Source organism: Microtus oregoni, unplaced genomic scaffold (genome assembly GCF_018167655.1).
Source record: "Microtus oregoni isolate MIOR12 unplaced genomic scaffold, Mior012 000014F_ref0000157, whole genome shotgun sequence".
Taxonomy (NCBI): domain Eukaryota; kingdom Metazoa; phylum Chordata; class Mammalia; order Rodentia; family Cricetidae; genus Microtus; species Microtus oregoni.
In genome coordinates, this window is record NW_024543073.1 from 15374879 (window position 1) to 15663236 (window position 288358).

General features: G+C 42.4%; 5 protein-coding genes and 1 pseudogene across 8 annotated transcripts; 4 read left to right on the forward strand and 2 right to left on the reverse strand.

Annotated features, from left to right (window-relative positions):
- Positions 1-828: 828 nt before the first annotated feature.
- On the reverse strand, positions 829-11400 carry LOC121455806 (survival motor neuron protein). Of its 2 annotated transcripts, none has more exons than XM_041663495.1 (9): positions 11289-11400; positions 10052-10123; positions 9733-9852; positions 8713-8913; positions 8370-8516; positions 6064-6156; positions 4843-4953; positions 2636-2686; positions 829-1136 (listed from the first exon to the last, which is right to left on the reverse strand). In XM_041663495.1, the coding sequence occupies exons 1-8, from the start codon at positions 11358-11360 to the stop codon at positions 2639-2641; spliced, it is 864 nt and encodes a 287-aa protein (XP_041519429.1). In that variant the 5' UTR covers positions 11361-11400; the 3' UTR covers positions 829-1136; positions 2636-2638. The 2 variants fall into 2 exon arrangements, with proteins under 2 accessions (XP_041519429.1, XP_041519428.1); XM_041663494.1 differs by having other exon boundaries at positions 834-1155.
- A 7095-nt stretch (positions 11401-18495) lies between these two features.
- Positions 18496-26213, reverse strand: Serf1a (small EDRK-rich factor 1A). Its single transcript, XM_041663768.1, has 3 exons — positions 26043-26213; positions 25071-25179; positions 18496-18753 (listed from the first exon to the last, which is right to left on the reverse strand). The coding sequence occupies exons 1-3, from the start codon at positions 26047-26049 to the stop codon at positions 18681-18683; spliced, it is 189 nt and encodes a 62-aa protein (XP_041519702.1). The 5' UTR covers positions 26050-26213; the 3' UTR covers positions 18496-18680.
- Positions 26214-31541: 5328 nt separating this feature from the next.
- On the forward strand, positions 31542-124805 carry Bdp1 (B double prime 1, subunit of RNA polymerase III transcription initiation factor IIIB). 2 transcript variants are annotated; one of them, XM_041663344.1, is made up of 39 exons: positions 31542-31980; positions 35510-35786; positions 38340-38449; positions 39600-39659; positions 43062-43193; positions 45178-45311; positions 48742-48836; positions 50168-50222; positions 55882-56019; positions 57174-57458; positions 60232-60373; positions 61222-61371; positions 64553-64712; positions 68465-68556; positions 70334-70550; positions 71845-71975; positions 75334-76507; positions 77187-77365; positions 77938-78160; positions 80158-80336; positions 81059-81263; positions 82862-82968; positions 84741-84942; positions 85158-85351; positions 86171-86558; positions 89500-89622; positions 91823-91859; positions 92274-92366; positions 93782-94013; positions 94553-94713; positions 98018-98159; positions 98348-98531; positions 102068-102131; positions 102626-102812; positions 109810-110014; positions 115016-115052; positions 117470-117734; positions 119183-119432; positions 122025-124805. In XM_041663344.1, the coding sequence occupies exons 1-39, from the start codon at positions 31763-31765 to the stop codon at positions 122154-122156; spliced, it is 7359 nt and encodes a 2452-aa protein (XP_041519278.1). In that variant the 5' UTR covers positions 31542-31762; the 3' UTR covers positions 122157-124805. The 2 variants fall into 2 exon arrangements, with proteins under 2 accessions (XP_041519278.1, XP_041519279.1); XM_041663345.1 differs by having other exon boundaries at positions 77941-78160.
- A 4202-nt stretch (positions 124806-129007) lies between these two features.
- Positions 129008-193101, forward strand: Mccc2 (methylcrotonyl-CoA carboxylase subunit 2). Its single transcript, XM_041663793.1, has 17 exons — positions 129008-129265; positions 141284-141350; positions 145813-145897; positions 148306-148407; positions 151955-152082; positions 153688-153800; positions 167769-167882; positions 171175-171239; positions 175034-175133; positions 175233-175328; positions 179072-179144; positions 181941-182017; positions 183110-183176; positions 186361-186517; positions 186870-186984; positions 188723-188808; positions 192687-193101. Exons 1-17 carry the CDS (start codon positions 129137-129139, stop codon positions 192802-192804), a joined length of 1692 nt encoding a protein of 563 aa, XP_041519727.1. The 5' UTR covers positions 129008-129136; the 3' UTR covers positions 192805-193101.
- Positions 149757-150130, forward strand: LOC121455990 (annotated as a pseudogene).
- Positions 193102-236744: 43643 nt separating the features above from the next.
- On the forward strand, positions 236745-238614 carry Cartpt (CART prepropeptide). Of its 2 annotated transcripts, none has more exons than XM_041663695.1 (3): positions 236745-237031; positions 237445-237567; positions 238393-238614. In XM_041663695.1, the coding sequence occupies exons 1-3, from the start codon at positions 236873-236875 to the stop codon at positions 238498-238500; spliced, it is 390 nt and encodes a 129-aa protein (XP_041519629.1). In that variant the 5' UTR covers positions 236745-236872; the 3' UTR covers positions 238501-238614. The 2 variants fall into 2 exon arrangements, with proteins under 2 accessions (XP_041519629.1, XP_041519630.1); XM_041663696.1 differs by having other exon boundaries at positions 236749-237031; positions 237484-237567.
- The last annotated feature ends 49744 nt before the right edge of the window (positions 238615-288358 follow it).

Below are 288358 nucleotides of genomic sequence, written 5' to 3' on the forward strand. Positions count from 1 at the left end.
GGTACTGACTGTTCATTAATTTAATAATACTTACTTGACGGCTAATATACTAGGCACATAGGGAGCTTATTAACTTAGTTTATCTAGCCAAAACTTATTCTGTTTCTACGGTAGTGGAGATGAAACACAGGGCCTTGTACAAGTTCTACTATGGACTCCATCTGAACAGAGGGGACATACTGATCTTTTCCTCCAGAGGTGACTGATCCAGGGAGAAGCCCAAGTGCATGACACCAGTCCTCATCACCAGAATCTAATGAAGGTGCACATGGAACACATGCATGGCTATGGGGAGAGTGGCGGGCAACGGGGTTAGGCCGGATACACAATGAGGTAAGGGACATGGGGTAGACAGGGAGACTAGGAAGACAGACAGGAGAAGGTGCAAAGAGAACAATACACTTCTAAAAGACAACACAGTTAGGTGTGGTGGTGTCTGCCTGTGATGTCAGCATTTGGGAGGCTGAGTCAAGAGAACTGTAAATTACAGGAAAGCCGGGTTCCAAAACAAGCTGGAGAGATGGCGCAACAGGTAAAGGTGCCTGCCACCTGACAACCTGAATTCAACCCCTAGAACCTATATAGTAGACAAAGAGAAGGCTTCACAGGTTGTTCTCTGACCTCCAGATCTGAGCCATGAAAGATACACACACACAAACAAGAACACACCTTGGTTACTGGCTGACAGTGGAGTCCTTGTGACATGAGCTAGCTTTTGTTCCCCAACCTTCAATCTGTCCTACAAATTACCCTTTACCCAGGTAGTAAGTCTGAGGAGTTTTCTTTCTGTATCTTTACACAGACTCAACTTCACTGTATATAACCCAAAGGAAAGTATTTATAGAGTCAAGAGTTCAAAAAAGGACTTTCATTTATTTGTAAAGGCATTAATAAAAATCTTGACACACTAAGAAAGTCACAGTTCTACAGTTGTGCTCAGTCACAGCTTTGGCAGACTGACTTCCACGCACTCCATTTCCACCGCTGGGTTCCTCAAAGTGTGCTCCTATAAACACACTCCACTGGCGAGTGAGGCACAGAGCCCAGACTGGGAAAACACTGGTGATAACACCACTCAGCCAAGAGTCCGCGAGATGACAGTGAGATTTCTGTTCACCGACACCAACACACCTTCTCTGTGGGAGAGAGCCGAACCTGAATTTGAAAGAAAAGAGTCTAGGCAGTCATACATAAACAAAAGAACAAAGGCAATGTTGTGAGTTCAACAAGGTCAGTTCTACAAGACCTAGTTCCAGGACAGACTCCAAAGCTACAGCAAAACCTCCCCTTGAAAAACCAATAAACAAACAAACAGCTTCCATTTCAGAGCTGTTTCCTGCCATGGTGGATGGTAATCTTAGACTAACCCCCCAGTTAAAAGTCTTCATTTATAAGAGTTGCCTTGGACATGCTGTCTCTTCACAACAACAGAACAGTAATTAAGACAATAGAAAATGCCGTATATTGTACATTGCATATTTATTAAAGTGTGTGTGTGTGGGGGGGGGGGTGTCCTGGAGAGGTGGCTCAGTGGTTAAAACACTCACTTACTGCTCTTGTTAGAAGAATCAAGCAACTTACAACCACTTATATATAACTCTAGTTTCATGGGAGCCAATGCACTTGTCTAGCCTCGAGGGCACCAGGCATGCACATGGTACATAAGCATACATGTAGGCAAAACCTCCATATACACAAAAAAGCTTAATTTAAAAAGTACATGTGTGCCGGGCGGTGGTGGCGCAGGCCTTTAATCCCAGCACTCGGGAGGCAGAGTCAGGCGGATCTCTGGGAGTTCGAGGCCAGCCTGGTCTACAAGAGCTAGTTCCGGGACAGGCACCAAAGCTACAGAGAAACCCTGTCTCAAAAAACCAAAAAAATAAAAAAATAAATAAAATAAAATAAAAAGTACATGTGTGACTGGTGATATGACTCAGTGGCAGAATATTTGCTTACTATGTGTGTGAAACCATGGATTCAATCCCTAATGCCCCCTCCAAAACAACAACAACACAACAAAAACAAAACAAAACCCAAAAACCCAAACAGCCAAGCCCAAATGGCCAATGACACTGCAATTATCCTCACACCCTAAACCAGATTCTAAACTAGGTGTGATACTGTGTATCTATATTCCCCTCACTACAGAGACTGAGGCTAGACAATATGGACTTGAAGGATCCTTTCTCATAAAAGCATGGCTTGCCCACATAACCAAAGCAACCAAATATTTGGGCGGTAACACTTTGACACTATGAGAATTTCATGAAGTGAGGATAATTCGATATTTAATCTAATTTTGCCAGTGTTTCATGGGGCTGGAGAGAGGGCTCAGCAGTTAAGAGCACTTGCTATTTTTCTACACAACCCAAGTTCAGTTCCCAGCACCATGTCAAGCAGCTGACAACTACATGTAACTCAAGTTCCAGGGGATCTAACACCCTCCTCTAGCCTCCATGCACCCACACATATTTGGCAGAAACACACACACAGTTTTAAAAAATAAAATGTCTTCAGTATAGTTTTATATAAACTTTTTGACATTTTAATTTTTAAATGTTCAAAGCACTCATTTCCCACATAATGAAAGTTATGCAAAGGTTAAGATTAACTCTTACAATAATAACAGACTTACTGCTTAATTTGCATGTGAGCACTTCCCTTCTTTTTTATTTTGTCTGAAACCCTGTAAAAAGAGCAAATAAAAAGCTGAAAGCACAGGACACACCCTAGACAAATGTGTGAGTGAACATTTCAAGCCTAGTGTAATGGTAAGCACAGGGTGGGGGTGCAGAGAAAGGAGGATCAGCAGTTCAGGACCGGCTTCAGTTACACAGGGAGTCTAAAGCCGACCTCCTGCTGGGTATAGTAACCCACACCTTTAAACCCAGCACTCAGAAAATAGAGGGATCTCTGTGAGTTCAAGGCTAGTCCGGTCTCTCATTTTAAAAACAAAACAGAAAATAAAACAAAAAACTCCTTAAGCCCAACAAAGTGAAACACATCTGCCGATCCCAGTGTTCAGGGTCTTGACTTCAAGGCCATCCTGGGCCAGTGCAAGGCTAAACTATATAGTAAGACCCTGCCACAAAACACCATGAGAGTGGGAATATAGCTAGGTGCTAGAGTATTTGCCTAATGTGCAAGAAGGCACTTGCTTTGATCTCCAGCACTACAAGAACAACCAAATGAACAAATTCACATGAGATGCTGTACTAATTTTATTTAATAGAATACCATCAGAAAATAAGTTTATAGTATTCCAATATGCTTTAACAGTGACTGAGCCAAGCCTGGCATGGTGACACACACCTCTAACCCCAGCAACTGGAAGCTAAGGCAGGAGAACTGCTACAGTTTGGAGGCCAGCCTAGGCTATATAGTGATTCAGAAGCTTGGACCACAGAGTGGGACCCTGCAAAACAAACAAACACACAACCCCAAACAACAGAAACAAATCACAAAGTAAACACTAAGCTGCAGTTAAGTTTTTCTTCCTTTATAACCAGTGATCCTCCTGACCCCAATGATGTACATTTATCTCACTCACTCACTAAAGCTGAGGGTGTAGCTCAGTAGGACAGCACTTGTCTGCCATGTGAAATGTCCTATAGTCTGCAACCCAGCCAGCAATCATTGAATACCAAAACTCACTAAACAAAAGGGCTAAAGTTCAAGAAAAAAATAAGTTCTCAAACATTTATTGTTTTTCCTGGTTAGACTAGCCCAAATGCCCTCCTTTGTTACATAAATGCCATCTACATTTATCTATACGTGCTCTAAATTCACATCCAAAGTCACGAGATGTACTGAAAAGTGATGTTTCCAATGAAGACCACAGAGCCCATTTATGTTACTGCAATAACAACTCTCATTCATTCTCATTCTGCTTTGATTTCTACAAGACTGAAGAGGTGAGCATAGTCACTAACAGCAGAATGGATAAACAGATCACTTTCCTATTTATATAATGCAAGGTAACACAGCTGCAACTATACACAAGAATGTAGATTAAGCTTACCAACAAAATGCTCAACTTCACAAAATGGACAGGCTGGGATTCAGCTCAGTGGTAGGGTTTGCCCAGCATGTGCAAGGCCCGGGACATGATGATCTCTAGCACTCAGAAAATCCAGCCACATGAGTCTGTGTAAGAACCCATCCACAGCAGAACAAATACATCCAGGCGTGACAGTGCACACATGCAGGCCCGGATCCTCAGGAGGCTAAGGACATTACATGAACCCAGGAGTTCGAGACCAGCCTGAGGGATACAATAAGCTCCAATCCACAAGGAAAAACAAAACTTATTATCCTCAAAGCAGAAAAGCTGAAATTGAAAACTACCTTAGGTGTCACTTAAATTCTAGCTTTCTGAGTGCTAGAACTGCAGTGTGCACTGCCATTAAAGAAGTTTGAAATGAGCCAGGTAGTGTCAAATGCCTTTAATCCCAGCTCTCGGGAGGCAAAAGGAGATCTGAGTTCAAGGCCAGCCTGGTCTACAAAGAGAGTTCCAGGACAGCCAGGGCTACTCAGAGAAACCCTGCCTCAAAAAAAGGTAAAAAAAAAAAAAAAAAAAAAAAAACAAAAAAAAAAACGAACAAAAAAGACCCCCGCACATAAAAATCAGAAGTTTGAAATCAACTCCAGCCATGCTCAGGAGGGCGCTGAAAGAGGACTGTCAGTTCTTACACTCTAAGCAGTCCTACAGCTACAAAACTACCTTAACTTTTAGTCTCCACAAATCAAACTGGTTGTAGTCACCCAGGATCTGGCTCTAGGTACAGAAGTCGTACAACTGCGAAGAGCACACACATCAAGAAAGTTCCAGGCAATCCTTACCATGTAGTAGCCAGTATGGTAGCCACTCATGTACCAAGAGATCAGCATACTTCCCAGGGCATCAGTGTCATCCATACAGTCTGGAGATATGGGAGGGGGTGGAGGAATTATCTAGAAATGGAAAAGAATCCAATTAGGAAAATATTGAAATACAGGAATTCATTTTACACAGAGATAATGGATATTAATTGCACCTATTTCTACACCCCATGAGATGACTTCTATTTAATTTTTTTAAATTCTAGCACTAGACACCAGCCATAATAGTAAAAGATCAACAAGTTTAACAAAGATCAGAAACAGTTCATACAATAAATATGCTTAGATTATTTCTGTTCCATTATGAAGCTGTGCATAGGAGACAAAACATAGGTACTTAGCTTTTCCACAAGTTATGCACACATGCATGCATGCATGTGCGCGCGCACACACAGAGACACAAACACAGCACCACTACCACACACCCCACACAGCATTCTCAAGGCCACTGCAAGGAACAATCTGAGGTAGAACATCTGCCCAAATCCCACCCAAATACAGGGTGTTCAAAAGCATCTTTTTAACTACTAGTTAATATCTTAAAAAAAACAAAACAAAACAAAAAAAACAAAAACAAAAAACATTAAAACTCCATTAGGGCCAGTTGGTGCATGCCTTTACTTCTAGCACTAGGGAGTTCAAGGCCAGCCTGGTCTACAGAGCAAGTTCCAAGATAGCCAGGGCTGCTATACAGAGAAGCCATATCTCAGAAAACAAACAAACAAAAAAAAAACAAAGGGAAAAAAAACCTTCATTAGGGAAAACAAAAGACAGAAAACACATACACACACACCAACCAAAACCACCCACAAGCACAAAGCAACAACGAAAGAGATCTACCACGAGAAATTACAGGGCCAGAAGCTAGCATCCAAGTACTTCAGGAGGCACACAATCTCTTATGTATGGTGAGGAGGCACAGTCCTTTCTAACAGTAGCTACCACCTCAGATTGGATACCAACTACTGCAGGAAACACACAACAGAGCGTGGAGAAGAGACTGGGAGACCACTGGGTCTGAGTAACAGAGGGGCCTTCAAATCTAACATCTGAGGTTTAAGTTTTTACCTGCTAGAATCTAACCTTGGGGGTAGCCTAAGGTAACATACTCCAGTTCCCTATGTTTTACAAAACTCTAAACTGCATATAAAAGCTGTTTAACCTAAACTCTTTTTTACTTACTGGTGGTCCTGAAGGGAACGGAGGCATCCAACACGGCAAGAAGGGAGGAGGGGGCGGGGGCGGCGGTGGTGGGCCATTGAATCTTAGACCTGGCTATAAAGAATATTTCAAAGAAAGTTAATATTTTAAAGGAAAATTCCTTCCTTCACTGAAAGGAGTTGTATTAAAAAACAAAGTAATAAAAACAGGAAGTGAGAGATGGCACAGCAGTTAAAAGCACTTGTATCCACACGCACAAACCTACACACAGATAACGCACACATACACAGAAGTAACTAAATGGTAGCCTCTACGTTCTTTTCATTTCTTTTCTCTACACATTTAGTAAGTAAAATCACAGTAAAGATTTGTAACTGCCTAACAAATAAAAGACAATGTATTTACCAAGATAATTTCATCTTAAGGTTATAGCCTTCCCCCACTATCACATAACAGTTCTGTAGTTATCCTATTACTGGGTCTACACAATGATTCAGCAGAGAAAGGCGCTCACCACCAAGTCTGACAGCCTGAGTTTGATTCCCCAGGCCCACCGGGAGGAAGAGAACCAAGTCCCACTGCCTGTCCTCTAACCTCCGTATATACACAGTACCCGCCCAAATGGGTAAATGTTTAAAAACAAAACAAGTTTTGGAGGTTCTATTACTTATATAATCTAATTTAAAGTACACTGTAAAAAAAAAAATACCAAAAAGTGGGCTGGAGAGATGGCTCAGAGGGTAAGAGCATTGCCTGCTCTTCCAAAGGTCCTGAGTTCAATTCCCAGCAACCACATGGTGGCTCACAACCATCTGTAATGAGGTCTGGTGCCCTCTTCTGGCCTGCAGGCATACACACAGACAGAATATTGTATACATAATAATAATAAAAAAAGACCAAAAAGACAAGGTATACATTAAGAGATTTGATCATTTCAGATTAGAAAACTTAGAAAATCCTTTGTTGTTTTTTAAATTTTCTAAAACATAATTTATTTAGCTGTGCATGTGTGCGCGAGTGAGCATGTGCCATGATGCTCGTGTGAAACTTAAGAGACAACCTATGCAACTAGCTTCCCTCAGGCGAGTAGAGCTCAGGTTAGCAGGCTTGCGGCAGATGTCATCACCCCCTGAACTGCCCTCTGTCCCTTGTTTTCATTTTAGGCTCTAGTTTTGGTTTTTCTTTTTCTTTTTTTCTTTTTCTTTTTCTTTTTTTTTTTAAATCTGCATCACTAGGTAGCCCAGACTAGTTCCTAATTCAGTAGTCCTCTCCTCCAGCCTCTCCAGGTGAGAGCTGACAGGTGTACTGCTATGCTCATCTCTCAGAGAAAATCTTAAGGAAAAGTGTTAAATCATATTTGACTTTTATAAATTATTATCTGGGGTTAGCGATGACGATCTGGCTGGTAGAGTACATGCCACACAAGCAAGAAACCTGAGTGTGGCAGAACCAGACAAGGAAGCACACAACTATAATCCCAGCACTGGGGAGGCAGAGGCAGGATCCCTAGGACTCTCTGGCCAGTTATTCTAGCTGAATCAGCAAGTCCCAAGTTCACTGCCACACTCTCTCCCAGAAAATAGGGTAGAGAGGGATTAAGAATGATACTCAGTGTAGAGTTCTGGCTACCATAGGCACAAGTACCCACATACAACATGCACATATACAAACATGCATACACACACATGAATTACCTAAATACTATACTCTCTGAGGAAAAATACAACCATTTGGTACAAAAGAACCAGCTAATAAAGGTTCTAGCCATAACCTAGCCTATAATAAAATTCTTTTTAAAGTTGACTTCTACTACTTACAACCAAAGAACCATAAGAAGAGTGTTTCCACTTTTTTTTTTTTAATGCTGTAATATGAACTGGGACAAACTAGGTGTGGTGGATGATACACGCCTGTAATCCCACAACATTTAGCAGGTGGAGGTGCAAGGCTCTGACATTTAAGGTCATCTTCAGCTGTGAGAGAACAGGACTCAAAACAACAACAAAAACAAAAACAAACAAAAAAAAAACCTCAAAAAACAAAACAGAGAGAGCAAACAACAATAAAAACTGGGAGCTACTTGAGATCATGCCCATATTATATATGAATCCTATAGGACTCTTTTGATTACCATAAATGTAATCAAAAGCACGTTAGAAAGGAAAGTACACTAGTTAGCAGTCTACTACCCCATGGCAATCGGGAGACTCTTTACTCCACTATTACCTTTTCTTGTTTTATAGATTCTGGCCTGAAAAAAGTAGAGTTTCATATGAAAGCTATAAATTACTTAATGGAAGAGTTAGTGTTCCAACATGAAAGGTTACCTTTCCTGGTCCCAGTCCTGACCCTGGCATTGGGGGTGGTGGCGGGAGAAACGAAGTCCACGGCGCAGCTTTGGACTTGCTCTGTGGTTTACTTCTGAGAGATCTGGAGGAGTTTTCACTTTCGTCTGTTGAAGCTGGGCTTTCATTCTTTAAAAAGAAGAAACATTTTTGTTATGTGTACGGCCCTGGTGTTTCTTTCTTAGCTAAAAGACAATGAACAGAGAACAAGGGAGGATGGGGAAGAATGTTGTCTAATGCCTTAGTGGGTCAAAATGAGAACTGATTATAAGGCTTTTTCCTTATCCAGTCTCTGTTTCGGGAACAGACATATCCATGACTTTACCTCGTGAGTGCTCTGTCCTGTATTATTAGCTACTTCACAGGTTGGGGAAAGGAGATCAGACAGGTTTTGTTCCTCTCTGTTTCCATATCCAGTATAAACCACAACACAGGTTTCTCTCTTAAAATCAATAGAAGAAATGGTAGCTGGGTAAATGCAGCCGTCTTCTGACCAAACAGCAGAACATTTGTCGCCAACTTTCCACTACAAAAGAAACGAAAGATGCAGACATCTACATGTTACTTCTTTTGACAAGAACAAACCATAATCCAGCTTTCCAGCTGCAATTCCAACCCTCCCATCTACTTAATTACGGACCCCACTCAGTCCCCTGCATCTTCTCTTGCCAGTATGACGAACAGCTGTAATGTCCTCTACCACCCAATCTGTCATGAAGAACAAAACAGACCACAAGTGTATGACACATCCACCACTCTGGACAGAAAAAAAGCAGGAGTCCATCTAACATCAACACCCTTCCTCTGTGGTAAAAATGAACTGACTAATGAGGCGTCAAAATATTTACTCTAAAAAAAAAAAAAAAGCTAAAACAAACAAACAATGTCACCTCATCTGACAGTGTGGGTTTGACGCTGGGACACCCAAGGCTGGGTGTGTACAGGTGCTCTACAACTGGACTATACTCCCACCTCAGACCCTGCTTTTACATTAGCAGGCCTAGTTACCCAAAACTTTTGTTTTCCCATAATAGTTTTTGGACTGTTGAACTGTGGGGGGAGGAGGAGCTAGAGTTACTCATCAACTACATAGCATATACCCAGAATGCAATAAGCTATGGGTTTAATACCCAGAACCACAGGAGAAAAATATATCCATGCATACCTGTGTATATGCGCGCCTGCGTGTGCGTGTATGTGTGTGTGTTTGAGAGAGATCCCGCCATCTCGATCACCTTAAGAAAGCAATACCGCTGACTCTGCTTATAGCTCTCATTCACTCTAAATAGCACCATCAACCCTTTCCTTCAGGTTGAGCAAGACCTTGTTTAAATAAACACACAACCTGTTTCAAGGGAGCTGTGGCATTCTTCTTTTGGTTTTTATTCTTCTTAGGGGGTTTTCTTCTAGCTGTGACTTTTGGCTTATCTGAAGTTTCGCAAATGTCGCCATTCTTCAGCGCATGCTATGGGAACAGTAACAGAAATAAAAGCACGTGTTACGGAGGGACACGTTATAAAGTCGCCATTCCCTAACACAACCGTTATACTCTAAGACGGTCTCATGGTCCGTCACCTAAGAAAGCCCCAAATTACTCAGCCCCCCCCCACCACACAAACTGTATGAAATGAGAAAATGAAAAAGAGTGATTAAACATTTCATACCTTAAAGGAAGCCACAGCTTTATCATAAGCTTTTATCAATGCTGTATCATCCCAAATATCAGAATCATCACTCTGAAGTGAAAAAAGAATACAAATAATTTATGGAGAGTTAAGATTTAATTAAAAATATATAGTAGGAGCCGGGGAGTGGTGGTGCACGCCTTTAATCCTAACACTTGGGAGGCAGAGACAGGTGGACCTCTGTGAGTTCAAGGCCAACCTGATCTACAAGAGGTAATTCCAGAGCAGGCTCCAAAGCTACAGAGAAACCCTGTCTCAAAAACAAAAAACAAACAAACAAACAAAAAAAAAAAAGAGGAAATAACCAGACCACCCAGTGTATACTGAGGCCAAAAGTCAAAGTTTTCATTTGGGAAATGAACTGCTGGGCTGTCCCCAAGAGAAGAGAATGATGGTGCAGCCTTGAATTCTCTTCTCCCACCCTACACTGCAGGCAGCGATCACTGAGCTCCTAATATTTTAAACTTTTTTTAGATGGAGCATGTTCTATTTCCCACGCTAGCCTCAACCTCACAATCCTGCCTCGACCTCTCAAGTAGCTGGGACTGGTCACGGGAACGGCCCATCAACCTGGCTCTGATTTAACCCTCATGCTTAAAAGTGTTTATTTTACTCTCACAGAGTCCCGCTGTAGTTTAGGCTGGCCTCGAGTTCACTCTGTCAGTAAGGCTGATCCTGAACTCCTGACCCTGCTGCCTCCATCTCCCAAGGGCTTGTGACTGTAACATGCACCACGAAGCCTGGCTCTGATCTTCCGTCTCACACCCACTTGAAACACTAGAAGCCTTTCTCGTCTTCCCCGCCTAAGCACATTGCAATAGGTAGCAACTTTTCAGCTACGCAGGGCACTTCAGTTACCCTTCTCTCTCAAATTCTCTTATCCACAGTTACCCGCGAAACTAGGTCCTTCTAATGACAAGACTGTATCTAGTCTAAACTCACGCTAACATCTGGATGGTAACCTAAATTTGGAACTTTTCAATGACTCCTAACTGGTTTCATTGCTTCCGCCAGCCGGTCCCTGTTCCCGCACATCCCTCACAAGCTCCCAGGACCAAAGCGTGGCTCAGAGCCACTCAGGAGCCCGAGCCGCACCGGAAGCCTCCTGCGGAGGGGTAGCAGCAAGGGGCCCGAGCGCGCATCGGCTCGGTCCCGGCCGGCATTCCGAGCTCATTCGCCGCTAGCGCCGAGGTGCGCCGCCACCCCGCGACCTCACCTGGCCGGTGCCACGCCGGAAGAGCACCGAGTCTTCCTGTTCCGAGACCGCGCCGCCGCTGCCCATCGCCATGGCGAGCCACCACGGACGCTGCCGGCTCGCCCACTGACGACTTCCGTCGCAAGGGGCTTCTGGGACCGGAAGTGCACGGTGGCCGGGAGGCAGCGAGAGATGCTCCGCGCGTTTTAGGCAAATGGCTAATCTGCTTCCCACTCCTGTCACGGCTCTCTCCTCTTTCTCCTTTTCGCTTTCTTCTAGCTCTTTCTCTTCTTCCCCCCTCTTCTTCCAACTTATTTTCTACCCCACCTCCTTTTTCGTTTTTCAAGTCAGAGTCCCACACTTGTAGCTCAGCCTCGCCTTATAGCCCGTGCTGAGCCGGCCGGTGGTGGCGCACGCCTTTAATCTCAGCCCTTGGGAAGCAGAAGCAGGTGGATCTCTGTGAGTTCGAGGCCAGCCTGGTTTACAGAGTGAGTTCCAGGAAAGGCTCCAAAGCTACACAGGGAAACCCTGTCTCGAAAAACCAAAATAAATAAATGAATAAATATAGCCTATTCTGGTCTTTACTCTCTCAGCTTCCCGAGTTTGCGGATTACAGGTTCTGTCAAATTTGTTTTCCTTTTTAAACAATAGTTTTATATTTAGTATTAACAATGGCACGTAACCCGATAGAGCTGCACAATAAAGGCATTGTTACGGTCCAAAAGAAGCCCCCAAGAAAAGACCAAGAATCACGTATGTAATAAACAAGAGCGCTGTATTCCAGCGTTGGGGTGGCTCATGGCGACACCCCCCCCCCCCCAAAGAAGGTCGCAAGCTCCTTTTAAGCAGAGTTAGAGGAAATCCAAGGAGGAGGGATTAATCTGGTACTGATTGGTGGAGGAAAGATTAGTCTGGGGGCTGATTGGGGGGTCCTAGTGGTAGGGACCTTTCAACAGCAGGGTAGGGAAAGCTATTTGCTGAGACAGCAGAAGGCCAAGGGGGCGTCCGGTGATTGGTTGCCCCTCAGCTGTGTTCCCACCTCCTACCCCCGCCCCCCAGAACTGTTTGCTCACCTCCAGCCACCTCCTGTAAACCTAAACTAAGGCCTGGTCCCTGGCAGGGGCTGTTAGAAACCTGTCATGGCTCTGGTCTCTATCAGGGCTACTAGGAGTGCCTGTCAAGGCTCTGGTTTGACCCCCCCCCCCCCCCACACACACACCCTTTCAGACATCCTCTGCTTGTTGGTTCTTGATGCACACAACACATAACTGTATCAGGTGATGGATTGGTGGTATAGGGCTTTCCATTGCAGTGTTACCATTTCATAACGGGTCCCAGGTGAGGGGCTGACCATTTCCTTGGTCTGCTGTGACTGATAAGTTCTTGGGCCTGGTTTTCCTGATAGGATTTTGATATACACTTGTGACCCCATAGTTAGTTCTCTCTCTCTCTCTCTCTCTCTCTCTCTCTCTCCCCCCCCCCCCCTTCCCCTTCCTTCCTTAATTTTTGAGACAGGGTATCTCTGTAGCTTTGGAGCCTGTCCTGGAACTAACTCTTGTAGACCAGGGTGGCCTCGAATTCACAGAGATCTGCCTAGTTCTGGCTCCCAAGTGCTGGGATTAAAGGCGTGTGCCACCACTGCCTGCCGCCCCCATAGTTTCAATCCCAGAAAATTTACAGATTGACTCCCATCAAATTTACATTTTCGACTCTCAGGAATAAGTCACTTACCAGTCTGTACCGGATGGTTCCCGACAGATGGTGCATGGTGTACCCAGAGGCTGCGGTCAACCTCCCCCTAATGGATTCAGAAACTACTTGCAGGATGGAGTTTCCAGAGGCAAGCGAGTATGAGTTGAGGGCCAGCCTGGTCTACATATAGGAAGTTCTAGGCCAGTCAGAGGTCCACAGTGAGACCCTGTCTCAAAGTAAAATGGAGCCTCCCAGGACTTGGGACAGCTTGGCAATAACAAACATATTTTATATAATATGGAACAACTTAGAATAGGGCATAGCCAATAGGGCAACCCAGTAGTGTCCAATGAGATTTCTGGGTTTTTGTGTCCCAGAATAAAAACATTGGAGCAAGGACACCAATAATGATGGTAATAGACAGCACTTGTTAAGAATGAATGTTCCCAGCTGCGTACCCTAATGCCCTGAGACAATCCCCAGGCCTCTTTCTGAGGAGCTCAAAGATGATCAGTCTTCTACAAATTCTATGCTAATGAGGAACATAGCCCCTGCCCAAGAAGGACCATAAATCCCCCTTTATCAATTGGCTGGAGAGGAGGCTTTGGTTCCCCTGTAATAGGAGCTGGGATCCTTATATCATAAGGATTTAAAAATATCATAGCCAAAAGGTAGAAATTTTATAAGACTAAAAACATGATGTTTAAGCAAGAGTAATACAATACCACCAATGTCTCCAGAAAGGGCCAAAGTCAGAAAATCCATCTCCATGCTTGTCCCAGTTTGTGTACTACATGCTTGTGCAGCTTGCTCTTTGGGGTATCAGCCCCCAAAAGAGGAAGTGGTGGACATGGAGAGCAGTGAAACTTTCACACATTCATGGTGGGATTGTAAAATGTCTTGGTTATTGAAACCAAACTAAAACAACAAAATACAACACAAAAGTTGCGTGGGGACTATCAGATGGCCTAGCTGATTAAGGCACTTGCCACCGAGCTGAGTTAAATTCCCTTAGAGCTCCATGGTGGATGGTGAGAAATGGCTCCCCTATGTTGTTCTCTCATCTCTACGTGCCTCTGTACCACGCATATACATGCTAAATAGATACTCAAAATGTAAGAAAATTTATAATAGATGAAAACTTAAAGATCCACTTTAGGCTAGCATTGTGGCCGATGTGGAAGGTCCTTCTGTTTATTGTGTTACTTTTATTGGCTGATGAATAAAGGGTTTTAGGACATTGGACAGGCAGATTAAAGCTAGGCAGGAATTCCAAAGAGACAGAAAGAAGACAGAGTCAGGGAGATAGCATGTAGCTGCCAGGGAAGCAAGCTATGAGGTAAAGTATAAACTAATAGAAATGGGTAATTGATAGAGCTAGCCAGGAGGAAGCCTAAGCCCTTGGTCAAACAATTGTAACTGATAGTAAGCCTCTGAGTGGTTACTTGGAAACAGGTGTGCAGAGAGAAACTGGTCCAGTGGGAGACAGGTGAGAGAGAGAAAAGTCTCCATTCTATACATACAAATACTAAATAAGTATTTAAACATTTAAGAAAATTTTTAACAGACAAAAACTTGAAGATCTATGTTAGGCTATCACTGTGGCCACACAATCCCAGAACTCAGAAGGTCAAGGCAGGAGGACTGCTATATATGTAAGACTAGCGTGGGTTACAGAACGAAATTGTTTCAGAAAATAAAAAAAACAAAGTCAAACTACTAAATTGATGGAGGAAGGTCATTGGCTAATAAAGGCACTGCCCTGGCCCATTTTATTGGTTAGAGGATAGGTGGGAGGAGTAGGCAGAACAGGACGCTGGGAGGAAGAGGAAGTGAGCTCAGACTCCACAGCTTTGCTCTCCGGAGCAGACGCCTCAGCAGAGACGCCATGCCCTGCTCCCGGGATGAAGCTCCGACCCAGGATGGACTAGGCTAGAATCTCCCTGGTAAGCGCACCTTGGGGTGCTACACACAGATGATTAGAAATGGGCTAAATTAATATGTGAGAATTAGCCTAGAAGAGAATGGGCCAAGCAGTGATTAAAAGAATACAGTGTCCTTGTAATTATTTCAGGGCATAAGCTAGCCATGCAGGCGGCCGGGGTGCTGGGAATGCAGCCCCGCCGCCCTTATTACTACAGATTGGCGCCCAACGTGGGGCTCGAACCCACGACTCTGAGATTAAGAGTCTCATGCTCTATCTAGAACAAAATGAAAGCATTGTGCCTGGTTTCTTGGTAGCAGCAATTTCTCGGTTCTACTCTGCTTGCTAGAGGCAAGCAAGCACCTCACCTAAGAGAGGCTTCCTGACTCAGCTTTAGCTGCAAAGCCTGCAGCTCATTAAGAGGTCCTGCCATGAAACACTTAAATGGTGTTGACGAAAAGCTGAACACATGCTTTTCGATTTTCAGCCATAGCAGGAAAAAAGCTGCGCCGTTTAAAAATGCTGGCTTTCGGGGCTGTCCTGCCAGGGCAAACTCTGACTCTACGCAGGCGGTTTGTGCGGTTTGCAAGTACAGACTGCTGAAGCTCGCTTGCTGGCTACAGCCAGTACCTCAGCCATGAGGCTGGAAAGCTAAGAAATGGACTGGATCTAGCTGGCAAAGCCACGCCTTTAGTCCTACTGAGATTGCTTGGTAAATTAAAGACTCATGTGGTCAGAAAAAGAGAGATATACAGTAAAGAGAGATTCAAAGACAAAGAAAATTTTTAAATGGTTTACAGTGTGTTAAAAATATATGCAGACTAAAAGTTAAAGTTCTTAAAGTAAAAAACAAAAAAAAAAGGAAGAGAGTTGTTGTGTGTGGTAGTACACGCCTTTAATCCCAGTGCCTAGAAGGCAGAGACAAACAGATCTCTGTGAGTTCAAGGTGTAGTAGTGTACACCTTTAATCCCGAATGCCTGGGAGGCAGAGACAGGCGGATCTCTGAGAGTTCAAAGACAGCCTGGTCTACAGAGTTACTTCAGGTCAAAGATACAGAGAACCTATCTCAAAAAGCAAAAAGTTAAAAGTAAAAATAAACAAAATAGAGGTTAAAATAAAACGAACAAAGATGGAAAATACACAGAGAATCTTGATACTGTATGCTATTATGCTCTCTTTGAATTGTTTGAATGCTGAGGAAGAAGCAACAGCTGCTAAAAGATATTTATTAATAAATACTGCTGAACTAATCCAACATAGATATTTTGAATTGGGATCTAAGGATATGATACTTTGGAAAGGAGTTTCTTATTTTGTTTTCACAGAGGATGAGATGCTGTTCATTTCTTCTATTCCAATTTGGTATGATGGACCACGTCCTCCTGAATGGTTCCTGTGCACGCCTTCAAAAAATTGCTTCGCTCAACTGCCAACTGAGATGAAACTAGCACACAGGTTATACCGTGAAAGACCTAATTAACGACGCCCCCATTCAGCAGGAAGCAGTTTGGAGAGAAATAACTGCGCCCATATTCCCAAAAAAATGTTTATAAATGTTCTTTTACATTTAAAGGGGGATATGATATAGGTATGAATAATTTGCATTAGTATAGATTTTGCTTTATTGATAGAGATTTACGGTCAATTTTGTTATATGTATATGTATTTCTGATATTGATTAAGGTATTGTGATTGTGTAGTTCATTAAAAAATGTAATGTATAATTAGGAAATATAAGTTGTTAATAGATAATCATAAATAATAGTCAAGTTTGTAGTCATGTTAGTTAGATTTTCTAGATATATAGAGATGTATTTCAGTTAGATAGACATTCTTCATGTCTTTCAAAGATTACAGAATAGGACATTTAATGTTTTAATAACTGAGGACTTTTCATGACAATGAGACACTCTGCTCCTGGCAGCACCAATCTACTTCAAGAGGAAGATGGGCATCGAAGAGGCTCATTATGGAGTTTTGATAGCCATTTGGGCAAGAAACTGCTCTTGCCTGGACTATAGCATAAACTGGACACAGAGAACCCGCAGAGAGAGGACTACTGAACTTGCCTAAGGTGAGATGATCTTTCGGGGTTCCTGATTCATTTTGAAAGAGTCTGCGAGACATTCTGCAGGACACAACAGATAGTGACTGAACTGACTTTGAATTTTCCTGCTTTATGGAAATGTCTGCTGGATACCATGGGCCTGAAGGCTGAAGATGGATGCCCCAACGGTACAAAAGAACTTTGGGTGACTGTCCAGGCAGCAAGATGTCTTTGTCATTTCTAGAGTTTGAAGTTTCTTAGTTCTTGTTTACTTAGGTAATATTATATCTTTCTGGAGTCTTTGATGGAGTTAAGAATAGTTAGTTATAGTTATAGTTTTCCTTAGTTATGATAAAGATTATTGTAACTTTTACTTGATAACTGTTTTGTTATATGTAATTTTGCTATGTTAAAGTTAAAGCCTTTTTTTTTTTGTTTAAACCGAAAAAGGGGAAATGATGGAGGAAGGTCATTGGCTAATAAAGGCACTGCCCTGGCCCATTTTATTGGTTAGAGGATAGGTGGGAGGAGTAGGCAGAACAGGACGCTGGGAGGAAGAGGAAGTGAGCTCAGACTCCACAGCTCTGCTCTCCGGAGCAGACGCCTCAGCAGAGACGCCATGCCCCGCTCCCGGGATGAAGCTCCGACCCAGGATGGACTAGGCTAGAATCTCCCTGGTAAGCGCACCTTGGGGTGCTACACACAGATGATTAGAAATGGGCTAAATTAATATGTGAGAATTAGCCTAGAAGAGAATGGGCCAAGCAGTGATTAAAAGAATACAGTGTCCTTGTAATTATTTCAGGGCATAAGCTAGCCATGCAGGCGGCCGGGGTGCTGGGAATGCAGCCCCGCCGCCCTTATTACTACACTAAATGAAGTGTATGACCAAGATTCCAGATTTATGGGGCTGGAGAGATGGCTCAGCAGTGAAGAGCACTGGCTGCTCTTCCAGAGGACCCAGGTTCAATTCCCAACACCAACATGGCAGCTCACAGCTGTCTCTAACTCCAGTTCCAGAGTACCTGACATCCTCATGCAGAAAAACATCAATACACATAAATTAAAAAATAATAAAAGTATAGTGAATATTGAAAATAAATTCTAGATTTATATAAAAGATCCTACTCCTGAATCACATGACCCATTGTTGCTCACCTCTGAAGTATCTCCCAAAGCTCATAGTTTGAATGCTTATTCCTACCTGGTGGTTCTATTTGGGGAGGCTATGGAACCTTTAGGAGATGAGGCCTAGTGGAGGGAAGAGGTCGTTCAGGACAGGACTTTGAATGTTAGCCAGGTTCCTGTCCAGGCTTGGACTCCTCTGCTATGTGCTCCTCCTACCATGAACTGAGCTGCTCTGCTCTGCTCTGCTCTCCTTTCTATGAAGGAGAGAAATCCTGAGACCATGAGCCAATCTGTTCTGCCTCAACTTCCTTCCCCTTGTCAGGCACTGTGGTCCTAGCAATGCAAGTGTAACTAATACATTGCCCTGTTTAATAAATTACATAAATGTTCTCTACTGATAAAAGTAATATTCACCACTATGTTACATGCATGGTCAGAGTTTTATTCTTTGAGAATGGTCTTAAAACATAAGTAAGGGTGAAAAGTAAAGTTTAAAATAGACAGTTTTATAAGGATAAGTAATAACACAGGTAATGATTAGTCACTCTGAGGAATTTTGATCTTAGAGCTTATGATGCACCCCACTGGCAATAGCACCCAGGTTTGCCAAAAAGCCAGTCATCATTTTTCTCTTGTCTGCATGGACTTCTTCTCATTGGCTATCTTCTGCTTTTGTTGCATGATCTCAGAGTCCCTGGAAGAGAGAAAAGAGTATTACGTTTTCACAGGAAAACCCTTTTCATGCTACCATTGCTTCTCTACATAGCCTTTTTGGTACATTAAAAGACAATGTAAAAGAAGACAAAACCAGTCATGTTTTTCTACTTTCATGCATATAGACAAATAGAAAAGCAAAGAACGGAAAGGCAGTTGAACACCATGTCACTATTATCATAGCCTTAGGCATTAAATATCTCAAAACACTTTCATTTCAATGGGGAGAGAAGAGAGTGAGGAGACAGAGTCTCACTGTGTAGCCATGGCTGTCCTTGAATTCACGGTGGAGACCAGACTAGCCTCAAACTCATGGAAATCTACCTGCCACTGCCTCAGTGCATTTAGGTAGTCTCCTATATACCCTAACAGACGCCTAGGACTCCAGTAAAAATATTATAATTCTTTTCTGTCTTTTTGTTTGTTTTTGTTTTGTTTGTTTTGAGAAAGGGTCTCATATAGCCCAGGGATGGCCTTCAAACTGATACACAGCCAAAAAAGACTTTCAACTCTTGGTCCTCTTACCTTCACTTCTCAAGTGTTGGAATTACAACAATCCAACTTTTTAAAGCCCCAAAGCAAATGATCAACACTTAACATTGGATTATGACAAAGAAATACATGGTATTAGAAAAACTTTCATAGGCCGGGCGGTGGTGGCGCACGCCTTTAATCCCAGCACTCGGGAGGCAGAGGCAGGCGGATCTCTGTGAGTTCGAGACCAGCCTGATCTACAAGAGCTAGTTCCAGGACAGGCTCCAAAACCACAGAGAAACCCTGTCTCGAAAAACCAAAAAGAAAAAAAAAAAGAAAAACTTTCATAACCTTTGTTATCTCCCTGGTTGAATCTTCACGTCATGTAACTATGAACTACAGCCAAACTACCTTAGCTAAAGGATCTATTTGCCTCAAATCACATAAATACCAATGTCTGGCTAATTTCAAAATCATGGATCTTTTCTATGTTGTTAACACTTAAATTCAGAATTAGGTTTTAATTCAGTATTGGCTAATTCTCTAAGAGGACACTTTTATAAGTACAATTGAAAAAAAGGAAAAGCTACAGAGAGATTAATTAATTGGAATTCACTAAGTGGAATTAAGAACAAGTAAAGTTATTTTTATGCTTCAAATCAAGCTTTGGTATTTGCTATATGACTTTAGTAATATCACTCAAATTCAGAGCCACAAGTCAGATGTGGTGGCTAATGGCTGGCACCAAGAATTTGCAAAGCTGAGGCAGAAGAATCCCAAGTTCAAGTGTGAACTATAATGAGACTTTGGGCCTCAAACAACACCAAACGATAACCTCATTCTTCTATTCTTCACCCTGGTGTGAACACCACTTTCAGGGTCATAATGGGTAGAGTGTATGTCACATGTAGTACATTTGAAGGGATTGAGTATTAGCTAAACAATGCTTTTTCTGGGACAGGCTAGAATAGATTCTCCAATAAAAAGGACATTTCAGATCCCTGATGTATACTCGTTTCACTCCAAGGAGAGCTAACAGAAACCTAAGGCAGGTTTATTGCTCTCTCAGTCGCTGTCACTGGGGCTGTGGGGATGTCTCTACAGTTCCTGCTGCACAAGCAGGAGGATCCACAAAATCCATGTACAAAGCAGGGCCTGGCGGTGTGTGTCTAAAACCTCAGGCTGGAGGGGCAGGGCTTAGACAGGCACGTCTCTCAAATTCATTTGGCCTGCCAGCCTAGTCAAACTGGTGAGCTTCATATTTAGTGAGAGACCCTGTCGAAAATAGTGGAGAGTGACGGAGGAAACATACTTGATATCAACTCTGGCCTCCACATTCACACACATGTTTACACCCTTATAAGCACCTGAAGCATGTACACACATAAACAATCATGAAACAAGAGATAATTAAGGTGTGGGGGTCTCTGTGACCACTAAGGCCAGCAGAGAGTAATGATCACATGATATAAGAAGGCTGTTCAACACTGAACCTGATAGAAGAGAAAGTGGGAAGTACCCTACAACAGATGGGCACAGGAGATCGCTTCCTATGTATAACCCCAGCAGCACAGACATTAAAGGCAACATTGAATAAATGGGACCTACTAAAACTGAGAAGCTTCTGTAAAGCAAAGGACACTGTCACTAAGACAAAAAGGCAACCTACTGACTGGGAGAAGATCTTCACCAACCCCGCAACAGACAAAGGTCTGATCTCCAAAATATATAGAGAACTCAAGAAACTAGACTTTAAAATGCTAATTAACCCAATTAAAAAATGGGGCACTGAACTGAACAGAGAATTCTCAACAGAAGAAGTTCAAATGGCCAAAAGACACTTAAGGTCATGCTCAACTTCCTTAGCGATCAGGGAAATGCAAATCAAGACAACTTTAAGATACCATCTTACACCTGTCAGAATGGCTAAAATAAAAAACACCAATGATAGCCTTTGCTGGAAAGGTTGTGGAGAAAGGGGTACACTCATCCATTGCTGGTGGGAATGCAAACTTGTGCAACCACTTTGGAAAGCAGTGTGGCGGTTTCTCAGGAAATTGGAGATCAACCTACCCCTGGACCCAGCAATACCACTCTTGGGAATATACCCAAGAGATGCCCTATCATATGACAAAAGCATTTGTTCAACTATGTTCATAGCAGTATTATTTGTAACAGCCAGAACCTGGAAACAACCGAGATGTCCTTTAATGGAAGAATGGATGAAGAAAGTGTGGAATATATACACATTAGAGTACTACGCTGCGGTAAAAAACAATGACTTCTCGAATTTTGCATGCAAATGGATGGAAATAGAAAACACTATCCTGAGTGAGGTAAGCCAGACCCAAAAAGATGAACATGGGATGTACTCACTCATAATTGGATTCTAGCCATAAATAAAGGTCACGGAGTCTATAATTGGTGATCCTAAAAAAGCTAAATAAGAAGGTGAACCCAAAGAAAAACATATAGTTATCCTCATGGCTATGGGAAGTAGACAAAATTGCCGGGGAAAAATTGGGATCTTGGGGGTGGGGTGGGGTGGGATGGGGGTAAAGGGAGATGGGGAGAGAAAAATGAGAAGGGGAGGATGGGGGGAACTTGGGGAAACAGGATGATTGGGATAAAGGAAGGCTGGATAGGGGAGCAGGGAAGCACAAATCTTAGTTAAGGGAGCCACCTTAGGGTTGGCAAGAGACTTGAACCTAGAGTGGCTCCCAGGAGCCCAAGGCGATGTCTCCAATTAGTTCCTTGGGCAGCTGAGGATAGGGAACCTGAAATGACCCTATCCTATAGCCATACTGATGAATATCTTGCATATCACCATAGAACCTTCATCTGGTGATGGATGGAGATAGAGACAGAGACCCACACTGGAGCACCGGACTGAGCTCCCAAGGTCCCAATGAAGAGCAAAAGGAGGGAGAACATAAGCAAGGAAGTCAGGACCATGAGGGGTGCACCCACTGAGACAGTGGGGCTGATCTATTGGGAGCTCACCAAGGCCAGCTGGACTGTGACTGAAAAAGCATGGGATAAAACCGGACTCTCTGAACATGGTGAACAATGAGGGCTGATGAGAAGCCAAGGACAATGGCACGGGGTTTTGAATCTACTTCATGTTCTGGCTTTGTTGGAGCCTAGCCAGTTTGGATGTTCACCTTCCTGGATATGGACAGAGGGGGGAGGACCTTGGACTTTCCACAGGGCAGGGAACACTGACTGCTCTTTAGACTAGAGAGGGAGGGGGAGAAGAGTGGGGGGAGCGAGGAAAGGTGGGAGGAGGGGGAGGGAAATGGAAGGCTGGGAGGAGGCGGAAACTTTTTTTTTCTTTTTCTCAATAAAAAATTAAAAAAATAATAATAATTATAAAAAAATAAAAAAAGAAGGCTGTTCCGCTCAAGAGGACTCAGCAGCTGGTGTTGGTTCAAACTTTGAGAGTCTAAAACTGGGTACTTTGTTTTAGGCATATTTAAGCACAACAAAATTTGGGAAAAGTTTCCTGGTGATAATTAGTTCAATCTTGCGTGCACAACAAAGCTTAAGACATGACTACATCAAAACTCCTAGTGATCTACAAGTGACATTTTCTATAGGGTAGGTTCTATAGATTAACCAAGGAAACAGGCTCATGAGAAGATCACAATAAAGATCTAGGGAAGGAGAGAGCTACAGATTGACCAAGATAAACATGCTCAAGATAAGGGTCTGCAGGAGCCACTGTGTCCTGGCCACACAGACAGCACAAAGGTTCCTGCTATGTTCTGTTCCCAGCCTTCTGGGTTGGAGCACAGGTTATACATCTCTCCTTTGAAGAGACATCTCTGTGTATTTAACATTCCTGGTTTCCCAGTGCTTCTCTGTGAGCACAAGGACCTACGTGCCTCTTCCAATAAGGGATTTGATCTCATTGACTAAGAAGTCTCAACCATGGTTTAACTAAGATAGGTATAATAAAACTTGTTTGGTGTGCTTTGCGGGAAAGAAGAGGCAGAGGAGGATCAAATTTGGAGCCTCATATATGTTAGACAAAGGCTCTACCAGATGATGAGTTTCATCTTCAGCCCTAGCATGCTCCCATCCCATAACCACAGAGGGTCTCACCATATGGGCTGGCCTTAAACTTGATGCAAACTGAGGATGATCTGAGCTTCTGATTTTTCTGCTTCCACCTCCTAAGTGTTGGGATTACAAGCGTGTGTCACTCCTGGTTTTTTGCAGAGCTAGAATTGAACCCGAGGCATTGTGTTTTTATTTCTAACGCCCAGTCTCATCTCATCACAATTAAATTAGAACAGGATGCGGAGAAATGGCTTTAGCGGTTTGCAAGATGACCCCTATGTAAAGGACTGCGTAATCAGCCACACTGAAGCACACCTAACCTCCAAGTTCCTTAAGATCAATGAAATCTCACTTTAGAATATGCAGTGTATGTAGCTCAGTGACAGAGTTAAGTGAAAAAGATCATCAATGAAATCCCCAGCACAGGGGAGTAAACCCAGGACTTCAGGCATGTGAGGCACGTGACACTGAGATCTTTCTCCAGCTAAGATCCTTGTCCTCATGGAGCTCGCCAGGAGGATGAGATTCACGTGCTCCGGTTCCCTGTTTCTCTTATTCTATATGATGATAGAACTTATAACTTGAATTTCTCGTTATGTATGTGTGGTTTGGGGATTGAACCTGCAGCTCAAGTATCCAAAGCATGTGATGTAACACTGAACCATGCTCCCAGTTCGTCCACTCCCCTTTGAACATGGTAATCTGCAACCTCATTAAAGATTTTTCTTGGGCCAACAAGACACACACAATAAAAGTAAAAGAAAATTGTAAAGCATTTATCATCTCTTGGGACTACCTTGTCACATAGTCTAGGACAGGCTCAAGTTCCTAATTCTCTTGCATCCGCTTCCTGAGTTCTAGGATTACAACTGAGTGACACTATGCCCTGGGCATTAAAGTGCTTATGGGGCAGCTATGTGTTACCTGTCATACCCAGTCATCTCAAGTGCTAGGGATGGAACAGCTGTACAGATGTTAGGCAAGTGTTCCCTACTGCTGAGCTATACCCTGAGCTATACCCTCAGTGCTTACCTCCCACTTTTTTTTTTTTTTGAGACATGGTCTGTAGGTCTCTGTAGCCTATGCTGGCCTCTGAGTAGCATAATGTCTTCTTTTTGTTTTCTTTTGGTTTTTCAAAACAGGGTTTCTCTGTGTGACCCTGGCTGTCCTGGAACTGTCTTTGTAAACCAGGCTGGCTTCAAACTCACAGAGATTCGCGTGCCTCTGCCTCTGCCTCCCCAGTGCTGGGATTAAAGGCCACCGCCACCAGCACCTTGGTGCACAAAGACCTTATATCAATCCTGTGTCTGTATCTTCACTCCAAACCCAATGGACCTCCAGAAGCCGGCACTCTGTGGTATTTTCAGAAAGCCGATCTCTGTAACTGAGCCACTTGTTATTCTGATTCCTTGGGGCAAGCTGTCTGCTTTGGAGACATTGTATCCTGTTCATCTAACACACTTACATAGGGAGGGGGTTTGCTGTTTTCTCTAATAAAGTCCTTACAGTTTATAGGAGCTACTAGAGAGTCTCTGCAAACAGTTGACAGCTTCAGGGCTTGAAATTCCTCATCCACAGGCTGGGACGATGACGCCAGTGCATGGTTTTAGTAGACTTAGGGCTACCCAGATCCGCAGTGTTAACCCTTAGTGTAGGCAAGGCTCAGTTCCAGCAAGGGTTTAAGAATGTTCTTCACTCATTCTAGAAACACGGCAGTCAAACCACCACTGACATGAAAGTTCTCTCAGGACCACTCACCGCTGCTTTCTCTGGGAGGCAGTCAAGCAATCCTCTTTCCTTTTTCCTTTGCTAATCTCCTGGGTTTTTTTCATGTTTTTCTGGCGGGCAAGTTCTCTTTGATTTCCACCTACAACGATAAAAAGCCATGTTCTTTTCCCATCCTCAAAATTATCAGTAACTAAATTAAAGGGTCTTTATTAATGAGCCTTAAAGTTTTATTTATTGTTATTACTAAGAAAGCAGAGTATCGCATAGTTATTCTGAGATTGACAAGGAGGAAGCTGAAGTGGAAACACTCAAGAACTACTGTGTATTATGGTACCAATATAGGTGTCCACTAGCAGCTTTTAATCCCGGCACGTGGGAGGCAGAGGCAAGTGAATCTCTGAGTTCAAGGCCAGCCTGGTCCACAGAGTGAGTTTCAGGATGGCCAGGGCTACAGAGAGAAACCTTGCCTCGAAAAACCCAAATAAAATAAAAATAATAAAAACTTTTAAAAATAAAAATAGCCATTTCAGTGGTTATGTATCCACGCCAGACACAAAGGAAGTTCTGCCTTTGTTGGGTATGTGTGAAGAGAGATGGTCAGATGTCCCGTGTCGTTCGCCCCAGATCGGTTCAGCCCATTGCAGTTCGCCTGTCACCGCCAGCAGAGGCTGAGCTCAAGGACCGCCACCTTCGAGGACCAAACAAAAGAGCTGGAGGGCACCCGGGCTCCCCCCAGCCTTTCCGACCTCAGGAGCCTTTACAGGTCCTGCTCCCGCCGGCGCTCGCAGACGCTCTCGGTGGGTGCGGTCCCCACGCACACCCACACCTGGGGGCGGGCACTTGTCATGCCTGCGCGCGAGCGCGTGTGTGTAAGTGTGCGTGTATGAGTGTGTGTGAGTGTGTATTAGTGTGCGTGTGTGTCCCGCCCTCTCCCCCTGCTGGGCGCCGACCCCCCCCCCCCCCCCGCAACCCCCGTGTCCCTGAAACGGTCCGCACACTCACGGGCCATGCCGACCACCGGCCGGAGCCTGGAAGACAGCGACTCGGAGAAACAGCGGCCGCTGGCACGCTTGGCAGCCGTCCGCGCCCGGCGCTGAGGAAGCTGAGCCCCGCGCGAGCCCACGGTGCGGCCTCGCTCGATCAGCCAGCCGCCCCGCCCACCGACCCACAACAGCCGCGGCGTGGACGGAGAGCCACTGCGCGTGCGCGCCCGGGACCGCTCGCTCCCCCGCGACCGCGCCCCGCCGGCCCCCACGCGCGGGGGTGGGGTGGGGTGGGGGTGGGGAGACAGAGGCAGGAGAGCGAGCCCCGGGTGAGAGCGGCGTCCCGGTGCCTGCTTGCTTCCTCACGCCGGGCCACGCGAGTTTTAATAAGCCGAAAGCACTATGCGCTCAACTTTCTCACAAAGAACTTCAGCTTTTCTTTGTCCTCCCCTTTTCTTCCCCCCTCCCCAGGCGAAAAGATGCTGAACCCTCATTTTCTAGCGACCAACCTGAAGGGAGGCTTTATCATCCTCACCGGGCAGAAACGACCTGATAAGGACGACAGAAGAGGTGGCTCTCATGCGGGCTCCAAAGCCTGTGTAGAATCGCTTTTATCCCGGTGCCCTCGTCCCGATGGGCAGAACTTTAGGAGTTTTAATCTCAGGCTTTCTGGTTGGGTGGGATCCAAAATACCCGGGAACAACTTTATAAGCTACGTAAGAGCTGTGGAGAGTGACTGAAAACCCGCAGGGTTGGGGTGTGGCTTGCCTGAGTGACAGTCTGCATTCCATCCCCAAGGTTCCATTCCTCGAGTGAAACTTATTTTCTTACCTGTCCATTTTTACAAACTGAGCCGGTCTGGACGCCTGACGTTTGCCTGGGCATTTAAAGGGGTTGTACTGTGGAATGAATATTTTAAATGTATGCAAAAGTATAGATGATGCTATGGTCTCCGCAACACACAAATCACTTAACTTTTACAATTATTAGCGCATAGTCAACCAGTTTAGAGAATAATGGAACAAAGTGCCAAGAGATGGAATGAGTGAATTGAAAGCACAGCCATAGTGGAACAGGAGGAGGAGGAAAGAAAGAAGGAAGGAAGGGAGGGAGGGAGGGAGGGAGGGAGGAAGGAAAAGGAAAAAGTCGCCTAATTTTGCCAATTAGTCTTGTCAGCTAGGATCCATTATTTCATTGTATATGTTTTCCTTTCTTCGCTATTGGATTAATATGAATCTGGTAATGTGACAACGATTGAATTCTCCTCAAATCAGCTTTTACCCAGTTAAAAGTGACCCCAGCTCTGTGTGTGTGTGTGTGGGGGGGGGGGGGTGTCAGGTGAGTCTCTGGGCCTCGGTGGTCAGCCATCCTAGCTTAGTAGGTGAGTACCAGGCCAGTGAGAGATCCTGCCTAAGAAAATGTGACCAGCTCCTGAAGATGGCACCTAAAGTTGTCCTTTGACCTCCATGTGCACTGTGCACACATGAAGACACACATGCATATACATGTGCAAAGAGAGAAATACTTGGTCAAGTGCAGTATGCAGTCACTGTGGTGCTTTGAAAGAAAATGCCCCTCTAGGGAATGGCACTATTATGAGGTGTGACCTTGTTGGAGTAAGTGTAGTCTTGTTGGAGGAAGCCTGTCACCGTGAGGTTGGGCTTTGAGGTCTCCTGTGCTCAAGCTATGCCCAGCGTTGCAGTCCACTTCCTGTTGCCTTTGGATAAAGATGCAGAATTCTCAGCCCCTTCTCCAGCACCATGTCTGCCTGCACACTGCCATTCCCCACCATGATGATGATATACTAAACCTCTGAACTGTAAGGCACTCAATAGAATATTTTCCTTTCTAAGAGTTGCTGTGGTCATGGTGTCCCTTCACAACAATAGACACCCTAACTAAGACAGTATTGCTCTGTATGTTACCTTCTATGTATTGTTCTTTCACCCCAGAGAGCCTTGCACACTTCTTGCCCTTCTCACATCATACACTGTCCTGTTCAGAACTGCTCAGATCACGTGTGTGCTTCTACCTAGTGAACCCTTCCTAAGTGCCCAAGGAGGAGAAAAGGCTCTCTGGCCCAGCTGTATATAGCGACAAGAGATGATCTGGGGATCAGGAATAGAGTTCAGTGGCAGACACTTATTTAGAGTATGCAAAGCCCTGGATTTGAATCCCCACACACAATATTGATAGTAAGAGGGCAGGAGGAAGAGGAAGCCAGAGTGGTGGCATGTGACTGTACTCCTCATGCTAGGACGACTGAGGCAATGCTACACGTTTGAGGCTGACTTGAGCTGCACAGTGAGACGTGTCTACCTCTTGCTTAAAAAAACAGGAAGCTGCTGCACGGTGGTGGTGCATGCCTTTAATCCCAACACTTGTGAGGCAGAGACAGGTGGATCTCTGGGAATTCGATGCCAGTCTGGTCTACAAAGCAAGTTCCAGGACAGTCAATGTTGTTACACAGAGAAACCCTGTCTTGAAAAACCACATACGCACAAAAGATATATAGTTGGTTTGGGGTTTTAAGTGTATTTTCTCTTGTTTACACATAAGAATCTCATACATCTACCTCCTGAGCTTCATGTATGGATTCTTTGAATGAATATGTGCCTGAAGTTATATTTTTTGAGTTGTGAGGTTACAAGAATATTCCCTATACACGCAGAATACATTGAGTTTCTTCCAGAGGGCTGGGAGCATGTCTTTAGTTTCAGCACTGCAGAAGCAGAGACAGGCAGGTCTCAGTCTTGATAAATTTGAGTTCGAGGGCAGCCTGCTCTACATTCCAAGCATAGTTCTAGGACAGTCAAAGCTACATAGTGAGACTCCAGCTCTGTTTCAGAGAGAAATATGGAGAGAACATTAGAGAAAACTAGAATATTATTTATTTTGTGCACACACACACACACACACACACACACACACAGAGAGAGAGAGAGAGAGAGAGAGAGAGAGAGAGAGAAAGAGAGAGAGAGCGCCCTCAGAAGCCAAAAGAGGATAAGAGGATGTTGGCTCCTTTGGAGCTGGACTTACATTTGTGAACTACCTGACATGGATGCTGGGATGCAATCTGTGGTCCTCATGATGGAGCAGCAAGTGCTTAACTGCGGAACCATCTCTCCTGTTTCCGAAGTGTGTGTGTGTGTGGGGGGGGGGGGGGTTCATGTAGCCCAGGCTGTCTCGGAACTTTTTTTTTTTTTTGGTTTTTCAAGACAGGGTTTCTCTGTGGTTTTGGAGCCTGTCCTGGAAATAACTCTGTAGACCAGGCTGGTCTCGAACTCACAGAGATCCACCTGCCTCTGCCTCCCGAGTGCTGGGATTAAAGGCGTGCACCACCATCGCCTGGCAGTCTCGGAATTGTACAGTGAGGACGACCTTGAATTTACGATCCTCCTACCTCTGTTTCTCAAGTATTGGGGTCAAGGCACTTTCAACCACACCCAAATAGGATGTTCTTACAATATTTTCCTTTAAAAAAGATAGAGATTTATGCTTTTCTGTGTCATGGGTTTGTGTCTCAGATTCAATGAGTATTGTCATTCTTCAGTTCTACAGAGTAAATCTTAGGGCTGCCTATTTTTTCCTTCCATCATAAAGGCCTTACTGCCAGTGCACCAGGACTCTTATTGTATAACCCTTGAAGTCTCTTTCATTACATTTAACTTTTTAAAAAAGATTATTTATTAGATATACAGTATTCTACCAGCTTGTATGCCTGCAGGCTAGAAGAGGGCACCAGATCTCATTATGATTATGAGTCACCACGTGGTTGCTGGGAATTGAATTCAGGACCTCTAGAAAAGCAGGCAGTGCTTTTAACCTCTGAGCCAGCTCTCCAGCCCACATTTAATATTCCTAATTATCTTGTTCATTTGTTTTGTATTTTCACCTCTGTAGTATAGAATGTCTTACTTATTGTTCTGTTACTATCTCTGGAAGCAGATTAAGATTACTGACATGAATGTGTAAAGTCAGAGGATAATAATATTTGATAGGCACTATGCTCACATTAAGGTGTACTAAAGCAGGTTTAGTGAATGTCTTCCTATGAAGTGTTTCATAGCTTCTCTTTCAATAGGTAACCATTTGCCATTTCTTCACACAAGAATTGTTTTACTCAATTTAAAATTTCTCAGTAGAGGCGGGGAGTTAGAGAGATGGCTCAGTTGTTAGGATCATTTTCTGCTGTTCCAGTGGGCACTTTTTGGTTCCCAGCAGCTACATCAGGAGTCTGAGAAACACCGGTAGCTCTCTGGCTCCCCTGGGCACCCACACACAGCACAAACCCTCCATACTCATAAACTTCTTTTTCTTTCTAGCAGGGCATGGGTAACACATGCATGCCTGTAATCTCAGCACTCAGCATGTGGAGGCAGGAGGACCAAGAACAGAAGGCCAGTCTTGGCTATAAGAGACCCTGCCTTGGGGCTGGAGAGATGGCTCAGTGGTTAAGGGCTCTGACTTTTTTCCCAAAGGTCCTGAGTTTAATTCCCAGCAACCACCTAGTGGCTCACTACCATCTATAATGAGATCTGGTGCCCTCTTCTGTTGTATAGGTACGCATGCAGGTAGAACACTGTACCTAATAAATACATAGTTCTTTTTTTGTTTGTTTGTTTGTTTTTTTTTCGAGACAGGGTTTCTCTGTGGCTTTGGAGCCTGTCCTGGAACTAGCTCTGTAGACCAGGCTGGTCTCGAACTCCCGAGTACTGGGATTAAAGGCGTGTGCCACCATCGCCCGGCTTAAATACGTAATTCTGAGAGAGAGAGAGAGAGAGAGAGAGAGAGAGAGAGAGAGAGAGACCCTGTCTCAAAAACAAAACCAGTGTCTATCTATGCTCTGGGTACGAGCTGGTGGTAAGGCACTTCTCTCAAACTATTTTATTGTCTTTTTGAGATAAGGTCTTGCTAGATAGTCCGTGCTGACCACTTGTCGTGACCTTCCTGAAAGCGTTAGAGGTTGTGTACAAAGGGAGTATGAAGGGTACTCTTGGCGGGAGCCAGGTAGTACCACAACGTTACTGGAACTGTAGCAGTTTACAGCTCTATTCCAGGAAAGTTTTCCCCAATGCAAGGGTAACAACTAGACTAAGTCTCCCAATGCACCACCAGGCTTTGTATTTTTGCACACTTTGCCTTTTCTCTAGAACTCCTTAATAGTCCATAAAAGATTCTGTTAAGTGGGCTGGGCGTGAAGTTCTGTGGTACCGTGCATACCGATTATGCTAGGGGCCTTGGGTTCAAACTCCAGCACCGCGCGGGCGGGGTTTGGGAGTTGGGGTGTTTTACAAGTTTGAGTCTGAAGATCGAGCTGCTTCCCTACTCTTTTTTCAACAACCCCCGCCGTTTTACAGAAGAAGGAATATCTAGTTGAGTTCAAAATCTCTGCTTCACTGGTAACCGAAGCTACAGAGCGTTGCAGTTGCTATGGTTCCCGGCGCCCGCAGCGTGACGTCATCCGCGGCGCAGTTTGATTACGCTATGATTTCCGGCGCCTCTTTGCGAGCCGGGCCGCGGGGAGGAGAAACTTAGCTATCAGTGTGGCAGGGTCATGAAGAGGAGGCGGTGGCGGGAGAGCGGAGGAGGCGGAGGGGGCGCGAAATTGCGGTAGCCAGCCCTGGGCTGGTGATTGTGGCCGTGTGGGAGGGCGAGGGTCCGAGCCCTCGGGCAGCGGCCGGGGCTCTGGGCTGAGCGCGGCTGTGGAGCCGCCGCTCCCGGCCCCCTGGCTCCGCCATGTTCCGCAGGGCACGCCTTAGCGTGAAGCCGAATGTCAGGCCTGGTGGAGGCTCCAGGGGCTCCGCCGCTCCTAATCCCCAACGTGTACCGGAGGTTCCCAGGCCTCCCGAGCCTGCCACCGAGTCCGCTCCGAAGCCAGCGGAGCCCATAGATGTGCCTGCGCCTGCGGTGGCTTCCGGGGGAGCGGAGCCCCAGGAAAAGGCTCCCAGGAGCAGGTATGGTCTTCTAGAACGAGCATGAAGCGGAGTACCTCGTCTGCAGCAAGCCTTTGGCTTGAGCTGGACGAAACCACTCCTAGCTGCAGTTTAATTCCCTGATCAGAAGGTGTGACTGCTGATTCTGTCATGATTCTCGAGGAGACCCCCCCCCCCTTTCTTTTTTTACAGGGATGGGAATTCAGGTTTCACAATTCTGAATTCACGAATAGGCACACTATCACTAGGAATTTAATTCTCCTGGAGCACTTTACTCGGAAAGCAGTTTGGGATTATCATTTTGTGAATATTTATTTTTAAAAGGAGAACACCAATGTTACTTGAATTTCTTTTTCCCCCTCCACGCGGTGATGCAGTTGAACCCCAGCGCCTCATGCGTGTCAGGCAAGCGCCCTGTCAGAGCCACACCTGCAGAATTTGTCAAACTCAGGTTGCTTATTTTGGTTTGAGTGTGTACTCCTTTATAGTTACAATGTTTCCCTAATTAAGACGCCTCGCTTTAGCGTCAAATACCATATTTGAATGCAGGACTCTACTTCTTAGTTTAAGAATTTAAAGTAGGCCGTCCTCAGTGAAAATTTATTCCTCTCTTCGATGTCAGTAGTACCTCCTTTGGGGCAGTATTTTGAGATCAGATATGATTTTATAAACTGTTTTGAGAATGACATGGAAGAGAGTAGTTCCTCCAAATTTACTAATTTCAAAAAAAGTGACAAGAACCAGGTGTAGTCCACATGCATTTAGTCCTAGTAATCGAGAGGCTGAGGCAGGTGGATCTGTGAGTTTGAGGCCAGCCTGGTCTACGGAGTGAGTTGTAGAACAGTCAGGATTATGTAGACGCTGTCTCAAAAAACAAAACAAGGAAAGGTGATGGTACAATGATTGCAGTTTTACACAGAGGAAGAAGCCAGTAAACTGCTAATCACGTTGAGTGACAGGGAGATGGTACGAATTACGTTTGCATAGCAACAGCATTTCTTCTGTGATCTGAGTTGGTGCTCTGTGTTATTTTGATATTTCAATGATTCTCCATATTTCCAAGTTTGTACTTAGAATGAAAACACTAGTGCTGGTCATTACTCAAAGTGGTTTGGATATTTTTGTTAGCTGTGAATGCATGATGATTGATCGTTTATAAATTGCCCTTAGGCCATGGTCCTAAGATGTCTAGATTATTTACACACACACATAAATTTGTTGTTGGTTTTGTTTTGTTTTGTTTTTTAGGCAGGATTTCACTATGTGGCTTTGACTTGCCTGGAACAAAGAGATCCATCGCCTCTGCCTTCTGAGTACTGGGATTAAAAGCATGTGCCACCATGTCCAGCAGTTTTTCTTTCTTTCTTTTTTTTTTTAAGAGAGAATTTTCATGTAGCTCAGGCTGGCCTAGAACTGACTGTGCATGAGGAGATGCCCTTGGATTCCTGATCCCACTGCTGTGCCTTCTGAATGCTGAAGTGGCAGATGTGTGCAGCTGTGCCTGGTTCCTGTGGCACAGGCGATGGAAGCCAGGCCTCCATGCATGCCGCCTAAGCATTCAGCCAGCTTAGCTACATCCCAAGTCCTTTTTCCTTATTTGATGAGACCATTTTGTTCTGGGTTTTTGCTAGTTGTAGAAACCAACAGAGTATGCATTTAAAGTAGAAAATGCCAGTGGTTGATGTGTTACATTGTTTTAAGGGTCACAGTTTTTGCTGAACCCCAGGGCTTTGTGCATATTAGACAAGCAGTCTACCATTGAGTTTTATCTGTCTTCAGCTTTAGGAAAAGAGTTTCAATTAAAAGTCTTTTTAGAGAGATTATACCAGAGGTTAAGATAGCTTCAACTTTATATAGAAGTAACGATAAGATAAAAATAGACTTAAAATCTTGATTTATATCTCCCCCCTAAAGTCAGTCAGTCAGTCTGTCTGTCTGTCTGTCTGTCTATCTATCTATCTATCTATCTATCTGCATTAGTGTTTTGCCTGTATGTATGTTTATGTGAAGGTATCAGATCCCTTAGAACTGGAGTTACAGACAGTTGTGAGCTGCCATGTGGGTGCTGGGAATTGAGCCAGGGTCCTCTGAAAGAGCAGCCAGTGCTCTTAACCAATGAGCCATCTCTCAAGTCCCTATACCCCCTTTTCAATGTTAAATGATAGTACTTATTTATGGAGTATGATTTGTTATTTCGGTATGTATTTGGAATGTGTCATGGTATGATATATCACTTTAAAAGTTTATTATTTCTTTGTGTTGATCATTCCAGATCTTTTCTATAACAGTCTTGTGATAAAAATTGTCAACCACAGTTATCTTGCCTGCTAAAGTGCGTTATTAGAAGTAGATGTTAATGCTATTCAACTTCACCTCTGGTTTCTTTTTTTTTTTTTTTTTGCTTTTTGAGACAGGGTTTCTCTGTGACTGTCCTGAACTCCCTGTAGAGCAGGCTGGGCTTGAACTCAGAGATCTGCCTGCCTCTGTGATGTGACTGAAGGTGTACACCACTGTGCCCGGCTATTTGCTTTTAAGAAATTTTATGCATGTGGGTGTTTGGCTTTGTGCACCACTTGCATGCCTGGTGCTCCTGGAAACTAGAAGAGGCTGTTAGATACCCTGGAACTGGAGTTACAGACAGTTGTGAGCTACATCTGGGTTCTGGGAATTGAACCCAAGCAGCCAGTGCTCTTTCTTAATCTTGAGTCGTGACATCAGCCCATTTCTGAGAGACTTATATCTGATTTGGACCATAGTCAATATGACTAGTTCTTTTTTTTTTTCTCCTGTTTTTTGAGCTAGGGTCTCATGTAGCCTAAGCTAGCCTCAACTCGTATGTTGAGGATGATTATAAACTTTTCTGATCCTTCTGCTTCCACTTCCTCAGTATTGCGATTGCAGACATGTAGCAAAACAAAAATGTCCAAACCTCTCAGCTGTTTATTTATTAAAAATTTGCTAATTAAGCCTTGTTTTGTCTTAGCTGTTGTTTCGTGCTCAGCATGTTATTAATGTTTTATGTTGGGCTTAGGGATTGAAGTTTGAAAAAGATTAACTTAAACAAACTTCTTAGAATTTACACGCACAAAAACTATTTTTTGTCATTTGAAGATTTTGTGTGTGTGTGTGTGAGTGTGTATGTGAATGTCATGTGTGTGCAGGTGTCCATGGAGGACAGAAAGTGTGGGATCTATGGAGCTAGAGTTCCGGGTGTTTTTGCGCCATTCTGGTCCTGGAGGAGTAAGAGTACATTTATCCCTCTCAGCAGCCCTGCTTTGTTCTGAGATAGTCTTACCTGGTAGGTAGCTCAAACTGCTTGGCTTCAGACTCATGGCAGTCTGTCTGCCTCAGCTTCCCTTTGCTGGGAATAGTGTGTGAGCTCTCACATCCGGCTAAGAAAGTTTTAAACAAGTCAATTGCAACTCTGTTGTAATCAACATAAATCTGAGAAGTCATGTTTTTATGCATTTTTTCTGTTTGGAGACCTTAATATAGTTTTAAAACTAGCATAAGATTCATGACGTCCACTCTTTCTTTTATATTTCAACAGTGATGCAAAGACTGGTGATGAAAATAATGTTGAAGAGTCCAGCAAACCATCCTCTACTGTTTCTCAGAGAAGAAAGCGAGTGCCAAGCACTTCTAGTCTTGCGAAGCCTACTGTCAGTGTTCCTTCACAGTGTCAACCCTTGTCTGCAGTTAACCACGATGCTCTGCAGCCCAGCCCTGCTCCAGCTAAAGACAAGCCCCCGTGTTCAGATAGATACCGAATATACAAGGCCAGGAAACTAAGAGAGATGCTGAAAGAAGAGTTGAGAAAAGAGAAGGTAAGTTGAAGAAACGCAAAATTTAGATGCTGCCTGCTAGATTTCTATATTTAGCTTTAGAAGAAAAAGAAGTATGTGTGGAAATGGATGGGAAAATAATACCAGATAATGACTCGTGTGTAACATAACATCTTGTGTAATACAAAGTAATAGAGTGGTATATTATTTGTGTTTTAATAAATAAAGCTTGCCTGAAGTTCAGAGGATAAAGCAGCCATACTAGTCAGCTACATAGCCAGGCAACAATGCACACACCTTTAATCCCAGGACTCGGAGACAGAGGGATCTCTGTGAGTTCAAGGCCACCCTGGGCCACGTGAGATTGAATCTGTGTAAAGAAGAAACAGAGCTCACACAAAAGTGATTCCAGCATTTGGGATCCCATGCCTTTAATCCCAGCATTAGGGAGGTGGAGACAGGAGTGATATAGCTGTACAGAGAGAGGACTGTAAAGGGGAAGAGACAGGAACTCAGGAGAATATGGAGTCTGAGGATTCGTGGAGACAGAATCTTGCCTTTTGGGTCTAAATTTTTGGCAGAGGTAAAAGGTCTCTCTAGTGATTGGCTGCTTTGCTTGTCTGATCTTCAAGTTGAACCCCAGTATCTGTCTCTGGGTTTTTATTATTTGTGCTTCAAAGTAAACCTTGTAAATTTACTTTTTTTTCAACTGATAGACTTTATTATTATTACTATTTATTAATTTTCAGGGTTTTTTGGGGGGGCAGTTGTGACTCAATGTGTAACTCACTCTGTAGTCAAGACCATCTTACTGACCCAGCCATCCATATCTTGTATCATCACATTTTCCTTGATAGTCATTTTAAAATTATTTTATTCATTTAAATTTTTCACTAGTTTTGGTGATAATAAAAAGTAAGTTTTTTATGAACATGCAGATAGATACACAAGCATATGAAAATAGTTTCCATAAAAATGTCTAAGCGATGTGGAGTAATTTGAATTAAAATAAGTATAACCAAGCAAATGTGAATGTTTTAAATTGAACTATGGCCAAAAAACTTACGCAGTGCATATAATAAGAGTGTGTCCCTTTTAATGAGGCACGGTATACAGTGGAACAGTGATAAAGCTGGCTTTGGAGTTAGAAATGTAGGCTTCATCCCTTACTAGCAGTGTGGTGTTGGGCGGCTTAGTCTTTTTTGTATCTCTGTTTCTCCTTCTCTGTAGAATATTACCAATAATGATACGAAAACCTCACTGGAGGATTTTGAAGATTTATTATTCATGCATTTGAACTAATGTGTTTTAGTGTTTAGAAAGTAGTGAACAACAAATGTCAGCTGTTTTAGCTAATTACAGAATACCTCATTTTGGTAGTGTTGGGGATTGAACTCTGTACCTCATATATGCGAGGCAGGTGCTTTAACACTGAGCCACATTCCTAGCTTCGATAAACAGAATTGTATACGCTGAGCTTTTTATCTAGTGCCAATTTTTTGGATTTTTTTCTCTCTCCTTCCTTCCTTCCTTCCTTCCTTCTTTCGATGTATATGAATGCTCTATCTGCATGTATGACTTTATGTCAGAAGAGGGCACCAGATCTCACTATAGATGGTTGTGAGCCACCATGTGCTTGCTGGGAATTTTGAACTCAGGACCTCTGGAAGAGCAGTCAGTGCTCTTAACCGCTGAGCCGTCTCCCTAGCTCCCAACTTCTTGGATTTTAAAAATTGTTAAGAGGTGATTCATGGGGCTGGAGAGATGGCTCAGTGGTTAAGAGCATTGCCTGCTCTTCCAAAGGTCCTGAGTTCAATTCCCAGAAACCACTTGGTGGCTCACAACCATCTGTAATGGGGTCTGGTGCCCTCTTCTGGCCTGCAGGCATACACACAGACAGAATATTGTATACATAACAAATAAATAAATAAATACATATTAAAAAAAAAAAGAGGTGATTCATCTTTGAGAAACTTTTCTCCATGCTCTCTTAGGTTTGGTAACTGTCTTCAGAGTGCCTCTCCATCTTAACTCTTGCTGTGAAGCCCATGGTAAAATATCTTTAATTAAGATAAGGGTTTGGAGAGGTGGTTCACTGGTTAAAAGTGCTTGCTTTACGATCTTGGATCCCAGCACCTATGTAACAAGTTGGACATCCCACAAATGGCTGTAATCTCACCTCTGAGACGGGCTAGGATCACTGGGTCTTGCTGATTTCTACTCTAGCTAAGATGTAAGCCCTTGCCTCAAAAGACTTAAGTAGAGAGTGATATAGGGTGACACTCAGTGGCCTTTTCTGGCCTCCCTGGGGCATGGACACATCTGCCCATGCTCACACATACGTGCATACACACAAATCAAATTACATCATCATAAAACATCTATAATAAAACCTCTAATTCTGCTTTATTTTAAAATGCTACTAAGGAAAATGAAAAACTACTAAGGATATTGTATAATACAACATTCAGGTTATAAATGATTTCTTAAAATTAGGTATAATTATAGTAATATTAAAGCACTTTAAGTCAGTGGGTTGTGTATTTGAGTTTACTGTGTCTGAAATTATTTTGTTCATAAAATCTCTGTATATAGAAACAGTGGAAAAACAAATTTGCTACAAATGAAAGCCAGAGGCCACCAGATCGTTCAAAAATGACCATGAGAGACTTCATATATTACCTGCCAGATAACAATCCAATGACGTAAGTAGAATTTATTTGTGCTTTAATTTCATTGGGTATATAGTGATATGGCACTTTTAGAGTACAGTTTCATGTTTTTTAGAAGCTTGATGATAAAATAAAATTTCTAACAAAATGAGTATAGATACATTTTTCTCCTGGGGTACTGAGGTCTAAGCTGATGCTCTTCCCACGTGCGGTACTCAATCGTGCTCTATCAAGTGATACTTTCTGGGATGATAATGATGCCCTTCCTTTATCTCCAAGATGAAAAGGGGCTCCTTTATTGTTTTAATTATCAGGATAGAGTATAACTTCTATTTGTTATGTACTATAATACTATAGAAAGGAATCTTTAGTTTTTATGCCCTATACATTAGTAACGGTACAGTTTGAGTAACAAGTCCTTCACGAACAAAGCTTTAATTCTTTAATTAAAGTTAGCCTGAGATAGAAGGTAGAAATCCTGGAAATCTGTTCATTGTGATTTTGGTGGTGTAGGATATGGAATTAGTGTATTTCTTCAGTATAAGTGTCTTTTACGTTTACCCGGTCTTTGTTGGCCTCATTGAAGGAAGGGCAAGAAACATAAGTTTGAGTTTGACAGCTATTGGTTGGAGATGAGCCACCTAGGTTGCTTCATTTCCCAGAGCTGAGAGTCTCTCTTCACTAAGGAATTAGCGGGTAAAAACATTTCTGATTTAGCCCACAGCAGATATTGGTGCTTGATGAGTTTTTTTATCTATTTATTTAGGTTGGGATGTGTGCTGGGAATCAAGTTAATTCTCAGCCTTCACTGAGCTCATTTCCCAGGCACAGGGAAAAATGATTGCTGAACATTTTAATGACATGTTTTAGTATATTGTATTAAAAATAGGGGGGCTGGAAAGATGGCTCAGAGGTTAAGAGCACTGACTTCTCTTCCAGAGGACCTGGGTTCAATTCCCAGCACCCACACGGCCGCTCACAACTGTCTGTAACTCCAGCTCCAGTGAACCCGACACCCATGATAAAACAATAATGCACATGAAATAAAAAGAAAACATAAAAATAGAAGCTAATATATTTTTTGGTTATAGATATAATTGATATAATTATAGATATAATCCTATAGATAGAATTGATAAAATATCAATTTATTTAAAAGTATTCTTTTATTTGCACTTAACAGTTCTTCAGTGGAACAAGAAAAGAAAACCGAAAAATCCTTGGCTCCTACCCCGGCAAGAGAGTGAGCATCTTATCTTGCTCTTTTACATATGTTGTTTATGTGCCTTTCTGTTGTTGCTGGGCACCAAATTGGGACTACACACAGGTGCCTTACCACTGAGTTACACCCACCATTGGATACACTTTTAAAATGAAGTCTAATGTCCTTCCTTTTTCCCCCTTTTTCCTTCCTTCTTTTCTTTCTCTTCTCTCTCTCTCTCTCTCTCCCCCTTCCCCTCCCCCTACCTTCCTCTCTTCCTTTCTTTTCTTACAGGCACAGTGTGTTGTGTGTTTATACATGTGTGTCTTGTCTTACTCAGTTACTCTTGATTGAGGCAAGGTCTCTTCTGATTTTGACTTGTCTATCTAGTCAGCTTATCATCGAAATCCCTTGTCTACAATTCCTCATGCTTCTGGATAAACAGTTTATCCACGGAACACCCCTACCCCCAGCCTCAAATGAATCTTTCTGTTGTACTATTTATATTTGATTGGCTCCTGAAAATAGACTCATTTAAGAATAGAAGCTGTTAGGGTAGCCAAGGCTAATAGAGAAACACTCTCTCAAAAAAGAAAAAAGAAAAAAAAGGAAATATAGAAGCTGTAGCTGCTCATGGTAACTCATGTGTCTAACCTCAGTCCTTGAGAGGCTGAGGCAGGAGGATCTCAGGGTCAAGACCAGTGTGGACTACTGACGTGTGACATTCCTGGAGAGATATGAATAAATGTCTACTTGTCCCAGGTAAGGGGCTGGTGATAGACTCATAAGGATACCAGCTTGGTTAACCAATGAATTTTATGGGTGTTCATTGTCAGGAATACGAGTGAGAGGTTATTCACTGGATTATAAGTTATTTCAAAGACAGCTGCATCATCAGAGCCCAACCCAGCTTGGACGATGACTCATGAAAGCTGAGAAACTGGCACTGCACAGCTTGAAGGCAGTTCAGCAGGTTGGAGAGTGTCTTTTAGACATCACAGCTCCATTGGTCCACTTTCTTCTAGGTGGCTTGGCTTATCCAAGAGGGTTTCTCAGAGTCTTTACTGCTTATATGCACTTGGAGAGGGAAGGTCAGTTTTAGGGACTTCCTGAAGCCTTTGAGTTGTTAGCTCCTGAGCTTAACAAGCTTCTTTAGGAACATCCCATGTCTTAAGCTTCTCTTCCACTGAGAAGGTTCTATAGGAAATTGCCACACAGCAGGTACACAGGGAGAACCTGTCTCAAAACCACACACACACACACTTAGATTCTTTCATAATGAAAGGGTTATAGTATTTGTGTAATATATATGTAATTGACTGATATTATGATTTACATTTATACATGTATATTTGTGCCTGTGTGTCCATCTGAGTGCCATAACTTGTGGAGGTCATAGGACAGCCTGAGGATCAGTTCTCTCCTTCTAACTTTTGGGTTCCATGTATTGGACATAGGTTGTCAGGCTTGGCATCTTATCTCACTGGCCTCACGAGTTTTGTATTAAAGATGTTCAAATTGGGAATTATGAGACAGGATCTTACTATGTAGCCTTGGCTAGTTTAAAACTTGCTATGTAGATCATGCTGGGCCCTGAACTCTGAGTGCTAGGACTAAAGGCCTGCACTGCTATGCCCAGCAAATGGAGTTGTTTGTTGTACAAAAACAGTAGTTTTAAGTAGTAAAAACCTCAAATAAGGTGTTGGAGAGTTGGCTCAGAGGTTAAGAGCTCTGACTTTTCTTCCAGAGGTCCTGGGTTCAATTCCCAGCAACCATGTGTTGGCTCACAGCTGTCTGTAATGAGATCTGGTGCCCTCTTCTGGTGTGCAGACATATATATGAAGGGAGAACACTGCTCACGCAATCAATCAATCAATCAATCAATCAATCAATAAATGCTTTTTAAACGTTCAAAAGAGCAAAGGGAATGTATACAGTAGTCTTCCCACCTTTGTTTTTTCATGGTTTAAAAGTCTGTGGTTCTCCCTCTTTCCCCCTGAAGCAACAAATGTTAACAATTACAATAATGCATTTTTTTTATTACATGTATTTATTGTGTGTATTTGTGTGTATATATGCGGGCACATGCATGCCCTGGTGAGTGTGGAAGTGAGAAGATAGTTTGTGGGAGTCAGTGTGTGTTCTGGAGACTGAAGTCAGGTTTTCAGGCTTTGTACAAGAGACTTAACCACTGAGCCATCTCATCAGCTCACCGATTTTTTTATTTATTTATTTTTTATTTATTTATTTTGCTTTTTCGAGACAGGGTTTCTCTGTGGCTTTGGAGCCTGACCTGGAACTAGCTCTTGTAGACCAGGCTGGTCTCGAACTCCCAGAGATCCGCCTGCCTCTGCCTCCCGAGTGCTGGGATTAAAGGCGTGCGCCACCACCGCCCGGCAGCTCACCGATTTTTAAATATATCATTCCAGATTTATAATTTATGTGTACTTCAATAAAATATTAAGCTGACATTGTGGTGGAAAGTAAGATTTGAATTCACCTTTTAACAAACCAAGTTATAATTGGGTAGGAGCAAGAAGTTCTGGGCTTTTGCACCGTAGGCTGATGGAATACCTGAGAGCTGGACAAGGTAGTGTACCCTTGTGACCCCAGCAGATGAGAGACTGAGTCTGCAGCCAGTGTGGGGCCACATGGTGGGCACGAGCACCAGGCTACCTAGGGCTTCATAGTAACATCCTATCTCATAGAGTAGGAAAATAAAAAAAAAACTACAAAAACATACACCAGGAAATATATTTCAGAAAAAAGATTTTGCACATTTTTATCACAAAGCATCGAGAAATGTTTGACATGATAGAAATGCTCAGCTTAAGATACCGTTTATTCATTTTTTTTATTATTGGCCTCAAACCCAAGATAGACTATATACCAGTGAGTTACACATCTGATACCATTTGTTTATTTTAAAAGCGAGAAAAGATTTATTATTATTATGTTTTCAGATTCCTTATTAAATGCTACCAAGTATCTGAGTGGTGATGGTGAACACTTTTAATCCTAGCCCTTGGGAGGCAGAGGCAGATGGATTTCTGAGCTAAAGGCCGGCCTGGCTTACAGAGTGAGTTCCGGGACAACTAGTGCTGCACAGTGAAACCCTGTCTGAAAGCAAACAAACAAAAGCTACCAAACAAAATTTGAAAGAAAATCTTATAACTTCTCCCTTCTCTGTGTATTTATCCATCTGTCCATCTGTTTATTTTAGTCAGGTTCTTAATGTAAACTCCATATTGACCTAGAACTTTTGGTCCTTTTGTGTCGGCCTTCTTAGTGCCAAGATTACATTGTGTACCACCATGCCTGGCAGGTTATCTGAAAAGTTAACTTATAGGGAAAGTTTGAAATATCTGAGTTATTGCTCATTAATAACTTGTTTTGAATTCAGACTTCTCAGGAAATGCTAAGTTAATGACTGTTTACATTCAGTAGGCAAGACAATCAGAGCACTCAAGATGCTGATGATAATGGAGATGTGGAAGAGAAGGCGGATGATGGGCCACTGCTGGTTCCTCGAGTAAAAGTGGCAGAAGATGGTTCTATTATTTTAGATGAAGAAAGGTGAGTTAAAGAGATGGGGAGGGGGGAGATGATGGCAGAGAACATATCACATTGTTGAGGAGAGGTTCTGTTTCTGAATCTGTCAGTATAACTTTATAAACCCCCGTATATATTCATATCATAAATAGTGTAAAAAGGAAATCAAACTAAATTAATATGTAATTTTAGTATGTTTTGCACGAGATGGTATCGCTCTCCTATTTTCTGTCAGCCTTTTACTTCTCCTCTTGCTGCTAATCCAGTCCGGCTGCTGAGCCAGCTGTGTGCTATTGTCCACTGAGGGTGGATTTCTAGGATTGACTTAGTTATGAAGTTGGTATTTAGGTTTTATCAAATGTAGTAGTTTCACTTTGTTGATATTTTTGAGACAGGGTGTCACTGTGTAGCCCTGGCTGGCCTGGAACTCACTTTGTAGTCCAGGTTGGTCCCTAACTTTACAGGTATTCACCTTTCTCTGCTCCTGAGTGCTAGGATTAAAGTTGAGTGCCACTATACCTCACACTAATTTTGTATTTGGGTGTATGGTTGTAATGGACAATTCCTTGAAAATTGAGTTATGTGTGGTTGTAAGCTTTCTGATGTGGGTGCTGGGAGCTGAATTTGAATCCTCTGGAAGAGCAGCAAGCACTTTTTTTGTTAAAAATGCACACACACACACAAAAGCATACACATCTTGTTTTTTAATTCTTTGAGAGTTTCCAGTTTTGTGCATCATGTTTTGATCATATTTCCAGATCCACTTTCTTCCTTTGTGACCCCCCTTTTTTTTAAAAAAAATAAACCCTTCAAGACCAGTGAGTGCTACTCAAATATTCTTGAATGTATGGTATTCCACTAGAGCATGGTCAGCTTTATTAGGTCAACTTTATTATTCTTAGAGAAAAGTATCTCTCTTTTACCAATAGCTATCAGTTGCTATTTGGTGCACAGGTAGGGGTGGGATTTTGTGCTCAACTCCCCTGTCCATGCTGGAATTTCTTCTAGTTCGGGGTTGTAAAGGTTCTGTGCATTCTGTTACAGTCACTGTGAGTTCATATGTGTAGCTGCTACCTTGCTGTGTGTCCAGAAGCTGTCTCTTTGTAGTTATCCTGCCTCTTAAAGTTTTTTCACCCTCCCTTCCCATAGTGATTCTTGAGCCTTGGGAGGAGTATGTGTTAGGACTTAGATTTTGTAGTCTCTTATATTCACTGCACTTTGGCCTTGTGGGTCTCTGTTAATCATCATCTACTGCACAAATCAGTCTCTCAGATGAGACTGAGGGTTGCACTGATCTACAGTATAACAGTATACAGCATATACATGGTATAACAATAAGTCATTAGAAGCATCAAGCAATTCTTAACTGCATATCTCTCCAGCTCTAAAGTGTATATTTTATAAGGGATGAGTTAAAAAAGAGAAATGAAAGGTTTTGAAAGTTTAGTTAGTAAAAATGTACATGACATTTAAATTCGATTATAATAATCATAGATGTAATACTGATAATAAGTTTTTATAGTTGATGGTGATTTTACATGTCATTAACCATTAAAGAAATATTAGCCCAGGGGCCATATAGAAACTAACAAAACAAACCCAGTTGTGGTGACACATGCCTGCAGTCTCATGAGTTGAGATAGATGAACAGGAATTTTAAGCTATCCCCAGCCACACAGCGAGTCCTCTAGCCTGGACTAAATAAAGCCTGGTCAAACAGACAGAGAGACAGAAAAACAAAAAAGGCAATAGAAGTGTTGTTTCTTAGGTAGTCCAAGTTATTTTGAAACACTGTAATGAAAACAGGTTGGCATTTATGTCTGCTGCTTAGGAATAATGTTCAGAAAGTTTGTATTTTGAATTTAAATATAATTTTTTTTCAAATTATGTTTTATATTTTTGATATTACCGATATGATAAGTTTTAAAATACAGCCAGTTAAATCTCATCATCTGTTCTTTTTCATGCTTGTTTTTAGTGTGACTCTTTGAAAATGTCTTTCTTTCAGTTTAACTGTAGAAGTTTTGAGAACAAAAGGTCCCTGTGTTGTTGAGGAAAATGATCCTATATTTGAGCGTGGCTCAACAACCACATATTCCAGCTTCAGGAAAAACTATTATTCAAAACCATGGTCAAATGAAGGTAACTAATTCTCATTAAAAGTTGTATGCTGATTTTTTTTTTTAATGAAGTGAACTATTTTATGTTATCTTTTTTTGTTTGTTTGTTTGTTTCTCTCTCTCTCTGAGACAGGGTTTCTCTGTGTAACAGCTCTGGCTGTATTGGAATTCACTTTGTAGACCAGGTTGACCTCCAGTTCATTGAGGTCTGCCTGCCTCTGCTTCCAAAGTGCTGGGATTAAAGACATGCACCCCCTGCCGGGCGGTGGTGGCGCACGCCTTTAATCCCAGCACTCGGGAGGCAGAGGCAGGCGGATCTCTGGGAGTTCGAGACCAGCCTGGTCTACAAGAGCTAGTTCCAGGACAGGCTCCAAAACCACAGAGAAACCCTGTCTCGAAAAAAAACAAAAAAAACAAAAAAACAAAACAAAACAAAACAAAAGACATGCACCCCCACCTCCTGGCTCTATTTTATGTTTTCTAATTAAATCAGACTTGTAAATAAAATGTCAACTGACATTTTGTCTTTTATCCATTTAATTTTATTGGTTCCCCTCCCTTTTTCCCCTACTGTCTTTCTTTACCCTGGAAATCATTCTAAGAATTAGCATTCTAAGAATCCATTTTCCTGGGTTCTTAAGCTTTTTCAAATTCTACAGAGAAACAACATTTAAGTGACTAATTGACAGTATTTCTGTGTAAGCACGATGTGTACCCGTAGAGCATTCTGCTTCCAATGTTTCTAATCATCATGTCCTCCTTGAAAACATGGTCACCTTGCATTTCTACAGCTGGTCCCCTGCAGTGAAGTTACTGACCTAGAATGTAAGCATCAAGGACTCTTAGGCCAGACAATCATTAATTTGAGACCAGTCTGGCCTATATAAAGAATCTTACCTCTCTTGGTGATGCTGGCTCACCCCTTTAATCCCAGCACTCGGGAGGCAGAGGCAGGTGGATCTCTGTGAAATCGAGGCCAGTCTGGTCTACATAGTGAGTTCCAGGACAGTCAGAGCTACACAGAGAAACCTGTCTTGACCCTCCCCCCAAAGATTTTTACCTCAAATAAACAAACAAAAAAACCATACAACAGCAACAAAATGTACTTAATATATGTTTCATGATGGTACTTACTGCTTTTTAGAATATAGTTTGCGGAAAACTTTTTAAGCATGGCAGAATATAGGACAAAAAGTAAGATTCTGTACTTCCCTTCTGACTTATCAATTCTGTGGCGTTTTTTTTTTTTGTTTTGTTTTGTTTTTTTCAGATACCTTCTGTCTGGCTTGTCACGTTTTCCTCACTTCCTCCCTCTCCTCAACATGTTAGAAAACACCACAGCCCCTTCAGTCTAGTTAGTATTTTTCTAAGTGCTTTTTCCTTCCTTCCTTCCTTCCTTCCTTTCTTAAAGATTTATTTATTTGTTTATTAGTTTCCATGTCTGCCTACATGCCAGAAGAGGGCATCAGATCTGTGAGCCACCATGTGGTTGCTGGGAATTGAACTCAGGTCCTCTGGAAGAACAGTCAGCATTCTTAACCTGTGAGCCATCTCTCCAGCCCCCTGCTTTTCTTTTTTCTTTTTCTTTTTTTTTTTTTGCCAGTCATTGAGTATTTTATTTCTTGTAGGTGGCCAAACACAGAAGCCCCAACAATTTATACTTTTACCAATTGTCTATAAAAAGTATTATTTTACCATAGCTTTGATAATAATAATTTCTAAGTTTTATTGGCTTATGGATATCTAATATTCCAAAATACTTCTTTATATTATATGCAGTTGTTTGATAGCAATAAGATTCAGGATATACTATATTTAGTATTTTTGTTTTTTAATTCTTATTTAAAACAATTTCTCAATTTAAATATATTTGATCATATTCTTCCTTTTCCCACAGTTCATCCAGATCTTCCTACCCATCCAACTTTAAGTTCTTTCTCAAAAAATAAGTGAAAAAAGTCCATACAACAACAAAATGCCCAAAACCTTGAAAGCAAAATACAATGTCACCCAAAAAGGGGAAAAAAAAAGCCCAAACAAAAAACACCAAAAACCCACCAAACTGTAACCAAATAAAAATGCACATGCACACACACAAATCTGTGGGATCTGTTATTTGTTGGTCAGTAACTGAACATGAGTTCTAACCTGGAGTGGTTGATAAACTACTGTCATTCCATTGAGAAAACTGGTTTTCCCTCTCCCAGATATGAATGACAGTTCTATTGTTTGCCTGTGCCCTGCTGGCTAGGTTTATATTCATTCATTCATTTTTTAAAAAATATAACAAAATATAAAGATAAAACGAAAACAGCCACATTAAACTTGTGCAAGACAGACAACCAGATGGAAAAGAGCCCAAAGAGGGCACAACAGTCAGAAACCCACTCGTTCGTGTGCTCAGGAATCCCATAGGAACACTAAGCTGGAAGCCATAGTGTAAGTGTAGCACCATGCAGACCCTCTTCATGCCTCTTCAGCATCTGAGTTCATCAGAGCTTTCCTCGTGTTGATTTAGAGGGCCTCGATTTCTTGGTGTCCTACATATGCTCTGGCTCTTAGATTCTGCCTCCTCTTTCATGGAGTTCTCTGAGCTCTGAGGGAAGGGATTTGATGGAAACATCCCATTTAGGGCTGAGTGTTCCAGGTTTCTCACTCTGTGAGTAATATCTTGCTGTGGCTCTCTATGTTTGTTCTCATCTGTTGCAGGAGAAAGCTTCTCTGATGATGGCTGGCTGAGCAAGGAAATGATTTATGAGTATTGCATCATTAGGAGACATTTTATCACTACTTTGTTTTTGTTTTTTTTTTTTCTTTTAGACCATATTATTTGATTTTGCCCTAGGTCCCTGGATTATCTAGACTCAGGTTCTTGGTCACTAAATCAGTGTTAGAGATGGATTCCATCTTTTGGATAGGGCCTTAAGACCAATCAGGTATTGGTTAGTTACTCTTTTCAGTGTGCTGTGGAGCTGTGGCAGCTCTGCCAGCACTGGCCCTTCGTTTCTGGCTAGCAACTGCTTGAATTCAGAGAGTCTATTTTCAGAGACCTCTTTGTCTCAAGTTTGGCTTAATACCTGGTTGGGTGGCCCTCTTTTTGTTCCAGCAAGTACATGTGATCAATCCTCAAGCTTTTCGGGACACTTTGGAGTGGGAGGATGAACTTTTTAGTTGTCTACTGGGTGGGTCATCTACTTCATTTTCAAAGTTGTCTCTTTTGGGTACAGAGCAGGAGTCCTTGTTACCATAACCCCCTGAGTTCTGGAATTATGGAATGTATCATCACACTTACCTATGGAGATTTTTCCCCAAAAAATGTATTAGGGTGTTTAAAATTCTTTGATGTTCTTTTCAATAAAGTTAAATATTGTCTAACTTATTTTTAACTAATATTCTTACGTCATTTTGTCTGAACAGAAAATTAATTTTCAGTTAATCTTTTGTTTTTACAGAAACAGATATGTTCTTTTTGGCTATCAGTATGGTAGGAACTGACTTTTCTATGATTGGACAACTTTTTCCTCACAGAGCAAGGATAGAAATTAAGGTAAAGTATACCTATAACATTTATTGGTTAGATAGGGTCAAAAAATTACTAAGATATTTTTCTTTTAACTTAATTCATGCTCATTTATTTCTATTATGTTTTGTGTGTGTGCGCGCACATGCATGCATGAGAGAGAGAGATTGAGAAATCTTACAAGAATCACACACACACACACACACACCGTGAGTTCTAGGACTCCTGAAGTGTGTGGTGTAAGATTCTAGGCCTGGACTCTGCCTCAAACCTGGTGGGATATGAGCCAGTTTGAACTCCATTTATCAGGACCAGATTTCCTGGTAGTGCCCTGCCCTGCCTAATAACCTTTGACTTGATCCGGACTCACCCAGGCAGGATTTGGATTTACAGTGTAAATAGACTTCCCTCTATTACACTTAAAACACTCTGAAATAATAACAATGGATTAAGTTAGTGTTAGCTTAATTGACTATACATTTTATCTGTTTAGTGTGAGAGTCAAATTTTTTTTGTTAGTTTTTGTTTTTATTTTTTTTTCTGACTTTTTAAGTTTCTCTGTGTAGCCTTGGCTGTCCTAGAACTCACTCTGTAGTTTAGGCTGGCCCGAATCTCAGAAGTTCACCTGCCTCTGCCTCCTGAGTGCTGGCACTAAAATCGTGCACCACGATTGCTTGGCTTAGTCAACTTTTATTCTTACAATCTAGCATGTTTACATGTCTGTGTGTATGAATATGTATGTGTATAGGGCCACTCATACCCAATGAATATATACAAGTAATAGGATTACTCAGTGGGAGTTGCTTCTCTTCTACCTTTCTATCAGTTCTTGATGTTGAACTAAAGCTGTCAAGCTTGGCCCATGACTACTTTCTATATGCTGTAAATCTGGCTTTCATTGTTTATTTCTGCTATTGATAATAAAGATAGGATGAGGAAAATTTGTGTGAATCTTTCATCCTCATTACAAAAAATTTATTTGGAATGTGTGTCCATGTCTGTGTGTCCATCTGTTTGTCCATGTCTGCCCACACATCACATGTGTACGATATTTGAGGAGGCAAGAAGAGGGCATTAATTCTTTGAACTGTAGTTAGAGATGTCATGAACCTCCATGTGGCTGCTAGATATTGAACCCATGTCCTTGGAAGGGCAGCCAGTGCCCTTTCCCATTGGGCCATCTTTGTAGCTGTCTATTCTCATTTTTAAGAAACTAAAGCTTTAAGTAACTTAGCCTATTGGCAATAATATACCATTTAATACAGAATACTGTGCTTTGTAGAATTTCATATTATTGCTCACTAATTAATCCTTGTTTAATGGCAGAACATTACCATAGATCTTTTTGTTGTTAACAGAATAAATTTAAACGTGAAGAAAAAACAAATGGATGGAGAATAGACAAAGCCTTCCGTAAGTATTAAAGAATTCCTTCACAGAGTATTGTTTGTAGTGGTTGATAATGATCAATTCTTTGTCTTTGGCTCTAGTATTTTAGACTTGTCCTTGTATTGGCATAAGACTAAGGATGAAAGCTTTTCATTTTTTGTTTTTTTAAGATAAAGTCTTGTATATATTCCAGGCCAGTCGGGAACTTTTGTTTTGTTTTTGTTTTTTGAGACAGGGTTTCTCTGTGCCCTGGCTGTCCTAAAGCTCACTTTGTAGACTAGGCTGGCCTCAAATCACTGAGATCCGCCTGCCTCTGCCTTCCAAGTGCTGAGATTAAGGGCATGTACCACCACTGCCCTACTTAGTCTGGAACTTTTAATCCTTTTGCCTCAGCCTCCAAGTGCTGGAGTTACAGGTGTGCACCACTGTGCCTCAGTTGTTCTTTGTTTGTTTGTTTTTTTAGACAGGGTTTCTCTGTGTAGCTCTGGCTATCCTGGAGCTCACTTTGTAGACCAGGCTTGCTTCAAAATCATGGAGATCCTCCTGCCTCTGCCTTCTGAGTGAGTACTGGGATTAAAGGCGGGTGCTACCATTCATTGCCTGGCAGCAAACAGTGTTAAGTCCATGAATTTATACAGTAATTGATAATAAAAATTGGCTTTTTCAAATTTCTGTTCTGTGCATATGTGCATGGATGTGCACAAACACTTATCAGAGGAGAAGGTGTAGGAGTTGGTCTTTTCCTTCCATCCTGTGCTTCTGCGCTACACTTAGGGTGTCAGGCTTGGCAGTAAGTGCTTTTATAAACTGAGCCCTCTACTGGCCCCTGAGTGGTTTTTTATTGGGAAGGAATTATGTTCAAGAGATAGTTCACGGAAAATAGATTGCGATAGTGGACTCTGTTGTCAGCCAGTCGTTGAGTCAACAGCATTGACTACCTGCTGTGTTCTGGGTGCTCTTGAAGATGTGTTGTCAAATAAGGCAGATGAGAAATCTGATTGGAGAGCCCTGAATTTAAATAGGTGGGGGATATTGTTATGCAAGTTTCAAGTACTGATTGAGTTCTTGGAAGAAAAAGAATTGGGTCTTGATGCTTATTGAGTCTCAATGAAGTGCTTTAAGAATGGGTAGCATTTAAATTTAGATCTGATTTAGAGGAGAGTAGGAACCAGCCAGTTTCTAATACCTTCATTAAAATTATTATCATTTTTCTTTTTGTAAGTCTACAGAAAGAGTACAAGAGATCTATAAATAAAACCAAATTTATGTTTGAAGTAATTTTTTGTTTTAGAAGGTACATACTTGTCATGAACAAATATCAACATTTCATAATTAATGTGTTAGTGTTAATTTAGCTATGAAATTACCTGTGTTGCCAAATTTAATTCTAAATAAAATTTAAAAAAGAGATGGGGAAACAGAAAAAAATATGTAGCGAAAAAAAAGAACAATTAAAAAAAAAAGAAAGTAAAACGAGACAGGGCCTCACTGTTTAGCCTTGGCTGTCCAGGAAAACTCTGCATAGACTAGACTAGACTCAAACTCACAGAGATCCACTTGCTTCTGTCCCTCAAGTTCTGGAATTAAAGGTATACATCACTGTGCCTACCCAATTTTTTTTTTAAAGGAGATTTATTTATTTTATTTTGTGTGTATGCGTTGAGTGCTTGCATAAATGTATGTATGTGTGTCATGTGTGTGCTTGGTGTCCACAGAGGATAGAAGAGGGTGTTGGATTCCTCGGAACTGACGTCAGCAGGTGGTTGTGAGCTGCCATGTGGTTTTTGGTAACTCAGCCTATCCCTTTCCAAGGGCAGGAAGTACTCTTAATTGCCAAACCATTTCTTCAGCTTCAAAACACAGCTCCTACCTCCACCCTGTCTCTGTATAGCCCTGGATTGCCTAGAACTAAGTATGTAGGCTAGGCTCCTGGCTTCAGATTCAGAGATTCATCTGCCTCTGCCTCCTCAGTTCTGGAATTAAAGGTGTGTACCACCATGCCCTGCTCAAAATGAAATTTAATTAAAGTTAGCCATAAGGCTGATGTTAGGGAAAATAATTCATATGTGATTTAGAGAGTATTCACTGTGTAGCTCGTGAATTCATGAGAGACACCCATGGTTGACGAGTGGGGCTGATACCCAGTGTTCTGTCTTCAGTTGAAAGCGTTTCCAGGAATGGCTCCTGTAAGATCTGGAATATTGTGAATAGAGAAACTTCCATTTTAAAAATGGAGAAACTTTCCACTGGGCTTAATAAATTATTAGAAAATAATTTATAGATTCTATAGTTTTGTTTTTTTTTGTGATTTTTATCCTTTGTAATAGGAAATTAAAAATTAAAAAAAAAACTCCTGTGGGTTTTTTAAAGATTTATTTTATGTGTATGACACATAAACACAGATGTGTGTTGACCACATGTGTATATGGTGTCCCTGGAGGTCAGAGGGGGCACTTGATCATTCAGCACTGGAGTTATGGATGGTTGTGACTCACCATATGGTGCTGTGCTGAGGACTGACCCTGCATCCTCTGAGCCATCTCTTCCACTCCCTTTGTGGATGGTTTGTTTTTGTTTAGGACGGGTCATATATTTTAAGTCCTTTAGAACCGCCTAAAGATTCTTTCTGGATTCCTGGGGTGCTGGTTCTTTGTTGTGGAGAATTAGAACAAATTATTTTAGTTAAATTAAATTAAAACAGTATTTTAGTGTGTTCCTTTTACTGACTCATTTACTGATCTTTCTGTATATCACCAGAGATTAGATGTAAAGTTTAAGGAAGCATTCCTTTGTAGATTCATTCCTTGTTTTTTTTTTTTTTTTTTTTACTGATTGTTCTTTCTCTATTATACAGTTGACAATGGAAGTATTTCTGACTTCATTGGACTGTTTTATTTTACTGATGGCTTGGAAGAATACATAGTGAAGTGGTTGTAATGGAAAGAAGGCGTTGTAATCATAGGCTCTTAGAGGATATCTTAGTTATCTTCATATATGTTTGGGGGCTGAAAATTAAACCCAGGTTTTGTTTTTGGGTTTTTCGAGGCAGGATTTCTCTGTAGCTTTGGTGCCTGTCCTGGAACTAGCTCTTGTAGACCAGGATGGCCTCGAACTCACAGAGATCTGCCTGCCTCTGCCTCCCAAGTGCTGGGATTAAAGGCGTGAGCCACCACCGCCCGGCTAAACCCAGGCTCTTGTACCAGCTAATTCATGTTCTGTACCACTGAATTATCTCTTGGCCTTATCTTTGCCATTTAAAATAATTGATATGGTAGTTCAAAGTGTAATTTGAAATTTTAACAAAGAATATACCCTATTAACCAGCGTCCTAAATTATGTGTAGAATATTTTCATAAACTAAGAAGACCATTTGTTTGCTTTCCTGTCAAGCTTTGTAGCCCAAGGACACTGCTGTTTCCATTTAAATTATCATGGGCTAGTTTAGCATGTTTTAGATCATCTAATTGGATCATGCAATAATAATGCTTGGTGTTGGTTTCTTTTACTTTTATTTTTGAGATTCACCCATTTTATTGCTTGTATAAATCCTTTTATTAGGTTGGTACAAAAGTAATTTTGGTTCTTGCATTGTTAAAATTATTATTTTATATGCTTACATTCTTAAATATAGTTATTATGCATTATTAATGCACACTTCTCACCTTAGGATCTTGTACTACTGACTTATTACCTATTTATATTAAGGAAATCATAGACAAAAAGCAAATTCCAGATAGTCCTTTACATTTTTTTTTAGGTTATTTTTTTATATGTCTGAATGCACATCTTTGCAGCCCATGGGTGCAGTACCTACAAAGGACAGAAGTGGGCGTCAGATTCTTTGGAATTGGAATCGCATGGTTGTGAACTATCCTGTGGGTACTTGTAATTGAACCCTCGAAGAGCAGTGTCTTAGGGTTACTATTGCTGTGGTGAAACACCATGACGAAAAGTACTTGGGAGGAAAGAGTTTATTTGGCTCCACATCACTGTTCATCATAGAAGGAAGTCAGAACAGGAACTCTAGAGGCAGGAGCTGATGCAGAAGGCATGGAGGAGAGTTGCTTACTGGCTGGTTCTTCATGACTTGCTCAGCGTGCTTTCTTACAGAACCCAGCACCACCAGCCCAAGGATAGCACTCCCCACCATGGGCTGGACCCTCCTACATCAGTCATTAATTAAGAATATAGGCTTACCTACAGCCTGATCTTTTGGAGGCATTTTCTTAGTTGAGTCTCCCTCCTTTTTGGATGACTCTACCTTATGTCAAGTTCATGTAAAACTAGCCAGCACAAGCAGCCAGTGCTCTTAACTGCTGAGCCAGCTCTTTTGCCTCTCAAGTATTTTCTTATTTGAGTTCAAAATGAGTCATATATATGAAGAAAGTTTGCAACAATAACAATGCATTTGGTCCAGGAGGAACTGTTACATGTATTGTTAGAATAATGGTTCAAGAAGGTTTGCAAAGAAGAGGGGAGCCTTGAAGGTGTGGAATGTAGCAAACTGAGCAGTTGTTGAATCTGCTCCTTTTATAACTCACAGGTTGCTGTAGAACTCAGTGTGGACCATTCACTGGTCATTTTGCATTGGAAGTAAATTCGAAACATGAAAAAGCTCGAATAAAAAGCCATTTTGAATTATTGTCCTGATTCTACACACAAAGTTGTCTCGTTTCTGTATTGGGTTGTGATGTGCAATGAAAAGTGGATAGTGTAAGACAGCAGTACCCAGCAGTGCTTGGGCTGAGAAGAAACTTCAAAACATTTCTCAAAACCAAATTTGAACTGCCCACAAAAAGGGATGGGGTCATGATTACTGACTGGTGGTCTCTTAACAGTCTGAGCCATTGCTTTCTGAAATCTAATGAAATTATTACACCTGAGAAGCCAACATTGGTCAAAAGAAAGGGCCTGATTTTCCACAATGCCCAACCTTATATCACACAACTAATTCTTCACAAATTGGAACTTGAACAAATTAGGTTACATAGTTGTGGTTTTGAGTCAGGGTCTCACTGTAAACCCTGATTGATGTAGAGCTTGATATAGACCAGGCTGGCCTTGACCTCACAGAGATGCCTGCCTTTGAAATCAAAGATGTGTGCCACCACACCTGGCTTAGGCCACAAAGTTTTTCTTTATCTGCTATGTTCACCTGGCCCCTTGCCTGTTGACTGTGACTTCTCCAAGCATCTCAACAGTTTTTTACAAGTAAAATGTTTTACACCAGAAAGAGGCAGAAAGTGCTTTCCAAGAGTCATTGAATCCCAGGGATGGACTTTACAGTGACTAAAACAAAACACCTTACTTTTAATTGGCAAGAATATATTGATTGGAACGGTTTTTATTTTGGTAAGAAAAATGTATTTGAACCTATTTATAATGACATAAAACTCATGGTCTAAAACAGCAGTTCCTTTTGCACCAACCTAATAATTTAATTTATTTTTTTGGATTGGGACTTGAATCCAAGGTCTTGTGTATTCTATAAGTGCTACGTCACCAAGCTCTTATACATTTAGCCCATACTTGTTAAGTTACTTTTTTGTTTTATTACTAACAGTGCCATATTTGTTTATCCATCCTTTGCTTTGGATATTGTCCTACTTTGAAAACTAGAGAGCTCTTCTTCTTTTTTTTTTTTTAAATAAAAACTCTAAACTTTCCCCCTTTCTTTAAACAGAGGAAAAACGCCCCTTTGACTTGGATTTTTTTGCTCATTTGCTTCAGAAAGTTCTTGCTGAAGAAGAAAAAAGAAAAAAATCTACTAAATGTCAGAGTTCAAAGGAAAAGTCTTCCAAACCACGGAAAAACGTGCAAGGTATTGTTTGGAGTTTCATCTAGTGGTGAATTTACAGTATTGCCATTATGAATTGTGATGTTATTCAGGTAGTTGACACCATCATAGTGCATAGTTGGAGGAAAGTATTAGTATCATTGCTTTGCCAGTTATCTGGGGCAAATAACAGCTCCCTTTTAATGATTTGTTTCTGTTTGTGTATTACCTGTATAGTGTGTGTGTGTGTGTGTGTGTGTGTGCATGAATTTGTGCTTTTTTGAGAGGCCTGATATGAGCTGGAGAGATGACGCAGAGGTTAAGAATGCTTTGTTGCTTTTTTAAATTGGGCTGGTCTTTGGTTCCCAGCACTTGTGTTGGTGTGACTTACAATTGCATTTGATTGCAACTCTATGGCATTTGATGCCATCTTGTAGACTCTCTAGATACCCACATACTGTGTGTGCACACATATATTTAAAAGGAAAAACAATGTTTCAGTCTGGGGATGTAGTTTAGTACTTGCCAGGAATGCAGAAAACTGCCTGGATTTGATCCCCAGTACCACAAAAATGATTAAAAAGATCCTTGGTTCAGGCAGGGGACATAAGTTCATGCCTACTTTCAGTTATATCGTACAGTTGGAAGCAACCTGGAATGCATCAGACCTTGTCTTAAGCAATCAAAATGATACAAAAGTTACAATTCTAGAACTGTTTGTTCTACCTGATGTTCAGAGCAAATTCTTTAGCATTCTTAGGAATAACTTTAAAATTAATTAAATAATTTAAAAAAATGAAAATGTAATCTCATAAATATGTAAATATTTCTGCCACTTGAAGTTTTTATATCGTAATATACTTTGAATCCCATCACATTTCTACATATAAACTTACTTTTATTGGTAATTGGCATGTATGTATCTTTTTTTTGTTGGGGGCGGCAGTGCTGGGCATTGAACCCACGGCTGTGTATATGCTAAGTAGGATGTGCTTTACTACTGAGCCACCCTAGCCTGTACCTGCGTGAGCTTACAGTGCGAATGTTAGAGCTGATCTCTTCTCCTCTTTAAGTCTGTCTTCAGTTTTCACAAAAAGGACATGACAGACAGAATATACTTTTGAGTATTTATCATCTTCCCTTTCAATAAGTTTTCTATACATATTTCATGTGTTTATAACAATTTCTCTTGTTTTTAGCAAAAAAGGTAACTAGTGAGGAAGTGAATGATGATCCAGATGAATCTGTAAATAGTAACAGTTCAGATCCAGAAAGATCTCAGAAGGATACTCAGACAGTTGCTGAAGAGGAACCACCAACTTCATCAGGACAGGATTTAGAACAAACCATGTTAGAGCAAGATCAAAATCAAGAGAAAAGGAGAAGGAGGAAGAAGCAAAATGAAGCTAATAAGCAGGAAGCAACAAATCTTGTAGGAAATGTCCTCGTTCAGTCAAGCTCTCCTGAAGCAGAAATACACAAGAGTAAGTTTCAAACACATTCTAAGATCCTTGGTTTTATTAGAAGGGGCGTGTACAGTAATGTATATGACCGATGCTACTGTTGTGGATAACAGCAATTCCTAATGTTTGTTAGTGGTTGTCTGCCCAGTACTATGTTACATCTTGCCATCTTAATTTTAGTTAAAGAGAAAAAAAACAGCTGTAGAAAACAAAACAAAAAAAGTGAAGCAGGAAGAATTTTCCCCAGATTGTTCAGAAGTTGAATTATTTCCCTTGTGTTCCCATTAACAGTCATTGGTGATCATATATCTGTAACGAATCTCAGATTTTTATGATTTGCCTTCATGGAATACCTCTGTGAGTCTGTAAAAAGAGCTAGTAGAATTTCCATTTTTTTCTTGTATTCTTAGAATGCAAGCATACTGTAATTTAAGTGTTGCTGGAAGACAAAAACCAAAACTTAAGAGGAAACTGGGGCCTTCTTAAGAGTTTGCTTTAAGAATACTTAAAGTGAAATAGTAAGTTTGGAGGTACTGCTCAGTAGTAGAGCATGTGCTAGCACCCGCAAGTTACTGGCTTTACTATTTAGGAACCCCTTCTGCCTGCTTCCTTAGTCCCCTTCTAGACCCTCCCCAATGTATTTTCCAGCTTCATGTTCTTTTTAAAGAACCAAACAAAACAACCCACTGAGTCCCATCAGTGTTGCTCATATGTGCACGGGAGTGGGGTCATCCATACCTAACCTAACCAGAGGCCACACCCCTTACAAAACCGACTATCCCTTCCCCAGTAGCCATCACCTGCCAGGAGCACCTCAGCTGAGGATAGGCGCTTGTGTCCTTCCCTGAGCCATGCTGGACTGTTGACTGGCTTGATCTTGTGTTTGTAGATATATTTGTTATGAGTTCATAAGTGAAGTACTTCTGTCACGTCCAAAAGACTGATTTTCAGAAGTTCTCCTCAACCTCTGGTTCTTACAGACTTTCTATGACCTCTGTGATGTTTCCCAAGTTCACGGGTTAGGGTGGCTGGTTGGTTTAGTTGTTCGTTTGAGACTGAACACTCAACAGTCACTTTCTGCAGTTTGACCATTTCTGAGTCTTTGTAATGACTATGTTAACTACAAAAAGAAGCTTCTCTAATCCTTAGCTGTGAAGACAACTGTTTAGAAAGCAGTTGATACTGTGCCCATTTAGCAAAGCAGTAGGATATTCCCTATGGCTTAGGACATCATGGTTTCTGGTCCGGGCTTTCTTGCTCAAGCAGAGGTTCCTCCTGTGGCTCTGGCTAGAAACCTAATCAAGAAGCAGTTGTTACTTCTAGCATTTGTGCCACTGTTGCACCAGTGGACATCTCCTGTCCGTTGAGTTGCAGTTGCTTGTAGTGTTCCTAAGTGGTAAGGCAGTTAATGACTTTTTCCTTCAGTAGCTTGTATAACACCATCAGCACAATGAGAGCTAGCTAGCAGAGAGGAAGTCATAGTTCTGGTAGTTGAAGTAATAAAAGTTTTCTTTTCCTTTCTTTTTTTTCTTTTGAGATAGGGTCTGATGTAGCCCAGGCTGGACTAGAACTTGCTTTGAAGCCAAGGATGATCTTGAGCTCTTGCTTCGCCAGTCTAAGAGCAGGGATTGCGTGTATTTGCTCTCATGTCCTGCTTATGGCTGTCTGGTGTTTGTTGTTGTCTGAGACAGAGGTTCTCTATGTAGCCATGGCTGTCCTGGAACTCACTCTGTAGACCAGACTGGCCTCGAACTCAGAGATCTGCCTGCCTCTGCCTCCCAAATGCTGGGATTAAAGGCGTGTGCCATCATGCCCAGCCCACAGTTATCTGATTTATAAGCATTAGAATATTATACTCTTGTTGTTTACCATTATAAGAATATTACATGTAGAGGCTTGTGAGATAGCTCAGTGGGTAAAGGTACTTAAGTTTGATCCCAGGGATCCACAAAGAAGAAAACCAACTCCTGTTAGTTGTTTTCTGATGTCCACATGGGCACTGTGGTAACACACACACACACCAAGTAAATGAATTAAAAAATGGAAATTATTTTTTTAAACAGAGATTATATAATAAAAGAAAACTGGGTAAACTGGCCAGTGCCTGTAATCTCACCACTTAGGTGGTAGAGTAGGTAGATAAGTAGATTCAGAAGTTCAAAATTATCCTTGGCTACCTAGTTTGATGCCAGTCTGTTACATTAGCCCCTGTCTCAACCAAAAGAAAAAGACATGTTTTACAATGTAAAGAAGAATAGCTTTATAGTTCTAGTCTTTTACCATCTAAAATATTGATGCGTCATTTATGATGTTGGAATTAAGGTGGTTCTTTATCATAGGGTAAATATTAGTGCTTTTTATTACACATTTATTTTGTGTCCTTTTGTGTGCCTGACATGACTCAGCACTTGCCTGCAATCCTGACAACTTGGATTCAATCCCCCAAACCCTCAAAGGTGAAAGGAGAGCACTAGCTGCACGGAGTTGTCTTCTGAACTCCATATGTGTGTGGTGAAACATGTGGGCACTCATGCACACGCATACATATGCACACAAATGATAATAGTAAATGTAATAAAGTTTAAAGGGTAAAAGCGCTAGAGAGATGGCTTAGTTATTAAAGGCTGAGGCTTAAATAACAAAACACAATGTTCAGGAAAAACCCCTAAATCTTGAATGTTAAGCGGATTAATATTTTGTAGGAAAAGACAAGTTGTTGCATATAAATTCCTTATGCTTTACAATATTGCTATCTTTACTACTTTTTGGAAGAACATGTGTTTTATATTCCTAGATACAAGTCCTGAGGAAAATGAAGGCAAATGCAATGAGGAACAGACACCTTCTTTCCCCCAGCGCGTAGACGACATTGCAGAGTCATTCTCACCCTCCAGTGAAAAGGTGGAGCTGAGAACTGGCTCCAGCCCCTCCACATGGTATTTTCTGCCTCTTTACTGGCTTTATCTGCATCTTCTATGGAGTCTCCAGTTGTCATTGTGGTTTTGCACTTCTTTTCCTGTTTGTTTTACTGTATTTATTTTTGAACCTTTTTGTTAAACTTGAATATAACTCAGATTATTGTATTTTTATTAGCTTTTTAAAAAGATTTCTCTTTATTATTAATTATGTTTGCATGTGTATGTCTGTGTGGATATGTGCACATGAGTATAGGTGCCCACAGAGGCATTGAATTCCCCTGGAACTAGAATTATAGGTGATTGTGACTACCTGGTATAGGTACTAAGAACTGAGCGTAAGTCCTGTCAAGGAGCAGTGTGTACTCTTAATCATTGTGTATTATCTTCAAGCTTGGTGTGCTGGTGCATTCATAAAATCCCAGTACTGAGGAGGCTGAGGCAGGAATATCATAAGTTCAAGGTTAGTTTGGGATATACCTAGCAGGTTCTACTAGTAGATTCTGCCTCCAAAACAAATAAGTACACAAACAAACAAGTCCTCCTATCATAGCCTCCCAGGTGCTGGGATTACATCATAGACCACCATGATGTTAACGTTTAATTCCCAACACCCATATCAAAGCCAGGTGTAGTATTACACACTGATATCCCAGTATGTAGGAGGAAGAGATGAGATGCTTGGGCTTGCTCACCAGCCTTCCTAGGCTAATTGGTGAGCTTTAGGTCAATAAAAAACCCAGGTTCAAAAACACAAGAATGATGGCAAGAGGTTTCACACCATATCAGCAAGCATGTTTGTGTCCTTTAGTGGTATGAAAATTTATTTCTAGTAGTATGTTCCTCCTGATACATTTTCCCTTCCTTAGTAATCAACAAGATATCATGCCGCTAGCAAGTGAGTCCTCAGAGTCAAATGCTGCAGATTTGCCTTTGTCAGAAGTTGCGGGTGCTGCCTCCTGTGAAGTAAATAATGCTGGAACAGAAGAAAGAAGCGTTGACCTAGAGAATAGACCACTGTAAGTATTTTATACAGTTGGGTTTCTTCTTAGGCATGTTCTAAAACTATTAAACATTTTCTTTTTTGATTTTGGGATTAAACCTAGGGCATTGCATGGAATGGGCATATCTTCTAAGACTGAAAGGCTGAGTTGTATCTCCAGTCTCTAATAAACTTTGTTTTTAAAGGTAGATATTTTTTTTTTTTAAATTAGACATATAGATAGTAGATAGATAGACAGACAGACAGACATATGCATATATGTACGTGGATTTATGCATTTGTATGTGCTCCAGATCCTCTTGGATCTGGAGTTAAAGGCAGTTGTGAGCCATCCTATGTAGTGCTGGGAACCAAATCCAGGAGCTCTTAACTGCTGAGGCATTTCTCTATCCTCTTGATAAAGATCTTAAATAACATTTAGAGAGTAGAAGGGACTCTTCATATGTCGATCATTTAACAGGTGATTTTACTGCAGTCTCTCAATCACATGTCATCAAAAGATTTCACTTTCTGTTTCTTTCTCTTGGGATTCTGTTTTATTATAGAATGGAAATGGTGGGTCTGGCAGCCTACATATAATTAGCAAGCACTGGGTTTGATTTAAGAGATCTTACCTCAAAGACTCGGGGAATGAGTAATTGAGGAAGATTCCCAAGGTCAGTCTTGGGTCTTGTATTAGTCAGGGTTCTGTAGAGGAACAGTACCTATAAAATGAATATGTATGTATGTATGTTGGTGGGAGCAGACCACTTGTTTGTGCCGGCTGCCCAGCTAGCTTATACCCGAAATAACCACACAGAAACTGTATTAATTAAAACATTGCCTGGCCCATTAGCTCTAGTTTCTTATTGGCTAATTCTTACATCTTAATTTAACCCATTTTTATTAATCTGTGTATCGCCACGTGACTTTGGTTTACCGGCAAGATTCTAACTGGCGTCAGTCTTAGGAAGAAGATCCAAGGCACTCTCACTCTGCCCTTCTTCCTAGCGTTCAGTTCTGTCTTTCTCCGCCTACCTAAGTTTTGCCCTATCAGGCCCAAAGCAACTTCTTTATTCATTGACCAATGAAAGCAACACAGAAGAACCTCCTACACCATATGTTTGCGTGTATGTACACACATGTATATACAAACACGTGCATACACACAGAGAGATACTGATATACATAGAAGGGGAATTTATTAGATTGGCTTACAGGTTGTAGTCCAGCTAGTACAACAATGGCTGCCTACCAATGGAAGGTCCTAGAATTCAGTAGTTGTTCAGTCCATGAGGATGGATGTCTCAGCTGGTCTTCACTGTGTGCTGGAATCCTGAAGAAGTAGTCTCCAAAGCCAGTGAAAGAATGAACTTGCCAGTGAGAGCAAGCAGGCAAAGAACAAAGCGCTTCCTTCTTCCATGTCCTTTATATGGGCTGATGCGAAAAGGTATGGCCCAGATTAAAGGTGGCTCCTCCCATCTCTAAAGATCTGGATTAAAGGTGTGTCTCTGTACCTCAAAGACTCAGGATAGAAATGTGTCTACCCACTTCAAATTACTAATTAAGAAAAAAGTTACTCACAAGTGTGCTCAGTCCTTTGGATTTTAGTTTGTTCCAGGTGTAGTCAAGTTCATAACCAAGAACAGCCATTACAGGCCTGCACAGCCACCCACATCCACACATGAACATGAGCACACATGTACATCACATACACACGAAAAGAAGAAAAAGGAACAAAATCTGTTCAACTCATGAATGCTGATTTTTAATGGAGCACACCATATTGAGAATCAAAATTTTAAAATTAATTTTTGGAGTAAACTGTATTTTTTTGGTTAAGCATTAAGAAGCAAAGTCTCCTCCACCCTGTCTTCCTTCTAAAGAATGAGTAGTGTTCTTACAGGGACTTTAAGTGTATGCTGAAGCAAACCTAAATGTGACATACTCATACATAATGTTTTGCAGGATCCTCCCCCATACTTTTATATAAAACATATCTTTTATTTTTATAGCTTTATAGTGTTTCATCATTTGAATGTTCTCTAGTTTGTGTGGTTTGTTCTCCACTCATGGCCTTATAGGTTGTTTTTACAAATACTTACAATCTTTGCTTTCACTTTTATGCCAGTTTGCAAGTATGTTTTTCATTGAAGGTTTAAAAATGGAAGTGTTTGCTTAAAGAATATGTGTGTGTGTGCGCGCGCCATGGAACACATGGAAAGGTCAGAGGACAACTTGAGGAGATGGTGCTCTCCTCCAGGGGTCAGAGTCTTGATGGCAAATTCCTTAATCTACTGAACCATCTCTTTAGCCTCCAGGTTTTTATTTTTATGGTATCTGTTTTCTAATTTTTTCCTACTTTTTATGAAATCTTAGATTTACTCAATCTAAATTAAAGTTTCTAAGGTTAACTTTCTTTTGTTCTTTCTGCCTTCATTTTAATGTCTGATCCACTTGGAATATATTATCAGCATAGTGCAATGGATGGAACTCTCTCTGTTTTGTTAATCAGTTTTCCCACTAGAAGTTTGTTTTGTGTAATGTTTATTTATTTTTTTGCTTTTTTTTTTTTTTGAAACAGGGTCTTTTTTTTTTTTTGTTTTGTTTTTTTTGTTTTTCGAGACAGGGTTTCTCTGTGGCTAGTTCCTGTCCTGGAACTAGCTCTTGTAGACCAGGCTGGTCTCGAACTCACAGAGATCCGCCTGCCTCTGCCTCCCGAGTGCTGGGATTAAAGGCGTGCGCCACCACCGCCCGGCGAAACAGGGTCTTGCTATGTAGTCTTAGCTTTCTTGGCACTTGCTGTGTATTTTAGGCTGGCCTCAAACTTAGAGAGATCCACCTGCCTCTTCCTCTTTAGTGCTGGGTTTAAAGGCATGCACCCTCAAACATAGCATAACATTTATTTTTTAAGTATCCTGTGTTACACATTTCAACTTTTCTATTTTGGGAGATGATCTTTAGTATGGTCTAAAATCAAATCTGCTTTGGAATTATTTTCTGTTGTGTTTCATTTACATGTTCTTTTGGTACCACTTTAAATCTTAATTACTGATATTGATATGTTTTTAATATCTGATAGAGTAAGTCTCTCAGCGTCAGGGCTTTAAGGAGCTCTTTGAATTTTCCAATTTTTTAGAGTTTTATTTGATCTTGACTACATGTTGGTTGCAATTCAAATAACATCTTTTTTTTTTTTTTTTTTTTTTTTTTTTTAGAGAGACTGAACAAGCAGAAAATGTTAAACCAAAATCCAGAAGTCGACTGCAGAGACCTAAACCTAATCTGTCCAGGGCAGTTGGGAAGAAGTCAGTTGTTTCTCAAGATACACAAGATGAAAGGAGCAAAATCTCACCTTCAGAAACTTCAGCTGTAAAGGTGCGGCCTAAGAGAATTTATGGAAAAGAAAGCTATAAACATATTTTCTAAGTAATTACAAATAAAATATTTAGCTTGTAATTTCAAACTTGTAACTGATAGGAAAACACAATAACTTAAAATTAGATTTGTGTTTATTAGTCTTTTTCATGTGTTTACTTCAGCAAGTGGACTATAACAATTGAAAAAATCTCAATGATAAATTTGATGTGTGCTCGCGCATGCAATTAGGAATGAACCTAGACCTTGGTCATGCTAGGCAAACAAACATTCTACCACTCACCGACATCCCCCAGCTCACTTTTTAAATTGTATAAAATGTTTATTCAAAATATTTCTTGTATGTTTGATTTCATATTTGTGTTGCAATCACATCTGTGGGTACATATATGTGCATGTGTGTAGAGGTCCAAGGGTCAGTTTCAGTGTTGGTTCTCAGTAGCTTTCTACTTTGCTTCTTCAGCTAAGGTTTCTTTTCAGTCTGAGGCTTTCCAGTTAAGCCAGAATGACTGGACAGTGAATTCTAGGTTTCTGTTAGGTTTCACCTTCCCATCACTGGGATTATAAATACCCTTCTTTTTTTTTTTTTTTTTTTTTTTTACAATTTATTTATTTTATGTGCATTGGCGTTTTGTCTGTATATATGCTTGTGTGAGGCTGTCAGAGCTTCTGGAACTGGAGTTACAGTTTGAATTGGCATGTGGGTGCTGGGAACTGAACTCAGGTCCTCTGAAGAGCAGTGCAGTCATTGCTCTTAACTGCTGAGCCATCTCTCCAGTCCCATAAGCACCCTTCTTACTGAGTCATCTCTCTGGCCCCAGGGCTATTTGGTTTTGTTTTTCAGATTAATAAATAAAATAATTTTGTAAGTAGGGTTTTGTTGTTTTCAAGTCAGATCTCATTGTGTAGTCCTGGTTGGCCTGTAAATCATTACGTAGACCAGGCTGGCCTGGAACTTGCAAATATCCCCCTGCCTCTGCCTCCTGGTATTGGAATTAAAGGGGATGATGTGCCACCATGAGTGACAAATAGGGCTTTCTAATGGAAAAAATTTTTCTGTTAGTGTTGTGATTATTTTTCAGAGTATTCAAAAAAAAAATTTTTTTTTTTTTTTTCCAAGACAGGGTTTCTCTGTAGCTTTGGTGCCTGTCCCGGAACTAGCTCTTGTAGACCAGGCTGGCCTCGAACTCCCAGAGATCCGCCTGCCTCTGCCTGTTAGTATGCATTGTTAAAAGAAAGTCCCTATGTTATGATTTGCATTGACTAAATGACCCTAGGCAGGGTAGATGGCTCAGCAGTTAAGAGGTCATGCTGCTCTTTGATTGGACCTGAATTCCATTCCTAGTCCTCATATCAGATAACTCACAGCCTTCTGTAATCGCAGCTCCAAGAGCATCTGACTTCTTTTTCTGGCCTCCCTAGACACCTGCATACACTCATACATAGGCACACAAGTAGACATAGATAAATAATAAAGTAAATCTTTCGAACATAGATCCTATTTATTCATATTTCTGGGAGTTACACTCTTAAAATTGTTTTGAGTGTGTCCTCAATCACTTTTAAGCTGCTCTTTAGGTTTCCTCCCTCATTGATTTATTTGAACTGTTTTGCATACAGGACTCAGAGTCTCAAGTGCTGGTAAGTGCTCTGCCGCTGCCCTTCCTCCTGCCTCTGGGGAAGTCCCTTTCTTATTAGATGGCTTTCTTTGGCATCTGTGACAAAAGCCCGAGGCCTTGCACACAAACTATGTCTCCAGTGCTCTAACCCTTTTATTGTTAAATCATAATCTAGTACAATTGAAGCTTTTCAAAACAATATCTAGTTGATTATTTGTGGAGGAGGGTGGCATGCACATGCCACAACACACACACACACACACACACACACACACTCACACACACACACACGGAAGTCAGAGAACAACTTGCAGACTTGATTTTCTCTACTTTGTGCCATTTTGGGAGATTAAACTCAGATCATTAGGTTTGGTGCAAGTTCCTTGACCACTGAGCCATCACGCTAGCCCAGATTTTATGTAGAAATTTTGGAAATACAGATTAATTTAAGAACCAAACAAAAGTTGTAATTTTATTATCTGTATGCAGTCAGTCTTTTCACATTTTTCTCTCTAAGTTTGTTTTCCTTCCCTTGCTGTCAGGATAACCACCAGGGCAAAAGCTATAGACTGTGAGGCGAGGAATTCCCCAGTGAACCACATTCTTTACCTTTCAGGTTTTATTCATTTTTTTATCCTTTGGTATTTAAAATTTTGTAAATTTTTCAGTGTCATTTAAACACATTTAGAAAACATTTTAAAATAATACTTTAGCAATATAGTATAATTGCATTTATTTAAATATTGATTTATTTTTGGAAAACTTATGTTAGCGATGTAGGCCATTTTACATAATATTGTGGTGAACATTTTAGTGCTTACATGTTTTTCAATTACTCTTGTTAAATTTTAAAATAATTACATATTGTGTGGAGGTGCAGTGGGCCTGGAATCAGAGGATAACTTGCCAAGGAGTGGTTTTCTTTTTCCATTATGTGGGTCTTAGAGATTAAAATTATGCAATTATGCTGTAAGAATTGGTGGCAAGCATCTTTTCCTTTCCTTTGGACCCCTCAATTCTTTTCCTTTTTTTTTTTATTTTTGGAGACAAGGTCTTAGTGTATAGCTTTGGTTTTCCTGAAACTCCCGGCTGGACTCAACCCATAGAGATTTGCCTACCTCTGCCTTCCATGTGTTGGGGTTAAAGGCAAATGCTGCCATTCCTGACTCTTCAGTTACTTCCTTAAAATACAGTTTACCTTGTGGATTGCATTTATCCCGATATGGTATGATGGACCATGCCCTCCTGAAGGGTTGTTGTGAGCATCTTCAGAAAATTGCTTCGCTCAACTGCCAACTGAGATGAAACTAGCACACAGGTTATGAGATGAAAGACCTAATTAACGACGCCCCCATTCAGCAGGAAGCAGTTTGGAGACAAAAAACTGCGCCCATGTTCCCAAATATGGTTTATAAATGTTCTTTTACATTTAAAGGGGGATATGATATAGGTATGAATAATTTGCATTAGTATAGATTTTGCTTTATTGATAGAGATTTAAGGTCAATTTTGTTATATGTATATGTATTTCTGAGCTTGATTAAGGTATTGTGATTGTGTAATTCATTTAAAATGTAATGTATAATAGGAAATAGAGGTTACTAATGGATAATCATCGATAATAGTAAAGCTTGTAGTCATGCTAGTTAGATTTTCTAGACATATAGAGATATATTTCAGATAGGCATTCTTCATATCTCTCAAAGGCTGCAGAATATGGCATTTAAAATATTTTAATAACTTAGGACTTAAAATTATATTAGTAGTCAGTGAATATGGACATTTTAAAGACTGTTCATATTGGCAAGGTCCTTCTAACCATGTATAAGATTGTGAGTTTTAGCTGAGCAGTGGTAGCAAACGCCTGCAATCCTAGCACGCAGGAGGCAGAGAGAGGCGGATCTGAGTTTAAGGCCAGCCTGGTCTACGGAGTGAGTTTCAGGACAGGCTCCAAAGTTACACAGAGAAACCCTGTCTTGAAAAAAACAAGCTAATAAACAAACAAAAAAGATTGTATGATTGTGTGTTTTATAATACTTTGATCTGCTCTGTATTTAGAATTTTTAGTTTTAATTCTCATTCAGTGGAATATTTTATTGTAAGTAACTTTAGTGTAAAAAATTATATTTATAGAATCATGTGGAAAAAGAGAGATTGAATGTACCTGAAAATTTTGGGACAGAGAATACAGAAAGAGAGAACCTAGGTGCTGAAACTGTGTCTGAGTAAGTACTGGGAAGAAATGACCTTCAGGAGTGGTTGCGATTGTTAGTTTTCTTTTTAATAAAGTTTGAATTGTCAATGAGGATACTTTAAATCTGTTTTCATTATAAATAGTAGCAAGAAATTTTGCTAACACGCGGTGTGTTTGGTGTTAGAGATAGAAATGATGGTACGGGTAGGCCTAGGGTCGTATCTGATTCAAATGTGTGAAGTCTCATTCACTCAGGAGCCTCACATAAACCAGGTGCGGTGTGGCATGTGCTTGTGATGCCAGCGCTGCAGGTGTGGGTGAGGGAATTGGACGTTCAAGATTATCCTCTTCTCAGGTGATTTTGAAGTTCTCCTGTGGGACAGGAGAACCATCTCAAAAGAAAGTAAATAAAAATCTTAGAGCTTTATTTATTTATTTATTTTGAGGCAGGGTGTCTCTGCATAGCTGTCCTGGAACTTACTCTGTAGACCAGGTTGGTCTCTTGAACTTAGAGATCTGCCTTTTGAGTGCTGAGATTAAAGGTATTCACCACCACCATCTGATATAAAATTTTTAAATGAGCATATGAATCTATTGAGTTAGCAGTTTTGTGCGTCCTTCAATTTACTAATATTTTCTAAGAAGTCTTATCAGATAAATAAATGATTAAGATATGTTTGTGAATGGTTGTATTTGTAGGAAGTGATTTCTAAAGGAATATTTATCTTGATATGGGTATAAGACTGGCTAGCTCCAAGTATGGTTGTAAGCAGTAGATTCTGGGCTATTCAATGGGATGCTGTTCTATAAATTGGCACTGATTCCCTGACGTTATATATATTCATTGATGTCCTGAGAGAGAAACAATAGTGTCACATATTGGGTAGATATAGGTTTTTCCATTTTTAAAATGAGATTTTTATTTTATTTTTTTAAAGACATAACTTAGGCAACACTAATGGATATTCCAATGGGAAATGAAGCACAGGATAACATTACTCTTGATTCTTCTGCGTCACCTATTTTTTAGAGGATTCACTTTCTTTCTGTGTCTTTGATAATTATCAAACAACACTGTTTACCAAAGAACGTTTTGCTAAGCTGTTTATCAGGGTCTCACTCAGGGTGTTCATCTGTTTCTTGTAATGGGTTTTTTTTTTATATTTATTTATTTATTTATTTATTTATTTATTATGTATACAATATTCTGTCTGTGTGCCTGCCTGCAGGCTAGAAGAGGGCACCAGATCTCATTACAGATGGTTGTGAGCCACCATGTGGTTGCTGGGAATTGAACTCAGGACCTTTGGAAGAGCAGGCAATGCTCTTAACCACTGAGCCATCTCTCCAGCCCCCTTCTAATGTGTTTTGTAACACTTTAAAAAGTGCTTGGCTGTAGGTTTTTTTCCAATTTTATGCACAGGATTTGACTGGGGATATGTTTTATATTTTATGTGGACTGTCCGGAGAAGGGTGGGGATAGCATATGGTTTTCTTCCATCGGCTGTCACAGGAAGTTCTGCTGTGCAGCTACATTTTTGGAGGGATTTTAGTTAAACATCAGTGATGGGGAAGGCATCTTGCCAGAGGCAGATTTGTCTCTTGGGAGGGTGCTGAGGTGGTATTTTCATGAGGGTCCAGAATTGTCTGTTTGAAAGAGTAGAGTGTAGATGTGTAGTGATTATCTTATAAAATGTTCTTGTGGATACTTGAAAAATGCTTCCTATTTAACATGATTTACTTATTTATATAGCCAAACAACTTTGTGACTTCATTGTAATCATACTGTTATTTCTTTGTAATTATAGTTTGAGTGAAAAGTCTTGTGTACAGGAAGATGGTAAACCAAAGGTCTTAAGACCTGCACGTCTATTGAGGGGCCGAATGCAAAGACCAAGGCCTAACATACAGAAAGCTACAGGAAGAGAAGAGACTCCTACACCACAGGGAAAAATTGGGGCCCATGTAGAGAAGAATGAAGATGAATCCTGTGTTGATAGAGAGCAAAGTGAATCCTGTGTTGTGGTATGTTGATTCTGATAACATTTATTAAGCAAGTATATAAGCCTTTATGTAAACTCTCACCTTTTTTAAAATAACCTTTTGTGTGTTGTTTGTTGCATTTGTGGACAAAATCTCATAGTGAGGAATTTTATTGTTAAATCATTTTAGATATTTGAGCATTGTATATGACTCTTGGTTGCTCTCATCTTAACTCATATTTGGACTTGGTTTTTCCCCTGTGCTTCAGATTGAGCCCAGGTTCTCAAGCATGTTAGGCAATCTCTCTACCCTTGAACACATTCTCAGCCTCCTTTCGGAATGATAGTCGTATATGTGAATTTTAATACTGGCTTAAACAAAATATTGAAAGTACTCCTTTCAAGTATAATTCCCAAAACAGATAATGAAGTGTGTGTGTGTGCGCGCGCATGAATGAGAGAAAGAGATGTAGAAGACCGAACCTAAGGCCTCTTTCATTGCTAAGAAAGCACTCTTGCCTCTGAACTATATCCCTGGCTCATGGAGTTTTAGATTATTTATATAGTTGTTAGAAGAAAGCAGAGTTAGCATGACTTAACATTTGGGTTCTTTCTGCTATAATTTTATATTTTAGATAGAGTCTTCCAACTCTTTAGATAGTGGCTTCCAACTCACTGTGTAACTGAGAATAACCTCGGAACTCTGATCCTCCTGCCTCCACCCACGTGCTAGGATTGTAGGCATGTGCAACCATACCTGTTTTTATGTGGTGCTGTGGATTGAACCTTGCAAGGGCTTTGAGTATGCTAGGTAAGCACTCTTACTACCTGAGCTACATCCTTAGCCCTGTCTGTTGTTATAGTTTTACAGTCTCTAAAGTACTTAAAGAGTAAGAATTTAGAAATCCAAGCTCCATGGAAGCTTCTGACAAATGTGATGGAAACAGACTGAGGTAGCTGAGTCTGAAACATTGCTTTCTGATGGCACAGCAAAGACTAGGGCTTTGAGACGTGGTAAATATGTGACTTATGGAATTTTTAAGATAGTGAAAGGAAAAACACTAAAATGTGGTTTTTGACTGTTATTTTATAATTTTGACTTTTTTTTTTTTACCATTTTATTTATACTCAAATGAGATGGAATATTCTGTAGTTGGATTGTTTTCAAATTCCCTCAAAAAGCCTAGGTTTGTTTGGGAAAGTGATCTTCTGCATTTACCTCCCAAGTCCCAGAACGTGCATCATAATACCTGGTTACAATAGATTTTTCAGTAAAAAAGTTTTAAAGTTTTGTGTTTTGTTGTGAAATCTAAAATACTACAAACTTTGTTATTAAGATTCCTGAACAAATGGAAAATGAGTCACTTAAAAACCTCCAGTGTGAAGATGTCACATCACAGCCTGAAGAGAAGGATGCTTCAGCAAATGTGCGCTCTGATGAGCCCAGGCTTCTTAATGAATGTCCAAGGTGAGCATCGTTTATCCAGTTATATAGTTTTCAAGTTTTTAATAAGATTCAGATTAGTTATATTTATTTATTCTGTGTTATAAGACAGAAATGGGGCACGCATGCCATGGAGGTCGGTTCTCTCCTTCCACTGTGCCTTCCTGACCTGGGAATGGAACTCTGGTCATAAGGCTTAGAAGGAAGCATTTACCTCCTGAGCCACTGACCCACAGAAACAAACTAAATGGCCTCTCTGTCTGTGTGTCATCTATTATGGCTAACAATGTATAAGGTGTTAGAAGGCTCAGCTGTTCACATTGCTTACTGGTTTTACAGATGGGCCAGGCTCGGTTCCCAGCACCATACCACCTAGCTCACAACTGACTGCAATTGCAGCTCTAAGGCATCTGATACACTCTGGCCTCTGATGCTTGTGGTATGTGGTATATATAAACACACATACACATAAATTAAAAAATAGGTCTTAAAAAACAAAACAAAAATGTAAAGGGTTGACGAGATGACTCGCTGGGTAAAGAGGCACTTTTTCTCGTCTGACGACCTGCATTTGATCCCCCACGTGTGGAACCAACTTCCACAAGTCGTCCTCTGACCTCCATATGCATGTGCCCCACCCTCACATTAAAAAGGGGAGCCGTCATTACTATAGCTTTATTTAAAACTGTTTAGGAATTGCTCTTTTCAAGGAAGTTTATGTCTTAGCTTTCATGTTAGTTCCTAAGTTATAGGTGATTTGAAGAAAACTATAAACTAAGATCTGAGTTAATAGGAGCAGTTTTTTCACTTAGCAAGCGTATTCGCTGGGTGATGGTGGTGTACGCCTTTAATCCCTGCACAGGCAGGCAGATCTCAGTAAGTTCGAGGCCAGCCTGGCCTACAAGAGCTAGTGCCAGGACAGGCTCCAAAGCTACACAGAGAAACCCTGTCTTGAAAAAGCAAAAACAACAACAACAACAACAAACCCACAAGCATATTCATTAGATGTCTACATCCAAATAGAAATGCTACTTTTTGGTAATGTTTGATTTTCTAAAATTAGGTCAATTATATGTAGAACCCATCCTCTTCATAGCCAAAGTTCCTGTTTATTATTTTTACTAAACCAGACTGATGGAATTATTAGGATGCTTATAGCTTGGTAATGTTTGAAGCCTGTAGATGCAGAGATAGCAGCCTAGATTTCCTGTATCTGTTCTCTTAACATTCGCACTTAAAGGCTGGCTGAGATCTATTTACAGACCTATTTTATAACATCTAGCTTGAAAGACGGGGTTTCTGTCACTTGAAATATTCCTTTATTTCTTGCTTCATCTATTATTGCTTTTCTTTCTAGTATCCCTTCAGCTGTTTACTACTAATGTGTCCTATAGAACTACCTTTGTAATTGCACATCTCTGATAATAGATTTTATTTGTAACTATCTGGCAGATTGGTTATATTTATTTATCTAGGTTTAAATGAGACTCCTTTAATTATGGTATCTTAGAAGAAAATTAAGTTTTTTGAGTGTTTTAGAACCCTGATTAATTTTTAAAATTCATTTAGTTTGAAAGAGAATTCCATGTAGCTTAGGGTGACTGAACTCACCATGTAGATGAGGATGACCTTGAACTTTTCTTTTTTCTTTTTTTTTTTTTTGACCAGAAATACTCTTACTAATTTGAACTTGAAATTTTGTATTTCACATAAAAACAAAAACAATTGTTTTGGGGTTTTAAAAATTACATATTTTAATTACATAAGATTAATTAAAGATATAATCACTCAGATGTCATTTTGAGTGTATTGGATATTAATTGCACATTTTTTCTCTTTTTTATTCTTTGTGTCTCTCACTTCTCATTCATTTTTCTGTCCTTTCATATCCACCCTCTGCCCTTGGGACTTCCTCCCCAAAATAAAATAAAATAAAATAAAATTTAAGAGACAAGAAAAGACAAGAAAGAGAAAAAAAGGGAAAAAAAATCAGTGTTTTCATGGAAGCTGTGGTGTGACACAGTGAGTCATGCAGTAAACCCTATTATCCATGTATCTTTACTTGCAAATGTTAATTGCAAAGAATCAATGGTCTGGTTCGGGCCTCTGGTTTCTGATTCAGTATTGATGCTGGGTCTTTACTGGGGCTTTTCTTAGTTATCCTGATGTTGCCCTGTGTTATGGAAATCCTGCACCCTGGGGGTCTGCAGGTCTTTTCACATGCTGTAGCAAATCACAGATGGGGTGAATGTTGGGGTGGGCCAACACATGACCCTTGCTCGGGCCTGGGCAGTTGCATGGTTGGTTAGCTTGCCAGCTTTCTCTTGTCCTCACCACCAGGGTGAGCTTTCTGGCAGTTGTCCTGGCAAGTTCACCCTTTGCAGTGATGAGCAAGGGGTGGGGCCAGTTTTCCTATTTTCATGTCCTCAGGGTTAGATCTCCTTCAGTTATACCTTGAGGGTCAGTTTTTACTGTGTTGCTTAGGCATGCAGTAGGGGCCACTATCCCAAATGCTGTGGATGATGAGGGGCAGGGGCCACTCAACTCTCCTGCTTTTATGACCTCAGGGCAAGCTTTCCTACCTGCCTCAGGCATTGATGGTCTGGGGTTGGGAGTCAGGGGAAGGCATCTCTCTTTTCTGCCCATGTGCTCACAACATTGGGGCTGGCTCACCCACACCTCTGCCAATAGGATTGACTCATTTTGCCACCCTGGCGTGGTATAGAACCTGCTCTCCCTTCTGTTGCAGTAGGTGGGGGTTGGGGAAGGAACAGCTTTCCTTAGCTCACACTGCCCCACATCTTTGGGGCTGACTCACCCACTCCTCCGCCAATGGGGTTGGCTCTATTGTGCTGTCCACTCAAGGTGCAGGGCCTGCTCTCCCAAGTACTGCAACTGGTGGCAGGCGGGGACAGCTCTCCTGAAACTTTTTCCTAATCCTCTTGCCATCACCTCCCATGCAATTGGATTATAGATACATACCATCAAGCCTACTTTTTGGATATTTGTAACTAATATCCAGTCTGACTTTAGCAACTTCCCTCTGTAAAGGCAGTGTCTTTACTGTAGATTTACTTGTGATATTTCTGGCCTTTAAATATCCAGGAGCCTTGGAAATAAATAATTCCGAGTTTCTGTGTTTTCTTTAATTTTGACCAGTGTATGGATAATAGACAGGGTTTCTCTGTGTAGCTTTGGAGCCTGTTCTGGAACTAGCTCTTGTAGACCAGGCTGGCCTTGAACTCAGAGATCCTCCTGCTGTGCCTCCTGAGTGCTAGGATTAAAGGCCCGAGCCACTTTAGTGTTTCTATAGGGGTTCCTTAACTGTCATCTGTTCAGCTGGTAGTCTGGATTAGAATTTGTCTTTCTCTCTCTCTTTTAGTATTCAAGAGGACAGTAAAGCAAATAAACTGAAGCAAGCTCCAGTTCTAAGGACGCGATTTCAGAAACCAAAACCCAATACAGGAAGAAAAAGAATGACCTCCAAGGAAGGGGTGTCAGAAGAGGTTCCTATTTCTGGAGAAATAACAACTTTGGAAGAAACTGCAAAACCAGACTCTTCGCCAAGGAAGAAGATGCCAATTGTGACTATTACTGTTACTCCTGCCACTAATGAATTGGAATCCGATTTAAAAGACACTGGAAAAAATGACACATCTTCTAACATGAAGATGTCAGAAATGACAGAAGTCACTATGGAAATGGAGATAGGTTTGGAAACAATAGAGAGAGAGTTTTCCCCAAGGGAGACGGGAACAGAAATGATTGACATCCCTATGGAAACAGAGATAGGTTTGAAAGCATCTTTAAATGAGATTTCTCCTATGGAGAACATGTCAGAGTTGATTGATACCACAGAGGAAATTTATACAAATTTGGAAGAAACTGGAAGAAGAGAAACATTTTCACAAGAAAATGGCCCCAAGGAGGTTAGTCCAATTAGTGAAATGGAGACAGACTTGCAAGAAACTGGAAAAGATTTACCCACAAGAGACAGGACAACAGATATGATTGATAGCACTGAAAAAGGGGAGGCATATTCAGAAGACACTGAAAGACGAGAAATATCTGTGCCAGTAGAGGAGAAAGAGGAGCCCAAAACCATGGGTGAAATGGAAACACATCTGGAAGAGTTCGGAGAAAAGGCAGTGGGATCCCCAGCAGAGCAGCTGGCTAGTGAGCTGGATGTGTGCAGTAGCACACATGAAGAAGAAGCGGGGGTGGAGTCGAGTGCTGTGGAAGAAAAGAAGCTTGACCTGAAGGGAACTGGAGAAAGAGACATTTCCACGATGGTCATGGCATCAACAGAGATGACTGCCACTGAGGAGAGAAGTGGAGATCTGAAGGAAACAGGAGAGACTTCCATCTCTTGGGAGAGAGGACCTGGAGAGATCCGTGTTGGGAAGCACATGGTGGCAGACTTAGAAGAAACAGAAAAAGTAGATATTTCTCTAAGAGAGCATGAACCAGAGGAACATAGCTCAAGGCAGCTCGTGGCAGATGTGATTCAGAGCAGCAGTAATGACAGCAGCCCCCAGGTTTCAGTGGATAGAAAAGTATGTATTTCTCTGTCTTAAAATGATTTAAAAACATTTCTCAGCAAGGTTACTAAAATAATTTATCATTATTACCCTTAAGTCCCAAAATACTTAAAATTGCAAATAAAAATCTAAAATCTTTTCCAGTCCTAAATTTTTTCATTTCAGATTATTGAAGAACTTGTGTATTCACTTAAAAATTTAAAAAGACTATTTTTTCTAATTGTGGGAAAATTACTAATCATAATAACAGTTTGAAGTTACTCGTTTAGATAGCAATATATTTAGGAAATTGGACTAAATTTGTGCCAACCTGAGTATAAACATAGGCTGAAATTATTTCCTTTGGTCATAAACACCTATATATGTTTTTATTCTCCCTGACATCAAACTGCCCCCTCTTTTAAATCTTTTGGTGAAAGTTTCCTTTCGTGCAAAGTTCATACTCATAATAGCATTTGTGAGGATTCTTCTCTTTGTGTGTGTGTATAATGATATTTGTGGTTAGGAATAGTCTTAATATACAATATGAAGGGAAGGCATTCTGAATTTTAAGTTTTAATATTTCTGACTTTTATATTTAACAGTTAAAAACTTCTATATTTTTAAATCACTTTTAGAAATAAACTTGTTTAAAATGTATAAAATACTTAGAGAATTTCTGTTTATGATGATGTATTGTGATAACTTTCTCTAGAATATTAGCAGTAAAATATCAGTGATGCCTACATTTGAGGAACAAAACGAAAACTCTGACATGGAAGTATCAAGTCCCTTAAGTCATGTGAAGTCTTCCCAGAATTCTGCAGACCATGAAACAGTTGCAGCAATACAGCCTGCAGATGTCCTGGAGCAGTTTTCCGGTACTAGCCTAAGGTACAAGTGTTTGGTCTGTGTGCCTTCACAGAAAAAGAATATAAAGTTACATTCGCAGATTATTCTAAAACAAGTGAACTTTCAAGCCATGACATAAATTGGATAGTGTTACAAATTTTGAGATAGCTTATGCAAGATTGGGAGAGAGGATTAAGGCCACTCTGATAGCTATTGGTGAGATTTATTACCAAATTTCATGTAACACATAAGTCAACATGGGTTTGACCAGTATTTTCTTTATGCAAAAAAATGATAGGTTTATACCTGGATTGTACAACTTAATGTTTTTCAGAATTTAATGGATAGTTCCATTTTTTTTTCTTAAAAAATAGAATCAGACAGATATAGATAGGATGGTACATGCCTGCCAATCCTCACACTTGTGAGGTAGAGGCTGGAGGAAAATTGAAGGCCATCATGGCCTAATAGAGCAGGTTCCAAGCCAGTCTAGGTTACACAGAAAAACCCTGTCTAAGAACAAGTAAAAGCTTACTGCCACTCTCTAAGATTGTCCTAGGTTCACTCGCTTCCACATTTCTTCTAGTCAAGTCTGGTAATCCTTCTTCCAAAAGCAGATCTCTTCCTCAAGAACAGAAGCCACTCGAAGTTAAACCAGCTCCTTTTCTGAGAAGTCGATTAAAAAAACCAAAACCAAACTTGTCAAGAGCAGCCTTAAAGAGAGCAACCCCAGAAGCAGAGTATCGTGTACCTGGGAAGAAGTCAGAAGCAGACACAGTGGAGACAGTCGCGTTACAGCAGGACAGTGAGCAGTCCGATTCTCTCTCTTCTCAGCATGTGAGTGATGATTCAGGAGAGGGTTTCTGTTGTTGTTACTGTGCTTATTAAATTATTTCAAGTTCATATAATGAATAATGTGTATAGTATTGTTCTAGGCTTAGTGTGCCTCATTAGTCCGTATAGTTTATGTTAAAATATTTGATGTTTGGTAGGCAAGTATGAGCAAATGTGTATCTTGGAAGCATCTAAGACATTTTAGGTTCTACTTGGTATTCTGGTGAGGTCACATTAGCCGAATGGCGTATCAGATTCCTCAGGAAAAATGGAGTAATAGTGTCTTACTTTATTGTTACTAAGATAAATAAGAAAAATGCTAGATATGAGTTGAAGTGGATTTTATTTCCTTCATTAACTTGGTCGTAACAGATTAAGATTGTGTGTCAAAAACTCTAAAATGGAATGTCAACATTCAACTTGGTTTTTAGTTTTTGCTTTGTCCTTGTAGTCTTGGGTATTAACCTTAGGACCTCACAGATGTTGGGAAGCTTTCTTTCATTGAGTTGTATTCTCAGCCTTCTTCACTTTTAAGATAGGTACTCATTAAGTTTGCCCAGGTTGGCCTTGAACTCACACTATAATTTAGGCAAACCTTGAACTTGTCTTCCTGTTTCCCAAGTAACTGGAATTACAGGTCTGCATACCAGGCCTCACTAAATTGAATGCATTTTAAAGTACTTTTTAGAATTAAAGTTCATATTTTATACTTTAGAATAATTTTTTTGTATATTTGTACTTTCTCTAACTTTGTGAAAGTTAAACTGCTTTTCTTATTTTATGTGTGTGAGTGTTTAGCTTCAATGTATGTCTGTGCGTGCCATGAATACAGTACCCACAGAGCCCAGAAGAGGGCTTCAGGTGCCCTGAGATTAGTTACAGATGGCTGTGAGCTACCGTGTAGGTGTTGGGAATAGAACCTAGGTCTCCTGGAAAAGCAGCCAGTGCACTTAACAGCTGGGGTATTTCTCCAGTCTCATAGAAAAACTACTTTTATTTATTATTTTTCATTATGAAATCCATAATTTTGAAAATTATATCTATATTCTAAAACACATGTAGATGTGTAAGTGTTATATGCCTAAATGCCATCATCCTTTAGTATCTGATATTTCCACTTAACATAATATTTTAAACATCTATTGGGTTCAGTACAAAGAAAAACATTTTTTTAAAGATTTATTTATTATGTATATTGTTCTGTCTGCATGGTATGCCTATATGCCAGAAGAGGGCGCCAGATCTCATTGCAGATGGTTGTGAGCCACCATGTGGTTGTTGGGAATTGAACTCAAAACGTGTGGAAGAGCAGGCAGTGCTCTTAACTGCTGAGCCATCTCTCCAGCCCAAAGAAAAACATTTTAAATGTGGTTTTATACTAGAATATGTAAGGCTAAGCTTATGTGTGTTATAGTCTGTATGTTATAGTCCTAGCTATTTAAGAGGCTAAAACTGGAGAGCTGCAGTCAAGATTAGCTCAGAAATAGGCAGCAGAATGAGACCCTATCTCTTCATTGTATGAAAATTCAGGTGTCAGGTGCTGGGAGGGAGGTGGATAGTTCCAGGACAGCCAAAACTATACAGTGAGACTCTTAAAAAGAAAAAGGAAGGAAGGAAGGAAGGGAGGAAGAAAAAAAGAAAAAAAGAAAGAAAGAAAGAAAGAAAGAAATTCAAGTTTAGTTCTTTGGTAGGGTATTTGCCTTGCATGCATGAGGACCTGATTTCAGTGCCAACAATGTCTTCCAAAAAATATGAAATTTAAATTGAATATCCTATTAAAATTAATCTTTTTTCCAGTGTTTTATTCATCCTTTATGTGTTGAGGATCTCCCTGAAAGCCTGTTGTTGTTTATGTACATTATGTGCTTGTTTACAGTTGCAGGAGATGAGTTTCTGCAAGTAGACGTGCTAGGAAGCGCACCTGTCCCTCGTCTACAGGAATGGGTCAGTTCATTCTTGTACTAATAACCTGTGAATTTTTCTTCTTTCTAAACTTTTAGGAGGTGCCTTTTCTAATGACATCAAGAGAAAATGATAACCCGCGTCAGGAGGAGGTGGATGCTGTGATACTGCCGAGCATGCAGACTGGGAAGGACTCTTCCACACCTGATTCATGTGAACCCAAAGAGGATTCTCAGTCAATACAAAAGCAGGAAAATGGCTTAGTTGTTCCTGTTGGGTAAACAGTGATATTTCCTTAAAAATCTAAAACAATAGAGGCTTTTCTTTGAAACATTTTTCTATTTTTTTTTAAAGTGCTTTGGAGAATAATGGGTCTAATTCATAAGGCAAACCCACCTAAAATTGAAAATTAGATGGAATTGAACATCTTTTAGTGATTTATTTATTGTTGACTGCTTAAGATTTATGTAAGGTAACATACTAAAAATATATATGTATATGTGGTATAAGTCCTTGTCTTTTAAAAAATTGGCAAAATATATACATAAGATAAAATTTTTCATTTTTAGTTGTACAAAACTAGTGACATAAGACATTGTCTCATTGTTTTGTAGGCAACACCATCCATCCTCAGAACACTTTCCTTTTCATAAACTACTAATGAAACTTCGTGTTTACTAAGTAGCAACCTCCACTTCCCACTTTCCCCCTTTTCTTCTGTTCTTGGCACCTACCATTCTATCATCTGACTTTTATACATTATTTTGGGCACATCATGTCCTCCTTCCATTTGGATACATCCCCAAACCTGAAATAACGTTTTTCTTTTTCCTATGACTCCCCGAACTTTTATAACATATTTTTGTAATGAGAAGATACTTTCCTAGAGTGATTTGAAAAAAATATTTCCATGAGAGTTTAGTGGAGGAAATTCATGTTCTTACAGTTATTGACTTTTTATAATCAACCTCTCCTTCCTCCTTGTCCTTTTTTTTCTAGGACTCAGAAGATGAACATGGTCACACAGGAAACAAAGCAAAGTGTTGGCCATACTCTCCCAGTGAGAGGTCGACTTCAAAGACCAAGACCAAACGTACAAAAGGCCAGACAGAGGCAAATAACAGAAAAAGGTGAAGCTGAAGGTGTAGCTAAGAATGAAGGATCAGAGCTGCAGAAAGATGAAGCGAAAAAAGTCCTGACAGTGGTGAGAGGCTGGATCCTTAGCACATACTAAGACAACAAATGACAGCTCAACCCGCCTTGTCTTCACCTTCTGGTTGAAGGCAGCTCTTCGCTAGTGAAGAGTTTTGTAACTTTCCCATAGTACCACAGTAACGAATTTCTTTAGCAAGAAACAGATAGCTGGGCAGTGGTGGCGCACGCCTTTAATCCCAGCACTCGGGAGGCAGAGACAGGTGGATCTTTGTGAGTTCGAGGCCAGCCTGGTCTACAAGAGTTAGTTCCAGGACAGGCTCCGTATCTACAGAGAAACCCTGTCTTGAAAAACCAAAAAAAAAAAAAAAAAAGAAACATATATCATTTATGAATGACAGTTTAACCTTTTTAAGAACCTTTCTTACTTACCCTTTTTGTGTCTCATTATTTAGCTGAGACTAGCCTTTATCCTCTGGTCTCATCCGAGTGTTGTAATTACAGAATGTACCACCATTCTATTGTGTTTAGCCAATTTCTTGGTTTTTCTTTTGCATTCAGTGTGTGGCTGAGGTTGGCCTTGAATTTCTGATTCAATTGCCTTTGCCTCTCAAATGCTGTAATTATAGAAGTGTGTTAGCTCTATTAGTTTCTTTTTTAACATTTACTTAATTTATTTGTGTTGTATGTGTGGGGTATGTGCATGTATGTACATGTGTATGTACACATATCAGAGCACAAGTGCATGATCAGAGGGCAACTTGTGGGAGTCCGTCCTCTTTTCCCATGTGAGTTCTGAGCACTGGAGTCAGGTTGTCATGCTGGTGCTTTGATTCTCTGAGCCATTTTGCTGGCCCTTATAATCAACTTTTTTCAAGATAGGGTTTCTCTGTAGCTTTGGAACCTGTCCTGGAACTCACTTTGTAGACCAGGCTGGCCATAAACTCACAGAGATCCTCTTGTCTTTATCTCCTGAGTGCTGGAATTAAAGGTGTGGGTCACTATCTCCCGGTTCTTTATCAACCAACATCTTGAGTCTTTTGGTACTAGAAAAAAATATCTAAGTAGTGTAATGTCCCAAAATGTTAATCGCAAGTAGTCTTTGCTTTTGTGTTCTTTTCTCTGGGTATTAAGATAAAACCTAGATTAAAAGTCATGGTGATCCCCACTTCGACAAAAATACTTAAAAAAAAAATAGTTAAACTTTGGTGCTGGGGATCAAACCCAGAGCTTTGTGCATGCTGAGCATGCAGTGTGCAGCTGAACAGTGATCAGTGCCAATTAATTTACGTTCTCTATTTTATAACCAATGGCTCTTAGATTGGTGTGCACAGGTGTGGTAAATGTACATATTTATTTGTATGTGCACATGTGTATGTAGGTATATAGGGTGTTTTGCTTTATTTTTTCAGACAGGGTCCTTCCCTAAACTTGGAGTTCATTGTAAGCTAGTGAGTGGGGGGTGGGAGTGTACATCTTTAATCCCCAGCACTTGGGAGGCAGAGGCAGGCAGATAGAGATCTAATTTCGAGGCCAGCTTGATATACAGACTTGAGTTCCTGGACAGTGAGGGCTGTTACACAGAGAAACCCTGTCCTGAAAAACATAAAAAATATCAGTCCATCACATTAGCCAGTTTTGTCTTTGCAGGCTAACACTCACATTGAAGGTGAAGTTGAAGCTATGTCCCTTGGAGTTTCAGGGTACACAGTGAATGAAAGTCACAGACATGTGGTTCCTGTAGATGAACAAAAAAGGTGAGTTTGCTTTTCATGAGAAAAGCATAAACCCCGTCAAAGACAGTTTCTCATTATTACACAATTGGTTTTATGTAACAGTATTCTGATTGTTTTTTAAATATGTGTTTCATGGTGCTATTGGTTGAACCCAGTGCTTTTTACATGCCAGACAAGTGTTCTAGTATTGAGCTGTGGTTCACAACCCTTTTTAATTTTTTCTGAGACAGAATTTTGCTAAGTTGCCCAGGCTGGCTTTAAACTTGCTTATAGGCTAGAGATAGGCCATGATTTTGTGATTCTTCTGTTTCAGCCTTAGTAGTTGGGATGAAGCTTGTGCCAGCAGGCCCGTTTAAATAAGATTTTAAATTACCTCATTCTTGGCCCTGGCACATGCCCTTCAACTCAGGATTTGGGAGGCAGAGACAGGAGGCTCTCTGACTTCAAAGCTTTCAGGACTATGTAGAGAAACTCTGCCTCAACAAAACAAAACACACACACACACAAATTCTTACTCCTATTTTTATGCCCATAATTTTGGTGCCTCCTTTGAACTTAGTAATATTTTTTCTTGAGTATCTTTTAAATTTATTTATGGTTTTGTGGTAGGGGACACACACTCCTATGGGTTTCTGATCAGACACCAGCTTTCAGGAGTTGGTTCTTCCTTCACCATATAGGCTCTGGGGATCGAGCTTGGTTTGTCAGGTTTAGTGGTGAGTAGCTTTACCCACTGAGCAACCTTGCCATCCCCTATACTTAAGTATGTTTTTAGAGTCCCTTGTGATGACATTTTTCCTTGGAGATTGAATCTATTGACTCTACTACTAGCCATACCCTCAGCCCCATGTGATAGCTTTTAATTAAATTGTTTTCTCCAGACACTCCAGATCCTGAAATGTATAAACCAGCATCATAATCATGTTAGAACTTGCTATTTTCCCAGCAGAATGCTTAGTAGGATTGGTTCCTCTTTTCTGTGTATTTTGAGGATTGGTTTCTAATAGATAAGAACCAATATGTGTATGTACTTATATGTATGTACACACACACATACACACACACACACACATAATTGTTTGCTTTGTATCTGTGCATTGAGGATTGAAACCAGTGTCTTGCAGTGCTAGCAAGTTATCTGCCACAAAGCTACATCCCTATGCCTATATCAGTATTTTCAGCATCCTAATTTAGCTCATATCCATTACTGAGATACTTCCAGAAGTTCTTAGGTAGCTATTCCATCTATCTTAGTAGCTTTGCCTTTCTTTGAATGTTTAAACCTTGTTTTTTTGTCTGAAATGGATTATGTTAAGAACCTTAAGATATTTACTGTTAATAAGACCTTTCCATGACCTTTAAGGAATGTAGTAAGATAAACTTGCTGTCAAGCAAGACCATTGTGTGTGTACTGATGTGTTGTAGCTCAGTTGACGCTTTTGTTTAAAATGTTGTTATAAAATCTCTGTTCAGCTACTGTGACAAGTTTGGAGTGCCTTATTCTTCTCTGAAAATTACTAAAGTATGACATCAACGAATTCTAGAGCTAGTGAGTGAAAGTAGAGAAAGATTAATACTATGAACTGTTCCACAGGTATGCAGAAAATGGATAATATAAAGCTTTTGTATTTTTTGTTTCACATGTAAAATGCAATGTTTCATTTTTACATGCTTGGTTTTATTTCCAGTTTATATATAATCCTTTGAACTTAGAATCTGCTTGAATCCAGAATTGTTTAATGTTGCATTGATGAAGAGTTCTGGTCTTCACCATAACTTGTGCTTTATTTTAGGCATGAAAATGAACCTCATGTCCCTAGTCCAGCACAGTTGTTAAGAAGACGATTCCAAAAGGCTAAACCAAATTTAGGAGGAGCACACCTTAGAAAAGAGCAACCAGTTGTAGAAAAAGGCACAACAGACCAGAGCACAGACCCAAAACCAGAAGACCATGAGCCGCAGAAAGGAGACTTGGACATCCAGCTTCCTCTAAAAGTGAGAGAGAAAAAATAGTATTGTTAGTCAGTCTGTCGTGTTAGTGTTATGAGGGAGAGCCATGGGGAAAGTTTTTGCTTTTTGAAAAGCCAGCTTGTACACATTTGAAAATTGATCACCTATGACTTTTTAAGTTTAGAGGTCTAGGCCAGACTGCTAAAACTTATTAATAAAGATTGTTTTTATGATAATTTTATGTTTTGTTTTTCTTTAAGGAAAAGACAGAGATTTTAACGCCTCTGGAGGTTTCAGCAGGAAAAGATTGTATCGTTCCTGAAGCGTCAGTTTCTCCCACTAATGATGCTCAGCTGACAGCTGTACCATCAGGAGGTGCAAGGGACGAGATTGTGGAGGACCATCCTACATCATCTTTGGGGCTTGAAGAGCAGGGTCTCAGTAAACAAATTAGGTAATATTTTATTTTGAAGACTCAGAATAGGAGATAAAAAGCACTTTTTTGTTAAGTTCCACCTTAATGTAGTATTCTTTATTTACAAGCCTGTTTTATTTTTATTTGTAACAACGTATATTCTTTTACCTGCCAAATGATATTGTGCATTACATCAGTAATTAGAGTGCTATTGAGTTTGGCTGTGAACAGTAGTGAAGGGCACTTCCATAATTTTCCACAAAGTGGGAAGGAAACTAAGTTCTTGAAAAAGAACCTTATTTTTCTAATCTGTTTACGCAGTAAAGATAAACAAGTCCCACTGTTTGGTTTCATATTCATTATTGATTGGTTCCATGTATATTGTCTTTTAATTATTTCCAATTTTGTGTCTATCTCAATAACCATATCATGGCTATAGGGCCAGTATTAAAAACTTACTATGCAGCCTTTATAGATATACAACTAAGAGTTCACTCCAAATAAGATACTAAGTAGTAGTTAATTCCTTTCTTATTTTCATGACATATGTTTTTCAAAGAATAGGTGGAGTTAAGAATAGCTCATGAGCACATTTGTGTAGGACTTTTGAGGCTTAGGTTCAATTCTAGCATCATAAAAGGAGATTTATCTATCATCATCATCATCATCATCATCACCAGTGCTGGAAGTTGAACTTAGGGCTTCACATGTTGGGCAAGCACCCTGCCACTGAGTTGTCTTCTTAGGCCAAGATCTTTATTTTAAAAGTTGGAACTGAGATTTTACTGTTAACAGTTTGGCTTTCATTGAGATAATCCTGGCACATACATGACTATGTTATTTTGGTTCAACATCCAGCAGTCCACAACCATTGAAAGAATCAAATTGCTCCAAAACTGCTGCGCATCGAAGAACACCTCTCTCTTCTGCCTCCGAGTGTGAGACAGATCACAGTGGGAAAAGAGCACATAGAAAGATGAAATCAAATGTGACCAAAGGGCGAGGACCCAAACGAATCCGAGGTAAGACTGCTAAGAAGGAACCTAGAGCTTCCAAGTCCATGTTGGTGACTCTTCGGGCTTCTCAGAAAGAGGATGAAGAGGATGCTGAGGATTTTGATTCTGACTTTGAGGAGGAAACCTATCATCTTGCCCCAGAAGAATTAAACAAAGCACCAGTGTTTGTACCTGTTGGTCTCAGATCCCCTGAACCAGTGTCTGCTCAGATCGAAGAAACAATGGAAGAGGTAGTTTGTGTTTCGTTTTTTCAGTTTTCCCCACTTTCATCCCCTTTAATGAATGATTATTTCTTTTCTTAGTAATTGTGGTCTGAAAAGTCCTTTCTCTAAATGTCTACTGTCAAAAGTAGTTTATTTGGGACTCAGTGTGACTAGCTTAAGCAAATCAACAGAAGTGGCCTGTATGGCCATCACTCAGTTGTCCTAGTCTTTCTTCTACAGGGGTTAACTATGATAGAAACTTGCTTATCTGTAAGCTGCTTAATCTCCACTTTGACTAATTTAAACAAGATTTAGCAGGTGTTTTTTCTATTAACTCTATAATAAGCTTTCTGTGTTGTGCTTGGTAGAGAAGATAGAATTAATCTTTTTTTCTCCACCCCTTTTTTGTTTCTTTTTTTGTTTTTGTTTTGAGGCAGGGTCTCATGTATCTCACATTGCACATTGGCCTTCAAACTTGCTACATAGTCAAAAGATGACCTTGAATTTGTGATTTTACTGTGTCCATCTTCCCATGTGTAGCCATTTGCTGCTACACCTGGTTTAAGAAATGTTGAAGATAGAACTTACAGCTTCATGTATATGAGACAAGCACTTTACAACAGAACCATATCCTCAGTTGTTCCTCCCTCCTCTTCCTCCTCCCTCCCTCCCTCCTTCCCTCCCTTTTATCATTACTCTTCATCCAAAAGAACTCCTCATCTTTCGAAACTGAATATATATATAGCCTAGGGTGACCTTCCTCCCTCTATCTCGCAAGTGCTGTAATTACAGGTATATGGTGCTGGTGATGGAACCCAGTGCTTTTACATACTTGGCATGATCTCCACCAACTGGGAGCCACATCCCCAGTCCCTGCTTCTCTATTCTTAGTTCTTTTGAAGATAAAATCAGAAATGTATTTTTTAGTATATATGGTAATTCTGTATTTGAGGATTTTAAGAAAAAAAAGAAAAAAGTTTTCCACAGTGGTTACTTCATTTTCTTTTGTCACCAGTACTGTTCTAAGGTGAATTTCTCCCTATCGTTACCACTATCCATTTCTCCTCTTTACCCGTTTTCACTCCCTCCTGCCTTTCTTTCTCTTTTCCACTCCCTGACCCCTTGTTATAAGTGCTTATTCTCCAGCTGCAGTGTGCCCCACTCTTTTTCAGTAGTGATACACACCTTTAATCCCGGAGCAGGTAGATCTCTGAGTCTACAGAGCGAGTTCCAGGACAGCCAGGGTTACACAGAGAAACTCTGTCTCCAAGAAAAAAAAAGAAAGGAAAAGAACAATAGTCATTCTAATGTGAGCAGGTGTGAATTAGAGTACAGTCTGCTTCCTTGTTTCTGGCCTCACATTCCAACTCTGTAGCTTTAAAGTTTCCTGTTCTTGTTCATTTCATCGTCACTTAGCTGGTTTATTGAGCATAATATCTGAATCAGGACTTAAAATACTTTCTGAGTCATTCGAAACAGAATCAGGAGTTTGCTAAGATAGTGATGATAGAAAAATAATTCAAAAAATATGCTACTTCTGGTTAAGAAATGATACAATTCTTGAATCTGTAAAGATACATTTGTAAGTAGAAAGGAAAACTTACCTGTAATTTACTTAGGATTAATAATAGCATTTTAAATGTATAAAAGTAAATGAGTTAGTAGAATTCTTGAAATTGACTGAATAATACTGAAAGTTCAAAGTAAGTATACTGAATGTAAGTTTTAGTATATGCCAAGAAAATAGCAAAGAGACATTAGTCTTGTGGAAGGACAACTGGTTATCACTGCACAGAGTTTGATCTGTATCTCCCTGCCACCACTACTACCAGCACTTTGCTAGTGAAATTAACTTTCAATAATCAGGCTTTAGGATATGTCTTTGAATAATACAGAGTATCTTCTTCAGTGGCACTGTCCTTCCCCTGTTCTGGCAATCAAAGTTAGGGTCTTGTAGACATGGACTCTGGATTATAATGAGCCTGTCATGATGAAATTTTCATAGTTGAACAGGGAACTGGCTATTTGTATTTCCTTTAGGCTGGAAAGATGACTCATCAGTTAAGGGTTCTTGTTGTCCAATCATGAGGACTATAGTACAAATCCTATCTTCCATGTCCAGCAAACATCTGTAACTCTAGCTCAGAGGGATCCAACACCTTTCACTGGCCTCTTCAGGCTCACAGATGTGATCATCTGTAGTGACTCGTACATATATAAATAAAATAAATCTTTTTTTTTTTTTGGTTTTGGTATTTTTTGAGACAGGGTTTCTCTGTGGTTTTTTTGGAGCCTGTCCTGGAACTAGCTCTTGTAGACCAGGCTGGTCTCGAACTCACAGAGATCACCTGCCTCTGCCTACCAAGTGCTGGGATTAAAGGCATGCGCCACCACCACGCTCCTTTAACCAGCTGTTAAGTGAAGAGTGTGAGTGAACTTGTTACATTGAGTGTCAGGATTCATGTAACTATGGGGGTGGGGAGAGGATTGTTTCACCAGGAGTGATATTAAGTCATCACTACTGTAATATTTATGGTACTGTACAGTTTTGTGTATAGTTAAGGTGTTTTTCTTAAAGTATGAGTCTGTTGAGGACAGGGACCTAGTGTATAATTAGGATTTGTATATTTATGCTCATATGCTTGTATTTTTTAAACTCTTATGTAATTGTTAGCAAATGGACTAAATTGAGACAAAGGAAAGGAAATGGGGAGTGAAATGCCAGCAGCTCAGCAGATTAGCTGTAGAGATTTTGAGTAGTCGTTGTAGTAGACTCAGACCCCTTGGTAAAGTAATGTTTTACTTTTGCTAAGTTGTTAGTCCCTAAGAATTACTGTCTTAGTTTTTTAGCTGTGTAATTGTGGCATGTTCCTCCATTTTAATGTTTATTTTGGATTATTAGTGTGAAAAAATGAGATGTTCAAATGAGTGTATTGTCTAATTGAAATAATAACACTTGTTATGACAGCTTGAGATAACCATGGATGTTGCAGACATAGGATGTGTAACGGTTGTTGAACATCAGCTTTCAAACATGGATGCAACAACTGAGGATGTGCAACCAGAAGAAGATTTGCATTCCCCAGCATTTGTGAGTACCTTGTTCATGTTTGCCTTTCCCTGTTTACCTCCCTCAAAAGTACAGGATTATTTTCATAATGGTCTATATTTTTCCTTCTCATGTGGGGAACTGGTTTATGAGTAGTTGGAACATATGAATTTTCATGGATTTTACTTTTGATTGTAAAACTTATTTTTGTGTTTGTTTTCTAAAGCTCTGAATATTATCATAGAATTTACCCTCAAAATTCTTGGCAGAAGTCTTCGTTAAATAAACTTTACAGCAACTACACAAAACTAGCTACACTATTATAAATGTATAGTAGAGATGGTTTTTAAAAACCAACAAAGATTATGTTTGTTTTTATTTTGTGTATGTGTTTTGCCTACATATGTATGTGCACCACATGTGTGCAGCCACTTCAAGTAGGTTTCTCTAGTGGATCTGAGGAAGAAACCTTCTGTTTCCCTTCTTCCTGCTTTTCTGGAAGTTGCTAGTGCTTTATCATTTCTTGGTATTCTAACCTTGGCTTCCATTGCCTTCTGACATTCTTCCCATTGTTTATGTTTGTGTCTTTTATTGATGCATTGAATTAGGGCTAATCCTGTGGTTTGTTTGAAACCAAGTACATTTATAAAGACTTTTTCTAGGGAAGATACACTTAAAGTTTTGGAAATTTTGAAATTCAATTTATATGTAATTTATAATACTTTTCAATTTGAATATGTTTTATTTCTTTTTCTTGTATGATTGCCTTGGTTAGAGCCTCTATTGTAAATCGGCTTCTAGGCACAGTACAAGTGAACGTCCTTGATTTGGTCATAGTCTTAGGAAAAAGCAGCTGATCTTATGTCCCTAAGTAGAATGGTGGCTGTGGGATTTCTAGGATGGTCTTTATCAGACTGAAGAAACCCCCTTCTGTCTGTGCTGGTTTGTTGTGAAAGGATTTTAGACTTTGTTGTGTGTAATTTTTACGGTTTTAATTTTTATTCATGATACAGACATAAAAATATTTTTGTTGCTGTATTGACAAGTTGCAGTTCTTTGGTGTTGAAGAAAACTTACTTCCCTGAGATAGTTAGTTCCTCCTTGATTATCACATATGATTTTTTTATACTTCTACATTGTTTCCTAGTATTTCTTTTTTTAAAAATATTTATTTATTTATTGTGTATACAATATTCTGTCTGTGTGTATGCCTGCAGGCCAGAAGAGGGCATCAGACCCCATTACAGATGGTTGTGAGCCACGATGTGGTCCTTTGGAAGAGCAGGCAATGCTCTTAACCTCTGAGCCATCTCTCCAGCCCCTCGTTTCCTAGTATTTCAAGTGTATTTATGTCCATATTCATAACAGATACTATGAGTTTTTGCTGCTGCTGCTGATGGTGGCATTAGGTGCTGGAGTCTTGCTCCTCCAGGACTATGGTGGGGAGAGAGCTGACCACAGCTTAGGAGAAAGTCTTAGCCACTTAGCCACTGACAAAAGGGCCATTGAGCAATTGTGGTTCACAAATGCTTGTTTTAGCTACCAATTTTTATAGATTTTGCTGAATAGCTGTTTCTCATTTGTTTTTGCACTTAGGACCAATTCTAGAGGTTATAAATGTTTGCTTTTTAAGTCATGTTTGGCATCTTACTGGACAGCAGGTCAGTGGAGCTCATGCCACCTCTCTGGTCAGCTGTCTCCTGTGCATCATTAAAATGTACTGTATTTAAATCACTCAGTATAGGAAGTTGGTGTCTTCTCCCAGATTTTAGGTTTTTTGTTTGTTTTCTTTTTCTTTTTCCCCCGAGATAGGGTTTCTCTCTAGCTTTGGAGCCTGTCCTGGAACTAACTCTTTTTTAGACCAGGCTGGCCTCGAACTCACAGAAATCCCCCTACCTCTGCTTCCTGATGCTGGGATTAAAGGTGTGCACCTGGCCAGACTAGTTTTTATTGGGTAAACTGGTAGCAGATCTGACTAAGAGTTGAAAGGGTTATGATTGTGAGGCTCTAAGAATGGTTAGATATACATAGTAATGATGAGGAGACAGAAAATCATGTGAGATATAAAAGAATTCGGTCTTTATGATTTTCTGTTCTTCTTTGTGAAGCTTTATGATCAGACATAAATTAAGAAAAGTAACTATTATAACTAAGAGCCTAGAAAGACGTGTACCAACAACAAAAGCATATCATTTGTTTGGGGGAAATACTTAGGATGTTCTTATCTTTTCCATTTTTTTAGGAAATGGTCATAGGTGAACAGACCCCAGAGGAACCAGGTAACTGTTAACAAAGAATTGATTAAAACTACTCGGTTAACTGTAGCTTGGTGATTAGCAGTGGCAGCAGGTAAATAGGACAGCTTGTTAAAGTGTAGAACAGTGGCATTAACCTGTCACCTTGATAGGAAGCTGGGATTCTCCAAACCTAGCTTTAGAAGCTGAGCCTAGAGTTAATGTTAAGTAATGAAGTTATTTTATGTTTCCTGTGGAGCTGCCCAGAGTTAGTCTAATGTGAGGGACGTGTTTTCAAGAGCTAAGAGTCAACACTGATGGTCTATCTACCCTGGACAGTGTGACACTAGTACTGGGTGGTGGGAGGAAGGCTGTTGAAACTGGTTATAGACGATGAGTGTCTGAGTGAGGTCTTTCTAAGTAAGCAGACCTGTTTTAACATTGGTATATTTATTCAAGGTTCCAGTGATGGAAGTGCCGAAGCTGCCATAACTTTGCTTACAATGGGAGACATAGTATTGCAGTCGGAGATCATCACTGAACAGGGTGATGGTAAGAATGAAGATAGTCTCTCTAGATGTAGTGCCAACGCTTTTGAGATGATGCAGTTGGCTTATTAAGAATAATTTGGGGCCTGGGGTTGGAGAGGTGGCTCAGCAGTTAAGAATACTGGCTATTCTTCTAGAGGACTCTGGTTCAATTCCCAGCACCCACACGGCTGCTCATAATTGTCTGTGATTCCAGTTCCAGGGGCTCTGACACCCTCACATATACATGTAGGAAAAACACCAATGTACCTAAAGTAAAAATAAATAAATTATTTAAATTAAAGAATAATTTGAGGCTGGAGAGATTGGCTAATCTGTTAAAAAGGGTAGGCTCATAACTAAAAATAATAGAATAATAATAATAATAATAATAATAATAATAATAAATTAGCCTGGGCTTGGAGGCTTTTAATCCCCAGTCATAGGGCTGCAGACAGAGGTAGGCAGATCTCTGTTAATTTGCAGCGAACCTGGTCTACATAGTGATTTCCAGGGCAACCAAAGCTTGTTGCGGAGAGGGGGAGGTGTGGGATTTGTATTCATGGACTAGTAGTTATCTAGTAAATCCTCAACCTGTGTATCTGTAGCTTGTAACCATCATAAACATCATTGGCTAATGGAGGTCACTGGCCACTGATCACTGTGTAGACATTTATTTAGTAAAGGGGTTCCAGCTTGAGATGATGTTCATAACTCTGATAAATCTGTGAAGGGGTAAATAGTAGTTACTGAGATGATTTATTCTAGTTTAACTGTTCTGGTAGTGAAAGGGGCCAAAGGAAAGGCCAATCTAGATCTTTAATACATTAAGCAAACTTAGAAACTATACAGTTGTTTTAATTTTTATTTTGGGGGAATGGGGTATGGAACCCAGGGCCTTGGACTTGTTGGCAAGTATTCTGTAACTGAGCTAAATCTCCTGTCCCAGAAGCTGTGATCTTGATTCATTATCTTTAACTACAGCTAATTTTATTGACTGGTAATGGATGATCTGCCATTCATATTAGTTGTTAGACTTGTAAGTTCATAACTGATTCAGGGGATTCTCTAATTTGTGTTACAGATAGGGCTTCTTTCTCAGTGGCAGAATATTATACTGGAACCTGTCACAAATTTCTAGTACATACAGTACAGTTTTCAAAAATTATTAAATGATAATGTCCTGTCTTGAGATCTATGTAGAATAGTATATAGTTATTGAAAGTTTACTAGAGTACTCCAGAATTTTAGTGCTAAGAATAATATGCTTATTACAAGTCAAGTTTTTAAATGAAATGCGAGATAATGAATTTAAATTTAGATCATAATAGAATAAACTTTAATACTAAAGTTAGACAGTTAATTGAATGTTGAGGAATTCATTTTATTCAGGTAGCTATTAATATTGGGTCAATTTTAATTTCCTATTTTTTTCTGCAGTAGGAGTATGTGTATTTCCTGATGTTCATTCAAAGGATAAAAGTCATGTTCCTTTTAGCCCAGATAATGTAAATCACAAAATTGTTCATGAATATCAGGAGGTTTCTTCACCTGTCATTAGTATGTCGCCTGCATCGTTTGAGGAAAACAAGATTGTATCGAAGGAACAAAGTACTAGAGAAGAAGAAGCTGATGTCATGGGGGAAATAATGGAGAATACTCTGTCAACCAGGTTATTTTAATATTCAATTTAACAAGTACAGTTAAACAGCATCATCAAGTTAGTTATTAGCTTCTAGTAATGCTTGTATATAAATTTAAAGTAAATGATGCCAATTTTTCACACATTAAAGATTAACTGATACTGATATTGGTTTATTGGTTTTACATATAAAATCACAGCAGTATATTTTCTGTGTCTTTGAAACTTAAGTGAAATAGGTTTATATAAATGTAGTTTGTTTTACAAACATGGTTTCTATTTTCTCAAGTGTCATAGTAACTTAAGCACTTCATAGTTTTAGCACTCAGAAGCAAACGTCTGCCAGGTGTGTTGGCGCATTCCTGCATTTAGCTTTCTGGAGGCTGGAGCAGGAGATAGCTTGAGTTTTAGGGGAGCTCCTTGTGTGTTGATATTCTGTCCCAACAGACAAGCAAACAATTACATATAATGTGCACGTGGGTGGTGGTGTATTAGCTGTCTCAGCACTAGACATGACACCGCAAAGGGATTCTTACACAGCTGATAACTTCTCATTCCCTTTCTTGTAGGAGCACAGCTCCTGCAGTGACCAAACATGTGGGAATGGAGAGTCATTTTATCACAGCCGAACCAAGTCCTGAGAAGATCTTAGGGGTCTATGGGCTTGAGGATCATCAGGAAGTTGCCAGTTTTTGTGTAACCAAAGGGACAGAAGTGGAAATTCAAAGAGGTGAGTTTAATTTTTCTCTTACAAAGTTCCATTGACAGAAGATACTGTAGGGTGAGATGGCTTGTCTGTAAAGGCACTGCCACATAAGCCTGTAGACCTGAGCTTGACCTCTGACCTTTACATGCTCACTACAGCATGTGTGACTCCTGTAGTGATAAAGAATTTTAAGTTTTATGTTAAACTTTTATGTGTGTGAATAGTTTGTTCACATGTATTTTGAGAAGGAGAAAGGGAGAGGGAGGGAGAACACACTGTAATCCAGCCCTCTGGAGGTGAAGGCTATCTAAATAAAAAGTATTGTGTTTTATTGAGACATGATTCATACACAGTACACTTTATCTATCTAAAGTTTATAATTAGTGGTGTTCTGTTCACCAAACTGTGTAATTGCCATCATCAGTAGCTACTATTCAATCTTAAACAACCACTAATTTATATTTGCCTTTGTACATTTGCATATTCTAGACATGTCATGTGAATAGAAACATAAAATATAATCCAGTCTGATGTTTTCACTTAGCACAGTGTTTTTAGGATTCATTATGTGGTAACATATATAAAATACCTTTAAAAATTTACTATTGTGTGTGTGTGGAGTGGGGAGTGAGTATGTGGAAACAGGAAGACAATCTGTGGACTTGGTTCTTTCCTTCTGCCTTTGCAGGACATCATGTTTTCTTGATTGCCATATTTTCCTCTACTCACTAGCCCTTGTTTCTTTTTATTGCCAAGTAAGACTTGGTTGTATCAATATACCACACTTTTTTATTATCTGTTGGTGAGCATGTGGGATGTGTGTGCCTGTTCTCTGTAATAGATAATGCTGCTGAAAACACTCAGGTAGTCATGTGTTTGCACTTCTCTTGGGTTTATACTTAACAAAGTAGAATTTCTGGGCCATGCGTTAATTCTATTTTGAGCTTCTTTTCCCTCTTGTGCTAGGGGTTGAATTTAGACTTTATACATACTAAGCATTCATTCTATCACTGATCTATAAATACCCCGGCCTATGTGTTTAATCTTTGGTGTAACTATTAAGTTGTTTTTAAGAAGATATCAATTATTTACTGCAATTTTATATTTTGTTGCAGTTAAATTAATAAAAAAAGTAGTTGTGTCATTTTATATTTTTAACCTGCTCTCTATGAGAGTTTTTGTCTGTTTCTGTCCCTCTCTCTCTCTGTCTGTCTCTGTCTGTCTATCTGTCTGTCTGTCTCTCATACACACACACACACACACACACACGAATGAGAAGGTTTTGCTATGCATTCCCAAGCTGTCCGGAAACTCACTGTGTAGCTTAGGCTGGCTTTGAACATGGAATCCTCCTTTCTCACTCTTCCAACTGCACCGAATTTTATTTTCTGTTTCCTTCCAGTTCTTAGTGGGTGCTTTAGGTTGAACTCAGGGACTCACACGTGGTAAACAAACATTAAAGGTCCTTTACATGCTTAGCTCTCCCAGGCACTATTATTTATCTTTTATATTATAACTACCTTGATGTGAAGCAGAATTTTATTGTAAATTTAGCTAATGATACATATCTTATAAAAATTATTTTAAATTTTACCTATTGTGTTTGTATGTGTGGGCATGTGTGCCACTCTATACCTGTGGAGGACAGAGGTTAGGTTTCGGTTTTCTCCTTGTGCCATGGATTTCAAGGATTGGAATCAGGTCATCAGGCTTGTACACCAACTGCTTACTTTATTTTTTGTCTGTATGTATATTTATGCCTCACATATGTGTCTGGTTCTTGAAGCCAGAAGGGTATGTCAGATCCCTAGGAACTGGACTAACAAATGGTTGTGAGCTGCTGTGTGGAAGCTGGTAGTCAAACTTGGATCTTCTGCAGAGATATTATGTCCAGAATGGGAGTATATTTATATTCTCCCAGCACGACTGTTACTAATCAGATGTTTCAACAAGGATTATTACCTAATCAAGGTCTAGGCAAGGATAATAAGGGAAAGGTGGATCCTGTTGTATCAGACAGTAGACCTTCTAGAGCAGGATTAGGGTATTTTTAGGAGAGGTCGCTGATAGACCTGCACTCCATGCAGACCTGATAATAGGGGAAAGTGATGAGCCTGTATGGGTGAGTCAGTGGCCTCTAACACAAGAAAAACTACAAACTGCCCAGCAGTTAGTGCAGGAACAGCTGGATAGTGGACATATTTCACCATCCAATTCTCCATGGAACTCTCCAGTTTTTGTTATTAAAAAGAAATCAGGAAAGTGGAGGTTAATTCAGGATTTAAGAGAGGTCAATGCAACCATGCAGCCTATGGGAGCATTACAACCAGGGCTGCCGTCTCCAGTAGCCATTCCAAAAGGCATGCATAAGATTATCTTAGACTTCAAAGATTGTTTTTATACAATTCCTTTAGCGCCACAAGATTGTCAAAGATTTGCTTTTAGTATTCCTTCAGTTAATTTCAGAGAGCCAACGAGGAGATATCAGTGGAATGTTTTGCCCCAGGGCATGTTGAATAGTGCTACTTTATGCCAGGAATTTGTAGCTCAAGCTATACAAGAAGTTAGAAATCAATTTCCACAGGTCTATGTTATTCATTACATAGATGACATTCTGCTGGCTCATAGAAATGAGGATACTTTACTAGAGACATATGGATTGTTACAACATAATCTAAGCCGTGCAGGGTTAATTATTTCTCCTGAGAAAGTACAGAGGCACCCACCTTTTCAATATCTAGGTCATATGTTATATCCCAAAGAAATTAAGCCTCAGAAGATAGAAATCAGGAAGGATGACTTAAAAACTCTTAATGACTTTCAAAGGTTGTTAGGAAATATACAATGGCTAAGGTCTTATTTAAGGTTTCCTACAGAAGACCTTTAGCCTTTAAATGAAATACTTAAAGGAAACAGTGATCCAAATTCTAGCAGGCAGCTTTCAGAAGCTGCCAGCAGACTCTCTCACAAATAGAGCAGGCTATACAGGAAACAGCAGGTGTGCTATATTGATTACAGCCAGACGTGACAGAAGGCCATTCACCTGATTACCTAGCAGACAGCCTAATGTATTTTCCTGCTCAATTGATGTGATGGTATATAAGCTGTTTGGATAATAAACGCTGGAGATGGTCAGGAGAAAGAACCCTGAGATGCCCTTCCATGATGACCGTGTAAGTTGTGTCTGATTATTCTCCGGATCAGTCCAGTTAGGGAAAATAGTTACCTGTGTTGGAGCGACACGGGCTTCAACAGTGTGCCACTACCACCTGGCAATTTTGAACTGTATCTTAAATGTATTTTTCTTGTTTTTTGTTTGTTTTTAAAGAGCCTGAGGAAAATGACTCCAAAGCAGTAGAATTAGAAGATAAAAGCCTTGAGCCAGCAGAAACGAAGGAGCAGAACCAATTGCCATGTGTCCATGATGTTGCAGTTACCAGTGTTTCTCAAGAAGCACTCCCGAGTGCAAGGTAAAAGGGCAGGAATACTGGCATTTAATTTATATTGTTTCTTAGCTTCTGCTGCAGGTAGTAGCTGGAAGAATTCTATTGTAGTTAACACGTTTAAAGCTTGAAAATATCACATTAAATGATAATACCTAGTCTTAAATAATAGTTTCATGTTTGGTTAGCTAATTTAAAATAATGTACTGAAACAGTTTCAGAAGTGAAGACCAAGAGGAGAACTTGGAAGAGATTCAGATGTTGGGTACTGCAGTTGCTTCATCTGCCATCGGGATTCACACTCTTGATTCAGGTCAGGGTCTTGGTGACAGTCCTCCTGAAGAGCCCATCACAGAAAACTCTAAAGGCAGCAACATGCTCATGCTTCCTGTGCCAGAGGTAAAGGAATCTAGAGTGTAATATGGGTAGTGGTTTCTCCATTTAGAAAGGCAGTTACATATAGTAAACTCTGTCCTATCCAGTTCAGTAGGCCTCTTATTAATATGTAAATTCAGCCTGATCTATGTAGAGGCTCAGACTTGTAATCCCAACTCTTAGGTAGAAACAGGAGTATTCAAGTTTCAAGGCAACCTAGGCTATGTAACAAGAGCTAGTTTAGCCTGAGTTACATAGCAAGACCTTATCTCATTTTCTAGTACTCTTTGGTTAGCCCCTTTCTGCTTCCTGCCAGCTCCTCATATCTGTGGTCCTAGTTTGACCTCGGCCAGAGTATACTGTGGGCAGTATGTGGTGACCCTTGCCTGTGCTGAGGGAAGAGGATCCCTGGAGCCCTGAAGCTTGAGGCTCTGTAAAAACCTGTCTCAAAGCCAGACGGTGGTGGCTCACGCCTTTAATCCCAGCACTCGGGAGGCAGAGGCAGGGGGATCTCTGTGAGTTTGAGGCCAGTCTGGTCTACAAGAGCTAGTTCCAGGACAGGCTCCAAAGCTACAGAGAAACCCTGTCTCAAAAAACAAAATAAAAACCTGTCTTAAAACCAAATAAAAAACAGGACGTGGTAGAACTTGTGCTATGTTTTTGGTGTCTTGACCCCTCTAAGACCATAGAGCAGTGGTTCTCAACCTTCCCAATGCTGTGTGACCCTTTAGTACAGTTCCTCTTTTTGTGGTGACCCCCAGCCATAAAATTTTTTCATTGCTACTTCATAATTGTAGTTTTGCTATTGTCATGACTTGTAAAATAAATATCTGATATGCGACTCCATGGAAGGGTCATTCTACCCCCAATTGTTGTGATGCAAGTTATTAGCCAGATTTGTTATAAAAGCTTGAGAAATTAATTTCTTATACCTTAGGTCTAGATCTCAAGAATTCATCCACAGAACAAATGTTTAACATGGCTGACACCGAGTCACTGGGATACAAAGCTTTGGAAACATGAGTGAATGAATGAATTGGCCTGTTTTGATAGGTGTTGTGATAGACGTTGGAACAAGACTCTTGTGGTGTCCTTCACTCCAGTTTAATCTCTGGAAATGAGAGTCAGGAATTAATATTGTCTTTAAAAAGTTTCTTGGATAGAAGAGTGCTTGAGTTTTGAAGGAGAGAATAAATTAGCTTGTTAAAGGGAAAGGAACATTTTAAAAATAGGTATAGCATGCCTTTAATCCCAGCACTCAGTGTAGTAGGAGCTGCGGGCCTGCTTTTCATCCCGCCCGGCTCCCGCACAGATAGCTTTACACCAGAAATAACAACACACAAACTGTATTTTTTTAAACACTGGTTGGCCCATTACATCTAGTCTCTTCTAGGCTAATTCTCACATATTAGCCCATTTCTAATAATCTGTGTAACACTACTAGGTGCGCTTACCAGGAAAGATTCAGCATGTCTGACCTGGCGGCTTGCTTCATCGCATCTGCCCGGGAGAGGGGAGCATGGCCTCTGAGCTCACTTCCTCTTCCTCCCAGCATTCTGTTCTGTTTACTCCGCCTACCTATGTTTTAACCTATGAGGGCCAAGCAGTTTCTTTATTATAATTAACCAATGACCTTCCTCCATCAACTCAGGAGGCAGAGGAAGGCAGATCTTTGTAAGTTCGAAGCCACTCTGATCTACAAGAGCTAGTTCCAGGACAGGCTCCAAAGCTACAGAGAAACCCTGTCTCAAAAAAAAAAACAAACGAAAAAAAAAAAAAACAAAACAAAAAGTGTATAGAACATTGTGCTACGTTAAAGGAAGTAGAAAATAAGGAGTTTGTCTATAACCAACGTTATGAGATTTCTGTTGCTTCCCAAGTTTTTAATTTTTTAAAATCTTTTTCTTTTGAAATAATTTCAGTCGAGTAAAGTTAAAAAAATCTTGTAAGAACTTCACATACTCTGTTTCTTTGGAGTCATTGTTAATTTCATTTTTTTGTTTGTTTTTTGATCTGGCTCTACATCATTATAGATACTTTAATTGTGTGAGTGTGTGAGTGTGTGTGTGTATGTTTACACACATAGGCATGCATGCAGATAACCATGTTGCTTGCTGAGATGTCAGAACACAGTATTTGGGATTTTGCTATAATCTCCATACACACATAGTGTCCTATGATCTCCATACACACATATAGGTTCTAGGGATGGTGAACTCAGGTTACCTGCTGAGCCATCTCCTCAGTGATTGATGGCTGGCAAGATGGCTCAGTGGGTAAGACACTTTCCACCAAACCTCAAGACCTGAGTTTAACTAAGACCCATGCAGAGAATGGGCTCCCTCAAGTTTTCCTCTGACCTTTACAAGTGCTCCCAACACACACACACACACACACACACACACACACACACACACACACCCATAAATAAGGGCTAGAGAGATAGCTCAGCAGTTAAGAATATGTACTCCTAAGGATCCAAGTTTGATTCCTAGTACCCATGCCCAACACACACACACACACACACACACACACACCATAAATAAGGGCTAGAGAGATAGCTCAGCAGTTAAGAATATGTACTCCTAAGGATCCAAGTTTGATTCCTAGTACCCATGTCAGTTGTCTCTGGCTTCTTAAGGGCACCCATACACATAGCATATACAGACACAGAAGTAAAAATAAAAATATTTTCTTTGTTTTAGTTTAGAGAGTAATGAATGCTAATGCTCAACTATTTTTCTTCTTAGGAATTAATAGATATAATAAGGCTTGGTCTGTTTTTTTAAGAGTAAGTTACAAATATGAGTTGTAATCATAAATAATAGCTTTAATTAAAAAAGATTGTGTCTCACAGAGAATGTCAGTGAGTGCTGCATTCATAATTAGTATGACCATACTGTACAATTTTAGGGCTAGATCAGTAGACAGGCAATGCTGTGTCATTCCTTTTGTGTGGCATAATGTCATTTTGACCCATTAGTGGAAATACTTCTCATCACTTGGCTAGGATGGTATCAGTGAGATTTCTTGGTTATAAGGTTTGTTTGTTTTTTTCTCCTTTATGTTAGAAATTGATTGGTCTAGTGAGACCCAGCTCTTGTTACCCACTGTCTTTGGTATCTTTTGACGACCCTTACTTGAGTCAATTGTTGGCATTGTTTGTTTCAAAAATGAAATCCTGGAGATTTTTAACATTAGAGAATTGCAATCATATATTGGTAGTTTGTGGAAAACAGGAGGGACTTCAGTGGAGGCAAGGAAAGTAGTTTATCTCCATTGCAGTGTTACCTACTCAAGGGTCTGCTGCAATGGGAACATGGACCTCCACCCTGACACTTCAGAAATGATAGAATACTCACATCTGACAACTTAATTGGGATATTTAAAGCTTATGTAAGTCAGTCAGATGTTCATTGACACAACCAAAAGTCTTAAAAACACTTAAAATTGTACATTTAAGATAAGCCTTTAAGTTGAGAGATACTGTCTTTTTACCATATATCAAATTGTCAAATTTTCTCAAGCTCAGTATCTTTTCAATTTTTTTTAAATGACAGAGTGTACCATCTAATATTCTAGAAGTCCAACAAGAAAATATGATCAATCCTCAAGACGTAACAGGTATGAAGACTGCTTCCAGCAAGTATCATAGATAATGTACTGTATAAATTTATTTATTTATTCATTTATTCATTTATTTATTTATTTTTGGGGACAGGGTTTCTCTGTGTAGTCCTGGAGCTTGCTATGTAGACCAGGCTTGCCTCGAACTCACAGAAATACTCCTGCCTCTCCTCCTCTCAGTGCTAGCATTAAAGGTGTGTTCCACTACATCTTGCTTTCATGTAACTATGGAAAAGCACAATATAGACTTAATAATAAGCCATTGGCAATGGCAGTCATAAAATATGCGTGAAGTTTACCCATTTTATTAAAAATTATAAATGCTTCTTACAAAATATCCTGTCTGTAATTTTGGGGTAGGGGGTTGGAGGATGTATTTTAGTTTTTTATTTAGGTTTGGCATTGTAAGTCATGAGATTTTTTAGAGATGAAATAATGATTTTTGACTACTTCTTGGTTTGGCTTTTCATTCCTGTTTTTTAACTTGACAGTGAATCTATTTGCTAATCCAGAGCAAGATGGAGAAGATGAACAAGCATTCATTTTAACTTTGGTGGAAATCCCAACTAATACAACAGAAGGATTTACTGATGCCGCCATGCAGTTAATGCCAAGCTCTCTACTGCCAGCACCTATATTGGTCAAATCTGGAAACACAGTAGAAAGAGGTGACCACAGGTAAAACAAAACAAAACAACAAAACAAAAGAGCTAAACTGTTTTCCCAGGAGGAAAGGCACATCATGAATCAAGTATTGAACAAGTGAACTATACACTGCCGTTTCTTTTTATAAAATCACAACTATTAATTTGTTAATGCCGCTCATTGTGCCATTTCCATGTATACATGTAGTGTTTGGACCTTGTCTGTTCTCTGTTCCACCCTCTTCCACTTTCTGGACTGCTCCTCTCTCTCTTTTTGTGTCCTAAAGTCCTGCTGCTTTTGTGAGATTCTTTGTTTGTGGTTTTTTGTTTGTTTGTTTTTAATGTCTACATATGAGAGAAAATGTGATTGTTTTTCTGTTTATGGATTATTTCACATAGCACAATATTCTAGTTCTGTTCATTGTCTTGTTAGTAATAAATTTCAGTTTTCCTTTTAGTTGAATAAAAGGTGTGTGTGTGTGTGTGTAGTATGTTCCCAAACATTTTCTCTATATACTCATCTGTTGATGGGCACTTAGTCTGATGCCTTAGTTTCTATAACTTGACTGCCATTAATAGTATCACAAAAAGCCTGGGTGTTTCTTCTTACGTGCTGACTTCATTTCCTTCAGTTCTGTGTATATGTGGATCATGAGGTAGATGATCCTATCTTTATAATTTTTTTCCCCCACTTTAAGAGTTTATTAAGAGAGAGAAAGACGTGCGCAAGCCTGAGGAAGTTGGTGCAGGGAGACAGGGAGAGAGAGAGAGGGAGAGGAAGGCAGTAGTTATCTCTTCAGAAGGGGGATAGAAAGAGAAAGCTTATCTTTAGATTTTTGAGGAACCTCCATCCTGTTTTCTGCAATGACTGCTCTGATTTTATATTCAGTGATATATAAGGGTTTCTTCTTTCACATCATTTCCAGCATTTTTACTTTTTGTTTTGTTTTGTTTAATATTTGATATAACTGATATTGCATTATTTAAAAGTTTATTGAATAATTGTGCTTTTGAGAATTTGAGATCAGTTGTCCATTTTTAATTTAGTTTTAATTAGTGTATTGGTTGTATAAAGAAAGGGTTTTGTTCCAGCATGTCCATATGTGCATTTGTATGGGTCTGCCATTGTAGCCTGGCTTTGCTTAGCTCTCAGTCTTCTTCCTCAGCCTCCTGAGTACGGGGATTATAGGTGTATAATACATACTGCCTTTTAAAAAATTCTGTGCGTGGACTGGCAAGATAAGACAGCAGGTAAAGCCACTTGTTTACTTGCCTCGTGACCTGAGTTTGCGCCCCAGAATCCACATGGTGAAAGAGAGAAAGAACCCTTACAAGTTGTTCTCTGAACTCGAACATATGCTGTGCACACTGTGTCTTCCCCAGCACACAAATTAGTTTTAAAAAATTATTTTTATGTTTTTGTATTAATCTTTTTTTAAATTTGCTTTGAAATGTTTTTAATTTTTTTCCTTTTTTATTTATTTTATTTTATTATTATTATTATTATTACAAATTTTCACCTCCTCACTTCCTCCCATTTGTGTCCCCCTCCTACTCCCTCTCCAGTCCAAAGAGCAGTCAGGGTTCCCTGCCCTGTGGGAAGTCCAAGGACCTCCCCCCTCCATCCAGGTCTAGGAAGGTGAGGATCCAAACGGACTAGGTTCCCACAAAGCCAGTACATGGAATAGAATCAAAACCCAGTGCCATTGTCCTTGGCTTCTCAGTCAGCACTCATCTTATTGCGATAAAGAGCTGCAAACAATTTCCTGCTTTTTTGATTTCTGTAGGTTCTTTCTACTCTGTCTCTTTCATTTCAGAAGCTCTATAATTTGGTTTAATTCCATTTGTTCATTGACTTTTTACTTCCCAAGCTATTGGAGCAGGATGTTTATCTTGTGTTTCTAATATTTTCAAGGTTCCAAATCTGAGGTTAAGATTTTTGATTCATTTGGAGGTTTCTGTGTGTGTGCACGCACATGCAGGATGAGACAAAGTGTCTAGGTTTTTTTGTTTGGTTTGATTTTTGAGAGTTTTTATTTTGGTTCTTAGATTTATTGTATATGTATGAGTATTTTGCTTGCATGTTTGTATATGTACCGTGTATATGCATCTGATTCCCTTGGGGGCTGGAAGAGGGCAACTGATCCCCTGGAATGGGAGTTATCAGGTGGTTGTTTATGAACTACAATATGGAAGCTGAGGACTGAACCGAGATTTTTCTGCAAGAGCAACAAGTGCTTTTAACTGCAGAGCTATCTCTCCAGCCCCAGTGATTCTAGTTTTAAATCTATATGTGGGCATAAGTTTTCCCAGCACTCTTTATTTAAGAAGCTGTCTATTCTACAGCTGTAGAACCTGTGCTAAGAATTAGCTATAGATATATGGGTTTGTTTGTTTGTTTATTTATTCTGTTCTTTTGACCTGTATTTCTACTGTCCTGCTGTTTCTGTTCCTGTGGTTCTTTTGATATATTTTGAAATAGGTAGTTTGATACTTAATGCATTGCTTCATTTTCTCAGGATTGCTTTGGCTGTTCAGACTTTTGTGCTTCTGTCTGAATTTTTGTATTGTATTTTCTAGTTCTATGGAGAATGAATGCCTTTAATATTCTGAAAAGAATTACATTGACTTTTGATGTGGGATGCCCCTCTGTATACTGTGAATATGTTTTATTACCATTGATTAATAAAGAAGCTGCTTTGGCATATGGCAGAACAGAATCTAGTTAGACTGGAAATCCAAACAAAGATACGGGGGAAAAAGAAGGCGGAGTCTAGGAGATGCGAGCAGCTACCAGAGAAGTAAGATGTGAGGTAATGCCACAAGAATGTGGCAATACATAGATTAATAGAAATGGGTTAATTTAAGATGTAAAAGCTAGTTAGTTATAAGCCTGAGCCATTGGACAAACAGTTTGTAATGAATATTAAGCCTCAGAGTGGTTATTTGGGAACTAGCAGGAGGGAGAGAAACCTTGCTGTGACTAAACAGTGTGATCAAAAGCGGCTTGGAGCGAGGAAAGGGTTTCTTTTTTACCTTCCAAATGACACGCAAATCCTTGAAGCGTTCAGTATTTTTGAAAATGTGGTACATTTACACAATGGAGTAATGCACAGCAGAAAAAAATAATGACATCTTGAGTTTTGCAGGAAAATGGATGGAGCTAGAAAATATTATTTTGAGTGAGGTACCCAGACACAGAAAGACAATTATCACATGTACTCACTCATAGGTGGTTTTTAAACACAAAGCAAAGAAAACTAGCCTATAAACTACAATCCCAGAGAACTTAGACAACAATGAGGACCCTAAGAGAGACTTACATAGATCTAATCTACATGGGAAATAGAAAAAGACAAGATCTCCTGAGTAAATTGGGAGCATGGGGACCTTGGGGGAGGGTTGAACCGGGTAAGGGAGAGACAGGGTGGGGAGTAGAGAAAAATGTAGAGTTCAATAAAAATCAATTAAAAAAACCAAATTATAGTCTATCATTGAGGGAAGTCAGAACTGGAGGAAGGGACAGAAGGGGAGGCCATGGAGGAATGCTGCTTACTGGCTTGCTTGGTTTGCTTTCTCCAGGGACACTGGCCCAGAGCTGGTACCATCCCTGTGGCCCAGACCCTCCATTATCAATCATTAATCAAGAAAACGCTCCACAGACTTGCCTACAGGCCAGTGTTTGTGAGTTATTGTCTCCATTGAGGTTCCACTTTCCAGGTGACTCTGACTTGTGTCAAGTTGACAAAAATCTAACTAGGATAATTGCTTTAACCAGTTCAGCTGATGTAGCAATTTTAACTTCCCTGATCTATGAACCTGGGTGGTCATTTCATCTCTTAGTGTCTTCAGATTCTTCAGTGTTTGTCATTTCAATCACTAAAGTCTTTTACTTGCTGTGGAATTTTTGTTTTGTTTTTAAGGCTCTTATGAATAGGATTCTTTTCCTGGTTTCATTCTCAATGAGTTTATTATTATATAGAAATATTGTTTTTTTGTTGTTTTGTGTTTTTTTTTTGTTTTTGTTTTGATTTTAGTTTTTTCAAGACAGGGTTTCTCTGTAGCTTTGGAGCCTGTCCTAGAACTAGCTCTTGTAGACCAGGCTGGCCTCGAACTCACAGAGATCTGCCCCCTGAGTGCTGGAATTAAAAGCATGTGCCACCAGCGCCCAGCTGACTTTTGTATATTTTTATGTCCTGCCTTGTTGCATTTATTTACCTGTTCTAAGAGTCTTTGGGTAGAATATTTAGGGTTTTCTATGTGTAGAATCACTTAGGAATAATTTGACTTCCTTTCCTTTTTCTGTCTTTTTCATCTCTTTTAATTGTTAAAACTAGAATTTCAAGTATTGTATTAATCAGAGTGGAAATCTCTAGCTTATTTCTGATCTTAGATTAAATGCTTTCATTTTTGTTCCATTTGTTATCTGAATTTGTCACATATAGCCTTTATTGTGTTGTAATATCATCTTTCATCTTTCCATATATACTTATTGAAGGGTTTTTAACATGGAGGTATGTTGAATTTTATCAGAGACTTCATTCTTCATCTATTGAGATCATTATGTGATGTTTATTCTTGATTGTATTTTAAGCTCAGCTATTGATTTGTATATGTTAAGTCATCCTCACTCTTTGGGATGAAATCAACTCTATCATGATATATGATCTTTTTAAGATACTTTTTTTTTTCTTCTGAGTAAACATAGATTAAGGAAAAGTGAGAAAGACCTCAAGAGAATGTGAGAAATTACAAGGGAGGAATGCTTATTTAATTATTTCTACAAATTTTTTTTTTTTTTGGTTTTTCGAGACAGGGTTTCTCTGTGGCTTTGAAGCCTGTCCTGGAACTAGCTCTGTAGACCAGGCTGGTCTCGAACTCACAGAGATCCGCCTGCCTCTGCCTCCCAAGTGCTGGGATTAAAGGCGTGCGCCACCATCGCCCGGCATTTCTACAAATATTTAATTGAAGATTTCCACATTGTATTCAGCAAGAATGTTGTTGATTCATAGCTGTTTTTACTCTGTCATCAGGTTTTGTAAGGCAATTTGAGTAATTTACTCATGGAGTAAATTTGAAAGAGTTTTGTTGAGTAAATTGATTTTCTTTAAGTGTCGTAAAATTTGGTAGTGAATTCTTCTGGTTCTGAGCTCTTTATTGAGTGACTTTTTATTACTACTTCAATTTTAATTCTGTAGTGATTATTACTCAATTTAGTTTTTTTCCCCCTTTCCAATATACTCTTGTTTCAGTTTTGGTCATATATACCAGACATTTATGAATTTATTTTAGAGTTTCCAGTTTATTGGCTTATGGTTTTCAAAGTATTAATGATCCTTTTTGTTTCAATGGTACTGTAATATCTATCCCCTTGTCACCATTTTGGGGGCAATGTTCTCTGTTTTAATAGGTTAACCGTCTGTCTACGGCTAGTTTATTTCATTCTTTCTTCCTATTTACTTTCACTTCCTATCTGTCAAGTTTGGATTCAGTTACTGCCTTTTTAAAGCTTTGATTGCTCACTATATTTTGATGTTTTTCTTTTGTGTATAGCCTGTGTGCACGGAGGCCAGAATACAGCTTTGGATGCCACCTTGGTTTTGAGACAGTCTGTTAGTGGCCTGGACCTCACCAGATGGGCCAGTCTGGCTTGTTAAGAAGCTGCAGAGGTCAGCCTTTGTCCACCTCCCTAACTGTGGAACACGTGGCATGTCACCATGCCCAGGTTTTGTTAATGTGTGTTCTGGACACAGACCTCATGTTTTTATGGCAGCTTCTCTACCAGTCCTGCTTTCACTCCAGCCTCATTTTTCTTTCTAATGTTAATGTAGCTGTCTTAGCTATAAACTTTCTACTTAGCACAGCTTTTCTGTGTGGGATCTGGTGTTACAGATGGTTGTCAACTACCATGTGGCCCCTGGAAACTAAATCTGGGTCTTCAAGAACAGGTCCTCTTTCTTCTTTATCTTTTAGTTTTTGGTTTTTAGAGACAGGGTTTCTCTGCGAAATAGCCCTGGCTGTCCTGAAAGTCACTTTGTAGACCAGTCTGGCCTCAAACTCAGAGATCCTCCTGAGTTACTCTGCTTTCTGAGTACTGGGCTTAAAGGTGTGTGCCACCACTGCCCAGCTCTTCTTTCTCCTCCTTCTCCTCTTCCCTTTTTTTTGTTGTTTTGTTTTTGTTTTTTAGACAGAATCTATGTAGCCCCTGCTGTCCCAGAACTCTTTATGTAGATCAGCTGACCTCAAACTCAGCAGAGATCCACTTGCTTCTGCCTCCTGAGTGCTAAGATTAAAGGAGCGTACCATTACACCCAGCCAAAAAATAAGAACTCTTAACTGTTGAGCCATTTCTCATGCCTTACTCCGTATTTTTCTTCAGACATGCGTCTCCCTGTTTTAGTTAGACTGGCTAGCCGATCTCTCACTGCCCCTTTCCGTCAGTCAGTCAGTCTGTGAGGTCACAGGCACACAGGGCTGCCCTGGCCTCATATGGGTCTGAAGGTTTGAACTCAGGTTCTCATTCTCATGGCAGCGCTTGCTGACCGGGCATTTCTCACATCCTTTGAGTAGAAGGATTTTTATTTGCATTTGTGATTTCTTTAATCAAACTTCTGTGTGGGTGTTTTGTTAAATGGCGCTGTGTATAAATCTATTTGATCTTACTGAAACTTTATGTATTTGTGAGTAGGTATTTTGTCTGTCTGATTGATTGATTGATCTATATTGTTGAGAGTTGTATATGGGAAGATACTGTAACATATTGGGGCCTATATTTTTCTTTCCGTGACAGTGTTCTTTGCTTTTTAAAATTTAGTACTATGGCATTCACATTATATATATTCCTTAGATTTAATTCAGTATTGTTGAATTGTGTGAGCCTTCAGGTATGAGTGCATCCCGAGCTGCTATTTTTGCTGCTGGGACCATTGTTTACTAACTTGTATTTCTGATCCTCAGGACTCTCATTGCAATAGTTACTTCATAAGGTAGCTTCTGATTCATTGGTTTTTTATGTGTTGTTTTTTGTGCAGTGAGAGTTTACAAACAACTTCAATTGTTCAAGATGCCATATGCTTGTCTCCTTCTGGAAGTGGTGATTCTGAAAAGCCTCCTCCTAAGGTGGATCTTATATCTAGGAAGAGAATTCACTGCAGTCCTGATGAAAACATTCTTGTACCTCCTGCCAAAAAGTCCTCAATTTCTCCGGGAGTTGATGGTCAAGAGTGTGCCTCTGAGGTGAGATTATTAAGCAAGTGCCTTGGCTATATTGTCAAGAATCTGTTTATTCTTCACATCTATCCCAGAACTTTTACACATATGTACGTATGTACACACACACACACACACACACACACACACACACACGCATGCACACACGCGCGCACACATATGGACGGACTGACGAACAGATGAAAAAATATTTCTGATACTTCTCATCATTAGTATTCCAGCTGAAGGTAGTTTGAGGTGACCATTTTTAACCAGTTCAAAAAATAACTGATAAACATTAATCAGGAAACCTACAATGACTGAAAATAAGGCCAATAACTTCATGTCAATCAGGATCTTCACTCTGCCACCTACTTAGTAACTGTGGGCAGTAGAGTAACAACTTCATACTCTGGATTCAGAGTTTTCTGATGCATGAAAAATAATAGTAATATTTTCTTCATCATGTGTTAACCTTTCCTTTGCTCTCGGGAATACAACCAGATCTTCTGAGCCCTATATGTTCTTGTCTATCTTCTGAGCCTTATATGTTTCGTTCCGTCTTCTGAGCCCTATATGTTCCGTTCCGTCTTCTGAGCCTTATATGTTCCGTTCCGTCTTCTGAGCCCTATATGTTCCGTTCCGTCTTCTGAGCTCTATATGTTCCGTTCTGTCTTCTGAGCCCTATATGTTCCTGTCTGTCTTCTGAGTTCTATATGTAACGCTGTCTTCTGAGCCCTATATGTTCCGTTCCGTCTTCTGAGCTCTATGTGTTCCATTCTGTCTTCTGAGCCCTGTGTTCCTGTCTGTCTTCTGAGTTCTATATGTAACGCTGTCTTCTGAGCCCTATATGTTCCGTTCCGTCTTCTGAGCTCTATATGTTCCATTCTGTCTTCTGAGCCCTGTGTTCCTGTCTGTCTTCTGAGCCCTATATGTTCCTGTCTGTCTTCTGAGCCCTATATGTTCCTGTCTGTCTTCTGAGCTCTATATGTTCCTGTCTGTCTTCTGAGCCCTATATGTTCCTGTCTGTCTTCTGAGCCCTATGTGTTCCGCTCTGTCTTCTGAGCTCTATATGTTTCGTTCTGTCTTCTGAGTCCTATGTGTTCCTGTCTGTCTTCTGAGCCATATATGTTCCATTCTGTCTTCTGAGCCCTGTGTTCCTGTCTGTCTTCTGAGTTCTATATGTAACGCTGTCTTCTGAGCCCTATATGTTCCGTTCCGTCTTCTGAGCTCTATATGTTCCATTCTGTCTTCTGAGCCCTGTGTTCCTGTCTGTCTTCTGAGCCCTATATGTTCCTGTCTGTCTTCTGAGCCCTATATGTTCCTGTCTGTCTTCTGAGCTCTATATGTTCCTGTCTGTCTTCTGAGCCCTATATGTTCCTGTCTGTCTTCTGAGCCCTATATGTTCCTGTCTGTCTTCTGAGCCCTATATGTTCCGCTCTGTCTTCTGAGCCCTATATGTTCCTGTCTGTCTTCTGAGCCCTATGTGTTCCTGTCTGTCTTCTGAGCCCTATGTGTTCCGTTCTGTCTTCTGAGCTCTATATGTTCCTGTCTGTCTTCTGAGCCCTATATGTTCCGCTCTGTCTTCTGAGCCCTATATGTTCCTGTCTGTCTTCTGAGCCCTATGTGTTCCTGTCTGTCTTCTGAGCCCTATGTGTTCCGTTCTGTCTTCTGAGCCCTATATGTTCCTGTCTGTCTTTTGAGCCCTATATGTTCCATTCTGTCTTCTGAGCTCTATATGTTCCTGTCTGTCTTCTGAGCCCTATATGTTCCTGTCTGTCTTCTGAGACCTATGTGTTCCTGTCTGTCTTCTGAGCCCTATATGTTCCGTTCTGTCTTCTGAGCCCTATATGTTCCTGTCTGTCTTCTGAGCCCTATATGTTCCGCTCTGTCTTCTGAACCCTATGTGTTCCTGTCTGTCTTCTGAACTCTATATGTTCCGTTCTGTCTTCTGAGCCCTATATGTTCCGTTCTGTCTTCTGAGCCCTATATGTTCCGTTCTGTCTTCTGAGCCCTATATGTTCCGCTCTGTCTTCTGAGCCCTATATGTTCCTGTCTGTCTTCTGAGCCCTATGTGTTCCGCTCTGTCTTCTGAGCCCTATGTGTTCCGCTCTGTCTTCTGAGCCCTATATGTTCCGCTCTGTCTTCTGAGCCCTATGTATTCCTGTCTGTCTTCTGAGCCCTATGTGTTCCTGTCTGTCTTCTGAGCCCTATATGTTCCTGTCTGTCTTCTGAGTCCTATGTGTTCCTGTCTGTCTTCTGAGCCCTATATGTTCCGCTCTGTCTTCTGAGCCCTATGTGTTCCTGTCTGTCTTCTGAGCCCTATGTGTTCCTGTCTGTCTTCTGAGCCCTATATGTTCCGCTGTCTGGTGGCATTCTGTACTTGTCTCGATCTCACTTGCTAGCCACATTACATTGACTTTCAGTTTCTCAACTGCTCTGTAATCCTTCACGTCCTGATACATTTCGTTGGTTGTCCCATCTGTATGGAGCATTTCCTTATGAAACATCCCTGATTTAGCTCAGTCATTGCTACCTCAGGGAGTCCAGTCAGACCTCAGAGATGCAGTCCCTGTTCACTGTTAGTTTCCTAGTACCCTCTTGTTTTTGTTATGTTTCTGATATTCATAATTAGTGACTTTACTATGAGAAGTCAATTTAAAATTATGTTCTCCAAAGAAAAGTTGAAGGACAACAGTTGTTGGTAGTAGACAAAGTATCACTGTTATTTAATCTGATAGGAAAGTTTTGTATTCCATATTCTTAATTTTTCGTATTTATTGGTAAAATTAAGCATCTTTCCATGTGCTTAAGAATTACTTATTTGTTTCTTTTGTTGTGAAACAATTTCTATATTCTTATTTATTTATTTACTTATTTACATACCACTCCTAGTTCCCCCCTCTCCTCTCTTCCCATTCTCCCCACCCCATCCATCCACTCCTTATTGAGGCAGGATCAAGTGCTCCTCCCCTCCCTCCTAGGCTGACAAGGTATCTCTCCATAGAGAATGAACTCCACAAAGTCACTTCATGCATTAGGGTTAGATCCTGGTCCCACTGCCAGTGACTCCACATATTGCCCAAGCCATACCATTGTCGCCTGCTTTCAGGGGGCTTAGTTTGGTCTTAAGTAGGTACCCCAGTTGTCAGTGAGCTCCCACTAGCTCGGGTCAGCTGCTTCTGTGGATTTCCCCACTGTGGTCTTGACACTCCTTCTTTTCTTCAGTGGTACTCTGGTAGCTCAGCTCAGTGGTTAGTTGTGGATCTCTGCATCTGCTTCCATCTCTTTCTGGAAGAGGAGGGTTCTAGCTTCTCTGGAGTTGTGGACTGCAAACTGGTTATCCTTTGCTTTATGTTTGATATCCACTTATGAGTAAGTACAGTAATGTTTGTCTTTCTGGGTCTGGGTTAACTTATTCAGAATGGTTTTTTTTCTAGTTCTATCCATTTGCCTGCAAATTTCAAGATGTCTTTTTTTTCTTATTACTGCTGAATAGTGCTCCTTTGTGTAAATGAACTACATTGTTTTTATCTGCTTTTTGACCGATGAGCATCTAGGTTGTTTCCAGGTTCTGGTTGGCTATTACAATAAAACTGCTATGAACCTGGTTGAGCAAATATTCTTGTGTTGTGCGTGTGCCTCCTTTGGGTATATGCCCAAAAATTGTGTTGCTGGGTCTTGAGGTAGATTGATGTTGTCCTCTTGTTTAGTGGTTGCTGCCTTTTAAGCTACAGCTATCCTAGTCAGCAACTGCAACAAGAGCCGCAGCCTGAAGAAATTCCCAGTCTAGGCTTATTGGTAAGCACCAGGGCGATGAGTGACTTGTCTTCAAAGGGGTGATTAATATTCCTGAGGATAACACCAGAGATTGTCTTTTGACCACCCATTACTCCTTCTCCATTGACGTAAAATTGTAAAATGCAAATGAAAAATACACAATGCTATTAATATATTAAGAAAATATGTATGAGGCTGAAGACTTGGCTCATCAGTTAAAAAGCACTGTTGCTCTAGCAGAGGACCTGGATTTGATTCCCAGCACCCACACGGCGGTTCACTACTTTGTGACTCCTGTCCCAATGGCTCCGATCCCTCTACTGACCTCACATTGTGCAGAGACACACATGCAGACAAGACATTAAGATACATAAGAATAATAAGATTTAAAAAAAAAGAAAAGTGCCTGCTAGCCTTATTTGTCAATATATTTTATAAGCTTTTATTTTATAAATTTTGTTTTAACAATAAAATATTGTATATACAAAGTTTCTCCCTGTCTTTTTCTTTAATTTTGAGGCTGGACTCAAATTCAGAATTACTTTGCCTCTGCCTTCCAGGTTGGGATTCTAGATAAGCACTGCCACAGCCAACTTTCTCCTGCACTGTTCTAGCCCAAAGTAGCCATAGTGTAGACTTTGTTTGCTTGAATCCAGGAATTTGAAATCAGCCTGGGCAGCGTTGCAAAACCCTTAGTCTTTTTTTTACTTTCCCCCTAAAGTATGAATAGCTCTGTGAATAAGGATAATTTTCTTCTTTTGAATTATATAACTTTGTAAAGTTATGAAGTAGACTTTTATCATATTGATTCATTTTTACATTTCTGAAATGGACTACTAATTGACCATGATGTAGTATTTTGTTAATTGGCTTTTTAAAGGTGTTTGAGTTGAGGGGCCAGAGATGCACCTCAGTGGTAGTGCCTTGCTTAGCTTGTGTGCGACCATGACTTGGATACTCATGAAACATGGAAAGTTATTTCATTTGATATCCTCTCTCTCTCTCTCTCTCTCTCGAGATTTGGCAGTTGGTATCAATATTATGCCTGAGATAAAAGACATTTGACAACTTTTATTTTTCTACTGTGCTCTAGAGCAGTTTAATATCAGCAATGCACCGTTTTTGCAAATGTTTAATTGGTGGTATAATTCTGACTCAAGAGCTTTCATTATAGCATGATGGAGGGGATAGAATCTTAATTTTACTTAATAAGTTGAGTTCTAAAACTTTGTATATTTTCTTGAACAGGTATGTTCAAAGGAATTCAATGTTTTTGAGAAAACAGGTGAGATCAATTTAAATATGACTTTATTTTTGCTAAGTACCACTGATTATTTCTGATGCATCTTGAGCTTGAAATAAATCCTCACTCATTTTTTTTATTTATTTATTATGTATACAATATTCCATCTGTGTGTATGTCTGCAGGCCAGAAGAGCACATCAGACTTCATAATAGATGGTTGTGAGCCACCATGTGGTTGCCAGGAATTGAACTCAGGACCTTTGGAAGAGCAGGCAATGCTCTTAACCACTGAGCCATCTCTCCAGCCCCTCCTCACTCATTTTTATCTAATATCTCAAACCACGGACTCTCTCTTTTGAAACTTACTCTCTAATATTGCACTACCAATAATTTTTTAAAAGTGTTTTAAGAGCCATACCTTGTGTAAAAATAGGTATCTGACAAACCTCAGATACACTAAATTTGAAGAGGAATAATATCATTTCAAAATTCCTCATCTATGCTTGTATTCTGAAGTGTTTTTTTTACATTACACTCCAAGTATTTCAGATTTATAGTAAGGTCTTTGATACATTTTAAATTGAGTTGTTTAAGCCGGGCGGTGGTGGCACACGTCTTTAATCCCAGCACTTGGGAGGCAGAGGCAGGCGGATCTCTGGGAGTTCGAGGCCAGCCTGGTCTACAAGAGCTAGTTCCAGGACAGGCACCAAAGCTACAGAGAAACCCTGTCTCGAAAATAAAAAAAATAAAAAAAAAAAGCATAAATTGAGTTTTTTTGTTTTTTTTTTTTTTTTTTAGATTTATTTATTATGTATACTACATTTCTTCCGTGTATGCTTGCATTTCAGAAGAGGGCACCAGATCTCATTACAGATGGTTGTGAGCCACCATGTGGTTTCTGGGAATTGAACTCAGGACCTCTGGAAGAAAAGTCAGTGCTCTTAACCTCTGAGCCATCTCTCCAGCCCTTAAATTGAGTTTTATATAGAATATGAGATAGCTAATTAGCTTCATTCTGAATGAGAGTAACCAGCATGCACAGTGAAGTTTCTCAGCACTTCATTGAAGAGACTAGGCTCTCTTTTCTTCGTTGTCTTAGTTCCTTTGTTGAAAATCAGGTGGCTGTAATTGCATATTTATTACTTTTCCTTTATTCTACTGAATTACATATTTATATCTACATACATACATGCTATTTCTGTTACTACAGTTCTATGTTATATTTTGTTATTATCTTTGGGAGAGAGCTGTTCTGGTCTATTGTTAATGCTTTCTCACTGTGGTTTTAATTTGATTCACTTTGTGATTTCCAACACTTTTATTTGTGTTCTATTCTTTGCCTGTCCCTTCTCTCCCCTACCTCTATTCTCATCTCTCAAAATCTGGTTACATCCATGTTGCTAAGTCTTCTCTGGGTCCTGAATTAATTACTTTATTTATTTACATGTTTGTGTCTTTGAAATCATTGATCATTTTTACTAGTAGACTTTAGTTCTTCGTCCTGCATTTTCCCAATTCTGGTGCTGACTTGCCTTTTAATGGTTTTTGTGTTGCAGTTTGCCAATTTGCACATTGGTGGGACAGATAATTCTGGGTTCTATTTGTTTTGTAAGACAGTATTTCATTGTCTATTCTTAGCTGTTCTTGAACTTCTGGCAATCTTTTTGCCTTTGCCTCCCACCTGCTGGGATTCTGGGCATGTATAACCACACCCAGAGATACAAGATGTAGCCCTGGTTGGCCTGGAACTCACTGTGTTCAGTAGGCTGGCTGACTTCACAGAGATCGGCCTCTGCCTCCTAAGTGCTGGCCTTGGTTCTTTGTTTTTGTTGCTTAGTCTTTCTATTGTTGCATGCTTTCCAGCTGTCCTATGATCTCTTTTTTGCTTGCTCGTGCCCTCGCTTGTTTTCTCCTTGGGGTATTCTATACTTTCTTTTCCTGACTTGTCAATCCTGGTGTAACACATAGACTGTTGTTGGTCTACTGTTTTGGCAACCTCCAGTTCCCCAAATCATTTTTCTTTTCTTTTTTTAATATAGGGTCTCACTCTATAGAACAGGCTGGCCTAGAACTCCCTGTATATCCCAGGCTGGCCTAAAACTTATGCAACAGTCTTTTTTTTTTTTTTTTTTTTTTTTTAAATTTTCGAGACAGGGTTTCTCCATAGCTTTTGGTTCCTCTCCTGGAACTAGCTCTTGTAGACCAGGCTGGCCTCGAACGCAACAGTCTTTTTATATTAGCCTTTTGAGTGCTGGGATTACAGACTTAAACCAGCATGCCCTACTTCAACTGGTAATTCCTAGTAGTCTACTCCACTGATATAATACAGATTGTTTTTGCTGAGCTAGGTTTATAGAACACCATGAATACCTCAGATACTCCTATTTAATTGACTTTTAAAATATTTCGATATGCTCTCCCTCTTTCTCTCTCCTCTCTTTTTTTTTCTCTTTGAAGAAGAGTCTTGCATGGGACAAGGCATTTTCCCTACTTCAGAGAGCACACATACAGCTCCTAAACCTCAAAAGGAATACAGCGAACCAACTTCTCAGAATGTAGGATCGAGATCTCCTGATGAAATAAAAGATGCCTGTGTGGAAAAGACCATGACTCAGTTGCCTCAGGATGAGATGGTGTCTGATAAAGAAGAGAAGACTGGTCCTGTTTCCAGTTCAGAACAAAGGGATAGCATGACGTCATCCTCAAAACCTCCTCTGACCAGGTATTGTTACAAATTCTTTAGTGACTTTCTCTCTGTCCCCAGGTGAGTATGTGACATGCATAACAGAGATGAAACCCAGAGCCTAATACTTTTATAGATGTAGCCTCTATCAGTTATATGTCTATGAGACAACATAGAGTTGGTGTCCAGTTGCTCTGGAAGTTGTTTTATTCAATTTCCAAATACTATGTCATTTTTTTTCCCTTAGGCTTGTAGTATTGGTTTTCTGTAGGGTCATACCTACTGCTACCACCTTGTTTCTTTAGGATAATTGGTAATAACAGGCTTTAACCTGGTAAGTGGAGGACAACAGGCACTAGCTTCCACTAAGGGGAGAAGACATGAATGTTTTTAAAAGGCTATGTCAAGCTGGGCTGTGGTAGCTAACTTCTTTAATTCCAGCACTTGGGGGGACAGCAAAGGCATCTTGGGGAGACAATTCAAAAGGATTTTTGAGTTGAGGCCAGCCTAGTCTAGGGCTTCATAAAGAAATCCTATTTAGCCAGGCAGTGGTCACTTACACTTTTCATCCCAGCATTTGGGGGCGGAGGGGGCAGAGGCAAGCAGATCTATATAAGTTCCAGGACAGGTTCCAAAGCTACACAGAAACCCTGTCTCAAAAACAAACAGAAAAAGAGACCCTGTTCAAAAAGGGCTTTTTCATCTATTATTATTTTTGTTATTATCTTTAAATGCAGAAAGTAGAACTCATTAATATCTTTTCTAACCTTTAGGGTTTACTGAAATTAGAAAATAGTAAGAAAGTACTACCAGGTTTAAAACAAGTTGAGAAGCAAAAGGGAGGGCAGAGTAATAAACTTTTATCAGAAAAGCTCCTACAGGATCTACTTAGGCTGCAGGGCCATGTGGTTTCTACCGCAGCTGTCCTACTTCGTTTGCAGCACAGAGCAGCTGTGCCGTGAACACTGCGCATCCTAAAACTTACAGTCAGAGTGCTTTTGCACTGTAGACATCATTTGACTCGGGCTGCACTTGTTTCAAGTTCTGCGTTCCATTTGTAATAGCGCCCCAGGTGACCTGTTTGCACTAAAGCTTGGGCAGCCTTGCCCTTGTTGTAGATAGACATCATAGCATAGTGTCATTAGTACTCAGTACAGTGCACCTCTTTAGCATTAATGCAAATAAAGTTACACTAAGACCGTGTCTTTTCTTTGTTTTAGTTCTTTTTGTTTGTTGTTTGTTTTTTGAGACAGGGTCTCTGTGTAGCCCTGGCTGTCCTGGAACTCACTCTGCCTCTGCCTTCTGAGTGCTGTGCACCATTACATAGGAGTGTGCTAACACATCCGTGTAGCATCACAGGACTCGGAGGCTGAGTCCGGAACATCCTGACTGCATAGATAGAGAGACCTTCTATGAGAGAGAGAGAGAGAGTATGTGTGTGTGTTTTTGTACATACTTGTTGAATATCTCTGTATTTTCATTTCTAGACCTGGTAGAAGACCTTTGGGATTTTTGTCTTTAATATGTCCAAAAAATAGTTTGGACTCTGACGAAGTGACTCAAACCCATAGTAAGAAGCGCCTAAAGCCTCATATACCTGCATTACGACGAAATTTGAAAAAACCTAATCTACTTAATACAAGCCAGAAAAAAAGTGAACAATCTTCTTCTGATCCACTCCCATCTCCAAGTATTACTGATCCTCAGTCTGATGATACTGGAAAGTCAGCAGCTCAGGTATGTGAGAGCTGTTGTATTCTATATGTCATCTCAACTAGGGAAAATGTAGCAATTTATTTTCAGTTGCAGGTCAGAAATTATTTCGGTATAACTTCCATTTACTACAAAAATGCAGCTAATTTAGTGTAAGCTATTGAACAAGCCATCAATGGTATACTTAATTGTCATTCCTTCAAATCAAAGACTCTGCTGACCTATAGAAGCAAAATGAAGTACTATTTGTAGTTTTATTTGTCTTAGGAGGAATGTTCTGGCACATAAAAATTCAAAGAAGCATAATTGTAGAATGTGTTTGTATGCCATTTCTGTGCATTCTGCAGCTGTCTAAGGGCAGGGACCAGCCAGCCCCCTACAGTGCTGGGGGTTTAACTTGGGGCTTCATGCGCTCTAGGAACATACTACCAGTGAGCATTGTCTAAATAGAAACAATAACAGAACCCCCGTATGTCTTAGACCTTTGTTAAATACAGTGCAGCTCTCAGTCTCACTCTCTCTCACAGTTTCCATTTGTGAGGTCATTGTAAATTTTGTGTGTAGTTGTAAGACATACCACAATAAATTAATAAATAAATAAATTAATTAATTCACCTTTTCCCCAGTTTTCCTCAGTGCTAACAACATTTTGCAAAATGCTGTTCCAACTCTGACATTGGCCCAATGACAGTCCAGAACAGCTGCCAAGCCCCTTGTGTTGTCCATCTATGCATACGGGCCTGCTTCCTCCTCCACTCCCTCCTTAACCATCTGTTCATTGAGTCTGTCATTTCAGAAATGTTGCATACATTGTATTACACATTTCAGATTAGGTTCCCTCACCAACAGAGCTTCCTAAATATCCATTCAGATAGTTTTGTATATTAGTAATTTGTTGATTTTTCTGGCTTACCTGGAGATTATGCTCTTTCTGTCTATCTCTGAATCAGTAGCTTGTTACTTTTTGTTGCAAAATAGTGGTGTGGTGTGAATGTATTACAGTGTGTTTTTGTTCTTCTTTTTTTATTTGAATGAGGTTTTTAACACTAGCCTGGAACTCACTCTGTAGGCCAAGCTATCTTTGAACTCAGAGATCTGTCTGCCTGCTGGGATTAAAGACTCAGTCTTTTTTTTTTTCCTTTAAATGTCCTTCTCTATAGAAAGACATCTAGTTGTTTTAAGTTTCTTACTTTTGTGAGCAGAGGTGATGTGAACACTTCGTGTTTGTATACATATAAACATTTTTATTTTTTAGTGGTAAATGTCTGAAAGTATCCTTATTGTTGATGTATTTGTTGTTTTGTTTTCTTCCTTCCTTTCTTTTTTCTTTTCTTTTTTGAGACAAAAATCTCAAGAATGAAGCTTAATGAAGCTCTTGACTAAGTCTTCTGAGTGTGGGAATTACATGCTTGTGCCACCACACGCTGGCCTGTCTGTAATGACTGTATGGCTTTTCATTATTGGGTTGTACTACTTAGTAATACCAATTTTTTATTAGGCATTTAGGATGTTCCTAATTATGTTCCATGTCAAACAGCACAGTAATTGCTGTCTTATAAGTAAATTCTGTTCATCTATAAACCTAATAGATAGTGGTACAACAGTATAGAGTACAGCTATCCAGTGAGTTCTACAAATACTTGTTCTATTAAGAGATACAGTTGTAAATGCTTTGCCAGAAGGAATGATAAACGGTTGTTCTTTTGATAGATACTACCTGCTCTGTCTCTATAGGGACCACACCTGTTACCATGCTATCAGTTTTACACTTCCAATGTACTCTCTGCCCCCACCTTGTACACACACCTTTGTTTTTTGGATTGAGGTCATGATCTTGGTTTGTAGCTCAATATGGCTTTTAGCTAGAATCCCAGGATTTAAGATTATAGAAGTGCACCACCATGCCAGGTCATTCTCCTTAGCCTTTATGAGCAGATAGCCTTACTGTGTGAGTTTTATTTATTTTTTTTATTTATTTATTTATTTATTTTTTTTTTTTTTGGTTTTTCGAGACAGGGTTTCTCTGTGGTTTTGGAGCCTGTCCTGGAACTAGCTCTTGTAGACCAGGCTGGTCTCGAACTCACAGAGATCCGCCTGCCTCTGCCTCCCGAGTGCTGGGATTAAAGGCGTGCGCCACCACCGCCCAGCTTACTGTGTGAGTTTTAGCTTCTATGTGAGTCATTCGTACTGTTTTCTGGGTATTTGACTTTTTGAGAAGCTTGTCTCATTTAAGATTTATAGAGATGTTAAGAATAGTAAGAGAAGGGTGTATTTGGTGATAAAGGCTGTAGTTTTTTCTATATGCCATGTATGTTTTTATTTTGTTTATTTTTGCTTTTACCATGCAGACATTTTTTAGTTTTTTTTTTTATTTCATGTGCATTCATGATTTTTGCCTGCATGTATGTCTGTATGAGGAACTGGAGTTACAGGCAATTGTGAACTGCCAGGTGGGTGCTGGGAATTGAACCTGGGTCCTCTGGAAGATGGGCTAGGAATTGAGCCCAGGGCTTCAGACCAGCTAGGCAGGCATTCACTGTACCACTGCTCTACAGATGCAGTCCTCACTGGCAGTGTATACACACTGTATTACATTTAGTTCTCCTCTCTCCCTAGGTTTCTTCTGATCAGCCATTGCTAAAAGAGAAATGTAAAAGTGGGCCAAAACAGGCATGTGAGGAGGAGGCCACCACAGTCTCGGAGTTCGTCTTCAGTGACATCTTCATTGAAGTGGATGAAACAGAATAAAGCCCTCTTCTGGGATCTTCCTTTCTTCCTTTCTTTCTATTTTTGTAATAAGTGTGAAATTTCCAGAGTCACTGATGTCAGCAAAACAGTGTTGAGAAAAGCACCACTGCCTGTTTTTATTTAGGTCAGTTTCGAATATTTATTAAGCTTAATTTAAAGCTTTTATAATCAGTGGAAACCATTTCATTCTGAAATACCAAGCAATTAAGACTGCTCTCTCTGACAGACATTTTAACTTGTTTACATTTGACTCGCCCTGTGCTGAGCACAGCTGGACTTGTGGACTGCGTGGATACGCGTCTGTATAAATCATAGCGCTGACATACTTGGAGCTTGATTGTATTTAACATTAGTGACCGTCTTCTGTAAAGGTGGTTTTGTTTCTGTTGGTGTGTGTGTATGTTTTTGTTTTTTTTTTCTTTTTGTTTTGGAGGGTGATGAAGGTCTGTTTATTTACCTATAAGTATATGAAAGCAAGTTGTGAAACTCCACTTTGGTATGGTAAAGGTAAAACTTTTCTATTATTAGCTATTTGACTGAAAAATGTGTATTTTTCTAATTCATGGTGATGTAACATTAGTTCTAATTGAAGATCTAGTATTTAAACTTGCTATTTATAAAGATTAAACATCAAAGAGATTATTTATTTTTAAATTTTTTTATTTAAAAGCATATCCCGATTTAATTATTTTCACTTATCAGATGTGGGCAAAGAAGGCATTAACAAATAATTTGTCTCCTTTTCCTCTTTACTTTTAAAGCTATTTTAAAATGTCATAATTAAAAATGTTTAGGTGGTGTCTGTATTTTGAATACTTTTCTCATACTTTAGTACATTGAATTTATACTGTGAATTTTTTTTTTGCTTTTCTTATTTCTTCTATTATCTCAGGATTTTTGTTGGAAGAAAAAAACTTAATGTTAAGAAACATGTTGTATAAAACAATCTTCTACACACACACACACACCTTAAAAAAAAAAAGAAGAAAACAGTGATAGATTTTTCCCCTACTAAATTCTGCTCGCAGGATGTGTAGGCTTTTAACCACAGAACATGATTCTTCTGCTAAAGCAGAAAATATGACAGGAAAACTTTGCAAAGCCGTGATCGTCATCATTATGAACTTAGGTTTTTTGTTTTTTTTTTTTAAATTTTGAGACTTAGTGATTTATATAAGTGTCTTAATTCTCTTAACAGATTTTCCTTGTTTCAAATTAATCTGAAAGACCAAATTTATTGATTTTTATTAGAAAAATCTCATAGCTCAGTACATTAACTCAGTAGTTAGAAACTAGACCAAGGGGTCCTAGTGGCAGCTGTGTGGCCCTGCTGGTTCAGGAGGAGCAGGAATGTGCCTGGGCTATTACTTAGGCGACATGTCTTCGGCTATAGCTTCGAGCTCCCCTCTCCCACTATAAACAGGGTTGTGTGTCCCAGACTAGCCCTGGACTGTAGATGATGGTGTTCTTCAGTGTGGTCCTCCAGTCTCCACTCCCAGAGCTGGGTTACAGGAGTGCAGCACCTTGTGCATCTTAATGCCGTGCTGGAGTAGAGCTACGGCTTCCCACAAGAGCGCTGCCAGCTGAGCGTCCTGAAGGTGCTGATATCTCTGCTTAGGAGTTATTTGTCATAGATGTTGTAAAATGTGCCTACGATTTAGAAAACTGTGTTGAGTGGATTATGAAATGATCAGTACTTCAATTGGAAAAGTATTTTCACATCTAGCTAAGTTTCATCTTTATATGTTGATAAAATGATGACCACTTTTCAAGTTAAGTGAAAAAGAAAATTTTCACTTTGGCTTTCTAGCCTAAGCGGGAAAGGCTAGTTAGGGCTCAGTGAGTCTAGAGTGAAGCTAGTCCATTGAAACCTACTGTGAGCATATTTCTCATTCTGTGTCTTAGGGTAAGATGTATGATTTAACATCTTGATTATAAAGGAAGATCTATAAATTAGATGGAAATTCTCATGTGATTAATGTCACAAAATCATGGGTTAATTCACAGTGCTATTTCAATGCCGTTTAAGTTTTAAATTTAAAAGTTTCTGTTTTGTAAAGGTTTTTTTTTTTTCTTAATGTTACTTGGGTTAGATCACCGCAACTAAACTATTATTTATCCCTGTATAATATTTATTTTTTTAACATCTGTCTCTTGTTTGTCTGTAAAACTGATTTTATGGAAAATGTAATTTATTGTATAAAGAGTACAAGGGCGTTCGTTGTATAGAGAATCAAGTCAGTCACAAATTGTCCAGCTGTTACAGCCTCAAAACAGATGTTGGGAAGAGAAACACAATCAGTGTACTTAGCTTTAAGGCGGAAAGATCCCTGGTGGTGTAAACATGCTTCCAGGAATTTGTTATAAATCTGACTTTTTTCCTCCTGAACACTTAACATCTAAGCAGGTGGCCAGTCATGGTTTAAAAGTCTAATTGCTGATAAATGATTAAGGCATAGATAAAAAAATGAACATCCACTGTTTACCACCATATTATTCTAAATGCAGGTGACCATGTATACTGCCTTGCTTGAAGGAGTTTTTGATAAAAGAAACAATATCTGTCATTTGTAAATTTTCTTGTTCTAAAGAAAGCAGTTATGTTCTGTTGATAAAAATTATGTAAATAAAAAGTTATTTTATATCATTTTCGTTTTGTCCTTTTCAAAACAACAAAAGATATTTATGCTCCGTTAACTAATTTCAGTTTTCAGTTATCATCTATACTTTATAAAAATAGTATTGCCAGGTATGGTGGTGAGTCAAGTCTGTAATCCCATAACCCACTAGCAGGGGCAGGAACAGTGTGGTTTGACAAAGTGAACCCTTCGCTCTCAAAAAATGAAATAAGAAAGAAAAGAAAATGTACATAGCATAGTTAGAAGAATTCTTGATACTTCTTGTGAAGGATTCTTTTAATTTGGAAGAATAAATGATGGGCTTTCCTGCATATTTAAAGTTTTGTTTACTCTTATTTGTTTTCTAATGAATTTTACATAGCTCGACCTTTTGCTTCTTCCTCCCTGGCACACATGCTTTGTTTTCTTTGTAAGAGAGAAATTGAAGCTTTAGTCCCAGAGATAATTGAAAACAAACAAAAAGGATTTTGAATTGTTTATTGGCAAGTATTGGTTGCCCAAAAGTTTTTGCTGAGAGAATTATCTGTAGTAACTTGGTTAGCATGGCCATTTCTTTAGTTACATAAAAGTTGTGGATTTTGTCTCACTGTCAAAGAGATATGTATCTAGCTAAACTGTTCTGTCTGTTTACTTTTAGAGATATAGTGAAATAGAAATTTTTATTTTTCTTATGATGGTGTAGGCATTGACTATATCATCCAACTTATGAAAACTTACATAGACGTGTGTGGGGATTTGGGTTCAGCTTGGATGCGTAGCAGGATCCTGTCTTTGCTGATTTTTTTTCCCCCAACTTGACACAAGCCGCGATTGTTTTGGAAGAGAGAACTTCAGCTGAGAAAATACCGCCCAAAAGTCGGCCTCTAGATGAGTCTGGGGCATTTTCCTGTTGATTGCTGTAAGAGGATCCAGTCCACTGTTGTGAGTCATGTGCAATGGGAGCTGAGCAAGCCGGGGAGCAGTGTTTCTCCACTGTCTGCTCCGGTTCCTGCCTTGAGTCCGGCTGATTTCCCTTAGTAATGGACTGCCATCAGGACAGACAAGCAAACTGAAACAGTGTCTGGGAACAGCAAGAATAAGGAATTGCTCAGTGCTTGAGCACTATTGCAGAGAACCTGAGTTTGGTTCCCAGCACCCTTGTTGGCAAATTCAACCACCTGCTGTAACTAGCTTGAGGGCAGCACTGGCCCTTTTCTGGCCTCTGGACAACTGCATTCATTTTTATACTTGGTTATAGTCACTGATGCATACACATAATTAAAGTAAATCTTAAGACCCTAATGGTTCAATCCCAAATATTCAGTCCTACCTACAACATATGTAACACACATCAGTTTGCATTCATATATTCACACACACACACTCATACATATTTAAAGAATAAGATGAATTTGAGAAGGAGTGGGATGGGGTGGGAATTCATGAGGGGTGGGAGGGGCAATTGATACTTATTTTAATTAAAAAATAATTTTTTGGACAGAGTTTTGTGTAGTCCAGGCTGGCTTCAAACTCACAAGTAGCCTGGGCTAGCTTTGAACTTCTCATCCTTGTCGTTTGCCTCTTGAGTGCTGGACTTAATAGAACATTTTTCTTTTGGCCTCAGGGATAGGAATAAATGCTTCATTCAGGTCAACTTCTCTGGTTTGTTTCTTTTATGTTGCTTGTATGCTGTGTGACTCTTTAGGTTTTCTTCTGCATTGCAAGACCTTATTTGGGGTCAACTTATATAGCAAGGTAGAATACTTAATGTCATATTGATAAACTCACTTTGAGTTTACTTAAATGCCCACATTTCCCTTAGATTTTTAAAACCTTGCCAATTCTGGGGATATAGAGGGCTTAGGCCATAAGAGCACTTGCTGCACAAATATAAGGACCTAAGTTTGGATTCAGCACCCACATACAAGCTGGGAATTACTGCATGTGTGTGTTAATTCCAGGACTGTATAGGAATGGAAGGATCGCAGGCTTTTTAGCTGCAAACCTCTAGCTCCAAGTTCAGTGAAAGACTTGATCTCAAAGGAATAAGGCAGGGAGGACACCTGGCGTTCTCTGGTTTCCACGTGTGCACCTGGACACACATGCACGTACATCACACCACACATGCGTGTATGTGCACAAAGTGTCACTCCTTCACAATAAGCACCATTTAATATAGAAGACATATTCATCTCCCCCCTTCTCTCTCTTCTCATGTGTGTGTGTGTGTGTCTGTTTATGGAGCTCAGAACCTTTTGCATCCTAGGCAAGCGTTACACCTCTTAGCTACCCCCCCAACCCAACACTATTTGTATGATTGTTGGAGAATATTATTCTAAGGTGTGACTTTTGTTTATGCTGCATTTGTTTAACTCTGTGAAGTTGTGATTCTTTGCCTGTCTAAAACACCTGATGGTCTAATAAAGAGTTGGATGGCCAAGAGCTAGGCAGGAGCAAGGCTAGACGGGGCTGGCAGGCAGAGAGGATAAATGGAAGGAGAAAGGGAGAGGAGGACATCAGAGGGCCAGCCACCCGAGTGAGACTAGGATAAATGGAAGTTTAGAAAAGGTGGCAAGAGACAAGCCAAGCTAAGGCTGGACAGTCATAACAAAGAATAAGTCTCCATGTGTGATTTATATGGGAGCCGGGTGGTGCCCCCCCCCAAAAAAAGTCTTAAGAGTAAAGAGTAAAACATCACACTACATATGATGATGGTGTCTTCTCCAAAGTTCACATTCCAACATTTTGTCTGTTGCTCAGATTGGCCTCTAAATTCCTAGACTGGCAGAAGTTCTCAGTGTGAATGTCAACTCGATAGGTTGCTGAGGCCCCCAGACTCATGCCACTAAGCAAGTAAAACTTTCCGGTGCTAGATTATTGATAAGCATAGTTTCTCAGAGGGTGACTGAATCATGAGGACTCTGCTCTCATGAATGGGACTTAGATGTCCTTATAAGAGTTGAGGAAGGGTATTTTCTTCCTTTCCACTCCTCCGTTTTGTTGCAAAGGATGCAGCAGCAAGACGTCTTAGGAGACTCTGCTCTCAGAAGGCACCGTTCTTGCTGGGACCTTTGTCTTGGACATCATATCTTCCGGACATATTTCTGTATTACCTAGTTTCAGGTAATTTTTATTTTGTTGTTGGTGGTGATGTTTTTGAGACAGGGTCACACTAAGTAGGTAGCCTTTGGCGGCTTTCTAGCTCACAGAGATCCACCTGCCTCTGCCTCTGGAATGCTGGGGTGTGCCACTATGCCCTCAAGTGGCTAGTTTCAGACAGCCTTTTATAGCAGCACAGACGAACACTGCCTCAAAGGATACTAAACTGCATAGCATAAGCCACCTCATAAACCTTCCTAAAGATTTACGGCAAAGGATACAGCAATGCTGGTGTTTGTACTGTTTGCTGCACGGTAATAAAACGTGGAGCTCTGACAGGTTGTTCCCCCTACTCAGACTGGGCTCTTTCTCATTCTATTCCATTTGGCAAGATGGGACTCTACTTGATAAGCTACCATAGTTTTCTGCGGACAAGGCTTCTCTTCCTTAAAGCTGCCAATTAGTGAAGTCCCTGCCCCCAAAGAGCGAAAGAGAGAGCAGCCCTGCCTGGTTTCCATTTCAGCTGTGTTGTGCTCCTACCTGATCTGGCTCTTACTGGAGTGGTAGTCATTTGTGCTGTTCTCTCACAAAGCGCTCATAAAGTCTGGAACCACATTCACTCCCAGACCATAGCCGACCCTCTTCTCTAGCTTGTCCATTCTTCTGATGTTCCAAACGCTTTACTTTCTCCTCTAAGGAAGCATGTGTAATGATAGCATGTAAGTGTTCAATAAGTATGTGAGTGGGGGAGAAAAAACTAAGTTAAGGGACTTCGTTTAGTGTTTTTAATCCTTATGGGTGTGTTGAGGGTCTCTTCCTGAACATCTCAATTCTGGTGTCTACAATCTGTTTTTAAGAGTTTTAAGAGTGATCAGACGTGCTCTGCAGTGGAGGGGCTAGCTAGGGGTGGCTGCACGCCCAGAACAGAAGCGCTTCCCCTATGCTGTCCGTGCAGCCACTGTCCGGATTGCAGCGGCGCCCTCTAGTCAACCCAGGGCTCCTAGGCTCGCGATGGAACCCGGCCTCGCGGAGCTGTTCTTCTGTTCCTCATTGGCGGGATCGAGAGGCGTGGCGCGCGGCCCCGACCAATGGGAAGTGGTCTGCGATGGCACGTGTGCAGGGGCTGGCCCGGGAGCTGGTGGACCAGGATTGCTGTGCGAGGACTCAGGTAGAGCAGCTGCTTGGAGGTGCACATCTGCCGGGCGAAACGTCTTTCCGCGGGCCGCCCTCGCTCTCCTCGCTCTCTCGGTGTTCGCCGCCGCCATGTGGGGCGCGCTGAGGTCAGCTCTGCGGCCCTGCGCTCGGGCCGCTGTCTCCCGGTCGCGTGCCTATCACGGGGACTCGGTGGCCCGACTAGGCACCCAGCCTGACTCGGGCTCCTCCACCTACCAGGTAGGTTGAGAGAGCGTCCAGGTGGCCCTGCTTGCTCTGCTGGCCCAGAGTCTCCAGCGGCCGGAGGGTGGGCACGCTTGGATTTCTGCTCTTCTTTCCTCTGCACCTCAAGGCATCATTCTGGGAGGCAATGGGGTCTTATGAAGTTTGCAGAAGAAAATCGTCCCGGTGAGATATTAGTTCACTTTTAGAACTGGCACTGGCCTTTTGTGTCACTAAAATCAGTGATTCTAAAAACCCCTCTCAGCATTGCCTCTTGGGAAGTTTGCAGATGTTTGAGCCCAGTTTGGCAACTTCGGGGTCTCGAAGGTGGGGTCCTCATATTTGCATGGCCAGTATATTCCTTAGGGGTCTTGTGGCAGCCACCTTTTCGCTGGGCCTTGTTCACACGCGTTTGTTAAATAATTATGTTAACAATAAATACGTATCCTGCCTACCTTTAAATTGCTTTTCTTGGACTTGGGAGGCTTCCTCAGACCAAAGAAGCAACTTGTAAGTTGTGAAATATCAAAGCTGGAAAATTTCAGTCTGTTTCATGGCTTCTAAGCCTATAAAGATAACATCTAAATTCTTCACAGAACCAGCAGTTTTTGTCTGGGAAGAAGTTAACTTAGAAACACCGAATTGTTTGTGCAGTATTTTAAGTATTTGGCATGGATGTGTAGGAATGGAACTCGTTTTGGGCTGAGATGTGAACAAGAAGTCAGATCGCTGTGAGTCTGTGTGGTAACTGGTTTCTAACGCCGGAAAGGCTGAGCGCACATGAAGTTATGGGTGAAATGGAGTTAGGTTAGGAAAGACCTGGCAGTTCAAGTTAAAAGATGAAGGCTAGACTGAAAACCAAAAGAATGTGGATACCTTAGCCCTTTAAAATTAACATGTATTAGCTGGGTGTGCTGACCCCAGTCTCAATCCCAGTCTTAATTCCATCCTTTGGGAGGCAGAAACAGGTGGATCTTTGTGAGTTTAGTCCAACTTGATCTGCAAAGCCAGTTCCAGGACAGCCAGAGTTACAAAGTGGGCACCCCCCAAAAGAAGACACCACCACCACAACAGAATAAAATAATAAAGTTAGTATATACTAGCTGTACAAAGTGATATGTACATACATTACAATCTTGTCTTCTCTCTACTCTTCTGCTGGTCCCTTTCCTCTTTCAGATAGTCTACTTTCATGTCATGATGTGTATGTGTGTATGTGTATATACACACGCATATATATCATGACATATATATAACCTAATTCTGCATGTGAGAGACAATGTGGCATTTGTTTTCCTGACTCTAGTTGTTTAACCTAATGGTTCCAACTATTTCCTTCCCTCCCCTCCCCTCCCCTTCCTTCTTTTTATAAGACAGGGTTTCTCTGTGTAGCCCTGGCTATCCTGGAACTCACTCTGTAGACCAGGCTGGCCTCGAATTCAGAGATCTGCCTGCCTCTGCCTCCCAAATGCTGAAATGAAAGGTATGCACCACCACTGCTCAACTCCCATCATTTTTTTTTTTTCGAGACAGGGTTTCTCTGTGGTTTTGGAGCCTGTCCTGGAACTAACTCTTGTAGACCAGGCTGGCCTTGAACTCTCAAAGATCCGCCTGCCTCTGCCTCCCGAGTGCTGGGATTAAAGGCGTGCACTACCACCGCCCGGCTTAACTCCCATCATTTTCTTGAATACAGTTATTTTACTCTTTTTAGGACTCTTATTTATTTTTCATACAATTTCATACACAAATACAATGTATATTTTTTGCTTGTTTATATTTTTGAAACAAAGTTTTTCTTTGTAGCCGTGGGTATCCTGGAACTGACTTGGTAGATGAAGCTGGAACTTGATGATCACCCACCTCTGGGATTCCTAAGGTCCTAGTGATGAACCAAGGCACAATTCTGCTGTAATTCACTCTTGTTTATGAGTTTTCCAGGCTTCCTTAGAGCAGAAGTGAGAGTTTATTTACAGAGGTGTGGGTGCCCCTCCCCAGCAGGCCACACTGGAAAGTGGTTCCTAGTAGAGCTGAGGGCTTTCCCGCAGCCGCCTAGCTGGAGCTGCTTTCCAGTCTCCATGCCCTGCTGGTGTTTCTTAATGTTATCTATTCCCAGCTTTGCCTCCCAGGTTCCGTAGACACTTCCCAACATGTCCTACCCTCCCATATTCCTGTCCTTTCAGTTACCGCCCCTCTTGAAAACTCACTGAGACCTATTGCTGAGGGACATCATTTGCTTGACCTGGTGCGGGTCTTGTTTGGGTAGCCACAACTGCAGTGAGCTCCTGAGCACAATAGCTGTGTTGGATCCAGAAGGCAGCACTCCTTACGATCCTTCCATCCCCTTCTGTATGCTGGTCCCTGAGTCTTGTGTCTTGGTGTGGGTGATGTAGATGTCTCGTTTAAGGCTGAGTACTTCACAGTTACTTATCCTCCGCGCTTTGACAGTTATGAGTCTCTGCATTAACTGCTGCCCACTCTACAGAAGCTTCTTTGACTGAGGTTGAGAGCAGTGCTCATATGTGTGTATAAACATAAATGTTTAGAAACAGACAGTTAATTTGACAACGTGTCCGTTCAGCAGGGCAACAGTAGTACTTTGCTCCCCTAGAGCCCATTACTTCCCAAGCCAAGGACTTTTGACTAGGTTCACAGTGCCAGACGTGAATTCCATTTTGTGGAATAGACATCAAACTCCAACCTGGTGTGGAAGAATTATCTGTATTCTGTCAATCATGTTTTAAATAAACGCTGATTGGCCAGGCAGGAAGTATAGGTGGGTCAACCAGACAGGAAGTAGAGGCAGGGCGATGAGAACAGGAGAATGCTGGAAAGGAGGAAGCCCATTACTCCCACTCCTGCCCATACCACCGAGAAGCAAGATGTAACCTGCCGGCTGAAAAAGGTACTGAGCCACATGGCTAGCATAGATAAGAACAATAGGTTAATATAATTTACAAGAGCTAATAAGTAGGCTGAGCTAATGGGCCAATCAGTTTTATAACTTATGGAGTTCTCTGTGTGATTTTCTTTGGGGCTTGCCGGCTGTGGGGTACCCCATGGGACGGAAACCCCAACAAGCAGGCCCCTTCGTGTTACACAACCAGAAAGTGGTTGGTTATCTCCTAACAGTTATGCCGCTATTACACCAGTGGGCACATCTTGCTGAGGAAATTGGTTTTGCAATGTGCAGGGCCCAGTACTAAGTAAGGATCATTGATTTTTTTTTTTCTCCCTGTGACCTGTACAACACTTCTGGAGCTATCCAGTGTGTCAATTCCAGCTTGATTTTCTATCAAAGTATTGGATATAGGTACATTAAACTCAGGATATTAAAGTGTAAACTAGGCATGGTGTTGCACGCATATGGGAGCACCTCTTAAGAGTAGGGGTCTGAGGTCAGCCAAGGCAATACATGACCCTCTTTCAAAAACAAGTGCCAGGGCTAGAGAGATAGCTCAGTGGTTTGGTGGATGAGAGAGATGGTATTTGCTAGTGGGTTTGTATGATCCATCTGCATTAGGGTGTGCAATTATCAGTCACTCAGAACAGCAAATATAACTTCTTTTTCCCATCATCCGTTGAAGGCTTTGTTAAATGGCAAAGTTACAGTAGTTTAATTTAAATATCTTTATTGACTTCATTTACTTGTGATTCTTGAGTGAGGACATTTTAGGGTTTTTTTTTTTTTTGGCTACTTTTGCATAGACAGTTTTTCCTTCTTTTCCACTTCTAACTTCTACATCATGTCCTTAGATACAAAATGAGTCATAGACAGTGTAAATTGAGATGTTTCAACATTTTATTTTTTATTTTAAATGTTATTTTAAATAACATGTATTCATGTATTCATATGTACCGTGTGTGTGCTTGGTGTCTATGGGAACCAGAAGAGGGCATTAGATTCCCCCGGAACTGGAGTTATGGGTTTGCTGTGGGTATCTGTGTCAGCCTTCCTAATGCTGCCCCCCTTAGCCACAGCTCCTCCTGTTGTGCTGACCCCAACCAGAAAGGTATTTTTATTGCTACTACATAACTAATTTTTCTACTGTTATGAATCATGAATATCTGATATGCAGGGTATCTAATATGCGGCCCTGTGAAAGGGTCGTGCATCCCAAAGAGTTTGAGACCCACAGGTTGAGAACTATTTCTCCATGTGGTTTCTGAGAACTGAACCAGTGTCCTCTGCTAGAGCAGCAAGTGCTCTTGACTACTGAGCCCTCTCTCTAGCGTCTTCCTTTTTTTTTTAAATGTCGAGTTTCACAATATGGCCACGCTTGGCCTCAAACGTTCATTTCCCCTCTTAGTACTAAGGTTATAGACACATGCCATCACTCCCAGCTCTGAATCATATTTTTTTAAATTTTATTTATTTTGCTCTGTAACTCATTTTTGGGAGAGGTGGAGAGTCTTGTCATGCTGCTCCCCAGACTGAACCTGAACTCCTAGACTCCTGAAATCCTCCTGCCTTCGTTGTTAGCCTTCTGAGCAGGAACTGCAGGGATGGGCTGCCACACCTGGCCTCACAATGCACTCTGAAGTGAATTGAATCGTCCAACTGGAGTCATCTGCATGCAACAACTCTAATGCTTTCTGAAAAATTTGTTTTATTTTTAAGTATGTGTGTGTGCACGCACACGCGTGTATGAGAGTGGATGCCCAAAGAGTCCAGAAAATGTCATTTCTAGCTATAGAAGTCTCTGACAGGTTTATTAAACCTTCCCTTTCCTTCCTCCAATTCTTCTCATGTTACCCCACTCCCTCTCAAATGCATGACGTGCGCACACACACACACACACACACACTTAAATACAGCCTCATAAGTCCATTTAGTGTTGCTTGTATTTGTTGGGCTCATCCCTAGGATCAATAAGAACAGGCTTTGCCACCACTTCTGTAGCATCCTAGCGGCGCGGAGGAAAGCACACATGGACTTCTCCAAGAGTGAGACGGAATGTGTGATCTTTGCTTTGCAGCACCCTCACCAGCATAAGACTCCAGATGGTTCTTGGGACAAAGGACATGAAGGATGGGATGTGCGCCCCAGTTCTGACTGCGAAGAGCCTGGCCCCTAGAGGGCTGGCTGCCTCAGGGGCCTTCATGTTTGAGGACAGCACACAAAGACCACTGGCGACTGGTCTGACTGCATACATCCAAGAATAAACAGCCTTCAGGCCTTCCCAGTCATAGTTTGTACACCTCAGAACCATGGGATGCCAAGAGGGCTCACTGGGGAGAGGAGCAGGAGAGAGGCTGATGGGGTGGGTAAGATGGAGGTGAATGCCGTCAACATTCTGACAAAAGGCTGGAGAGATGGCTCAGCGATTGAGAGCACTTGCCCAGGTTCAGTTCTCAGCACCTACACGGTGGTCCACAGCCAGCCATAAGTAACTCCAGTTCTGGGAGATCTTACACCCTCTTCTGATCTGCGAGGGTACCAGGCAGGCCTATGGTTCATGTACATGCATGCGTCTTACAAAAGAAATAAGTACATAAATCTAAAAGAAATCAAAACAATAAGCAATGTCTTATTTCCAGGGACCTCCACTTAGAAGCAGCAACTCTGATGCAAACACACCCATGAATGGGAGACAATAGAGGCCTGCCAAGGGCAAGAGATGCACACACATTGCATACTATTTCCATGCTCTGGCCTCGGTCCACGCTCTGGCCTCGGTCCACGCTCTGGCCTTGGTCCACACTCTGGCCTCGGTCCACGCTCTGGCCTCGGTCCACGCTCTGGCCTCGGTGCTTGCTCTCTGCCCTGTTTTCTTCACACAGCGGCCCTCTGTCCTTCCTGCTTTTACGTCCCCCACTACTGAGCACTTCAAGAAGGCCCTGGCAAAGAATGAGTTTCCCTTATTTATAAACTAGGCTTTTTTTTTTTTCCAGGCAAGCTTTCATGATGTAGCCCGGGCTGGCCCTGAATTTATCTTGCCTCAGTATCCCCAGCACCATGTGCCACTATGCCTGCCCCCTTCCCTGTTTCTTAATGAGAGACTGACTGAGCTAGGGTTAATATGGAGAACATTGGTTTTCATTTTTTCCTAATGTCGTGACCCTTTAATACAGTTCCTCATGTTGTGGTGACCCCAACCATAAAATTGTTTCCATTGCTACTTCGTAACTTTAATTTTTCTGCTGTTATGAACCATATCTGTGTATAATATCTGTGTTTTCCGATGGTGTTAGGTGACCCCTGTGAAAGGGTCATTCGACCCCCAAAGGGGTCATGACCCAGCGATTGAGAACCTCTGATTTAAAGGCTGTCTACCCTTAGTGTAGATCGACTCTGCTCTAGATTCGCAGGATGTTGGTACAGAGATTGTGCCTCAGGTCTGGGGCTCTATGACGGAGGACACATGGTTTCTCTGGACGTGTGTGAGCTGTTCTCATCAGCTCTGCACTTTAGTGTTTGTGGTCTGCAAAAGCCTGAGAGTGGGCGGTGGTGGTACACACCTTTAATCCCATTACTCGGGAAGCAGAGGCAGGTGGATCTCTGTGGGTTCGAGGCCAGCCTGGTCTACAGAGCAAGTTTCAGGACAGCTAGGGCTGTTATACAGAGAAACCCTGTCTTGAAAAACAAGTCAGGATCAGGTGTATGTATATGGAGCAGGGCAGAGTGGTCAACTAAATCTCTCTTTGATAGGACAAACAATTAAAAATCACAACAGAACCCCAGTAACCCTGCAGGCACAGCAGAGTCTCTACAGGAAGAAGAGCAAGCTCAAGGACCCTGAGGATTCATTAGTGGAAACATCTACAAGCAGAACATTCGAGAAAATGATGGGAAGAGATTAAAACAACACACTGAACAATTGGAACCACAGCACTTGCTACCTGTGGTAGGTTTTCTTTAGGATAAGTAAAATACAGAATTTGAAAACAAAAATACAAACTAAAAAAAGAAGACAAAAGAAGCAATCTTGACCATGTTTGGGCTCCTCTAGTCTTTCCTGTTGTGTCTGAAGATCTTCACCAAAGTTAAGTTAGCAACAATGGGGACAAACTAGAGGGGTGCCAGAACTGCTCATGGGACCCCGACGGTGTGATCTGTGCAGATGCGACTCCTCTGCTCCTCCAGAACTGCTGGCTAAGCGGGACTGGACAGGACTGAATCCCATCACCCCCACTGTCCACTGATGTGCCTTCTGCAGTTTGTCTCCTGAAATCATTGAATAAAAAGTCGAGGACAAAACAACTCATATTTTAAATAACTGTCATGTCCCATGAGTTATAATTGTTTCACTTTATTATTGTTATTGTCTACTGTGCCTAACTTAAAAGATTAAACTGCGTTTTAGGCATGTGTGTGGGGGAACATTTTGGTACTGCCCATGGCCTCAGGTGTCTGTGGACCGAATGAGACACAGCTATGGATGTACTTAGTGGAGAAATAATGTTCCATATGGCAGCTGGAAAGACCCTTTCTCTTTTCTCCCTATCAACTCTAATATATATGCATATTAACTTTTGTTTATTACTGTTATGTGTGTCAACGCATGGGGTAGGGAGCATGCTGTGGTCCGTGTATGGCGGTCAGAGGACAACTTTGTGGAGTCGGCTGGCTCCTTCCTTTCTCCCCTGGGGTTGAACTTGGGGTGTCAGCAATACCCACTGAGCCATCTCACCACCTCAGTTCTTCAATTTTAAACAGATAGAGGAGTGTTCTTTGGTGTACGTGCCCCTTGCCAAGATATGCAGTCTGTGGGTTTTATGCAGAGTACTGTTCCTTTTGTTGAACCTGGGGAACGAATTCAACCCTAAAATTGGAAACGCCCAAGGTCCATCTTTCCAGCAGTATATGTTTTCAGGGCGGCTTTTTACCCTGACTGTTTAAAGCTGAAAAGACACAAGGGTTGATGGTTTGGGCGAAACTTCTTCCTAGAGCTTAAACTCAGAGCGAGTGTGTGGATTGCAGAAACTGCTGTCTTGAGAGTGGCAGAGAGGGAAAGTGGAATCTCAAACCCTGGGCCGTTGAAGACGACTTGCTACCCTCATGATGCCCTTTTACGACTCATAGGACGTCTTCTCTTCAGTTAACTTTTGAAATCGACACAGAAATCACTGTTGGTAGAATGCCATGTGGCATTTCAGTCCATGCCTATACTGTGAGGTGTTCTATCCAAGTAGCATTTCTCGAACTTTATTTTGGGTTGCTTGTTTTTGACTTTGTAGCCCCGGTTGGCCTCCAACTGCCTAGCCTTCTGCTTCTGCCTCTGGAATGCTGGGAGTATAGGTGTGCACCGTGATCTATCCAGCCTAATATTTACCATTTGTGGTGAAAAGATATTAAATTCGTCTTCTAACTTTTTCAGAATATGCAACACAGTGTTTTTGTGTCATCACTGCTGTGTGGCAGAACTCGGAACTATTTCTCTCATCTAATTATAAATGACTGTTGACATACCTTTCCCCATCCCGCCGTCTCCTCTTGAGAAAGACATTTTAAAACGAAGTTGTGTTTTGTTTTTGTTTAATATTTTGGCACTAATTAGGTGGGTTTAGCCCTGTAGTGGAATGGAAATAAGAATGGTCCCTAGGTGCCAGCAAGGTGGTTCGGTGTGTTAAGATGCTTGCCACCAAGCCTTACCTGACAGTGGAGAGAACCGGCCTCCATACTTGTGCTATGATGTGTGAATGCATATGTGTGTTACACGCTCAAATAAATAAATGTAAGGAAAAAAAAACAAAACAGAATGTACCTTAGGTGCACAACTGAAACAAAGTGTGTCTGTGCCTCTGCAGTGAAGCTGTTTCCTCCCACCTAGCAGCATGCTGAGCTGGCGAACAGCAGCAGTGCAGGGCCGCGCAGGGGTTGAGCTGGGCTGGTGCATCAGTCCCTGAGCTGCACTGTGGGGGATGCAGCCTGAGACTGTGATGAGAGCTTTCAGGGGAGAAATGAGACTCCACAACAGATATGGAGACTGCCTTTGGCGGCACTGCCCCAAGCCCCTGTCTGCCACTGTCTGGTTTGTGCACACGAGGCTTGTCCTGTGCCAGGGGAGCCCAGGACAGTTCCGGACACAGGAGCAGCTCTGTGTGCCTTCATGCATCTCTGGTGACACTGCTCTGGTGCCACCTCTTGGCCACTGGTGGAACAGACATGCTCTGGGGATCCAATTTCTTGCCAGGCAGCAGCTTCCATCTTGCCTGTGTGGGAATAAAGGCAGTCTCCTGGGTGCATAGTAGCAGAGCAGCCAGGCAGTGGTGGCGCACGCCTTTAATCCTAGCACCCGGGAGTCAGAGGCAGGGGGATCTCTGGGAGTTTTAGGCCAGTCTGATCTACAAAGTGAGCTCCAGAACAGCCAGAGCTGTTACACAGAGAAACCCTTCTCCAAAAAGCAAAGCTAATAAAAATAAATATAATAATAGCAGAGCTTCTGTTTGGGTTTCCCTGCCTAGTGTTGCTGCCAGCACGCTCTAGACAGTCAAGAAGAGTCCTGTGGGAAAGAGGATTTGCCACGCACTAACCTTCCAGTAACATCCATGAGTCAAACCTCTGAACTATGATATTGTCAGTGTTTCTTCCGTTCGAGCTGCCAGTTAGGGTCACCCTAGAAACTTCAAAGTTCTGAACACTCAGACTAGACTTGCAACCCCCATCAGACTGTGGGAGCAGGACCAGGTATCAGTATTCATCCATCCATCCATCCATCCATCCATCCATTTTCTAGAAGCTTTCCAATAAGCCCATGGTAGGAGTCAAGAGAGGAGACTATGTTCCAGATAGCTTCTTCAGCTAAGTTCCCAGCAGGCCTGTAGGGTGCAGGGCGTGGACTTGGAAGGGAAAACAGTGTACAGGGCTGTTGGGTAGAGAAGGCCCTGGGCTTACATCCTACCCGCTGTAAAGCTGGGAAGCCAGCTGGCATTCTAGCACCATGAAGAACTGACCAGAGATGGAAATCACATCATGGGGAGCAAAACGTCTTAGAGGAGCAAAATAACTAGCTGCATAAATATTGTCCTAGAGTAGTATGCTGAGCGAACAGAATTTGAAAATTCAGGAGGCTGAAAGGTGTCCTGTTGTGGAATATACTTTAACTAGGCAAAGATGTGTTACCTTTGTTTATATTACATCTGTTTAATTATGAAAAGACGTGTTGCTGTTGGACCTTGCCTGCCTAAGGCACCTGATTGGTCTAATAAAGAGTGGAATGGGCAATAGATAGGCAGTAGAGGGATTGGCAGGGCTGGTGGGCAGACAGAATAAATAGGAGCAGGAATCTAGGCTCGGGAGAGAAGAATGAAGAGAGAGACAAGCCCAGGGCCAGCAGCCAAGCAGCAGTCAGCCAGACACAGAGGAAACAGGAAAGTGAGACCTACAGAATGAAGGCAAGGTAAAAAGGCCTGAGGTAAAACATAGATAAAGAGAAACAGGTTATAACAAGAGCTAAGATAAGGCCAAGCATTCATAATAAGTCTTTCTGTCATGATTTGGGAACTGGTTGGTGCCCCCCAAGCTTGTTAATGTCCCCTTTACCATTTCCTGCTTCTCAAGATTAATATTTTCATCTGAACCACACAGACGATATCTAAGCTTGTACAAGCATATAGTTTTGTTCTTATTGTTACTTTTTAGAACTTTTCAATTTAATTTTTTATTTTTTTGAGACAAGATCTCATGTAGCTCAGGATGGCTTCAAACTGACTGTAGCCGAGGAAGACTTAAACTCTGGATTCTCTTGCTTCTACCCTTCAGATCGTTTTTAGCACTTGGGAGGCAGAGGCAGGAGGATCTCTGTGAGTTCGAGGCCAGCCTGGTCTACAAAGGGAGTTCCAGGATAGGCTCCAAAACTACAGAGAAACCCTGTCTCAACAAAACAAAACAAAACAAAAAAAAATAGAATCTTGTAAGCCACAATGCATCCCTTCCTCCTGCTTCTCCTACCTCTTCCTGGTTTCTCCTCCCTCCCAGTCCACCCTCCTCCTCCCCACCCCTGCCATTGAACTTTAAGTCCCCTTGTCAACAACTATTTTTGCATTGGTTAGAATCTCAGGATAGTGACTGATGATGGCATGGACAAGATAGGTGGTCAACAAGACAGATGGCTTCCGACCCTTCAAAAGTAGTCATCGAAGCACTGTGTGGTGGGCACAGCTGTAATGTTTGCACTTGGGTGGTAGAGGTTGGAGGGTCTGAAACTGAGTGTCCTTCTCAGCTCCATAGTTTAGGCCAGCCTGGTGTCCAAAACAACAACAACAAAACCAGTTCCTTAAACGGGAAAGTCACCCCTCCCCAGAGTGGGGGGGAAAGGTTGGGCAGCGGTGGCACAGCCTTTAATCTCTGCACTTGGGAGGCAGAAGCAGGTGGATCTCTGAGTTTTAGGCCAGCCAGGGCTACACAGAGGAAACACTGTTTTGAAAGGAACAAAGAAGGGGGAGGGGGACAGCAAGTTTTTACCAGTTAAATTCAATAGCTGTTTAAGGAAGAGAGTATGGGTGGCCCAGACTGGCGCTGGCGTGAAATAACGTGATTAGGACTTAAAACGGGGCTCAGACTCGGAGAGGGTGAGTCAGAGGGGCTGGTGGGCCTAAAACAGAACTGTACAAGTGGACAGAAATTGATCTTTCTACACGATCAATCGCCACATAGTTGGGGTGATGGTGGCCCTGTGTGGAGGTCACACGGAACTGGCATATGTTGGTCCTTTTCTTTTCTGTTTTGCAGTATGGAGTTACGTCACATGTACTAGGCAAGTTCTCCACCTCTGTCACACTCTCAGTCTTTGATTTTTTTTTAATATCTATGCGTTTATTATTGTTATGTATATAGGTGTGTGCTTGAATAAATTTATGTGCTTGTAGGTGCCTATTGAAGCCAGAAGACAGTGTTGGCTCTTCTGGAGTTACGGGTGGTTGTGAGCTGCCTGTGGGTGCTGGGAACCAAGCCTGAGTCCTCTGCGAGAGTATTGGGGCTCTAAACATCTGCGCCACCTCTCCAGCTCCCGTGCTGTGTTTCTTGACTCTGGCTTTGGCTAAAGGATAAGGACTTTATAACATTCCGGTCTCCCTCCCTCTGTGCTTCTGTTTCAGGAGAACTATGAGCAGATGAAAGATCTAGTGAGTCAACTTCATGAACGAGCCCAGTATATAAGACTAGGTAAGGCCCGTGTCTGTCTGTCTGTCTGTCTGTCTTCTATAGCCTGCTACGTACCCCATGCTGGTCTTGAATCCCTGATTCTCTTGCCACAATCTCCAAAACACTGAGATTACAGTCATGTGCTATTACTCCCATCTACAAAGTAAGATTCTTAGTCTATTGCAGGTCTCTACTATATGAGGAGCAATGTGAATTTTCTAGTCCTCATGACAAACTATTCCCTCCAGTGTCCTCATTGGTAGAGTCTGCTTCACCCTACCTGTGCTCAGAGAGTATTATTGCATTCCTAGGTATTGCTATGTTTAGAAGTCAGCTTTCCTCCATTGGAGTAATTAGAGAAGTAGAAACATAAGAAACATTCTATGTATTTTTTTTCTTTAAGGAGTTTATTCAAGGTGTGGCATGTGAACAGAGAGGCCACCTAAAGGTACTGTGTTAGGGAAGAAAGGACCTCAATGTTGGTCTTGGAGAAAGTTTGGAGAAGTGTGCCAGAGGTTAGTTTTATTGCTAAGCACTTGGGTTATATTGTTTGTTTATTTCTGAGATTAGGCATCTTATAGCCAGACTGCACTTGGACGATGACCCGGGACTCCTGATCCTCCCTGCTTCCACCTCCAAAGTGCTGAGATTATAGGTGCACCATCGTGCGCAGTTGATGTGTGGCGGGGGATGGGGCCAGAGCTCCGCTAACTCCACTACATCCCACTCCCTTTAAATCATTTAATTCTTCTAAAAGCAGCCTTTCGTTTTCTATTTATATCTAAGTTTTGTACGTAACCTTAGGAGTGAGTCTGAAATATAAGTTCTTTAACTACACATTTCCATCTTCTTTTAAATTAATAGATTATACAGAATTGGCAAAAGGGAACTGACAATAGAAGCAAATAAAATAGAGGTATTTAAGTGTATTGATCTCTGTCTTTTTTACTGTAGCAGTGTGGTCAAAATGAGTAAAATTTTTTTTCCCAAAGATACCAAAGATAGCTGTAATTTGCACTCTTGAGATGCTACGGAAACAAGCCAACCTCAGCTTTCTATGGACCAGGACAGCCACAAGTGTGGCCCATCACAAAATTATAAACTTACTTAAAACGTGAGGGAGGTTTTGGTGACTCAGTTTACATATAATGACTAACTCTGTAGATGATAGTGTCATGCCACAATGTCAAGAGCACTTTGGAAGAATCAGGGCTGTGGCTCAGTGGTGCTGTGCATGCCTTAGCATAGCACTCGCTCTGAGTTCAGTTCCCGGCATACCCACCTCTCTACCCCCTAAAAGAATAAACAAATATATAGATTAGCACACTGTCTCTGGAAGAAGAACCCACACACTTGCCAAAATAAAAGCCTGTTTTGTTGGAAGAGGTAACTCCACGGTTACGCTGATCATCAGTTTGGTTTGATCAGTTGAGGGTTTTCTGGGCCCTGAGGGCAGATGGTTTTGAAGCAAGAGGTGTCCAAGGTCCTGCAGTGTGGGCCTGTTGCACTCTCGTGAGTTACAGGGAAGGGCTTCTCTACTAAGCAGGCCTGCAGGAGAAAGGGATGGGAGAGAGGATGACTTCAGCCTTCACAGTTTTGCCTAGAATTGTTCTGCCATGAAAATAAGTGGACATTATTATCAACATGTATGAATGTATGTTAATTATTAAACCATATTAAAATATACTTTTGGAAAATGAAAAAGTATCAAGAAAAAAATCACCCATAAATAATCCCTCTAAACATACATTTTTAGCACACCTTTGGATGACTCTTCTATCATGTTAGTAGCAAAATGTTTTTGTGCTGTTTGGGGCTTTTGTGCAAGGTAGTCTGGACATTTCTCCGGAGTTTGACTCTGGAGTTTAACTCAGCCTGTTAGAGCAGTGGTACTCTGGTTTCACGGGTGAGTAGTCATTTATGAAGCTCTCCTTGTGTGCAATTCATTAAATCACATTGGTTCTACAATTCGCAAATGTTCACACGTTAGCATCCCTGAAACCAGGAAACCAGAATTCCAGCATCTTCCAAAGGCTGTGTGCCGGGGGCCAGTCAGGACCTTCTCACTGCCCACTGATGTCCCACTGCTGTCACTTCAACCGTGGGACACTCATCGCTCATCACCGTGAATGAAGTTTGTCTTCCATTTTTATTTTATTCATTTATTTTTTTTAAGATTTATTTATTAAGTATACAACATTCTGCCTCCATGTATGCCCACATACCCAAAGAGGGCTCCAGATCCCATTACAGATGGTTGTGAGCCACCAAGTGGTTTCTGGGAATTGAACTCCGGACCTCTGCAAGAGCAGCCAGTGCTCTTAACCACTGAGCCATCTCTCCAGCCCTGTCTTCCATTTTTAAATGCCTTAAAAAACAAAACAACAGAAACAAAAGCCCCACCTCAACCACTAAAGCCGTCTGTGGATGTTTACTTCATAAAGATACCTCCAGGATAAAAACAAAGCACTTCTAAATTTATCAAAACACTCGCATCCCTACGATTAATGTGTATTAATTAAAATACTTGGTTCTGGTTATTATGAAAGCACCGCGGGGGTAATCCATTCTCCGTCACTATCAATCAACTAGACTGTCTGAAGTATCCTTTCCATCTCCCGCTCTGTCACCCTCCTCCCACCTGTGGCTCTTCAACTGCTGGCCCCTTAATGAACACTTAGGTCACCTACTCTCCAAAGCCCTTTGCCCCAGCCTTGCAACACTTTTTGTTTTTAGATACTGAAGTAAGTTAGTGTACAAGAAGCTGCACTAAAGTATGTTGTTGCACGCATTTTGACCCATGTACCAACACCAGAATCAAGGCAGCGTCCTCTAGATGATGGTAGCACCCTCTAGAACTTCTGCTTTTTGTAATGCTTCATCCCTTTTCCCCACCCCTAAACACACCTCGTTAGGAACTTGACCAGTAGTCAGGAGGAGAGAAAAGACAATTTTAACCATACTGTCTTGCAACTAACTCATTTTGAAAGAAGAAATAATTTATGATATAGTTTTCTTGGTAGCTTAAAAGTAGGTTTACTCGTAAGAATTTCCTGTGTACCTCTTAAGAAAAAAGTATTCCTCTTGCAGCCAAGATCCCTGACTTGGAAAATAATGCTGTATTTAGAAGCTTGTTTAAATGGGTATGAACATAATTTTATCTTCATCAACAAAGAAATGGCACTCTTAAATTGTTGACTATTTTATTAGGCAGAGGCTGTGTTAGGATACATTTGTGGGCAACAGTTAAAAGCATTTTCTGGTAGCTTGATGCTTCTCCCACTCCTGCTGTGGCTTGCTCAGAGCCATGGTGGAGGAACACTCAAGTCCCCGAGTGTTTGCAGGTTGGGTGGTAAGGCTTGCGTACTCAAGAAGCCTGACTAGAGTAGCTGACCTGCTCTTGGTTAGTGTAATTTTTGTCAAGATTTGGGTAACGTTGCAAACCACAGAAGACCATCTCTTCTGCCAACATATTACCAAGGGGGACTAATCACTATGGAAGGATTTCGACTTTCTCGTGTGCAGACCTAATGGCACCTTTCGGCAAGTTTGCACGTGCCAAGCATGGAGGGGATTTCCAAAGCTAGACTTTGACCTGGTACAGATACAGAGTAGGGCTGTTCCCATGTACAGGGCGGTGCATGTACATGTGATAGTGTCCAGTACATGTGGGACAATGAGATGCTATTGTAGTGTGGGAATTTTAATGAAAACAGCATGCCATCTCTTTAGACAGCTATTGGTGAATTCAGAACATGTATGATTATATAGTCTAGGAGGAGGGATAGATTAGTGTGTGTATGTGTGTGTATCACTTGTACATGTGGTGTCTGTGTGTGTCGGGGGAGCACATTTATATTTGTGTATGGAGGCCAGAGGTTAACATCGTCTCTATCTCTGTCACTCTCCACCTTAGTTTTGAGACAGGGATCCCCCCGGACCTGGAGTTCATCAGTTCAGGTAGGCTCCCTTGCCAGTGAACTCCGAGATGTGTCAACCCGATGGTGCTAGGATTAGAGGTCATGCTACTGTGCCTGGCTTTTAGACACGTGTGTGCATGTGTGTGTGTGTGTTTATGCATATGCCATTAAAAAAAACCCTCAGTTATTTACTGCAGAAAACTGACATCTGATATATCAAGTGATTTAAAAAAATAATAGAACTTTTTCACGGGGTACACTGAAACTTTTTTATTTTTCTTTTTATTAATTACACATTTATTTGGTTTTTTTGAGACTGGGTTTCTCTATGTAGCTCTGACTGTCCTGGGACTCACTCTGTAGACCCGGCTGGCCCCAAACTCAGAGGTCCAACTGCTTCCACCTCTCAAACGCTGGGCTAAAAGGAGTGCGCCACCGCCTGGCCCACTGAACCTTTTCTAAAGCACCATGTTTGGAGTGGAGCGCTGTATGTGAGTGCATTAAGTGAGAAAGAAGCCTAGTTCATGTCTATCTGCTCTAATCTAATCATGCTTCTATTGCAGGAGGCAGCGAGAAAGCCCGGGCCCGGCACACGTCAAGAGGGAAGCTCTTACCCAGAGACAGAATCGACAATCTCATAGACCCAGGGTTGGTACTAGCGCCTGTTACCTCAGCATGTCCTGTTCTGCTGGACAGTCCATCACAAAATGCTTTTAAATTTGGGTTCTTATCTATCTGTCTATCTATCTATCTATCTATCTATTAAAACAAACTATCTTTATTTCATCATACATACCCCATCTAAGTTCCCACTTCCTCCCCTCCTCCCATTCCTTCTACTTACCTTTCCACCCCACCTCCCATCCACTCCCCAGAGAAGGTAAGGCACACCGCCCTGGGGAAAGGAAGGTCCAAGGCCCTCCCCACTATATCTAGGCTGAACAAGGTATCCATCCAAAGAGAACAGGCTCCCAAAAAGCCAGCACAAGTAGCAGGGACAAATCCTGGTGTCCATTCCAGTGGTCCCCCAGTCTGCCCCAGCCAGGCAACTGTCAACCTCATTCAGAGGGACTGGTTCCATCCCATGCTGGTTCCTTCCCTGTCTGGCTGGTGTTGATGAATCCCCATTAGCTCAGGTGGACTGTTTCAGGGGGTGTACCTGTCTTGGTCTTGACCACTTTGCTCATATTCTCTCATTCTTCAACTGGAAGAGTACCACACATTTAATGAGAATGGGATGAACAGAACAGGGAATGACATGGGCAGACACCTCTGCCCTGCTGGAGTTCCCGTAAGGCCAGAGGAGAAAGGAAATAAGCAGCGAACGTCTTGAGCTGGGTAATGTACTAGAATGAGGCCAGGGTTGAGGGAAGCAGAAACACCAGAGCCAGAGCTCTGCAGCGGAGTGCTGGGCATGTTTGAGCAGTGTCCAGGGACCAGTGGGGCTGACACGGGCGGTGTGGAGGGGAGGACAGTAGGGGTGGGCTCTGATTCTGAGGACCCGTGGGCTGTTGATTCCGACTCTCAGAAAAAGAGCGAACTGCAGTTGGGATTCAACAGGACTTGTTGAGTTTCCAAGTCACATGTCGCGTGATGACATTTACTGTGCTAGACCCATAAGACTGGGCTGCCTGGTGACATTGCACTCTCTTAGTTTGTGTTCATATAGTTTTGTTATTTTTCTTGGAAGTGACAGAGTCTCCCCACGGCGTCTACTGTCTGGATTATGTCTTGAAGTGTGACATGTGACTGTTTTTAAAGACACTGCTCTTCTGGCTCCTGCGCTGGTCATAGACTGTGAGCAGCAGGGATGGTACAGATGGAAGGATGGAGGGGCAAGGGTGTCGATCTCTCGTTGTTTTATAAACAGTAGAGCGTTGACCTGGTATATCTCCTGAAGGATAGGTCATGGGGTACAGTGAAAAAGGTGGGTGTACGTAAGGGGTATTTTTTTTCTTTTCCTTTTTGACTTTTGTGTTTTAAGATAGGATCTCATGTAGCTGCCTTAAAAATCACTGTATGGCTGAGAACCTTGAGGCCCCTTCTCTATTTTGAAAGCACTGCAGATTAAACCTAGGGCTTCTCTCAAGTTAGGCAAGAACACTGTCACTGAGATACAACCCCAGCCCATCCATGAACTTCTGACCCTCCCGCCTCTGTCTCCCTTGGGATGGGACGACATAAAAGTGTGCACCACCACACTTGATTCGTGTGGTGCTGGGCATTGGCCCTAGGGCTTTGTGCGTGCACGGTAAGACCTGCCACAGCTGGGCTGCACCTCTTGCCCACCGTGTTCTTCTGACATCTGTATTTGTATGAGAGCATGCATGGTGAGCGTGGGTGCCGGCGTGCCATGGCACATGTGTGGGGGTCAGGGGACAGCTCTCAGGAGTCAGTTTTCTACTATCTTATATGATCCCGGGATCAGCCCCAAGTCGCCAGGCCTGTATGCAAGTGTCGATGGGCCTTCTTACAGCCCCCAGCACACATTCCTTTAGCCCATTTTTTGTGCAGATGTGTATCAGGCACCTGCATCAGAAAAGCAAAACAAAGGCAGTCATACCAGCGCGAGCATTCTAGGCTCCCCGCCAGGTGTGTCTCGAGCACGCGTGTGAGTGGAGGTGGACAGTACTGTGCGCGCTGGAGAAGAGCCTGGCATGGGGACAGCCTGCTTCTGGAAATCCCCGATCTGACACTTATTACTTATGTGAACTGAGGCTAGCAACTGGGTTCTGATTTCCCCGTTAGCAAAGTGTTTATGAAGCCCACAGAAGAGAGCCATGCACATGGTGAACACTCCCTGCTGTCGCCTTTCTGTGGTATATACGCCTTTGCCTTACACTTTACCAGTAAGTTCCAGTAGCCCGCTACCTGGTTGTACCACGTAAATTCCTATGGCATGTTTGTCAGGTCTTATTTTAGAAATCTTTTTGTAGATTTTTATGTACAACATGCATATTTGAAATGCTTCCCTGTTTAGAAAAATCTTTGCATTCTTATGTGTAACTTTTTAAATACAGATATTTAACTTAGACAACATCCTTTCTTCCGCTTAGGTCTCCCTTTCTGGAATTCTCCCAGTTTGCAGGTTACCAGTTATATGGTGACGAGGAAGTCCCTGCAGGTGGCATCATTACGGGCATTGGGCGAGTGTCAGGGTGAGTATTCTGCCTGTGCTCAGTTGTGAGGGGCAGGAATTGTGAGTGCAGGTGCCTGCCACCCATCCTGCATGTTGGCAGGCAAGCTTTGTGCTCGTAAGACTTGAGCGTCTCAGATAGGTATCCGGTTCCTCTCTGGAGCTCTAGAGACCACAAACTGGAGGGAGAAAAATAAAAATTAGTCAGTTTTTGGATCCAGTTTAGACTTACCCACTACCCCCAGGTATGGGCTTTTTAATTTTTTTATTAAAATTTTTCCCACAATATAGTTTGATCATATTCTTGCCCTTTCCCCGAGTTCCTCCCAGGTCCTCCCCACTTCTCTACCCATACAACTTCATGGTTTTTTCTCTCTCAGAGAGAGAGAGAGAGAGAGAGAGAGAGAGAGAGAGAGAATAAAAAAAAGAGGAGAAAAAAACAAACTAAAAAAAAAAAACACAAAGAAACCCAATTATTAAAGCCATGTGTTGGGCACACCTTTAATGCCAGCAGAGGCAGGCAGATCTCTTGAGTTTGAGGCCAGCCTGGTCTACATGGTGAGTTCCAGGACAGCCTGGGCTATGTAGAGAAATCCCTTCTCAAAATTCAAAAAGAAAAGAGAAGGAAAAGAAAATCAGTAGCACAAAAATCTATTTGGAAGAGGAGGCAGGAAGATGGTGTGAGCCAGAGGTGGTGGATGAGTCCAAGGAAACAGCTTCTTCCAGACACAACGGAACTGATCCACATAGGAACTGATCCACATAGGAACTGATCCACACAGGAACTCACAGACACTGGCAGCATACACAAGACCTACACGTGATTAAACCAAATAAAACCCCAGCACTGAGAATGCCCTACCCCTAACCAAGAAGCTATTTGAAATTGACACCTGCTAAAAAACTAAAACAAGTCTTCTCCATTGGCTCGCCAAGTTTTAGGAACTCTCCACGTAAACTCTTGCACAGGTGGTGAATACAGCTGTTTTAGGAGCAGGTGTCCGTTGTGTCCCCAGGCAGCCTCGTTATGACCTTCTTTTCTGCTCAGTTTGGGCTGGCTAGGGCTCAGAGCTCAGACAGTTAGCTCTGTTCTTCCTGGCTCTGCCTGGCTCTGTTGGCTCTCACACCCAGAGGCTGAGGTGGATGCAGGTGGATGCAGGTGACTGCTGGCATATGGGCAATGAACTTTCAAGCTGCAGCCAGCAGAGGGCTTGGGGTTTGTGCTAGCCTGCTGGCTGCTCAGCAGCAGCAGGATCACTGAGGAGGAAGGCCCGGTTCGTGTGCTCGCTCTCTTCTTAACTCTGTGGGGTGTGCTGTTTGAACCAAGTGGCTTAAAAACAGAAGCAGGCTCTTTTACCGGGACCCATCAGCATGGACCGCAGCATGGACCGCGCTCGTACCAAGGCTATGAAGAAGGTGATGCAGGTCATTCTCAAGAAGTACTACACATGCCTGGGTGATGACTTACACACCAACAAGTGCATGTGCGAGGAAATCACCATTTTCTCCAGCAAGAAACTGCAACAAGATAGCCAGCCGGCTATATTGATGTCACGTATCTGATGAAGAGGATTCAGGGAGGTCCTGTGAGAGAAAGGAGAGAGAATTATGTTCCTGAGGTCTCAGCCCTGGATCAGGAGACCAAGGAAATGCCGAAGCTTCTGGACTTCGGCAGTCTCTCCAACCTGAAGGTCACTCAGCCTAAAGTTGGGCTTCATTTAAAAACACCCCATGGAGCTGTTTGAGTCCGTTCTGTCATATTTTCAATAAACCTGAAAATAACTTTGAGAAAAAGAAAACAGAAGCAGTTACTAAAAGAAATTTTAGTTCTATAACTGAGTAATGGGTGTCGATGGGCAAAACCACACAGATGCGCATCACAGTATTTTTGTGAACCGAGTTAATTTCTCTTTCTGTAGCCTGTCTGTGGGGGATTGATTATGGACATATGCCACCATGCCAGGTGTAAGTGACACTGGAAATCGAACGTAGGCCTTCAAGTGTAACATGCAACACTCTCCCAGCTAATCCATATACACAGCCCTTTGTGCTGTGCTATGTAAAATTTGTATTTATTGTGACTTCAAATAACACAGATTTATTTTAGAAAGTTTGTGTGTGTGTGTGTGTGTGTGTGTGTGTGTGTGATTGTTTTCTATGGATGAAGTAGTAAAGAACATTGTTTTTCTTTTTTCTTGTGGTACTGGGATTTGAACTCTGTGCTGTGTATATTCAGGGCAAGTGTCCCTGAGCTCTGTCCTCAGGCCTTGTTTTTTTAAAGTCAGGGTCTTACTCTTTTGCCCAGGCTGGCCTTGAACTCACTGTGTAATTGATTTCAAACTTTGGATCCTCCTGCCCCTACTTCACAAGTGCTGGGATTACAAATACCACTACATACAGCTATTAAGTCATTTTGAGAATATGAAAAACATATCTTAGTACTACTGGCAGTTTATTCTCATTTTTTTCTACTTTTTTAAATTTATTTTTTGGTTAAACACGTGAGTGTTTTTGTCTGAATGTATGTCTGTGTACCATGTGTGTGCCAGTGCCGAGGGAGGTCAGACAAGGATGATGGATTTTATGAAATTGGAGTTACAGATGCTGTGAGCCACCATCTGGGTGCTGGACTCAAACCTGGGTCCTCTGAGACAGCAGGCAGTGTTCTTAACTGCTGGGCCATCCCTCTAGCCCCATTCAGTTTCTTTCTTTAAAGGACACTTTATAATTTATTTATTTTTATTTTATGTGCATTGGTGTTTTACCTGCATGTGTATCTCCCTGAGTTGTCAGATCTTCTGGGGCTGGAGTTACAGATAGGTGTGAGCTGTCATGTGGGTGCTGGGAATTGAACCCGGGTCCTCTACAAAAGCAGTGCTCTTAACCACTGAGCCATCTCTCCGGCTCCTTAAAGGGACACTTTACAGATTTATGTTAAGAGAGTTCCTTAGCCTAGAGAGTTGAATTTTCAAAAAGACATCATCCTCTTGTTAGGATCATTTTCATTTTAAGAACCATAGTGAGTGTGGGAGAGATGGCTCAGTGGTGAGAACACTGCCTGCTCTTCCAGAGGACTGGGATTCAGTTCCCAGCACCTATGTGCAGCTAATAATCATCTGTAACCCCAGTTCCAGAGGACCCAACACTTTCTTCTGGCCTTTCTTGGTACTACACATATGTGGTGCACAGATATACATGCAGGCAAATGTGTGTGTGTGTGTGTATAATCTATATAATAAAAATAAAATCTTAAAGAAAATGAACCGAAAGAACCTCACAGAACAGTGGTTTAGGTTAATGCCTCTATACTAAGGGAGAACTCATGGCTCTTTCAAAATCAAATGTGAGCGTGTAATCTTATTAAAAGTAATTATTTTCTGTTGGATTAATGAATGTGAACCTTGATTAAAGCTTGGTTTTGCAGCATGGGGCCACTGGCTAGTGAGTGGCGGTAGTGACTTGCCCCAGAAGTGGAAGACTGCCTTGCGTGCTCTTGTTATAATAAGCTGAGTTGCTTTTACTTTTGTAGAGATCTCATAGTCTCTTTCAATGGAACTTCTGCCTTTCAGAGTAGAATGCATGATCGTGGCCAACGATGCCACTGTCAAAGGAGGCACCTACTACCCAGTGACGGTGAAGAAGCACTTACGGGCCCAAGAGATCGCCCTGCAGAACAGGCTCCCGTGCATCTATCTGGGCAAGTCACAAGTGCTCTGGGAACTGTGTTAGCTGGGAAAATGGGAGACTGTGGCAGGCTATGTGGGTGACGTCATTACTGGGTGTTTTAAAATACTGCTGGCTCCTCCTGCAGTTAGAAAGGAATACAGTGTTTGCTGAAGACTGTGGGCGAAGGTAACTAAGGACTGCCCGTAGTACACAAGGAAATTAATGGCTTGTTGTGTGCTGGCTTTTCCCCTGGGTATCTTATGTTTCTGTTAACTATAATTACTCAAACTATTAAAAAATAGCTAATATTTATGGATCTCTTGAGAGTCAGGCACTGTATTAAGTCCTTGAATATTACATAATTTGAATAGGTTGTAATTTAAGATACAGTTGATTTCCAAAGAAAGCCAGTCTTCTTTTGAAAGTAAACTACATTTGCATTAAAGGCTATTTTGAACAGAATCTTAAAGCAAAGCAGTTTAGAACTGGCAGCTTCTGGATACTGGTGTAGCTTGCCAAAACGCTCGCCTACGTTGTTCATTTGTAAACATTGGAACAGGTCATAATAGAGAAAAGTGCATTTTCCTGGTCGACTCAGTGTGAACGTCTTTGCACATAGAAAACAGCAAATGCAGCCAAACTGCCTGCAGGCTCCTGCCGGTCTCTAGATGGGCAGCTCTACTGAAGAGGTTGTCTCTCTTCAGAGAGGTCATCTTTAATGGTAGATAGGATGCAGAATATTAAATAATAAAAGACAGTGCTTGTAGGCAATAATAGTAGGTGTAGGATTGATTTCTAATTCTTTCTCTCTTTTTTTGAGACATGGTCTATGTAGCCTTGGCTAGCTTGGCGCTCACAGAGCTCCTCCACCTTCCCGAGTGCTAGGATTATAAAGATGTGCACCGCCACACCTAGCTTTTATTTTTCTTTTTACATTAGTAATTTTACGTCCTCATAACTATATGAAATGGCTACTATTGTTCATTTCGCAGCTAAGGAAGTTTGAGGTGTTTAGAATGGCCAGGAAACACATTTGATCTTATCATCACACCCCTGTGAATAAGGAGCTCTGTTTTCAGACAAAAGTCTCCTGGTGTAGCCCAAGCTGGCTTTACACGCTTGGTCACCCTGAGTGGTGGTCCACACCATCACCTGTTTTGTTGATTTGTAGTAAATCTTACTGCTTAGGAAGCTGAGGCAGGAGGATCACAGCATGAGTTATACAGCCAAACCACTTAAAGAAAAAAAATAAAAATAAAAACAAGAGAGCAAGTACAAAAAAGCAATATACAAATTACCCATTAATCCTTTAGTGATTCTTGTATTGGTCTAGGAAGATGCAGCTTCAGTTCTGCTGGTGAATTCATGGTGTTTCTGGGTCTTTGGCTGCTCTTAAAGGGACAGCGTCCTGAGAAGTTTATGTGGAGTTTTGACTGAAGGTTGGAAAGCCTAATGTGCTGGGAGGAAAGCTTCGGTTGTGTTTGGGGGCCTGAGACTCTAGATTCTACACACTGGCGGGGGGTGGGGGGAGCTTTTGTGACTGAGATTAAGGCCTAGTTATCTTAGACCCTAATGGATCTAATTAACGGTGGCCATTTGCTAAGCTGTGCTCATTTCTCTCCTTTTCCTCATACAGTTGACTCAGGAGGGGCCAACTTACCTCGGCAAGCAGACACCTTTCCAGATCGAGACCACTTTGGCCGCATATTCTATAATCAGGCAGTTATGTCTTCTAAAAATATCACACAGGTAATTTCTCATTAGTCAAATATGGGTTTTGTTTGTCTGTTTAGAAAAAAATCTCCAAGTGTCATTTCTATCCTGAAATCCCGATGAATTAAAAATAAAGCAGAATTTAGTCGGGTGACATGGCTCAGAGAAGTAAAGACTCCTGCCACCAAGCCTGTGACTTGAGTGGAAGAGAGAACAGTCTCTCTCTCTCTCTCTCTCTCTCTCTCTCTCTCTCTCTCTCTCTCTCGGGTTCATCTCTGACCTGCACATGCACAGGGTGGAACCTTACCCCCTGCCGCACACAAAATAAATGAATAGACATAATAAAAACCAGAATTGAATATCTAATGTAAGAAAGTCTTGTAACCTGTCTTCAGTGTGAACTTTTACTAATGGCAGGCATGTTCCTGGATTATAATGAATGTTCGTTGCTGAAGGAAAACCGGTTTGAAAATAAAATCTTTGAAGGACTAATCTATCAGTGCAGAGGAAGCTATAGCATACGGGAAAAGAGCTACCCAGAAAGAAGTTTATACTGACCTTGCCTGTTAGAGCAAAGGATAATGAACTGATGGGTATCATTAGAAGATTCATAATGGTGTTTGGCTGTTCAAACCAACGAACTAGAATGCATGTGCTAATAAATAAACCCCAAAGCTGTGTTGAGAATAAGCTGCTAGGCAAATGTAGAGCCAGTGCCCATGCGTGTGACAGTTGTGTAGTGCTTGTGTGTAAGCGTGCTTGGAGAACAGCACACTCAGCTATGAACAGTGTGGTGCTGAGGGAGGAAGGAGGAAGACGCGGCCATTCAAGAGGATCGTGGGGACTTAAGTTATAAATCTGAAATATTTCATCTCCTTGACATGGTCAGAGGGTGTGACTAGAAAGCCATGATAAAGGTCTTGTTAGATGTAACTGCCCTAAGGACTGTGAGGTGAGCTGGGTTGCTTCTAGACTCCCTAGATGGGCCTGAAATCAGCGGTAAGTGTCCTGTAGAGACAGAATAGACAGAGGCAGCCAGAGACGGCATCCAGCAAACTGCTCACGATAGCCTCTGACTTCAGCGCATACAGCCTTCTTAGGGGTGGCCAGAGATCAGGGGCTCTCATTCCTGGCCCCACTCCCCGCTAAGCTTTCTCACCCCAGAGGCCTCTCACTGTGTAGCTCCTTTTGTGTCGCCTCTTGTTTCTTTCTCCAAATTCTTTAAATACACACCGAATTCCCTTGTTCCTCCTCCTCTTTTTCTGTCCTCCCGATCCCACCAAGAACCTGTCCTCAGTAATTGAATAAAGTTTTTTTTAAAAGATTTATTTATTTACTATGTATACAGCATTCTGCCTCCATGTATGCCTGCACGCCAGAGGAAGGCGCCAGATCTCATTATAGATGGTTGTGAGCCACCATGTGGTTGCTGGGAATTGAACCCAGGTCTTCTGGAAGAGCGGCCAGTGCTCTTAACCACGGAGCCATCTCTCCAGCCCCTTGAATAAAGTTTCAAGTCATTGCTTGTCCTTGGTGTGGGCCCTTGCCCTCCACATCTCCGTCTCCAAGCCTCAGGGTTCTGCTGTCGCTGTAGGTTTTCTGCTAATGCCTCGGTGTGAAATAGAAATGTGTGTGTGGTTTCTGCTCTTGTTCCTGGTTAGGAAAAGCCTGGGTTCCCATGTTTGGTCTCTATCCTGTTTCAAGACAGAACTCCTAAGACCCTGGTAGATAAGGATGCCAGGAACATTTTTTTATTTTAACGTTTGGTCTTTGATTCCTGGTGCAAAGCTGCTAAATCCTTTCGACTTCCCCGGGCAATTGGAACATCTTTTCTTCTAATGAGTCGACTTCTGATAGAGGTTGGCAACAAGAAAGACCAAGCCATGATGAGAAGCTTGGCGCCTTCAGCACTGCCTGCCCCCGACCTTCTGGAGGAGAGGGGCCGGGAATAAAAATGATCCTTCATGCTTGCATGATGAAGCCGCCATACAAATCCCTTCTGTAAAGCCCTAGGGGGCTTTCAAGAGCTTCCCACATGTTCTACCCATCTGAGTCCTGGGACGGCGGCAGATCTCAGCTCCATAGAGACGGAGGCTCCTGCACTCAGAGCTCTCCCAGGCCCTGTCTGTGTACCATCCCTAAGCTGTCTTCTGTGGCCTTTACTAATTACCCAGCAGGTAGAAGGGAAGCATTTGCTTGAGTTCTGTGGGCTATTCTAGCATATTAAATGCAAGGAGAGGCGGGTGGTGAGAGCTCCAGGTTATGGCTAGGCAGCCTGAAGCTGGTAGTTCTGCCTGTGTTTGGCATTTGAAGTGGGGGCAGTCTGGCAGGGCCTGGTGCCCTCTCCAGATTAGTGTCAAAACCGAATTGGATAAGGGGACACCTAGCTGGTATCCAGGTGAGGACTGATTACTTGGTGTGGGAAGAACACCTCCTTCATCTAATGACAGAAGCGATCAGCAACTCCATGAGAGGGCAGGCAAAATAGTTTTCTGGGCTCTCTTGGCTCAGCCAGACCTGAGCACATTACCATCCCCTGCTTGTCTGCTTGGTGCTGTCTTCCGATTATGTTATGTGTGTGAGTGTGTGTGTGTGTTTGTGTGAGTGGCTGCATGTGTCTGTGTGTACCACCTGTGTGTCCAGTGCCTGTGGAGGTTAGAGAAAGGTATCGAATCTCTAGGGACTAGTGTTACAAGTGGCTATGGGATGCCATCTGAGTGCCAGGAACCAAACACAGGCTCTCCTCAAGAGCAGCGTGTGTTCTTACCATGGCGCCGTCTCTCAAGTTCTGATCTTCCTTTCCTGTTGTGCGATTGGTTCTTTGGTGGCAGCCTTGAGTCTTTGCTTTTCCCCTTACTTAAACTTTTTTAGGTTCAAAATATTTACCTTTTTCATTCTTTGAATTTCCACAGCTATTCTTATCTCTTCTTTCTAGACAGGTCCTGGCTGATTTCTTTTGGACTTTATTATTGGTTCTTTGTGATTAGAGCAATAACAGCTGAAATTTTTTTGGGTTTTTTTTTTTTTTGCTTGTTTGTTTGTTTTTGAGTGGGGGCAATTGAGGCAGGGTTTCTCTGTAGCTTTGAAGCCTGTCCTGGAACTAGCTCTTGTAGACCAGGATGGCCTCGAACTCACAGAGATCCGCCTGCCTCTGCCTCCCGAGTGTTGAGATTAAAGGCATGTGGCCACCACTGCCTGTTATCTTATGAATTTTTATATCTTCACAATTTTCCTGAGGAAATGTTCATATTTATTAAAAGATGATCTACAAGAGCTAGTTCCAGGACAGGCTCCAAAACCACAGAGAAACCCTGTCTCGAAAAAGAAAAAAAAAAAAGATGATCTTTCTGTAACTATTAAAGCAAATGCTAACACATTAACTGATTTTATTTTCTCTCCCCATCTCTTTCCATCCCACCTTTCCCAGTAGTAAGGAGCAAACCCACATTCTCAGGCCGTACCACCGAACCACATCCCCAGTTTTGTCATTTAAAATTAGAGTGATTCCTTTAATCCCAGCACTCGGGAGGCAGAGGCAGGCGGATCTCTGTGAGTTCGAGACCAGCCTGGTCTACGGAGCTAGTTCCAGGACAGGCTCCAAAGCCACAGAGAAACCCTGTCTCGAAAAACCAAAAAAAAAAAAAAAAAAATAGAGTGATTAAAAGCATCTTTAATCATGTATTATATAAGTCAGCCATCTGCAATGCTATGCCTTGGCAATGGCTTGTCCACTGAAGGATTTTTCTGGAAGCCTAGTCTTCAAAGTGACAGTGCTGGAGTGGTAGCCCTTTAAGAGGTGGGTCTAGTGAAGGTGGGTCGGCCTTGGAGCGCTGTCCCCTAAAGGGTTGATCCCTTCAAGAAGGAGTTTTATATTTTATACTATTAAAGTACGAGTGTGGATCCCTCTGGTCTCTCGTGTCCTAGCTTGTCATATGACCTTTCTTCCTGTCACATGTTTCTGTCGTGATGCCACCTGACATACTGTGATGTAGTTAGACAATCCTCACCAGGTACTGGAGAGGTGGCTCAGCAACTAAGAGCACTGATTGCTCTTCCAGAGGACCTGGGTTCAGTTCCCAGCACCCACATGACAGCTCACAACTGTCTGTAACTCCTGTTCCAGGGGATCCAACATCCTCATACAGACATGCATACAGGCAAAAGACCAATGCACATAAAATAAATAAAGATTGTAAAAGGGGGTGCCTGATCTTTCACCCTCTGAAACTTTGACTCAAATAAACCATTTTTTTTCTGTGTAAAATTTCCAATCTCAGGTATTGTGTTTGAACAGCACAGAACAGACTAAGATATAACTTTGGCTATGTTGTTTATGCATTTTGACATAACATTTGACCCCATTCCTATTTTCTACCTCAAGATTGTATTTTACTTAATGTCATTAACCTTGCCCATTGCCGATCTATTTATCCACTTAGCTCTAAGAATGTATCTCTTACAATCTTATCTTTGTAATTTCCTGTATATTTTCAGAAGTAAAAGTGATGTTGACAGATATCTAGACCTCTCATTTGAATTTTGCTTCGGAAGAAAAGAGACTTTTCTAGGTCAAAATATTTATCTTTTTCATTCTTTGACCTTCCACGGCTATTCTTAACTCTTCTAGGTAGGTCCTGGCTGATTTCTTATACTTTATTGTTGGTTCTTTGTGATTAGAGGACTATTAGATGAATTTTTATATCTTCACACATTTCCCTAAGATGAGACATATTAATTTTTAGTAAAAGGTGGTCTCCTGTAACTGTTAAGGCAAATGCCCACACATTGACAGGGTGCAGTAGGCCCTCACCTTCATAGCCTCTTGCATCCTTATCGCATGGTGGGCCGGGGAACCCCTCATCCACTGTCTTTAGAGACCTCAGAGATCAGGGTCCAACCTTTCTGAGCTCCTGTCTGAGGTCTCCTTGCGGCCTTGTACACACTCAGGCTGGCCCGTGCAGTCTGCTTTCTTGTTCTCATGTATGGGGTTCATAATCTTAACCCTCATTCTTTTGCTACCTTTTGTTGCAGCTTGTTCTCTGGCATAGGAAGCCTCTCCTCTCACCTGAGCCTCAACTGCCAGCAGGGTGTTTTTGCTTTGACTAGAAGCTAGTCTCTGTTGAAATACGCTTTATTTACTAGCTGTGTGAAAGTGCAGTTTCTCGGCTGTCCCATCTCCCCCCCCCACCCATTTGCTCTAAATTTAGAAGATATTTAGATGATTACCAATGGTCCCTCTTGTATCTTCCCTCCACCTTCTGTTCTCCTTGACTTAGCTCAGTATTTTTTTTAGGTTTTTATTGAGCTATATATTTTTATGTGCTCCCTTTCATCCCTCCCCCTCTCCTTCTACTGTCTCCCACGATCCCCACACTCCCAATTTACTCGGGAGATCTTGTCTTTTTCTACTTTCCATGTAGATTAGATCCATGTATGTCTCTCTTAAGGTCCTCTTTGTTGTCTAGGTTCTCTGGGATTGTGTATCATTATTTTTGAAGTTGACCTCATTGACTGCCTTTGTTTCAAGCATCTATGATCATGTTGAGTGGGTTAAACAAGCTGATGTCATTGTTTTTAAAATGGATTTCAATAAAGATGAGTAGAAGCTGGGAGAGATGAAAGCGATGTATCTGGTGACATCAGGCTCTCTGATGAACAGATCGAGGAGGAGGCATTCTGGGTAAGATGGACTTCCTGCATTCTGTCTGCCCTTCAACCCTGTTGGTGCAGGTGAGCCTGAGTACCTCAGAGTTAACAGTATTGATCCAGCAACGTGGGTGACAGTGATCTGAACTTCTGGCCAGCCATTCAGCTGGAATGCACCTTGTCACTTTTATTTCTAATGGAGGTTCTCCATGTAAAGACAGGACCAATACAATAAAGACAATGTCTGCTTTTCACAATTACTTTGAAAAAAGAAGGAAGATGCGAGGTTGGAAAGGAAACACATTTTGAGTGGTTTTTCTATCCAGCCCTAGGACTCTTCCCTTCTCTGTTACATTTATCCCAGTCTCTGTTGCATTATCCCGGTCACTGTTGCATTATCCCGGTCTCTGTTGCATTATCCCGGTCTCTGTTGCATTTGTCCCGGTCTCTGTTGCATTTATCCTGGTCTCTGTTGCATTTGTCCCGGTCTCTGTTGCATTATCCCAGTCTCTGTTGCATTTATCCCGGTCTCTGTTGCATTTATCCCGGTTTCTGTTGCATTTATCCCGGTCTCTGTTGTATTTGTCCCGGTCTCTGTTGCATTATCCTGGTCTCTGTTGCATTATCCCGGTCTCTGTTGCATTATCCCGGTCTCTGTTGCATTTATCCCGGTCTCTGTTGCATTATCCCGGTCTCTGTTGCATTTATCCCGGTCTCTGTTGCATTATCCCAGTCTCTGTTGCATTTCTCCTGGTCTCTGTTGCATTTCTCCCGGTCTCTGTTGCATTATCCCGGTCTCTGTTGCATTATCCCGGTCTCTGTTGCATTATCCCGGTCTCTGTTGCATTTGTCCCGGTCTCTGTTGCATTATCCCGGTCTCTGTTGCATTTATCCCGGTTTCTGTTGCATTTATCCCGGTTTCTGTTGCATTTATCCCGGTCTTTGTTGCATTATCCCGGTCTCTGTTGTATTTGTCCCGGTCTCTGTTGCATTATCCCAGTCTCTGTTGCATTTATCCCGGTTTCTGTTGCATTTGTCTTGGTCTCTGTTGCATTTATCCCGGTCTTTGTTGCATTTATCCCAGTATCTGTTGCATTTATCTTAGAATGTGTTGAAGTGGAAAATGGTCTCCAGCTCTGCTGTGTGTGTGTGTATATGTGTGTGTGTGTGTGTGTGTGTGTGTGTGTGTGTGTAGGTGTGGGTGGACGTGGGGGACAGGAGGTCCAGAGTTCATACCATTTTTCAGAGTGAGGCATAAGACCTCCCTGGCAAGCCTTCCCCTTTCCACTGAATGGCCTGTTGGGCTATGTTTGTAATTCATTTTGCTATAATGAGAACCAGTTTCTGTTGGCCCGGGCAAGACCTGGAGGGTAATGGATTTGTCTGCTGAGTCCCATGTGGTTGTCTGTGGTTTGCAGCACCTTATTCTGCTACACAGAAACCACGCTGTAGAAGAGACAACAGCAGTCGTTTCAGTGGGTTACGTGTCGCCCGTGGGTCATCCGTGGCCTCCTCCTCCTTTCTTGCTCGTAAGTCATAGAATCATGCTTGGCTTCCTTCTCTCCTTTGTCTCTGTCACACAGCAGGCTCCCTCTCCAGTGGTGGGGGGATTGGTGCCTCTCGGAGTTCGTGGAGTTCATCTTTGTCCTCCATGTCCCTTTCGGCATAGTACTGAAGATGTGCTTACAACCCAAGCCAAGTCTACTCCTTATGGTGTAGCCATGCATTTGATGGCATTTTAGTTCTCAGTGGAGAGTGGAGAATTTTCTCTATAGTTCCGACACTTTGGATCCCAGAGTGGCCTTGCATAGGATTTGCACAGGGACACACTTAGGGCCGGGAGCACTTGTCAGTGCCGTTGCACTCTGGGATCCCTGGATCCTGTGAGCAGAAGATGGGGTGGCAGGATGCTTCTGTACGAGTCCTCCCTGTGTCCTGTTGTGGGTGACAAGCAACTCAGAATTGAATGATGAGCTGAGACTGTGTGATGCTGACTGGTTTAGCTGGTGGCTTATCTGTGTTGTGTTCTTTTCATCTTTATTGCTATTATCAGCATCTGTCTGCTCGCATAGCATTAAAATCTTATTTATTTAAATACTTGTGATTAGGCGGCTGGAAAGATGGGTCAGCCATCTCTCACCACCAGTAACATCTGTTCCAGGGGCTCTAGTCCCCTTTCTGATCTCCTCAGACTCTTGCATACACACGGTGCACATAAAACTCACACCGGCACACACATACACATAATTTTAAAATAAATGAATGGGTGCTTCACACCTTTTATCTCAGCCTCGGGCTGCATAGTAAGAGCCCATCTCAATAAATAAATATTTATTTAATTATTGAGTAAATCAAATATACTTGTGACTAGAAAGGCTTTCTTTGTTATTGATGAAACATTTGAGAATTTTGATTCCTATGGGCATAGTAACTACACCTCTGGCAGAGGTTTTTGTGCTTTTAAAATTTTTATTTATTTACCTAATTATTTATTTTATATGAGTGAGTGTTTTGCCCGCATGTGTGTCTGTGTATCATGTATGTGCCTAGCACTCTTGGAGGCCAGATGTGGGTGCCTGACACCCCTCCCACCTCGTGTTTTTAAATTATGTAGCAGAATTATGAAAAGACAGCTCATCCATTGACTGTGAAACTTTAGTTGTGTTTTGGGTATCACTGAATTGGATCAAGCTTCTTATATCTTTATCTTCTCATTAGCAGTTACTCTCTGTTCCTGCCCAATCCTCCCAGCCACGCTCTCCTTTGCCTCTATGGGTTGGTCTGTTGTGAACATCGTCTGTGACTTTGTCTCCTTCATTTACTGTGATGGCTGCGTCACTCTCTGGAGCAGAGCAGAATTCTACTTGGCCTTCATCCTCCATGTCCACCGATTAATAGTTTAGAGGTGGATGGAGTTTTTGAAGAGTAGAATAGTATTATGACATTTAGTTAATGGTAAATTTCATAGATGAAGGTGGTCCTGAAGTTGTATTACAGACGGCTTAGCCTTCTGTTTGTGGAATTCTACTCCTTGCTATTTGCCCTATGATGAAATGGTCTAACTTTGCATTTTCCATAATTTATCCATGCTGTTACTCAACACTCAGCTACACTACTGAAGTCAGTTGTGCCTCCATTGTATTTACTTGAGACAGAGGGTTGTTTTGTTGTTATTGTTGTTTGTTTTCAGTGCTGGGGATTGAAACTAGAGTCTCTTTCATAGTAGACAAGTCACTACCACAAAGCCACATGCCTCAACCAAGGTAAATGATTTATCTATTGCTCTAGAACATACTGTCTGCAAACTTGGCAGTGTAGAACAGTAGTGCATGTTTGTTATCCTGTTCTGGGGGTTGGAGTCTAGGCCTAACTCGGGGTCTCACAGGTACAGTGGCCTGAGAGTTTGAGGGCTCACTTCCCAGTGCCCTCATGTGGTTGTTGACTGAATTGGTTCTTTCCAGGATTCCCTCAGTTCATCTTGGCTTTTGGCTGGAGGGCCATCCTTCATCCCTTGCCGCGTGAAATCCCAGAGCATTGCACAGCTTGCTACTTGGCTCCAGCAGAGCAAGAAAGGGAGACAAAAGAGGGACCACTAGTGAGGGGGTTACAAGGAGTGGTTTCAGCCTGCCGTACTCATAGGGATGGCACTGGATGGGAACACCAGGAGCAGTGGTTACTAATTCGAAGTTTGCCGCCTCCACCTGCCTTTCCCTGAGTATGGGCTAGCTGGTGTCGGGAGGGTGCACTGTTGATTTCCTTGGTTGCAGAGGAACTGTGGAGAAGATGCATCTGCAATGCCCCAAGCAATATGGCGGAAGTCTCTGAGCTCAGGTGCTAACACTTGGTCAGTTGCTCATTTACCTGTGAGTCCTCTCCTGCCTCCGTAGCTCTGCTCCCTCGGTAGCTCTCCTCACCCACCCTTCCACCGGGATGGTGGTGGTAGCAATTAGGATAGACTGGGTAGTATGAGCATTTCTTTCTAAGGACTCTGGAGGCTGGAGGGCCCCACAGATCCGAGTGCATGGTTGCTTTGGGTTCAGGACTTGGGAAGGGCCTCCTCCTGGCTTTGTCCTCACTTGGACAGAGAGATTTTTGTCTCTGTTTACAGGGACCTTGATGACATCGTGGGCTCCACCCACATGACCGTATAACCTTAGTTGCAGCTCTGAGGCTTCCCCTCCAGATCCCACTGGGAATTAAGGCTTTACCATGCATTTAGGAGGGGACGCAAACACTCCTTCCATAGCAGATGGCGTGCTGGCACTCCTGTCTCCTCCCGCCTCCCGCCACCACCCTCACCCTCGTATCCAGCCCTTGCTGACGGTTGCTATTCTTTCCTCTCCTCTGTTCTCTAGTTGTTTTCCTGGAACTCCACTCTGCCTGTTGGTTTTTTTTAGGTCTTATTTTTGAAAACTGTTCTCTTTTTGAATCTTACATCACCGAGACTCTGCTCTAAGATCCTTGAGCCTTTTCCTTCTGGAGCACACAGATAGTTTGAGCTGAACCAGTGTTGTCACGGAGAGTACAGGGTTCTGAGGTAAAAGTGTCTTCTGTTCGCTTAGAAGAATGGTTCTCCACCTTCCTGCTGCTGTGACCCTTTAATACCTCGTGCTGTGCTGACCCCAACCATAAAATTATTGTTGTTGCTACTTCATAACTGTAATTTTGCTACTGCTATGAATTGTGATGTAAATATCTGTGTTTTCCCAGGGTTTTAGGTGACCCCTGTGGAAGGGTTGATCAACCCCAAAGGGGTCATGACCCACACGTTGAACTTTACAAAAGGCTCAGAATTTTTCAGATATTCATAAAGTGCAGAGATAGTTAAATACTCAGACATACCACACAGATTTAGGGTGTTGGTATTTTATTTTATTATTGTTTTGCCTCACTGTGAAGGAAGACATTTAGATATTAACAATGAATTTATCCACGATTCATTTATCCCTCAGACTTGGTAGGCTGCTGGGGTCTGTCTGCTGTTGTAAACTTGGATACAATGGGTGTTTCTTGTGTGTTTGAGGAGGGATTTTTGTAGCTGTAGATGTCTTGAAAGCACACTTCTGGGTGACTGTTAAACCAAACGATAAGGAAAGCCACTGATTTATTACGTTAACAGTTAAATGCTGAAGACAGTTTAACAACAAACACAAAGCATTTAGTAAATGGAAAAGGTCTTTTTGTGATAGCCACGTAGTTGGGAAATTGTTAGCTCATAGTACAGCCCTTTGAGCTTAATATTACTGTGGTGTGCGGTTCACCCAAGCAGCATCTCTGCGGATGTAAGGCCAGTTGATGGAACACTGGGATCAGAAACTCAAGCTGTTTTCATGTGGTACCTTAAAAAAAATTCATGATATTCTACTTTTCTTTGGTAATATTTTTCTTACTGTTGATGGGCATTTAGCTAAACTCTTACGTGTTATTCTTTGTGGCATGTTAATCTTCAAACAAGGATTTTCTTAAGCTTTTTCTAAAATGGGAAGCTTTGGAACACTCACATGTAAACATTATTGGTGACTCCTTGTAAGTATCACCCAGCTTCAACAAAATTCACTTTCTTCTTTAGATTTTAAAAGTTGTAGTTATTATTTGTGTGTGTGCGTGTGTGTATGTGTGTGTGCATGTTTGTGTGCACCAGAAGGCCAGCTTTCAACAGGTCAGAGAAACCAAGAGGAGGCGTGGCGTCGGCACAGCTGCATACATACAGAGGAGACGTTTTCCTGAGGGCCAAAACTGAATTCTTCATTTTATTTTTCTTTCTGTTGCTCGTTCTCACTCTCCTCATTTTCTGTTCTGTTCTTCTACCCTGACCTTTTCTTCCTCCTCTCTGACCTCTCCTTCTTTTTCCTTCTCTCTCTTCTTCCTTCCTCCCTTACTTCCTTTCTTCCCAGTTATTCTCCTTCTATATCTTTCCTGCAGTTTTCCTTCTATTGTATCTCTTATTTCTCTCTTATCCCTTTTATACCTCCTAAGACAAAAACTTCTATGCAAGAAAGGATTACCTCACAACCACAAGTTACATATTTTCCAAAAACAAAATCTTTTCACAGGGAGAAATCACATTACAATCACAAGTTACATGTTTTCCTTTCAAATCCACAGTCATTAAACATTTCTCTTCACCCAAGAGCAATGATTCTTCTGTAATTGATTAACAAAGTTTTAAACAAGCTAAATGTATTTCAGCCCATTCTTTTTGCACTGGTGGGCAGCTGTCTGCGGTTTCAGCATAGCAGATTCATGTCCTGCTTCTGCTCTGCAAAACCTTTAAACAAGTGGTCTAGCTAACCATCTATTTTTCTTTACACACAATAGGGTCATTTAATTTTCTTGTACAACTTTGTTTTTCAAGGTGCGTACCGGGACCTGTGATTAATTCTGTAAATTACATGACCGAGGAACTCAGGCCTAACCTCAGGTGTAGGGACGTAATTGCTTTCTTTAATCATCGGCCTGGTTTCCACAGGCAGAATTCATGGGTCTATAATACATGAAACTTCCTTGTTCTTATTTTCCATCTTCTGCAGATCTCACAGGGGAAGGTGACTTCTACCCAATTTTACCCTTTTTGTACCTCCAATAAGGAACAACTTTTAGAATAACCTAAAGCATTTCCCTGATCATCTTTACTGTCTTAACCACCTTTATCTTTTAGGCTGACCCAAGAAAGTCTGGTTAAATCACAGTTCAAACTAAGCACCATTGTTCCTAAAACTCGTCTGCATTATGATCTGTAGGGTCCCCAGTGTGGAGTGGAATTTTCCTATGAAACAATCACACTATATACTAGATACAGTGGGATCCTTGCACATAGTAACCACACCATGCCAAACACAGGAACACGGCAGCAGCAAGCAGAGGGAGCACAGCAGAGCAAGGGGGCATTCTGGAAACAATCCAGGGCTTTGGCTCTCCAGCATGGAGCCATCATAACTTTTGTATCTGGTGGGTGTATTCCATCAGCTCCATTGCTGACTGCAGGTCCCCTGACATGGCTACTGATGCTTATGTGTGGTGTGTGTGTGTGTCCACTCATGTGCGCAAGAGTGCACAAATGTGTAGAGGCCACAGGTTAATATTAGGTCATTCTCCACCTTCTTTCTTTCTTTTTATTTATTTACTATTTGTGTGTATGCGTGTGCATGTGTGTGTGTGTGTGGTGTCTTGAGACAGAATTACTTACTAACTGGGAAGCTGACAAGCTCACCATTTTAGCTACGCCCTCTGGCCAGCAAGTTCTTGGAATCCACTTCTCTATGCTGGGGTTATACACATCTGTACCTATGGCTGTTCACATGGGTGCTCTGAATTCAAATTCAGGTTGAGCAACAAGCACTTTCAACAGCAGACCATCTTCCTAATCCTTCCACCTTATTTTTTTTTGAGGCAAAGTGTTTTGCTTTCATTGAATTTACCGATTTGACTAGACCAGGGGAGCCGTGAAATCCAGGGACCCACTTTCTCTGCTTCTCTAGCATTAGGATTACAGGTATACAGACTGTGCCCAACTGTTTTACATGGTTATCGGGGATCACTCTGCCAACTCAGCCATTGGAGTAACTTTTCCAATGCAAATGTTAGCATTAGTTTTGTATTTAGATTATATTTGTGCTAGCACAAAATATTAACAACATTTATTCAAAGAATTATTTCAACGCCCCCAAGAGGTATTTATTTATATAAAGGGATTATTTAGAGGGTGCAGTATTATCAGTTCCCGTTTGAGGAGGTTTTATTGAAGTGAGTGTGTGGTAGGTTTCTTTTCTCAGACTAGTAGTTTACCAGGCCAGTGTTGTCCTGATAGACTCTTCATCTGCATGTTCTGTAAGAGGGAAACATAAGCCCTGCAAAATAGTTTCATACAGGAAGTCAAGGCACTATTCCAGGATGCAGGAGAGATGGCTCAGTGGTTAAGAGCACTTGCCGCTCTTCCAGAGAACCTGAGTCTGGCTCCTTGCACCCGTATCAGGGTGCTCACAAACTGTAAGTCCAGTTCCTAGGGGTCAGATCAGATGCCCTCTTTCCTTCTCTGTGGGTACCTGCTCACACACTTTGGATACATACAAACAGACACATACATATAAGTTAAAACAACAATAAAAGAGATTTTTTTTTTCCTAGTCACAAAGATGGTGTGTGCCTGGAGGCTCTGTCTTCAGGAGTTGGGAGGATCATGAGTACTAGGCTAGTCTAGGCTACACAATAAGAACCATTATCTCAGGACTCTGTTTGTAAAGTGAGTCCAGGGATCAGCTCTTCGTATCACCTAGGCACTGCAATGTTTGTAGGGACGTTGTGCTGATGCCATGTGTTTCCGGTTGGAGTCTCACCTCAATGTCTGTGCCTCCTTTGCAGATAGCTGTGGTCATGGGCTCCTGCACAGCGGGAGGTGCATATGTGCCTGCCATGGCGGATGAAAACATCATCGTCCAGAAGCAGGGTACTATCTTCTTAGGTGGACCACCCTTGGTAAGAATATTATCTTGGTTGAATGATTATTGATTCATTAGAGTTAAATATAGACACATAAGCTATTATAAGCTTTAAAAATATGGTAAGTATAATGCATCACAGAAATTTACTATCTAATAAATCTTAATTATGTGTTTCAGTGGCATTAAACATATTTGCATTATCATGTAGATATTGCCATACCCATCCCTAGAACTTTTTTTATTTTCTGCTGTTGCCTTGGCAACCACCCTTCTCTTTTTCTCTTTTCTTTTCCCTTTCTTTCTTTCTTTCTTTCTTTCTCTCCTTCTCTCTCTCTCCCTTTGTCTTCCTGTCTCTCCCTTCCTTCCTTCTTTTCCTTTCTTTTCTTTTCTTTTTTTTTTTTTTTAAGAGACAGGGACACACTATTTACCTCTGACTGGCCTAGAATTCACTATGTAGATCAGTCAGGCCTTGAACTCACAGAGATCCTCCTGTCTCTGCTAGTATTAAAGGTATGTGCCATGTCTAGTCCCACCATTCTCTTTGTTGAGTCTTGAGTCTTAAGAATTTGACCATACTAGGTTATATATAATATTAATTTTGGGTAAAATGTTGAGAATATGCTTTTGTGTGCCTCCATGTACATAATGAAATTTTGGAAAAGACAGAATAAATGCAGAGTGGAAGAAACATGAAATAATTTTGACTTTTTGAGAATTTTGGAATGCCTAGCTTATTCTAGAAGGTGTTTTGAGCTGGATATCATAGTACACACTGTATTCATAACAGTTAGAAAGTAGAGGCAGGAGGATCAGAAACAATAAAACGTTATTCAGACATAGTTCTTCACATTATGGATGGGAAACATGTGAGGCACACACAAAAATATGATTCCAGGTTTGAGAATATTTAAGGGAGCCAAATTCATGGCGATGGAAAGTAGAATAGTGGCTGTCAGAATCTAGGAGGGAGAGTAATGGGAATGGCCGCTGCTGAGTGGGAGTTGCCTCTGGGAGTGATGGAATGTTCTGGAATGACAATGACTGCACAATTTTGTGATTACCAGAAAAACCTCTGAAATGTATGGTTTCAAATGGCGGACCTCAAGGCATGTCAGTTACTAGTAAGAGCTCATGCAAAGTAAATGTTTCCCATGCGATTTCTAGTAATTATGGAAGGTGAGGTAGACCAGAAGGAGTTTGTGCTTTAGCGGTGGTAACTCTCCAGTGCTGTTTAGGATGGTAGTGTTCTCATGCTGTTTGTGATAAGCTCTCATCGGCTCACGCGCAGAAAATGTGCTCCATTTTTACCTGTGCACTGTGAGGGGGCAAACTTCCACAAGTAATGGTACTAGTGACATTTGAGAAGTTCCGTTGGGAGAATTCGTGGCACATAGTGCTGGGATAACACCCAGTGTTTTAGACGCATTCATTTAGGTTGACCCATGGATTCAGGTTTAACTTGACCCAGCGGCCATGGAAGCCCAAAGTCCTCCAGATCTGACCTCTGTCAGTGGTCCATGAGAGACAACTGTGTTTAGGGAGGAAGAATCTGAAGCTTCATAGATCTGAGCATTCAGTATCCTGACCCTTGTTTGTAGGCAGTTGAGAAAAGCCTTTGAAGAAAGGGATTCAGGTGCTGTTAGTTCAAGTAGCTTCGTGTGGTTGAAGCAAATGGGGGTTTGAGGGACTTTTTGCTCTCCTGGCTCCTTACCCACCCTAACTGCCGTTTGCTACAGTGGCTACCTTTCACTCTTCTGACTTTGGTCATCTTCGCACATGCTGTGGGTGTTCAATAAATGTTAACTGATGACAGCCATATCCCCCTCCCCCGGAAATTAGTCAGATCTCTGAGAGTAAATATAGTATATCTGTTGTTTATCTTTCTTTATGACTTTAAATATTCAGACGCCTCTTATAATTAGCTATTGTCTGGAGTGAAAGCTGTTTAGCACTGATTTTTTTTTTTGGAAAGAGAACCAATAATTGACTTCTGAGGGTGGAATAATTGAAGGTGAAAATTTTAATTGCCTTTCTGTGGAAAGATATTTTATTTAAAGCAGAGGTTTTGATACAATGAGGAATAACCATTTCTGTGCTGTATCTTAGATTAATCCTTGTTATTTTAACACTTCTTTTTATTTCTATCTCCAGAAACAGATTAGTCAGCCCGGTGAAATAGGACTCACCTAACAGTTCCTGTTAGATGAGGTTGGCATTTAGTCCTAAGGGATTTTTTTTTTTTAATTTTCTTGTTGTAACTTCTTGGGCTTTAATTAAGTCATTCTTGATTTGTTGTCTGATTTTTCTTTCTGTTTTGGCTCCATCCTGTTAAACCTTAGATTTGAGTAACTTCTACAAGCGATTTTTTTTAACACCTTAAAATAACTGGATTTTATAGCCCTGGTTATTGAATATTTGAAGATGAACGAATCACAGCCTCACCCCTGAGGAACCCATAGTATAGAGCTGGTAAGAGAAACATGTACAGATTGCTGAAATACAGATTGGAGAGCAGCATGTAAACATGTAAGTGGAATTCTTAGCACGGATAGGCCAGTGTTTTAGTTAGTTAGGGTTTCTATTGTTATGAAGAGAGACTATGACCACAGCAACTCTTATAAAGGAAAATATTTAATTGGGTGGCTTGCTTCCAGTTCAGAGATTGAATTATTATCATCATGGTGGGGAGCTTAGCAGCGTGCACGCAGACATGGTGCTGGAGCTGATAGTGCCACATCTTGCAGGCAACAGGAAATGGTCTGAGTGTCACTCTGAGCAAAGCTTGAGCACAGGAGACCTTCAAGCCCGCCCCCACAGTGAAACACTTCCTTCCACAAGGCTCTACCTACTCCAACAAAGCCACATCTCCTAATTGTGCCACTCCCCTTGGAGGGCATTTTTTTTTTTTCCACCACCGCCAGCATTGCTTGGTTAATGTCCTAGGGTGTCATCACCGTGAGGACTCCTGCAGGCCAATGAGACCTCATCTGGTAGGTGAAATAAGGGATCCCAGGCAGTCAGGGACGTCCTCACAACTCCAAGGCTTTAAGGTGTGTTGGGTAGCATCGCGAAGAGCAGGGTGGATATACAGGCTGCATCGTTTGTCCAGGAGCTGTGGGCAACTCTTCGTGAGTCTGGGCTTAGAATCCCCATCTGTAGACTGGGATAATATTCTGCCACTTTGCCTGGAGGTGGAATGAGAAAGTACAGTCATCTTCAGCTCTGTGGAAGGAAGAATGCAGTGAAGTCAGGTTAGGCGATATGCTTGTTAGTACTGCATTTCATGTCTTCAGTGAACCAGTCTCGCCGTGGTTTTATCCTTGTAGGTGAAGGCAGCTACTGGAGAGGAGGTGTCTGCTGAGGATCTTGGAGGTGCTGACCTTCACTGCAGGTAAGGCAGGAGCCATATTTCCCTTCCAGGATCAATGGTCATTTTGTTTGTGTAAAGGAAGTTTTACATTATTTTTTTTACCTTGTGCTTATCTTGCCAGATCAAGCTGTAGTTTTGTTTGCTCCCACTCTGCTGTTCTGGGTTTAGATCTCTGGACTGTAGAATTGTGTTTCAAGTGAGAGTATCAGCTGCTTAAAAAAAAAAAAAAAGGAAGGAAGGAAGGAAGGAAGGAAGGAAGGCAAGCTTAGTGTGTGTTTGTGCACCTGCATATGTGGATACAGTCATGTATGTGGCTGTGTACATGCCATGGGTACATATGGAAGTCAGAGAACAACCCGTGAGAGTCAAGTCTCCCCCTCTGCCATGTGGGCTCTGGAAATTGATCCAAGGGCTCAGGCTCAGCAGCAGGCATCCTTATCTTCTGAGCCACCTTGTCAGCCCCAGTGTGAGCACAGGGGCCATGCTAATCTCCTCTGTATTGTTTTGTTTTTAGTATATGTGTTGTCAAAGCAAGCACAGTACCTCGGCTTTTCAGTAAAGCCTGAGAGGCAGTTTCTCATTAACTCCACAAACCTTGCTTGGATGCCTGCTATACTCCAGGCATGGTTTTATTTTCTGGGTGCGACTGAGGGACTTGGTAGGTGACCTGTAAAGGATTCAGGAGAGGAGATGAAGAAGACGATGACAAGAAATGATTTCATCCCCTGACATTGAGACAATGGAGTGGGGGGAGGAGATCTGAAACCGGAGCAAGAGGACTCAAACGTTCTTGTAGGCCTGAGAAGCTAGGTGTGTTTGAGAGCTTGCTCAGCAGGCCATTGGCTGTGAGGGGTCAGAAGCTTGTGGGAAGGAGCTGCATAGAGGTGGCACTTAGATCAAGCTGGAAAGCTCACCTTACCCTGCATGCATACAGAGGTCATCTGGACAGGGTCCAGCTCTGGCTTCTAAAGGGCAGGTAGACCTGACCATCCGGCACAGGACGTCCTCTGCTCTGTGCTTTCATAACCCCAAAGAGCCCTGAGACTATGGGAGGAGTCCGGGGCAAGAGAAAAGATGGGTTCTTTCCTGCCATACCTGTTGGCTAGCTTAAAGAGCCTTCATCTCTGTTTTTCCCTCATTCCTCCCTCACTCAGGACTTGTTGAGGGTTGATTGATTGTATTGTTATTAGTGATACATAAAACAATTTAGACTAGTCCTTGTCCTCAAGAATGTACCGTTTAATTAAGCAGGTAAGAGAAATCAACGAATTAAACATTTACAAAGTAAGTGTGCAGACATGCATCCAGTCTTATCTAAAGGTTGAAAGAAAGATGGTTTTAGACATCCTAGGGTGGATTGGTGTTGTCAGCAGTGTTTAGAGACCTGCGCTGCCTGAGTTGGGGCAGAAACTCGAGTGCTTCAGGGAGCTCAGCTCTTGGAGCTCAGAGTGGTGCTGCAGAGCCTCTGCCCAGTTTCTGACTCTTGCATGAGACTGGCTGGTGATCTGCTTGGCTGGTGATGCTCCTATCTGGAGAGGCCTGGCCAAAGGAAGAAGAAGGGTGAGTTAGGGCATATGACAAATTGGATTTCTGTTTGTTGGCAGGAGTAAGAGAGAAAGGTAGTATTTGGGGATCATTAATTTTTGTAAAATTTTGGCAGTTTTAAAGGGGGGAAACTGTAGGCAGTCTGTCGGGTGTCAGGGACCCTGGGATTTAGCTTCTGTTTGTCTCTCTGACTACTCTTGTGACTTAAACGAGGTGACTAACCTGTTTGAGGCCTGTCTGCTTGTGTGTAAGGTAAAGACTGGAATAGAACCTTCGTCATCAAATATCCGTTAGCATTACTTTTTGATGGCTCAGCAAGCTTGCCTTGCAAGCCTGACAGCCTCAGTTCAAGCCCTAGAACTATGGTGGAGAAAGAACAGACTCCCGAAAGTTAAAATTGTTTTCTGGCCTCTGCTTTTGGACCTTGACATAAGTGCTTTTGTGTACACACACACACACACACACACACACACACACACACTAATAATAATGAATAAATAAAATCCACAAGACCAATGTTAAATCTGCATGCACCTGTAATCCCAGGACTTAGGAGGCTAAGGAGGATTAATCGCCTGACTCAATTTAAAAAGAAACACAAGGCTAGTCACAAACTGCTGTGAGTTCTCTGCCGTCTTAAATGCGCATTTACACCTGCTTAGTCATCATTAAGAGTTAATTTTAAATAAAGATTTATATAGTGTCTCATCCAAAATTTCTCTTTCCTGTTAGGGCAAATTTCAGGCATCTTTTATAGGAAAGCATTACATTTTAAAGGTTGGCTAAATTAGAATCTTCCTGCTGCTTCCATTTCTACCAAATCACAGTACAGCTAGAAGTCAGTAGCTACAGCTGCCATTATGTGTGAAGCGTTGTGAACGAATTTGGGTTGTAAAATATGTGTAGGAGCTGAAGGCTGCCGTGTGCTTTGGAGGAGTAAGCGTTGTCTCTGCTCTTACTTAGGACACCAGAACAACTCCCGAAAGTGGGACAGATTCTCTAGACAAGACATCAAAACAGCTTGTAGTGGTTTACGCATAAAATGAACCAAAATTCTGTGGGCTTTTTCCTATTATATATTTTCTGTCTGTCTTTTTTTTTTTTTTTTTTTTTTGAGACAGGGTCTCTCCATTATGTAGCCCTGGCTTGTCCTAGAACTCACTGAGTAGAACAGGTTGACCTCAGACTCAGAGATCCGCCTGCCTCTGCCATTGGAGTGCTGCCATTAAGGTGTGTGCCACCACCCCCAGCTTGACTTTACCTATTTTTAAATGTGTTTTATTAACAAGTCTCTATCCCTCCTTTGAATGCATATTTTCCCACATGTATGTGTGTGAATGGGGTCCCGTGTGCATGATGACTATGTAGAGCCGAGAGAACAACTTTGAGTGTTGATCCTTGCCTTCTGACGTGTTTACGGGTCCCTTTGTTGTTTTTCTCTTTGTCTGCCAGGCTGACTGGTATATGCTTCCAGGGGTTCTCCTGTCTCTGCCCCCTGAGTCTCTTAGCATTGGGAACACAGATGTTTGTACTGTGTGCCCTGATTTTTTGTGCATGCTGAAGATTTGAACTCAGGTCTTCACGCTTGTATGACAAGCGCTGTTACGCACTGAGCCATCTCTTCAGCCTGCGGCTATCTTTTGGGAAGCCCCCACCCACACTTAGTGTATTCAAGCCTTTTTGTTTACTGGAAGAGGGAGCCTACTCTTGTGTCTGACTTGAAGGAAGTCTCAGAGAGAGATAACTGAGACTTCTCACAGCCTTCCTTGTTAAGTGGAGGCCGTGGTGGCCCTCCAAAGCCTGGTGGCCAGTGATGCGGTCTCAGAGAGGAGAGACCACTGTGGGCACCTGCACCAAAGGCTCAGCGGGCTCCCACTGTGTCACGTAACTACACTGTGAAAACAAGCTAGCTGTGGTTGGGCGTCACATATAATTCTGTTCACGGGACTGAGCCTCAGTAGTCCTGTGAACAAGCCCTGGAGTGTTGCAGAAGGCCAGAGTGAGAAGTCCGAGGCATGAGCCTCCAGTGCAGCTATCGCTGGTCCTAGGGCAAGGCACTTAGTCTCTGTACCTCTGACTTTCTTCTTTGTAAGACAAGGTTCATGCTCTTTCGCTAGGGACACTATGAAAATCAAGTAAGATGGCGTTAACTAAGGTGTTTAAGCAGTTAATGTTCCTAATCATTCTTAGACTGGGGGTATTGGGGACTTAGGGTATTTAATGATGTCCGTTTCCAGCCTTTGCTCACCAGCGTGTGCTTCACTCTGCAGGAAGTCTGGCGTCACTGACCACTACGCTCTGGATGACCACCATGCCCTCCACCTAACAAGGAAGGTTGTGAGGAGTCTCAATTATCAGAAGAAACTGGACGTGAGTAGGAAACCTTCTGTCTTTCCTTTCCCTGTGGAGAGCTTCGGCCGGTGCCCCCGAATCCTGTCTTTAAACAGAGTCTGTTTGTCCTGTCTGTAGGTTACCATCGAGCCTTCTGAGGAGCCTTTGTTCCCAGCCGATGAATTGTACGGGATCGTTGGTGCGAACCTTAAGAGAAGCTTTGATGTCCGGGAGGTATGTGGGAACGGGATCCAAGCCATGAGTCCAGCAGCCACCCTTAGGGTGTGTTCGTGCAGAGGGACAAGTGTGGGTCTCAGTAAGGAGCCCTATGATCCAGGAGCTCTGTCTTGGTGTCGTACCTGGTCTCTGGTCTGCAGTAAATACAACTGAGGAAGGACTCTCTGTGACTGGGGAGTTCTCACTGTACCGCAAGGATGCTAGGTTTGTTCATGGATGGGACTTGATGGTACCGTGGGCTGTGAGAATGATTGAGGGAAGTCGCACCATTTCCAACTGTTTTTCCTCAGTGTTCTTATTTTGCAAAATAGACAAAATGTCAGTAAGTTGTTGGAAGAGAAAAACATGCCTTTTTAGATCAGTATGACATTAGCAGAGTAGATGATTATAGTTGGAGACGTTGCTATGGTGACAGGTTGTGACACAGCCTTCTGTAATCCAGAGGGACAGTTTTCAGTGTTTGCTTAGAGTGTGTAGGCTTTGATTTTCTTCAGGTCTCCATAGCTGGCAGAATAAATTTTAAATTTAGGAAATCATCTTAATGAGATTCTATGCCAGAGGTTTAATATCTTAAAGTACTTTCCCCTTGACTATAAGACGATTTGATATTGGTTATGGAGTGGGGGGAGGGTAGCAAGCACAGAAAATAAAATAGAATTGCTTGTTCTGTCATTCAGAAAGAACAGCTAATATTTTGATATTTGCCTTGATCTGTTTATATAGTTAGCTCTTTATATCTGGGGGTTCTGTGTACACAGACGTCACCAACCACAACTCAGAAACCCTTGAAAGGGGTATTTTGTCTGCACTGCTCACATACAGATGTTTTTCTTCTTATCATTATTCCCTAACAGCATAGTACAATGGCTGTTCATGTGAAGCATTTGTCTTCTAGAGATGATTCAGAGTTTACAGGAATATGTACCTAAGTTATATGCAAATAGTTAGGCATTCAGTACAAGGGACTTCAGCATCTATGGATTTGGGTATGGGACATAGAACAAGTCCTCATGGATGAGGCATAGCTATATACATTTATATATAGTCTACATAATGTATTTTTGGTGTATGTATGTGTACACATATGTTTAATTTCCCCTGTGTATATAATCCTTTTAAAATTCTACTTTTTCTGGTGTAAATTACATATATTATTCCTTATCCTTAAAAAATAGTCTCAGCTGGGCAGTGGTGGCACATGCCTTTAATCCTAGCACTCGGGAGGCAGAGGCAGGCAGATCTTTGTGAGTTCGAGGCCAGCCTGGTCTACAAGAGCTAGTTTCAGGACAGGCTCCAAAGCTACAGAGAAACTCTGTCTCGAAAAACAAAAACAAAAAAACAAAACAAAACAAAATGTCTCCAGTAATCATTTCTCTATGGCTAACTCCCAGTTCTCACAGTGGTATCTGGCAACATGGTAGGCAGACTGTTTTTCTTTTCCTTTTGCGTGAATTGCTGAGGGTGTTGTTGTGCTGTAGAGATGTCTACAGATAGTTAAGCAATAGTTTGTTACTATGTTAAATCTTAGATTCTAGAGAAATTCCACTGGTTCTTCACTTTGGCGACATGACTCAGCTACAGACTTTAGAATTAGCTTTTAGCCCAGCTTCCAGTTAAATGCAGACAAAGAAAAGCATGGCACTCACAATCTGCCGTGATGGCTGAGAACCATCTTTTTAGAATAGCCACTTCTTCACTTAGCATTTCCTGTGTACATATTCCGAACACCAGAGGTGTGGAAGTGAACAGCAGACACCAACCCCTGCCTCATGTGCTTTTTATTGTGTTTTAATGGAATCTTCTAGCTTTTGCTGCTTCTTGCTGGCTATTTAGTCTGTTTCTATTTTTCCTATAGTAAATAAGCCTCACAGAGAGTCCTCGGTAGCCCATGGAGTTGCAGTAATGCCAGATGCTGAGCTGCAAAAGCTGGGCTTTGGGTCTTATTCTCTCAGTCAGATGCAGGGGGGACCTGACCTTTCTGAATATTGGTTTCTCCTGCTAGAATTGAAAATATTGTCCTATTAATTGTCTGCTCCTGATGTTTGAGTTCTTAAGTTCTTGAAGGTAATTAAGTACTTTATGGATAAGAGTGGTATTAATTAGAAAGCCAGTCAGAAGTGGTTTTACACTGTGACCCAGAAGAACGGCTGTGATGTGTTGATGGCTCGTCAAAAGGTTTGCGTGAAGAGATCTGCAGCACCAAAAGTTGTTTTGCTCCCATATTTAGGAAAATAACTAACAAGCAATTTAAAGCAAGCTTTTGCTGTCTGCAGAGAGAGAGATGCTGGTATGAGCCCCTCATTTTTCAGCGAAGGAAGCTTGAGTGTTAGAGAGTAATACGCACCCTCTCACTTGGGTTCTGGGGAAGCGTGGAGTAGGCTTTGTGTCTAAGAGTCTTCTATTTTGGTACTAGGGTTGAAGTCAGGGCCTCAAGCTTGCTGAGCATAGCTCTACTGAAAGACTCGTGTGGCGGAGACTCAAGGATAAACTCTAGAAATTTCTGCTCCTTTCGGATGAACAATATATGTAACTAGTCCTTCTACTGACTCATATTAAGAATCAATAAATGTCTATTGAGGCTTAATAGTAACAAGTTATTTTTTTAATCAGACGGTGTGCTTTAGTTATGACTTTAAAAGTTATCCTCTACAGAGGGTGGGGTCACGAGCAGGCTTAGGGGACGTCATAGACTGTTTGGAGGAGGGAGGCAGTGCTGGGGGTGGAACTCAGGCCTTTGAACAGGCTCATCAAGTACCGCACCCCTGAGCTGCATCCCCAGGTCCCTAATGGTTTCGTGATTAGTCTCCTCGTGGTAGAGCTGGAGTCAGAGCCCCTGTTTGTCTCAGCATCATCTTCACAGGTCCCTTTCCTACCAGTTCATCTCTCCCAGCTGTCAGACCCCTTCTTCATCTACTTGGTGGCATTGAGTAGATGGGAGTTGTTTTTTTTTTAATAAGTAACTTACCCTGGAACGTCTGGTCACATGTGGAGCCAACCAATATTCTGTGCTCCAAGCCCTTAGCTACGCTCTGGGTTTTCATGGACCCTTTGAACCCCTGCCAAGGCACTGAATCGAGCTCTCGGCCTAGCTGCCAGCCTCCAGATTCTCTGCAGTTCTCTTATGTGCAGTCTCTCTGTGGAGTTCATTCTGTATCACAGTGGGGGGGTGACTTGGGGCACTAACCATGCATGTCAAGGGAAATTCAAGCGGTGTTCTATGTGGCATGAGATTGAAAGTGACATCACTGTGAATTGCCTTCCTTATAAATCACTTCAACTGGACCCTCTGAATATGGCTGACAATGGAGGCTGACTGAGAAACCAATGATAATGGCACTGGGATTTGTCTCTACTGCACGTACTGGCTTTTTGGGATCCTATTGTCTTTGGATGCACACATTCCTAAACCTGGATGTAGTGGGGGCGGGGAGGGCCTTGGGCCTCCCACAGGGCAGGGCGCCTTGCCTTCTCTTGGGACTGTAGGGGGACAAAGGGGAGGGTGTGGGGGGGAGTGGGAAGGAAGTGGGAGGAGGGGAGGAAGTAGGAATTTTGATTGGTATTATTTATAAAGTAATAAAAAAGAGGAAAAATAAATAAGCACGGGTACATTCAGTATTCACTGGGTTGCCCTCCTGGCACTAAAATAAACAAACAAACAAAGAAATAAACAAATAATGACTTCACCACAGACATGCTTTCGTGATGTGATTTCTCAGTAGCCTTGTTACTTTTCCTCTTAGGTCATTGCTAGAATTGTGGATGGAAGCAGATTCAATGAGTTCAAGGCATTATACGGAGACACACTAGTTACAGGTACAAAGGTGAAGAGGTGAAAACCACGAACGTTTTCTGTTGCTTCCGAGTAAGTTGTCACTCGTCTCAGGGCTCCGTGCACCTGGCGTGAGCTTTGTTATCCACAAAGGCACACACGTGTGAGTCAGCGGCCAGCAGACGCCACTTCAGACCGAGGGTTTGGACCTGAATGGTTTCCTGCATCCAAAGAGCTTAAAATGACCGTGGCCAGATGCTGTTGCGTGGACTCTGTGCTCTGTGACTTTGTGGCCTCGCAGTAGCAGGAACAGAGAGCCTTTGTCATGCTTTTGTTCTCTGAGTAGCAATTGTTTCCACGTATTCAGCCTTGTTTCCTTGCTGTTTTACGCTGGTGCATCTGGGGCTTTTTGGAATGCGTGGCTTCACAGGAGGCTGTGGAGTGAGTTCAGTTTTTTCACAGCCTCCCTGTGGATAATTTTTGTTTTCTAAGTTTTATTTATTTTTTAATGGTATGGGCGTTTGCCTACATATATTTATGTATACGATGTACGTGCCTGGTGACTGTGGAGGCACAGGGCATCGGTTACCCTGGAACTGGAGTTCTAGGAAGTTGTGAGCTGTGGTGTGGGTGCTTGGAATTGAACCCGTGTCCTCTGCAAGAGCAGTAAGCATTCTTAACCTCAGAGCCATCTCTCCAGCTCTCTCTTAAGGGATGCAGTCAAACACTAGATTGAGAATGCAGGGCTGTGTGCCCTGTCAGGAAGAACAGTGTGTGTATAAGTTGTTCTTCAGTCTAAGGTGTTGACCCTTTGAAGGTCAACCTTTGAAGGAAACTGTTCCAAAGAGGTACTAGACCCAGAGTAACCTTTTAGTGGAAATGGCAGAACAATTTTTCTGTGAATTTTATTAGACTGTAAAAGGCCTGAAAATGCAGTAGTCACTCTGAATAAAACTTATCAGAACAGGAAAAGAGAAGCTACAAAAATCCAAACTGCAGCTGTACTTGGAGGCTTAGGCCTAAATCTTGGCAATTTCTCCTAGCTCAATTTATGAGTGAGAGAATGGTTCACGCGGAAGGGGAATTTATGCTTTTCTCTTTGGGTGTTTAAGTGATTAAGAGCTTTTTGTTTGATATATAGACGGGATTTGTCCGCCAGTGGTGCAGGATGTAGTCCTGAAACAAGCCAGGGCCTCTCTTCCTCCTCTAAGATGGATGGGTTGTCCCTGACATCTTCTTTAGTGTGTTTGCCTGGTACCTGCTAAGAGACTGACCCTCCTGTATCCCTGCATCAGTGACACAGCCAGTTCCCCCATCTCTGCTCCATTGTACTGGAATCCAAGTGAGGTTGGGGTCAGGGGAGGGACAGTTGAGTAGACTTGAAGGGGGAGAATGGACACCAGATGTCAAGATGCTCGGGTGTCTCTGCAAGCGCTTTAAGGTTTCCTCCAGCTTCCATACTCACGAGGAGGCCCAGAAGGTTTCTGTGACATCTTGGTTTTTGGTTTGGGTCAGTAGTAAAGGCCCTTCCTCCATGGAGAGGCTGGCACAAGTAGGAGTGTGTGCCCTACTCAGCCTGTGTACCTGTGCCTCGACCCCCACTCCCACCCCTACAGGACCTAGGGAGGGCTGAGCATGGAAGTGGTGAGGAGCCTGCAGGAATCGCACCAGGTGCTAGATTTCCATCCCTCTGTCAGCAGGGCAGGACCCAGGGTGGATCGCTGCACAAACCATTTGGAAGTTATCCCTCTTCCAATGCTTCTCAAGGGTCAATACACTCAGGACATTTATCATACATAGGCCTCCGGCTGGGCCTTTAGGCCTGAAAAACACAGAGAATCAAAGTGTGTTCTATCACAATAAAAAAAAAAAACATGGCAATTAAAATAAAAATCCAGGCAAGGCTAGAGTAAAGAGCAAGACCTTTCATTCAAAATTCAGCATTCTGACCCAATCCATATGCGGACATTATCTATCTGTCTGTCTGTCTATCATCTATCTATCTATCTATCTATCTATCTATCTATCTATCTATCGTGTGTGTGAGAGAGAGAGAAAGAAAGAGAGAGATATGCTTGGAGTTCCAGCTTTGTGGTGGGTAGCCTAGCTGTGTACTGGAGCCTAGAGGCTGGTCCAGGCAGAGGGCTTTGGCAGAAGGTGCCTTTGACTCACCGTCCAGGTATAGCTAGTAAGTTCCTGGGCTCTGAGCACCTGACACCTGTTTCCAGCTAGACTCAGAATTGATGGAAAGGGGAAAGAATTTGTCTCTAACCAAGTTTGTCTGGAGTGCAAAAATAATTAGCTTTTTCTGAAATCATCTTAAGCACCTGCCTCACAAAATGACAGGCTATGTTTTCCCCCTTCCCCGTATGTGCATATGGTGTATGTGTGTGTGTATAGGAGGGGGGTTGGTATCCTAATGGAAGTGTTGTCGGTGAGAGAGAGATGGTGCCCAGGAACAAAGAAGAAAAGATCAAAATATTCTTTTTAAAGAATCAAACTTTAAATAAACATTAAAATATTTAATTTTATTTAATTTAAATATTTAAATAAATATTTTAAAAGAAATATGTAGGGACACCCTGGTCTCTGGTACATTGGGGGCACTCACATGTGTGTTATATGCATATTTTGAATGAGTCATTTAATCAGACCAAGTAAACATAGATAACCCTACCTAGAGCAAGGGTTTTCAAGAAGCATAAACGAAACAAGAAAGCTTTGGAATAAAGAACTGTGACATGCGTTGTTTTATACCACAGGCGACCCCTATTCACTTTCCCTCGTTGGTCTCAAAAACCCTGAAAAGCATAACTTTCTTGTATGTGTTTTCTCTTGAGGATTTGCACGAATATTTGGATACCCCGTAGGCATCATTGGAAACAATGGAGTTTTGTTTTCTGAATCTGCAAAAAAGGCAAGTGCTGTTAAATGCAGGAAGATGTTATGCTTTAACATAGTTAATTTTGAGGGTCACATAATAAATGAAAATGTCCTTTATGAGAGCTTCATCGAGTTACCCGGATTTCTGAGCAAGCAGAATACCTGTGTGTGCTTGTTCTCGAGTGCTAGCGCTGGACACGGTTTCTATGGCAGCTTACGTCAACATGGTGTGAGGAGCCTGGTGCAGCAACCCCAGGAGGGGTTAGGATTATAATTGCTTGCAGGGAAGTACAGTAAGAAGGCAGGGAATTCTTGCCCTGAGAGCGTCGGAAGAAGGCATGGAATTCTTGCCCTGAGAGCATCTCATTCTACAGGCCCTCCATGCTGATATCCTATGTAGGTGGCTCTGAGATGTGACCTCTTGGGCCATCCTTTAACTTTATTTTTCTTTCGGGGAATGTGCAGGTAGTCGGTCATTGTCACTGCAGGTGTGGCATTGAATGGGGGAGCTCCCTAGTGCTCTGAATTTAGGGTTTGGTTTCAAGTTTATTGTCTCAGATTCGCCTAAGCTTGTGGAAATGTAACTCATGCACTGAACATTGTAACAGCAACAAGAAAGGTTTGTCTTCCCTTTTCAGTAAACAAAGCAGTTCCCCTTACTGATAGACAAACAGGCTTGCAAGTTCTTAGGTTAATCGGGGATGAATTTGTCTTTAAAGAAATGCTTTAGCAATAAAACTAATTTTTATATTCTGCTATTTATATAGTTTCCTCAACTCAATTATAAATGAAAACAAGATCAAAAGAAAATAGAAATTAGCCAAGCATGTAGTTTACTCCTGTGATCCTACATGTGGGAGGCGAGGGAAGGGAGTAGGCAGTTCAAGGCCAGCCTGAGCTGTATGGAGAGACCCTGCCTCAAAAAATTACCCATAATCACATTACAAAGGACCTTTAAGAGGTATTTTGGTGTTTTAAAAGATACCAAATGATCTTGAAATGCCAGCTTAAAGAACACACACATACATACACGTGCACGCAAGTATGTAGCGTCTCCGACTGGCGTGGCAGGATACCTGGTAGTTCATTTGTTTTAAAGAAAGGGTGTTTTATGCTGTGTTTACAGGGCGCTCACTTTGTCCAGCTGTGCTGCCAGAGAAATATCCCCCTGCTGTTCCTGCAGAACATCACCGGTGAGGAGTTTGTTTGCTCATATGTCCAGAACTGCCCTGTCCTCTGTGGCTCATGTGTTAATGTAGAGAGGATTCACGAATACAGAGTCGTCTGGGATTATCGTATGAGTTCTGAGTGAAGCAGTTTCCAAATCTTGTGTATCGCAAACTTTCAAATGGCTTCTCTTGACTCCTGTCCACCTCTCAACCGGGGAGCAGCGGGGTGTGCCCTGTCTTATCTGACACAGTCTCAGTATCCTAGTGATTCCAAGCACATGCTATGGGCATCTCTTTACCTTTCGCCATACAGTTAATTCTGTCTGAAATAACATTAATCAATTATCTATTCTTGGGGGGGGGGGTGTGCACACACATTAGAGGGCAGTGGTCAGCTTCAACTATTGTCCCTTAGGAGCTGTCCACCTTGTTTTTTGAGATAGGGTCTCTAAACTGGCTGACCAGTGATCTCTTTGGATCCTTCTATCCTGTCTTCCCAGCACTGGGAGTACCCCATGCCACCAGGCATTCTATGAGAGTGCCAGGGATGAAACTCCATCCTTGGGCCTCATGGAAAGCCCTTTATTGGCTGAACCATCTCCCCAGTCTTGAAGAGATGTCTTTTGAAAATGTTTGTTTGCATTAAAGCCTGGGGGTTTGCAGTTTTTTAGAGTGGCGTGACCTGTGTCCAGAGTGAGCTCCTCTATGCCTCTGAACGTTCCGTTCTGTAGATGATTGTAAGCTGGAGTGGGTTGATTTCAGGGGCCTCTTACTGTAGGGTTTAGAGCTTCTGTGCTCTGCCATTTTGTGTTGTTGCATGGTGTTAATGTAGACATGCATCTCAGATACACTGGCTACTAAGGAACTGCCTTTCTTTGGGACAAAGAGACTTTTATTTTTTTTAGACTGGGTTTTACTGTGTAGCCTAGGCTGGCCTTGAACAGAGTAACTAGACCAGATTAGCCTCAAACTCACAGAGATTCCCCTGGCTCCTCTGCCTTCTGGGTTCTAGGATAAAAGACGTGCACCACCACACCCAGCAACAGAGAGCCTTTTTAATTAGTTGTCACCATGTATACCATCCAGGTCGCTCAACTTTGAGCAGGTTCTTTTATTGCAGTGGTGCAAAATCCATTCTGTGTTGTGCTCATGTTCAAGGTAGGTTAGATGGTGTGTGTGTGTGTGTGTGTGTGTGTGTGTGTGTGTGTGTTGTTTTGTTTTCCAGTGTTGGGGGTAAAACCCAGGGCCTTAAGCATGCTAGATAAGTGCTCTGTCCTGACCTCACCCCCAGCCCTTGATGAACTTCAACAGGAATTAGTTTCAGATGGTGGCCTCAGAGTTCAGTGCATGGTGACAGAAACATCTCTGAAGTTCACTGCTTTTAGGGACCTCATTTCCGACGGTGACTCATCACCAGGAAGCTAAACATTTGCTTAGACAATTTTCCCATTTTCGCTTTGTTTTGCTTTGCTTGTGCTGTTTTTGGAGCAAAAGCTGAGTTTTGTTTTGTGCCATTGCATTTAAGGGACCTGTGAGATGCTGGCGTGCAGAAGAATGAATCTGGGGCTCGAGAGAGGCATCTTAGCTAGGGATGGAAGTGTAAGTTTGGTCAGACTGAATAGAGAAGAAGAGAAGGCTCAGGGAAGTCTTCAAGCAGCTTTGGTTTTTCTGTCCCTGTCCCCCTACTTTTTTGTTATGCAAACATTTTTTTTTTTTTTAAGGGAAACTAAGAACTCCCAAGAGTGGGAAGGACTCTCGGGGAAGAATTCTACCATTTTGTTTTGTTTTGTTTTTGTTTTCTACAGAGTTAAGAACATAAGGAGATAGAAACCATGACTGTACAGGGTTTTTGTGTTTGTGTGCTTGTTTGGTTTGTATGTGTGCATGTGTGAGTGCGTGCATGCCGGTATGTGCATGTTTACGTGGTAGGAAGGAAGATTTGAGAAAACCAAATGAAGTGGCCTTTTCTTTTGGAGGCAAATTTTGGTTGGTAAGGTGAGGGCTTGAAGAGAGCTGATTCTTGGGGGCAGCTGTGATAGAATGTTCTGGAGAGTCAAGATGCATCTAATAAAGCAGTTCTGAGCTGTTCCAAAGAGTGGCTGGAGTGACAGACCTCAGCAAAGGCAAGGGGCCTGCTGTGGTCCCTCCAGTTTCCCAGCGCATCCCGCTGTGGTCCCCTCACCCTGTGTCCCAGCGCATCCCGCTGTGGTCTCCCCAGTGTCCCAGCGCATCCCACTGTGGTCCCTCCAGTGTCCCAGCGCTTCCCACTGTGGTCTCCTCAGTGTCCCAGCGCATCCCGCTGTGGTCCCCCCACCCTGTGTCCCAGTGCATCCCGCTGTGGTCCCCCCCCCCGACCCTGTGTCCCAGCGCATCCTGCTGTGGTCTCCCCAGCGTCCCAGAGCATCCCTCTGTGGTCTCCTCAGTGTCCTGGCGCATCCCGCTGTGGTCTCCCCAGTGTCCCAGTGCATCCTGCTGTGGTCCCTCCCTCGGGATGCTGGACTGAATTTGATGACATGATGCTGGGGATGTGCCCACCAATGACACAGTCAGTCAGACAAGGAAGTCTACATATGTAGGGGAAAGAACTGCCTCCCCCAGAGCCTCAGGCTGGGAGGAAGAAAGCCATTGAAACCTGACTTCATGGTTCTCAGAGAGAAGGATGGCCCCTGTCGTAGAATGCATGCTACAGCTGCAGAGTGCTTTCCTCTGAGCTGGGGCTTGAGAAAACAGAGGAATTCTATAATTACCAAGGAAAACCATTTTTTAAATTTTGCTGTTGAGCCCCTGGCAGGGACTCGGCCTCCCCATGAAACATTAATCTTCATTTCATCAAAGTTTAAAGCAGTACTGCCAAAGGAGCAGTCTTTATTTTAAACCAGGTCAGTGGATATGGAAGCCTTCCAGGCTGGCTGGCCGGGCGGGACCTTTCCTGTGGCCTTGTCGCAGTCTCTCCCGTCAAGCCTCAGCTTTGAGATGCTTTCCTGATGAGGGATTGCTTCTGTCTGTGGCTTGAAGATCTGTGTGTATTGAAACAAAGTGTCTTAAGGACATCCGAGGGGAGGAATTTTCATTTCCACCCTTTCAAGCACACGCTGGAGTTAGTGTCAGAAGTGTCATAGTATAGTTGGTTTAAGCCAGGACTTGATCAGGAATTGATTCCTGTGTGCGCATCCGTTGCTCAAGGCTGTGTTTTTGTTCTCTTTCCTAGGATTCATGGTTGGTAGAGACTATGAAGCTGAAGGGATTGCTAAAGATGGTGCCAAGATGGTGGCTGCTGTAGCCTGTGCCAAAGTGCCTAAGATCACTGTCATTATTGGGGGATCCTATGGGGCTGGAAACTACGGCATGTGTGGCAGAGCATACAGGTGGGGGGGCGCCACAGCCTTCTTTGAAAGAATTGCAGATGGTCATGTTAAAGCCAGGCGGTGGTGGTACATGCCTGTAATCCTAGATCTTAGTGGGTGGAGACAAGGGATCGAGAGTTCAAGGCCAGCCTTGCTATATAGCAAATTTGACACCTGCTTGGGCTACAGAAGACCCTGTATGCAAACAAAACAAAAGTAAACAATCAGTTTATTCCAGACCTGGGGTCTGAAATGACACTCAGCACACTTAGCCTTTAATCTGGAGTGGGCTCAGTTTACAGGCCTTTGCCACCATGCCTGACTGCACTGGACAAGCATGGACAAGCATGATGATTCCTTTCTTTCTCCCCAGCCCAAGATTTCTCTACATGTGGCCAAATGCACGTATCTCGGTGATGGGCGGAGAGCAGGCAGCCACCGTGCTAGCCACCGTGGCAAAAGACCAGAAGGCACGGGAGGGAAAGCAGGTGGGTGACCCCTTCCTTGTGTGGGTCTGGCTGTCACTGGCAGAGCACCCAGGCTACCTGTGCGCCCTCGGGGAGGGTATTGAGGCTCCACTCCCTGGTCCTAAGCATGCTGGGCAAGCATGGGACCACCAACCTGTACCTGCAGCCCCAGAAATTCCTGAGTACTGGACACAGACACACTGGCTTCTTACTCTTCTGTAACTGGTGAGATCTCAGGAAATCCATTTACTCCTTTTTGGCCCCATAGCTATGTGTTCTTGTTGTGGCTTATGTGCACTATTATCTCATCAGATGATATGATGGGACACCTACTTGGTGTGTGACCATGGGCTTTGCCCTCCCAGCAGGGATCATGTGGTCAGTGATGGGGTCTGCAGAACTGGGATGGTGCAAAGCCACTCGTGTCTCTCACCCCTCCTTGTCTTTGTGTGTGTGTGTGTGTGTGTGTGTGTGTGTGTAATTGCACACATTCATGTATGAGAATGTCAGTGCATGGGAGGTCAGGATAACCTCTGGTATTGTCCTTACCTTTCACCTTGTTTAGACAGGGTCTCTTTTGTTGTTTTTCTGCTGGGTACGTGAGGCCAGCTCTCTTGTGAGCTTTCACGGAGTCTCCTGTCTCCCTTCTCATCTCCCCATAGAAGTTCTGGGATTGCAATTTGTGCTGCATGTCCAGCTGTTACATGGATTCTAGGGATTGAATTCAGGTCCTCGTGGTTTTTGCTGCAAGGGCTTTTACCTACTAAACTCTCTCCCCAGCCTGCCTCTTTGTCTCGACCTGGCAGCAGGAACTCTGTAGACTTAAGTTGGTGTCTTAAATTCACTTTAGTGCCAGCTAAAGCTAAGTGGTAGCTTTGCTTTGTGCGTGTGCCTGGGTGGAGGAGACCAAACTGGGTGCTGTTGCTACTGTAGGTGGTGGAGTAAGTCCGTCTGGTGTTTTGAAGGAATGTTTGAACTTGAGCAAACAAAACAGTTCCTTGCTAAGTAACCAGTCTTCGGTTCATTTGATGTTTAGATATTTAAATCATTCCTTTTCATATATGCAAAGGCAGTGTCAGAGGGTCTCCCAGTGGCTATTCACCTCTACACTTAAGTGTGTGTGTGAGAAAGGGTGAGGCTTGCGTGAAGTAAGTTTTTTAAGTATAGCTGTTTATTTGCTTATTGATTTTGGTGCCGGGGGTTGAAGTCAAATGCTAGGCAAGTGGTGTACATCCCTAACCCAAGAATATTTCTAAGTTGAAAAACGTATTCTCCTATAATTCTCCTATAAAGATCTAGGATGAAAGGTGTGCTCCACTGTGCCTGGTCTTCTCCATCTTGTTGGTTTCTCTGTGTTGCCCTGGCTGTTCTGGAACTTGCTCTGGAGATCAGAGAGATCCACCTGCCTCTGCCTCCCAAGTGTGCTAGACTTAAAGGTGTTAGCCACCACACTGGCCCTTCTTTTTAGCTTGAGATTGTTAAAGCATTTTAATTATATGATATGACTTATATCCACTATTGTACCCTGGTGGAACACAGTGACGTGTGACATCTTGGTTTTAGCTTTGTGTTGTATGGCCTCAGTGTGGTGTCTTTGATGACGGCCAAACCTTGTCCCAGGCAAGATCATATATGTTAAAGCATCATTTGCAGTCTGTCTCTGTGCAAACGTTAGTTGCACCCTAATGGTTCACAGAGCGCATCTCTATCCAGAGGAGTCAGTCCCAGGGACGCTGACTTCCTGTCTCTTTTCTTTCAGTTCTCCAGTGCTGAGGAGGCAGCTTTGAAAGAGCCTATCATTAAAAGGTTTGAAGAGGAAGGAAACCCTTACTACTCCAGTGCAAGGTGAGTGCAGGCCTTCTCTCTGCCCCTGAGGGGACTCCTGGCATCTGGGGCAGCAGCTTCACAGAGACCTGAGCTCTTGGGATAGTTGACCTTCAAAGGGCATTAATATAGTGTCTGGCTAGGCGTGATGGTGCAAACCAGATATCCTGCCATTTGGACATCTCTGGCAGGAGAATTGAAGTTTGAAGTCAGCCTGTGCTGTATAAAAGACCTTGTTTAAATAACAAAACTATTGCCTGGATAAACGGGTTATTCTTACACTATCATTCATTCATGCTAAACTGCCATCCCCTCCCAGGCTTTTTTGCTCTGTAGCTCCACCTCCGTTTCCTACACAGCCCACCCCAGTTAGGGTATCCACAGAGTGGTGTGGCCCTGTAGCCAGAGGTGGACCTTGTAAGAAGCTGAGACTAAGGGTCCTAATCCTTACATATTCCGGAGCTGCTCCTAATCTCTGCTTAAGCACATGGATTTCCGTGTGGCCCTCCTGGTGGTTTGGCCGCCCCCTTGCTTTAAGCAGGAGACTGACTGATCACCGATTGGCACTGGTTAACAAGTGTGCTTGCATGCTCAGAAGGTGATTAGTCACAGCCGGGGTCCACATGTCAGTGCCAAGTAATTACCTCAGACACCATTGCGGCGGCTGTTGGCTGTTTGTTTTCTGCGCGGCATAATCATAATGAGGTAATAAATTCTCGCTGTCTGTCCCAGCTGGAGACTGCTGGTACAGGCTTTCAGATGGTTTTTCCAATGACTGTAATGTTCAGCGTTATGAAGACTAATCTAAGCCATGTCTTCTTTCTTCCCTTGGGCAGAAGAAGAAAAGAATAAATACCAGTGTCTTCTAAAATTAGGTTATGCTTTGAATCATGCCCTTTACTGGTAAGGGCAGACTGGAGAGAAGGGGGGAAGAAAATAGAAAGCTTAGAATCCGTTTCAGTCATTGGAATTCATCCCCGTGGCCAGCATTGCTCTTGGCAGTGGAGTACAAAGACTAAAGTGTATTGTTAATCAGTTTGAGTTCAAATAATAACATCTGAGATTTGTTGTTGTTTGACAACAGGATTTTATTACCACCCAAACTGGCTGAGTAAGAACTGGCTAAGTGTCAGGATGATCTTGAACTCCTGAGCCCCCTCCCTGTTTCCACCTCTGGGATGACAGGTGTTGCTCAGGTGTCCCCAGCACAGTTTCTGCAGTGCTGGGACTGGGGTCAAACCCAGGGCCTCTAGCATGGTAGATCAGCACTCTACCATCTGAGCTATGCCTTGAGCGTATTTGTGTGCTGCGTACCATGGCCCTGGTCTGCGCTCTGTGCGCTAGACCCCAGTTTGCGAGCTTTGGGCAAGGGGCTGGAGGTTGAGAACACAGACGCAGAGACAGACCAACACGCAGACCTTTAAACACTGATACCAAAGCCCCTCTTTATTAGCACCATGTAGGCTTAAATACACTGCAGTCAATGGCCAACAGGTGAAAATCCCATCCTCTGAGCCTCTAAGTGTAGTAGTTGGAGCGGCAGGCTGCGTCCCCTCACCCGGCCGCCCGCCCGGCTAGCTTTACCCGAAATAATTACATGGAAACTGTATTCTTTTAAACACTGCTTGGCCCATTTCTATCTAGCCTCTTCTTGGCTAACTCTCGCACCTGGACTAGCCCATTTCTAACTGTAGCCCACGAGCTGGCTTACCAGGAATGATCTTAACCTGTGTCTGCCTGGAGTGGGAGAATCATGGCGACTCTCTGACTCAGCTTCTTTCTCCCAGCCTTCCGTTCTGTTTACTCCACCCACCTAAGGGTGGGCCTATTAAATGGGCCTAGCAGTTTCTTTATTGCTTAACCAATGAAATCAACAGATTGATATATGACACCCCCACATCATCTAAGCTAGGCACAGCTTCTAGTAACTTTAATTAGAAGGTTCTAGGAGGGAAGAGCAGCTGAAGGCCAGGACTCATTAATCCCAACATTTGTGAGTTTTCAAAAAGCCTGTTTGCCTTCATGCTATTTGTATATATGTATGTATATATATGTTTTCACCCCACAGACAAATATTGTGAAGGTCATTGGTTCATTTAATTAGCAACAAAGTACTTTATAATCTTTGGTTTGAGCAACAAAGATGCACCCCACTTTGTCATAGTGCAAACAGACATTTAGTGGTAGCAGCCAGCAGAGGTAGAGGAGCTGCAGGGAGCCATGTGAGAGATCTAAAATAAATACAAAGCACATAGATATGCTCACTGGCAGTGCTTCCCAGGAAGGTTTGGCTGAAATGCTCAGGGCCAGTTGCACTTGAAAGACAGAGACTTTTATATGAGCCATGAACTTGTTTTTTGATGCCTAAAATGAGTCATCTTTTGGGAAAGATTGCACCCTTTATTATTGTCATGCTAACGTTAATATTTGTTAATAGGTTACATTCCAGGTATCAGTGAGCATGGCTGAATAGATATATCTTTGGGAATATATTTAGAAAGTCGGGAGGGTTTGTCTATTAATTTACAGGTGCTTAATCGTGCTGTTGAAACAGCTGTTGGCCTGTAGGCAGCAACCTTCTCCTACAGGTGATTTCCAAGCTGGCTTGGAATGTTCTCATGTTTGGTCAAGCCCAGATTAACAGTTGTTCCCTGGCTTCCTTAGACTTGAACATGGTAGAAGCCAGCTGTCTGGATTATCTCCTATGATTAGAGCCTCTGTTTCATTGCCTGTTTTCCTGGGGGGCTTCATTGCTTAGTGCCAGCACTGGTGCTTCCTTTCCGGCACACAGGACATCGCTCAAGTGTTGCACTCCAGCTTTCCCAGGCCTTTGATTGAACCTCTTCCTTGGGCAATTCTTCAAGTCACTAACAAGCCCTTCCCTCATTGCTTGGAGGATTCTGTTGCTCTCAGGCTCCCAAGGGATAACCAGTCCACCTACCTGTTCACAGTCCCCAAAACAGCCTTCTGTACATTGGCCATTGATATACAGGGTCCCTGTGATGATTGTTTTATGAGCAAAGATGCAGTTCCTGGCTGCCTGTGTTTAATAATCTCTGTGACATCCAGACGCTAGACACATCTGGGTAGAGAAGGGGAAACCGCCGCTCACTAATAACCCCCACAGGGTGGCATTCCTCATTTGGCCAGGGCCTCACATCCACAGAAGGCTGAGGCAGGAGGATCACCGCAAGTTCCAGGCAAACCTGGTCTATAGAGTGAGACCAGTCTTTTCAAAAAAAGTCTAACAAACAATTAAAAAGAGTCAAAAAAGTATTATTTCTCATTCGTTTTTCTTTATGCATTTGAGAATGCCAATGAAAACAAACTAAAGTCTCTACTCAAAGGTTTTTCTTTAAAGCAGTTTAAGGTTTTTTTTAATTTTTTTTATTGTAACACAAAAATGAAGAATGGCATTTTAAATTACGTATTTTATTAATAAAATGTAGCGAGGCTTATGCAGTGATTTTCGAGTTGCTAAGAGTTTTGGGTAATGTGCTTTTTGCTGTAAGGTCACTGGGTTGTGTTTATGGGACTCCCCACGTTAAAGAAAAAAGCAGATCAACATGATTGTTACATTTCTGTGAGTAGCAAAGGAACAGGAAGTCTTATAAAGAAAAGCCTGAAGCTCCGCCTGGCATCCCTGGTTGTGAGCACTGTCTTTCTTAGTTCCGGGCTCAAACTTGACTTCCGGTTGGTGACTCCAGTAAGCAGGCACTAGTCAAGAGCTCTCTCTCTCTCTCTCTCTCTCTCTCTCTCTCTCTCTCTCTCTCTCTGTGTGTGTGTGTGTGTGTGTGTGTGTGTGTGCGTGTGTGTATCCTCTCAGTGATTCTGAGCATGACAAGGAGGGATGGCGGCTTCATGACTGAGTCACAGTGACCATTCTCCTCTTTCCACAGGCTGTGGGATGATGGGATTATTGATCCTGTGGACACCAGGCTGGTTCTGGGACTCAGCATCAGTGCAGCCCTCAATGCACCCATCCAGAAGACTGACTTCGGCATCTTCAGAATGTAGCCAGGATACAGAACATGTTGCCACACATGCAAAAATCAACATGTGTGACTAAAGCCTTAAAACTTGGGATTTACTGGACATGTGACTGTCACAGGAATTCTTCTCTTAACAGTATGTTGCACTTTTTAATTGTAAAAATCAGTGAGAATATCTGCTTGATGAGCTTTGACTTTTTAAGATTTTCCTTGAAGATATTTTCCATGGCTCATTTTTATCACCCATGAAATGAAGAGAGTAATTTGCAATTATCCGTGAGTACCACAAATATGAAAATAAAACTCTAATCTATCTATTCAAGGGTTGTTGAGATGATTTATATAAAATTGTATTACCCCTGAAGTGGTTGGTCTATTAATTACATTTGATATTTCAGCACCCTTGTGTGTATGTGCACATGTATGTGTGTGTGCATGTGTTTTTGTGCTTGTGTGTACATGTAGCCATCAAAGACCAACTTTAGGCGTTGTGGCATTGTTTCTCAGGAGCTATCCATACTGTTTTTAAGCTTCATTTTATTTTTGTTTATGTGTATATGTTCTAAGTGTGTGTTTTGTGGTAGGAGGACAACAGCACAGGCTGTCCTGGTGCTGTGGTCACAGGGAGCTCTGAACCTCTTAGTGTGGGTGCTGGGGACCGAACCCAGGTCCCCGGGATGATGAGCAGCAAGTACTCTTAACCACTGAGCTGTCTCTCCAGCCCCATGCACCTCGTTCTTTGAGACAGGCTCTCACTGAGTCTAGAGTTAACTGCTTCAGAGAGGCTGGCTTGCTGGGGAACCCCTGGATTCCTCCTGCGTCTGCTCCTTGCCACTGCAAGTATGCCCCACCACACCTGACTTTGTGGGTTCTAGAGGTAAAATTGGGTTCCTTCCCATTCTTGCGTGGCAAACACAGTATCTACTGAGCCATCTCCTCAGCCTTCAGCACACTCACTCTGAAGAAGCCACCATCCCATCTCCGTAGGAATCAAACTTGCCACTGCATGTACTCCAGGCTGCTTTCCCCTCCATTCCATTCTCCCCTCTGTCATTTCCAGGCTCTACTGCCCACAACCTTCCCCAAGGTCACCTGACCTCCATATTGCCGACACGCGGCAGCTGGTTCTTTTTTCTGCCCTCACCAGATGATGGGACTTGGTAGCATCCTCTTTGCTTGAACACTGCCCTTTGAAATGCTGTCCTTAGCTTTGATGGTGTGACCCTGAGTTTCCTACCAACCTCATTAGCTCCCTCTGTAAGGTGTTTCCCCTTGAGATCTATTCTCCCTCACTTTATCTTAATTTTCATTCTTGTGCTAAACTATTCAAATAGCACAAGTATTCTTTTTTATTATGATAAGATAAAGTGTATAACTTTGGCTACTTTTCAGTGAATAGTTCGGTGGCATTAAGTGCCTTTACAGTGCAACCATTCCCATCATCCATTTCTAGGACCTCATCATCGCCAGCTGACTGCCTGTACTGAGTAAACAGTAGTTCCCATTTCCCTTTCCCCTCAGCTTCCAGCTCATCTTGTTTTTTGAAGTGTTTTTTTTTTTTAATTTTATGTGCATTGCTGTTTTGTCTGCATTCATGTCTGTGTGAAGGTGTGGATCCTCTGGAACTGGAGTTACAGATGGGTGTGAGCTGCCATGCAGGTTCTGGGAATTGAACCCTGGTCCTCTGGAAGAGCAGCCAGTGCGGAGCCATCTCACCAGCTCTCATCTTCTCTTTAAACAGATTTCTCGTGTCCATGATTCCTCCTGGGCTCTTCCAATCTCATGACTTCCAGATGCTATCTAGGAACCACCTGCAGTTCTTACCCCACCTTTCCTCCGAGTTCAGATTTGCACATACCCAGCAGTTTATTGGGTATCGAGGGGTGCCGCGTACTCATTGTTAAGTCCTGGGTTTTGCCTCCTTCACTGGCTCTTGGACCAGCCCAGTCGTTTCTGCCTTGCACCACCATTGGCCTTAGAAGTGGCCCAGCCACAGCTGGTCCTTAGTCCAGCCTGTCTCCTGTGGAGTGGGAATGGCCATCCTCACCAGGCCATGTCGCCATGCTGCTCCCTTGTGAAGACTCTGCAGTGGCTGAGGAGGAGCCCGTACTCCAGGGCTACCCCAATTTCAGAATCCAGTTCTTTGAACCTGCTCAGTCCTTCCCACCTGTGGTTTACAAGGCTCCATCTGACTGTATCATCCTACTCTTAGTTTTTCAGCATTTAACCATTTAGCATAAACTGTTGATTCTTCCTGATGTCTGTTACTTTCCCAGGCTAGACTGGCATTGTACTGTATGTACTTATGGAATATGATGTAACTGGGGGTTTCTCTCCTGTCTGACAGTTCCTGAATAACCACTCTGAGGCTCAATAGTAATCACAAACTGTTTGACTTATTAGCTCAGGCTTGTTATTAACTAGCTTTTACAACTTAAATTAACTCATTTTTATTATTTTATATTTTTACCACGATTCTCGTGGCTTTTTACCTCACATCTTGCTTCTCCGGAGGTCATTGGCATCTCTGCCCCTGTTCTCCCTGTATCTCTGTTTGGATTCCCTACCTGGCTCTATTCTGTCTGATTATTGGCCAATTTTTTATTAACCATTGGTAATAAAACATATTCAAAGCATGCAGAGTGATATCCCACATCAATATAACCTAGTTCCTTTCCCACAAATTAATCAGTCAACTATAAATATTCCTTTTTGTCCACCTGCTAGAATGTAAACTCCATGAGAGCAAGGATCCCATTTACCTGTGTCTCCAGTGCCTGGAACTTGAAAGTACTCAGTATTTGTTGAATGAATGGGGAAAATAAATCCTGTAATGATGTCATCAGACCACATAATTTTCAAGTCATGTGACCAACTGCAATTATCAAGTATTTTCCTGAAAAAATTTCAGAAGGAAAGGTGAGGAAGTCAAATTAATTTGGGGGAGAGAGGCATAGAAATAGAAGATCTTAATTCTGAGATAGCTTGCATTTTCAGAACACATTAAAATTAAAGATGTGTAGGTGGCACAAGACTTTAATCCCAGGACTTGGGAAGCAGAGGCAGGCGGATCTCTGTGAGTTTGAGATCAGTCTGGTCTACAAAGCAAGTTCCCATACAGGCACCAAAGCTACACAGAGAACCCCTGTCTCAAAAAACAAAACAAAACAAAAATGTATGTGCACATATGTATGTTTGTGTATGATGTGTGTGGTGCTGGTGGGTGCGTGCTGATAGACATGGGTGGGCAGAAGACAATTCTTTTGGAGTTGGTTCTCTCTTTCCGTCATGGAATCTGGGGATCCAACTCGGGATGTCAGTTGTGTGGTTTGTGCTTTTATATACCGAGCCATCTAACTGGCCTGGAAACACGATTTTTGAAAGTAGGAGCACAGATCTGTTTTTATCACTGTCCCTTAAATTCTTGAGGGGACAGCATCAAAAAGATTCTATGTCCTGTGTCCTCAGTAGGGAGGTTGCCTTGGAACTTAGCACAAGCTGTTCCTAGGGTCACGGATCATCTCTCTCAGGTGACTGCTTCTGCTAAATCTGCTGTTGGGAGTTGCTGATTGTCCAGTTTCCTATGCAGTCTGCATCTCTCTCAACAAAGGACCATCCACTTTCATCTTGGGTATCAGCATCTTCAGATTTAGGAAGAGATATGTGCTCCAGAGACCTACATCTAGCTGGCAGAAACTGCCGTGCACTCTAGACTTCCAGACATTTCTGCCTTTCAGAATCTGAAATTCCAGGATGGTGGGTAAACTGTATTAAGCTTTTTCAAATTAGTTAATAAAACAAGTGAATTTGCATTCAGATCAGAAAGCAAAATGGATTTCCTGTCATGGCTGTGTAATGATCCCTTGTAAGAGCTGTCAATAGCAAAGTTTTCTGGATGTTCAGGGGCATGTTTGCCCTGGAGGCATCACTAAACCCACATCTAAATGATACCCTCTCTAAGGGGGATGGCCATCCAACTGTGAGGACCTGAGTTTGTTCCCCACATAGAGCCTGACACAGCCGTGTGCGTCTGCAATTCTGGTGCTCCTAGTGCTGGATAGATGAGAGATGGAGCCCACAGTAGCTCCTGGACCAGCCAGTCTGGTGTGTGAATGGGACTGAACAACAAAGACCTTGTCCCAAACAAGGTGGAAGATGACATTCAAGGATACCTCAGGATGTCCTCTGACCTCCACGTATGTGACATGGCACACACTCAAACTATAATGGGTATAATTTTTATCAAAATATGTATTTTATTTTTGCATTGTGACTTATAAATTTTGGTAAGGGTATGAGTTGTGTGAAACATGAAATACAGAGTTAATCGGTCTCCAAATCTGCCTCTCAGTTCTTAGAGAATAGACGGACTCAAGATTACCGCCCCCCCCCCCCCCAGTTTCCAAGAACTGTGTTTTCTAATTAGAATATGTCTAAATACAGCAAACTAATCATAGCCTGGTGTTCTTTATAACAGCTCTCTAAAAATGTTACAAATGAAGTCCACGTACTATGTAATGATGACATGTGGGAAAAGTCTTTTCCCACAAAGTGCAGTTAGCTCATCTTTATTTTAGGGATCTAGACCAGAACACGGAGGACACAGTGTTTTTCTCTAGTTTTCCCTTTAGGTAAATGTGCATTCCATATGCCAGCCTCGTGTCAAAGGCAGAGATGTGATTCACCACCCACCTGGCACACTTGGAGAGTGTCAGGACCTTACTAATCTCACTGGGAACATGATCTTGAGACTGGGATGGGCGGTCACTCTGCAGCTCGTCCTCGCGGATCAAATACCGTGACTTGGAGTTAGCTTTGCATACTTCTCACAAGCCAGTATCCAGGGGATCTGCTCTGTAATTTCAAATGTAGATTTCAGGAGACTGGGAATTTAAAAAACAACAAAAAAAGTACCCAATGCTAGAGACAGACCCAGGGAAGCTGATGTTAGGTTTCCAGACTCAGTGGTCAGTGGTCTGGTTTCTGAGGTCTCTCTGTCATAGAGAGGACCTGAGTCACAGGTTCACACTTATTTTAAGGGAGAGAAGGGAGTATCTCTAAGGGAGAGCAAGAGCCTAGGGGGTGATGAACTCAGAGTGAAGTTGCTTGAGAAAAAGTAATGCCACGTCCGCCTCCTGTAGTCAGCTGGAGAAGGAAATCTCAGGGGAGCATTCAGTGAAAAGGAAGCTCAGAAGAAAAGCAGGTGGCATTTTGGGGTGCTGAGACCTAAATAGCAAGAGGTGTCTGTAGGAAAAGTAGTCAACGCTTTTAAATCACAGCTCTGTCAGTTACATTCCGATAGCTATATGAGTATTAGAAATAACCAGGTCTAGGGTCTGGAGAGAAAAGTGGTTAAGAACACTCCTTGCTCTTCGAGAGGACCCAATTGCTTGGCTCACAACCACCTGTGTTTCCAGCCCCAGGGCATCTGATGCCCTCTTGTGGCGTCTGAGGGCACCTTCACACACTTGGCAAACAGTCAAACATACACACACACACACACACACACACACACACTTTTTCTGAAGTTGTTTATAATTTAAAAATCTACTAATGTCAAAAACTTGGGAAGACAAAAGTAAATAGAGTGGAAAAAATCTCCATAATCCACTTTCCCAGAAATAATTGCTGCTATTATTATTTTTTGCATGCTCTTTTATTCTACCTGCAAGAATTTGTTTTGCAAAAATGATGCCTTTCTTTTTACTCTGTGACCTGTGCCTTCCTCTGATGTGCTGTAACTATTCTGATGTGTTTACAAGTAGCTGATTCTTCTGTTGCAATTTCGATCCAACAGATGCTGTTGGATGTATTCGATTCCCCGCTGTTAGACTTGAAGTATTTCTGAGTTTCTACTATGGTGATGCTACAATGAACAGATGTTTAAGTCTCTGCACATACACATGATGGTTTTCTGTAGTAAATTCCAGAAGTGCTCAGACTTACAGGACATGTTGCTCAATTTTGTTCTGGAAGTGTATTTTTATTGTATCATATTTTTATTGTACTGGTATGATGACAAGCAGAAACTTGTTCCCAATAGAATTAAATTGTTTGGTGTGAGGTTATGTTTGCTTTCGTTGGTTAACAGTTGTGTCTGAATGACCGTGTCCTACCGGCAAGTTAAGAAGATTCAGCGTGAGTGCAGGGCAGTCGTGGTCAGGGAAAGAACATGGCTGAGAAGACCACGCTGGTCCTGTTCTGCTGCTGACAGGTTGTGGGCACCGGAAGAAGGCAGGAGAGGACCAGAATACGCCATCCAAGAAGTTATTTCCCTTCTTTCTAGACACTCAAGTCTCCATCCCTCAGATCCCCCTTCTCTCTCCTAACCAGTGGCTTTGGGTTGAGTGGGCTGAGTTGGGGACCTGGCGGGGGAGGGGGGAAGGTGCATGTGAAGAGCTTTGTAATGTCACATACAGATTTACCGGAGGGTTTGGCGGACTTATGGTGGAAAACACGAGTTTATTTTGTTCTAATGAGCAAACTTTTATCAAGGCAGACTTTGTGCCAGGCTTTAGGGCTAAGGACAAGTATGGAATGGTACCTGCCCTTTCACAGCATGTAGCTAGTGACTTCTGAGGGTGTTCACTTGCTCGGTATCCTCCATCTTTTGGTGAGTGTGTCCTCATCCCTTGGGTGGAACCTTCCTCTTGTTCTGTGCAGTCTTGGTGACTGTGTCCTGGCCTCTCACTCCCACTTACTGAGTCTTCGTCAGGTGGACTGTCCCCAGCACCTTGACCTGCACTAAAGACAAAGATGAATGACTGGTCTGGAATTGTTCCAGTGGTTTGCTCTGGGCTCCCTAGAACGGCTCTGGCTACTATGACTATACAAGCCTGAGACACCTTCCATTACCCCAGTGCTACGCACAGAATTCGCCAGCATCAGGTTTTGATTCTTTAACAACAAACTCAAAATGGTAGGGTGTCTTGTAAGTCAAAGATTCCAGTGAATCTTGTTTCTAAACCTGGTGAAAAGTTTTCTGTCTTCATCCCTGCCCCATCCCAAGCCTGGCATCAAACTCTTGATGGACCTGCCTTCCATTCCTAAGTGCTGGGATTATGGGCTGTGGGCACGTACCACCATGCCCAGCTCCCCGGCATCTGCATTAAAAAGCTTTTCAAAAAGAAACCACTAGAACTAAATTTTTGCTTCTTGTTGTTTTTTAATAATGCAGACAACAGTAGACTGTGGGTGTTGTTCTTCAGCACAGGAAGCATTTACAAAAGGAGGCTCAACTGTCACCAGTGAGGGCCAATAGGGTGCTCAGCTTGTCACCAAGGAAACTCGGTTTGCTGTCCTATCTTTCACTGAAGTATAGCACTGGACAAGGATTTAGTTACCTTTAATTGGAAATGAAGCTTTAAAGATTCCGAATGTCTTCCCTTGGGGATAATTTAAAGACAGTTAAGAGACAGAGGGTAGGACCAAGTGAATTCTCAGGTAGACTTTAGTGATCTCTGAAGAGCTTTTAGGCCAAAGGGAAGGTCTTATATGAAGGGTAAAAAGGTTACCCACAATTCCTTTGGAAAGGATGTGTTGCTTTCATTGTGCAGCTGTTGGGAACCATTTGGGAGACTTCAGTTTTTATTTTGGAGTTACTGGTATTTTAACTTCCTTTTTTCTGTCTCGGTTTTAAACACAGCCTGTCTTCCATTCCTCTCTCTCTTGAAACCATAAACAGCAGAATTAGCTTCCTGGAACTGGACACTGAAAATAAAGACACAATGAAGTCTTCTACAAGAATTATGTTAAATCTCTACTAGAGCAGATTTAGCATCTTTGAGTTAACAATAAGAAGTGCTTGGTAGAAAGAGAACTCAATATGGAGTCAAGAGATCTGAGTTCTTTGCTAGGACATGGATCTAATCATGGGAAGTTCCCTTTTCTATTATTATTATTATTATTATTATTATTATATTATCATCACCATCATCATTATTATTATTGTGTGTGAAAGAGAGGGGGGAGTGAGGGAGAACATACTCACATGGGTTACATGTGATTGTGTGACCATCTCTCCCTTTACCTTGGATAGGTATCACACTCAGGTGGTCAGGCTACCCCACTGGGCCAGCTCACTGCCCTGCTTATCTCTTAAATGTAGAGGTGAGACTAGTTTAGAAGTCTTCCATCTTGGTTTCTCATTAAAATCAGCTATGGAGGTTTAAAACTATGCTTGAATAAGAATCTTTGAGGTGTGATGGGGTATTTTAAAAAACTCTTAGCTGTTTCAGAATAATGAATCTCAAACATCAGTTTAGATCAGTACTGAAGGCCTCCAACAGGCCCAAGTATGGCAAACACAGGCCCGAGCATAGCAAACATGGCAGACAGCCTTTGCCCTTTCACCCCTTTTTCCTCTCCCTGCCTAAAAAAAAGCTACATTTCTTATTGGTCATTCCCTTATTTGACCACTGACTCATTCCTGAGACAAAAACACTGAGGTCCAACAATCAAAATCCATTATTTAGGTAATATATCCAATCAGGATTTACCAGCTCACCCTAGCACAGATCCCAGATCCCCCTTATCCCACTTTTTCCCTGAAAACTCCATTCCTGCACAAACACCCCTCTCTTGCTTCTCTTGTCTTTCTTGCTTCCTTGCTTGCTTGTGTTTGCTGCTGCCGCCGCCTTTGCAGCCCTTCCCCCATGCCCCCTTCCTGCGCCAAATCTTTGTGCTGAAAATTTGGTGTCTAGGTGTGTCCTGTACGGATTCAGGGGCGGGAGGAAGGGAGGAGGATCCCTTTCAAGTTTCATCTTGAAATTGTTTTATTTTTCTGTTCTTGTTTGTTATTTATTTATTAAGATAGATAGATGATAGATAGATAGATAGATAGATAGATAGATAGATAGATAGATAGATAGATGGATAGATAGATGGATAGATGGATGGATAGATAGATAGATAGATAGATAGATAGATAGATAGATAGATAGAGGCTCACTACATAGCCAACATTGACTCAGACCTATGCTGGTCTAGAACTTGCCTCAAAGTCCTGAGAACTGAGATAACAGCCTGATAGCAGGCCTGTGTGGCCAAGCCCAGCGGGGAGGCTTCTTAACATGCAGGTTGCTAGGCGACAGGCAGGTTTCTTAATCCTAGATCTGCAGAGGGCCCCAGCGTGTTCCCCCTGGCACATTGATTCTGCCGGACTGAAGGAGGAGATGACTTTAATCCCCTTTCTAGTACTTAATTTTCAGACTTCAGGAGACTTTTGCCACGGGAAAATTACTCCCATAGTCTTCCTTTTCCATAACTGTGCATTTCTCTCCTCAAGTTATGGGGCAGTTTAAGTTTGTCTTAACATCTCCACAACTATTAATTAAGATCAGACACTTGGGCCAGTGAAGGTGTTGACTGCATAAACCTAACTACCCAAGTTTGATACCTGGAACCCATGTAAAGATGGAACGAGAGAACTAACTTCCTGAACTTGTCCTCTGACCTAAACATGGGCTTGGTGTTGTCCTCTGACCTAAACATGGGCTTGGTGACAACCCCCTTGCCCCATGCCATCATATACACACACAACCATAAATAAATAAAAAGCTCAAACTTTCATATCCTGAGCTATATGCGAGATTCACTGAGGAACTTCCATTGAGAAAAACCTATGGGCCTGGAGAGACTGCAAGGACTAAGAGCATGCTCTTCCAGAGGACCTGGACTCATTTCCCAGTGTGGTGCGAAATTGCTAGAACTCCAGCTTCAGGAGATCCCATGCTGTCTGGCCTCGTGTAACACACACATATACACACACACACACACACACTCACGCACGCACGCGCACACACACACACACACACACACACAGAGAGAGAGAGAGAGAGAGAGAGGTCTTCTTTAAAAACAAAACAATAAAAGAGAAAATAAAACTGCTGCTTTCCTGTAATAAATTGGATATTTTTCTCAGGTTGGAACCCATAATTTTTAAAGCATATTAAGTGGCTAATAAACAGTCAACACCAACACTAGGAGACATTATCCAGAAAAGCAGCTACCCCAGGGGCTTTCAAGCTGTGGCTGATGTTGAAGACCCCTCCATGAATTTAAAATTGTAAATTTCAGATCTTGCACAAATTAGGGGCTCACAGCCCCAGTAAAGCTCTGCCTTATTTTGCAGACCCTAGCCCATTTCTGGCTCTCTGCTAAAAGTGAGTAGCAAGGGCTAGAAATTTCTTAGGAGATTTCTCCACAAGAGACGGGCAGAAACAAGCGCAGAGTCAAAGTGAGTGTTTTATGTAACAGGCCCTAACAGCAGCAGACACGTCACTTCCCCGGATAGCTCTGAGTCATCTCTCTGCTCTGGTGCCTGTGTTTCAGCCTCTCTGTGGGTTAAACAGGGCTTTAGGTCTCCACGGATTCCTGCCAGTTCCTCATTTCCAGTTGACTGAGTATACGCTTTGAAAAGGGAAGATTCATCATCTCCATGGTTGGTAATTTGAGATCATTATTTTTGAGAACCTGTATTCTGGAGAAATGTGCGCAACGTAAGAGTCACCATTGCAATAATCTTGAGTTCCGTGGCTTGGTGTGCCTTCGTGTTGTGCGAGCATCACAGCTGTGGCTGTCCATGTGTGGATATCACCACAGGGAAACTGAGTGGAAGTCTGTCTGTGAAGCAGGAATTCCTTCAGCCCCTAGTAGCCACCACTCTTCTTTGTGGGATTCTATTCCAGATGCTTCAGGAAGTGGGATCACATAGTATCTATCCTGTGGCTTGCTTATTTGCTTTAGCTTAATGTCAGCCAGGGATGATCTTTGCCAGGTGTGGCTGCGGTGACATGAGTACAATCAGGCTGTATTCTCCTAGGTGCCCCGTCCAGAAACTTGGGTGTCTTTGTGATCTTTCCCCTGCTTTCCTCTGATGTTCGATTGACCAATAAATCTTACTGATCCTACCTCTCAAAAAGCTCCCTAAATCCCCCTTCTTTATCTCTGCACCTGCTTCAACTTGGCCTTTGTGATTACTTCAGCACCAGAGCTCCTGGCCAGTCTCCCTGACTGTCTGCCATTACTCACTATTTCACTCATTGGTTTACCAGAGACTTAGCATGAACATTTCTTGTCCGGCATGGAGCTGTCTTCTTAGATGACTAGGTGTTCCATGTAGCTGTTTGAGCCATTTAGAAAAGAGAGAGAGAGAGAGAGAGAGAGAGAGAGAGAGAGAGAGAGAGAAGAACCTGATTTTATCCAAGAGTGTCAAACTCCAGGGCCTTGTTTTTCCTGACCCACTCGTTGCCTCTCAATAAACGACTGGAATGAAGTTTGAAACTCTTGATAAATGAAGGTTCACAAACAGCATGAAAACTGAGAGTAATGAATACAGGAAAATAAAGAGCTGATGCATAGGACTGGGAAGTCTTGTTTTGCAGCCATAAAAGCACAAAGGAAAAGCACAAAGATTTGGGAATGTTTGTTATCACTATGCTTGAGAATGTGTCAGGAGGCCCTTTAAGAGTAATCTGCATTAGACTTTTACTGATTTAAAAGCCTGAGCATGGGCCATGATAATCCCTATTGTTTGGACTGACCCCTGTCTTCTGTTCTATGCACTGGGTTCTATGGATATTAACTTACTAGAGGGATGTGCAAGGCAACAATTCTGAGGCATGATCATTGGACCCTGGCTATACTCGGGAACATTCAAATACAACTACATGGATGACTTCATCTCTAAAAACCCAGCTCAATACCTGATCAAAGTAATGTTCTTGCTAGGCATCTGGTGGATGGATTCGTGGTGTAATAAGTTTTCAGGTATTTGGGTGCCTATCTTTATATATTAGTTTGGATACCACTGATCTGCAAGAGGAAAGATGTCTTTAAAAATGTCTTGGGATGGAGAGATGGCTCAACCTTTAGAAGACCCAAGTTTGATTCCCAGCACCCATATGGTGTTTCATAACTTTCCAGAATCTCACTCAGTTCCAGGGGATTTGACAACCTCTGACTATCACAGGCACTGTGCATGTGGTACACATACATGAACTGAGACTGAATTGAAATTTATGCCCTGGCAATGCTGAAGCATACATGGGCAGCCTGTATAGTGGTTCTGTTGAACTGGTCCATATTGGATTTAATGGTCTAAGTCGATGAGGATGACTGACCAGGTCTCTTCCTCAAGAGGTCTCCAGATCTCATTTCAGATAGCTGTAAGCCTCCATGTGGTTGCTTGGAATTGAACTTAGGACCTTTGGAAGAACAGGCAGTGCTCTTAACCGCTGAGCCATCTCTCCAGCCTGGGTACACATACATACAGGCAAGCAAAACACTCATACACATAAAATAAAAATAAATCTAAAAAAGAGAAGTAGTCCTTTAATTTGGAGAAAGAGGACTAGGACCTCAAGACCCAAAAACCTGCCACGTGTATGTAGAGCTGGCAGAAGAAGGGGAGCATTAAAATGAGGTGGGTCATCACCATTTCCTGACCTATTCAGCTCATCCTTCCCTTATCCGATTTTATTCTTTGATAATTGCCACATCCATGTATAAATGATTGTATTACTATTCCACTGCCTTTCAACTTTAGAAATTATCTATTTTAATATATATATATTATATTATATATATAATTATCTATTTTAATATATATTTAATATATATATAATGTAGTTGTTATTGCATGGACTCAATCAACACCATCAGCTCTCCTTTCTTCCTCAATACAGTTATATTACCATGGATTAATAATATCTAAGCTGCACTTAAAAGTTTTTTAAATTATAGAGCTGGAGAGATGGCTCAGTGGTTAAGAGTTCAATTCCCAGCAAACACATGGTGACTCACAGCCATTTATAATGGAATCTGATGTCCTCTCCTGGCATGCAGGCTTACATGGAAACAGAGTGCTCATACCTAGGAAAATACATACATAAATAAAATTGAAAAAAGTTTTAATTATCAAATAGGAAAAAGTGTGTGTGTGTGTGTGTGTGTGTGTGTGTGTGTGTGTGTGTGTGTATGGTGCTGAAACCCATTCATGTATCAAATTTAATGTGTGTGTGATGTCTCATATAGTTGGTTGTTAAGCATTGTGAAGGCAAGAACCCATGGAGAATAAGTAGCTACCTCACTTGACCATTGTGTCAGTAATGATGGCCACAAAGAATGCTATTCTGGGTGGAATCTTTTGGAGTACCCTGGAACACTTACAGGAAGAAAATTCATCAGCTTAGATTAAGCTCTCAGCTCTAGGCTCAGAGGATGAGGGAGCTTTTAACCTAGAGAGCTTTAAAAATAGCCTCTTCTCATAGCCACAACGTCAGTCCTACCAAAGAAGAAACACAAACTTTATCTGAATTCACAGCCCTTCTATGCTTCTCTTGGGGATGTCAATGTCAATCTAAGATGTTGATTGAGGAGGAAAGGAATGTTAAGATATGGAAACGGGGGCTGGGGTTAACAGCACTTACTATTCTTGCAGAGGACCCAGGTTTGGTTCCCAGCATCCGTGCGGTGGATTATAACTACCTCTGGGTCTAAGGGATCTGATTTCCTCTGCTGGCTTTTTTGGGCACTAGACACTCACATGGTGCACGTACATACATTTGGGAAAAACATTCATACCCATATGGAACAGGGCCACCTGACAGGCTCGGATGGAAGTCCAGCATCTTGGATCGCTGAGTCCATCAGTTTCCCTTGGGTGGAGGCAGATGACATTTCTGTGTTCTAGCCTTTCTCAGATTTGAAAACTGTAATAATCTTACTTGGGACAATTGCCTCGCAAGAGAATGTGGAGCATCTCTTCAAGAGACATTCCAGCTTCCACGTGTCCCCAGATCCACATAGCTACATAACTAAAGAGACTAACAGAAGCCCGACATGGGAGGGAGGAGCTGGCACTGTGATGGTTGCAGGACCAGCGCTGGAGATGCAGGGTGCTGATACTCACCACCTCCTCATCGAACTCACCTTCTCAGAAGCCATAGGAGTCTTGGGGAAGGACCATGAGCAGTTGTAAGCTGAACTCTAACCTCTGCCTCGTTTGCTAGAACAAAGTAATATTTTGCTGGCTTTGCCTATGGACACGAGAACGCTTTTTTCCCTGCTTTCCCAAATGCAAGCAACCATCTTTTGTTAGTTAGAGCTAATGGTCTATTTCCAGTCTTGCTTCAGAGCAACATTAGCTGTCCTGTCTTGTTCTAACACAGTTCAGAAAAGCCTTGCGCATTTAAACATTCTATTCACCATTACAGCAGACCACGGCTTCCATTTGTTCATTAGACCTGACTAGGAGAAAGTGGCAAGCTCTTGACCAGTATCCTATTTTTATGTATAAAAATGCTTCGCCTGCATATATATATACCACATGCATGCCTTTGGCGGTCAAATGAGGGCGTTGGATCTTCTGGAAGTAGAACCACCAATAATCGTGAGCTCCATGTGTATACTGGGAATTGAACCCAGGTCTTCTGCAAAACCGTAAGTGTTCTTAACCTCTGACCGATCCTTCCAGTCCAGGTTCTTGACTGATATCTTAATAGCTGCCTCTGAGTCGAAGGACAGGTGACAAATCCCGTGACAGTTTAGGGGTCAGTCTCCTCGGTGAAGTTTCTCCCACCCCCAATATTGTTACTACATTTTATTTGTTTGTTTGTTTGGGGGGTGTGTCTGTGTCTCTGTGTGTGTATCTACATGCACACACACACACATGCACGCACACACACATGCACACACACACACATGCACACACACACACATGCACACACACACACACAGTCATGAAGGTATGTGTCATCCTCTCACAGCCTGACTGTGGAAGTCAGAGGACAATTTTTAGTAATCGGTGGTCTCCTTCTACCCTGTGTGTCCTAGGAACCTAGGTCATCAGGCTTTGCAATACTGAGCCTTTACCCCCCGAAACATCTCCCAGTTCCCTCAGGGAAATTTTTAGGCTTGACCCCTCCCACCGCTCCTAAAGGGTAAATGAGGTGATGTTTGGTTGCCTCTTTATGAGGCTCTTGGAGGCAACCCATTTGAATATGTCACTCTATGGTTTTCCTTCCAATGTGGGATAGGAAAGAGCAAGAGGAGTACCACCGTTGGTTTTTAAACCTGCTACACACAGGGCTGCAGGATGGCATTAACTTGTGCCCTGAGTGTCTGTGGAGTCACATTCTGTGTCCCCTTGCTGTTCCTCACTCATTCTAGTCACTGAGTTTAGAGCCAATTGTAGCAGAAGCTGTCATGCCAGGTACCACATCCCTGCAGCCCACCTAGGAACTGCTCCCTTCCCCAGGTCCCTAGCTCATTGATTCTTTGCTTGGAGTCTTTCTCCTGGGTTGAGGAAACCTTGTTCAACATGTAAGCAGGCTTGGGATCTGTCATGTCTCTGGGGAAAACTTATCCAGTGTGGATGGGAAGTTTTTGGTCTCCATGTGAGACAGCTCAGAAGTGAGTTCTGCGTTTCCTAGTGACTCGCTGACCATAGCAACAGTAATCATCGTAGTAACTCTTTATCTTTTGCTGGCTTTCTTCCATCTCTGTTTGTCCACACCTTGAGGATGCTTTTTGGGGATCACCTCCCAGAGAAGTCACCTGAACAACCCCAAGCTTAGAGGTCTGTCTGTAGCACTCTCTGCGGACATTGGCTCCTGTGGTTGTTTGAATGAGATTGGTTCCCAAAGACTCATATGTTTGAATACTCGGTTCCCAGTTGGCAGAACTGTTTGAGAAGGATTAGGCGGTGTGGACTTATTGGAGGAAGTGTGTCAGTGGGGGTGGGCTCTGAGATTTCAAAAGACTTGTTCCATTCCTAGTGTGCTCTTTTGCTTCTCGTGTGTGGATCAAGATGTGAGCTCTCCGCAGCTGCTCCAGCTTCATGCCTGCCTGCCTGGCTGCCTGTGTGCCTGCCTGCTGCCAGGCTGCCCTCATGATGGTGATAAGCTTCTTTCCCTCCAGAACTGTAAGCCCCAAATAGACTCTTCCTGCTACAAGTTGCCTTGGTGTTTTTCACAGCAATAGAAAAGTAGCAAATACAGCTTCCTAGTTCCTGTTCCACGTGCTCACACCCTTCCCAGTGCTTTCTGCCAGATGATTGATTTTGTACCTCATAACAACTTCCCTCCTTACACTCCGTGTTTTGTTGACTTACTCCTTTTGTGCTCCCTTCTGTCACTGTATTTCTGTGTAGAGTATGAAGAAAACACAGCTTAGTCAGCCTTCCGTCAAAGCCTGCCTGATGTCTCATGTGATGTCCCACCCTTCAATCACAGAAGCCTTCCAGCGCTTTCCTTTCTTTAAGTCCTTGGATGTGCCCCTCCCCTATTCAGAATTTTATTCTCCTTACAATAAACTCCTAGTTTTCCTCGAAATTTGCTTCAAGTGCTAGCTCTTTGTTGAACTGCCTCTAATGTTCTACCCCTCTCTTCGAGCTGTTAATAATCATGTGTTCAATATGCACTTCCTCTTTAGGCTTACACTTCCTATCAAGGCAAGGTCTCTTACTTGATAGGAGATGGAGAGGAACACTTTATATTCCATATTATAAGAGCACTCTTGCTCTTTGTTTGTAAACATAGCCTATACACAGTGCTTGTAGTTGGTCTGTTCTGCGTTGACCTCTGACTAAGATGTAATTCAGATGGACCCAGGAAGGATACAAAACTTGGTGACACTGGTGTCTATGAAAATCCCTCTATATGGTAAGAATCTGTTATCCATGACCAGGTATCCCCAGATTCCTCTCATCTTGCTGGAAAGAATTGAAGAGCTGTGCACAAATTGCAAACCAGTGAAGGGTTTTATTCAGAAGCAAAGTGAAAACACAGGCTAAATACAAGAGGCAGCAGGCGCTGGGCAATGGTGCAGCTCACAGAGTTTCGTTGTTCTGGGAAGAGGTAAAGGGCAGGCTTCCTTTTATGGGTGTAGGAGGAGGAGCTGGTTAGTAGGGGTGGAGTATGCATGGCTTTGATTGACAGGCATGGGTTCTGTAAAGTCCTGTTCATTGTGCATGTCCTTTCCCACGATGCACAAGATGATAAATAGGGACCTTTCCTGCTTTACCCAAAGGACAGTTTGCCTTACTGCACATGTGCCTAAAACCAGCTGAGACTGGACTGGTACACTACCCCCCCCCCGACCCCGTTCTAGGACCTGTTTCAGGGTGTGTTTTGTTGCAGGAGGGAGTTATTGAGGGTTGGTTGCTAAGGAGTTGCAGGTCGAATGATTGGCTGCTTTGTGTGGAGAGGAGTGAATGTTGAGTCTGGCGGGCATTCCGGGTTGCTAGGGACTGAGAAATATATGTATGTGTGCTTCAAGTCAAGTAGGCTTCCACATCCTCTTCTGACCCTCATGGGTACCAGGCACACACATGGTGCAAAGACATACATGCAGGCAAAACACTCATCCACACAATAAAATAAATCTAAAACACCTTTTAAAATGTCATTTATATTTTCCATTGGTGATACAAATGTTAGCTTATAGGATTAATGTTAAAGCACTTTTATGGATTCTGGGACTTTGAAAACACGAATTAAAGGGAAAATGGGCAAATTGCTAAAGAATCTTCTTGGGAAACCATGTACTGTACAATGACATCATATACTCACTGACACGGCAACATCACCCGCAGCCTGCGCTGTAAGGACTTCATTCTGCAGGAGTGAAGCCTAATCCTGAGCCTCAGGGAAGTCCAGGACTGGCTCTTCCCACCCATGTCCCCTCGAGCTAACATCCCCATTGCTGTCCAAATGCTATCTGGTGCCATCGTCAGCGAGCACTGGACTCTTTCCACACCTAAGAACTGGAAGACACTGTCCTTCAGGGAAGCCTGCAGCTGGGGAAAGCACGCATTTCCCATCTTACATAATACAATTCTCAGCTCCATTCATTCAGATTACTAGGTTACTGTGTGTTGGTTTTGTTTTTAACTGACTCGCATGTATCCCAGGCTGGCTTTGAGCTTGCTATGTAGCTGAGGATGACCTTCAGATTCCATTTTTGTTGTTTTATTTTTATTTATGTATATGTTTGTGACTCTCTGTGTGTGCCACGTTTGTGCTAGTATTCCCCAAGGCCAGAAGAGGGTCTCAAGTTCCCTGGAGCTAGAGTTAAGGTGATTTTGAGTCACCAAACATGGTGTTAGGAATTGAACTGGGGTCCTCTGGAAATTCTATAGGAATACTTTCTAACTTCTGAGCTATTTCTCTAGCGCCAACCTTGAACTTTAATGGTTCTTCTGTGTTTGGTTCCGGAGTGCTGGCATTACAGGTGGCTTCTATCACACACGGTTTATGCAGAGCTGTGGGTGGGACCTGGGATTTTGTTCATGCTGGGGAAGCTGTCTGTAAACTGAGCTACATCTACAGCCCTGTTGCCAGATTCATTCCTCCGAAATCTTCATGCACACAGGGGATCATTTCCCCTAAGGGACACCACGGCCTTTCCCCTTGAATTGCTTCCTATGACTGAGGTAACTCTCACCCTGCCTTAGGTATATACAGTTTCATAGCCTATTTGTGGATTCTTCTTTTTTTTGTAGCATTATGCTTGTAATGTGTGGAGTTTGTTGAACTTCTTATTTGTTTATTTTTCTGTAGTATTGGGGCTTAAGCTTAGGGTCTTATAGATTCTAGGCAAGGGCTATACTATGAAGATACAGTCCTGTCGCGCACCGTGCCCCCATGTCTGCGCTCTGTGCGCTGGCACCCAGTTCGCGAGCTTTGGGCAAGGGGGCTGGAGGTTAAAATACACAGATACACACAGACAGAGAGATAACGACACGGGTCACCCTTGAATTCTTCAAGAATGCCCCCTTTATTGTGTTCAGGGGCAGATTATATAGAGATAGCCACGCCCCAGCCAAACCCACCAGAAACCACTCTCCTGCCCTCAGGAACTCCTGAAGGTCTCGTGCTCAGAGCAGCTGTAGGCACTCAGATCGGGGAAAACAAGTTGTTTACAAGAAATTCAGAGCCGGGCAGTGGTGGCGCACGCCTTTAATCCCAGCACTCGGGAGGCAGAGGCAGGTGGATCTCTGTGAGTTCGAGGCCAGCCTGGTCTACAAGAGCTAGTGCCAGGACAGGCTCCAAAGCTACAGAGAAACCCTGTCTCGAAAAAACTAAAAAAAAAAAAAAGAAAAGAAAAAAAAAGAAATTCAGGATCTGGGGGTCTCACTGCTTCCAACACAGTCCCCCATTTAAATATTTAAAAAATCATTTTAATATAGTGTTTGTAATCAGACATTTCATGTCCCTGACTGCCCAGTCCCAAATAATCACACAGAGACTTACATTAATTATAAGTGATTGGCTAATAGCTCAGGCTTGTTTCTAGATAACTCTTATATTTAAATGAACCCATTTCTATTAATCTATGTATTACCATGTGGCTCATGGCTTTACCTATCCAGGAAGCAAGACATGTGACTGGCTGACATCTCTCCTGACTCTGCCCTCCTTCCCATCATTCTCAGTTTCGCTTTCCTGCCTAACTTCCTGCTCAGCTACTGGCCTGTCAGCTTTTTATTAATCAATGAGAGTAATACATATTCACTGTGTACAGAAGAATTATTCCACAGCAATGGTTGGTGTGTGTGTGTGTGTGTGTGTGTGTGTGTGTGCGTGATGAGGGTTGCTATGTATACTATGTGTGCTATGATGATGGGTTAATGACCTAAAACAAGAAACCTAAGACAAACTGAGAAACTCCCAACTCAGCTTACTGTTAGAACATCTGCTTGACAAGAACATCTGCTGAGCTCACGAGGATGGACTGTAAAGAACACACCCATGGATAAAGCTTTCCTGCCCGGAAGTCCCCGTCTCTGCTCTAAGAGACCAGTCTCCTGCACTCCCATGCCTCACATTGCTCTAATCAAAGGTCTCTCTGCTCCTGTTGAGGGCAGTCTCCTCTTTTATTTTCTCATCGCCTTGATCAATACTGATCTAACACATGGCACACGAATGGATGTCAGGGACCAACTTTATGGAGTTGGTTCTCTCCTTCTACCTTTGTGTGGGTTCTGGAGATCAAACAGAGGTCATCCGGTTTGCACAGAAAGCACCTTTATCTGCTGAGTCTTCTCACTGGACCTCTTTAAATGTTTTTATCCTCCCTACCTTCTTCCTGCTATCCCAGCTGTCTGTGTGTTGGTCTACTCCGCACGACTTCTGCAATCACTGAGCCCATTCATGTCCGCCTGACTCTTTAGGTATGCAAGCCTTCTTTGCTTTAGGTTGGGTAGTTTAAATAGCTCAAGCCACTCTATCTTTTAATTTCATAAAGTTTTTGATAGTGTCGTTTTTAATTACGCTCACTCCATTTTTTAGTTTCAGATATACATTTTTCGAACTATTGAGAACATGTTAGTTTTTTTTAAAAAGTAGTTTTACTTATTTTCCTTTTAATCATATTTACAATACTGCTGTAAATTTCTTGCCTGCAACCAGGTGGTGTGAATACCTTAAACATACTCTCTTAGCATCTTCAACTATATAGTGATGTATCATTATGAGTTATGATCATCACTGTGGGGGACCAAGGAAGCCCTGAGTGAACGTGTAAGGAGTACATGAAATCCTGAGTGAATGTGTGTTGTTGACATGGGCACAGCCATGTCAAGGGCCCTAATGCCTGAGGCCCATTGGAACTGGCAAAAGTCTTACTCTGGGTCAGGATCAGAGGGATGGCAAATCCTTCCTCTGGTACGAAGAAAGATTCACCAGAATGTGCAAAAACCAGCAACTGCTGCTTCTTTCTCCCAGAAGACTACAACCGAGTCCACTTGCCTACAGAGACTCCCTCTGAGACCAGTTAACTTCTTCCTGTGTTGTACCTAAGAAACACTCTGAGGTTCTGGATTGTCACATTCCAGTGGTGGCATTCCAGCAGAGCAAGCAGAGGCTACCTTCTCTCAAATTCACTGTCTTCTTTCTTTTGCCTCAGTGAAGTTTCCGAACCAAGGTGTGTTGGACAAGACAACCACAGTACAGCCTCAGAATTCTGAATTGCCTATGCTTAAAACCGCGTTGACTAGTTGGTTGATTCTCAGAATTGCCAAGATCCAGGAAGAAACAAGACCAAAAGATGAGGAGGGCTTAAGGTCAGCTATGGGACAGGAGGCCCTGGGGTGCCAGCATTGCGTGGTTGTTGCAGTCTTTCACACACCGGGTGGCTTGGCTACTGCTAGCAGAGTCAGCTGGGAGTGGCCCTGCTTCTGTCCAACTCTTGTCTATAGCGTAGGGGTACCACCTAGTCCCATTCTGTCACCTACTTATGACCCAAAGGCCAGATACCTTAGGGAACACATGCTTGACGTTATTGCTTCTACGGAAGCAACTGGAGTCCAGCCTTCCATCAAGACTGGCACAAGGGTAAATTTTCCCAGCACAGGAAGAGTGGGTTTAGATGCTGAAATGCTCTTCCAAAGGGCCATGTACTCCTGCTGGGTTGACTGATGAGCTTCAAGTTGGATTATCTTCGAGATTTATATTTTAAAAAGTAAAATAAATAAGTTAATTGATTAATTAATTCAGAGTCTTGTGATGTTGTACAGACTGGCCCCTAACTTCTGGGCTCAATGATCCTCCTGTCTCAGCCTCCAGAGTAGTGAGGACTGCAGGCAGACTCCTCTGGCTTTTTAAGTAGATAAGACACCAGAGAGAACAGCTAAATCTCTCTTATTACCTCCTCCCCCTCATTCCTTAGCGAACCACTCCAGGAGTTAGAAACAGCTTCTCCTGGTCTACTTAGAAATACTCCAACACAAGGCAATTCTATATTAATAGTCAGTATTTGGGATTAATATAATCTGCACATGCTTTTTTTTTAAAGATTTATTTATTATGTATACAACATTCTGCCTTGTTGTATGCCCACACGCCAGAGGAGGACGCCAGATCTCAGTACAGATGGTTGTGAGCCACCATATGGTTGCTGGGAATTGAACTCAGGACCTCTGGAAGAGCAGCCAGTGCTCTTAACCTCTGAGCTATCTCTCCAGCCCCCCTGAGCTATCTCTCCAGCCCCCTTAAGGTTCCATGAAAGCCACATCCCACTGTTTCCTGGATCTCTATATTTGATGTCATCTGTGCTGGTTAAGATCACCTCTAGGGACAGAGACCCACATTGGAGCACTGGACTGAAATCTCAAGGTCCAAATCAGGAGCAGAAGAAGAGAGAGCATGAGCAAGGAACTCAGGACCGCGAGGGGTGAACCCACACACTGAGACAATGGAGATGTTCTATCGGGAACTCACCAAGGCCAGCTGGCCTAGGTCTGAAAAAGCATGGGATAAAACCGGACTTGCTGAACATAGCGGATAATGAGGACTACTAAGAACTCAAGAACAATGGCAATGGGTATTTGATCCTACTGCACGTACTGGCTTTGGGGGAGCCTAGGCAGTTTGGATGCTCACCTTACTAGACCTGGATGGAGGTGGGTGGTCCTTGGACTTCCCACAGGTCAGGGAACCCTGATTGCTCTTTGGGCAGATGAGGGAGGGGGACTTGATTGGGGGAGGGGGACTTCATCAGGGGAGGGGGAGGGAAATGGGAGGCGGTGGCGGGGAGGAGGCAGAAATTATTAATAAATAAATAAAAGAAAAAAAAGATCACTTCTAGGCTGAGTTTGAATCCCATCCACAGTCTTGCTCATCATTTTTGTTGTGTAACCTTGGGGAAAGTTCCCGCCTTAATATCATAATAGCTCTGTTAAAATTTCCTGTCTTAATATCTTAATAAATAGTTCTGTTAAAAGTTCCTGTCTTAATATCATAATAGCTCTTTTAAAAATTCCTGTCTTAATATCTTAATAGCTCTGTTAAAAGTTCCTATGTTAATACCCTGATATCTTAATTTTCCCCACAAGGAAAAGTGGATTCTAACAGTGTCTACTTTATTGTGTTGTTGGAAGGATTTATTTTAAGCATACAAAGCCTTTAGGACAGCGCCTGTGACAGGAACACTCAATAACCGCCGTGTGTTGATATCAAAGATGTCCTGGCTTGTCACCTCCAAGGCAAAGGTGAATTGTTTGCACTCATCAGGAATATCTATTTCTAGACAAAGACTTAGAAAACTAACTTGAAAACAGGAACGTGGTCCAGTTCTGTGTGAGCACTTGATTGCTGCCATTACTGAAGTCACTCCCTTTAGCCCTGGTATAGGATTCTGTCATATCACACTTCCATAGGTACAAGCATTCAGGCCATTTCCCATGTTTCTTCACTAAGAACAATCCCACGGTCTTCATCCATATCCACAACTCTTTGTGTGTATCCAAAGCGTGGAATGAGTTCATCTGAGATTTAGTCAGTGCTGTTGAATATCGAAGCACTGTATCATTCTCCCACGTACAGAGTCATATGTGGAGACAAACGATGAATTCAGAGGGTGGCGATGATCCGTGGCTAATGGAGAAATTCCTCAGATGTGCTTTGTCCCCAAGAGAGAACAGTCATTCATGGGGGCCTTTGGGAAGGGAGGCATTAACATTCTCCCCACTCTGCAAATGAATCCACATTGAGCATTTAGCCAAACTCAATGAATATGAAAACAGAAAAGAAAAACAAGATTTATAGGGATGCTGTCAACACGAAGTTTTTATCCCATTAGAAAAGGGCTTTTAAAGTTATTTTTTAAAATTTATTCAATTAACACTTAATCACACACATTTGTCCCAGCCTTCGGGAGTGGTGATTTGTGGGGCTGAGCAGTACTGAGATAGTATTTCTTTTTCAGTCTGACACAGTGAGTCTTATTAGCAAGCCCAAAACAATCTCGTTGTCTGTGTATCAAAGAGCTTCAGACGTTATTGGATGATGGGATGGGGTGTTAGACAAGTAGGGGAGTGTTTCAAGATGTCAAGTTGCAGAAGAATTGTTGAAGAGGAAGAGAAAGGACAATCAATGAAAGAAGAGAGAATATCACTGCGGGGGCAGGGGATAAGGGGTAGGCAGTATGGACAGTCCTGGGAGGGTCAGGCTTAGCACCCAAGAGCAAGGATATCAGTTCCTCCATGAAAAGTCTATCTCCGGGCTTGGACTCTATCTCTGTCACCCAGACCTTTCTCAGCTTCCTGCAGCTGGGAGAAAGGCATCTGCGAGGCAGGATTAGCCCCCATTTCTTCTTCAGGCAGACTCTGAGGACCCCAAGGATAGCACCAAAGTCTACCAAACTCTTGGGTGCTCTAATTTCACTTTCTGAGGTTGAGGGTGGAGCATGCATTTGGACTGGATTCCCTTTCTCCTGGATTTCTCTTTCTGCTCATCCCTATCCTTCTAGACACACTGCCATGGGGTGTGGGACCAATGGCTCTGGTGTCCTTGGTTGGGGGTTCTGGCACCAGTTTGCCTGATTTTGAAGTTCCAGCCTGAGCTCCCTTTTCTGCTTCTTGAGAAGAGATGCAGGAGGATGTTAGCGTCAGGGTGTGGAAAAGGGCTCAGTAGTGAGGTGAACACTGAGTTTGTAGAGGGAGAGCATTGTGATTGGATTGCAGAAGAAGAAGGAAAATGGCCTGTCTGCGACCCTGCTACAGTCAGCCATTAACGCCAACAGTAACCTGAATCCTTAGTCTTTAAACTAGTTCGAGGGATACACAGGCATGGCCAACAGGAGGGACCGCAAGTTGCCCCAGAGCATCTCGTGGGAAGGACGGTGTCTAGGAACAGTAAGATGTTAGAATCCTAATTCCCCACACCCACATGGTCAGACCCTGACTCCAGGCTGCTAGGAACCGGCTGGATCTTTAACCCTACAAGTCTATTCTTGTCTGTGTGTGCAGTGACATTTGGGAAGCTATCTTCAGTGACCTCAGGAGTGAGCAGCCAGCCAGTGAGGGGAAGCGTAAAGAAATTTGCCTCAAAAGCACAGAGAAAGGCAAAGGAAAACGAATTGAGCTTTTAAATTTCCATAATGCAATTAAGGAAGCCGTGGCTGATGGGTATTTTGTTCTGTGACCCAGTTTTGATGAATCCCAAGGAGTTTTCTCTTCTTCCCATGGACCTCTTGCTCACTCTGCACCCAGAATCCTCTTGCAGTCCCCACTGTGGTTGAGATCATTTCTACTCCCAGCAATAGGCAGGAACTAGATTGCTGGGTCGGCAGACATGTTTCCCACGGGAACTCTTGGCTTCAATTGCAGCGTATTTTAGTTTCAAATAACTCATTTAAGGAAAAAAGGAGAAAGAAACAAGGTGGTGGCGAACCAATAGGAACTACTGTAAAATATGAATTCCAAGCCACAGGTGAGAGACATAGCTCTCGGCGTTATGAATGAAAGAGATGGTTTATTCTGGAGCAATATAGGAGTGGCTATGGCCTGGAGACACAGGGTTAGGTTCCAGCGAGGTGGTAATTTCATGAACTTTGTATAGAAACAGGACAAAGCTTTCGTGAGCTGCCGCCCATGCTACAGAGGGCTTTGGTGATGTAGCTGCCTTTGAATCTGTAAGTAACTCTGCTTCTGTAAGTAACCCCTCGCCCACATTCCTGTGTATAACCCCAATAAAACTCATTTGCCAAGCTGGTCTTTGGTGTTATCTGTACTTTAGTGGGTGCCCTATCTGACATGAGTGCATGTAGCCTCTCCCCAGAAAAAGTTTTTTCATACAACATACTGAGAACCGAATCTAGGGTCTTGCACATGCTAGGCAGGCACTCAGCTGCTGGCCTACATCCCTGGCCCCTTTTCCACTTTTCATTTTGCCATAGGATCTCACTAAGGTACCTAGGGCAGACAGGAACTTGCAATCGTCCTGCTTCAGCCTTCAAATAACTGGGATTACAGGCTCGTGCATGTACAGACCCAGTATGTTTATCTAAATAGTTCTCATGTTTTGATAAATGACTTAAATTAAATGTTTCCTGTAAAAACACAATTGCATCATTTCTTTTTCTGTTTTTTTCTTTCAGAATGGAAAGGCAGGTAGTAGAAGTTCCATGGGCTTCAGACCTGGTTTGCTTCAGATTCTGCTTCTCATGGCGCTGAGTAGTAGTTATTTTACTAGAGTGGTCTGTTTTCCAGTCTCTAACTCTCTGCAAGTCACTGTATCACATGGTGTGTGTATGTGTGTGTGTGTGTGTGTGTGTGTGTGTGTGTGTGTTTGTGTGCGTGCGCGCACGCGCATGTGTGCTTGTTCACACACATAGACAGGGAGAGAGACAGATATAGATGAAGGGAGAGAGAGACAGAGGGAGAGAAAGGGAGAGAAAGCCTGCCTGACTGAACTGTTTGGGTGTCTCCCAAGTGGGTTGAAATGACTGCCTATTAGCCTCACGAAATGTACAACAGGCACTGTAGACTGCTCCTGCTGGCTTGTAGAGGGTAGCACAGTCGTCGTTGGATGCTCCTGAGCACTGTAAGCATTTTGGCCTTCCCTGAGTCTTAATAGAATTTCCATCATGACATTAACACTTATTTTGATCCCAGCATTGTATAAAAAGGCTTTCATGAATCATCTGTAATTCTGGCTGTCAAAGGTCTGATTCTTGCCAAAATTTGCTGAATTCATTTTACTTTTTGACATTTAAATAATTGCTGTGTGCTCGGCTTTACTCTCTTGAGTTCAGCTCTGGGGTCATTGAGAATCCAACGCAGCTGGTGAACTGGCAGCAGGTAAGAGTGCTTGCCACACAGGTCTCGAGACCCGAGTTCAATGCCTAGAACCCACATAAAGGAGGAAGAAGATTGACTCCATGAAGTTGTCCTCTGAACACACATACACACACACACACACACACACACACACACACACACACAAATAGAATTAGGTTCAGCGGTAAAGATGTCACAAAAATGGACTCTATCATACAAATGTTTGAATAAAATCTGTTGCAGTATAGAGATCACAAACTTGGCTTCAGAAAACAGATTGTTACCTGTAAACCCTCTGACATTCAGCAATCTGAATTTTCATTTGGACGAAAAGATGAGAAATTCAATTAAAATGGGTAAATAACATATTTTATGATTGCATTCATAACTACTAAGATACTGTTGCTAATAGGTTGTGGAGATGGCTCTATTGACAAAGTGTTTGCTACACAGATGTGAGGAGATCGAAGTTAGATTCCTTAGACTTACATTAGAAAGTTGGGCATGGTAGGAGCCTAAATTATGGTTCCAGCTTCAGTGAGAGGCCCTGTCTCTCCAGCTTCCCCTTTATCCAGGTACAAGTCTTTCATCCCAGCACTCAGGTGGTAAAATCAGATGAATCTCTGTGAACTCGAGGCCAGCCTCATCTATATATAGAGTTTTAGGCTAGTCATGGTTATATAGTGAGCCTGTCTCAAAATACATACATACACACATGCATACATACATACATGCATACATACATACATACATACACACATACATACAGACACATCGATACACGCATATACAAACACACATACATACAATGGACCTATCAATGTTTCATCACGGAAAGGAGAAAGGTCTCGTGAGGTCCCACCCCTCCTCTGGTGACTATCGACATTTAGTGGTGACTAGTTGAAGGATTGGAGTGGTCCTTTCTTCAGTGGTGTAGCAACGGTTAGGTTGCCCAGACTCTAGTAAATAGCCTCCCTCCCCTTACCCATGTGAACAACACTAAGATCCCTGGCTGACACATGTGCAAGAACACGGAAATAGGAGTGGGGAAGGGATTCAGCAGGAGAGGGATACGCACGCGGACACCCACGTGCATTGCCCATGTGCATACAAAAAGCCCATGCGCGAAAACGATGCTAGAAAGAACTGCCAAAATAGTAGCTATTAAAATGTTTATCTATGTGTGCCGTTTAGTTGCCTTTTTTTTAAAATTTTTTAATATTTATTTATTATGTGTACAATGTTCTGTGTCTATGCCTGCAGGCCAGAAGAGGACACCAGACCTCATTACAGATGGTTGTGAGCCACCATGTGGTTGCTGGGAATTGAACTCAGGACCTTTGGAAGAGCAGGCAATGCTCTTAACCACTGAGCCATCTCTCCAGCCCCCCGTTTAGTTGCCTTTTATCAGCTCGACACAAGCTAGAGACATCTGGGAAGAGTAGGCAAGTCTGGGGAGCATTTTCTTGAATGATGGCTGATGTGGGAGGGCCGCCAGGGTGCCAGAGGAGAGCAAACAGATCAAGCCATGGGAACAAGCCATAAGCAGCACTCACTCCTCTGTGGTTCCTGCCTCTTGCTCTGGCTTGAGACCCTGCCTGACTGTGATCCAGAGGTGCAAGCCGAATAAACCCTTTTCTCCAAGCTGCTTTTGGTCATGGTATTGATCACAGCAAGAGAAACTGAAACTCGGACAATGCATTACGGCCCTGACACAGGTTTCTAAGTAACTATGGACAGTGTCTGACGCCTGTTAGATAGTTGGTGAATGACAGACCATTTGCTGTTATCATTTTATCAGGAAAGAAGCCGATGTTAGATTATATTAAACGTATTGATTAGACTCCCTCTGTTTATAGAGCTTTGAAACTGAGCTTTTTTTCCCCTTGTTTTTAAAGTGCAGTTCTTTGGGACTTGGTAAACATGGGATGACTAACGCTGAGTACCGTGAATGGGTCAAAGCCACGTCATCAGCTGTCTTGGGTGGGAGGCACTGGCTGGGAGCATTCGATGCCATGTGAGGAGGTACAGGGAGTGGTTTGGGGGTCTGGGGCTGTCATCTTCCTGCTGTTAGTCCATGCTGCTCTCATGGGTCATGATTTGGAGCACAGTGGCTGCTGTGATAAGGCTACCAGGATGCAGTGGGGCTGTCGGGGTGATGGAGAGTGACCAGGATGCAGTGGGGCTGTCGGGGTGATGGAGAGTGACCAGGATGCAATGGGGCTGTCGGGGTGATGGAGAGTGACCAGGATGCAGTGGGGCTGTCGGGGTGATGGAGAGTGACCAGGATGTGGTGGGGTTGTCGGGGTGATGGAGAGTGACCAGGATGTGGTGGGGCTGTCGGGGTGATGGAGAGTGACCAGGATGTGGTGGGGCTGTCGGGGTGATGGAGAGTGACCAGGATGTGGTGGGGCTGTCGGGGTGATGGAGAGTGACCAGGATGTGGTGGGGCTGTCGGGGTGATGGAGAGTGACCAGGATGTGGTGGGGCTGTTGGGGTGATGGAGAGTGACCAGGATGCGGTGGGGCTGTCGGGGTGATGGAGAGTGACCAGGATGCAATGGGGCTGTCGGGGTGATGGAGAGTGACCAGGATGTGGTGGGGCTGTCGGGGTGATGGAGAGTGACCAGGATGCAATGGGGCTGTCGGGGTGATGGAGAGTGGGCAGGATGTGGTGGGGCTGTCGGGGTGATGGAGAGTGACCAGGATGTGGTGGGGCTGACAGGGTGATGGAGAGTGACCAGGATGCAATGGGGCTGTCGGGGTGATGGAGAGTGACCAGGATGCGGTGGGGCTGTTGGGGTGATGGAGAGTGACCAGGATGCAATGGGGCTGTCGGGGTGATGGAGAGTGACCAGGATGTGGTGGGGCTGACGGGGTGATGGAGAGTGACCAGAATGCAGTGGGGTTGTTGGGGTGATGGAGAGTGGGCAGGATGTGGTGGGGCTGTTGGGGTGATGGAGAGTGGGCACATTTTGAGTTGTCTTCCCCCCTGGCTCACTCAGTAACCTGTCATAGGAAGAACTGACAGAACCTTGTGGCAAAAGAATCAGATCTTACCACCCACGAGCTGTGTGACCGTGTAACCTTTCTGAACCTTTGTTTCTTCATCTGAAAAATGTGTGACCAAGTCCTTTAGCTGAGACAGGCCCGAGTCTAGGACTAATGGTGCACCTAGGAGGCAAAGGCAGGATGACAGTAAACATAAGGTCAATCTGGGTGTGCCAGGAGTTCAAGACCAGCCTGGCACACATAGTGAAACTGTCTCACAAAATAAACAGGTAAAAAAGTAAGGATTGCATTGGTGGTAACTCACTGCTATCAGTATAACCAGCCGTATTCTGCATATGCACGTGTGTGTGTATGTGCTTGTGTGTGTTTGTGTGTATATGTGCTTGTTTGTATGTGTGTGTGTGTGTGTGTGTGTGTGAGTGTGTGTATGTATGTATTGCTTCCAGGGCTGCATACATGCTATGCTGGATCAGAAGCTCTGAGTCTGAGCTCATCTAGGGATGAGTTATTACGCTCTCCATCTCTTCACTATCCAATCATAAAAGCTTTTCCCAGTTTCTTTAGTGCCGTGTATTTCAGGGCTACAATTTCCCAAGTGGACGCCTCTCTAAAGGAATAAGCTCTCTGACAGCAACGCCTGGACTGAGTTCGGGGAAATGGTCCTTGAGATGCAATCAGTGGGTGTTAGCAAGACCGTTCAGCTCCATTTCATGATGCTCAGTGAAAGAGGTCCTGGCTATCATCCCAGGCCATCAAACCAGAGTTCCTGGACCTTAGGATGAAGCTCTACCTGTGTCGTATTGAAAGTTCAGTGCCTGTGATGTCACCAAGTCATGCACAGGCACTCACCGGCCCTGCCCATAGCTCTGGTTCCCCCAGAATCCTGGTGGCAGGGAAACAATGTGGGTATGAGGTAACAGGACGCATTCAAAATTGTACCCTCAGAAAGTGATCTTGGGCAAATGTGGGGCACCCCATCTGGAACTCTATGTGTGGACAGACAGAGAGGTAGGCTGAGGAAGGAGGTGGGGGGAGAGAGACCTTTCTTCCTCCCAGGCCATATTCATGGGCTTTCCTGAGGGTGGAGAGCAGCTAGGAACACAGATAGAGAGGAGCCTTGAGCTACTGCTGAATGGGCCAGAGATTTATGGGACAGGGACGACCCGTTCTGTCTGGCCACAGGTAACACAGCCCTAGTATGAGAAGAGGGAGTCTGAGTCTGCACCCCCAAAGACTGAGCTGCTCGTTTCATTCCCTGTACACTCTGGTACCAGCCTAGTCTGGCCAGATCCTCCCCCTCAATAAGTTTACAGCCTAAGGGGGAATAGCAGCACTTAAATTTAGTAACTGAATCAATTATGGAAGAATAAAGATATAGAATGAGATATGTCTATCTCAGCCATGGGATATGACTCTATTCTTTCTGCAAACCAAGTCTCATGGAAGGTCAGTTAAAGAGTCATGCAAACAAGAAATGGCCCCAATGACTGCCCAGGTCACTTGGGGCTATTGGGGTAGTGGGGTTTGCCAGACGCAGAGGTCAGTTCTGCAAGTGTGTTCGTTCCTTCCTTATTCTTGCCAGGTCTCCTGGGGCAGGAGAGTCCAGGTCATCCCAGGACCCGGGGCAGAGAATATGGAGAGCCAAGGCTGTCCTTTATACCTGCAAAGAGTCTGATGTCAACATTCCAAAACTGGGATATTTTACATCAAAATCCAAGTTTCTGTCATCTTTTGAACAACCTGAGTTCTAGCTCTTTCTGTTGGATCTGGTCCTCCACATCTTTGTTGTCCCTGCTGGTGCCTGGAGGCATATGAGTTGTAACCCGAAGGCTAAAGGAAAGCTAACTGACCCAAATGCCCAACCAATGTTCCCTGTGTAGGCCCCAGCAGGGTTATGCTCATCGAGAAAGAAAGAAAGAAAGAAAGAAAGAAAGAAAGAAAGAAAGAAAGAAAACAACAACCAGAAACAACAGCAACAAAAACCTTCCAGCTTCCACCCAGGGAGTTTTTAAACCACCCTTCCCTGGGTACTACCCCGCTGCCAAGTAGGTCAGGATTTGTAAGGATGGAGCCTGTATCACTGGAAAGCATAGCAGGCAGTTTTACTCTGCAGCCAAATTAGGATCCTCCACTTTAGGGTTTCCCCTAAATAGCACCCGTAGCTTCAGACCTCAGTGTCAGAAAAACGGGCTGTCTACCTTTGCTGCCGGGGCCTGTAGACCTGAGAAGCATGCTTATAGAGCTCTAGATGGGGAGAGAGGAGAGGGGGAAGGAACAGATTTCCTTGGAAATACTTTGAGTGTCAGGATTCTTAGGAAACACGCAATGGTGTTTAGAAGGTTATTTATTTGTTTTTTTCTGCACACCCTTCCTTCAAAAATGAAATGCGTGATATGAAATAAAGCAAACTCGACAGCTTCATCTGAAGTCTTTTCTTTTTCATTCCTAGAGAAGAAGTTTCACCAGTGTGAACCGGGAGAAATTAGCTTCTGCGGGTATCTAATGGCTGCCGTGGGCAAAGCTAGAATTGTTGTCTGTCTCCCATGATGGGGCACTGGGAAAAGGCCGTGTCTCCAAGCGATGCCTTCAACCAGGGTCACCAGGGCCAAGAGTGCAGACAGCAGAAAATGATATTTACATGTAGGCGTAAAGCGCTGTGAATGTCACAGCTCTGTGCCCTTGGGCGTCTCTCCTCAGTCAGGCTTGGCGGGGTATGTGCCACACGGGCTGAGATCTTGGCTCGTCCACCAGCTGAAAGCCTTGAAGGGGTTCTCCTACCTAGCCAGGGAGTTGATCTCTGATGAGCAACCAGGCAGATTGTAGTGTCAATTTTAAGATCTTGAGGTTAAAGTGGCCGGACCTGCTTACTGCTCAGAAAGCTGACATTCACCCCTAGAAATACAGCCTGACAAACCCCGAAGGGAAACAGCTTAGAATTCCTAGGGCCACCAGGGAGTAGTTTTTACAGTACTGTTTACTTCTTCAATGTCAAGGTTTATTTTTTCTTTGTCTTTTGGCCCCCCTGCTCTTTCATGGCTTTACAGATAATAAGATAAAACATAAAGCTGATGTGGATTTTAAAAACACTCAGTTTGGGGTGAAATGCTGTCTGTACAGGCACGAAGACATGAGTTCATCCTAGCATCCACGTGAAAAACAGACCATGGTGGAGTGCTTGTAATCCCAGTGCTGGGGCGGTGAAGACAGGAGGATTCTGGCACTCACTGGCCAACTAACTTAGCCAGTTGTAGAGCCTCAGATTCTAGGGAGGGATTCCTGAGGATTGATGGTCAAGGTTGACCTCTGACCCCCACATGCAGAAGAAAAACTTGTGTGCTCACGCATGCATGCACGCACACACACACACACACACACACACACACACACAGAAGAACTTATGCACACACACACAGGAGAATTTGTGCATACACATAGAAGAACTTGTGCACACACATACACACAAAGAAGAACTTGTGCGTGCACACACATAGAAGAACTTGTAAACACACACATACACATACGTATATATCTAGACACGCAGCAATGCCCCCTCAACACAATCAGAAAGCAACATCAACAACTTGATCTTCAGGTGAGCTAGACCCAACCATTTTGGTGTTTTCTCCAGACCTGGACCCCACTGCTGAAATGATCTATTTTGTCATCTGCAGACTTAGTAGCTCAAGGTAAGTAAGAGTAAGCCATTCTACAGAATTTGCCAGCTTATTATGTTTTAGGGTGTGGCTTCACTCCATGACAGGCACTTTTGGAAAAACCACCAGGGCATGTTCCTGACCACTTGCTTAGATGTGGGGACAATGGAAGTTTTTGGCGAGCTAGGGGCGACTGGACTTTGCCCATTTACACTGGCTCGGCCATGGAGCTATTTGTATTTTGCAAGGGAAGTATGTTGGAATCCCAGAGAAACTTGACCTTGGAGACCTTTGAAGGACAACATGCACTTCCTGGCTCTTGACTCGCTACCCTCACGAGATGACCAGAGCATCTCCTGCAGCAGTGGAGCTCAACCAGGGTGTTACAGCGGTCAGCTGAGAGTCACTAGCGGGCAGCTTCCCAAACTGTGCAAGCGGGATTCCTCTCCCCCACAGGGATTCCAGTGCCCCCCCTCAGATGTGGGGGGTGGAGCATGAGCACACTGTATTCTGCCCCCCAGAATTTTCAGCTCATTTGCATGTTTCTACTTGAAGCTAGGAGCCAGTTTCTGAGGGTGACTATAGGGGGGTATAAATGCCTCACATTGAACGCACTGTAGTAGACTAGGGAACCACAGTTTCGGATAACGTCATCTGGCAGATCTAGACTGGATATGAGTGTGGCCTCAGCGTTGCTTTTTGACAGCGGGGGTGGCACTTGAAGAAGGAAACCTCATCTTGTCTTTTTTGCCAATGACATCTCTCTTCTCTGCTCAAAAAAATTCCACCCATCAAAGCCTGTAACGCCACTTACTTTTTTAAAAAATGACTTACCTTTTTTGATTGTGCCAGCTTGAAGCGCTTGCCTCCTCTGTACTTCTAATTCACTCACTGTCTGGATGATTTATTTAATTCAATTAGTGATCGATGCCCTCCCTTCTCTTGCAGATGAATGCAATTCATCTCCTATTGCTGTTTAATTTTTCACTTACCTGTCTAGTGGCAATAGCAGTGTTCTGGGGTTTGTTTCTAACTGTGCACCTCAGGCAGAGTATTTAACCTTATTGGACCTCAAAGCTTCACTTACAAAATCCCCATGCTTCACCCTCTTGCCTTTGAGGTTTAGTTTCCTACATGATTCTCATTGACTTAGTGTAGTTTGTTGGGTTGCTTGGTTGGTTTTTGATTTTTCGAGACAGGGTTTCACTGTGTAACAACAGCCTTAGCTGTCCTAGAACTAGCTCTGTAGACTAGGTGGACCTTGAACTCAAGGAAATTTATCTGCCTCTGCCTCCTAAATGCTGGGATTGAAGGCATGAGTCACCACAGCCTGACTTATTGTAGGTTTCTTGAGACAGCCATTGTGGTAGGTGGTTTCCTGTTTGGGTCCCCAGGACACTTGGGTCCTAATATTTACACTCTTGTGTGTCCTGGCTCAAGTGTAGGGTCGGCCCAATGGATATCACATGGGGAAAGTGATGAGAAGCAACTTCTGTGATTAGTTTAGAAGTCTGACTCCTGCCTTGTTAGTATTTGTTCCATTTTTTTTCCTATGCATTTGCTCCAGTGGAGAAAGCTACCTTGAGTGAACTTGAGAATGGCCCCGGGTCAGGAGTCTCCAGGGGACTGGGACTCAAGTCACCAGTGACTGATAACAAAAAGTGGCTCTTACCCCAGCAGAGCCACGATGTAACTTCAGACCCAGTCAACACTTTGTGACCACAGTCTGTGTCTCTAGGCCAGTGCCATGACAGTGGCCTCATGCCAGAGTCTAGAGAAGAAGATTCAACTAGCCATGACAGGACTTCAGATCCATAGAAATATAAGACATTAAGTGTATGTTGTTTAAGTCACTAAGTATGTAAAGTAACTTCTTATATAACAACAGACAATTAACATTATCTATGAGATGGGTTAACGAATACATTGTCTCCCTATGTTGGTCAACTTAAATTATTCTGCAGCAATAAATGACCCCCAAACCTCAGAGGCTCATATCCCCAAAAGTTTATTCTTTATTTATGCTACAAGTCCATTGGCAGTTTGTTGTAACTTTAGTATTTCCCCTCTATCATACTCCAGAACTAGACTGACAAGCTGCCCATACCTGAAACATTGCAGACAATCCTGGAAGGAAGAGGGAAAGGCCAGTGCAATGTATTCTTTGGCTTTGGAAGCATTCCCATGGAAGGGCACTGCCCATGCATCCTGAACCATCTAGTGAATGATGGCCATCCACAGCTGTGCTTTGGGTTTTGAAGAAGTAAATAACAAACAAAAATACAAGGAATAAATAGTAAATAAGAGATAGAAAACAACAGAGAGAGAGAGAGAAAAACATTGTGCTCATACCAGGTAGTAGACGTGATCGGAGTAGCCTAATTGAGAGAGCAAACAAAGGCAACACCATCAAAACAGGAGATTCCAAACATACAGCAGAAATCAATTGGGGAAGTTGAGGCAGTCAGCTGGAGTTTCCAACTGAGTTTTCTCTCCATGGACAGGCTTCCCATGGCCGAACTTCTTCAGCTTCTGGTTCCCCCTGCAGACTCTTTTACATCATGGGACAAGCAATAGCAGCCTCTGTTGGAAATGGTTTGGTTTCTGGTTGTTTTTAAGGACACAGCCTTGCTACTCTCTGGCTGTTTTGCTATTCCTTCTCTGTAGCATAGCTGGGGTGGAGCAGCCCATCCCTAGACAAGAGGTCTTAGAGGATACCTTGAGACAAACATGATTGGCTGTGAAGTGGGAATGAGGGAGAGGGCGGGACAGCCCAGCTTCTCAGTAAGCTCAAACAGCGCATGACAATTTACTGATACAGTGGACATTACAATATGACTGCTTGCATTTTGCCAGCCAAAGCTGGTCCAGAGGAGTTCAATGGGGCCACCAAAATGCAATCTCCTCCAGGGAAGCCACCAGGCACCAAGTGTGATGGGCCATATACTCCTGCATTGGGTCAGAGGCGTGGTCATCACAGACGACCATGATGTACAAAGAGAAGGGCCAGCTCACGTTTCCTATGGACAGATGTAGAGGTCCCAGAGCCTAAGAGAGTATGCCTGAAGAGCTAGCTTTCCTAGAGAAGGGTCAAAAATTAAGAGGGCCCGAGGCAATGGAGAAGCTGAGATTTCACCATCCCTATAATCTTTACTGTCATGCCCCTAAGGTGGAACAAAAGCAGTGATTCTCATGTCAGCGGCATCTTCAAGACACATCCCCTGGTACACCTTCTGACTGGCCAAATTGCTTTCCCTAAACCCTTTAAGCTTCTTCTATATAGAAAGAATAATCCCATTCATAAAGTTAAATAGGGTTTTCCAACTGTCTCACAGCAATGAATTAGTAGCAGAAAAGAAACGTTAAGGACCTCAGGCAAGCCTGCAGTTATCCAGGCTTCCATCTTCTCAGAGTCTGCTCTAATCCCACCTCGCTGAGGAATAAGCACAGCCCCCAAGAGCTTCCGGAAAATGTGGGAGGAGCCAAATGAATGGGCCCTAGTGTATTCACCCCAGAGGTCTTGTCATCCTGGCTCTGAAGAGGCTAGCTCAATGAGAAGAAATACAGAGATAGGAAAGCCAACACATCCGCATGCGGAGTGGAAGTCAGGACCCTTCTTAATCACGTAAGTCAGTCTAACAGGATGAATCCACTGCTAAAACCCGACCACACTACACTGGTGTACAGCAGACATATGTCAAGGCCAAATCCCCTAAAATATGAAGGAGGGACTAGTTGGTAATCCCTTTTTCTATAAAATATACTTTTGCCTGCAGGCGCTGTGTGATCTTTGTGTCATGCCAGATGGTATCTGGCTTTTCTTGAGGTTATAGTTTATGTCAGAAGAAATAGACTTTATTTGGATGAGTTCCGAAGGAAGCACAGGAAGACTCCAGAACTGTGCCTTTAACGCTGGCCTCAGATGCCTCGGGAGCCTGACCTCTGTGTAGCACAGGAATGACTTCTGTGGGGGCCATCAGAACAGTCTGGGGTTTGATGTCAAGGATGATCTTGTGCTGGCTTTCTTCCCATATTGTGCCACGGAGGGTGTGAGAGGAGCCGGGGATGGCCTGGCATCTGTGAAGCCCCCTGCCCCACAAACAAAGGAGTGTGAAGGAAAAGCGATGGAATAGAAGCTTGGAATGGGGCTGGAGCTCTTACTTCTTGGGTGACAGCAATTTGTGCTCTTGGGAAAATATTTCAGTCTTAAAACTGAAATGCATTTAGTTATCAGAGGAACCACTAAGCGAAGCCATCATCATCTGTGCTCCCAAAGCTTTGCTGCGGAAATGGGCTGGCTGCTAAGCAATGTTAGCCCTCCTCCCACACGTTTTTCCTGCTCTAAGGTTAATAAGGCCGTTTCTAAATAGAAACGTGGTGGTGCTTCCGAGCTGCCTGGGACTCTTGCTGGTGATGGCTTATTTCATCTCATCTCATCCTGTCTGCAGGCCACATTCCAGCTCCTAGCGGCTAACTTGGCTGACGCACCTGTGCTTTGGGCACGATTGTGAATACTGGGAAAACAGAGGCAGTTAGATGCAGTTAGATGCCGTCTCTGCCTCCAAGGCTCTCCTTGTCTAGCGAGTGAGTTAGGCTTACAATGGCAGGAGGTGATACGTGAGATACGTTAATAAATGTATATTCAGGCATCTCTGTTATAGGCCAGGCAGAGTCCGTAGCATGATGCAGGAGTAGATGAAGAAGAATTCAGGAATGATGTGTCTTGACAAATGTTTATTTTTAAGTGTTCAAAGTGTAGCAGGTACGTGTGAGACGCAGGCAGGGGTGCGCAATAAGGCAGAGACACATGGTGGCTATATTTGTGTCACAGTATTTGCATTCTGGGTACATGTTTTAAGGCCCCTTTACTTGAGTGAGGCCACCTGTCTACTTTGGGCTGATGAATAGGAGGCAGAATTGAAGAACCAGGGTCAGTGAGACGGCCCAGGAAGTGAAGATGCCATCCCTTTACCACCAAATTTGAGGCCCACACGGTAGACGGTGAGAGCCTACTCTTACCAGTTGTCCTTTGATCCCCAAACGCTCACTGTGGGACACACACACATGATAAATAGATAGATACATACATACATAAGTAAGTATGTAGATAATTTTTTGAAGTGAAGAATTACTTCTGAGCCATTTTAGTTCATCCAAGACTCTCCAGCATTTTCCTGAGACTCCCAAACCAAACCCAGCAATTTTTAGAGATGGTACATTGCTTGCATGACCATGATGAAGGAACAACTTACCAGCTACTGGGACACATGTCAGTTATACAAGTGAAAATGCATGTGCATTTTCCCCAAGTCACTGAGATTTGAATTTTCTTTTTAAAAGTTCTATTTTTTTAGCAGTATGACATAATCTGTTTATCAAATTCAGTGCAAAATTGGCTGATGGCCCTTCCTTATATTCACCAGGAGCAACTTTCCTTAGGCTAAACATTTTAGGTGAAATCATTTGCTCTTAGTGTTAGCATTTGACAAGTGGAGATCTTCGGGTCACCTAGGCTCCTGCCTCCTGCTCACTGGATCTAAGTGAAGGACAGGAAAAACTTATTCCATTGTTCAGAGCAGGGAGTTAATGCAGTTCCACCCAACTGGGGATCATAGGCTGTTAACAGGTTGCTAGATGCATTGCTCAGAGTGGGATTTTTGCTTTTAGAACACTAGCAAAGCGGTGCTTGCATAGCCCACGCCAAATGGAGTCCCAGGCTACCAAACAATTCCATAGGCTTGTCTTCCTCACTTGAAGATCATTTTCTTCCAGGTAGTGATACAGATGTTTATACAGAACATAAAAAATAACAGATCCTTTGGAAAGCTGTGAACTGATGGTTGGTAAAAGAGGATGAATGTCAACGACAATGAATCTGTTAGGGAAGCAGGAGCTGGGCAAAGGAGACAGTGGAGAAATAGAAATGGGTGCCACTTTAGAGCTTGCACGGTGTTCCAGGGAGAACAAGGCGATGCTTGGAGGAAGAGAAGCTAATTCAAGGGAAGACAAAGTCTTAAAAACAAGTGTTAAGAAGTTAAGAAGATAAGGTTTTGCTGTTGATCAGAGCATGGTTGGAAGAATGGGTGGAAAGAGGGCTAATGGATAACATGGTGGCCTGACATTTAAATGGTATGATGACCTAACAAGCCAGTGCAGGCCTGGTCTGTAAAGGAAGAGACAGTGCTCAAAATTTAAGGGAGAGAAATACAGGAGCTTGTGGGGAAGGGGAGCTATGATTTTGGTATTTTGTTCCACCATGACCTCATTTCATCATTTGATCTCTGGGAACTGTGGGTGGGGCTCTCATTTAGTAATACCAGTTAGGCTATAAATTTCTTCTTCTTCTTCTTCTTCTTCTTCTTCTTCTTCTTCTTCTTCTTCCTCTTCCTCTTCCTCTTCCTCTTCCTCTTCTTCTACCAAAATATCAGGTACTCTATTTTCTTTGCCAAGTCACATTACAGATTAATCAATGTTTATTTTTGTTAATATTATTGAAAAAGGTTCAAAACTCTAAGAGATAGATATGAACAAGAAGTGCCTCAGATCTGACATTTTCCTCTCAGAAAGCCACATATCCTAAGTAGCTCTTGTTGGTGCTTGTTGCCTTGTTCTCTGCTGATGAGATTTTTGTACTTGAGGCTGCGGTGAGCAGACTTACAGGCCTACTCTATCTCAAGGTAAGAGAGATCAGCCCTCTATACACCTCTGTAGACATAGGCTTCTCATTGCCTTTCTTTTTTGAGGTGACCCACTTTTTTTATATTTGGGATGAAAAATAATGATTAATTTCAATGATCACTTTAAAATTATTTAATAGATAAGGAACTACAGGCAACCAATGCAAAAGTGCAAAAATAGTCCTCCTCAAGGGTAAGCCCCCTAAAATTGGTTATCAATATTAAAGGGTCAGCCTACATATATCTACATATCATATACCTACAAGTAACACTTCTTGGATTGAGCAGGTTGTATTTATATATTTAGGCATCTATAACTATAACACCTAAAGAAATCAAGAGGCTCTTGTTTTAAAAAGGGAGCCAAAGGAGACTGTATAGAGGAGGGGTGAGGGAAAATGATATAAATATATTTTAATTAAAGATGAAAGAAATCTTTTTCTTACCTCAGTCCACAAAGATTTCCTTCTGGAAATATTTTCTTCTAGAAGTGGTTTTTCTAGGAGTGTTATAGTTTTAGTTCTTAAATTGAGGTCTACAGTCTATTTCAAGGCAATTTTTATGTATGATGTGAAGAATAAATGAGGTTAATTTATTTTATGCACATCTTCATTTGCTCCAGTACAATTTAGACACAATCTTTTCTCTCTTTGGATTACTTTGGGCTGAGAAAGGAATTGGTTTATTATAGGAATAAAGAGGAAGTCAGTGTGGCCTGAATACAGGAGGGGAGGAAAGGAGTGCCGGTTGCTGATGCTGGAGAAGAAGCTAGGACCCAAACCATAAACACATTAGGAACCTTGAAAAGAAAATTGCATTGTATTCTAATAATTTAATTGCTTCAAGTATTTTAAGCAGAATAGTTTACCTTTTTTTAAGTGTAAAGATTGCTTTCTTTTTTCTATCTTTGGTTTTTCAAGACAAGGTTTCTCTGCATAGCCCTGGCTGTTCTGGAACTAGCTCTGTAGACTAGGCTAGCCTTGAACTCACAGAGATCCACCTGCCTCTGCTTCCTGAGTGCTGAGGTTAAAGGTGTGTGCCACCACCACCACTGTCCAGCCTAAAGATGTGTTTAACAAATCTTATAAACTCACTTTGATAGTTACCATACAATTATTTTAAAAAGTATTATGCTTGTGTATTTGCACATGCATGATGTCTATGTGGGCACAAGTGCCATGATGCGTATGTAGAGGTTAGAAGACAATATTGTTGAGTCATTTCTCTTCTACTTTTGTGTAGGCTTCAGGGATTGAATTCAGGTCACCAGGTTTTCCCGGTAAGTGCCTTTACCTGCTGAGTCACTTAACCAGCCCCAGCTATTACCATAATTTATAGTTTTTGGGTATCAAAAGTGGGCTTTACACCTTTAATGGAATCATTAAAAAGCCGTCTGACACATAAACTGTCCTGATGACATGATATAAAGGTTACAGAACATTTTATTCTTTGCTCCTTCACTATGTCAGATGAACAAAAATATTTTTCAGAAGAACATTGCCCAAGCTTTACTACACAGCATTTTTTCAAGATACTCTAGAACAGTGTTTCTCAACCCATGGGTCATGACCCCTCTCAACCCATGAATGACCCTTTCACCAGTGTTACATATCAGATATTTATACTATAATTCATAACAGTAGCAAATTAGAGTTATGAAGTAGCCATGGAAATAATTTTATGGTTGGGGATTGCCACAACATGTAGAACTCTATTAAGGGATCACAGCATTAGGAAGGCTGAGAACCACTGCTCTAGAAGGTCATTCTTCTCAAGAAGTAAAAGGCACTGTGGTTTGTAATGACCTTGGTATGTATGATTTGCTTCGCAGGATGGCTCAAGATTCCTTTCCCTAACCATTCAACTCCCTGTAGTGTTTTGCATTTGTGAAGGCGAGTATCATCAGGACTTGGCTCTTTGAGTTGCTTTCCTAACATAAAAGGCACAAGTGGGAAAGCTAGTACTTGCACTTGGGGATGAAATCTGAGAGATAGCGTTGCGCTGGGGGTGTTCACATCCTTGCGGGAGGATGGGCTAAGCTGTTACTTGGAGTTATTTTTCTTCTGGAATGTGGACTACGTTTAAGGTAGCTGGAGACTTTTTGCAGTGAGTGCCATTGCATCTGTTTAAGGCTTAAAACGGTAAAATGAGCTGCGGTTGAAATTTCAGGCAGAATTAAAAAGGCATATGTGAAAAGCAGAACTTGGGGGAGGTGTTAGACACATTTTCAGGTTGGACTTACCCCAAATAAATATAAAAACATACTACCTATCAGAAGAAATTTCACCCAAATTTGAATTTCACCCAAATACACATTTGGGTGATAATTAAACCTTAATAATTAAAGAAAACAGATCCATATTCTGTATTAACTATTTCAGCGATCCACATCATGTGTTAATCAATAAGGTTGTAGAAGAATAAACTGAAGGATGCCTGAGACTGAGCAGCCATGGATATTTACAAATTGAGATTTATGTCACAAGAGACAGTGAGCCATTTAACAATGGTAGGAAGACATTTCCAGGCAAGGTAAATGAAAAGGCATCAAAGTAAAAGGAAGATTGGCTAATTCGAGGATCAAGGAGGAGGCCAGCAAGAGCGGAGCAGGAGTTGTGGCAGGGAATGAGGTGCAGATAATGCGATAGTTCCTATAACAGGATGGGGAATGTAGCATCCCACTGAGAAGTCATTATTTTGGGACACAACACTATGATGGCTGGTGAACTGTGGATTAGAGGAAGGCAAGAGAAGGGGGATTAAGAAACAGACTGTAGGCAGGCTGGGGCAGTTGACCAGGACTGTGGTTTGGTGATAGGGATGGGGAAGAATGGGTACACTCAGGAGCAGCTGGGAGGAAGAGGGTATGATGGAGGAAGCCAGGTCAACCAGCAGATGTGATTGCTTCTAGGTCCACGTGGAAAAGCGTCATTTCCACAGGAGCTGCTGTTTGCACTCAGGGTGCAAGGATTTTAACTTCACAAAGCCACTAACTACTGTGTGTCTTTCTAAGCCAGAGGACCTGGCTGACCGTTGGCTTCTGATCTCTTGAGATCTTTCCAGAATCAGCATGCTGCATTTTTCCACACTCTTTTTTTTCTGGGATTCTTGGGTACCAGAGACAACGGGAAGGAGGAGTTCTGTGGATGGCTAAGTTTGCTCGGAGTTAAAAGTTGAGGCAGGGCACACACCATTCTTAGATGGCTTCACAGTTCTAAGCAAAGGGACCTGGAAGCTTAGTGTTTATTGTGGCAAGGGCAAAGAACTGGGCACAGAAGAGCTATCCTTCCACACTTCCAGTGGCTATGAGCTACATTCCTTCAATTTCAGTTTTACAAAACAAAGCTAGAGGTTCAGAGAGTTTAAGAATATATTACTTTAGTTTTAGTCATGTTTATATGTGTAGGTACCTGCGGGGGTGGTGCTGGGAATCGAACTCAGGCCTTTCAAAGCCATTGAACGATCTATCAGCCCCCTCAGTGAGGTCCACTCCGTTCTAAGGCACACAGTTCCGAAGTGCTGAGCCAGGACTGGAACCAGTGTCGGGTTCTTTGGCTCCTGCTCAGCTCTTGAGCTGGGTTATTCTCCTTTCCAGGTTATTAATATCAGTTTCCACAGAGTCCCTGGTGCGGGAGGACACAGTCTCCCTTTGTCTAGTATGCCGATTGTCTCCCTCACCCGCCTAGCTTGCCTAGGATTGTGCTCAGCAAAGGAGCCTGCTGGAGGAAAAGGATTTGGGGATGAGAGAAGCAAGGTAGAGCCTAAAAGCAAGACTGTGGCGCATCCACCACCTCTAAGCTAAGGGAAGCAACTCTTCTGCCTGTTCATTGCCCCGAAGGCATTTTCCATTTCACAGGCCCTCCCGCTTCCAATCCCTCGCCTTTTACCCCTCAGTTTCAGCTCTGCCCCCTCAGGGAGCGTCCTTGGCCGCGGGGCTGACAGCATTTGGGGCACGGGGTCTTGTTCTCTGCGCTCTATCCCATCTGTGCGCAGAGCCTCGTTCCCGGGCTCCCGGAGCCCGGCGGGCATTGACGTCAAACGGCAGCGGAGCGCTGCCTACAGACGGCTGACCCGGGCCCTCCTCCACACCCCCGTCCTTCCTCGCCCCCTCCCTCTTCCCGGCACCGGGTTCAGCCGGCTATAAGAAGCAGGAGAGCGCGGTGCCCCAGCAACGACTAGGTCCAGCACCATGGAGAGCTCCCGCCTGCGGCTGCTGCCCCTCCTGGGCGCCGCCCTGCTGCTACTGCTACCTTTGCTGGGTGTCCGTGCCCAGGAGGATGCCGAGCTGCAGCCCCGAGCCCTGGACATCTACTCTGCCGTGGACGATGCGTCCCATGAAAAGGAGCTGGTCAGTATTCCCCTTGCTTCGGGATCCCCCTGGGCTGCCGCGGGGCCCTTCCTTTGCATGCGTCCCTCCTTCGCTCCTGTCCCATCAGGAGGGCTGAGTCCCTGGCGCCCTGTTTAAAAAATAAAGTCCTGGTACTCGCTATCAGACAAAGATATTTGAGTCCACGGGCTACGGGTTGCATGTCGAGCGAATCCCTGGTTGTGACTGTTCTGGGCACTGTGCACCTTGGAGGCTCTGGGGGTGAGGTCAGGACTAGGGACTTCGCCCGCAGGGCTTCCTCTCCATCACCATCTATCCCCTACTCCACCCCCTACTTGTCCGTCCTCCGAGTCCCGCCACCCTACGGTTGTGTGTCTTGTGTCTTGGGCTCCGTATAACTGAGCTGAAAGTGAGCACCTGCGCTGGGCTCGCAGCCAAGGCGGCAACTTCGGGCTCCCGGCGCTGTGTTGCAGATTGAAGCACTGCAGGAAGTCCTGAAGAAGCTCAAGAGTAAACGCATTCCGATCTATGAGAAGAAGTACGGCCAAGTCCCCATGGTAAGTCTCTGGGTCACCCTTCCCTTACTTTTCCAGGAGAAAGGACTGCCATCTTACACAGGGTCTTTACTCTAGCAGGTGGCGGAGCAGCTCAGGTGATGCTTTGCTTCTGCTCTCGCCCTTTGTTCCCTGGTCCCTAAGTGTAAGGGAACACAGGCTTGTAGAGCCAGAAAACAGTCCCGTGATGTGAGTGGGAGTATTTCCCGAAACATCGTAGTTGGATGAGCCCTTAAATCTACGCAGTTGTCCCTTAATTTCTCCTAGAGCATGGCGGGGCTTTTCTTTATCATTTCGTTGTTGTTTTGTTTCTTAAATTCCATAATAAAAAGTTTTCAGAACGGGTCACCTATGTGGGAACAGTTCTAGGTAAAATCTCTCTCTCTCCCTCCCTCTCTGTCTCTGTCTGTCTCTCTCTCTCTCTCTCTCTCTCTCTCTCTCTCACACACACACACACACACACACACACACACACACACATACCTGCTTTCCTTTGGGTGAGGAGGTGAGAAAGTAGAAACAAGGGTTTGGGAGAGTGTATTGTGCATTTCTTAGATGCAAGGGTCTAGGTAATTCTTCCCTCTTTAAATTTACAAGAAAAGGAAGCTGAAAATGCAGTTGCTCCCAAGGCAGAACAATGTAGGAGGGGAATCAACCATTTAATTTTCTTCCTTTAAATGTCCTCTTTCTGAAATTATAAGCCCGTGGCTTCAGGCTCTCCGGGCTTCGGATCTGACTGTACTTAGAGGTGATGGTAGCGGTCTAGCCGTTCTTCTCAAGAGACCGCTCCTTTGGGACCCGTATAACCACCGGTTGTGTTGTTGACAGTGTGACGCCGGAGAGCAGTGCGCAGTGCGGAAAGGGGCCAGGATCGGAAAGCTGTGTGACTGTCCCCGAGGAACTTCCTGCAACTCCTTCCTCTTGAAGTGCTTATGAAGGGTCAACAGCCTCCACCTTACGTTCCCACACCCCTTCTTTTCCCCACAGGATCACTCTTTTACCCTGGAACCTGGCTTTAGCAACAATAAAGTCTGCAACCCCCTCCGAGGGTGAATGGCCTCTCTCTCTGCTGTTTCAAAATAAAAGAACGCATTTGACGTTACTGTGTGAAGGATAATGCCTTGCGTGGTGTGCAGAGTATTCTTTTCTCGTTTTATTCATCTGACACTTTCTTGAGAACCTTTCTGGAGAGAAGAGGAACTTTGCTTTAAATCTGCATTTTTGTATGTGGCATGTCAGAATGAAAATTAGATCTAGTTAATTTTGGTAGATGACATCACACCCTGGCAAATAAATTACCCTAAGCAACACAAATTGAAGCATGTGCAAATTACACATAATAAAGCATTTTTAATAATTGCTTACAGAGCATGGCTGTTTCTCCATAAGTAATCTAAGTAGGAATAATGGGATTAATCATGCTGTTGTTTTCAAAGAGAAATATTTTAAAAATAGCTGTCTATTGGGAGAGCAGCACCTCAGCTCCAATGAGTTTTGATCATTAATTAGGAGGATGGATGGTACACCAGCTTCAGTATGCTCTGCTCTCTGACTACAGTGGCGTGGTGAAGGTGGGAGTGTGTGTGTGAGACAGAGAGAGAGAGACAGAGACAGAGAGACCGAGAGAGACACAGAGACAGAGAGACTGAGAGAGACAGAGACAGAGACTGAGAGAGACAGAGACAGAGAGACTGAGAGAGACACAGAGACAGAGAGACCGAGAGAGACAGAGACAGAGAGATTGAGAGAGACACAGAGACAGAGAGACTGAGAGAGACAGAGACAGAGAGATTGAGAGAGACAGAGACAGAGAGACTGAGAAAGACAGAGATAGAGAGACTGAGAGAGAGACAGAGAGAGAGACTGAGAGAGACACAGAGACAGAGAGACCGAGAGAGACAGAGAGACCGAGAGAGACAGAGACAGAGAGACTGAGAAAGACAGAGACAGAGAGACTGAGAGAGAGACAGAGAGAGACAGAGAGAGAGAGAGAGAGAGTCTGAAAGACAGGCGGGGGTAAAGACCATTGGACTTGGGACAATAGCATCTGTGGTTATTGCTGCACTATTCACAACAGCCAGGAAATGGAATCAACCTAGGTGTACACCAACAAAAGAATGAATGAAGGCTATATGGTACAGACACAATGGGATCTTACGCAGTCATAAAGATAAATGAAATGATATTTGCAGGAAAATGGATGGAACTGGAAACCGTTATGTTAAGCGAAACAAGCCAGACTTAGAAAGATGAATGCCACATGTATTCTCTTATACAGGGAACCTATTTTTAAAGGTGTGTGTGTGTGTATGTGTGTGTGTGTGTGTGTGTGTGTGTGTATAAACCAATAAGTCCTATCTCTATATAAGGACCCTGCTTTAAAGGAAACAAATGGCTTATTCTGAGCCATATCCAAGTGGCTATGTTCTGGGAACATGTATTGAAGCTACTTTGGATGGTGTTCTCTAAAATGAAAGAATATATATATATATATATATATATATATATATATATATATATATACTTTTATATCCACAGAACAAAGGATATCATAAATCAATACATTCAGCAAGTACATTTGTGGGGGCTATAGGTAGGCGCGCAGCAGCACAGTGAGGAAATGTACTGCATAGATTTCAGCTGCTATCAAATATCTTTAGCTTTAGGGTTGGTCATGGTTAGAGGCCTACCAAGCTTAACGACAAATTCCAAGGGGTTACCTGACAGTCACCAGGATGTTAAGCCATCGGCAAAGGCTAAACATAAGAGTTTGCCCCAAGAGACAGTGATGTTACCTATCCATGGACTCCACACTGTTTAGTAGCATGTGCGTGGTGCGTTTAATAGAGTATTCAATCAGAAAGCCAAGCGGCTACTTTTCTTAAGGATAGCCCAAGACGATTTTGACAGTGTGTACAATATTTAATCTTTCACTATCACAATGCTCTATTCAACAACCGCCTGACAACTTGGGTGTCTTTAGCGGTATGGCTTCTGAAGAGAAATTCGACATCACAGACCAGTAAACAATTCTTTTATGCCTTAGCCATATCAAAACCAAAATGAAAAATCAGAACTGTGGTTTGGGCAACTCTTTTCTTTTTGAGGCAGGGTGTCCTGTAATGCAGTCTTGTCTCAAGACTGTTCTGTAGCTGGGGATGGCCTTGAACCTTTGTCTTTCCTATTTCTGCCTGGCCTGGGATTACAGGCATGTGCCACCACAGTTTGCTTATATGGTACTGAGGAATTAAACCGAGGGCTTGATGTGTGTTAGGCAAGCTCAAACACTCTAACAACTGACCTACATCCCAATCCTGACAGCTCCTTTATTGGACAGTATACACGGATTTTTAAAAATGGATCCTTTGGAGGTTGTGCTTTGTAACAATGGGGGGTTATTGCATCGGATACTTGAAGACCGTAAGACTAATTCACTTTTGTGGGCAATATACCTATGGAATAACCGTCTGTCCAAGAAAAAAATGTCACTTAGACCTTAGTTTTTAGAGAAACAAGGGGAAATTGGTAAGGGCAATTTCAATTCAAGAAATTAAAAAGAAAGCTAAGTGTTATATTTCATAACTTTTGAACATGGTTCTGTGCTGGCCTGAGGACACAGCTCCAAAAGTTAAACAAGATTAAGAAACACACACAGTCTCTCTCTCTCTCTCTCTCTCTCTCTCTCTCTCTCTCTCTCTCTCCTGTAGCCCAAGCTGGCCCTTAACTCCCTAAGTAGTTTGAAGCAGTCCTTGAATCCTGGGTGCTCTTGCCTCCACCTCCTGGGTGCTGAGATCAAAGCATACATCACCACTGATGAGGTGAGCGACTTGTAAGCCACAGCACAGTGAGAGGAGCGGTTGCTAAGAGCTTCCTAATCCAAGCTCAAGAGGCGCAGGCAGAATAGCAGAACTGAAAGGAAGGCTTCTTTGCAGAGTTACAGAGAGACGGAGAGCGCAGGTAGGAAGCAGCCTTGTGTACAGTGGCCATCTGCCCCCGTCACATCCTTATTGTTTTCATTAACATGCCTAATCTAATTAATCCTCTAAGCAGATATAGTTACCGGCTTTCAAAGTACAAAACAGAAGCCAAGAGAGATTGTGGAATTTTCCTTTCATGTCACTCTTGGTATCAACAGGTTATTGGTTTCACAAAAAAGAACTTTGTTTGGTAGAAATTGGCTCAGCGGGGGCCAGTGTGTGACTTAGAAGATCCAGTGCCTTTAGATTCCCCCTGTGCTGGACTCTTTGTGATTATAACTTGGCGTGTTTTAACCCTGAAGCACTACAAACAGTCAGTATTTTCACAATCTGCTACATTCCCAGAAATCATTTCAGTTCAAACCCTAACTTTCTCAATTCCCTTACGGGTACCTACTCATGCCAATGCTAAGTCTGCAGATGACATTAGCTTTAGTCACTGATAAGTGCTCAGGCTGAGCTCCTGGGGACAATGACACTGAGAACTGCCCAGAAGCAAGGGATCCTGGAGGAATGTCAAGTTTAAAGAAGGGGATACAAAGTGCTTCAAAGACTTGAACTCGTTCCCTTCACTTCCAGCTCTGTGGCGTCATCCCTTGTTCTTGTTTAATAAGATGAGATGGAAAATCCTGGTGGTCAACTCAGCACATCTGGGAACAGGGAGCTTGGATTGGGGCAGAGCTTCCATTAGATTGGCCTGGGGGCAGTTCCTTTATTTCCAATTGGTGTTAGAGGACTCAGCATACTATCCCAATCCAACACTGAAGGAAGGGTAAGATGAAATAAAACCCTTTCCTCAGCAACTTGCTTTCTGCCAGACAGCAACAGAAAGAGTAAAGATTATTGAAAACACTAGGAGCAGTTGATTATCCAGACCTTGTAGGTTGGATGTGAAAAGTCTTTTTCCAAACATTTTATCTGGGTGCCCAGCTTTCAAACTCATGGTGTGGGTGACATTTTATGTGGGTGAAAAGCATCATTTAATTATAAATTACTTGTTAAAAGTAACTTTACCTTTCTATTTTATTCATTTTATAATTCCTCTTCAAATAGAAGATGTCATTGTGTTTCATTATTGAAAGTCTCTGTGATACAAGAAAAGAAGACTGAAGATTAAGAAAGGTTTAATAAGAAAGGGAGTCACCCACAAATGAGGCCCAGGGAGCGCATGAGATTGGCTGGTAGCAGGTCTGGCTGGTGATGATAAGAAGCTTCAGTAGAAGAGATGAGGGTGCTATAAGGCGGAGGGTTGACGCACCCAAAGCAGTGGGCCTCACAACAAGTAATGTATTGAAGCTCCTGGGAACTTTCCCTTTTGGTGATTTCTCTGTTTCCCACAGTAATTATAGTTATCACATGTCTTACTCTGTGCCAGAATCTGGAGGGCTGTGTGGGGCACATTGTGAACCCATGGACCTCTGCCCCTTTCCAATCTTGATATGATACATTGGCACCCCTAGTTTTGGGACTGAAGTTTGGAAAGGGAGTTTGGGTTCTTTAGTTGTTCATTTACTGAGAGACTGGCCTTGAACTCAAGATCTTTCTGCCTTGGCTTCCTGAAAGCCAAGGTGGTAAGCATGGGCACAACACCCCGCTAAACCTGTGCAGTTTAAATAAGTTCTTTGGGTCGAGTTTTGCTGTGCTTCCAGAAGCCTCTGGAACGCTGTCTGGAGGCTGCTTGTATATAGCTCATTTCTTCAATCCTTCCGCTTCTCTGCTCTCATGTAGGAGGTGCTGGGAGCATAATGGAGAACAAAACAGACAGTCCCCGTCTTCACAGAGCTTATAACCCAGTGGTGAGAACAAATACAACATCGGTAGCAGCAGCAGCAGCAGCAGCAGCAGCAACAACAACAACAACAACACCCCAAAGGCCACCACATGAGAATTTTCCCAAAGATCATAGTGGGAGCAAATGGCGCTGTCTGCTCTCAGAATAGAAAGAGAAGGACCCAGACAAGATCAAGACAAAGGGCTAGGGGAATCAGAAAGGGAGAGGGCTCCAGCCAGTGGGAGGGATGCTCAAAAGTTCAAAGGTGACAGAGACGGTGACAAAAGAAACCAGTGACAAAAGGAAAGATAACCTAGCAATGGTTTGAATGAAAAAGTCCCCCAGAGGCTCATGTGTTTGAACACGTGTTCCCTGGTTCATGGTGCTGTTTGGAGAGCTTAAGGAGGTGTGGCCTTGTTGGTAAAATGTGTCGCTTGTGGCAGGCTTTGAGAGTTTAAAAACCGACAACATTTGCAATTTGCCCTCTCTGCTTCATGCTTACAGTCAAGGACATGAATGCTCAGCTTCCTGTTCCGGTTGCCATGCTGCTCCCATTAGTATGGAGTTTAACTCACAGGAACCATAAGTCAAAATAAGTTGCTTTGGTCATTTTTTTTCCCTCAGCTACAGAAAAGTAGCAATACCACCATGGACTCAGAAAGCGATGCCACAGGAGAGAGGGTCACAGTGGCTATCCCTGTGCCTTGGCCATTTGACCCACCCCCCCCAGGCGTTTGCTGTGACCTTGATCAGATGTCAGTGAAAGGAGCATCTCAAGGGAAAGCAGGGCTAACAGTGGAGGGGTCGCTGTCTTTGGCTCAGCTTTCAGTCTTTTTTGTCAAACTGGTGTTGGAGTATAATTCTCTCTTGGTCAACACGATTGCTAACTCTGATAGTTATGGTGACAGGATCTGGACTGACCAAGCAGATGAGCCTCTGGCTATGCCCAGGAGGGATGATCTTGACTAGGTCAGTGCCTATGAGGGGTACCCCAACCCTAACTAAGGGTAACTGAGTGGGAAGAGCCACTTAGGGCTTATTAATAAATAAGCTGGAACTTTACCCCCTGACAACTTTCCTAATAATCTTTTGTGTTTTTGTTATGTTCTCTTAAAGTTGGCTTCTTTTTTGGTTAGTTTAACTAAACACAATCTCATGGTGACTCACATCCAACTGTAACTCTAGTTCCAGGGGAGCTAACGCCCTCTTCTGGCCCCTGTGAATATTGCCTACAATGGTGCAGATTTACATATACTCACTCACTTATATACATAAATATATATATATATATATACTTATATAATAAACCTTCTAAAATACAACTCTGTCAGTAGTCAAGTTTTATTTTCTCTCTTTCTTTGTTCATTTGCGTTCTTGCGATTAAAAATTAACATAGCAGAGGCTGGATAGATGGCTGAGCAGTTAAAAGACCAGATGATCTTCCAGAGGACCTGGGTTCAATTCCCAGCACCCTTATGGCAACTCACCATGGTCTGTAACTCCTGTTCCAGGAGATCTGATGCTTTCTTCTTGCCTCCACAGGCACCAGGCCTGCATGTGGTACATAGACATCCCTGTGAACAAAACACTCATACACATTTAAAATTTTTTTAAAATAACATAGCAAATAATTAAAATTTCTTATTTGACAAATATATACAGGATTACATTTACTGGTAAGAAGTGTTCCCCCAAAACAACAACAACCAAAGAGTCCTTTGGTTGCAGAAAGAAAAGAACTACATACATGTTGTGCAATTTAGTTTTTTGTCAGCTTGATATAAGCCAGAGTGATTTGGGAAGAGAGCCCTCAGTGGAGAAAATATTTGCATCAGAATGTCCTGTAGGCAAAGTCTGTAGGGAATTTTCTTGATTAATAATTGATGTGGGCAGGCCCAGCCCACTGTGGGTGGTGCCATCCCTTGGCAGGTGGTCCTGGGCTGTGTAAGGAAAAACAGTGAACAGCCAGGGAGAGCAAGCCAGGAAGTAACACTTCCTATGGCCTCTGCTCAAAGTCCTGCCCCCAGGTTCCTGCCCTGAGTTCCTGTTCTGACTTCCCTCAGTGATGGAAATGTAAGTGAAATAAACCCCCTTTCCCCCACGTTGCTTTGGTTATGATGCTTCACAGCAATAGAACCCCAAAGGCACATGTGCTCATGATCTTCTAAAATAAAAATGGCTAAGCCACTAATACAAGTGAGGGACAAGAGACAAGACACTGAGCTACAGACAACCAAAAGCACATGCATGTGTTTTAAAATACATGCATGTATATTAAAACACATGCGTGTATATTAAAAGAACTCATTCTAACAATTAGAAACCCAGAAAAACCCAGGCTCATCAGACAGTAAAATTTTATTTTATTTGTGGTCAAGTCTGTTGTGAGATATTCCAATGTATATTTTCTTTAAAAGTATTTATTTTTATTTCAATGTATTGTTTCACTATTAATGGAATCCTTCTCTTCACATTGTTTCTTTTCATTTTGGCTTATCAAGATGGGGTTTCTCTGTGTAACACCCCTGGCTGTCCTGGAACTCACTCTGTAGACCAGGCTGGCTTCGAACTCACAGAGATCTGCCCTCCTCTGTCTCCTGATTGCTGGGATTAAAGGCATGTGCCACCACCACTTGACTCCATATCTTTTCTTGTATTTTTTGTTAATAAAAAAAAATGACACCTTTAAAAAATATTTGTTTTTATTTCTGTATATATCTGTGTGTGTATTCCATGTATGGCACTTATGGAGGCCAGAAGGAAGTGGTGGGTCTCCTGGTCTCTTAGAGGCAGCTGCGAGCCACCCAATAGGAATGCTGGGAAAGGAACTTGGGCCCCCTGCAAGAGCAGCAAGCTCTCTTAACCATGGAATCATGTCTCCAAGCCCATCAATGAATATTTTCTCTAATGAGAGCACACCACAGTGAGACTGAAACTGTCCTTGGTGAAGATGTAGCAAACACATGTTTTATTTGAAGGGTAGAAATGTTTGGTATTTTGTGGGTTGCATAGGGCCCTTGTTTGGGTCTGGGCTTAAGCTAAATTATCAAGATGGGTTTTGTTTATCTGTTTTATTGTGACTTCAGAGCAACTGTGTTTGAGTTGATTTCTGGTGTTGGAGTTCCTTCTGTTTATGTATTGCTTTCATTGACTAATCAATAGGGAAACTGCTTGGCCTGATAGGGCAGAACTTAGGTAGGCAAAGAAGACGAACTGAATTCTGGGAGGAAGGAAGCAGAGTCAGAGAGAGCTGCCATGGAGATGTTAGGTCAAACATGCTAAATTTTTCCCGGTAAGCCATGACCTCGTGGTGAACACAGATTAATAGAAATGGGTTAAATCAAGATGTGAGAGTTAGCCAATAAGAGGCTAGAGATAATGGGCTAAGCAGTAATCTAATTAATACAATTTTTGTGTGGTTATTTCAGGTGTATGCTAGCCAGGCAGCCGGGACCAAAAGCAGGTCCTCCTTCCATCAACAGATTTCATCCATGTCATTACTTAGTAGAAAAATGGCATGGCCCAGCTACCAGCAACAAGGAAGCCCAACTGTGAACATTTGAACAGTTTCCATTGTTCCCTTATCTTTTACCAGGGTCCTTTTTTTTTTTTAAAAAAAAAAAAATTATCTCAGCTATTTTGCCCACATGATTTTCAGCATCAGCTTGCAAAAGTTTGTTAAATGCTTTTTAATATATTAGTCAAGGTTCTCTAGAGGAACAGAACCACTGGGAGGTGAGTAAATGTCTCATAACTGAGAGGCGAGAGCCTTTGCTCCATCCTTGAGGCTGGGTCCATCAGTTGAACCCTCAGTGGCTTCTCACTGGGAAGGTCCAAAGACCCTCTAGTTTCTCAGCCTACAAGGCTGGGTAACTCAGCAGCCCCAGTCTGGTCCAGAAAACGTGGGAGATTCCTAAGGAGCTCTTGGTGCTTAGTCTTCTAAGAAAACCTGATAACACTGGTTCTGATATTGGCGAAGAAATTAGAAGCAGAAGGAGCAGCAGGCAGGCTAAACCAACTCAGCGGCAAGAGGGAAGTCAATTAGCAAATGGTGAGCAATTTTCCTTCGGCTTCATGCTTTGTTTCATCTGGGCTGCTACTAGAAAGTATCATCTCTGTATTCAGGCCTCCTTTCATGCCCTTCTCTGATTTTTAATATCTTTTCCATAAAGGTCTTGGATCAATTACTTTCTGAGGGCAGTATATTTCGTTTAAGCTAACTACTACCACATTGGGACCAAGCTCCCAAAATATGAACCTGTAACATACACCCCAAACTACATCCAAACTTAGTCCTTTCTTTGTATTTTCTTGGGTTTTATGTTCTAGTTTTTTGGAAAGCAACTTGTCTATTTCTTCTAGAAATAGGAGTGGCGGGGCTGCATCCCTGGCACCCGGCCGCCCGCATAGCTAGCTTATGCCCTGAAATAATTACACGGAAACTGTATTCATTTAAACACTGCTTGGCCCATTAGTTCCAGCCTCTTATTGGCTAACTCTTACATATTGATCTAACCCATTTCTAATATTCTGTGTAGCACCACATGCTGGCTTACCAGGAAAGATCTTAACCTGCATCTGTCTGGAGTGGGAAAATCATGGCAACTGACTGACTCAGCTTCTTTCTCCCAGCATTCTGTTCAGTCTACTCCGCCTACCTAATTTTCTGTCCTATTAAAGGGCCAAGGCAGTCTCTTTATTTAACCAATGAAATTAACACAAAACAGAAGACTCTTCCCCCATCAATTTCTAATACTTGGATGTTGAGTCTCTATCTCTAAAGTGATAAATATGCGTGAAGGCACCACTTTCTGTGTTAGTAAAAGTGACACCAGCCACTGTACCACTAATGCCAACAGCAGCACGAAATCAGATTTTTTTCCTGAATACGCTTCTGCTAACAACAACCGAAAGAGCTGGTCCTGTTTCTTGGAATGCTCCCCATTCTAAGACAGTCTCTGTGGTCAGCTTGCAAGGAGGAGAAAACACACATGGTTATGATCATGTGAGCAAACTATAAAGTACCCCCATCTTATTAGTTAGGAGCCTGTAGCACAGCTATTAGCCTGAATGTAAGGGAGGCTGAGAGAGTGTACTGATAAAGATATTTCTACTTCTCTCCCATACATCCTAAGAACACACGTTAAGCTTGTGTTAGACAGTTGTTTCCTATCTTTATTTTAAATCTAAAACCCCTACAATTTCTAAATGTATTTATAAAACAAATACCATTATGCATTTTGTGTCCTGCTTGTTGATCCCATTGTCTTTGCGGTATTGTTGGGACCAATTAAGTCCTGGCCTTCAGCTGCTCTTCCCTGCTAGAGAATTCTAATTGAAGTTACTAAAAGCTGTGCTTTGCCTAGAGGATCAGAGGATGGGATTTTCACCTGTTGGCCATTGACTACAGGATATTTAAGACTCCATGGTGCTATTAAAGAGGGGCTTTTGGTACCAGTGTTGGAAGGTCTGTGTGTCGGTCTGTCTCTCTGAGTGTGTATTCTCAACCTCCAGCCCCTTGCCTGAAGCTCGCGAACTGGGTTCTAGCGCACAGAGCGCAGACGGGGGCCACGGTGCGGGGCACAGTATTACATTTCTTGGTGTGTTTTAGCACTTAGAGCTGCCAACTCACTTTGAATAAGAACATTCTTGCTGGCTGGGCACTGGTGGCACACACCTTTAATCCCAGCACTCTGGAGGCAGAGGCAGGCAGATCTCCATGAGTTAGAGGTCAGCCTGGTCTACAAGAGCTAGTTCCAGAATAGGCTCCAAAGCTACAGAGAGAAACCCTGTCTCAAAAAACAAAAAACTAAAAAAAAACAAAAACAAAACAAAACAAAAAAAACAAAGGAAGGAAGGAAGGAAGGAAGGAAGGAAGGGAAAGAAAAGCACACTCTTGTCTCTTGTCCCTATTAGCTAGCCGTCACAGAACTACCATGACCCAGCACCTGGAGTTGTGCCTCAGATCCAGAATGGGGTCTTAACCCTGGTGGTTTGGATTACTGACCCATGGGGGTGAGGGATAGTGGGGGACTGATTTTCTTGTTTCCTTTGACCATGGTGACTTAGTTGCTAAGCTATATAGCCAGCCCTTTTCAAGTGCTTTTCAGATTGATACTTGGGTATTATGTTCCTGAGTCCTTGAATATTTGAGTTATGCTTAGTTTGATCTTACTGGGAGTCTGTTTTTTCAGACAACGGCAAAGGAACCTCTTTCTATACCTCTGCATACTGTTGACCTGTTGTTTTCTTGTATTGACATAGCATAAATCTTTCACTTTGGCTTGTGTGTTTATAACTACTTCATATCTATCGGTCTTCAAGTCCATTTTCCTCCATATGCCCGAGGAATTGGGCTTGAATCTTAATGGTTCTTTTCACTGGGAAGACAAGGCTTGGTTAGATAGAAGGGATTTTTCTCATGCACCTGGTTGTTCCTCTGCTGCATGTTCAGTTTCTTTTCTGAGATTTATCTGAACAGATAAAACTCAAAAGATCTATGGAGATCTGCTATTGATGTTTATATGAACTGAATATTTTCTTCTCTCCTTTCTCATATTTATCTTTTTCTGCTAAATCTTGGGGTTGGGGGTGAGACTTGAGGTTGTTCTCTAAGTCACATGCTTGTTTTATTTGATTCTTAATATTTTTTTCATAGACTCAGCCTGACAATTGTCCTCCAAGTCTTGCTTTCTATTTGTTATGGTGTATAAGCAAATATTCCTGAGACACAGACCACTGCTCACTTAGATTTCATCCAGGGTGCTGGGTGTTTCATGGCTTCCTTTTCCCTCCCTCCTTTCCTCCCTCTTTCCCTCCCTCCCTTCTTCCCTTTCTCCTTTCCTTCCTTTCTGAGATGCTGTCTTACAATGGCATCCTGGCTGGCCTGGAACCCACTGCAGTCCTCCTGCCTTAGCCTACAGAGTGCCAGCATTATGAGCATGCACTACAAGGCCAGACTCCACAGGCCTGAAAACAAAAGACTGCAGAGAAGCCAAGACATGAGGGTTCATAAGGAGACACTGCCACCCGCTTCATCTGTTTCACACTTTGCCAGACATAGTCTGCCTGGAGATCTTGGTACACAAACCCAAAAGTAAAACAAGTACCAAGAGCCCTGGGCTGGTGTGTGGGAATGGCAGCCATTGGACTTTAAATCATGTGACTGTTCTAATGGCAACACTTCTTTTTCTTTCTTTTTGTTTTACTTTTCACAAGCAGAGGAATAGAAGGTGGGGAAAGAGTCTGTGCTGTGGTAGGGGAGGGCCCAAGGAGGAGACATCTGGAAAAGGAATTTGAGGGAAAATGTATTTAATGAGCATTTATTCAGTTATTTGCCAAATTGCATGTATACATTGGAAACTCTCTTCCTGCTTTCCAGTGGATTTTTTCCAGGCTGGATCTCTCTGTGTAGCTCTGACTGGCCCAGAACTTGCTATCTAGACCGGGCTGACCTCAAGCTTACAGAGGTCCACCAGTCTCTGAGAGTTGAGGTAAAAGGTGTGCCCACTCATACCACCCTTCCCAAAGATTCTTCTTTGTTACTCTAAGTAACAGCTGATGGGATTTTATTGAAAAACATACTATTAATATTTGTCTTATGTCAACATCCAACATGATAAATACCCATTTGTCCATCCTGTTAATACTTCTTTCACAGATCTTTGGTGCCTACTCTGTGTCAAGTACTGAAGTAGGCACCAGACGTAGGATTTCACCTGCTAAAAAGCGATCTTATGCAACAAGAAAACTGCTTTCGTTGTTATCACAATGCTAATGATGTTCCCCAGGAAAGTGGAAAAAATAATTCCCCTATAAAGCAGGCTTTGTGGAGACAGACTGCATTTTATAAACAAGCCAGACATGGTGTTTTGTCTTGGATTCATTTGAACTCTTCCTTTGTAGAGACAGAGGAGGCAGAAGTGTGTGTATAGAATTAAAGGAAGGAGGAAGAGAGTTTTGCTTGAATATCATCATCCACTAGCTACCAGTGTGAATACCATTTAGCCTGTCCAGGCTAGGAGGCCACTTTTACTGGAATGTCCTTCTCCCCCTCCTCCTCCTCCTCCTCCTTCTTCTCCTTCTCTCTCCTCCATCTTCTACTTCCTGTTTCCTCTTTATCTTTCTTCTTTTAAGACTGGGTCTCTCTATGTAGCTCTGGCTGGCCTGGAATGCATTATGTAAACCAGGCTGGCTTTGAACCCAAGATCCACCTGCCTCTGCCTCCGAGAGCTGGGATTTAAGATGTGCACCACCACGCCCTTCTCTGAGAAGTCTTCTTAATAGAGGCAGGGACTTTTTAAGACTATGGTACTATGAGCAGGACTGGCCTCGAAAGCAAGGCTGTGTAGTAAGCGACCCATGCTCTGATAAGGCTTCTTCACTTGTGTCTCATAGGGAAGCTTTTTTTATTTGACCTGACCTTGTTCACCTAAGGAGGACTGGTTCAATACGTGAGAGAACACTGTAAATACTAGCTCACTCAAGCTAGCTGAGTAAGTCTTATTGTTCCTGCTTTCCCTTGGCAAAGAGCAGATATGTGAACGGCACATCCTGGATCAGCATGCAGGAGCCTGAGGCTAACTGCTCCAAAAGCATTACCTGCCCTGGGTCTGCTGTGCAATTATCCGACCCTGACTTAGCTTTAGAAACCTAACGGTTGTTTTGAATAGCTAGAAAGACACGTATCCAGCAACAATTTGAGTGATAAGCATTCGCCTCTTATTTGCTCCTAAGTGAGGAGCGTTTCTTCCATGCTTGGTTTTCCCAGTCCCGGCGTGGTGGCTGCTGTTCACGAACGTTGAATAGAAGCAAACGTGAGGATCACATTATGCTAGGTAGGTGTCTCATCCCTGTGACCACAGCACCCAACCAAACAGCTTCAGGGAGTGTGCTGGGTAGATTTTGTCAACTTATCACGTGCAAAGGGGATCTCTGTGACTGTCACAATCCTGCAAGGGACAATCCGCTAGAGGCAGGAAGGCAGTTTGGTTCAGCATGACGAAGTAGCCGGTGTTGATTCAAACTTCTGGAGTCTGACCCGTAGTAGTTTATTTTAGACATATTTAAGTACGGCACAATTTGGTGAAATTTTATTCTAGTCATTATTAACTCAATCCTGTGTTCACAGCAAAGCATACATAGATCGTCTTGAGGAACCAAGTAAGTTAAATACACACAAGATGTGACTACATTGAAATTCTTTGTAAAGTTCATAAAGATAGGCTCTATAGATTGACAGAGAAAAACAAACCTACTATAAGGGGCTGCAGGAGGATCTGGAGCCAGAAAAGTCTTTAACCACATAGACATTGCAAAGGCAATTAGACTAGAAAACACGACCAGTCCCAGACTTCTAGTGGATAACGGGTTCTGCATTCCTTCCCTTGAAAGAACAACCCTGTGTGCTTACAGTCTTGGATCCTCTAGTGCTTATCCATGATGCTTACAGTCCAGCTTCTCCTTGTGAGTATCCATTAGCACAAAGATCTCTATACCTCCTACAGAGACAAACAAGAGTCACTTGGAAGGAGGAATTGCTTCCATCAGATAAGCCTGTGGGCACACATGTGGAGCATATTGCTAATTTATGTAGAAGGGCCCAGCTCACTGTGGGCTATACCACCACTGGACACAGGTGGGCCTGGGTTATATAAGAAAGCAGGTGGAACATACCAAAATTAAATCGAGACCAGATGAACAATTTAAATAGACCTTTAAGGAAAGAGAAGCAATCATCAAAGTCTCCCAACCAAAAAAAGTCCAAGACCTGATGGCTTCGTCTCACAATTCTACCAGAACTTCAAAGAAGAGCTAATACCTATATTCCTTAAATTTTTCCACACAATAGAAACAGAAGGAACATTGCCAAACCCTTTTTATGTGGCTACAGTTACCCAAACCACACAAAGACTCAACTAAAAAAAAAAAAAAAACCCCAATCTCCCTCATGAAAATTGATGCAAAAAAAAAAATACTCAATAAAATACTGGCAAATTGAATCCAAGAATACATCAAAAAATTATCCACTATGATCAAGTTGGCTTCATCCCAGAGATATAGGATGGTTCAACATACGAAAATCAGTCAATGTAATCCACAATATAAATAAACTGAAAGAAAAAAACACACAATTATCTCATTAGATGCTGATAAGCATTCAACAAAACTCAGCTCTTCCTCATGATAGAGGTCTTAGAGAGATCATGGATATAAGGAATATATTATACCAAGTCAAATTAAATAGAGACTCAAAGTGATTCCACCAAAATCAGGAACAGGACAAGACTGACTATTCTCTTCATATCTATTCAACATAGTACTCAAAATTGTAGCTAGAACAGTAAGATAACAAAAGGAGATCAAGAGGATACAAATTGGAAAGGAAGAAGTCAAACTTTTGCTATTTGCAAATGATATGGTAGTATATATAAGTATATATATATATTATATATATATAAAATTCTATGAGGGAACTCCTACAGTTGATAAACACCTTCAGTAATGTGGCAGGATACAAGATCAACTCAAAATAATCAGTAGCCCTCCAAATACAAATGATAAAGGGTATGAGAAAGAAATCAGAGAAATATCACCATTTACAATAGCCACAAATAACATAAAATATCTTGGGGTAACACTAGCCAAAGAAGTGAAAGACCTATTTGACAAGAACTTTTAGTCTTTGAAGAAAGAAATTGAAGAAGATACCAGAAAATGGAAAGATCTCCCACGCTCTTGGACAGGTAGAATCAACATAATAAAAATGGCAATCCTACCAAAAGCAATCTAGAGATTCAATGCAATTCCCATCAAAATCTCAACACAACTCTTCACAGATTTCGAAAGAACAATACTCAACTTCATATGGAAAAAACAAAAAACCCAGGACAAAACAATCTGAACAATAAAGGAACTTTTATAGGCATCACCATTCCTGACATCAAGCTCTATTATAGAGCTACAGTACTGAAAACAGCTTGGTGTTGGCATAAAAACAGACAGGTGAACCAATAGAATCAAATCAAAGACCCTGATATTAACCACACACCTATCAACAACTGATTTTTTGACAAAGAAGTTAAAATTATAAAAAGAAATAAAGAAAGCATCTTCAACAAATAGTGCTGGCATAACTGGATGTCAACATGTAAAAGAATGCAAACAGATTCACAAAACAGACTCACAAAACTCAAGTCTAAATGAATCAAAGACCTCAACATAAATCCAACCACACTGAACCTCATAGAAGAGAAAGTGGGAAGTAGCCTTGAACACATGGGCACAGGAGACCACTTCCTAAATATAACACCAGTAGCATAGACACTGAGAGCAACAATAAATAAATGGAACCTTCTGAAACTGAGAAGCTTCTGTAAGGCAAAGAACGCAGTCAATAAGACAAAACAACAGCCTATTGAATGGGAAAAGATCTTCACCAACCCCACATCAGACAGAGGATTGATCTCCAAAATATAGAAAGAACTCAAGAAACTAGACATCAAAATACCAAATCATCCAATTAAAAAATGGAATACAGATCTAAACAGAGAATTCACAACAGAAGAATCTCAGATGGCAAAAAGGGCACATAAGGAACTGCTCAACATCCTTAGCCATCAGAGAAATACAAATCAAAATGACTCTGAGATTCTATCTTACACCTGTCAGAATGGCTAATATAACAACCCCGATGAAAGCTTATGCTGGAGAGGATGTGAGGTAAAGGCACACTCCTCCATTGGTGGGAGTGCAAACTTGTACACTTTGGAAATCAGTATGGTGGTTTTTCAGAAAATTGGGCCTCAACCTACCTCAACACCCAGCAATACCACTCTTGGGTATATACCCAAAGGATGCTCAATTATACTTCAAGGACATTTGCTCAACTGTGTTTATAGCTAATAGCCAGAACCTGGAAACAACCTAGATGCCCTCAATCGAAGAATGGATAAAGAAAATGTGGTACATTTACATAATGGAGTACTATTCAGTGATTAAAAACAACAACAACAACAAAAAACAAAAATCAATGACATCTTGAAATTTGCATGTAAATGGATGGAACCAAAAAAAAAATCAATCCTGAGTGAGGTAACTCAGACTCAGAAAGACAAACACAGTATTTTCTCACTCATAAGTGGATCTTAGATGCAAAGCAAAGAATAACAAGCCGATAGTCCACGACCCTAGAGAAGCTGGGGAACAAGGAGAATCCTAAAAGAAACATACATGGACTCCCCTGAGAAGGGTAAATAGACAAGATCTCCTGAGAAAACTGGGAGCATACGAGTGTGGGAGGAAGGGAGGACAGAAGGGAAGGACGTGAGAAAGAGAGGGAGAAGAGAATATGAGGTAACAGGATGGTGGAGATGGGAGAAGAATATAGAGAGGAAGAGCAAGGAAAGAGGTGTCTTAATTGAAGGAGCCATTATGGAGTTAGAGAGAAACCTGGCACTAGGGAAATTCCCAGGAATCCACAAGGAAGACCCTAGCTAAGACCCTAAGCAATAGAGGAGAGGGTGCCTTAACTGACCTTCCTCTGTAATCAAATTATGACTATCTTAATTGTCATCATAGACCCTTCATCCAGCACCTGATGGAAGCAGATGGAAGATCCACAGTGAAGCAATGAGCTGAGCTCTTAAAGTCCTGTCGAAGAGCGGGAGGAGTGATAATATGAACATTATGAAAGGCACACCCATTGAAACAGCTTATCTGAGCGAAACGGAGCTCACTGACTCCGGACAGACAGTGGGGGAGCCAGCATAGGAGCAAACTAGGCCCTCTGAACGTAGGTGACAGTTGTATGGCTGGAGCAGTCTGTGGAGCCACTGGCAGTGGGACCAGGATTTATCCCTACTGCTTGAACCAGCTTTGTGGAACCCATTCTCTTTGGAGGAATACTTTGCTCAGCCTGGATATAGTGGGGAGCTCCTTGGCCCTTTCTCAAAGCAGTGTGCCTTACCCTCTCTGAGGAGTGAAGGGGGGTGGGATAGAGGAGAAGGTGAAGGGAGTGGGAGGAGGGGAGGGAATGGGAACTGGGATTGGTATGTAAAATAAGAAAAGATAGTTTTTAAAAAACTAAATAAATTAATGAGAGAGAGAGAGAGAGACAGAGAGAGAGAGAGAGAGAGAGAGAGAGAAAGAGAGAGACAGAGAGAGAGAGAGAGACAGAGAGAGAGAGAGAGCAGGTTGAGCAAACCACAGAGAGCAGGTCAACAAACTGTATTTCTATGATCTCTGCTTCTGTTCCTGCTTCGAGTTCAAGCCCTGGGTTTTCTTTATGATGGACTGGGAAGTGTAAGATGGAATAAACATTTCCTCCAAAGTTGGTTTTGGTCAGGGTTTGACCGCATCAACAGGAAGCAAACTGGGACGAGGAAGAAAGATTTATCTTGGCTCGTGTTTCAGAGGGTTCAGGGCAGGAAGGGTATGGAAATGGGAGGGGTGCATTGGGGGAGTATAGGAGGAATGGGAGAGGGGATTTGGGTGGATATGGTCAAGATGCATTGTATACATGTACGACATTATTAAATAATACGTAAAAATGAGGGGACATAAATGAAGATTGTGATCAGTGGTCTCTAGGTCTAGTTTTGGAGAAGGTCAAGGATCTGTCTGGGGACCAGCGTGGCGATATCCAAAGCTCTACCCTGCAGGACAAACACAGTTCCTGGCGTAAGGCCAGCACAAGTGGTAAAAAACTTTTGAGAACTAGCATTAGCATTTGTTTATAAATCTTCAATTGGCTCCTCTCAAACTAGACAGGGCTTCTAAGCTTGGTATCAGGCATTTGGCCTTGAGTTGGTCCTGTTTTTCAGCAATATTCTTTCTTGTTTTTCTGATTTTGGTAACAGAGGCATCTGCAAAATTAAAAATGTAAGAAGAATATTTGGGTTCATAGTGTCGTAAAGAGGTACTACATTGATAACACATAGTATGGACTGTGACATGGATTTGAGTCCTAGCTTCAGTGTTGTTTAGGTAGGAAGCCTTTAGTGTCACATGCAAAATGGAAATGTAAATAATGGCCTTTAGGGTTAACAGGGGAATAAAATATCCGTGTGTATGATGTACTTCACACTGCCCGCTAAAGCATTTGCTTTTACATTTTAAGACAGATTACTTCTTCTTTCCCTCGGTAGCTCCTCAAGGACAAGGAGATAATTTGCTGTCACTGGGTCCGTATGGGGTGAGCACAATCCATGTAATGGATATGCAATAAATATTGTTCTTTGAGAAGATACTTTCAAATGGCTCCAGGCTCTTCATGGTCAGAGGAATGAAATACAGGGCCGGAGAATTCCAAGCCTGCGGAGTTAAAAGCACCTGAGTGAGGGCATGTGTTTCTGAGTTCCCGAAACAGAAGCTTGGCAACCAGCAACAGCTCCAGCGATGTTTCTGCGTTCTGCTCTCTTTGGAGAAACAGAAAAGCAAGGGAAGCAGAATTGCAGGGAATGTTTCATAGGAGGGGGCTTGTCTGTAGCTCACAGGAAATGTGGGTTGTGTGTCTAGGCAGAGTCCGACAACTATGGAAATCAAGTTGAAAGGGGAAATGACCTTAAAGACTTTAAATGCATGATATGGGAGCCAGACAGGGCAGTACGTGTCTGTATCCCCAGACGTTTGGAATTAGAGAAGAGAGATCAAGAGTTCAAGGCCAGAGAGGGCCATATGGTGAGTTCGAGGCCAGCCTGGGTGACGTGAGACCGTGTCTCCAAAACCTAAATAAATACGTTCATAAAGGTGTGGCGGCATCTACATTGTGCCTCTCTGTCGGACTGGCTGGGGCACTCTCCCAGTGAGAGCAGGTCTTCCCAGTCCACACTATGAGAATCACAGTGTCACAGACTTCTGTCAGCAATATCTTCCAAGAGAATTTTCTGATTCTCCCTGCGGGGCTTCAGAGTGCAGACGTGGATTAGCTGATGTCCTGGGGGAGAATTCTATCTGATTACCCAGTTCGCCCCTGTTCCCGTCACACACATTTTTCTAGGAGATAAATACTGATTCTCTGATGGAGCTTGTGAAGACCTTGGCATGGGCCTAAGCTCCAGGCAGCCTATGCTTGTTGCTAGGGAACGTAATTCTCGTAAATGTGTCCTCAGGCTTTAAGGTAGGAATCTGCTATAGGTTTAATTGTGAGTGATGGTCTAAATCTGGGTGGGAACTGGAAAAATTAGACTCAAGTGAGGCTAAGGACAGGCAGGAGAAAGAAGCAAAATTTTCAAAGATATCCCAGGTTATACTTTTAAAGAGCCAGTATCTGAATGTCATTTGGATAGAGATTGGGCTGAATTAAAAGAATATAGGTCTGGAGAGATTTTTCTTTTCAGATGAGAGTTTAATTTATTTTTTAAAAAAATCACTTATTGAGATATAATTCATATGCCATGTATCGAAGTCTATTTGTGCCACAGCCTGGGCTCAAGTCCTGAGATGGGGAAGAGGCCTTAGTGCAAAGAAATGAATTGTCTTCCAGATGAATTTTTCACACGTGGCCAGTCCCAAATATCTTGAGCTGTCTTTATTTATACTTTAAAAACAAGCATGCTTTTCCATACTAACAAATATTCTTTGCCCACCCTCCAATGTTAATTCTAGCAAAAATAAACATGTAGAATATGGTTTTCCCCCAACTTTTACATCAAGACATCTTTTAAATCAAAAACAATCCTTAGCATTTTGCTAACTTGGCCAGATATCCATCCAAAACTAATCATTTTGTAATTATTAAACTAATTAATAATTAAAACTAGTTATTTTGTAATATCCATTACAAAACTAAAAAGTGGCCAGGTAGTGGCGGCACACACCTTTAATCCCAGCACTCAGGAGGCAGAGGCAGGTGGATCTGTGCGAGTTCAAGGCCAGCCTGGTCTACAGAGCGCTTTCCAGGACAACCAAGGCTACACTAAGAAATCCTGCCTCAAAAAATCAAACAAAACAAAGCAAAGCAAAACCCAATCCCCCCTTAAAAAGCCCAAACAAACAAACAACAATTTTAAAAAAGCTAAAAAATGATAATCATAGGCACACATTCTCAAAAATAGCAATATTGCCCAAAACTTAACAAAGCATATTTACAGAAAGAGGGGTGATCTGCGATAAGCTGCCTGCATTTCTTTAACTGCCCATTAATTTTTACTGCCTCTGATTTTGTCAGCGCTGAATTCAAACGGTTCCCAGGGTGGAGTGACAGCTGGTGTTTCCAGATAAGAAACCAAGAAGCATCAACTCCCAAAGAATTTTAGAGGAAAACATTTGAGGAAAAAAATGGTGTTTCCGGGAATGAGCTCATGTGTCCCATGCATGCCTGACAAATGACGCTAAAACCGCCAAGAGAATCGTCAGCATTATGAGAGAGAAGAGTGCACAGACCACACCATCCCAACAGTATTCTGCACTGCCCGATGTCCTCTGGTCCTTGCTGAGTGAGATGGTCTCCGCAGGCTTTGCCTCCTGGAGACCAGTTGGACAAGCTCTCATATTCTGTTCCGAAAGTAGGCTGCACAACTCCCAACATGTTTGTTCTACCAAATGCCTACAACTGAATGACTTCTAAGTATGGATTTTTCATGATGACACAGGTGTTAGCGCCTCTGCAGGGAATCATGCTACGGTCTTATGTGGCAGAAAGGTGGATGTGGGCATTGGCTTGGCCGCTGTGCTCTGGACCTGCTGAAAAGCCACTAATCCCATTCATAGTCGCGGCATCTGTGTCTTACTCAGGGAGTGTCACCCCTTAATACTGTCTCATGGCAATTGAGTTTCATCACATGACTTTTAAGGGACGAATGAATTCACAGTACTTGTATTTGAAATGGAAAATGCTATTTTTTTTTTTTTAGTATATCCACAGAGCTGAGCAACTATTATTATGGTAACTTTCTAAAACAAATCCGTAAAGAAAGTCTGCACTCCATTCTCTTCTCTACAGCTTTAACCTACTTTCTGCCTCAACAGATTTGCTTGATTTTGGTATTTTCATATATGGATGGAATCATATGGTATGTGGTTATCTTGGATTCTTTTACTTAGTTTAATGATTTTAAGGCCCATTTGTGTTAGAGTATGTGTCAACACTTCATTCCTTTTCAGTGTTGAATAATATTTCAGTATGGATTTAACACGTACAGTTCATCTATTCTTTGTTTAGCCAACACTTTGATAGCCAGGCATGGCAGTACACACCTTTAATCCCAGCACTGAGGAAGCAGATCTTTGTGAGTTCGAGGATAGCCTGGTCTATGGAGTGAGTTCTAGGCCTACTAGGGATACATAGTGAGACCCTGCCTCAAAAAAGCAACAACAAGTAAAAACAAAAATAAAAATGCTGACTGTTTCCTTTTGAGCTTATAGAAAGTGTCACTATGAGAATTGATTTAGGTTTCTATTGCTGTACTAAAACACTGACCAAAGCCAGCCATTAAGCAAGTTGTAGCACTCTTCACAAACCCCATAGTCGGACCTCCCAAAAGAGTAAGAGCCCTTTGTGCTGGTGAAGCAGAAAGCATAGAGGTAGGGAGGTGGAGGAGTGGGGTAAGGTGTGGGGGGAGGGTTTGCTACTACTGCTGAATCAGGAAGACCTCTCTTAAAGGAGCTGCGGCCAGCAAACAGAGCCCATCTGAAAAAAATGCAACTAAACTTTGTTTTTTAGTGTCTAGAATTCCTTTCCAAGCCCCCTCAGGTTTTAAATGGATTTAGTTGGTGACGTTGGCACGCCAATTTGTATGCATATTTTTAGCTAACTCTTATATCCTAAACTAATTCATCTCCATTAATCTGTGTATTGTCACGTGGCTGTGACGTACCTGCAAGGTTCCGGTGTGTCGGTCCCTAGTGGCTCCATGGCTTCTCCCTGACTCCGCCTTCTTTCTTCCAGCTTTCAGTTTAGTTTTCCCCACCTACCTCTATTCTGCCCTGCCAGGCCAAATACAAATTCTTTATTCATTAACCAATAAAAGCAACACATATGCTTCCCACTCTAGGGGGCCACAGGAGAGGGGGTTGGACTAGGAGGAGAGGAGGGAGAGGAAACTGTGTCCAAGATGTAATTAAATAAATAAACACATTTATTAAAATAAAATAAAAAGAAATTAGTTTCCAAATAAAGAACTTTTTGCCACTCAACAATTAGGAAAAATAACTCAACTAACTGAATAGTTAAAAACTCTTAATAACATTTCTCAGAAAAGCACCAGATATATCAATGATAGATTAAGAATAGGAAATGGTATTCAACATCTCCAGTTAGTAAGATTATATAAGTAAAATCTTGTAAGTAAAACTTTGCCCCTAAAAACGGGCAATGTACATGTCTCTCAGAGGCAGCGAACATGGCTCTGCCATGTTGGACTGGGCAGAGCAAGCAAGCAGGGCTGTGTTGGCCCTAGCTAGTCCCACTTAGCATTAAAAAAAAGGTGCCTCTGGTCAAAAATAATTACAGATACACAATAAAGACAGATTCAGATAAAAAGACGTCTAAAAGGGTCACAGTGTTGGGTAAATGTACGTAGGCTAGAAAGAAGGTGGAGTCATGAGAAACCATGGAGCCGCCTCTGGAGACAGACATGTCGGAACCTTGATGGTAGGCCATGAGCATCATGGTAAAATATAAAATAATGGAAATGTGTTCATTCTAGATGTAAGAGCTAGCCAATAAGAAGCTAGAGCTAATAGGCCAAGCAGTGATTTAAATAATATAGTTTCTATGTGATTATTTTTGGAGTTTGGGTGGCCAGGAAATGAACAAGCTGCCTCCTACAACACCCCCCCCCATCTACTCCTCCTCCATTTCTATTTAGGAAAGGGCAGGCCTCCCATGGACATCAACAAAGCATGGCACATCAAGTTACAATAAGACTAAGAACCTCCCCTTGTATTAAGGCCGGGCAAAGCAACTCAGTATGAGAGTAGGGTCCCAAAAGTCAGTAAAAGAGTTAGGTGTCCCATAAGAAGACCAAACTATGCTGTAACATATGTGCAGAGGGCCTAGGTCAGTCCCACACAGGCTCCCTGATTGACAGTTCAGTCTCTGTTAGCTCCTATGAGCCCAGGTGAGTTGATTCTGTGAGTGTTCTTGTGTTGTCTTTGGCCCCTCTGATTCCAACAATCCTTTCCCCTGTCTTCTGCAGGATTCCTAAGTTCTGCCTAATCTTTGGCTGTGGGTCTGCAACTGTCTCCATCAGCTGCTGGGTGACGCCTCTCTGATGACAACTGGGCTAGGTACCAGTCTGACCACAGGAGATGGCCAGTTCAGACTATGTGGATATTAAGTTCTTATCAAACATAACTTTTAGCATTGGCTCCTATTATCTGCCCTGCCTTTGCATCTGATTCCTTGTCCACTTTTTTCTTTTTTTTTCCTCTTTTTTTATTGAGAAAAGGAAAAAAAAGCCTCCCCCTCCTCCCAGCCTCCCATTTCCCTCTCCCTCCTCCCACCCTTCTCCCCCTCCCCCCACCCCTCTCCCCCTCCCCCTCTAGTCCAAAGAGCAGTCAGGGTTCCCTGCCCCCTGGAAAGTCCAAGGTCCTCCCCCCTCCGTCCATGTCCAGGAAGGCGAACATCCAAACTGGCTAGGCTCCCACAAAGCCAGAACATGAAGCAGGATCAAAACCCCTTGCCATTGTCCTTGGCCTCTCATCATCAACATATAGTTACCCTCTTGCCTATGGGAAGTAGACAAAATTGCCGGGGAGGAAGGTGGGATCTTGGGGGTGGGGTGGGTTGGGGGTAGAGGGAGATGGGGAGAGAGGAATGAGAGGGGGAGGATGGGGGGAACTTGGGGAAACAGGATGATTGGGATGAAGGAGGGCTGGATGGGGGAGCACGGAAGCACAATTCTTAGTTGGGGGAGCCACCTTAGGGCTGGCAGGAGACTTGAACCTAGAGTGGCTAGGTCCCCAGTTAGTTCCTTGGGCAGATGAGGATAGGGAACCTGAAACGACCCTATCCTATAGCAATGCTGACGAATATCTTGCATATCACCATGGAACCTTCATCTGGTGATGGATGGAGATAGAGACAGAGACCCACACTGGAGCACTGGACTGAGCTCCCAGGGTCCCGGTGAGGAGCGGAAGGAGGGAGAGGATGAGCAAGGAAGTCGGGACCACGAGGGGTGCACCCACCCACTGAGACAGTGGGGCTGATCTATTGGGAGCTCACCAAGACCAGCTGGACTATGACTGAAAAAGCATGGGATAAAACCGGACTCTCCTTGTCCACTTTTAAAGCCCCTTGTCATTACATAAGGCGCATCTGGGAGTCAGGGCCATCTCCCTTTGTGAACCTCTGCTGTTGTGATTTTGTTAATGCTTTTCAGTTTTACATCAATTTTTCATTCCCTTTTCTCTTTTGTCTTCCATTGTGAGTAAGCACTTTTCTTTTTTCTTTTCTTTTTTAAAATATTTTTATGGTTTATTTAGCTTTATTTTATGTGCATTGGTGTGAAGGTGTCAGATCCCCTGGACCTGGATCTTCAGACAGTTGTCAGCTGCCATGTGGGTGCTGGGAATTGAACCCAGGTCCTCTGGAAGAGCAGTCAGTGCTCTTAACCACTGAGCCATCTCTCCAGTTCCAGTAAGCAATTTTCTTACTGCTCATATTTGTTTCATTCATTTCTTTTGTGTGGAACACACAAGTTTCTGTTTTGTGGTTACTGGGAGGCTAAAAACATCTTATAGATAAAGCAGGTTATTTTAAGCTGATGTCAACTCAATTTTGATCATATGTGCACATCCATGAAAACTATTCTACGCCTTTCCCCGTGCCCCACTTTGTATTTTTGATGTCATCATTTGCATCTTTCACACTGGATATCCCTGAGCAAATGATTGAAGCTGGTAGCTTTAGGTATTTCTTTTGTTACAAATGTTCCTTCTAGCATTATAAAAGGCAATTTTTCCCCACCTGGGGAAATTAAGCTTACTCTATCCTCTAAATTTGAAAAACGGTTTTTCCGGGTGGAAATTCTAAGTTAGCAGTACTTTTCCTTCATGTGCTGAGTCTATTAGCTGCCTTTTCCAGCCTGTCTGACTTCCACTGGGAATGCCTCCTTAGCTACTGCCTTCCTCATGCTGAGTCAGCACCCCCTCTGGCTTCGGTCACGTGACTGTCATTCTTAATGAAGCAGCCTTGAGCGCACTGAATCTGATTTGAGACATATCCCAATACTTAGATATTTAGACCTTTTTTGAGATTTAGAACGTTTCTGGCCATTATTTCTTTACATAAACTTTCGATCTCTGTCAGTAGGATCAAGCTTTCTTCAGAAAATGATTATCTCATAATATCTCCCCACTTTCCTCTCTCTGATCACTTTTTTATTTCCTAATTTCTGTGAATTGTTTTTCTTTATCTTTTTGAGGTTTGCTATGCCTCCTTAAAGCGGTTGTTTTTTTAAATTCTTTGTCAGGAAGCTCATATATTTCCACTTCTGTTGGGTCAGTGACTAGTAATTTATTTTGTCTGGTGGTGACATTTTTCTTGATTGTTTTGTCTTCTTGTAGTTTGGCTTCATGTCTATGAGTGATGACAACATGGCTACTTCCTCTAGGCCGCTGTGGGTGGTGCCAACCCAGGCCATGTGATCCTAGATTGTATAAGAAAGCAGGTTGAGCAAACTGTTCAGAGCCAGCCAGGAAGCAGAGTTCCTCCACAGCCTCTGCTTCAGTCCCTGCCTTCAGGTCCTGCTCTGCTTGAGTTCCCACTTTGATATCCCTCAGGCAAGGACTGTGATCAGGATGTGTAAGCCAAATAAACCCTTTCCCCCACAGGTTGCTTTTGGTGTGCTTTGTCACAGCAGTAGAAACTTAACTAGCACACTTTCACACCTGATAAGAGGCAGAAAAGTGTTGTTCCTAGGTGATTTAATTACAAAGCTTCTACTTACAGTCATTGAACTCTATGGGCTTTGCTTAGTTAACATGGTTCTTCAAGCCACTGTGCGGACTGTGAAAGACCCCCACTCACTAAGCAGCAGTAATGCCATTTTGCAAGGCTTAAACTTTGGAGCAACGCAAGTAATTAGAGCAGGGAAGTTCGACTTGAGAACAAGGGTGGAGAAGCCAGGCGAGATATCTGCGGTCAGCCGGTCAGCCACCTGGCCCCAAGCGATAAGGAACCCGCAGCTGGCCTGCTCTAATGAGAACCTCCCGTTTGCATAGTCAGCACATGTGCCCAACTTAGAATGTCAGTAATTCACAGAAGAAGACAACTCCCCCTATGAAAGATCCCAGCTTATCTGCTGTAACGTCATTTCACAAAGCTTTTGACGAACGACTGTAAGTGCAGAGTAAGGTCAGGGTCCCTGGCTGCAAAACAGGATCTTTATATCCATAGATTAGGACAGGACATCAATTAACAGGATGTCTGTTCCCATACATCTGTGCTGGGAGAGGAAAAACCACCTGTGCCCCTTGCCCCATTCCAACTGACCACTAACGATGCATTTGCTTCTGTAATCTGCTTCTGCTGCCCTCTTTCCTATAAAAAGACCTTCCCCCAGTCTGCAGGCGCGCGCTTGTCTTCCGAGAGACTAAGCCGCCCCAGGTACCTGTGTATTAAATAAAGCCTCTTGCTATTTGCATCCGAAGAGTGACTCGCTGTTCCTTGGGAGGGTCTCCTCGGCCTGAAAGACTGCCCAGCACTGGGGTCTTTCATTTGGAGGTCCCACCGAGATCTGGAGACCCCTGCCCAGGGATCACCGACCCACCACCGGGAGGTAAGCTGGCCAGCGATTGTTTTCCGTGAATGTCTGTGCTTCGGTGTTTCTGTGTTTGCGCCTGCGACCGAATCTGTACTAGTTGGCTGACTAGATCTGTATCGGGCGGACCCGCGGAGGAGCCGACGGGCTCGCACTCCCGACCGCAGCCCTGGGAGACGTCTCAGAGGCATCTGGGGGCCGGATGTGGTGCCTGGCCCATCGGTAACTCTGTGAATCCTTACCGAATAGGATTGTTCGGGGCACCCCCACAGTCCGAAGGGTACGTGATTCTTCTGGGAGACGAGGAATCCGGATCCTCAGAGTCTCCGTCTGAAATTTTGCTTTCGGCATTATGCCAAAACCGCGCCAGCGCATCTGTATTGTCTGTGTATTTTTGTGCTTAATATGTTCTTTGTTTTGTATATCTGTTTGTACTCGAGTCTAAATCTGGTACCATGGGGCAGTAAATAACCATCTCTTTGACCCTAACTCTATGAAAATCCAAAAGAAATGCAGACAGTCTGCCCCTCCTTCACTTCTCTAGGCTGTGCTGCTGAACTGCCCTGCTTGCTGTTGCGAGGGGGAAGGGAGCAGGGCTGTGATCTCCTGTGGCACAGCCTAGAGCCAGGCTTAGGCGGGGCAATCAGCTCCAGCTCTGAGCAAACTTCTCAGCAGGACGCAGGGCGGGGCATGGCAGCAACCCTGGCCCGAGTCAGAGAAGGGGGCAGCCGTGGCCCCCCCTGAAATCCCTGTGCTGAAAATGACGTCCTCCCTTGCTGACCTGAAGTCCGCCAGCACCGCACGGGAGGACTGGGGGAGGAGGGCTGCCTTAGACAGTCCAAGGTGTTCCCTCCCCCTACAGCCAATGCAAAGGCCTTCCCAGCTGCTACTGGCAGTGTGAGGGCTAAGAGGAACTGAGTGGACCAATCCTGACCTCACAAGTTCCCTGGAGGGAATGCCTCCTGGGGCCTCTGGAATCCCATTCAGAGAAAAGCTGCTAGATTGCTGTGAGTATAGAGATGGGATGTGGGAAGTTTGTGCTATACAACTAGGAGCTCACTGTGGACAGAGCTGAGGCTGAAGCCAGGTCCTGGGAGGATCCCCAGTGGGGTTCCCTGTGGAGAAGGCTTGTTTTCCTTAGAAAATAAGGTGCTAGAGACTGAATGGCAGCCCCCATCTGCAAATGCCATGTAAAACCTTGTACTAAAGATCTGTGGCCCTTGCCCAGGGGAAATAGCTGGTGCTAGCGCCAGGGTCACAGAACTAAGCCTGGGAACCTGCAGTAGGCTATTTCTCTGGGGTCGGATACCCTATTAAAAAGCAAAGGTCCCCTAAAGAACCTGGACCTTTCCATTTTGGCAGTAGGGCAAGAGATTGCAAGTAAATTTCCCTGTGGCTGTTGATAAATGATAAGTGTGGATTCAGGAGTAGTAGCTAATGGAATAGGCTGACATTAAAAGGGCCTGCCAGCCCTAATAACATCTGTCTTCTGGGGATGCTCTATACCAGTCATCATGTGCTGCATCCAGGTAAAAGCCTCTGGTTTAAAAATTGGGAAAATTAAATTAAGTCACTTTAAAATAATATGCTATTTGAAAAAAAAAAAACTACTATGCAGTGTGTCTAGAAGAAAAGTAAATTCCCAGTTCTGTTTAGATGGATGCAGGACTACACTGTCTTCAAGAACTATTGCTGTAGAAGGCCTGGCACAGGGCCGGGGCCATATGAACAGCCCAGCTGAGCTTCTAAGCCAGCCCATGTTTAGATCTGAATTTAACACTTGTCTGCTCACAATGCTTGTGATAAGGTGGGGGCCCTGAGTTGCCCCACAAGACAAAGATCTGCTAAAGCCTCTCACCCCACTACAATGGCAAAGGGGGTGTTACTAAATGATGAGGTTGAGTTAAAATGGTCCTTTTGACTCTTTATAATGTTTATGGCTAAAAAAAAAAAAACATGGCGAAGATTCTCATTTATTATTAATATAAAAAAGGTGCATTTTGAGTTGTTTTCAGATTCTGTCAATGATAATATAAAGGATGTCGCTAAGTTTTTAAGGTAATATGTTATCTAATTTTGAAAGTCCACCATGCTAATGTTCAAAGTAGCTGTAAGCATAAATTGTCAAATGATATTTTTAATCTTGGTCAGTTTTACAAGAATAAGATAAAATCTCAAAATTGTTTAATTTGCATTTCCCTGATGATTAAGGATGTTATATTTAAACAAATTTTAAATATCTTTCAGTCACTTCAAGTTCATTTGTTGAGAATTTACAGTTTTGGTCTGTGACGTAATTGTACTAATGAGGATTAAGTTCCTAAGTTCCTTATATGTCTCATGATACCTCCCCATTCTACAGGTTGATATTACGTTCTGTTGATTATATCCTTTGCTAAAATAAATTTTAAACTTTTTTCCTTCTATAAAAGGTTCAATATTGTTGGTTTTATGTTAAGGTCTTTAATTTGTTTGGATTTCAGTTTTGTGCATAGAGAAAAATATGGATCTATCCTCATTCTTCTAAAGGGAGAAACTGACAGTCAAAATGCTGGGCTCATGGCAAATCTCAGGCGGGGGCTGCAAGGCACCCCACTAATTCGGCCGAGATAAGAGAGGTTCTCCAGGGGCCAGTTAAAATCTGTGTTCCTTAAATGATTAATGAAAGTTTACAGGCATTTTACCCAACCTCTGAAGGTCAGCAGACAGCAGTAGCCACAAAAAAAGAGAGAGAGAAAGAAAAAGAAAAAGAAAAAGAGAAAAAGAGAGAGAGAAAGAAAGAGAGAGAGAGAAAGAGAGAGAAAAAGAGAGAGAGAGAGAGAGAGAGAGAGAGAGAGAGAGAGAGAGGCGGGAAGCAAAAGAAAGATAGGACTCAGACAGATTAGGAGCCTGGGCAACAGAAGATCAAAGACAGATAAAGAGGGACACTGGAACTGAGTAAAGAATACAAACTGGACACCTTACGAACTATAAATTTGGGAAAAAGACAAATAAATGACTCGTTCCTCCCTGGTCACTTCTGAATGTATGACCAAAGCCTTTTGTTGACCAAACGAGGGACTTTTGCTTTCGCTGCTGTTTTCAGTTCTGCAGGAGACACAGGCTGCTTGTCTGCCTCTGTCTCTACCACGCCCTCCTCACCAGGACGACCACCTCTCCTGCCTTCACTGCTGAAGAAATCCTCACCTCCTAGCAACTGCCTTGATGCTGTGCTTGCTCTAAAGCCTGCATGAGCCCTGACTGCTCACTCTACAGTCTTGCTCCCCTCACCCATGTCAGACTGCGATACAGCAGTCACCATGCTACCACAGGTGCCCTCCTGTGCCAGACTACTGCTCCTGTGCTGGGCTGACGTTGATGGACTATGGATCCTACCAGCATCTGCCTAAAGGACAGGCGAATGGCAAAATGGCAGGCTAAGCTGTGCCAGGCAGAGCCGAAAATGAGGGTGAAGCTTGCCAGGGGTACAAGGCTGGCGGTCCGAGCTAAGCAGGTACAGAAGACCGAAGGTAAGCGGAAGGCGGGGGCAACATTGGTGGACAGGAAGCAAATGATCTGGGCCAGTAGCCTCCCTTCAGGGATGGTGGCCCGACCAGAACGCTGAACTTGTGGCTTTGATACAAGCTCTACTGATGGCAGAGGGAACGTCTATACTAACAGCAGGTATGCTTTTGCCCTCACCTATATATATATATATAAAGCAATATACAGACAAAAAGGACTGTTGACATCTGCGGAAATTTTGAGCCTCCAGGAGGCCACGCATTTGCCAAAGAAGATAGCCATCATACATTGACCAAGATTGAGACACCCAATGTAATGGCTAAGAAGATCAGAAAAAAAAAAATCATCCTAAGGTTTGGGATGGCCAAGATAATCATGTCCCATAATAGGCCTGCCTTTGTTGCCCAGGCAAGTTAGGGTGTGGCCAAGACATTGGGGATCAATTGGAACTTAAGCTTACCAACCTCAAAGCTCAGGTCAGATAGATAGGATAAGTAAGATTCTAAAAAAACAAATTGATATAATTGGCCCTGGAGACCAGCAAAAATGACTGGACAGACCTCCCTCCCTCCTGTCCTGTTCTGGGTTCAAAACACCCCGGCATCGTTGCCACTAGCTCTGTTGCCTGGCTAGTTAGCTGCTGCTCATGTATCTGCTGACAATGGTTGACCTTGATGATGAAATCCTGAGCTCAAGGCTTGCACAGGGCAGGCACATCTGCTGTAAGATGGGCTTACATCACCTTTAAGGCTCTTCTTTCCTAAAGTCAGAAACCCACAGGGCTCTGCTCATTTTTAATGTCTTTTAAAGCATAATATCAGACAGCAGAAGCAAAAGACAATTCTGTTCTGTTCCTCCTTTGTGTGTCTGGGACCTATTGACAGGAATTATTTAGTAGACTTTTCCAGATCAGACCGTTTTGTGCAGATAACTGCAGAGAGAAGCAAACACACCTAAAGCCTCCTTACCTCTTGACAGGTTTTGTTTTTCTACAGGAAAATCTTGTTTTAATCTATGGGGTTATAAAATGATATGACTTTCAAAAGGTAAACAGATGTAATTTAATATATAATAAAATAGATATCAATGGGATGTTAAAACTTTTTGATGCTGTACTTACAAATGTGAAGCCTGGGTAAGGTCAGTCTCAAAAAGATATTTATGTCCCCATTGGCTGTCCTCTGGCTTTAGGGCTTTCTGTTTTGTTTTAAACATTTGTCATCCTGTATTGCATTTTCTCTCATTGTTTGTTAAAGTTCTCACAATGGACACAACCCTGTACATTTGGATAAAGCTGATGCTACGGGCCATGTGGTGCCAGCTGGACCGAAACTGACTTCTCCGGCACATTCTCTGGAGCTGAGGAACAACACTCCCGGTGTCTACAGCAAAAGAGATTTGTCTTCATAATACTAAACTTGCCTCTTAGGAGAAGGCATCCATGTGTTTCTTAGGGCTGAGTTAAGCTCTTTGTAGTCAATAGACTATTATTGCCACAATGTTGGGTGCTATTCTCGGGTCTACAGTGGTTCACAATGTCTGCCATGTAGTTACTTTCAAGCCTCATTCAGATAGTTTTGCTAAGAGCTATTCTGCAAACCCTAAATAAATCACCATGGTTAAAAGCCTTAATTTCCACTATAGCTGGGCCCCTACTTATTTTACTTCTTATCTTTACAATCGGCCCTTACATTTTAAATCGCCTGGTGCAATTTATAAAAGACAGACTTTCAGTTATCCAAACCATGGTACTCTCCCAGCAATATCAGATATTAAAGCAGAATGACGTAGAGGTCTTTAAACACATGAATTTATGATTAAATCCATGATAAAAAAAAAGGGGGGAATGAAAGACCCCCACTCACTAAGCAGCAGTAATGCCATTTTGCAAGGCTTAAACTTTGGAGCAACGCAAGTAATTAGAGCAGGGAAGTTCGACTTGAGAACAAGGGTGGAGAAGCCAGGCGAGATATCTGCGGTCAGCCGGTCAGCCACCTGGCCCCAAGCGATAAGGAACCCGCAGCTGGCCTGCTCTAATGAGAACCTCCCGTTTGCATAGTCAGCACATGTGCCCAACTTAGAATGTCAGTAATTCACAGAAGAAGACAACTCCCCCTATGAAAGATCCCAGCTTATCTGCTGTAACGTCATTTCACAAAGCTTTTGACGAACGACTGTAAGTGCAGAGTAAGGTCAGGGTCCCTGGCTGCAAAACAGGATCTTTATATCCATAGATTAGGACAGGACATCAATTAACAGGATGTCTGTTCCCATACATCTGTGCTGGGAGAGGAAAAACCACCTGTGCCCCTTGCCCCATTCCAACTGACCACTAACGATGCATTTGCTTCTGTAATCTGCTTCTGCTGCCCTCTTTCCTATAAAAAGACCTTCCCCCAGTCTGCAGGCGCGCGCTTGTCTTCCGAGAGACTAAGCCGCCCCAGGTACCTGTGTATTAAATAAAGCCTCTTGCTATTTGCATCCGAAGAGTGACTCGCTGTTCCTTGGGAGGGTCTCCTCGGCCTGAAAGACTGCCCAGCACTGGGGTCTTTCAACTGAAGGTGGTGAACAACTCTAAGTTCTCCATAGTCTTCGGGTGAGGACTGTTTAAGTGTTGGCTTCTCTGCCCAGGCTAACCGCTAACCTTTCCTCTCAGCTTCTGGACTACGATGTACCTCTACTCCCTTGGAGGCAAATCCAAGTCATCAGCTTGTTTTAACAGGTTCCTATTGACCTCCTCGAACACCAGATGCTTACCACACAGCCAGGCTCAAAAGCACACCGGAGTTTTGCTACCTTGATGGGTTTGAGATTTTAGTTTTGTTGATAAGATGCAGACACTTAACTGACTCTTTGAAACTAGGAGTTAATTAGGGCTTCTGTGGTGGTTTGAATGAAAATGACCCCCATGGGCCCGTAGGAAGTGCCACTATCAGGAGGCGTGGCTTTGTAGGAGTAGGTGTGGCCTTGTTGGAGGAAGTGTGTCATGAGGGGTGGGGGAGCTTTGAGGTTTCAGAAGATCAAACCAAGCCCAGTGTCTTGCTCTCTGCCTACTGCCTGCTGGTCCAGATGTAGGACTCTCAGCTGCCTCTCCAGCACCATGTCTGCCTGTGTGCTGCCATGCTTCCCGCCATGTTGATAATGGACTAACTAACCCTCTGAGCTGTAAGGCAGCCTCCAATTAAATGCTTTCCTTTAGAAGAGCTGCTGTGGTCATGGTTTCTCTTCATAGCAACAGAACTTTGATTGCAATAGCTTCCAAAGCAAGGCTGAGGAAGACATGAAGGGAAAAAGAAGAGAGAAGCACGGAGTCCTCAAAGGGCCTTGATTGATAGCAGGCTGGAACGATGTATCTGAGGGTTTCATTAAAACAAAATTAAATTACTCACTTGCCATGATTCAGGCTGTTTTTGTTTGGAAATGGAGGCCTAGGGAGCCATGAGGCCCCAGTCTTCCAGCATGATGCTGCTTCGGGAAATCAATACATCCATTTGCCATTGGATCTTAATGCCTACATGATTGATTATGTCAGCATCCGTGACGAAAGATCTACAAACATGGAAAGTGGAAGAAACAGTCTCCACAGCCCCCCAACCCCGCCCCCACACAGACAACAGCACAGCTAACGAGCTTCATGCCCTTTCTCTGAAAGGTGAGTCAAACTGTGGGAGTCCCTGGGGCCCGGCAAAGCCAAGGCTCCTGTGCGTCCCCTCATGCTGATGTCATCCGTGTTTCTGTCCCTCTGGATAAGACTGAGAAGAGTCAAACACTGCTCAGCGAGACGGATATTGATTTTCACCAGGAAGCTCTGTCATCTGCAGTAATTACAACGGCTGCTTTAATTTATTAGATCAGGAAACCTAATAAATTTTCCATGAGTCGTCTCCTCTTTTTTGCTCTAGGATAGAATACTCGCACCAGGTAATTTCTAAGAAAAGAGTTTTTGAACAGGGATTTAGGTGGGAAATGCACGCTGTTACATTTCTTGTTACTGGTTGATTTTTAAACTCCTCCTTTAACTGTACGGTCTCAGGCAAGCGACTTTAACTGTCTATATTTCTAAGTTTTCACATGAGTAAGGTAAGACGAATGACTATCCTGGATTGAGCTCTTTCGTAAGCCTTAAACATATTTGTCCACTACATACTAAGAACATAAGAACACATAGTAGGATGTCAACAGACCTCAGCTACCATCGCTATTACAATTAACAAAACATAGATAGACATCCAAGACTAACACGGCAGAGTACTGATGGGTTCAGATGACAAGAAAAGGAGGAAATGATCAGTAGAAGAGAATCTACCAATTAATAGCAATGAATTAAAAGATCAACTAAGATTTCTAATTCTAGAGTCTCCCCATTCCCAGTGAGAGACAGCCACTCTTCAACTGATGGACCCAGCCTCAAGGATGGAGCAAAGGCTCTCGCCTCTCAGTTATGAGGCATTTACTCACCTCCCAGTGGTTCTGTTCCTCTAGAGAAACTTGACTAATGTATGAAAAAGCGTTTAACAAACTTTTGCAAGCTGATGCTGAAATTCATATGAGCAAAACAGCTGAGATAATTAAAAAGACCTTTGAAGATGAAGAGAGAGAGTTGGTTCATCAGAGGGAACCACGGAAACTGTTTGAATGTTCACAACTGTGCTTCCACATAGATTAAACACTCAGATCTGAAAAGCCAAACTTCAAAACTATCAGAAGAAAATACAAAACTACATCTTCTGACCCTGGGACATAGAAGAATATCCCAAAACAAGGCATGAAAAGCAGCAGCAATCAAGATAAAGATTGATAGACAGTCCCATTGGTCTTGGCCCACAAGAAAGTGAAAGAAACATCATGGCTGCCTCATGTGGAGGAAGAATCCATCCATCTCACTGCAGATGCAGAGTGGAGGATGGGAAAGAATTGGGACCAAGGAGAACTTTCAAAATCTCTCTCTCTCTCTCTCTCTCTCTCTCTCTCTCTCTCTCTCTCTCTCACACACACACACACACACACACACACAACCCTCCACAAGCCCGTGATTAAAATAAAAACCATTCTTCAAAAGCAGCTCATGTGCCAGCAATATTCTGAGTTTGCGTAAAACAACCACAACATTAAGTCTGCGCTTAAATAAATTATTCCTCATGTCTGATGCTGCGTTCCAGGTGGCCAATCGCTACAAGTGGCTGCAGTGCTGAGCAATCATACTTTCATAGAGCTGAACATTCACATATTTTTTTGAACCAACACCATCACTCCTAAGGTATTCCCTAGAGCGGCGACTCTCAGATTGCATCTAAATACCTAAAAAAAAAAAAAAAATGATGGTCAATGCTCAGGTGTGGAGCCAGGTGTGGCAGCACAGGTCTGTAATCCCAGCCCCTGGAGGACAAGGCAGGAGAATTACAAGTCTGAGGATAGCCGGAGCTACACAGAGAGACTCTGTCTAAATACAACAATACATACATACATACATACAATATAGATTTGGGGAACCCACTCAAAGTTGTTGGCTTAATAGATAAGATATGAGGCTTGGAATTTGCCTTCCTAATTAAAACATGCAAAATTTATTACTGTGATAGCAACAATCAAACATAACTTTCATGACCATGAGAGGAAAAAAGAAATGTATTTTTATAAAATACTGTATAAACACAGAAAAGATAAAAACAACCCTGAAAATAGTGTGCTACTGTCAAAATAATGACAAAATACATGGATAATTTTTAGTGAAGCAATTCCAAAAAGCTCCAAAAAACATACTTGTTTGAGATAACTCAAAAACTATATATAGTAACAGTATATTACCAGGAATAATAAAAATAAAGTAAAGAAATTGGAGAGCTGGAGAGCACACATTTTAGATAGCATTTACCTAAAAAGATGGGGGAGAGGCATAAAAGTCAGAGTAGACATACGAGTGCTCATTATATTAAATATTATTATAAATATCGAAGAATTATTATTCTGCATATGACATTGTGCCAGATACACCAAAAAGCCACGCAGCCTTGAATACAAATCAAGGGTCTAGAGAGAAACCTCCAAACATTAACAGTGTAAGCAGTGGGCTACAGAATTTGGGCGTTTTGTCTTTCTCTGTAATTATGGTTTTTTTTTTCAATATAGGCAATGTTCAAATAACTAGGCAAGCCTGTTTATTTTCATCTTCACTATATATGGAATTCAACTTGCTATCTCCAGTTACTTCTGCAGCACTTTGCTGTAAACCTTAAAAATAACCCTGACTGTTCTGGCACTTACTCTCTAAACCAGGCTGACCTCAAACTCCAGAGATCCACCTGCCTCTGCCTCTCAAGTTCTGGGATTAAAGTTGTAGGCCACCATGCCCAAAGATTTGTTTTTCATGATCATAGTATACTTTACCGATTAATTTAAATTTAACAACACATTCCAGTGAAATTAAAATATCTTTACCAATATTGATCTCAGGTAACATTTTTATATTTATTTCCGAGTATCTTTTTGTTACCTTTAAAGATAGAATTTTTTTTAAAGTTATGTATACTAATTATTGATTGCTAATGCATATAAATATAATCCACTTTTCATGCTGTTTTTTCATCAAATATTTTACGAAATGATTTTTCTAACATTTTTCCTGTGAGATAATTAAGTTTGATATGCAGTTATGTTACAGTGAATAATTATAAGTTTTATTTTTGTTCCAATAATGTGCCTTTATTTTTATTATTTTACTGTCAGGTTAGGACGTCTTGCCCATGCCAAAGGGAAATGACAAAAATAGGTATTATTTCTGTTTCTTGTTTTGAAAAATAATGCTTCTTTTGATGCTTGCAATGAGTCTAAGGGAGAGATCCTCTCCAAGACTAAAATGTTGTTTTTTAATTTCTTGTAAATATACATAGAACATTGTCAAATACTTTTCCTGTGTCTGAAATAATTTTAGTTTTAAATTCAATCTATTAATGTGACTATGACATTGCCTTCAGCTTCTAATTTAATCTATTAATACGACTAAAAATGATATCATCTTAGCATCATTGCCCTTTTGTGTCCCTGGAAAGTGTCCAGTTTAGGGTTATAGAATTATCCCTATTAAATTCTAGACTCTGTTTTCTAACATTCTGTTTAGCTTTTTGGATTGCATTTATGAATGTGATTGGCTTATAATTTTATCTTATTGTATTGATCTTTTGGAGTTTTCATATTATTATTAGACCAGTCAATTTAAATTAAGGCATTTAAGCACTTATACTGGTAACTGGAAAAGGTTTGTAAAACAATGTGGAGGCTTATGTCTTGGGAATTTGATATGACTTTCCAATAAACTGTCTGGATTTTGTGATTTCTCTGACATTTTTTTCGTCTTGGTGAGTGCGGCGGACTTCTCGACCAGCGAGAAAGAACAACCACCACATGAGGATTCTTCTCAGATCACACTTTATTGGAAGCGAAGTGGGCCGAGCGCACTAAGGCAGCTGCTTATATATGGAAATTGGCACATGGGTTGCCCTGTGATTGGCTGCCACCAGCAGCTGACACCAGACTGCATCAGGATAGGCCCAAGGACCCTTAACCACCGCGAATGCGGGAAGCGGGGGACACGCAGCTCTCAAAGACTTAGCCAAATATGGAGTTGTTTATTTCCAACAAGACAGGATGTTGGCGCCATCTTGTAATGGCGATCTTGTCCGGCTCACTACAGGTGAGAATTCTTAATTTTGTCTGTTTGTTTTGAGAAAGGGTTTCTCTGTGTAGCCTTGCCTGACCTGTAACTCTGTAGACCAGACTGGCCTCAAACTCACAGAGATCTGCCTGCCTTTGCCTCCTGAGTGCTGGGACTAAAGATGTGTGCCATCACCTCCTGACTGAATTCTTAATTGTTTTAGCACTCATGGAAATATTCAGGGGTTATATTTCTAGTTGACTCAATGTTGATAAAAGTGTTTTTTTGTGAGTTCTGTATTTAGCTAAATTTTAAAATATATTTTAATAATATCGCATTATCTTTTAAATACCTGACACACACACACATACACACACACATACATTTGTATGTGATTTTTGTATTACTAACGTTGAGTCTTAATTTTTTTATTTAAATTTTTATTTTAGATTAACTTGTCCAGAACTTGCTTATTAATCTTTTCAAAGTCCCATTTTGGCATTTCTATATTCCTATGGTATCTTTCTGCACGTCTATATGTGTACTATGTGTGTGCAGTGCACATGGAGGCCAGAAGAGGGCACCATATACCCTGGAACTGGAGTTATAGTCAGTGTCAGCACATAACCAAACCCAGGTCCTCTGAAAGAGCAGCAATGCCCTTAACCACTGAACCATCTCTTCAACCCCAGTATCTTTCTTTCCAGCTCAACTATTTTCTGACATACTCTGTATTTCCATATTTATTGACTCTGATGCATACTTTCTTATTTTGACATATCTGAAAAGTGGGGATGTGGCTCTTATGTGAGGTTGGCTGAGCAGCACTATGACATACCTGTCACCTGTCTCATATTTCTGGTTAAACTGACAAAACTCAGAGGAAATGGGGAGAAGTAATATGCACAGTTTATCTGATATATTTGCATAGGATAAGACTCTTTATAGAAAAGAAACGAAGACCAAAGAATTGGCTACCATGAGACTTAGTAGACTATTTGAACGTAGGGTGGTGAAATTCATAGTTGTTGACAAGACAAAGGAAAAGAGGTTCAGTGTAGGGGTAGCAACCTTTGGGAGGAGGCTGGAAACCATGGAGGAATTCAGTGGGTATTTGTGTACTGTAGACACCTGTGGAGAAAGCTAGAGCGTCTATCAGTAGGCTTCTCTGTGAGGATTCATTTCGGCTCCACTCCATTTCCAGTGGCAAGAATGCGTTTCTCTTCTTGGATAAGGGAGGACAGCTTTCTCATGAATAAATCTCTGCCCTGCTTTTAGGTAGGAATGGATCAGTCTGTGTTTATCTTCAATTTGATATTTCTCAGGTGCTTTCAACTCTGGGCATGTTGAACACTTATAGCATCAAAGCTCATGGAATAAAATGAATTCTCTGAGACAATGTTACATGTTTTCTTAAGACCTGCTGCGTCCTAGACTGGGGAGCGTAGCTCATGTGGTATGCAAGCCTGTAGACCTTAGTTCAACCCCCAGGACTTACTTAAGAAGGTAGGCATGATGGTGTGTGCTTGTATTCCAAGTGCTAGGGAGATGAAGGCAGGTGGATCTCCAGAGCTTGCTGGCTAGCCAGCCTGGACTACTCGGTGAGCCCAGGCCAGTGAGAGACCTTGTCTCCATAAACAAGGTAGATGGCACCTGAGGAACAACACTTGGAAGTTAGCATTCGGTGTGCACAATGGGTTTGGAGGAAAGAGGAAATCATGTCAGCACTGCATGTGAGCACTGCTTGTTCTAGCTCAGCATCTAAAACTATTAATTATTCAATATCATTGAATATTAATTATGTGTTTGTATGTGTGTCTGTGTAAGGGTTTGTGTGCTTGTGTAGTACCTGCGGTGGTCAGAAGTGGGCGGAAGATCCTCTGGAACTAGAGTTGCAGCAGCCAGTTGTGAGCCTGCTGCTGGAAGTGCTGGGAACTGAACTTGAATCCTATGCCAGAGCAGTGTGCACTCTTAGCCCCTGAGCCATCTCTCCAGCCCCTTAACACAGCATTTTGTGCTAGATCTCTTTTTGGAATGCCAGGCATTAGGAAGCCTTTAGTAAAACAGTTTCCTGGTTTCATTCTGCCATTGCATCCGCTTTTCTGGACCCTTGCTATGAGAGGCAGCTGTGGGGACAGGGCACAGTGTGCCATTCTGGGTCTCGGGTCATCTGCGCAAGAACAGAGTGGCAAACACCCTCACCCTCTTCTTACCGGTCCGGGTGAAGCGAGAGCTTATGCCCTTCTGGCTCCTAGCGTGAATAGCCACTGCCATTGCAAGAGAAGGAGGCAGGGAGAAGGAAGTACTGCAGTGAGGGTCTCCGAATTGGAAATGTGGCCCCTTTCCGAGTTCTTCATGTAGTCCCCATAAGTTACTTTGAAGAATATTCTGTTGTGTTTCAAAGACAGGATAATTTTATCTGAGAATCGGCTCATTTTAAATCGCTTCAAGCCAGAAGACAAGTAGAACAGCTCAAGTTAAAGGGGGCCCAAGACAGAATTTTCCCCATCTTTTGGGTAGGCACAGGTCTTTGCCATCCATTAGTGCCATTCTTTGGCCATGAGTTCCGCTGTAAGTGTCTGAATCACAAATACCATGAAACGCTGCAACAGCATTAATGGAGGAACACCGCTGTGCTTGGTAATCCGCCAATAAGCTGACAATGCCTGGCTTTTATTAACTGTCCTAAGTAAATTACTTATGACTGGAACAAAGCGAGCCGCAGCATTGTTTTCTGATGAGCAGTGACGACACCTCCGTGTGGCCCCTGACCACAGAGCTGACAGGCCTGTGGGTGTCTGTATTCTCCAAGCTGCCTGCCACGAGCTGCGGCTGGTTCCGAGAGGAGGAAACCACGGGCTAATGAGGACAGGATGTTCCGTGCAGGACAGCAATAAAGTACTACCAGGTCCCCTCGTTAGGGACACCTCAGCCTGGCCTTTCTGGGGGAGGAAGCCAGTGTTCTCACCTACAAAAGAAAAAGGTCCCAAAGTGACCCGGTGACAACATCAGGATTGGGACTGAGTGTTCTTCCTGGCCTTCTTGTGTGCTTGCTGATGTTGGGCGGCTGTCACCTGTGGATCGTGGGTGGTGTGGTCTCTGTGGCACTTGAACCACTTTCCCTACTAATGAATCTCTTGACTCAAGCAACTCAGAAAAGAAATTGCCACATCTATGGTCTGGATGCTGGTTACAAAGCCTAGAGTGGTTGTCATACCATTTTGTATGATTTTCAAGGCCTGTGTGTAGTCAACTACCATGTGCTAGTGTATTTTGCTCACTCAGGGATTATGGGGGAGTGAGAAATAGATATAGTAATAGAAGATCAGTAGCCAGCATCAGAAGCCACAGATCTGATCTGACTATTGGAAGTGCTTACCAACACCCAGCTGTGGGGGAAGGAGTCCTGATATCACTGTGTTTAGTGACCTGAGTATTTGAACTGATGGTCTGAGCAGGGGTGTCTGTTCTTCTGGGATAGAATGGCCAAGGGCTTTGGGGAGAAGCTGAGGTATGAGTAAACACTTGTCTGTGCGGAGTATCATCGGTAGACGCACATGACAGTTTCTCTAAGCTGCACCCATCTTAAACCCAGTGGAGAAATTGAGGCAGTTCAGCAACTTTGCTGAGGTCAAGGGTTGTATTCTTTCTGTATAGCCAGTTCTCCGTATAGTTTCTGGTTTGGCAGAATGGTGACAGAGGACTTGGGTTCATCTACCTTGTCTTGATTGCAAACATGGCTGGGCTACCACATACTGCCTGCCCTGCAACCACCAGGCTTCATCAGACCTTAGGGGATTGTCTGCAATCTTAACTATACAAGACTATTTCCTTTCCTCTGAGTTTATCAGAAAAGTCTACACACTGGACTCTTGTGTTGTCTTGGGGGATTTTCAGAAAGACTCCTCTTGGAAACCATTTGTTTTTAAAGCTGACAGCAAGAAGTTGTTCCCTGGGTAATGGATGACACATAGCATTTTCTCAGATCCCCAATCATTCATCACAAACCAGGCCACAGGCAGCGTGGGTTTAACTTAGCCCCGGAAACTAGCTTCAAGCTTATTGTTTATACATTGGTGGGATCACTGGGGTCTTAGGAGTGACAGGAGATGGGCTTGGTGGGGAGGATGTGGTGGGAGGGAGATGAGAGGATATTTGTTATGTCTGTGTTCCAGCAGTCAGATTCACGCAGCCTGGAGACAGCTGTCATATTTACTCTGAATCTTCTTTGTTGACTTATAATTGAGACAGATGGCTTGATATGTCTGTTTTCATTATTTAAAAAGTGATGAAATGACACCATTTTGGTAGAGGTCTCCAGGCATGCAGAAAGACTGATTGGCACAGGACCTGGGAGCAAAGGTTGAGTCCAGTATCAGTTCTGTGGTTTCAAGCCTCTAGCATGCTTTTGACTCCCAATGCAGAGGAAAAGGCACAGAAAAAACTAAACCACACAGGGGAGCATTGGGATGTAGAAGGGATATCGACCAGTGTCAATGGGCTGGAAGCATCAAACCTCAAAGACAAGAGGACATTTTGACACATCTGACCTTGCTGTCAGCCTTGTGTAAGGTATCCTACATCAGGGATTCCAAGAAATGGCTGTGGTTGCAGTTAAGTTTCTGAGATACAATTTAGGGAGGGAAAGAACAACCTCAAGAGGACATAAACAAGAGATAGTTGAGAGAGAGCAGACCTCAGATCATTAGAATGCGGCAGGGGCTGGGTTCCAAATGCAGTGAGTTTACACCTGAGGACTGGGAACATGAATGACATATTCTAAGTCCTAAGTGATATGGTTGTGTGTATTGGAGATAACAGTTTGCTGTTTTTATGGGCTCCAAAATAGGCTGCAGACCTTTCCCGAAGATGAACTGGGAAGCTCTTGTGTCTTTTCCAATTCACAGCCTTGGGGTGACTGAGCTATCAGAAGAAAGAACCCTCCTTCTTGCAATCTACTGTCCAGTGACTTGTGGCCGGCCTTCTCTGTCCTAAGCCAGATGTCTCCCAGCTGTGTTACTGCTCTGAAGGAAAAGCTTTGAAGTTGTGAGCCAAGGAATACCACAAAATCACACCACACAGCAAACTAGAGCTTCACAGGAAGGACATAAGAGGATGGCTGCCTTGGCTTGGGTGAGAAGCAGCAGGGAACTGTGCAGGATATAGGCTTATATAGGGGTTCTTGCCCTCACTCAAGAAAATGGGATTTCAAGTCCTGAGCTTAGAGCAAGCTTAGAGATTGGTGGGTTTTCAAGTTCAGGGATTGGTGGGTTTTCAAGCTCAAGGATTGGTGGGATTTGAAACCTGGAAATGAGTTCAGACTTTTTTACCCTACACTAATAGCATCCTTACCTTTCTTTCCAAAGTCCTTTCTTTTGGCACATGTAGTGTCTTTCTGTATGTCTAATGGCTTGTTCAAACTCTCTGGACCTTCTTACCTGTAGTGATGAGGCGAGCTAGTAGACCATGACCTCGTGGTGATGCACAGACTAATGGAGATGGGTTAGTTTAGGATATAAGAGCTAGCTAGAAATATGTTTAAGCTTTTGGCCAAACAGTATTGTAAATAATATGGTTTCTGAGTGATTATTTCAGATCTGGGCAGCTGGGAATGAATGAGCGGCCTCCCTCAACAGTAGGGCTTCAACACATGGCCCTGGAAAGGAAGGAACCTCTGCCCGCCCCTTGGTGAGATGATCTGATTTTACTTCCTTAGGAGTATCTGGACATTTCTTTTCTATCTTCTCAAGAATTCGCTGTCATTACTACACACACACACACACACACACACACACACACACACACACACACAGATGCTTAGAACATGTGGTGTGCTGTCAGAACTCCTGAGTTATTTTTGGTTGTTAACTTGACTACATCTGGAATTAACTAAAACCCAAGTGGCTAGGTGCATCTATGAGGGAATTTTCTTAATTTAATCATCTGAAGTGGGAAGACCCACCTTTAATCTGGGCCATAACTTTTTGCAACAGCCTGTATAAAGGATACAGAAGAAGGAAGAGCTCTGTTCTTTATCTTCTTGCTCTCACTGGCAAGTCCATTGCTTCACTGGCATTAGAGCCTACTTCTTTGGATTTCAGTGTATCCTGAAGGTCAACAGAGATGTCCAGCTCCAAGGTCTGAACAATTACTGAATTGTTGGACGTTCTTGGCAGACAGCCGTTGTTGGACTAGCAGACCAGAGCCTGGAAACCACTCTTATCCCTTCTATATATTCATTCTATCAGTTCTCCTCTTCCAGAGTTCTGACTAATACAGCTCCAAATTGATTTAAGTTGTTATTGATTCCTGCTGATAAAACCAGCAGCTACTTTTAATGACCAATTTCCTTTCTTCTTTGAACAGTTTATTTAGAGGAAGAAAAAGGAGGCATGTGGTTTTTACTGGACAAGATAACTCATTTATCACCTGGCAACTTTCTGTTCTTTATTGGAGCTGCACAACACAGACACAGGGCAATATGCTAACCCCAGGACTGCCTTGGACAAGGATTTAATTTAGATCGTGGCATCAGATTATGTTTGCATTCTGAAGACTGGCGCACTTTGAGACCCTTAAACAAGAATAAATCTCAAAATTCAATAATAAGACAAGCAACTCAATAGAAAAGATGGCAAAGGGCATAAATAGGCAATTTGCAGAGTATGAAATAAAAAAAATGCTTGGTAAATATGGAAGAAGCCTGCCACCTCTAGAAATATGGGAATTAAAATTGTAAGGATACTAAGATTTATTTTCATAGATGGGTATTAACAGGTGGGAAAGAAATGTAAAATGGTCAATATGAAAAGATGCTCATTCTGGAAACAACATATAAATGGGACTTAAATATTCATCAATAGGGGAATGCTCAAGTAAGTTCTTCATCAGATTGATGATAATTGGTTATGTTTGCAAGGCTATGAGGGGAATGAACATCCACCTATCTATCTGTCTGTTTGTCCATCTATGCATTCATCCATCTATCATCTATCTATCTATCTATCTATCTATCTATCATCTATCTATCTATCTATCTATTTATCTATCTATCTGTTCATTTACGCATCTATCTATCTATCTATCTATCTATCTATCTATTTATCTATCTGTCTATCTACCTACCTATCTATGTATATGCATATTGCTATTGATATTAGAAATTTTTACTATATCCTGTAGGACAATTTATCAGTGTATATTTTTTCACTATTCAGAATTTTTATGCATTTCTTATTATTTTTTTGAGAATTTCGCAGGTATTATAGCTGAAGGGTACTCCCTCCTTCCACAGCAGGTGCTCCCTCCTGGACCCAGGTTAGGCACAAACCACACCCAAACACTTGTTTTTACAGAGAGGTCCTTTATTAAGCAGGGAAGAAAGGTTAAAGTGGCTGCTTTCTGACTCAGGCGGAAAAACAGCAGCAAATGACCTTGCAGGTGTAATTTTTGAGAGGAAGAAAAGGGAAAAATCTGTGTTAGAATGGGCTAGGATGTGGTGAGGAAGGAGATAGGAGATGAGAAAGAAAGGGGCGGGGATAAGGAAAAAGAGGAAGGGGCACTTGTCCCAGAAAGACAAAGGACTGTCTCTGTATAGAGAAACAGACGTGGCACATGGGCAAATGGTGGTTTATAAAGGTAAAATGGGAAAGCCTGTGTTAGGATGAGGTGTTTAGTTTTAATTGGTCATGTTAATTAGGTGAGCCAAAGGGGCCTTCTGTTTGCTAGATCTCAATACTTCAATAACTGGACCTTGGTAGTCAGCCACTAGAGGAAGACGTGACCAAATAAGGGAATAGACTTTGTGGCTAGCTTTAGGACTGTAATCTAATGGTTTTTTAGCAAGGCAGAGGGAATGCAGAGAAGGGCAAGACCTGGCAGAGCCACATGGCTTAAGTGCACTAAGGTCCCTTCAATAGTTATTATTTCCACCTTTTCCTTTCCCTCCGACTCCTTCTGTGTCCCCCAACACTCATGACCCCTTTCTCAATTATTGTTTTATGTGGGCATGAGTGCACATGAGTATACCCTTTTGATGGCATTAAGTGTTGCTTATATGTACCCGTGTTTAGGGGCTGATCCCTTAGAACTTGATAACCCAATAGCAGCTTGTGCATGGAGAACACCGCCTCTGCCCGTCTCAGCAGCCATTGTTCGCCTCTCTTAGGAGTGGGGCCTTGTGAAATTTCCTCCATCTGTCTTGGCATGTCAACTGGTGTGGTCACTATACAGGTGTTGCGTGAGAAGACTTTTCCTGGGGAGATGCAGTGTATACACCTACTCACCCCAGATAGGGAGTGCTGTAGGACATTTGTACACTGTGTGCAGGTGTTTTGCTGTGATTGGTGTAATGAAAAGCTGAATGGTCAATAGTTAGGCAGGAGGTATAGGCGGGATTTCTGGTGAGAAAAAGGAAGAGGCGGAGGAATCTAGGCTCACAGGAGATGCCAGGAGACATGGAGAGGAAACAAGAGGTACAAGATAGAAGAGAGGCAATGCCATGTGATAAAATGTAGATTAATATAAATGGGGTTAATCTAATGTATAAGAGGTGGTTAGGAGCAAGCCTTAAGCTGCAGGCCAAGCTTTCATAGTTAATAATAAGTCTCCATGCCATTATTTGGGAGCTGACTGGTGGAACAGAAAAAAAGACTCGTTACAAGCAAGCCCATGACAAATCAAAATATGGATGCCACCACAGTCCAACTTGGAAAACCATGAGTTGGTTACTTACAGAAATATGGGTGAGGGGTTATTTACAGGAGCAGAAATGATTCAAAGATAGCTACATCATCAAAACCCACTCCAGCATGGGTTACAGCTCACAAAAGTTGGGAACCTGGAGCACACTGCATAACCTGCAGTCAGCCAGCTCAACAGGTTGGACAGTGTCCCTTCCAAGGGGCTCAGTTGTTCTAACCCTCTTCTAGGCAGCTCCCCTTGTCTCAGAGTTTTCCTTGCAGCTGAACTCATCTGAGAGTCATTTTATTTCTGACTTGTCTTGTCTACTCTGGGATGGAGGGGCCTAGTAAATCTTGTTAGTTTCAGGAACTTCCTGAAGCTATGTAAGTTGTTTACCTGCCTGCTTAAGGTACATTCCTACAGAATGGAATGTTTCAATCTCTGAGGAAACTGTTATACAAAAACAGCTCTTGCTAATACAATCATATTTTTCAGTTTTTTTCTTTTAAATCAATTTAGAAATGTTGTTTGGGAGGTTGGAGAGACAGCTCAGCAACCGTGAACATACACTGTGCTTGGAGAGAGGCTGAGCCTGGTTCCCAGCAGTCATGTCAGGCTGCTCATAGCCACTCTTAACTCTACCTCCAGGGATCTGCTGCCCTCTTCTGGCCCCTGTAGACATGCACACTGATGTGCACACAAACTGTGTAGGTGTTTGTTCTGATCAGAACTATTTTGTAGCTACATGTTCAGGGGAATTTGGGACAACTCTGGGGTCACAATATTGGTAAGGTAAGTTGTTCAATTCTAAATACCATTTCTCATTAACCCTTCTTTACCCAGACATTTTCCATACAGTTTTGGACCAAAACTATAAAATAAGTCAATTTGTTTTAATCATACTTAACATTCTGGTTTTTAGCTTTACATTTAGAGTCCATATAATAATATATTTATAGACTAAAATTAGAATAATTATGAATTAATGTTCTTCAATAGAATTTAGTGTGCTTTTAGTAGACAGAAAATATTTTGGCTTCAAGGGCCATATACCCGGCTGTACTCCAAACATACCAGCTGATGAATGGAGTGATATTCCAATTGAATTGAATACTAAACATTTAATTTTGTATTATTTTCCATGTTGTAATAATCCTTCCTTTTATGATTTTTTCTCTAGACATAAAAAACTGCAGAAGCCAATTCTTTGCCCAGGGTTCCTATGAAAACAAATGGTAAGCTGGATTTGGCACGCAGGTTTAGATGGTCAGGGCCCAACAACAAACACCAGAAAGCTGAAGCTGTGGATTTGATCAGTTTTAGCATAAGAATATTCATGTATAGAATATTCCTGGGTATTACTATATGAATATCAACCCACAGAAAGTGTCTGGAACGATGCAAGGTGAACCAGTAAATACAATTACCTCTAGGGAGGTTCTATGATTTGGGGTTCTGAGAAAGTGATAGTCATTTGTAACACGTAATTTTTTTTTTTTACCATGGATACATATGTGAGCTCCCGTGCATAACTACAAGCACAAAAAAAAACTTTTAAAGAAAGCAAATAAAACGAAGGAGAAAGGTTTAAACAATTCAGTATTGAGAAACTGGTGGTTCTGATGGCCTCCAATGATAGGGCTCCCCCACCCCCTAAGGCCTTCATGGCTGCCCTGTGCTCCCGATGCTCGGATGCATGCTGTTGTCCGTGGGTTTCCAGGAGCCAGACACCTGTCCTGGCTTCTGGTCAGTTCTTGGCTGGAGTGTGAGGGGATGGTAGTTGTAACCTTGATTAGCACAAAGGGCAGGAAGAACGGGAGGGAGATTTTCCAAGGGATCAGTGAGGCTGAAGCTTGGTGTGTGTGGCGGCAATGAGTAAGGTGCCAGACAGGTGTGGATCAGCCGTGCAGCAGGTTAACCGGGAAAACTCAGAGCCGTGGCAGAACCCTGCTACACTGCATATTTACCACTTAACCTTGGCAGGACTTGGTTGTCTTGACTTCAGAGCCTCTTGCTGTTCAAGTCTGACGCATATAGGAAGCGCAGGAAACAGGCCTGGTCTTTGGGAACACGGAGTCTTTGACCTCACAGTGAACCTGTGGATGGAGACATCACTAATTTGAAGCCCTGGCTAGCTTTGTGTGGTTTTGTTCAAGGGCTGCCGCTAGGCTCTACAGAGCTTGGTCCTCCACTGCCCTCTACCGCTGGAAGATGACATTGCAAGTTGTTATTGGAAAATGTGTGTGTGTGTGTGTGTGTGTGTGTGTGTGTTGTGTGCACATGCGCACTTGTGGAGAGGTTTATCACATAAGAATGTGCAAACCAGGATGATAAGGAATCTTTTTTTAAAAAAATCTGGCAAGATACATTAGTGACAAATTTATTTTTGTTATATTGAGACACTCTTAAATGACATCTTGTACTCCTGACTGAGGTAGCTCACCTTTTTCTTTCTTTTCTTTTTTTTTAAATTAAAAATTTCCACCTCCTCCCCTCCTCTCCT

Bases quoted from the DNA above. Each gene is read 5' to 3' on its own strand.
- Serf1a (XM_041663768.1), bottom strand. The intron at 18,754-25,070 runs GTGAGTGGTCCT...TCTCTCTTCCAG, and splicing joins GCCTCCCAGAGAAAGCAGCG to GGACTCTGAGATCATGCAAC.
- Cartpt (XM_041663695.1), top strand. From the start codon at position 236,873: ATGGAGAGCTCCCGCCTGCGGCTGCTGCCCCTCCTGGGCGCCGCCCTG. The intron at 237,032-237,444 runs GTCAGTATTCCC...CTGGGCTCGCAG, and splicing joins CGTCCCATGAAAAGGAGCTG to CCAAGGCGGCAACTTCGGGC. The intron at 237,568-238,392 runs GTAAGTCTCTGG...TGTTGTTGACAG, and splicing joins AGTACGGCCAAGTCCCCATG to TGTGACGCCGGAGAGCAGTG.
- Bdp1 (XM_041663344.1), top strand. From the start codon at position 31,763: ATGTTCCGCAGGGCACGCCTTAGCGTGAAGCCGAATGTCAGGCCTGGT. The intron at 56,020-57,173 runs GTATTGTTTGGA...TCTTGTTTTTAG, and splicing joins ACCACGGAAAAACGTGCAAG to CAAAAAAGGTAACTAGTGAG. The intron at 117,735-119,182 runs GTATTGTTACAA...TTTCATTTCTAG, and splicing joins TCAAAACCTCCTCTGACCAG to ACCTGGTAGAAGACCTTTGG.
- LOC121455806 (XM_041663495.1), bottom strand. From the start codon at position 11,360: ATGGCGATGGGCAGCGGCGGCGCGGTCTCGGAACAGGAAGACTCGGTG. The intron at 8,517-8,712 runs GTAAAGTCATGG...TTCTTTTTAAAG, and splicing joins CAGGACAGAGCACTCACGAG to AATGAAAGCCCAGCTTCAAC. The intron at 4,954-6,063 runs GTAAGTAAAAAA...TTCCATTTCTAG, and splicing joins CGTTCCCTTCAGGACCACCA to ATAATTCCTCCACCCCCTCC.
- Mccc2 (XM_041663793.1), top strand. From the start codon at position 129,137: ATGTGGGGCGCGCTGAGGTCAGCTCTGCGGCCCTGCGCTCGGGCCGCT. The intron at 148,408-151,954 runs GTGAGTATTCTG...TCTGCCTTTCAG, and splicing joins GGCATTGGGCGAGTGTCAGG to AGTAGAATGCATGATCGTGG. The intron at 153,801-167,768 runs GTAATTTCTCAT...CCTCCTTTGCAG, and splicing joins CTTCTAAAAATATCACACAG to ATAGCTGTGGTCATGGGCTC.